At 40.8% G+C, this 288,358-nt stretch overlaps 2 protein-coding genes across 4 annotated transcripts; both read left to right on the top strand.

Annotated features, from left to right (window-relative positions):
• The first annotated feature begins 6,919 nt into the window (after positions 1-6,919).
• Positions 6,920-73,375, top strand: ACYP2 (acylphosphatase 2). Its single transcript, XM_062571687.1, has 4 exons — positions 6,920-7,168; positions 7,680-7,696; positions 10,089-10,198; positions 71,164-73,375. Exons 1-4 carry the CDS (start codon positions 7,099-7,101, stop codon positions 71,276-71,278), a joined length of 312 nt encoding a protein of 103 aa, XP_062427671.1. The 5' UTR covers positions 6,920-7,098; the 3' UTR covers positions 71,279-73,375.
• Positions 73,376-145,721: 72,346 nt separating this feature from the next.
• Positions 145,722-286,678, top strand: SPTBN1 (spectrin beta, non-erythrocytic 1). 3 transcript variants are annotated; one of them, XM_062571685.1, is made up of 36 exons: positions 145,722-145,793; positions 187,032-187,228; positions 228,533-228,684; positions 234,219-234,392; positions 236,120-236,211; positions 238,229-238,309; positions 239,081-239,196; positions 240,228-240,340; positions 240,959-241,146; positions 242,170-242,287; positions 243,512-243,670; positions 244,261-244,563; positions 245,158-245,311; positions 245,996-246,866; positions 246,990-247,127; positions 247,771-248,527; positions 248,779-248,981; positions 255,651-255,741; positions 259,836-259,982; positions 261,714-261,977; positions 262,675-262,899; positions 263,135-263,224; positions 263,556-263,834; positions 265,079-265,209; positions 266,591-266,795; positions 266,945-267,319; positions 269,548-269,792; positions 270,169-270,307; positions 271,436-271,520; positions 273,770-273,966; positions 275,114-275,226; positions 275,954-276,017; positions 281,229-281,467; positions 282,722-282,895; positions 284,838-284,880; positions 285,252-286,678. In XM_062571685.1, exons 2-36 carry the CDS (start codon positions 187,081-187,083, stop codon positions 285,465-285,467), a joined length of 7,089 nt encoding a protein of 2,362 aa, XP_062427669.1. In that variant the 5' UTR covers positions 145,722-145,793; positions 187,032-187,080; the 3' UTR covers positions 285,468-286,678. The 3 variants fall into 3 exon arrangements, with proteins under 3 accessions (XP_062427669.1, XP_062427668.1, XP_062427670.1); XM_062571684.1 differs by lacking the exon at positions 145,722-145,793 and adding an exon at positions 146,107-146,193; XM_062571686.1 differs by lacking the exons at positions 145,722-145,793; positions 187,032-187,228 and adding an exon at positions 204,967-205,472.
• Positions 286,679-288,358: the final 1,680 nt, after the last annotated feature.

Below are 288,358 nucleotides of genomic sequence, written 5' to 3'. Positions count from 1 at the left end.
TCCTAGCCCCATAATCCTTTCCTACCTTCTCTCTGAAACCCATAGATATCTCCACTAAAACCTGAGGAAATGTGACTTTTCAATTAGTTTTTTATTAATCAATAAAATAAGTAAAATATAGAGATCATGAAGACAATGCCAAAAAGAATAGCTTGCTATGTTGGGGAGTTTTAACCTTCTGTGTGTATGCAGAATAGACTGTTTCCTGAATAATGTTCCTTTGACATGTTTGTTAGTTTAGGATCTAATCTAATTTGTAAATAAAGATCCTAGGCCTTAGGTTCACAAAATTAAATGATAATTAATGTTAAATTGTTCTTTTGTTCACAAACTGCTTATAAAGTTAAGTTTTACTTACTTTCTGTGATGAGATTATACTTGGTGAATTTAAATCCTTGCAGGCATTATAGCAGGTGAGCTTGTGTTTAGATTTAATCATGCTGAGACTTCTTTGCATTACTCCAGCACAGGATTCACAGACTTGACCCCTTCTAATTCTTATGTCATAGAGCTCAATTCAATAGTCACATTTTTGTTTGAGATGGATCTTTTGCTGACGGATTTGTTCACATTCTCATGTTTTATGTAATGACTTTATGAAATAAGAGAACTTTTGAGTGAGAATGTGGGTCTTCGGGGCTGTTTTCTTCATATTAGGCATTCATTACTATCTAGGGTTTTAGTTCCCTATTATATTTTCAGACTAAGACTTTTCACTATTAAAAAACAGAACTGATTTACCTGTAGGTTCTTTCTTTTCATATAGCAGTGCAAATACTTTCTAAACTTAATTTAGACTGAAAAATCTGAACTCAATTTTGATGTGGTTTTCTTGGTGGAGGTTTAGTGATTTATTGCCTTTGATCTTTATATGAAGTAGTGTTAAGCAAACTAAGGGTTATAATCCCAACTAGTGACATAGCAATGATTAAAAAAAAAAAAAAGGATTCAAACTGAGCTGAACTTTATTTTCGTTTAATATTCGTATCTATATATGAGGTCAAATAAAATTATCAAGCTGTGAGTGAGATTACAGGAAAAAAATGGGAATTACTACTTTAACTTACAAAAGAAAAGCTAGTTTCAGAGAAAATTATAGTTTATAGATCTTCATGCCTTCTACAGAATCAGGACATATGGAATGAGGGACTTAATAAAACTCTTTAATGAAATTTGCTGCATGAAAACATACCTGTTGTATTTCTAAACTCTCAGAATAACAGTCTGAAAAAACACAAACAAGATCTAAAAAATATATTCTAACCATAGTAAAATAACTTGTTCTCAAATTTCTATCTGTCACCATATAACTTCTGTGTTACTTTCTGTGAGCAGTCCATGATTTTAGACCGTGAGAGGGACAAATTTAGGTCCCATCCACACAAAGTTTGGCTGCAGTCATGTAATCTGATCTGTGTACACATGACCCTTCATATGCGCCCTGCTCCACTTGGTTAAGCGGGCCTCTGCATAGGTGAATGGGTCCTCCCACACAGATCAGATTGCTGGATTTGGGCCTTTGCATTATAAATGGATCAGGAGACAACTGTTGTAATCAGGTCATCTGACTGTGTTATGGGTATATTGTAGATTCATCTATAATGTATTTAATCAATCAGCAACCAAGCAATTATTTCAGCAATCATTATTTTCATCCTTGCCTTCAACAATCATTTTCATTTTTATTTTTCCAGAGGGCTGGCCAAATCCTCTTCAACATTCCTCCTTCTTTCAACCATTTTGAGGATGATCTGTGAGGATGATCTACCTACATAGTTATTTTGCAATTATGACTGTGTTACCTAGAGAAGATTCTACGATTCTATGATTTTATTAGAAATTTTCTCTAGGTAACACAGTCATAATTGCAAAATAACTATGTAGGTAGATCATCCTCAAAGATTTTATAAAATACATTGCTTGTATTTCAAGTTTTGCAGTTTTACAGTACAAAGAAATTTTTTGTTTATAGCAGTTAAAAAACACACAGAAAGTTTCCTCCTATTCTTGTTGTATTTCAGTGTGAGATTTTATTTTTGCCTAGCATGACTTTGTTTTCTGGCTTGTTACTTTTACATTCAGATGCTCTTCCTTGATGGAAGATCCTTTTTACAGGGTGCTTAGGCTCTACATGCCTGGAGGAAAACAGTAAAGGGCTGCAGTCAAGTGCCTTTCTTTTTCCTAGTGCAGTAAATTTCAGCAAATTGCGTTAAGTCAGTATCAGGCCTTAAGCTTTTGCTCAAGTGTGATTTTCCTTTCAGATAACAGCACTACTATCCCGGGAACTGTATTACTGAAGATTAAAATAGACTGGGATATATGAAACTTTAATCTTTACTTCAATTTACACTTCTACATAAATTCAACTTGATTTTTACTTTCCTCTGAACAAGCTTACTCATGACTGCTGGGAATGGTATTCCTGAAATCCTTATGTGCTAGGAACACTTCATTGTCTTGTACTAAAGCTTAAGGATTAAAAATTACTTTGTGTTTATTTTGCATACTTTCAAAATTTTGCTTCAGTAAATCCTGCTACAAGCCATTGTTTTACATATTATAAAAAATAAGGTAGAATAAGGCTCTTTGAGAAGCTGAGCTGCTTGAGAACAGATCCACTGTTAGTCTGCCTTGTTCTTCAGCCTTCTATATGTAGTCTTCAGTATTTTTAGATCTGTTCCACCAGAAGACCACTGCTGATAGACAGCAAGCCAATTAGCTGGTGATCTGCAGAAAGAGGAAAAATGGGAGGAAGTTAAGCCATCTCTTATTTCATAACTGTACAGAGAAGCCTCAGAAATTTTTTAATATATGTAGATAAGATGCAAATAGTGAATGCAAAACAAAGACCCGAAGAATCTTGCACAATTTTGAAGGAAAATCTGCAAAGCTGAAAGCACCATTGATTTTATTCAGAAATGAAATCACAAGAGTGATTGCCGTAATTTGCAATTAATAAAAGGGCAGTAATTTGGGAGAAAATGTGATAATGGAATAAGGGAGACTGACAGAAAGAGGAAGTTTATTATTTTGCTTGAAGAAGTAAATACATAAGAAGGGCAGGCTGTCCTTTTTAAAAAAGGAAAACAGGTAGGCTGGAAGCATTAGATTTGACAGAAGAAAAATAAACAAAATCAGAAGCTTGAAAGAACACAGTGAAGTAACATAGTTTCTAGTCTTCCACCTAGATAATCAGTGTTCCCTTGGAGAACAGCACTGAATAGGGAACAGGAACAGCAGCTTCTTTTAACCAGAGCCTTTTTGATAACCTTTGGGAAAACATCCATCAAAATCAATACAGTTGGGGACAGTTTGTAAGCGAGTCCAGTTTAGACTTAGGTTCAGAAAACAGAGTGATGAAATAGCTGCATAGGTATTAAGAATTTTAGGGAAAAAAAAAAGAAAAAAAAAAACCCATAAAGCTAAAGACATCAGCCACAAAGCCAACAGCTGAAAGAGGGGAGAATGCCAAAGAACAGTCAGGAATAATAGCTTGCAGATCACATAAGAAACTCTTCAAAAGATACCAAGACAGCAGTAATTCAATCGTGAGCAGACATGAGAAGGAACCATATTAAATAGAAGTGGTTTGCAAAATAGTGAATAGGAACCTTAACTGAAGAACAGAGGTTGAAGGATGAATTATGGCAGCAAGGTGGGAGGTCGTATGGCTGATGGGACATTAGAATGAAAGCCAAAAACAATATTTTTTGGAGTGGAAGATGTTACGCAGGTTTGGTAGTGTGACATCACAGCTATATAGAAAGTAAAAAGTCAGACAGAGTGAACTGAGAGAAAGAGAGGTACAGCAAAGAAGGGAAGGTTAGGAGTCGCTGCCCTTTGCGTGCCAAGAATGGGAAAGTCGTTTGAGAACCATCATCCTGCTGAGATCTCCCAAAGACATAAAACTAATGCAATATAAACTATTCTTTCAAAGTGAACTATTTCTCTCATTTCTTCAAGTGCTCTAAAATATACTGAAAATCTTTCTTACTCGAGATCAAGCCTGTAGAGGATATTTTGCCACTCCCCTCCTCCAAATTTATTTGTAAGCACCACACTATCAAGACAACCACATCCCTCACGTTATTATTATTCCTGACATGTACGACTGCTGGTTTTGTATTCCTTTTCCTTCCTTTCTTCCCACTTTTAGCCTTATATTCCCCCTATTAACTATTTTGAGGAAGAATACTCATCTGCTTACGTAAAATGAGAATACATTTTCCACAGAGTTTAAAATTTAAAATTTTTACATTTTAAAGTTTCAAGCAGCTAACTGGATCAGCTTGTCAAGTAAAGCAGCTCCCAGAACAAAGGAGCCCCTCTGTACAAACTTATGTTGCAAAGTACAGTTCTGACAGCATGCTCGGAATTAAAGTCAAATGTCAGAAGGGAGAGTACAAATAAACACAAAATAGTGTTTTCTGGAAAAAAAAACATACAGGAATGGAAGCTGGCTAACATGGATTTGAATTAACAAGGATATGTAGTGATCAGAAAGGAAAATTTGCAATAAAGTTAAAATTCCTATGTAGAAATAGGGGATAAATCTTAAAAGTACCTGCTCTACGCAGAGTAAAGGCCTGGGAAAATCTGCAATATAATGCTCATCACTTGGATTCACTGCAGCCTGGAATTTTTCATAGCTGGCATTAATTGTGATTCTTGCTTTGTCTTAGTAATAAAATGGTCACCCTTATTTACTGAGTAGCATACTGAATTCAGTGTGCTAAACTCAGTAGCAGCAGTATGAAAGTCACTCTACTTCATCTCCAGACAGGTCTAGAGAAGTTATGGAAGAACACTTTCTGTTCATCTTAATGTTAATTAGAGGAAGTTTTGATAATCATTGACATTCCCCTGCAGTAGGATCAAGGATTATATCTTATGCCTTAACAGATGTAGGTGTTTGGCTTTTTTTAGAACTGGCTACAGCTTTAGGAAATGCAACCAGGTGGTTCTTTTTAGGCCAATATAGGGTTCTTTTAGGCCCTAGAGAAAACAGCTGAAAGAGGGGAAATAAAATTCAGAACTTCATTGGTTTCAAACAGAGTGCCTACATTTCTAGATAATATATGCTAAAGTTCTCTTGCCATTTAGAGTGTATTTGAATACAGTGTGCTCACTCACACAGACTACTTGGACTCATGGTAACCTTTTGCAGTGTTCTTCGATCTCTGCAAGATATCTCTAATATTCTTTGTTGTGAAGTAATGAGGAATTCAGGCTCTTCTAGGGAAAGAGAAGATGTGCAAATCCAAAAAACTTAAAAATGATCAAAAAAATAGTAGTGGGAAGACAGCAGATCAGAATACCTCTGTGGACAAAAGGTTCTCAAGGACAATGACTGACAGGAATGGATTCTCATCCAGAGAATGAACCAGTAGAAATAAGAGGACACCTGAATCATATCAAGAAAACTCACTGAAACTCAAAGTTTCTCTCAACATACGGAATGTTGCTATCAGTAGTACTGGAATCTGCAGATATTGGGATATAATCTGTGCCAGAACAAACTCTGTTTTCAAGGCTTGAGTTGCAATGCTTTATAATGTAAGCAGGCTGTTACTGTGAATTTTTGTGACCCGTCTTGCTCTTCACTGCTGATAGATGGCAGCAAATGACAAAGGATTTTCAGGCTATACTACTTTCTGCTCCTCTTTGCTGCAGAATCTTCCTATTTTAAAACAAAATAGTGCTACACTAGCAAAATGTATGACCCTTCTAAAAGATGAGGATGCACTTTAACGTGTCATATAGTTTAAGCTAATGATATAACTTTGTTCATTATGTTCCTATTCTCCAAAATACTGAAAAATTTCTGGTTCTATCTGAATATTTATTTGTTCTATACTGAATCTAGTTGTAGCTTCTCTAGTTACTTGTGTCTCAGAACACTCTCCTTTCTACATTTTGACATTTTTAAAAAAACTTCCCTCTAGTGCTGAGATTCAAACTTCTAAACAACTCCTTTGGGCTATGCTGCTAGGACAAGAACAAAATTATGTTAATGGCTCTTTATTAGGCAAATAACTATTGCTTTGATACTTTCTGTGAAGACAATAAAGTCAGCCTGCCACTCTATAGCTTGGTAAGAGATGGCTGTGTTAATCTTCTAAAGAAGGTTAACTGAACTTTTTAAATATAGAATTTAGCCTAAAGAGATGGGATTTTTTAAAGAAAAATAAAACTTAGGGAAAAAAAATTGTTCCATATCTGCATACAATTCATCATTGAAGAGAAAAATCTTTGATGGGGTATCATGCTGGAGACTGCCTACTGAACAACAAACTCCAGGCTTGTATTTTTGCATATATAATCTCTAGGTAAAGAAATAACATGCAACTATTTCTGGAAAGGCTTGTTAATGAAAACATGAACACTAGGGTGTTTCACTGTGACGGTCTGGTGACTGGTTTGTGAGAGCTAGGACTCTTCCTCCCCTCCGAGCCTAGCTGCTCCAGCCGAGCAGCCTGCGTGGCCCTTGTTGGCTTTGCAGCACGCTCCGGTGCAGGAAGGGGCCACAGAAATGAGCTTTTAAAGCTTGGGGTGAAAGCTGAAGCAATGGTCTCAAAGGTGGGAAGGTGGCAAGTCAGTCACACAGGCCTTTCTCCTTGACGAAGCCAAGATAAATTTTGTATTCCAGTGGTATGTTTAGCTCTTGAATACTCGACTCCCCATCTTATCAGCCAAAATTGTCTCAGCTCAGGCACTTTTATTGCAAATACTTTTCTTTTTTTTCAGCAACTCTTCGAAACAAAACAAGCTGGCGCCCATCAGCAGCGTGAGCCGCCGCGCTCGGGTAACTCATTGCGGGTATCATGCGCCTTCTGCACGGGGCCTGAACCAGCGCGCTCAGCACAACGGGGACAGCAGCGCCGCTGCCCCGGGCCAGGCCGGGTGAGCGGCCGGGCCCGGCCGCAGCCTCCCCGTCAGCCCTGCGCCTTCCGCGGAGGGGGCGGCAGCGCGCCTTGGCCGCGGGGTGGGCGAGCGGCCGCCTTCAAGGAAAGCTTGAGCCTCGCGCGCTGCCGTCCGCGGCCCGGAGAGCAGCGCTGCCGCAGCACCCCCCGCCGCCATCCCGCCGGCGCCGCCGCCATGTCCGGCCTGGCGAGGACCCCCGGCGCGCTCAAGTCGGTGGACTACGAGGTGTTTGGCCGCGTGCAAGGTGAGGGCGGGCGCGCGCGCGCCGGGCAACACCCGCGGGCAGTTGCAACGCCGCTGGGGCGCGCATGCGCGGGGCGGGGGCGGCCGTTGGGGGCCGTTGGCGGGGGGAGGGGGGAAGGGGGAAGGGGGAAGGGGGAGGGGGGAAGGGGGGACGGCCCGGGGCGGCCGCCTGGTGCATGAGGGGGACGTGAGCGCGGCCAGGCCGGAAGGTTGTTGCTGCCCGGCGCTCCCCTAGCGCAGCCTCCTCGGCGGCAGTGGCGGGCGGGCGGGCGGCGCAGGTGGTCGGAGGAGAGGCTTGCTGTCGGAGGGTGCCCAGGCTCTGCGGGCTCCTGCAGGGGTTGGCACTGAGCTGCCTTTTAGGTTTCCGTGGGGAAAGACCATGGTAGTTGCCCTGTCTGCAGTTTGCTGTATGTTTGCATTAAGTGAAAAATTTCCAAGGTGGTTTTTGTTCTTTCACGTCATTTTAACGTGTCTTTCTTTTTTTTTTTTTTTTTTTTTCTTTTTTTCCCCAGGTGTTTGTTTCAGAATGGTAAGGCAATGTGCAATTCAGTGCCTCTGCTTTACAGTATAGTGTTTCCAGTGCTAAAAATATGGCAGCTGGTCTTTGGAATACAAACCTGTGTAGTTGACATTTTCAGTTCTATGCTACTTCAGTATTGCATGTGGATTTAAAATAGAATTAATGGTTCTCTTATATTGCCATTACATTAAAATATATTTTAAAAAGCTTATTCCTATAAATGTTTGTTTATACTTTTGTAGAATCTAAAGAGTGCATTTGGCTTACTGTTAATACCGTAGTCACAAGAGCATTATAATGTTGGTCTTTAGAAAATTAATTCTAAAGGTCATGATACAGCTTCTGAAGCCAAATATTTCCATTTTATTTTTTTTAATGGCAATTAAAATGCAGTACTAGTTTTTAAAGAAGCTTGTAATGTTTCACTGTAACCACATGATGAAAAAATTTAGTCTTTGGAGCTCATACCCTTTACCAGTTCCGAACACCCAGCAGAGAGCTTTGCAATGTATAGAAATCCCAGAAACAAGAGGCTTAGTTCCAAAAACAATAAAAACTAATTCTTTCTGAAAATAGTGGCCCATGCTTAGTATTAGATCTAAAAGTTGTTATGTACAGTTTAAATATATTGTGAAATAGCTCAAAATGGAAATGGATAAAGGATGAGAGTATAATGTGTCTTGAATTAATTATCCTCTACCAAGAAAAAAAGTATACATTACACGTTATTTGGTTGGCAGATATGAGCTTGCTTGGCCTGTGTTCTGAGCTGTCCTGAAGCCATGAGAACACAAATCATAGTGCCAGCTCTAACCTGTTTCCCAGTAGGGCTTATTAATTTATCTGCTGTGTTCCTGTACTTTTTTGGTCAGCTTAGGAGAGAATTGCTTGCAATCGACTTGAAAAATACTCTTATTTGGTAGTGGCACCTTTTTATATGCTAGATTATAAAATTTGGATTTTATGTGGAATTTCTTTTGAACTGTAGTCATGTTGGCCTCAGATTGACTGCTGGCTTTTTAAAAAAGTAAAGAGGCTGATATGCTGATATGACAGTGTACACATTTAGTATCTGTATAGAATATTACTGCACACACGGTAAAACATTTGATGGCTATTTCTTACACAGTTATACTAAAAGCTCTATAAAAGGCTATTGTTACAGCCATCAGTTTGATTACACTCTGTAATTCAGTGTAAGAATGTGGACAGTATAGTCTTATACCTCATTACTAAACATACAAGAAGAAGCAAAATGTAGGAAATACCTTTAATATGTATAAATAATATGTAAATGCATATGAAAAGGCAGAGTGCTACGTATTGTTGAATAGTGATAACATTTTTTTTGTCCTATATGGAACAAAACTTCAATGGGTTTCTGGAAAATAGGCTTTGTGTTCCTTACTGTTTGAGTTTTGAGGCACATACTGTTAACAATAACTATGCTTATATTTCATGTGTGCACGAATGACAGAAAATGAGAACAATTTTAAAAGATCAGTGTACTTGGCAGTTTCTGACTTGACTACAAGAAGTGAATAATTGAGAAAGTCACCGTAACATACTGTTAAATTGCAAAACACATATTAGAAAAGCAGAATAATTAGATTATGACCTTTGCTGCTATTTATTTGTAGTAATGTAGCAGGTGGAAGGGTGGAATGTAAGGGGTAAAAACCAGGTGGAAAGGATTTAGAATGGAATGAGAGAAGAAGAACTTGGTTAAGTTTTATGTAAGTGGCAAATTTAATGAGCTTAGACACTATGATGAAGAGGCAAATGACTAGGAGAGAGAAGCTGTTCATAATAATGATAGCTTGAGAAAGGAATAGAATAGATACAAGGGAGTTTGGGATGATATGGGATTATTAGAGGTTCCTTGTGATAGCAATTATATTAAAAAAAAAAAAATCCTAAAATTGAGAGAGCAAGTCTTTTGCCTCTTCCCTCTGGAGGAAAAAAAAAAAAAAAAAAAAAAAAAAAAAAAAAAAAACTCACAGATGACTCTTTTATACATAGAAAAATGATCAGAAAGAATTTATCCTGCTGCTTGCATGTAAGGGCTGGATAGGACAATTGCATTTTTTTATTATTTTTCTAAGTTTTTTTGGAAGAATATTTAGTAACTAAAGCAATGACCATAAAAATGGGATTTTAAATGAGTCATGTATGTATTACATATATGTATAATCTCATTCCTGTTCTAAAATTGGCTACGCCTGCTGCAAGTTCAGAATTGGAACATCTTAATGTCTGGGTATGAGCATCATCTATAGATCTGTTTCTTCCAAGTGTAGGTCTTAAAACTATGAAAGTAAAAGTGAGGTTTTATGTGATTGGCATGTGGTCTATGTGCTGGCACTGATTATCATTTTTCATTATTATTTTTTCAAATCAGTACACAGAAGAGGAAGCTAGGAAATTAGGAGTGGTCGGCTGGGTTAAAAATACCAGCAAAGGGACTGTAACGGGCCAGGTTCAGGGCCCAGAAGAGAAAGTAAATGCAATGTAAGTATTTTTGTCTTAACCTTACTAATATGTCATTTACAAAAGCATTTTATATCTAAACTTAAAAGAAGTTCAGATGTCAATAATCAAACAACGCTTTCCAGAATCAATTTTGGTTTTATTTGAGAAGTTGAGGAGATGCGCCCCTTTTTTAACCTCTGAAAATCTTCAAGCTTTAAAAACAACCTGAAGTCAGACAGTATCAATTTTTGGTCTAATGGAATTTGTTGGTGTATTTCCCTAAAAACCTGTTCCTCTGAAATGGAGAAGAAAAAGCCTTTATTTATATGCACAAGAGTATACTTGTTTTTTTTTAATTTTTTTAATACCTCTGCAAAGAAACAGGCCAAAGAACTCTTGAAATACATGCTCAACTTCTACTTAAGTCATTTAAAGAAAACTTTAAGTATGATTTTTTTCTTTCTCCCAATAATAAAAATTAATAAATATAGATTTTAAAGTAAAAGCCTGTAGTCTTGGCCATCTGGAAATAAATTTTGAAACTTTTTGATGGCTTTAAAAGAAAGGGTATGTTTTTCTTTAAGCTCTTGGAAATCTGTAATATAATAAAGCTGTCACTCCGAGGAAGTACTTGCCTGCAGAAGCACAAATCCCAAATCACTTGCTTCCAACCTTTGTTTTTGCAGTTGTGATAGGGAGAGTGTTTGGGTTTTTTTTTTTAAATCTCTTAGTGGTTTGTTCTCTCAGACTTCCCTTTGGAAGTTGTATTATGGGTAGGCATTATTAATGTAAACTGTCAGCATTTGCCCATACAGGAATCGCTGCAAAACTGTAATTTAGATAAAGTGAAGTTCTCTCTCTCCTTTTTTTTTTTTTTTTTTTTTTTTTTTTTTTTTTAACAAATAAGGGTTACACTTTGTGCTAAAGAGATTTATATGTGACTTACCTAATGTGACAGAATTTGTAGTAATTATTTTCTTTGGTATTGAGCTTCACGTTAGGTTGCTTATTTTGGGCTGCAAAGCATTTACCAAGCCAGAGAAACATCAGTTGTTTGTTTCCTAGGTCAAGTGTGTACTTATTTTCTGGAAGAGTTTTGTTAGTGTCTTGGTTTAAATATTTTGTAAAATAAGTATCTCAATGCCATTTATTTAGTTAATTTAGAATACTAAGGAAGAACATGTGAGGAATCGTGATTTGGTTCCTGTTCCTGCAGCAGTTATTTTTTCATCTGAATTTTTCTAAAGTTGGTTGACTTACTCTAATTTAAACAGATTGAAGTGAGATTATCAGTTTGGCTCCTGATACTTTCTGCATTTGCAGGAGCTAGGATTGCTGTGGAATGTGATGTTTCCTGAAATCCTTTTCCCTTCCCTGTTACCTGAATTGATAAGATTTAAAGGAAACCTTACTTACCCCCTAGGCCAGAGAGTTTCTGTATATAGTATGGGATCTCACAGTAGAGCTGTAAAATTAGACTTGACAGGACTAGGCTTGTTGTCAACAATGTGATGGCATACAGACAATTCCAAGAGAAGAGAAAACTCTTATTTTTCAGTATTATACAATTTTGAATAGTTATGGCAAACAGGACTGTGACAATTTAAAAAAAAAAAAGCATTGAAAGTTTTTGATGTACATAGTGTGTAATATTCAGAGCAAATAAAAAATTGTTTTGAGTTATTGTTTCTTCATTTCAAGCAGGAAATTAAGGTTTTCTTCTGAAGCAGGAATAAATGCTGCATTGCTGAAGTTAAATTATAATTTTGAGATATACTTTGAGATAAGGAGCATTTAATTAGAGGTCCTAGAGTTAATGCTGAGGCAGAAAACAGCTCACTTCATGCTCCATGTGTGTGCTGTGCTATATGAAAAGGTAGTAAGTTTATTTTTAGTATTAAATTGGTAAACTTTCACATGAAGGAAGATTATAATGTATCATATTATAGATGAACAGCCATTTTGAAAGCTTGTATTTCTCCTGTCAAACATGCTAATAGAAATTCAAAACCAGTTTGGATTACAGTTTTTGAACAGCTTTTTTTCCAGAGCTTGTGGCATTTTTTGTAATGCTCAAAGTCATGCTTTCCAGGAATTTATAATATTGTGTTCTAGTTACCAAGGTTATTTTAAATAGTACATTAAATAAAAACAGCATGGAACTTGCTACTTCAATGGCTAATTAATATATATACCATTAAACTTAAGCATGCATTCCTATTGGCATTGTGATTAAAAAAAAAAAGGAAGAAATTCTGACAGCCACTTCTTGTACAGGAATTCCTAATCTCATTTTGTATGATTTTTCTAGGTGTTAAGAACTTACAAGGGACTGTGAGTGATACAGCACTTTTTAGAAACTTGGAGATTTCCATGTTCAAGATTTTTTTTTTCAAAAAAATACAATATATGAGTCACTTTTTGTAAGACATTTCAAGACAAGTTCCTAGTGAGTGCTATTTCAGATATTGGAACAATGTGTTATCTCTTGAAAGGAAAGAAAAAGAAAAAAACTTTCTAGAATAGTTTGTTCTATGTTCTTGGACAGCTGTTTTCGAACAGAATTTCCCAGAAGTTCCATAATTAAGCGTGACCTACAAAATGGCCTTATTTTCAGAGATACAGTACCTGAAGTTTTTTCAGTCGCATATTAATGCTAGTAAAATGATTTGTCAGTTGTTCTGCTGCTGCTGACTTATTAGTGTAATTTGGGGGTGAGGGGGAAGGGTTTATCCTCTCCTATTTGGATTTCCACACCTCTTACTCAACTCAGTGTTGAGTGCTTTCTGGGAAGATGAATTTTGTGAAAGAAGCCTCATGAGTCACAGGAGGATACTGGCCATGATGCTTTATTAAAACTTAGTGTGTGAGATTAGCGAATGGAATTGAGCCTTGCAGACTTGAAAGTTTTAGAGTTTTTCTTTTGGTTCTGAGTAGCTAATGAAAGAAAATGTTGAACAGTGTGAGCTGGCTTTCGTGCTTTATGCTACCTCGTATATACATCTTTGAATAGCTACTAGAAATCTCTAAAAATAAAAGTATTTATTTTCTTGAAACGAGAATGAACAGACCGAGGTACCTGTGTGGGCCCAAGGTGCTTAAGAGACTTGGAGAAGCTTTGCCTGCAGTTTATCACCGTGGATTGTCAGTGAATGCCTCTACAAACACTTTTAGGATTTTCAGTTTCTTGAATTTGGAGAGAGGCTCCACAAATAAACATTTAATTTTGGAAGGATAAGGTAGGTGTTCCTAAATCATGGGTTCTAATGGTTTAAAGCAAAACTTTACTTATATCTGAGCTAATGACATTTAGTCGGCTTTGTGCTGAGCCTTTAAAGGAGATAAAGCCTCTTGTTTTGTTCTGTAGCTTTTTCTGGATCCATTCAGATTCATCACTGAGAATCCCATTCAGCCTTCTAACCTGGAAAAAATGTGTATTATTAACTTTTGGAAACTTTAGAAGCCACGAAAGACAGTTTGAAAAAATCCTAGTCAGCTTTCGTAGATGCTCATTCTCTCAATAAAATTTGATAGTAGTTAATTGATAAGGGTAAGAAAGATCAAGATCTTAAGTACAGATGTTCTGAATAGGAAAATACAATGGATGAAGCAGAAGCAATTTTGGGCTAAAGTTTTCCTGTTGCAACTCTTTGTTGCTTAGAAAAGAATAACTTTTCTTTAGGAGCGGGATATAATAAATCAAAACATGTAACTTCTCTTGTGCAAGACTAGTTAGGAACATATTTTTAGTTTTAAAAAATAACTGATTTTGTTGCTGTCCATTTTACATTGCTATGTATAATTTGTGATCAAATCCTTAAAAATAATTTTAATTTTGTCCTAATTTGTGAATCTGGTTTTGATCGTACTTGTGACGTCCCTTTTCATGTACTTTCTCTCCTGCTTGAAGCTAATAAGCTGAATGACTAAAAGGCTGATTAAGCAGTGGGTGTAGTGGTGTGAGAGCAGACTGAGCAGTCCTTCTGGCCCATACTGAAGATACAGAAATTAGAAAAGCTGAGAAAAATGAGAACAAAGGGGAGACATCTGGGAAGAATATACTTGTATGAATGAAGACTGAGGAAAAAGAAAGAAACAATACAAATTTGTTCCTTTTTCATGATATTGAAAATAAACAAGGACATAAACTGAAAAGAGAGCAAGGAAGCCAGAAAAAAACGCTGTTCTAGAACAGGTAGATAGAAGTGAGATACGGGGAGGAGAGAAGGTAAGTGCTGATGAGAAGAGGATAAAGGGAAAGCGAAAATGTGGGAAAAACACCATGAAGCAGTTCCACCTTGCAGGAACCCATTGCTCCTGATTTTCTGACCCTTTCCTCTTCTACTTCGTCTTGTTTCCTGTATTGCAAGGCAAAGCTAGGAAGGGTCCAGCAGAGATCAAGAAAAATGCCTGTAATATTTTTTTATGTAGGCTGCAGGGTAATATGTAGGTAACAGGTGACGTAGAGAAGGAATAGTGAGGATAATTCTGGTGGTCTATTTTAAGCATTAGTGCGATGCAGTCTTAGAATTTGGGTGGGGAGTGACCTGAACCAGTATCAAATGAATAAAATAAGCTTTAAAGCAGGTGAGTTGGAGATACCACTGTTCCTCTGTACTTAGAGCTCTTGGGTGAAGTAAGAGCATGTCAGAGATCTGTGAAAGTCCGTTGGCTGGGTGACTAATGGCAAGTGCACATGACACCTGCAAATGCTGGGAAACTGGTGTTGAATATTTGAAGTTCAGTTTAACTGCTTTGGTGTTGGTTTGTGTGGTCTCCGTTCCTTCCCTGTAAACAGAAATATAGACTATTTTATGAAGTATGTTCATTAAAAGAGAGGCTATATAGGTAGTTATTTGGACGAAATTAGTTTTGTTCTAAGGAACAAAAGATTCTATGATTTTTCTTGCCAAAAGCAGTGGTACTGATGTTGTTCTTACGCTGTGAAAACATACCAAAATAACTTTAAACAGGTAAATTGACCACTAAATGCAAGGGTTATCTTTGTCCTACAGTTAGGAAGGAAAGACAGCATTTTCAGTTTATTGTTAGTTGAATAGAAATATCATAGTTGTGGAATGTTTCCCATAGGATTTTTTTTTTTAATTAAACAAAAAGGAAGAAACAAATCCTGCCTTCCACATACCTTTGGAGAGCCCTGGCTAATCAAGCACAACTTTATTGCTTTAGCAGTGAGGGACTGCCGTTCAGGAAGGCAGCCGGAGGTAAAATATGCTGCTGCAGATGCACTGAGGAGTGAATGTTCCTTTTGCACATAGAAAAGCATTTACGAATATGGGCAGTGGGCTGAGGGTATAGCTTTTTTCCATCCCAGCAGGTGAAAGAGCTGACCTCTTTTGCCAGAGCCTGGTGTTGTTTCTTTGGTGGTACACTGAAGTCTGTGTGGTATCCTGAACCATGGAAGCAATTGTTTACCTGCAAACACGGAGTACGATTATGATGAATTACTTCTAAAAAAGAACATGGAGAACGGACGTTGCTCTGGACTGTGTAATAGCTTAGCAAGACATTCTGTTTTTTACAGAAGAAAGTGAAAAATGGTAAGTATAAAGAGTCAGGGCCTGAAAAGTATTACATGTGTAAGAAGTTTCATTCCTTATTGGACTGCTCTAGCAGTGTTGAATGTGGGTATAAATCTTTGCTGAATTGCAGTAAGGTTGACTTATTTTATCTTTATCCTGGTGAAGTCTTGATTGCACTGAAAACTAGCAAAATTTATGCTCAGCACCTTGAGGCTAGGATTTTACAGTGTGAATTTCACAGAAATTCAAGAAGCTTATCAGGTATGAATGAGCAGTTTTTGCTTTTAGGAATCACTGTCGTTTAAGAATTTATCTTCAGTTTGTTTTTGATGAAAATTATCTTTTTGAATTTTAAAGAGATCAAGTGATTTCTGCATAAAAATTATATTGAAGCCAAATTTCTCTTTTAATTGGGACATCTTGCAGGTCATTTTAGAGATATTTAAAAAAAATTTGCAGGCTTTTGCCTGTAAACTTTCTTTAATATAACTTGCTTTTAAAACTGTAGATGGAGCTGTTTGTTCTGCAGACATGTCCAGCTGTACATGCTTCATTTGAAAGGAATCTCTTTTTAGGCTGTTACGGTAGAATCCATCTTTTTCTTCATGGTGACCTTTTTCCTTACTGCATTTTTATAGTCCCTTTGCTTTTACAACTCTACGTAGATAATAGCCAATTATTGTTAAATTCTAAAAGCTCTATTTTGGTTTTACCTGTTTGCAAGCCAGAAGAACAAGAATATTGAAATATAGTGAAGACTAAACCGATGCATGTCTAAAACAGTGACAAGAGGATGTAAGGTAAACTAGGATTTTCTGCCAGTCTAAATATTACCATTAAATGGGAGAGAAGCAGAAATCCCTGTTGCTTTTTCAGAAAGATTTACAACAGAAGGATTTTTGTTACGTTTTGTTAGATTTCTTTTCCTCCCCATTTTATTCAGCAAGTAAGGCAAGAACATTGGTAGTCATTGTAGTTGTTGCTGTAGCAACCTTCCCTCATAGATGAGAAATCATTTCCCATGAGTTTTTTTTTTTTTTTTTTAAACTTTGAATGATAACATCCTAGGTTATTCATTTAAAGAAAAAAGGTAAGAATCTGGTATGTAGATGTTCAAAATTTATTCCAAGAATATCAAAGAGTTCAGATCAGGCTGACATAATTAAAAATGTAAAATCTAGGAAATTTTTTTTAGTCATCAGTAACATATAGCAGCATAGTAAGTGTTTTTGCTGTCTTTGTAAAAATGCATGATACTAAGTATAGACTACTTGTCTGGAAAATTACTTTTAATTAGTAACTTAATACTAATTGAATTGGAGTGATTTCATTTTAAATATCAATGTCAATTGAGAGAAATTAGTATTAATATACAAACAACACTGGATGATGTAAGAATGATTTTAGTGTGTATCTGCATAGAAAAATCTAGATTTTTACCCTTTACAGAATTTAAAGGGCAAGAGGGGCTCTGAATTAGTGAATATTGCAACTTCCATTCTGTCTTCATTTGATTACTAGCAGTTGCATCCAAAATTCCTCTGTCTGTACTAACTAGCATTGAATTCTTAAGTATTCACTATAGGTAGGTGGTAATGGTTAACAAAGCTGTACTGCATTTTTGTCCTTCTGAATAAATCTTTTACGTACCTTATATGAAAGAGATGGTTATGATCAGGCTAAAAATAATACCTTTTTTCCAAATATGAATTTTTGAACTGTATTTGTGGAGAATAGCTCTGATGGCGTGAAATAGAGGTAAATGCTAGTTAAAAGCATTCCATGTATTTATTTTAATCTTCTTGATCTTAATATTCAACTTATATTGAGGTATAAAATTTCTATTAATTTTATTCCATATCTTGAGGTTTTCCTCTGTTTAAAAAAGATCTATTTTAGAGTTTTCAGCTCAATCTGAATAAACATTGTTTAGGAGATGAATACAGTAACGTTTTTCACACGTAAACATAGGCATAATGATAGAAATGGAACTGCGGTCACTGCAGACATTGATACAGACAAGCTTTGGATTTTTAGGGAAGTTTGAAATATCTGTAATATACCCAGAAATATGCTTTTGAAAAAGAGACCTAATTGGGTAAAAATTTAAGTGAGGGTGGAAGTGATGATGGATTAGGGAGAGAATATGGAAGCCGGTTTGAACTTGGACACAGTGTATCCATAAGATAATGTGATTGCAGATTGGGAATCAGGAGGTTCAGGAAACAGAGCGAGTAACGTAATTGGACCAGCAGAAAAAGTAGAGAACTTCCAGACTTATATTTGTATATTTAAGAGGTGAAGAAAGGGGGTAATACAGAAACCAATGGTGGGTTGTAATAGGAAAAATCATTATGCGAGATTGTTGCTAGAGGTAAAGGAAAAATGCCAAAATGTGTTAGTATGGTGGCAGAGAATATAAGAGGAATGAACAAATTGCAGGACTGAATGAGGAAAAGAACAAAAAGTGACATCAACATTATAGAGAAAAAACATTGGTGGAGATTAACAGAAAAGAAAAATTTGTGGGGGGACATGTTGAAAGAGGAGAACCAGGCAAGGTCAACAGTTCTTGGGCTTAGTGAAAATGAAATTCCGAGAGGGGAGAGATGAGTAGCAGAGGGGATTTAGCAAGGAAGAGATTATTAGACCATCTTAACATAAGTACTTGTAAAGCGAGTTTTCAAGAAGGTTGTGAGAAAATCACAATTCTCAAAAAGCAAATGCAACTGCTTTTAAAATAGGTTTTTTGACTGGTATAATAGTGAATATTACTGCCCATCTTTCTACTAAATGTTTACGGTATTAATCTGTTAACTGTGATCACTTGGTGCTACTTCAGATTGAAAGGCAAAAATTTTGCAGAGTGAACAAATTGCATGCTGAAATTTGGTGAGTGTTAGTGATGATGACACGGAAGAGAAGGCAAATGAAACCTTGCTATTTGGAATTTTAGCAGTTCAAAGCTAAATAAACAACTAATTACCATTTATTGTAGCAACTGTACTTGGCTTAAAAGGTAAGGAATAAATCAGGTAAGTCAGATGTATTTTGTTGTTTTGGCCACTGAGAATAAAAACAAAAAGGTAGCAATGATCGAAGAGGGCTGCACAGCCCAACAGCACAGCTGGAGCATGTTCAGTGGCTTACCTCTGTTCTGCCCTTACCATTTAATACTTAGGGCAAGGCGCAGAGCCCTCTAGTGAATTCCCCTTTTGTTAGTCACCTGCTGATACGGCAAAAGGCAGCTCCTTCCCCATGGACAAAGAAAGAGTGGTTGGGGGAAGAGAAGCGTAGCTCTCCACTGAAGGTCACGCAGCACACCAGCAACAGAGCCAGAAATAGAACTGGACTCCTGGCACAAGCCCTGTCCTTTGGACTGGACTTTGTCACTGTTGCTATTTAATTTGAAATGCTGCAAACCCACTAAAGCTTTTAAAGCATGGTTATGTCTTTCTGGATATGGACTTGTTCCTATATTTAGTGCAAAAGTAATGTTCTCCTCTCTTCCTGTTCCTTGTGTTGGGATGTGAAGGTGCCTGTATTGTTTGACCTTGTTGAACTGCAGTCTGTGAATTTGCTGTAGCTCAGTGGAACTGGAATTTTGCGTTTTATGAAGTGTCTACTTTTGCTTCTGATCCTGGAAGTGTTCCTATTAATAATGTAATGTAATTAAAAATAAATTCGTACTAATTCAACAAATTACTAAATGTAAGTTTACTGTATCAATAGGATTCACTGAACACTATCTTAGAGCTTAACCCTCGTGTTTCCTTCACCCTTTGACTATCAGTTTTCTAAAAGAACGTAAACTAAGCAATTGACTTTGAGAAATGAAACAAAAGGCCATGTTTTTCACTGACATTTAAAGTTACTAGAGTGGGGCACTGTTTACTTCTCACAGTTACTCTAGCTTTTTTATAAACTCTATTTTAAAAAAGATCTGTTTAATCCTAGCAGATTTATAATCTTATTTCCATCTTCATTTTTAGGGATAATTGTTTTTTCACTTCAACAAGAATCAGACCCTTAGCATGAATGAAGATATTAGTTATGTCTGAATAAAATTGTTGAAAGTCATTAAAAAATTACAGAAGTCTTTAAGCTGTTAAGTACAATTTGGCATAGAGCATTTAGAGTAGGAGGGCTATACCACTGGACATTTAAAGCTATAGTGCAAACATACATGATTTAGTTTAGTCTCACACTATAAACACCAGTCTGTTAAGGTATTTTCATTTACTGGGATGTGTAGAGGGACATCTTTCAGCCGCTTACGATATTTGATGCCTAAATTGATTCAGTGAGGAATGTTTCTTTCTTCCTGTGTGCTCTGAAGCTGCAGGAAATGCCTGGTTGCTTTACTGGGACCGGTATGACTTTAGTTCATTAAAGATTTAAGACATTCCACGCTTTACATGTTTGTAGGTCTCTGTGAAGTGGGGAAAGAAAAGAACATACACGCTTATTACACATACCTGGTCTTCTCTTATTATCAGTGAACATATGAATGTCTGTTTAAATTTTAGACACAGAGAAAATGCAGTGAGAAAAGACACAATGCTACTTTTGTGTGTGTGTGTGTTCAGAGCATCTATCAACTCTTATAGCTCCATGTAGAAAGGGCTAGATTTCAAGAGTGTGCCTCATAAGCTGCTTTTCGGTTCCTAGAATGTACAGTAGTAGTAGTAGTAGTCTATACTGCATCTTGGAAAACTCATGTGATCTTTCATGATGATGGTTCTGTAGAGATGTTGCATTAGTGCTTCAGAGTCCTTTGGTAGTGATAATGCTTGAAGTCATCAGTTCCTCGAGTCTTCCATCGTTTGCTTAGCTGATGATTGTCCATGATAACTAATGTTCAACTCTCACATCTCCACAGTTCCACAGTTGAAAGCAAGGGGAACCGCAAGGTTGTACTGGATTGTGCTATAAACATAGGCTATGGAAATTGTTGCATCTTTAGAGTAAATATATTATTGGCAGCCAGTGTAATGGGTTGTCTGATACTTCCAAATTGAAGATGTTCCGTTAGTAGGATGTAGAACAGCTCAGGGCCCATCTGGCTCTTTATGCAGAAAAAAAATTATTCCAGAGACTCTTAGTGCACCAACCCAATGTTTTACAGAAATACTAATGAATAAAAGTTTAGCTGTCCTCAAAACAAGTACTAGTAACTAGGCAGATTCGAGATTAAGCTGGTAATAGTTCTTACTTCAAGTGAGAGATCAGGAGGTATTTTTTTTTTCAGATGCTTTACACTATGTGTATAGGACCTGGTACAGGTAAAGGAGATTTTGTACTCCAGTTTGGCAAGTGAAGTAGTTACGTTCACAGTTAAAAATAAGTTTTTGGCACAGATTGGTAATTATCAGTAAAAGCATACACTGGAAAAGTATAGATTTCCTTGAAATGTAATATAGATCCTGCCTGAGTTTTTGCAGTACAAAATAAAACTAGTACTTTTCTAGCAATGTAAAGTTCTAAAAGCTTGTCTTCCTTTTCTCATATTGAAACAGCAAAAAGCTGTGGGACTGTGCTCACACATCAGTGGAGCAGTGAGCCTAACCTAATACGTTCTGCCTGTCAGTAGGATTTGCTGGCCTGAGCTTGGTGCTTCACCAGTGATGCTGTGCAGCTTCGAGTCACTGCAGCACATGGCAGAACTTGCTGATGTTTGCCTGCAGAGATTCCCGTAAACATAATGGGAGAGAATTTGAGAAACTTGTTGTAGCTGCCTGGGTAGAAACGACTTGGGTGTTTGTGAGACAAATCTCTATATATACACGCACACAATTTTACATAACTAGTGATTAAAGGCATCTTGGTCACAGCTTGTGTGTGATATTTCAAACAAGTTCAGAAAGTAAAAAAGCAACTAACTTGGTCTCTATGGTACTTGAAGCATTTCTGAAATGTACCTATCTTCCGTTCTGCGTGATCTATTTATTTATTTTGTTATGAGCATGTTTTCTTTGGTCTCAAAATTCTGAAATGTTTTTGGTTTCTACCAAAATAAATTGGGAGGGATTTTTAATATATTTTAAGCTGTATTATTTGTGGTTAATGTGTCATGGCAGATGAGATAGGTTGTGTAGGATGGTTTTGACTCATTTTTTCAAAGTTGACTGGGAAGCAGTGCCAAAAGTGTTATACAAATTGTAGTACAAAACGATTTCATTTGGTTTTATCTGAATTTTGAAGTTTCTGCCCAGGTAAGTGCTAATCAACATTAACATGAACCAAAAAATAGATAGGATACCTACACTGAAACTGGACATCAATAGTCGATCTTTGTGTTTTGAAAAGTATGAGGGGTAAGAATGAGCAAATCTTCCATATGGCAAAAGGATAACTATTGCTTTTATAGGAACTTAAAATTTGATAAGGGTGTCATCTTGATATTGTAGCATACAAAAACTACTAAGGGGAAGGAGTTCAGCTTACTGGTCTAAAAATTGAGGTTAAATGTGGAAAGCAATGTTAAAAGACCATTTCTGAATTTGTAAAGCCAAGTACTGAAAAGTTAGGATAGACCAGAACTGCAGTGTGCTATAATGCACTGTGCTTCAATTTTGTTCTTTGATCTTCCTACTTGGTGACTCCTTTCTTCTAGTGTTTGCTGCTTTATATTTATGAGGATTAATAATCCAGTAAGTAAGGAACAAGCCTGTTAAGACTGTTTTTCTGTCCTAAGAGGAATAAAGGGTATTATTCTTGGACTAGAATTTTTTTTATAATTCTCAAAGAGAAAACTATGTGAAACTAATATTAAAGTTGTATAGTATAAGGATTAAGACATTTACAAGAATGATGCAGCTGTCCCCAAACAAATGCTAGTAACTAGGCAAAGAGATTCAAGATTAACTTGATAGTAGTCCTTGCTTCGAGTGAGAGATCAGGAGGGAATTTACACTGTGTATAGTACCAGACACAAGTACTCTTCCATAAGATTGTAAAGATTTAGTAATCCAAACGGACAACATACAGATAAAGGAGGGGAGCAGATGGTTAACCATGAATTACATGTTGAGTGAGTTTGTTTAGTCAAAATTCACTGTTACAGTTAGATGCTGTGAATCTTAACTATTACTGAGCTTGTTATTAAGATTCTGGTGGTAAAGATGCTGACTTGGAAAAGCATCAGCTCTGTAGTTGTATTTAAACACTTGATTACATTTGTGAGTCTGGGATCTAGTATGGCCCAGAGGTGGAGATACCTGTGCTTTTGTATCCATAGTGTGTTCTTTAAAGCTTTCCCTACAATTCAGATAAGACTATGAAGCTATCTATCTATACGAATATATAATTTGGATTTTTTGTTTTAAGACACGTTGGCAGGTTCAAAAACTAAAAATGTAAATATGAATAAATAAGCACCCCGGTTTTGCTACCTATACTAAAATACAAGTTACTCAATGTTCATAAGTTTCCTCATTTGTTTTATATTGAGGATTTGGAATCTGTTAAGACTGGAGGTCTTTTATAGAATTGGAAAGAGGAGGAAAAAATGTTCTAAAAACATTATCCTATATTGATCTTGGCTGCAGAGAACAAACTGGAACCTGTAGTAGCTTAGTTGATTTTTCTGTTTGTTAAAAATAATTGCATAAAAGTTCTTGTTCAAAAAAACTAATGTAAAGTTGCATCTTTTAGCCTTGTGATTTCAAGGAGATTCAAAGTCATGAACCACTAAAGAATGAACTATTTTCCAGTGATTTTATATAGTATTCCTTAACTTTGATATTCATAACTTCTCAGCAGCTTTATTGTGAGGAAATTATTTTTCCTCTAATTCTTTCCACAGAAATGTCTTACTTCTAAACAACTGTCAGTTATCTTTGGCAGGTATTGCTCATGTTCTGTCTCCTGTCAAGTGAAGTAACATATATACTCATCCTTTTTATTGAAAAAAATCCTTGAGAGATTTTTCTCTGAAAAACACTGTTTTTTGTGTTTGAATTTACTGTTGGTGCCTCTTCCCAGTTACACTGCCACTTCGGTAGAAAATTTTCTTTCTTTTTTTTTTTTTTTTTTTTTTTTGCATGCAATGTATTGTATATCTTCAAGTCATATTGTGCTTTTCATGCAAAATGAATATGAAGTTTGATAACTCATGAAGTATGATTTTTTTTTAATTATAGTGTTAACTATAATACAGCAAATAAATCTGTATTTTAAATTTACCTTTAAAAGCCAAAAGAGCAACAAGATCATATGGACCTGCTGTTCAGAAAGAAACACGGGAATGATATTCCCATCAGTTGTTTAAAGCTTTACCTTCTGTGTTCCCTTCTGTAAATGTATTCCTTAAGAATATATGGAACCATGGATCTATCAAAATATTTTAAACAAGAAAGAGTATCATAATTTCTTCAGAAATATTTCTGGCCTATCTCTCAAATCTTCCTAACAAGCTAACCTTGGTTAAAAATACCTTAGGGGGGCATTCAAAGTTAATGAAAAGATACTTATTAACCCTGCAAGATCTAGTTCTCTGGGTTAAATCATCACAGAAATGGAAATGCTTTTGGAGGGTTTGAATTATACTTCCTAGTTTGAACATAGGTAGGTATTTTAGATGTGCTTTCTGTATGGCCAGCGTTTTGAACAAAGTTTTTGTGCAACAGATCTAGAAGTTGTATGTAGTACAGAAAGGTGACTGGAAGTGATCAGCTTGCTATGATGGAAAAGTTTTCATGAGCCATAGTGAAAAACCTCAACTGCAAATAAAATGTTAAACATGCAGGGCCAAGAGCATGCAGGTAGTTATATATCAGAGCTACTCTAACTTATCTGACTAGAAATAGCAACTTGCTAAACCACAATAACTTGATTGTCGCAGTTATCTCTCTGTACTCTTGGTCTTTAATGGAGATAACTAAGGCTTGTGGAAAGATAAGGAACTGGATTGTGTTTTTCATTATAAGATCCATTGCAACACATCAGAGGAATAATTACCTGAGCAAATTGTCGTCACAGAACTTTCTTCAGAATTTGTTATCTCACCACTTGTATACACATAAACACAGGAAATGGGGATTCAGACTTAAAATGTAATACATACTTATTTCCTCAAGAAATTGCTGGAAGCTGAACGTAATTACGCTATCGTATCTCCTGTAAATCATGAGTTGATCTTTCTTCTTTCCCAGTCGTTGGTCCTTTCCTGACAGAATTCCAGTGCCTTTGGATGCCTGTGGTGTCCAAGGGCTGCTGAGCTTTCTTGGCAGAGCTGCAGCAAAGCTCTGCAGTTGCGCTACTCTCATCCTTTTCAGCTGGGTTCCTCCTTACAGAGTCCCAGGGAAGCAGCTTTTACATCTCTGTGCTATGCCATTAGGCTGACCCAGCTTTCCCTTCTCTCCACAAGGAAGAGGTTAAATCTGTGCTTGGATTTTAGAGAAAAGTTAAATTGTGAAATATCTTACGATTTGTCTCCAAGAAACAGCTCTTAAAAAGTATTAGAAATATTCCATTAGTTTACTTACGCATCTTTTTCTTTTTTTTCTTTTTTTCTTTTTTTTAATCATTTTATGTATCCTTAAGCCGGTGTTGGATACACTGCAAAGCTAGTGTGGGACAGTGGATGTTTGTGTGCAGCCTCATGCATCAGGAAGCTCAGGGTGATCTTGGGGCTCTAGAAGAAGCTCTCCCGACATCCTTGAGAAAGCATCGCTGTAACCTCAGCAGTGTATGCTAGCCAGGAGTGGGAGGCTGTAGTGATATGTTGTGGGGGCAAAATGTTGAGGGAGGGTGGAAAGGCCCTGTAATAGTTGTAGATTGCTTTTTAAGACTTTGGAAAATAAGTTAATTTAGGTCTCTAAAGTTTTAGGAGCTAAGTTATAGCATACACCCTTCTGGAAATCTTGACTGGAATGAATGTTACAGACCTGTTAACATATCATAGGAAGAATAAAAATAGCCCTTTGAAGAGAGCAGAACCCTATGAGCAAGGCATACTGGAAGAATGGGGATGTTACTTAATTTATATGTTAATAAAATTAACTGATTTGATTTATTCCATTCTTAGTGAGTTAAGTGTAGTTCAAAACAAAGCCCTTGTGCTTCAGTGTTTGCTGATCATGGTTCTTTGTTAAGATGGATTTAATCCATGGAATTAGTAGAGGTTATCCTATTAAGTTTTAGGAGTTTGGAATGAATTGAAAATATGAACAGTTTATCAGAGTCATTCTGAATATTACAACAAAGCAGGAACAGTTAGAATGGTTTGTGAGAACAACTCAGTGAAAGGGCATGGCATGCACATACTAATCATATGTGTACTAGTGAACCCTGAACAGGATGGATTTATTGGTTAGATGTATAACTGCTGTGTTTCTTGGATGTTTCTGTATGTCATTCATTGAGATGAAGCATAACTTCACTCTGGTAGTAAATGTAATGCACAATGTTGCTGCAGATTTTAATCCTGGTAATTTTTTAAGCTTCAGGAAGCTCATCCAGTCAGTCTGTTTTCATTTAAGGGAAACATTTATGCATTTTGTAGTCTTTGCTATACAAAAAATTCAAAGTTGCAGTCCATGGTGGTAACAACAGCAGTATATTTCCAATTGAAAGCAATAAAAAGGCTAGTATACCTTCTGATTTTTTTAGGCACTATGACTGATTAGAGAGCCTTGGTTTGTTAAGTGAGATTTTTATCACCTGTGTGGCTATGCACAGATGACCAGAAAGGAATAGGAATGTAGGTAGACCTTATTTTATGGGGGAGAATCCTGAAGCCTTTTTTTGATCCTGGGAGATATATTACTTTTATTCCACAAGGTATTTTACTATTGAGTTAATTCATTGGCAAGCTATGTTTAGTTTATTTACAGTATTTTTATATAAGATGAGTATGCGGTTAAGATATACGTATTTAAGATAAGTCCTTTGCCAGTAGGAGGAAAAAAAGTAAAATTGTGTCTTACGCTGCTGTTCTTTCTGTCATTATTAGTGCATTACAACACTAGAAAAGGAAACGGGTATCTCCTAACTTTCTAGTACCCAGTTTTCAGTTTTATCTTGCTGGGTAATTTCATTACATGACTCAATTTTACCTTTTTCTGTTTTCCATCTCATTTTCCCACTCCCTTGTCTTGTACTCCAGGGAGTTGCTTAACATAGTGCTCTGAAGACTCTTTTCCTTCTTTTCCTTCTTTTCCTTCTTTTCCTTCTTTTCCTTCTTTTCCTTCTTTTCCTTCTTTTCCTTCTTTTCCTTCTTTTCCTTCTTTTCCTTCTTTTCCTTCTTTTCCTTCTTTTCCTTCTTTTCCTTCTTTTCCTTCTTTTCCTTCTTTTCCTTCTTTTCCTTCTTTTCCTTCTTTTCCTTCTTTTCCTTCTTTTCCTTCTTTTCCTTCTTTTCCTTCTTTTCCTTCTTTTCCTTCTTTTCCTTCTTTTCCTTCTTTTCCTTCTTTTCCTTCTTTTCCTTCTTTTCCTTCTTTTCCTTCTTTTCCTTCTTTTCCTTCTTTTCCTTCTTTTCCTTCTTTTCCTTCTTTTCCTTCTTTTCCTTCTTTTCCTTCTTTTCCTTCTTTTCCTTCTTTTCCTTCTTTTCCTTCTTTTCCTTCTTTTCCTTCTTTTCCTTCTTTTCCTTCTTTTCCTTCTTTTCCTTCTTTTCCTTCTTTTCCTTCGCATGTTACAAAGTGTCCTGCAGAGCTGATGTTACTTTCTATGGGTGTATGTGGATTTTTTGTTTTGTTTTTTGGGGGGGGGGTTGTTGCTCTTTTTTCTTTCTGTCTTATGCAGCCCTTCTGTGAAGGGGGTACTGCAATCAGGCTATAGAGGGAATCATTTAGACAAACTCTGAGACACTGGATTTGGTCCATCCTTTTGCTCTAGATAATTTACTGTGATCACTGGATGTTACTGGCTTAGAAGCTTTCCTTTCAAAGATAGTGTTCTGTGAGGTTTTCCCGTGGTTCAGGTGGAACAGTTGGCTGTTTTAATCTGTAATGAGTGCTCTGCTCTTGTACGTTAGTAAGAACTTTTTGTGGGTGTTCAGGCTTATACTCTGATACTGTGATGTGAGCTCTTCCTGTTAGCTGCCTGCTGCTAAAGGAACAGAGAAAATGAGTCTGAAAAAAGTCTGGAAAGTATTCAGAACTTTATGAAAGAAAAGCAGGGTATAAAATGGCAAGTCGATACTACATGTTTGCAAATGATTCCTTGAAGTTGCAATGATCATTCTGATGGGATGGGGTCCTAGATGAATAGCCTTCCTGTTTTGTCACTAAAAGCCTTGTAATTTTAGTGTTAACTAAAAACCAAACCACCTGGGGCACCAAAACCAATCTGTTGCAGCTCACAGTTGTCCCAGCAATTGTTTAATGAGATTTCAGTCATCATATTTTTGGATCTGAGCAGGTTTGGTTTGCCATATAGGGAGTCACCTGAAATCCTGTTATGCTGTATAAATACTAATCCTGAGCCTTTGGTACTGCCCCATTATATAATACATGGCATTCCTTGAAATTAGTTTTCAAGATCAGTACTTGGAAATTTTGTGAGGCAGCACAGTTTTACAGCCTTCAGTCTGTGTAGGTGAAAGTCATCTTTAAAATTAGATGGCTCAGTGTCTTACAGAGGAAGGAGATTGTTTTAAAGAATTTGTGAAAGTGAGATGGTTTGGCCCTGTAATCTAGAGAAGATGGAGAAGAGCAGCTGGCTGCTACCATGCTGAGCTCCTCCTTGCCTTGCCTGCTTCTGCAGACAGGGTTCAGGAGCCTGGAAACCGAGATGTGCAGTTGAGGGGCATGGGACGTGTGCCCAAGGAGAGCTCTGCGGAGGCTGTTCCGGAGCCAGGAGTGTTGGAAGCACTGGTCTTCAGCAAGTCTGCGTAACACGACTGTCCTGAGGCTGTGAACTCTGAAAGCTCGGCCCCGCCGGCGGCCTGGGAGGCAGTGTGACACAGGCTGTGTGCTTGGACGAGAACTGCTTTGTTGGAAGAAGTCCAACCAGCTCTGGTTGGCTGGCAAATTCAGTTCCTGTGGAGAAGAAACTGTTCAAACTTTAAGCTACCTGTTTTCCAAGCGGTGGATTACACCTGTATCCTTCCTGGGAATATGTACACAGAATTTGTGTTTGTGCTGTTGCAGCTGACAGTTGCCTGTGGTGCTCCTTACTTGGCCACAGGAACTGTGCTTGGGCGATATTGTTTAGCTCCAGAGATAGCAAAACACATTTGCTGTTCCCTGGTGTTCGTCTCCAACATCACTCATGTGATGTCTAGTTATGTTTAAAAAGGAAAAAAAAAAAAAAAAAAAAATTGCTAGGATGTGGTCAGACAAACAGAGCTCCCATGAAGCCTTGCAAAATGACTGCAGTCCATTTGGCTGTTTTTCCAGATCTTTTTGTTAGAGCATGAATTGCCATATTATATTATCCTGCTGCCCTCACAAACGCTCAGCAGTAATCCCCACAGTGTGTTGTGGGAGACCTGCTAGGGAAAGCAGAGCTGATTGAATGCTGGCTGTCCTAGGGATGAACCCTGCTAACACAGTGGTAATTATTTGTGTTTTCAGCTTTCAGGAACTGGTGCCCTCGCAATTTAGGGGAAGAAAGTACTGAATATCAGCATGAGTGAAAAGAGAAATGTCTCTGCTTGGTCTAAAGACTGAAGATGTGGATCAGGACTCCCTAAAGCTCAAGATCAAATTATGAAGTTTACTCACTGGGTTTTGTTGACAGGAAGTGTTTTTGTGAGCTCTAACGTAGTCAAAATGTGGATCTTGGTTAAGAAAATGGATTTTTGATTGTGTTCTCCTGCTAACCAATAAGCGTGCATCTGAATAGTGAGTTATAGAGCCGGAGGCTTGAGTGGTTTCAGGAATATAAAAACGGTTGGGGAAAAAAACCAAAACATTAATTTTATCTTACTGGTAGCTTTCTGAATTTTATTTTTTGGTTAAAATCCAAAATATTTCAATGGATGGGATAATATTCCCCAACCTTCCTTTAAGTTTACCTTCCTTTTAGTTTTTTTGAGGTGTGATCTGATTATTTTATGAAGCAGAAATCTGACATCCAGTCCTAGCATTATCTGATGGTCTGTTAGCAGATCACTAGCTGAATTCATAGCTTGTGGCCCTGCCTTTTGATCAGATAGTAAATCATTATAAATTCTTTGGTTTTTTTCTACTGAATGGTAAAGGGGGAAATGGCAACACTGTATGTTCTTTAAAAAACCTCAGGAGTTAAACCTCTAAAGAAAAAAGTTTAGGTCTTCAGTATCTATAGCAGTTGGAGTGACAGAATAACTTAACAGCTCCTTTAAAGAAAACTTACTACAAGCAGGTATGGTTGCTGCATCATATCAGGTGGTTGACAGTGTAAAGTTAAATCCATCCATTTTAAGGTGATTGATTTGTATAAACTGCTGCTAACTCAGTCTGATCCTGCAAATAGTCCTGCAAACAAGTTTGCAAGTTTTAGACTTCCCTATTGCTGTATATCTATTTCAGAATTCAGTCTCTGTCCATAAATAAACCATTAGTGTAATAGAAAGTAGTTCATAAGAAAAATGATCTTTACACTTCATTATTCTGAAGAGATGAGCAGCTGCTCGGTGCTCAGGTCAGAAATTGCTTGAATGGATTTTCTTTAAGGATCTCTAAAGCCATCCTCTAAAGATCAGGTATCAGAGCCTGCTGTTGCCCAGCCTGGGTGCTGGGTTGTTGTTTGTTGTGATGAATGACCTTATAAGCGCATAGTGGCAATAAAATACCATTTCAGAAACCAAACAGAATCCATATTAGTTTTTTACCATTGTACCGGTGCTAAAATTCTGATACTCATGAAAGTCCTATGAATGTTTGGAAATGAGTGCTGAGGCAAATCTTGGTAAACATTTGTCTCAGATTCCTAGTACGAATACAGGTTGAAGTTGAAAACTGTTGCGTTGAGGAGCTACATGTGCATCTTTCCTATGCTGTACACAGAGAAACTGAGGCACAGAGCAGCATCAGTACAGTATATCTGGCGGGGATGGCAGGGGGGAGAGAAAAGCGTAGGACTGCTAATACCTGTGCTCTAATCATTAGAACAACGTTTCTCCTTTTAAGTTCTTGCTCTATGCAATAGAGCCAATATCAGTAAAGCATGGAGAAGTGTGATACTTTTCCAAACTTCAGCATATAATATGTTTTTATCTGAAAATTTCAGTAATATATGTGCATTTGGACCATTTTAAGTTATGTCATTGCATTAATATCTCAGTTTATTTTTCTAAGCCACCTGGATTGGTCAATTTGACATTTTAGCATGTTTGTTATCCCCTCAGTGAAATACTGCTTTCTCAAAAGAAAATGGAGGAAAATTGAACAATTAGCTTACCAAAACCCTGAGATCAGTTTTGGATTTAGCTGCAATTGTTCAAGATGTTAAAGCTTTCTTCTAGCTTCTTGTTTCTAGCTTCTTCTAGCTCCTTTGGTGATTACTGTGGCAAATCTAGGAACATGCTGGATGTTTGTTAGCTACATTGCAAGATTGTTTTAGATTAAAATCACTAATCAAAGTGATTTGATTTCATCTGTTGAAATAAATAAAGTATACACAGAGTTCCTTTCACCAGTTTTGCTATGAGTAACTTCGAGGGGGAGAGCAGGAGGGAGCAGTTGGTGGTCATGACAACTTTAATTTTCTGGAGTAGATTCAAAAGAGATGGTGTCTTTCTATCTTTAAAGTTCTACTGATGACAATACAAAGAGAAAATGTTTATAGGCTATAGTCAGTCAGGATCCCATTCTGCTTGGCTTGTTTATTAACTGGTTACAAGAGTTGGTCCTCCTACCAAAGAACAAACAATAAAAATAAGAAATAAAGCCAAAGATTAGGGGAAAGCAGTAATTTACAAATGAAGGAACATAGCACAGTGATGAAGTGATTTGCTGAAAATCATACAGGAGATCTGTTGCAGACTATGAATTCAGCTTGTTTCCTGACTCCTACTCCAGTCCTTTGCCCCTCTGGTTCTCTGTAGTTTAAAACAAAACTATTTGACTCTATCTTTGTATTTTTTAGCTATTAATAAGAAAGCAAAATGCCCTTTGTAGTTCTTGCACAATGGATGCAAAGCAATTATTACATATACCAGCTGGCAGTTTTTTCTTTGTTAAATGCTAACGTTAATAATAATCAATTGAATAATTGCATAGAAATTTTCTTTTTGGCTAGTGTTCATGTGGATAGTATAGGCAGAAAATTCTGAAACATAGTGATTTGGAGTAGAAAGTACGAGCAATTAATCGTTCCAGTGAGTACTTGTAAACAAGGTCAGCGCAGCAGGCGTTCAGGAAATCTCTTATGAAATGTGATGCTGTCTTCATTATCCTTTTAAAGGGCTTTGGTGTAGGACCAAAACAGCAGGCAGGATTTCTCTGCCATGCTGTTTTATATGTACAGCAGACTTCTCCATGTTTGGAAACTCACAGGTAGACAACTAGTGTTTAAAAAACAGAAAAACAGACCTATAGTCTTTTTTTTTCCCTGAAACTGTATCTTATTTTTCATCTTGTGTCAGCTGTTCCTTTGTCTGAATTTAATCAGTTATTTAATGAGTTTAGGGTAGCAAAAACGCTATTTAACTTAGTGCCCGGTTTATTATTTTTAGATAGCGTTAAAGGAAATTTTTATTGTTTTTCCTAGTCTAGGGTATGTACAATGCTAGCAACATAAATATTAAGCCACATACATCCTGAAAAATGCTACGTATTTTGCTTGTTCGTGTTGAGAGCAAGCAAATGTATTTATAAATCGTTAGTTTTTCTGGTCGTCAGGCATGTGAGATATGCCCACTGGTGTCAAATGGAAATCGCCGAGTATGAGGTGCCCATGGGATGCGAGCATGAAGCAGCATGTTGCTGGGCTGGGTGCCAGCGTTAGCCATGCCTGGCGCGCTCCTGGCCGGGCGCCGCTGCCACCTCCGCGAGTGTCCTGCCTGCCCGACACCTGCCCCCTGCCTTCACCCCAGCCGCAGCCCCCCAAGGAAGTCGCGCTGTGCTATCGGCTCTCCCCTTCCTGACGGTGCTGCAGCTTCTCGCTCCCCACGGGCTAAAAGAGAAAGCTAATGGCTTTAGCTGGAGTCCTGCGTGGAAATCTGTCTGGTTCAAGGGGGATCACGTCACCGAGAATGTGACTCCCTGTGCAAAGGCGTGGAAGAAGTCCATGTCGTGATGCGGTTTGAAAATAGAACTTACTAAAATGCTCCAAATCTCTTTTCAGCTAACGTGGCTATCAAAAGCTATGACTTAAACCCTGAACTGGATCGCCGCTGTACATATGCGGAGCCCAGGTGTCTAGTGGGAGTCTTTATTCGTGCGAGGACCTGTCTGTGCTTATCTGTGCTTCATCATGGCGCTTGTTGTGGGAAACTCATTTGCCTTGCTGTGCTTCGTTACCTGTCCAGAATCCCAGCATGCACTGTTGAGATACGGGGCACTTGACAGAAATAGCGTATTTTCCTCATTCTTTGCCAGGTGATGTGTGGCGCCTAACTCAATATTTCTTTTAGTAAGGAAAAGAGAAGTGGCAGAGTGCAGAAAGCAATAAATATGTTCTCCCTGTGATTAACGTGAGCCTGTGTCCCGGGTAGCAAAGTGTTTGTTTGCAGCAGTGGTTTCCCCTGGTAGGCAGTTAGCTGTTGCTGGCCTTAGAAAAAGCCTTAAAGGACAAAGTGGGAAAGGACAGAGAATTTATAGTAGTTCAAATAAAGCGTTGATGTCAATAAAGTGTATCTGATACATAGCAAGTGTTAACTTTAAACAGCTGTGCTTAGGTAGAAATAAGTTCTCTGATCCACACCTCCTAAAATACAATCCAGACTTGTCATGTTCAGCTGGTCACAAGCTTAGGCAAATCCTCAAGCGAAGGTTAGCAGCAGCGAAGGGGGCGTGAGCAGAGGTGACGCGGGCTTGGCCCGGGGTGGAACGCAGAGTCTGTTTCAAGTTCGCGCCGATGCCCCTTGCTTAGCGCGTGGTGGTTGGTCACTTCGCCCTTCGCCTCTCAAAGCCGAGCGACGGTGTAACGTGCCAGCGGCTTTTGGAACTGTGCTCAAGGTCATCTCTAAACACAGGGGTCCAAAGTGGAACTGGTCCAGTGTGGGCTAGCAGAACATGTGCTCGATACTGTTGTTATACCATCGGTCCAGTCTGTGCGGTGAACCAAGGATTTGAAAAAGTTCCTACCTGTTTAACAGAACAGAATTTACTGTGCTTGTCAGTGTAACATAAGCCTCCTACTTTTAAAACAAGCGTTTGTGTTTGACTAATATTTAAGAAATATATACCACATTTACGTTAATTTGTGCATACTACCATTGTAAACAGTATTAAAATGGGATATTGTGAGCATGTGCCCCGGAGGGGTACAGGGTGATTGATAAAGTAAGCAAAAAACCTGAGCCTTTTGGCATTGGGTCGTGAGTGATGGAATCAAGGAGATGATGGAGTTCACTAGGGGAGGAAGGCATAAGATGAAGTACTCTAATATATGCTGACACAAAACAAAGTATTAGTCCTGATTCTCAAGATAGGCCAAAATGTTTGAGAAGAGTAAAATAGGAGAAACAGGTATTTCTAAATGATCCCTCCCCCTCCCTCCCATTCTTGCTTCTCCAATACAAAGCAGAACAGTTGTCGAGAGGCGTATTTGTGTTTCCAGTTACTCTGGCTCCGCTGCAGCTTGACAGCAAACAGGATCCTCTTCTTGTGGTAACTGAAGTTAAAATTTTTACTATTTTTGCACTGCTGTGATGAGACCAAGTGACTAGAAGACAGAAATTCATCCCTGTGGATTTTAAACAGCTTAAGGATGCATTCTAAAGAAATAAAACCATCTTGATAAATTAAGATTTTCTTCAAAACATATGGATCTTGACAAAAAGATTTGTTTAAAGAAAGATTAAAAAAATTAAATTTATTTGGGAGAAAAGTGCTAGAATTTAAGAAAATCTGAAAAAAAGGGCACTGCTATAACAACTTCAGCTGTGTTTATAGTTTTGAAGCTAGCTGGTGAATAACATAAAAAGGAACCAGAAAGGGAATTTAGTTTTACTTAACTAATCTTATGGGGAATAATAACAGCAATTTGTTTTGTGAAGCCTGTCTCCAAGCATATTTATACCATTTAATTTGATAATAACTCAATGATTGTATCTTGCTTGACTGTATTGCTAACTAAAGATTCTTGTGAAAATACTTGACATTTTTTCTTTAACCCATAGCTCTTAATACAAGCCTATTATGTATGAATCGAACTTCTATTTCAAAAGAGGTTTCTAACCCTGCATATTGCAGAGAAAAATTTGGCATTGTAAAGGTAATGCCAAAATCCAAAGGCAAACAAAACCTCTGAATTTTGTGTTTTTAAGATCTCATAGAATTTTAGCTGGTCTCATGATTTTCTGGCACTTTATTAATAAAGCCTGAACTTGTGGGATAAGTATTAATGTTTAGTGAAAAGAGGATAGTCAGAATTATGAATAGGTTCCAGGTATTTCTTGTTCTGTGCTGCATCTGTTCAGGGTCATTGCACATTCTGTTGCTCCAAACATCTTGTGATGGCTTTTTCTGCTAGTGAAAAGGAGGCGGCAGGGAAGGTGGTGAAAATAAAGTACTTTATTATGTGTAGGTAATACCAATATGTCTCAGCCTTTTTATTTATTTATTTATTAATCAGAACCAGTGTACTTAAAAAGCAGATCTGGAGTCCATGCTAATGATAACTGGTTCAACTGAATTACGAATGGTTTTCTGAGATGAAACTAGAGCTTTGCCTGAATCTGGATGGAGGGCCCTAAGTTTCTGGGACAACCTCACTTAATAATAATAATAATAATAATAATAATAATAATAATAATAATAAAGTATTTTGTGTAACTCTCAAACCACTGAAGTAAGGTGTTGAAGTATTAACTGCTTCATGATTTATGCCTTCCCAGGCGGCAGTTCTGGATGTGTTCATTTCTGTCTCATCCAGTCTGTGCTCCTCTTCCTTTATCTTCTCCAATCTTTCTTAAAACTGTGGAGTTTTTGTATCTGAGGATATAGAGAAATATATTGTAGCTTGTGTAGTGTTTTTCTTCTTGTAGTTGTATAGAAAAATCTCTCTTTTTATGATCATGGTCTAAATTACGGTAGTCTTTCTTCAATCCTCAGTGAGAAAACACCTATGTACAGAATAGGAATGCTAGAGAAGAAATTTGTGTTAGTGTGTGAAGAGAAAGTGAGAGACTAACTGCTTTGGCTAGAAAAAAGTTTTAAAAGTAACATGATGAACTATGAATTACATGTCTAATGTGTGAGACTTAGTAAATGGCATCAAGTAAATCTAAAGAGACTTACTCCCTAGATCTGTCAGATACTCAAGGAAAACAAAACCTAAGCTTTGTGTTCCCAAAATACGTAATTTTATCTGTATTTTCAGCATGTGTTTTCAGAGTAGTTACCTTGGGTGCAGTTACGGATTTTTATCAGGGATTTTTCTATTTAGTTTCTTACTGTTGGGTTGCTAGAACAAAACAAAAAAATTGCCAAAGTGTGTTTTTTTTTTCCCTCAGGGTCTGCTTGTTTGTGCATATCTAGTTTCCAAAAATCATTAGCTTGGGGAGCAAAACTGGATGGATCTGAGGTTGGCAAGGTCTTTAGTATTGAGCAAATTCTTTTTAGCTTTCTTTTTAGAACTCTGTAGGATTTAAATAGTGCCAAGAAACTGTTTTCCAGTTGACCTGACATGTACAATATAGTTACTGTCAGGAAAGTTTTACTTCAATGTGTAAACTTACAGTTTTCTACTCTTACAGCCTTGCAAAAATGGCGCTTGGAGTAGTTTTGTTTCATTTTTTCAAATGCACTTAAAATTTCCAGAGCTAATCCTGACGTTATCACTCACTGCTGACTCAACAGGCAGAGCTTCCCTAGAGCCTCAGTTTTCTTGATTAAAACCAAGCTTTTGGTCATGTATACATTAGAAAATGTCAGTTGTTTGACATTGGCTCAATATGTTAATCACTAATCTAAGGAATTGGATTTACTCATTAAAAAACGCATTCTGGCAGTTAAATATCATTCAGGGCAGTAGGCTATAGGAGCACAGTAGGAACACTGGTGCTTTTGGATCTGAGACAACAAGCAAGAGAAAGTTTCATATTTTGGGGGTAATAGTAGAAAATGTTGAAACAAATGGGAGACAATTTTGCTTCTAGAAAAGTGTATATATCACATATATCTGTGCTGCTGACTGCTTCTGAATATTAGTCTGGTGGTAATGCACTTTAGCTGGTGTTTAAAGCAAAATTATAGAAGATAGTTAAAACATCTCATTTTTTATCGATGCATAATTATTATTAATGAGGGTTTTTTTATTTGTATTTATGAAACCAATTCTTTTACTTCAAATATGCAAATTCTATAAAGATGTAATTTGTGTGCAAAAAACCTAACACAATTTCATTTTTTTATGTGTTCTTTTTCAAAATAACATTTTTGTCTTTATATAATTTATTTTTGCAAAAATATTATTTACTTGAAGCTTAGGAAAAGGATTTGTGCTCAGAATGCATAGTCAGTCCTAAGCATTTATTTGTGTTGATTGTACTTTATTCTAGAGAATCCCCTTAAGCTTAATGAATGGACTAGGATGCTACTTAGCATAACTAAATATATAGCAGTTGGCCCATAATGATTTTTTGCAGTATATGTGTCTTGAAATGACTGACTATACTGTAATACCTAAGTGTAAGTTGATTTGCAGTCAAGTGTATATTCTTGTGAAGTATATCATAGTTCATGAAAATAGTAAGTCAAAGAATAAAATCAAGTTTCCTTTTTAGAAATTAACTAATATTTACAATGAAAGCATGTTGAATATAAAACAAATGTTACGGTAAAAATAGTGCAGTCTTTCCTTTACCCTAAAATATTTCTTAGCTGGATTCTGCTTTCCAGTTCAGCCTGCCTACTCACCTTTTTTTTCACATCACAGCTACTCTAGCTGATTGCTTCACTGTGTTGTAAATCAAATAGCATCAAAAAATCCTCTTAAGTCTCAAATTGCTACCATATTCTGTAGTGAGGCACAGCTAACAAAAAACAAAACACACAGATGCCTTGAAGTTAATTTTACATGCATTTACCAGCCATTATTGAAAAACAAAACAATACTGTAATCTAGATTGTTAGTTTATAACTTCCTAACACGTTTATTCAGCTTTTCGTAGAATCTTAGATTTTAGTTTACTTTAGACTTGGGAAATCTGTCTTAATGAGTGTTTTTTTTTTTCTTTCAGTTTATTTCTATTCATGGTATCTCAGTGTTTTGTCCTAGATTGTTGAGAAGCATACTTAATCTTCAGGCACTTGTGTGTCCAGTCACGGGAGACCTGTGCAATATGAATAGTGGTGTTTTCCAGTCCTGTTTCTTTACTTGCTCAGCACATGTTATGTAGGGAAAAGTATGTCTGAGACATCTGCTTCTTCCAAATGCCCTTGGGGACAAGGAGTCTTTAATCAGCACAGTTTCTCTTCCCATTGCCTTTTTAATCTAAGGGAGAAAGAAATTCTCTTCAACTCCAATTCCACTGTCACATAATCTGTGTATGAATTTCTCCCTGCCTGATTATTCCTTATTGACCGAATTCTTTATCAGTCTATTCAAATATTTCTGTCTGCTCTGGTACGATATGGGATGGTCAGATCTATCCATTGGTCCTCACAGTAGGTTTTCTCTTTATGGAGGAGAGGTGCATCTCGAATAGCATTTTAGACTATTAGTCCTAATGCCCGACCCAAAACAGAGACTAAGGTCCAGAAATATTCCCAAATGGATTGTTGGGATTGCCTGGTAACCTTGCAGCCACATGGACTTTAAATCACTTTGCCTTATCCAGAGTAAGCGAGTGTATCATTGACATTGAAAGGCTGCTGCATTGAATGCCAAAATCATAATCAGTCAAAATCTCTTTTATTTTTGTTTGTTCTGATTCCAGTGGTCCTTTATCTCTACCACAAAGACTTAAAAAGCATTCAGCTTAATTTCTTGGTACAAAAAACAGTAGTCATGCTTCTGATGCATTTTTAGGAAGTCCATATGCAGTTCTGCGCACTACTTTCCTTCCCAGTGTGTTTGTCTTGCCTGAAGCCAAGAGATATTTATATATCAGAAGAACCTCCTCCTTTTCAATAGCTTCGCATCCTTCCATTGCCACCTCTCAGGGTATGGTTAAGAGTTCGTTGCCTCTTCCTATTCAGCCAGACACACACATGCTGGAGACAAGCTGTCTGAGCTCTGTCAGTCCTGGCTGTCAGGACCTGCTGCACTCTATCTGATTTCCCTCATTTCTGTGCTCCAAACCTTCTTTTGTTATCCTAATAAGGAATCTATTTATGAATTTTTTCTGGGGATTTTATTATATGCTGATATCAGGAGCTATAAAACTGACTGACCTGTGGCAGAGCGCAAGTGGTTTTGTAGTGTATGTTTTCTAGTACTAAACAGGGTGGATAATTTGTTCTGGTTTTAATAGTGAAATATATTCATTCATACATTCAGAGTAATCTTTGACTTTAAAGGTGTTGACTTGAACCATAATTATTCTAACTAATGTATAGTGGGATTAATTCATGTTTTCATTATTTCAGGAAAACCACTTCAAAAATCCATCATCAGTACCTGCTGTCACAGCCAGGGCCTTCAAGATCCTTCCCTTTGGACTCCTGATTTTTACTGAAGTGCCAGTAGTAACATGTCAACAGTGGAGTGGGATATCTGTATCTCTATATAGATGAGTTACTGAGGAAAAGAATCCAAGGATAAGGTGTCTGTCTTGCATGCTACTGCTTCATTCAGCAGCTCTTAGGGTAGACAAGTCACACACAATCTTTTGCTGGACTTTCTGACTGCTAAGGCTTTTCTCCGTTAGAATTTGTCAGATTAATACCTCTTCATGATTATTAATTTTTCTCCTGTCGTAGAGAGGTCCTGTTGGACCCATTCTAGATTATATGACAGCATTCACCTATATTGACTTTGTGTCAGATTGTGCTTGTTTTTACAAATCTGACTAGGCACTATCTGTTCCCAAGCTCATGCTCTCCATGAATTGTCTCACCTTGGTAGTTGTGCAGTCTGAAGTGACCAGTACATGCAAGATGCAAGTGAATATCCTTTCATCTTTCTTTTCCATCCAGATTAATTAGAATGGATGCATCATGTCAGATGCAGAGCATATTCCAGCAACTTGATAACTTGGATATTTTTGTTTGAAGAAGTATCAAGGCTTCATGGCAGTGCCCTTGAATAGGAACCACGTTATATACAGGACATAGGGTGCACTTACAGCGATGATCTACCCAGGTGATGAGGGAAGATGCTGCTAAGCAGCAAATTGATGCAGGAGCTTATCTACTCTTCATAGGAAACACCTGAACTGTATTCATACTAGATTCACCACCTATGAATTCTCTTTCTGGCACTCTGAATTTACTGCTGGATTATTTGCAATAGCTACTTCATTACGTAAGACCTGAAGTAGGTGGTCTGGTCAAACACTTCGAAGGCATCCTCCAGGATTTGAAAGTAGGGATAAAAATCTCTCAACCTCGGATACCAACAGAAAATGTCAAGCTTCTTGCTCCTACAGTATATAGCTTCTCATGTTCCTGATGGATGTATTTGTGGTTCTTTGATCAGAAGGCTGCTATACCCCTAACCTTCTGAATCTGAGGGTCCTAGGCTTGAAGTAAAATAGGAAGACGCATTGACAGTTCTTTCCATAGCTGCATGGTCCATATAATTTATTGAAAAACAAGGGAATTTATCTGGTTTTGTCTGTTTGTTTTGTAAGTTTTAACAGCTTCTATATTTGTACGTTGTGAAGGCAAAAAGATTCTTGTCCTTGCTGCTTTATGTATCCGATTTTTGGGGGGTAATTCCTGAAGCTCTTTGTTTGTATTGATAGCCGAGAGATCTCCACCCAGAGACTGTTCAATTTGGGTAACAGACTGTGATAAGCTTTGTGACAAAGCTTATCAGACTTTGTTATCCCAGCATATCCCGCAGAGCTCAAGTTGTATGAGTAGGCTCAGACAAATATCTTTTCCTCTAGCATCCATAGAGGAAAGAGGAGACCATTCACATCTTCACTGTGCCTCCTGCTTTTCTGAGTCACCCCAAGAAAATGCTGTGGTTAGTAGACCTAGCCTCAAATAGTTGTTTGAATGAAAGAGGCATACTCTTCCTGTCATCATGTGTGTTGCCTGAAGGCATCCCTGTGTGTATGTGGACAGTTAGCCTAATACTGAAAACAAAATTATTTACCTATATCTTTAGGTTGTGTTTTCCCTGTGCATAGTCACTTCCATGCTCTGCCTCTCTCCTTTAAAGTCTTTTCAAAGGTTTTTTTAATTCCAGGCTTCTGTGATTGAGAGGGAAATGAGATGTCAACATTTGTGATCCATTTAGTGTGTTCATACATTGAGCATAAGGAAGGGGGTGGACAGGCTGTGAGTGTGTCGCTAAGAATACCTGGAGTGTGAATGTACACGTGGACGACATCTAAACTCCAATTGCCGATAAGTAACTCCATTCTTATTAAGTGGAAGGGGGGTAAACTGGTTTTGGCTGAAAGTATGTTTTCTGTTAGGAACCTTTTACAACTCTGGTACAAAAGAGGGGCTGCAGAGACAAAGGCCATCACACAAATACCATGTTTGTTGAAAGCATCTAATATCTAAACCTATGGGTTAGTGTCCACTTTTTGAAGATTTCATGAAACTGAGAGTATTACGAAAACTCCTCCTAGGCAATTGAATCCTATCTTAGCTTTCTGGAGAAAAAACTTACGTGAAGTGGCATTCTTTATTTTGGTTCTCTATATAGGGTTTAAAAAAACCCAGGTGATTTTTAAAGTGTTACAGATGAGTCCTTTCTCATGTTAAACAAATTCTTTGCAAATTCAGAGACATATGAATATAATGGATCATAGTTTTGGATGTGGATTAAGTATTGAAGACAGTGAAATCTAGAAAAAATAACAAGTATTTTAAAATTGAAATTATACATGACCAATTTGAATACTACCATATTTTACTAATAATATTTGCAGTGCTGTTCTGGCTGTTTGCTTTTGGTTTTTACTGTTCTAATACATTGCTACCAAATTGTTGCTTTTCTTAATTGTATGCATGTTAGATGCGTACCAAAGTGCAAAAGACTTTATTTTTAATCTTTCATTTAAAAAATTAAAGAAAACGGCCCTGAAGTCATCATTGGGCTTTAAAAAATATTAATATTTTTTTCAATTTAGTCAATACTCACAGCAGACAAGGTAAGGGTGTTTGATTTGATGGCTTAGGTCAAAACATTTTCAACTTTCACCCTTTCTTCCAAAAAACCTTCCACTCTTACAAACATGTCTTCTATGAACTCTAAGTGGTTATTGAGAACATACGCAGGCCTTCAGGTCTAGTCTTTGTGAAACTGGTAGTGAGAGGTTGACGTGCCCATGAATGAGACCATTAACCAGTTGGGCACCAGGACTATGTCAGAAAAGCTCTAGAATGGCTGCGTAAGTAATGGCTTGAGGGCAGTATAACTTCCAGCTCAAAAGCATGTGGGTATCTCCTCTTGGCCAGAAACCTTTCTCCAAGATAGCCAGGTATTTTTTCAAGCACCAGTGTGCAATTTCTGATTTAGAGGAAAAAATGAGGAAGTGGATATGTGTATTTCTTGCAATCTAATCTGGAAACATGCTGCTATATGTCTTTCCTGGTTGGTATTAAGAGCGCATCTTTAAATGCGACAGCACTGGGGAAAGGAAGGTTGAGAAAAGAGCAACAGAAGCATGAACTGCTTTAAGAAGTAGTAACTGAAATCGGCTTTTAAAAAAAGAATATCTTCAAGTCGAATGTGATTTCCAGACACTGTGTTTACAGAAACTACTACAGATGGAAGAGGGTCAATAGGCTGCCAGAGGATTGCGTGAAGTCCAAAATCTCTGCCAAAGTTGCAATGGACTTGGACATGGTACTGAAAAAAAAAATATTTCCCAAATCTCTCATTTGCTTTTAAGATTCACTGCTAAAATGTCATTTCTTTTTTTCCTCTTTAGTAGTTACACTTCCTCACTTACAAATACTGAAAAAATTGGAGAAAACAAGCTTTATACAGAATACAGTACTCTCTTGCCATTCTGGTTAAGATCGATGCAGAAAGTAATAGTCTTTGAAAACCAGTCTGTTTATGAACAGGTATATTGTTATCCAGTGTCGCTCCTAAGCCCTCAAAGTGCTAGGCAAAATCAGTAGAAGATAATAGGAATATAGGTGATTGGCAAAACTGCATATCAAAGTAGAAGATAAATTCTTTAAATGTCCCCACTGGAATCTTTTTGCTCTAAGTAGATTACAGTTAGAACTATAATACAGAAAATTTGTAAACAGTATTAAAATTCATAAATATTTTAAAGAAATGGAGTAGTACTGGGAGTATGCGTAAAGTTCAAGCTCTTTAAAGATAAACATACTGCAGTGTAAGCAAGTGTAAAGAAATCCACAAAATGAAATTCTGCAAATAAAATAACAAGCCAGTTCAGCTAGAGGATGTAAAGTGTTCAAGATCTAACAAAATGGGTTTTCTCTGGGAAGTATCAATTAAAAAATAGCTGCTACACTTCTTCGTGTTACTGTACTTAAGCCATTACTAAACCTTTACTAGACAGAATTCTTGACACAATAAAAAGAGGATGGCAAAGTGGGGAATTACCTTTGTATGTGAATAAGTCCACATATGAATGAGTGGATCAGTCTGGACAATCTGAGATTTTTTTCAGTGTAATTTGCTAGAAGTGACAGATTTCTGCTTGATCATTTTCAAAGTGGAGATGCATTGTTTTCAAAAGTAATGTAGTAAATGTTTTGGGTTCATATGTTAGCATGTTTTAGGGGCTGTCATTGTATGTCACATTCAGGTTTAATATGGAAGAAAATGACTGGAAATTCTGCGAAGATTTCTAGAGGGTCATATTAAGATAGCTGTACGAATAATTGTGAATTTTGTGAACTACAGGACATGTACAATGCATAGTTAAAAATACTGCTCCTACACTCATTACAGACATGTGGCTCCCTGGAGATTCCTTGATTAGGTCTTCTGTACCATACAGATCATCTGAACTAATATTCTGTGTTTGAGAGAGAAGCCATCTCTAAAGCTGATTTAATGCAGTAGGATGTATAAGGCTCTGTATTAGTATATAATGAGACTTGTGTATCAGTCATCTTGGCCACAATATTTTTGGCTTTGTGTAACTATCTAAAAACAGATTTAAATGTGTTTGTATCTGGAGGATTTGCTTCTCTCATACTTAAGCAAATAACATCTTTTCAGTTACCTTTAATTCAGCCTAGATTATATGCAATATGGGCTTTGTAGTACAATGTTTTCACACTAGATGTCAATCTACTTGCATATGTAGAGGTTGCTGTATATTTTTTTGCATTCTGGATACTTTCACCAAGTGAACCAGCAACCTCCTGCTTTCCGCCTACCTTGCAAGGGAATGAATGTCACTGAGAAAAAGAATGAATTGAAATTTCAAATTTATTTTGTTGGCTAATATTAAATAACATCTTTTGAACATGACACAACAGATTTGGAATTGCCAACTGTAATTAAAATTTAAAAAAGTTATTTAAATTGTTTTATAAGATCCATTCTGAACATGCAGAATCACCGAGTTCCTCTGCCTCAATTTTTTGTAAGAAAATCTATGTTCTTGGAGGCACATTTTCTCAAAATGCTCAGCTTTGAATACAACTTCAATATTCGACTTGAGAGCATGATTCTTATTTGCTGTCTGATGTTACAAGTTGCCATTAGTGTGATTTACTACTAGTTGATACTCCGTTCCTTAAACTCTCCATGAATAGTATAAAGGGAAATCTAACTCTCTGTATTTAAAATAGATTGATCAATAAAGATCTAACCTCCTGATACAGCATTGCATAGCATAGTGTTCTGTGCAAAACTTTTATTGCCAGTATTACAACCAGTAAGCCTGGATTTTCAAAGCAACTGAACAGAATCCTGAAAAACTAAAAGGGATGTTGATGGTCGAAGATAATAATTACGACAGTTACACTTGCAGTAACTACAAGGAGTACCAAAAGGAGAGAAAGAGCCCCTTGTGCTAGGTTCTGTGCTGTGCTAGGTACTATGCTGTGCTTGCAAGGAGTCATCCTTGAGCAGAGTCATCAGAACATGCTCACAGCATATATGTATCTGCATACAAAGATGATCAGAGGGCTGGAGCACCTGCCCTATGAGGAACGGCTGCGAGAGCTGGGCCTCTTCAGCCTGGGGAAGAGAAGACTGAGGGGGGATCTTATCGATGCGTATAAGCACCTGAAGGGAGGGTGTCAAGGAGACGGGGACAAACTCTTTTCAGTTGTCCCGTGTGACAGGACAAGAGGCAATGGGCAGAAATTGAAGCACAGGAAGTTCCGCCTGAACGTGAGGAAGAACTTGTTTCCTGTGAGAGTGACAGAGCACTGGAACAGGTTGCGCAGAGAGGTTGTGGAGTCTCCTTCTCTGGAGATCTTCAAGGCCTGCCTGGATGCAACCCTGTCTAACATGCTGTAGGTGACCCTGTTTGAGCAGGAGGGTTGGACTAGATGATCTCCAGAGGTCCCTTCCAACCATACTGATTCTATGATTAATGTTCTAGTTTGGATCAGAAGTTCATATTGAAATCTCCAGATTGTCTCCTCTCATAGTGTTTTCATTCACACTGTGGCGCAGTCTCCTGGCACTTGAAGCAAATTCTTTTCAGATGAAGCTGAACTGGGAGATGTACTCCAAGAGTGCTCCCACGGCACGCCAGCTGCTCGTAGGCGTTTGGTCCGCAGAAGCAGACCAGAGCAAGTCTGAGGTAAAACAAACAAAAAACCTAAGATGGGTAGTGTGGGAGTCAGCACCAACCATTGCATTCTACAAATCTATTGTTACTGGTCTGGGAGCCTTGTGAACATATATGTAGCCGCGCTGTCTCTTAATCATTTTAAAAACTTAAGTGCCACTTACAAAAACACTCCTTACCTTGGCATTGCAGAGACCTCAAGGAACTGGAAAACTTGTGAGACCGGTTTCAGTATAAATGGAAACCTATGCCTTTTGTTTATTGCTATTTTTTAACCTGTCTTAAGTAGTGTCTCAATGAGTAACTGTTTAGCAATAAATGGAACTACTCAACAATTATTACTGTGAATGCTGCTAACAGTATTCAGCATGAGTTACTGTCAAAGTTTCTGGTGTAGAACAAGTAGTACTGGTTGTAATAATATGACTCTTCCTAATTATATATTAAACTCCTCTGTTGTTTTATATCTCTGGTTTTGTGACGGAGCTTCTCTGCTTGTTCTGGAAAAAAGCTTGGTACGCTTTTAGATACTGTTGAAATAGTTAATTGGGTTAACAGCTAACACAAATCTTGACAAAGGTAAATGTAGTTCAGTATGAAACTGTTGCTAATATGCTTTACCGTCTCTGTTGTCCTGACCCTGAATGGCTTTAGAAACTAGAGCGTTACCTCTTGCAACTAGCTGCGGAGGTTTTCCATGGAGAGGAAAGCCTGTGCAGTGGGCTGGAGCACTGGTGCTTTGGATGCCTCTAAGCTACTGCATACTGTGGCCATACACTAGCCTGCCTGTACTGACTGCAGCATGTCCCAGCCTAACCTCCAGCATGTGAAAGGTTTTCTGTAGAAGACAACACTTTAATGATGTTCTGAACATTGCCCATGTCAGATGGAATTCACCCTAGCTATAAATATTCAAACTAATTATTTCCACTATGAAAATGCCATGCCTTATACTCTAATTCTGTCAGACTAAACCATTCAAACAACAGTAACTCTGCCCTTAATCACTGTCATACAGTAGTCCTATGATTCATGCATATTAGTGGTAATATCCCAATATATGTTCTAAAGAAACATACATTTTTCTACATGTCCCTATCTGTTTAGATCAGAGGTAGTATTTTCCATATGTCTGAGTAAATCACTGAAAGTAATTCACTCATGTATTTAATGTTTAATATGCTTTCTAATTGTATATTAAGCAATTACATTAATTGCTGAATTCTTCTAGGCTTTAAGTGCTTTGGGGAAAAATAAAAATATGATCCCTTTTATTCTTAAGGTACTAGTATTTAATCTAGAAATTATTAATTAATTATTTTCTGAGTTTTTCCTAGATTAAAAAAAAATAGATTAAAAATCTCAGACATGATTATCGAAGAATCAAAGCTGACCAGTGTTTTACTCTAGAAATTACTAATTATTTCCTGAGTTTTTCCTAGATTTTAAAAAAAATATATTAGAGTAAAAATCTCAGACATGATTATCAAAGACTCAAAGCTGACCAGTATTTCTAATGCTTTGGAGATCTACTGTATTGCCATTTAGAATTATTTACAAAAATGAAAGAATACATTCAGCATGATACCAAAACTGAAAAAAATAGGCAGAGCATAATGGCTAGGTAAACTGGATTTTTATTTACTTTGCAGATCTCTGGTGTGGGCAGCCCAAATGTGTGGTTGCATCTGGCTTTGTGTGTTTGCAATTGGTTTATCGTTTTAGTGAGCTGTGCACTAGTGATTACTGCTGTCTGAGTAGACACATGTAGCAATACACTTGGGGCTTCCCCTTGTCTCCTCTTCTGTCTCAGCTCTTTGGCAAAATCACCCCAAGGCAAAGCGCCTTTCATGCACCGCTGCTCAAAGTACTGTAGAGCTAGAGGATTCTTGGAAGTGCAGCAGTGCATAAGCCAAATAAACCTCCAGTGAAAGGTCTTGACCGACATGCCCAGTCCCTCTATCAGTTTCTAGTCATATTGTTGTTCTTTGCAAAAAAAAAGGGGGGGGGGGGAGTTTTAGATACAGCAGTGGGTTCTGATGTCTGAAAACACCACTGCTTCCTTCAGCTGTAGCCTTGACTTGGTGGACAGCATTTAATTAGTGATCCTGTACTCTGAGCATAGAAAGCAGATACCTGCTTTCCCCAGAGACAGTGAAGTTGGCACCTGGCTGAGCGCAGGCACAGAGAAGCCAGCCCTATCCTTCCTGTGACAGTAGCTCCAAAGAGGCAGCACTGGAAAAGAATGAGAGTAAAGAGCAAGATTTGGACCATGCTGCATAACATACTGGTGTAATAAACCTTAATAGCTGTTTATAATGCAATTTCTTTGCACATATGTAGCCTATTCATAAATTACTAAAGAATTTTAAATATATGGAGACTTCAAGAAGGTGTACTTCATACTGAAGTTAGTTGTAGATGAAGAGTGACATAATTGTAGATTGCAGATGAATAGTGAATTGCTTAAAGAATTTGCTTAATTTAACTCATCAGTTTTCTTACTACTGTTAGAAAATCTGCTTGGCTCACAGAAAATGCTCTAAGGTTAATGGGGGACACAACTTCTTTGCAAATAAAAAGTTGCAATGATTTTTAAGTTCAAAGTGGAATTTAGTCTCAACTGAGTGGCAACAGCTACTTTTATTACTATTTTTCATTATAATGAAGAGCAATCAGAATTTTACTATGTATGTCATTAACCAGAAAGTCAGATTGGATCCTTGGATCCATGTTCCAAAGAACAAATTGCATACACATACACTTTTCTGACCTATGGGGTGAATATAAAGTCACTTGGGCTGTGTTCCTTGGATACTGCCCATAAAAACAGCCTTTGAACATATACTCTTTTAATACAAATTTGTCTCAAATACCTATTGAGGGGAAGAAAAAGAAAACAAGGGTACAATGTACATAAAGAAATCCATTAAAAATAACAAAAACAATCCCTTTAATCAACTGGAATTATTTGAATCCTCTACTCAGCATATGTCATGCAACAGTTTCATTATTATCAGAAAGAATTGTGCCAGAAGGGAAGTGTTTTGCATTCCTTAGTGAGCATGGTCTCATCTAGAAGCCACTGAGGTTCCCCAAAGTACTGTGAATATATGTAATTTTGGGGGACTTAGAGTTCTCTTTTAAAGTAGAGGTACTTAAAAATGTATCAAGAAAGAATGCTTTTTCAATGTTACATAGTAACATAGATTTAGATATTCTTTATCACATTTTGCACATAAGGATCCCTAGTTTTAGTAGCATGTTACTTTGGAACAATCTAGAAATTGATGACTCTAGAAGCACGTGAATGTGGTGGCCTGTTTGCTTATGTGCTGTAGAAGCATATGAACATGGGCATATTTGAGATAGTCTCCATAGTTTTTTGTTTCTCTCACTTCTCATTGTTAGTCTTTGTGTTAAGTCTCTTTGTCTTTGAGTTTAGAGAAGTGGCAGCTCATGCTTTGTTCCTGCAGGGAAGTTGCAGGTGTAACTGAAGTTAAATCTCCAAAGGTGGCCTCAGTTCTAGTTAACACCCAGCCTAGGAGCTCGCAGACTTCTGAGTCCACGTTTGCGCATATGGATGTCTCTGAGTGAGTCTTGTCTCCAAGTCTCTAACATCCTCACCTGTCTCTTGCTCTTTCATCACACACTGGAGATGTTCTGTCTAGGGTTTATCTTTGGTAGGAGATTTCACTGTGCACCCTTTATTCCTGCCACCTGCAAACTACTCAGCAATGAGGCAATCTCACTCTTAAAAAGTCATACACTTTGTCACACAGGTTGTGGTCGTTTTGAGCATAATGGTGAAAAACAAAATTTGACTGTTGTGTGTTGCAGAGTGCTCATATAGTATGTTCTTCGGTGTTTTAATGGGTACCTAATTCTTCAGGTATGTGATTAGTGCTTGTATTTCCAGCTCTTAGCCTATCTTTGTCATGTTTAACTGTGCTTATATAACAACTTCTCATTTTCCTCTCTCCTTTTCACCAATGACCGATTCTCTGTTCTGTCCTCCAGCAGCACCTAAGGATCTTAAGAAGTCATTGCGCTAGCTGCATCTTTGCGATGCATTAGTGAGAACCAATGATTTTTGACTGTCAGAATTTACTCATGGTGCTGCTGGCAAGCAGTGTTACTTAGAGCAGTGGTCACAGTGCTCAGGTTGTGTTACAGAGCATATGAGGGCCACGATAGCCTTGAGATTTGTGAGAGTGGCAATAATAAAGACAAAAAGAATTGATAAGAGGCATTAAGATTTTTCTACATCAACACAAATTGGAAATTTGAGGACCACTTGAAATTATCCATTATTCAGAACTAAGTAAATGCTCTTAGCTTACCCTTTAGCATTTTAGTTTATGTTTGGATCTTGTGTCCAGCCAGTTTCTGTTAGAATTTTGTTGCTGTTCTTTTATTTAAACATAGCAACTTTGTGGACTGCTTACATTTTGTTCTGAGGCAGCAGCTACTTACCATTTTTTCCCCCACACGCTCACAGTAGATAAAATTGTATTGAAACTATGTTTATACATAGGTTTATACATATTTTTATATTCTGGTAGTCTGTGATACAACCCCTAAGCCCTGTTGTATTTTTCCGTTGTGTATTTTATTCTTGTAAGTAAAGGTTCTGCGCATCTTTTTTAAATAGGTATTTCCATTGTCTTCCAAGTGCCCTATTGCTGCAGGGTTTTCTCCAAATTGCTATTTTACTTATAAACATTGGAAAGCAAGAGTTTATAATGCAAGTACTGACAGATCTCTTTTTTTATAAATATTATTTATATTCATCTTCTGTTTTGAGAAAGAGAAGAAACTATCATTCGTTTACTTAGTTTTTAGGTGTCATCTAACCTTTTTGATACATCAGTGCAGGGAACTAACTATGACAATTTGAAGTGGTCTTTCTCTATCCTTAGACATAGTGAAAGAGCAGTAGGTACGCCCAAGACTGTAATTCAACTTTCAAGGATTCCTAGAGTTTTCTTCTTTTTGGTTTGATTAGTTGGGCAGGGCTTTTTTTGATTTTGTTTTTATTGTTTCATAGCTACTGTACAAGGATGACAAAGTATTAGATATTAATACTGAATTAAATCAAGCCCTTTGGACTGTCAGCTGCGATCACATTGTTTTTGTCTGTATTAAAAAGGGTGTTTCCTCTTCAAGTTCCTGTTTGATTTCCTCATCTAAGAAGCTAAATCTAGATTTCATAAACTAATGCACTTAATACTTGAATCAGCTGTACAGAAATAGGCTTAGTAGTTGTTTGTGTGTATATCCTGAACAGGAAATAATACGTAGTTTATCTTTCATAGACCTTCAATTTTTCTGAGACCTTCACTGAACTGATTGTTAACATACCCTGTAGATGAAGCACTGTTAAAAGCTGGAAAAAATGGAATCTTGACTATTTATGATTTTTTTGGCTTTTTTCCCTCAAATTTGGAGAGTTTAGTCATGAATAAAAGTCCAACAATTATAACAAAAACAGGGATGGAAATAATTATCTTCAAGCTGCAATGAAGAATGTTCTTACCTATTTTGGAAAAAAAAAGAAAAAAATAAGAAAATAGTGTTTTTCAATTTATTGTGTCATAATATATGAATGAAAAAGCAACTTTACATAAAGGATTAAGGGATTGTTTCTCTTGTCATTAAACAAAGGAGAATGAAAGCATACAGAACCATTTGTACTATAGTAGTAAGGGATCTGTCAGTACTTGCATTATAAACTCTTGCTTTCCAATGTTTATAAGTAAGCCAGAAAATATGTAGAAGAGATTGTAACTTCCTGTACTAACTTTTAATCCAAAATGGATATACTTTTAAAATTAAATAAAAATCCATTTTGATGTATCGTATTATAAAATAAAAAGTTGTTCTCCAGTAAAAGAAAGAATGGAGACAGGTTTTATTTGCAAGCACCTTGTTTGTAATAACTCTAATAACTTGTATACTTAAGATGCTCTATTTGTGTTAAATAGCAAAAGGACAGTAGAGCCAAGTTAAAAATGTGGACACTTGTACTAACTTAGAATACAATGTTGTTATTTTATTGTTGCTACACAGTATACATAGTTGACAATTTCATAGAAGGGAAAGAAAGTTAGACATATGTTTTACTTTAATTTAAATGAAAGTTCTGTGGTTAAATTCCATGCATTGCAATGAAAACCCTGTCGAGTCCACAACTGTGTGCTGAAATTGTTTATAGCATTTTATATATGAAGTTTAATTCTTGGAATCAGCATCAGCATTTTAAGTATTCACTGTCTAATGAACTGTTAGCAGAGGTCCTTGGTGATTGGATTCTCAGATCTGTTGACCTTTGAGTACCAGGATTTCCAGTGTCTTGGATTTGCTTGGGTTTCCCACATAGTTTAGCCTGTGGTTTGGTAAGCATGTCCAAAAGGAAGCATGATCCAGTGACTGAGATAGTATTCACATTAGAGTTTGGAGTTTCTTCTGCAGTTCTGACTGAGATGTTCAGAAATGATGATCTTCTTTTGAACTGGAAATCTAAATATATTTGAGAATATGTGTTTTCTTTGATCTGGAAGTGAGCAATGAGGCTCTTACTCCTTATATATTCTTTTTACAGTATGTATAACCCAGTTTTTACCCCATGTAGGATCTATCCCTCTATTTATACAGTTCTTGCAGTTGTGTTACTTTAGCCATCTTTGTGTACCATATATGTTTTCTAATGAAAATTTTGTTTTATAATATTAAGCTACTAATTTAACCAAATATAGGAAAACAATTAAATGTGATGTCAAATTCAGTTGTTACTTTTGCATTTCCTCTATTTCTGTACTTTTATTATTTATTGAATAAAATGTTTATCAATCCTACTTGTTTGGGGTATAAAGAATGAAATTATGATTCTATTCATGTTATTGAGAAAACTTCCACGGATTTCTGTAAGATGGGAATTTCGTGATAGGGCTGCACTCCTGCAGAGAGTGCTTTGGCATAGCTGGCTCCCTCCACTGAAAAGTGTGACTCACAGGAGCAGCAAGAAAAAAAAGACACAAATAGGAGCACACTATTCAGCAGAGATGCAGCAGCAGAGGACTTTTACACAGAGATGAAGTTATTCCTAAATTATGTGTATTGATGGTGACGGGGATGCAGCTGGTAGGGTCAGGAGGAACTGTGAAATAAGAGTATATTTGTCTAAGAGACTTGCTTATTCAACTGTAATTCATTCTGCTTATATGTGTCTGTTCAGCCAGGGTTCAGTTATATCATAACAAACCACATTTTTCCTAGCACCACTGCATTATTCAGTGTCCAGGGCAAGTTTGTTCTGAGGAGGTAGTGGGATTTGTATGGTAAAAGGGGTTGCAGTTTCTGTTCATGCCTTTGTTTTACCAGTCTTACCAGTCAATAAGAGAGGAAGAAAAGTGGCCACAATGAAAAAAAAAGGTCATTAAATACTGCAGGTTATGTGCCACTTGTGCCACAAATTTTCACTATGGTGCTGATCAAGTCATTAGACCGGACTTTTCATAGGTGATATCTGCATTTTTCTCATTTTCCCGGTGCTCAGTTTGAGGCCTTGGAATGTGACTAGCAGAAGGGATGTGCACTCAGAGATGTAACTGAGATCAGGAAGGAGATACGTTTGGCTATGAAATTTACTGCATTATGACGAATACTAAAAGTATGCCCTGTCTTCTGTCAGAATGAACAATCAATTTATGAAGAATTTTTAGCTTCATCTCATCTTTTAGGGTAGCACTGTTTCTTCAAGTCACAGGATTGCTATTAGGATCAAATTATGTTTCTAAATAACTCAGATACTGTGTTGAAGAATTACATCAAAAACCCTATTAGGAGTTAATAATTATGGCTTCACAGATGAGTTTAATTTGGTGGTGTGCACTAAAGAATGCTAAACAGTGAATAGGAAGGAAGATGAAATGGATGTTAGGGCAGAGATTCTGATGGGAAAAAAACAGTAAATGGCAAGGTAATTAAGTGTGTCATTATAGTGTATATGGATAATGGGGGTGAATTAAGTTGCACAGACAGTCCTAATTTGTCACTTCCTAACTTTTCAGTACCTGGCATTCTGATCTTGGTGTTCTTTAATACAGTTATTTGTATATGATATGAATAAATGAATATAAACTTTGTCTTAAACTAATGCTCAGTAAGCAAAGAGGATTGGGAGCAATTTGGTAAGCAGCAGAACAGTATTTTGATCTTGGCCTGCTTTAATCCAAGAGTTGCATTTAGCATTATGGAACATCCCTGTTAGTGTTGTCTTTTCATGATGATTTTAATATTCTTACGTTGCCACTTGAAAGTCAGATTTGTGTTACAGAAATTAGTAAACATTCAATATACCTATCACTTGAATTTCCTCCTATAACTGCACTTCTTTCAAACAGTAGGATTGGAGTTAGCTTGTTTAAGAATCCTAAATGCAGTTAATCTCCATACAGAATCATAGAATCAGTAAGGTTGGAAGGGACCTCTGGAGATCATCTAGTCTCTGCTCAGCAGGGTCACCTAGAGCATGTTAGACGGGGTTGCATCCAGGCAGGCCTTGAAGATCTCCAGAGAAGGAGACTCCACAACCTCTCTGCGCAACCTGTTCCAGTGCTCTGTCACTCTCACAGTGAAGAAATTCCCCCTCATGGTCAGGTGGAACTGCCTGTGGTTCAGTTTCTGCCCATTGCCTCTTGTCCTGTCACATGGGACAACTGACAAGAGTTTGTCCCCATCCCCTTGACACCCTCCCTTCAGGTACTTGTACACATTGATCAGATCCCCCCTCAGTCTTCTCTAGGCTGAAGAGGCCCAGCTCTCGCAACCGTTCCTCATAGGGCAGGTGCTCCAGCCCTCTGATCATCTTCGTAGCCCTCTGCTGGACTCCCTCCAGTAGCTCCCTGTCCTTCTTGTACTGGGGAGCCCAGAACTGGACACAGTACTCAAGATGAGGCGTCCCCAGGGCTGAGTCGAGGGGCAGGATCACCTCCCTCAACCTGCTGGCAACAGTCTTCCCAATGCAGCCCAGGATACCATTGGCCTTCTTGGCCACAAGGGCACATTGCTGGCTCATGGTCAACTTGTCATCCACCAGCACTCCCAGGTCCTTCTCTGCAGAGCTGCTTTCCAGAAGGTCAGACCCCAGCTTGTACTGGTGCCTAGGGTTATTTCTCCCTAGGTGCAGGACTCTGCTTTTGCCCTTGCTGAACTTCATGAGGTTCCTCTCTGCCCAACTTTCCAGCCTGTCCTGGTCTCTCTGAATGGCAGCACAGCCCTCAGGTGTATCAGCCACTCCTCCCAGCTTGGTATCATCAGCACCCTTGCTGAGGAGGCACTCTGTCCCTTCGTCCAGGTCATTGATGAAAACGTTGAACAGGATGGGACCCAGTCCTGACCCCTGGGGGACGCCACTAGCTACAGGCCTCCAACTGGACTCCACACCACTGATGACGACCCTCTGAGCTCTGCCTTTCAGCCAGTTCCCAATCCAGCTCACAGTCCACTCATCTAACCCACACTTCCAGAGCGTCTCTAGGAGGATGTTATGGGAGACAGTGTCAAAAGTCTTGCTGAAGTCAAGGTACACAACACCCACTGCTCTCCCCTCATCTACCCATCCAGTCATTCCATCAGAGAAGGCTATCAGATTGGTTAAGCAGGATTTCCCCTTGGTGAATCCATGGTGACTACTCCTGATCACCTTCTTTTCCTCCACATGCTTGGAGATGACATCCAGAATGAGCTGTTCCATCACCTTCCCAGGGATGGAGGTGAGGCTGACTGGCCTACAGTTGCCTGGGTCCTCCTTCCTGCCCCTTTCTGAAGACTAGAGTGACATTGGCTTTCTTCCAGTCCTCACACACCTCTCCTGTTCTCCATGACTTTTCAAAGATGATGGAGAGTGGCCTGGCAATAACATCTGCCAGCTCTCTCAGTGCCCGTGGGTGCATCCCATCCAGGCCCATGGATTTGTGGATGTCTAGCTTGCCCAGAAGGTCTCCAATCCTTTCCTCCTCAACCAAAGGAAAGTCTTCCCTTCTCCAGACTTTCTCCCTTGTCTCCAGGCTCTGGGATTCTTGAGGGCTGCCTTTAGCAGTGAAGGCTGAAGCAAAGAAGGCATTCAGTAATTCTGCCTTTTCTGTATCCCTTGTCACCAGGGTCCCCACCCCATTCAGGAGCTGGCCCACATTTTCCCCAGTCCTCCTCTTGCTGCTAATGTATTTGAAGATGCCCTTCTTGTTGTCCTTAATGTCCCTTGGAAGACTCAATTCCAGCTGGGCCTTAGCCTTCCTTACTAAGCATCTTACATACTCTGACTGCATTCCTATAATTCTCCCAAGGTTTCCATGTACCTAAGCTCCTATTACATTCATTGATGGTCTGGTCAAGCTAGTGGAGCCTTAAGAGCATGAAATGCAGGTGGCTGTTTTAAGGTGAGATAAATAGGCTCCATTGACTGTATCGACCAAGGGATCAGTTCATTTACCTGAACAGAGGTATTCAGAATGGCGTAGGCTTCCAAAAGTGCCGTTTCACATCTGCCAGCTCCATGCAGGTATCTCTAGGGTATCATGCAGAACTTTTTGTGACACAAATGCTAGATGCCAATAGTCAGGCAGTTGAATCAAGATGTAGATCTCTGCTGATTATAATGAGACCTTGGAAATTGGGATTACACTTAAAGACCTACATGTAGACACTTATATCCAAGTGTCTTCTTCTGGAGCTGAATCTGTGGTCTAGGCACGAATTTCATTTGATGTATGTTATATCCTGAATTTCATTGCAGATGCTGTAATTTAGACGTTTATATTTAACTGACGTGATTGATATAAAATGTTTAGACTACTTCTGGACAAGTAAGCTTGAGAATACTCTTGATATGAACTGTTTTGGCATTAACGTTACAAAGTGATTATTACAGAAGAGCTCTCCCAAAATCATACTCTGCTAATGTTTGTAAGGTTGCATAACACTTCCTCCCAAACTACTAGTTTTATTTTGCTTGTATGATGCTTCCATTGCCAAAAAAATGATAATTCTCTGTGCATGTGTAAGTAGCCAAACAGTTTTTTATGAGTACATCTTTAATTTAAAGTATATCAGAGTGCATCTTTTGAGAGATTTTATTCTAGGAAAACTGACAGTCTTCAATGCCAGCATTTCAGATATCGACCTTTGGAAATCTTTGTCAGTGGAAGCACTGAGTAACTTGAAGCTTTGTTCTGAAATGAGTTCTTTGAACTATTTTAAATAATTTTGTTATTTCTTCACTTCATTAAGAAACTAGTAACTTTGGACTTAAGTCTCAGATCCCTTCTTAACATAGATGTAGCACAGCTGAATGTCAGGAATGTTACAATTAACAAAGAAAGAGCCAAACCTTGTACACAGATAGTCACTGTGACCATCAAAAAAACCCTACTGTAACTCAGGAAAGACAGTGTAGCTAAGTGGCTTTAATTATATCACTGAGGAAATGTGTCCACAATTCTGACATGTTCTCCATATCAGCTTAGAAGTTGAGGGCAGGAGAGGAGAGGTATAACAGCATCCATTGTGTGGCTAAAAAAAAAAATGGCGTGGATTCGGTCTTTGGCAGCAGAGTGATCACTAATACTATTTACTAGGGAAAATACAGATACATGGAAGATAATCTCAGTTCCATGAAGTCTGTTGGAAGGTCCCTTCTGTAGGGTAAACAAAATCTTCGTAATGAGAAACAAGATTTGTTTCCAAATTATGAGCCAACCAAGAGCACTATACCTTGTAATCCTTCACAACTCCTGAACCGCTCACTGTAGTACTCATTCTTTCTGGCATTAATGAGGCACTGGCAATCATCAGTTACAAAATATAGGTTTTGTAAAGCATAATATAAGGAAATATTTGTGCATAACAAAAGCATTCCAGTAAAATCAGCTTGTAATGAAAATACTGGTTTTCCAGGATTCTTTGTAACATTTATCATGTTTAATTCAAGTTACAAGGACTACATTTTCCCTGCAGCAGTCCACAGTGTTCAGAAAGTGATCAGAACAGATCTGTCTGCTTTAACTGTCCAGGCAGAATAAAAAGAGGGAAGGGAAAGAAAGAAGTGGCATAAATTACAGAAAACAAATGAGATCTTTGGTATTTTTTGACAGCTCCTGAAGCTTGAGGGAAAAAAACTGAAGTGTTGGCAAGATGCTCAGTAATAGCAGCTACCTATTTAGAAAGAATACTTAAGAGTAGTACTGGCCAGTCTGCTTCAAAAGATGGGCTTTTTCATTTTCAGGTTTTTGGGGTTTTTGTTCATTTTGTGTTTATTTCTCATAAGTAATTATGTATCTTTCTTTAAATTAGCAAAGAGATTTGATACTACCTAGCTGTCCGCGTTAAAAGTGTTGCTATTGACTTTAGTAGAAACAAAATCATATCTCCAGTAAAACTCGTTTTTCTTTTAGTTTTTCAAATTTGAACCTTTCAATACCAAAAAAATTGTACTGACAAAGGGCAGATTCTAATGAGACTTCTAGGCATCTACGCAGATGCCTAAAAGCAGCAATAAGTTTAGGAGGAAAGAAGTTTATTTCCTCATAATGAAAAAAACAGTAAATCTGTTGGTTTTCTTTCTGAAAATACTAACTTTAGGTAACATATACCATAGTTGCTTTGAGCAGATGACAGTTCATGATTTTTCAGTATGGGTTTATTTCTGTTGTAGAAAAAATGATTTTTTTTCCTAGAGAAAGAGATTTGTGTCTTAATTTTATGCACATTGCAAATAAAGAAAAAAAAAATCATGTTCCTCAGAAAAATAGTCTAAGTAACAGATTAATTTAAAAAGCTACAATGCAGTGCAGCACCCTGAAAGCTGCCAATGCTCTTGCCATTTCATTTGTCAGTTTGAAGAGAACTGAACAACAAAGAGTATGTATCAGATTCTATTTCAGTAAGTATTAAAAGCTTTGTTCAAAATAAACAACAGATTTTTTTACACAGAGAAAGATTGAACCAAAATACATGTTCATGCTCTGATAGCCTCTTTAAATAGCTTGAAGCTCAGATGTTAAATGTGTGTTTATTTCTACTAAGTGAATATATTCATAATGACAGTTTATAGACCACAGGAATGGACTTTGCCATAAGCATGCTTGCAGCACTGTTGCATCTCACATGAATGGATCTATTTTTTTCTATGCAGCTTTTCATAATATTAATAGGAGATAAAAAGCCTAACAATTAGAGATATTACAAAGCTGACTTGAATAATACACATTTAGGAAACTGAATAACCTGAGGTTGAGAGTTAAACTTTGTAACTTTGTATTCAAAATCTCAGGTGAAACATTCTAGATGCCTTCTACCAGAATAGCTTGGGATCATGACTTGAAAGGCTTCTTCAGATGATACATTTAATACCTTTGAAGGTAGCATGTTATATTATAGACTTTAAAACTGAAGTGCCCTGATAAACTGAACCTGATAAGTGAAATGATAAATTCAATAGAGAAACAATCTTTATATTATTTTCAAGAGTGGTAATCTTTATATATAAAGTCATAAGAAAAAGCTATGAAAAAGCAGCAGTGTTTTAAGGAATGATTTTTTTGTTTGTTTTATTAAAATGAAATATACGTCTTTGGGATATGACAATGTGGAAACATGTCATCACTTCCATAAGGTACCTCTGTCGTTCCATGAGGGACAGCATGTCAGTGGCTTTACACTTGTTATTTTTGTCTTCTCCATTATCTAGGCTGTTTGCTGTTTTCAGACATTCACCTCAAGGCAGAGGAGGGGACAAGCTTAGGAATTATATGACTGCTTTTAAACACAAGTTCTGTTATTTATAAAAATAAATAATACATATTTGCAAATCCTAATTCCTGACATCAAATCTAATCCATTTCAAAGGCAATCTTTGACATGTCTTGTACACCGTGGGCATCAACTTTACCTTCTTCATAAACATACGTAATTGAGTTCACTTTAAGAGTATGCTCCTGTGTGCTGGTGACCACAATTAGGTCTTGTGGGATAATGAATAAAATAGTTGTAATATATCGTTATATTCATTCTTATTTCAAGGAAATATTACAGCATTCTGAAACTTAGTCTTGACAAAGCTCAAACTTTCCCACCGTGCAAACTTTATCAAGGAGACTGTTAGTAATGTAATCTACTTGGCATTTTTTGAACAGCTACGTTCTTTAATGGACCAATGATTATTAAAAATTTTCCTCTCATTCGTATATTAAAACATCTACTATTTTATATTACTGTTGCTTTAAAAAAGCTCCTTGAGATTGCAGGTTGAAAGACTGGTGTAACTACTTCCCTTGAAGAAGTACAAATTAAATTATCAAATCATGTAATGTGAAGTTAGTGAAAAAAAAAACAAACCACACTAAATGGATGCTTAATAAGTAAGAATGTTTTAAAGCATTTTACAAACTAGGGAAAGATAAAATTCTCCATTGTTACTATTTTTTTTTCAGTCTATCACAGGTATCCACTCTTACAGGAGATGGGCACCATATATTTTGTAGTTACCTTTTATTTAAAGATAATTTGTAAGTCCCAATCCAAATTTGGCCTAAGAGCAAGAAGAAAATGTATGTGAAATGTCAAAATACCCAAAATAAACATTTCAGCTTAAAATTGTTTTGTCTGAGATTTTTGTAACAATCCATGGTTTTTATCTTTTTTTTTTTTTTTTTTTTTAAACTGTAAAAATGAGCAGGTCTGTTTTGTCCATATGAAAGCAATTGTACATGCACTTCAGCATGAGGAACAGCTGCACTATCACCCATCTAATCTGTGCTCACATACATAGATGCATAAATATGTACTTTCATAGAAATAGTCACTTCTGAATGTTTTGAAGTCAGCTGACCTTTTATCTCTGAAAGTATTTAAACAACGGTATCCTAGGAAAAGTAAACTTGTACACAATAATTGCAACACTGGGAACATTAAATAATCTCTCTCAGACTTGCTGAGTGCTCTAACATAATACTCTAAAAATTGTGTTGCTTTCCTTTTACAATTTCCATTTTTGTCTTTGTTTTGCCCTATCAGCTGAAAATGACCAGCTTGTACCTTATCCATGAATCTCCATTTCTCTTCTTCTATCTTAGCTACCCAAAGTATTTGTACAGTAAGAGAGACTTTTGAAGGAAAATAGCAAGAATTTCAGAGCTGCTTGAAGGAGTTCACTGATATTTTTCATTCCTAGGTAATAAACGAACCTATTCTCTTCTATATAAATCAGTCTTTTGAGAGTCTTTTGAGATACACTAAGCATGATAATGTGGGCTTGGTCCTCTGATTTACTTGGAAGTTTTGTGTGGCCTACAGAGTCTGTGTCCCTGGATGGAAAAGTTTAGTCTTTAAACCTGCAGCATTCCTGACAGAATGATCTTCAGGAAAGACTGTTTCCTGCTGTCCTGAGAAGTTTTTCCTTACTATTGTCATTGTGTCATACTTATATCACTATCAGGCATATGAGTGTCTGTACCTGGTGTTTGCCATTTAAAGCTACAACTTTGTTTAAAGAGGAATTAAAATATGAAAAGCTACCTGGACTAGGGATGGATATGACCACAATCCCTTCACAGTTTTATGCCATTTACAAGATTTTATTTACCCTTTAGGTCACAGAAAAACAGTAGCTTTATGAAAGAACCAGGAGGATAGACAGAGACTGCTCATTTCCTGTGATGGACCTCCTTAAGCATCTGCTGTTAAGATTTTTAGCTCATATGTTTATTCTTGTATAGGAGAAAATAATCTTGCAAACCATTTCCAAACATTTAAAAGTCAATAAGCTGACTGGGAGTAGTCAGCATGGATGACAGGGTAATCATGCGTAACCAACCCGATAATACCTCCTGTGATGAGATGACTTGGCAGATGAGGGGCTAGTGGTAGATGATATCTCAACTTCAGCAAGGCTTAAAAAAGCTGGCTGAACTGTTGAGCTCAAAGGGTTATGATCAGTGGCATGAAGTCCACCTGGAGGCCAGTCAGTAGTGATGTACCTCAGGGACAAAGTGCATCCTCAGCAAGTTTGCAGACGGTACAAAACCGAGAGAAGTGATAGCGACACTGGATGGTTGTGCTGCTATTTAGAGGGACCTTGACAAACTGGAGAGATGGGCAGAGAGGAACCTCATGAAGTTCAACAAAGGGAACTGCAAAGTGCTGCACCTGGTAAGGAATAACCCCTTGCACTAGCACATGCTGAGGGCCACTGGGGTGGAGAGCTGCTTGAAAGAGAAGGACCTGGGAGTCCACCATGTTAGTGGACAACAAGTTGACCATGAGCCAGTAATGCATCCTTGTGGCAAAGAAAGCCAGCAGCATCCTGGGCTGCCTGAGGAAGAGCATTGCCAGCACGTCAAGCGAGGTGATTCTTCTGTTCTGCTCAACACTGGTGAGGCCACATCTGGAGTGCTGTGTCCAGGTCTAGGCTCCCCTGTACAGGACAGGCATGGGCATAGTGGAGCAAGTCCCTCCAAGACCACAAAGATGCTTAAGGGATTGGAGCACCTGATATACAAGGAGAGGCTGAGAGAGCTGAGACTGTTTAGCTTGGAGAAGACTTGGGGGATCTTATCAATGTTTATGGGATGCAGGGGAGTAAAGCAGATAGAGCCAGACTCTTCTCAAAAGTATCCTGTGACAGGACGAGAGGCAATGGGCACAAACTGAAATATGGGAAATTCCTTTTAAACATTCAAAAAAATGTTATTACTGTGAGCGTTGCCAGACACTGGAGGAGGTTGTCCAGAGAGGTTGTGGAGTCTCCATTCACTGACATAATCAAAACTCAACTGGACAAGGTCCTGAGCAACGTGCTCCCTTTCTTCCTGCTCAAAGCAGGGGGTTGAGCTAGATGATCTCTGAGGGTCCCTTTCAACCTGAAATATTCTGTGATTCTGTAACTCAGCTATTACTTTAAATAGTTTTATTTACATCAAGCCACCACAATCAAGATAAACCCTTCCCTAAAGGAGAAATACTGCTGTGCTTCTAAGTTTCAAATGCAGTTTACATTTTCTACTTTCTGCTATAGGACAAGAGGAAATCAGACAGTGTAACAGATTTGCACTTCCACTAGATAATAGAGCAAGAGTAGCATCAAGAGTTCCTTAATTCTAACCAGAGAGTACAAAGAAGATGTAAACTCCCCGTAGCTCTCAGCCCATCTTCCTTCTTGTAAATTCTGTATTGCATTTCTGACATGAAGAGGTTTGTATCATCTGCACAGTTTCTCATCATTATTTGTATGCTTTTCTGGACTATGGTTGCATGATGGTATGGTATAAGCTCTTAGATCATATGCCTGTAACTGTTGGGCCCTCCTTACTGTAGTAGCTGTTTTATTTCTACTGGGTCATCTAGTGTGATGGATTTTGTGTAGAACTCACACTGAGTCAGTCAAATTGTGATGGTTCAATACTGTCCTCCAATAGGGTGACTTTGAAATGCCTAGGGTGAGGTTTTAATCAAGATATTTTTAGGTGTAAGATTGCTGGCCAGAGGCAATAATGCTTTACTACTTTCTCAGCTCTACGATACATGTGCCATTTGATTTAAGTACAGTTTATGTGGTTGACAGATGCTAATCAATTTCCAAGTATTAGAGAATTATCTTTTCTTCTCCAGATGCTTGAACTGGCACACTAACTAATGGCATCAATTCCTCCTCATTTCAGTTTCTTGTGATCGTGGAGATTTAACAGACATGGTGCGAGAATTCATTTTCAATCACATTCCATGCAATGGAGTGGGAGTAGCCAAAATTCTTATTCAGTCTGCCCTGTGAACCAAATCCCACCCTGTGGGAGGCGGACATATTACAAGGAAAAAATACAATAGGCCTTGCTGCTTCTAGCTCTCTGGTACATTTATTGCTCTAGGAAGATACGGTAGAAACTTAACAGGAAATTCTCTTGTACCTTCTGTAGGTCAAAGGAGGTATAAAAGATACTTCCAGTTACTGAAATGGCTGAATTTCTCTGTGTATTCTCATTTACTTCACTGCTTCTCTTGGAACAGATTTCTGCAATATTGCTTTATTTTTTTCCGGTGAGATTTATGAAGGAAGCCAAATTCAAGTTGTGTAACTCGTATTTAAACAAAGATATTCTGATGTGGAAACACATTTTTATAAAAATGCACTTTTTGTGATAGCCTATTTGTAAGTAAATCATTCAATTCCACTTCAAGTTTACAAAAACAATTTATAGGAAAATCCACAACAGATCTCTGCATTGCAGATCAAAAAAATTATCTTCAGACTTAAAATCATTCATCTTGGGATCATTCCTTCTCTTTAAATTAACACATGAAGACTTTTAGCATAGATTAGATATGAATAGCAAAGTAAATTTAAAAGGAAGAAATATGTAATGAGTCAAATTGTGCTAACATGAACTAATAGCAATCCTTTTTACATAAGCAGAAAATCTTGCCTGGTAACGTACACAGTATGCAATGAACAAGTCATTTTTCTCAGAAATTTTATAAATAGAAATGTGAAACCAAAATATATATTTTTGAAGTTTCTTGACTATTCTCAGAGTATCACATCTAATTCATATCTTTAGTATATCAGATCTGATTTGCCCATAGTGTTGATATTACTTTCAAACAGTACCTCAAAGAAATTCTCATTGTGTATTCTCTAGAAAAATGCTAACCTTGAATGCTAGCTAGAGTTTGACAGAAAAGGAAGAAATATAAACAAATTAATAACATTCATCTGACAGCTGTGTTTAAAAAACAAAGTCAAACACTAGTTGTGATTAAATATCTTTTTCTCCCCTTTCTAAAACAGTTACAGACCTTCTGCTAAATATCCTGTGGGTCAAGAAATTCTTGCTTGCTTGCTGCCCAGAGCAGTTAGCGAATAGGCAGTAGTAGTGCAGGCTTCCCCACACCAAAAGGCATCAGTTCTATTCTGGAGTACCCCACCTACGCTGTTGCTTGGTTCCTAGCCCACCCACTCCTTGAGCTCTATCCTTAGAGTACTGGTGGTTTTCTCTTATTTTTTGCTTTAATTCTCTGAAGCTGAACCTGCTACTTGGCTTTTGTTTGCTGGCAGACTCTGGTGGGGTCATCCTAAAAAATGCATTAAAATTCGTCTCCCTTGCACTTTGCTATATTCTCCTTCTACCACTTTCCCCCTTCCTCTCGAAGGTATGCGTATAAAAGGCACTGACATGCAACTAAATGCAGACCTCTGATCCTGATCCACTGTGTGGCCGGCTGCCAGCATAATTTTTAGTGTTTTATCAAGCAGTAGGCACAATTGTTTAAAAATCACCTGACACGCGTTCCCTGAGGGGTGCAGCAGTTTCCATGGCAGCTCAGAGGCCCTGTTTAGGAAAGCTCCAGACGAAGCTGCATTTCACGTCAGGAGGCTTCAGGTTTTACCCCAGGCTAGAGCGTAGTTTTGAAAATTGCAAAAATACTAGGGCCAGAGGATGATGGTCAGTGGGAGGTTTTTGACTTCGCCTTTTTGAGTTGCTTGAATCCTTTTCCTTATCCTGCACCAAGGAGTAATTCTCTCCAGCTTTCTCTCCATAATCCCTCATGGATATTTTTGGGGGGTTTTGTTTTATTTCAGAACTTGTTTTCTCCACTTGCTTTGATTGTTTTTGGTGAAGTTAGAATGCTAAATGCATTTTTTCAGGTCACACTATTATTCAAGTCATGTTAAATAAAACAATATTTTCAAATACACTTCTGTTACCAAGGCTTCTGTTATCCTTCCTGCTATTTATTTCACATCAGCATTGGTCCCTGCATATTCTGTTTCCACATTCCTCTTTTACTGTTAGGTTCCTGTGCAGGAGCACAGGCAGGGGTGATGGGAAGGCCCCATGCTAACTCTTGGGACACACCACCTATGGGCTGAGAGAGGTTTTCCGTACTATAAGAAACATTTTGTGCAGAGATGCTCCAAGTGAGTCAGCAATAATACCGACGCCAAATAGCCTAGTGCTGTAGCTCTGCTAATGCTATGCACTGGGCTGATGGTCTGTGCTGTTCTGGAGCCAGCCAGGCTGTGAAGACATACTGGCTAAGGGATCTTTAAGATGCTGCACTGCAGTCTATGGGCAGGTCTTGAGTGATTTCCCCCTCTGACTAAGATGCTGTGTCTGTTTTGTGATGCACCTGGCTCCTCTGCTTTTCTTCATGCAAAATATGGAGGAGTAAGGGGCAAGCAAAATGATGCGTGTCAGCTGGTTTCACAGCATCTGTATGTAATGACCTAACGTAGAAATAGGATAAACTCTAATTATCCTTCAGTGAAATAACTTAGATTCAGAGGTGTTTCAGCTGATGACAAGCTGTGGCCTTCTGGCCAGGAAATCCAGTATTTGCCCTGTTAACAGAAGTAGTTTTGAAAACATTATTTTGATTTGATATGAATGTGGTGTGATCTGAAAAAATACCCGCAGTATTTTAAATTTACCAAAAACTTGTAACTAAACTTATCTTTGTGTTAAATCTATGTGAGACATTTATGAAAATTTCTGAAATAATTTATGCATTCATTATTTGCATATGTGTATGTGCATTCATCTGCACACAAAGGATTTATATTGACAACAAAGGGAGGTGTTCAGCAGTGTATACTCCCTGTTTTATTAAAGTTCTCATGATATTTGGACTTCAAAAAACGCAAGTTGCTAGAGGCATTATTTACATGTGAATTTTAGGTTTATAAAGCAAAAACACTTTAAATAAAATGTTCCTACCTCTTATGACTGTAGAGGAAAGCTTGAAAACAGTGGCTAAAGTTCTTAAAAGCTCAGAAGCCAGACAGGAATGAAAAAGAATTCCATGTTTTTTTCCTGCAAACATTTAAGTATCGGGATTTATGAAAGCTTGACAGTACTATTTCAGAATACAACAACATTTTGGAGGTATTTTATAAATATTTACAGTTCTAGTTTATACACTGTCATGCATGTAAATACAATCTTCAAAAAGCAATATTCTCTCAAATATTTTATCCCAAACAAATAGAAATAAAGTGTAAGCAATTCAGTATCCTTCCTTCCTTCCTTCCAGATTTTCTCTCTCACTGTAAATAAAGCACACTTTTATCTCTTGTTCCACTGTAAGTGATGCTGTAATTAAGGTGAAAGGAAACAATCATATATTCCTAAATCATGCTTAGCTCACCCATGTATTAATGCTGTAGATCCTTTTCCAGGTCCATTTCTAGCTCTGTAGACTGCAGAACTGGTGCAATCTGAGGATAAATGGAGCCTGGCTTTTTGCATACAATAAGTAATGAACTGCCGTAGAAGCATCTTACGTTTAGAGATGGTTCTACGTGCACTCTGTTAAAGAACAATACACTATTTATTTATGTATTTGTTTATTGTTTGCCCTGCTCACAACCCAAAAGTCAAATAAAAAGATTAATTCTCTTTTTCATTGTAAATGACACAGGATTCATGAAAGATGCTGTAGTGTTAGCTCTGGGGAAGTTAGGATTTTTTGAGGCAAATACAGCACATGCATTTGAAACAGAAATCCTCTTCAAAATTCATTTTTAGCAAAAGCTTCTTGACCTGTATACGCCTAAGCCTCAGATCTGGCTCACAGAACTGTCATTAATACAAGTTGTTATGATGGTCTTCTCAGGTGTGGAGGCTGGGAGCTCATATAATGGTATTCTTCTTCTCCTGTGAACCGTGGACAACTGTTACTCCCTAAATGATCAGACTTGGACTTGAACTAGAAGCTGGGAAGGAGAAAGCCACATACCTAGTGCCAACCCCTTAAACTACCTCATTTTGTATCAGAACTCTACTGAAAGATGAGTTTATATGGTGCCACTAACAGCGTTGATCAGTCCTATTATTGCATATTTCTGATTTTCCTTCCCACTCACATGCCAGGGAGTGATGGCTAGGGCTTCTTACCAGTGCTGCATCAGATCTTACAGCAAATGATAGCAATACTTATCTTTCCTGCCACTTTTCCCACCTGCACCTAGTGATATCACAAGAAGCCCAAGCTCTTCCTTGATTGGAGTAGATTTTTCCTTATCAAAGTATGCAAAGATTTCATTCAGAGAATAGTGACAGCCAAGCCACTTATTTTGGAAAATCTGTTATAGCACAGATCTCAGTTAAAAAGCTGTTATTGGGAGAACATAAAGTAGCTCTACTAGCTGTAGTATTCACAGCCCAGTGGTTTTTATGGCAGTGCTACTATCACGTTGGATTAGAGCGGTAAGGCTCTGTTTCTGGGGAACCCTCCTCATTTGATCTGGCCAGACCAGACGGATGAAAATGCTCCACATAGCTCAGCAGAAATTCCTTGGAAAGCCTGTGGAGGCCCAGAGTTGTTTCAGACAGAAAATTCCTTGGAAAGATCATTCAACTCTGGAAATACTGCTCAAGGATTTGCATGGTGACACGCTTGCGAGGAGGCCTAATTATGCATATACACATAAGGTTGCAAGAAAAGACACACATGCGCTAAATACCATATACAAGCAGGTTGTTTATACTAGAATCCAAATTGGCACAATGCAAAACCAACTCTTTAGACTTCATTTTCCAATAATGTGTTAAATGGAAAACTCTCAGTTGCCTAGGTAACAAGCAAGGTTCACTTAGTAAAAGTAATTTTATTTAATGAAGTGATAAGGGAAAAGAACGACAGATCCAATTGTTCCTAAAACTCCTAGGAATAAAGCACCATGAGCATATGATCAGAGAGAAAGTCTGCTTTAAAGTTCAGATAGGAAGCTATTTCAAATCCATTTATAAATGCACACAGACACTACAAAATCTGCTTAGCCAAGAAAGTAAAACCCAAAACACTAAAAAATTAATATGCTCTGAGCGGCTGCTGCACAGTAACAGCTACTTGGAGAGGTGGATGTGCTTGTAAACACCACCCTGGGACTGGTTTTGGGGGTGGTGGTGTCCATGCCCAGCTGCTGCAGCCAGCAGAGATGGTGGCAGCGCGTGTGACAAGGGAGGCTGGCGGGGGAGAGACGCCTCGTCCCTGCCCGGCTGCAGGAAGCTTCTGGAAGGGCAGGGTGGGGCGGGCACACTGGCAACAGCCAATCGGCAGGCACTGCCAGGAGATGAGGGAGCCAATCAGAATTGGGTGTTTGTGCCTTCCCCCCCCTCGCCCCGGCCCCCCCCCCCCCCCCACGCCATCTCAGTTGGTCACCCTGAAATGGCGGGCCAGCCTGGGGAGCTGCTGCTGCTGCTGCGACCAGAGGGGCCCTATGCGCAGCCTGAGCACTGCCAACCATTGTCTGGCCCACGCAGCCTTTTGTTCTGGATGGCGCTGTCTGCCCTTCAGGACGGGAAGTTGTGTAATTCATAAATCAGCCAGTAAAGTGTATCCGAGTCCCTGCATGGTCAATATTGTCTTAAATGCAAAATCAGAGCATGACCAAGAATCATCACACGGGCATGCAATACTCACGAAATAAAATGCAGTAGGAAACAGTTAAAAATTTTGAGATTAGCTCATGTTCCAGCTTTGCTGCAATTATTTTTGCAGTGTCTTTCTCAAGGTTTGGATCAGTTTGAAGCACTGCTGCTTTAGAAATACATCCATTGAAATATTTACCGAAGAGCGAGCAGTGTATTGCCCAGTTACAGACTTGTGGAGACTAGTTCACAAGATCAACTCATCTGAATGGACAGTGGTTAGAGTTTGAAACTCTGTGTGGAGTTTGCAGAGTTTCCTTCTTTATGCGGTGTAACTCGGGAACTGGAAGCCACCAAGGATGAATTTTGGGGGCAGGGCATACAGTTGTGAAGGTTGGGCAAGGAAGATAACATTTCCATTGGTTTAGTCTTGGACAAGCTTGCCTACAAGTAAAGGTAAAAGGTGTTTGTTCACTTCTGGATATCACAGTAGTCTTCTAAAAACAGTACAGATAGATCTTGATTCTGAGTGATACAATATTCCATGTATCTTTTGATTTTCTTTTCTAACTTGAGTTCATTCAGATATATTAGAGACTGTTTTGCAAAATAAAGAGCTTTTCAAATCTTTAATAATACGGAGCAAAATGGACCAGTCTTTTACCAGTCTGCTGTTATTTGACTTTTCTATTTCTGTTAAGTATGTGATCACAATAACAGATTTACTGCTGTTACGAGTCCAGTGCATAGTAGAAAGCTGTATTCTTGTTTCATTCATGTACTTCTATCCTGTTTTATACTCGTTACTAGAGTAACGTTCTTCATATTCTGCAATAGAGAAGAAGGGAGATGGTTTTTACAACATGAAGTGAGGAACAAGGGTCAGGTGTGAGCATGTATGAACATCTGATGGAAATAGCTATTTATTAATATGAATAGCTGGTATCGATTGTAGACTAAATTTGCTCCTACAGCTGAATTGTTTCAAACATGGAATTTCCATATCTGGTTAGCATTTTCTAGATGATCTTTCCACACACAGTCTCGTTTATAGTGGTCAAATAGAAAGAGCTTCTTGAGCTCCTTGACTGTGCAAGTCCGTAATCAACCAAGCATACTCCTAAGGTTATACTTAACATACTACAGTAGTGGGACATAGCTGCTTTCTGAATAAAGTATTATGAATGTATATTTGTAATCAGAAGGCTGTGCGCATAGTTTCAAGAATGAGATTAGTTTTGCAGGTCCTAAAGTCCACGTTGGTGATGAGAATTATACTGTGCAGCAGTAGAACAATTTGGAGAAAATGGTTTTTCTCTTGCAGCCAGCAAGCATATTTGAGACATTTTAATGTCACAGTGATTTGTAAGAAATTATCTAAAAAATGTTATCTCATAGAAATGTATGTTGTTAGATGAAGTTTGTTAGAGATCCTATGTCTTAGGTATGTTTTATGTAGTGCCTCAAGATCAGCAGCGTTTATGCACAATACTGATTGTGAAGGCATCAAAACTAAGTCTCGGTGCAACACTGCATTTTTATAATACTCAGTGTGATTTTCAATAAATGAATTAGTAAAACTCTTAATAAAACATAATTACATTTGTGCCCTTTAAATTAGAATTGAAACAAATCTATCTTTTAATACTAATTGCAGCTAAGTACTGATTTCAGTTTATGCAGCAGTTTGTATATACAGTTTATACAAAAGTTATAAAAATGTTGTGTGGAAATACAGATCTCTTTTAATATATTACACTGAAATACCTTCTCCATTCTATTGCTGAGATTCAGTACAATAGAAAGAGATGAGAAATTACTTTTTTCATACTTAAATGTCTTCATAAACAATGTCATCTGCCGCACTTCAACTGCTTGTGTACCTCCTTTTATCACACAATAGTTTCTCTTTCACTGATGGGTAAAATACTGTGAATTGTTTCAAATTATTTTTTGCTTTTAAAGCAGAAAGAGAGGGAAAACAGAGAAACAGCCTGACACATTTGAGGTGGTTTCCTCAGTAAACAAGACTGTGCTTCACATGGCTCTTGAATAGAGGAAGCGTGATAGGACAGCAAACGCCACATGTACAATTCATTACATGCTAACGCTCTCTTATGATTTTTCTTGCAGGAAATCCTGGCTAGCTAAAGTTGGAAGCCCAAGCTCTCGCATAGACCGAACAAATTTTTCTAACGAAAAGGAGATTTCCAAGCTTGATTTCTCAGGATTTAGCACTAGATACTAATGGAGGAAAACGTAGCTACAAACAAAACTGTGATATTTCTGCTGCATGATGTTTCTGTGCCTCCATAAAATTGCACAAGACCATTTTGATGCTTTCTATACTACAGCTAAGTAAAAATGGTCTCTGTTTACATAATGTAAGAATTCTTAATTGCTGTGTAAGACATTATGTCACATGAATGCCAATATCTAATACCTAAAATGCCAGTATCTAATTTATTGTATCTTTAAAGCTAGACAAAGGTGCACTGTGCATTTGTGCACAGTGAGATTTGTTATACATAAACACATGGAACTCAATCTTTACATCGTAACGGATTCATATTTCAGATGCAAAACAGTGATTATTTATATTCTGCTATTTGTAATTTCACCAATCATATTTAAATACACCCACTTTAAACAGAACTGGAACACTGAATAATATATTCTAACAGCTCTATATTGTAAATCATACTATTTGTAATAATTAGTTAAGATGTAGCAATAATTAAAATAAATGTACATTGCTTCAGAAACTAAGATTAATCAGATCTGGTTTAAAACTTTCGACAGTGAAGTAGATAATTTTTAGAAGGAGATAATGAAGTACATCACTCTCACTTCTTTTTTTCTTGTTTACCTGCAGCTTACATCAATATGGACTATAAATGTTATTTCCATCTTTTGCTTTTTTGATGTTCATGTTGAAATTAACTGAAGGGTTCATTTTTTTCCTTACCGATGAGTATTTGTTTCTCAGTTAGGAATATACATCAGAAACTGATTCAACAAGGTGCACCCGTGTACGTCATGTCAATGGTCCTGTGAAACCTGACAGTCACATGCTTTAAGTATTGGCTAAGTCTTAACAGTATTGAGTCTAACTCTCATATGTACTGCTCTTTCACAGGTACCAAGGACTCTGTCAGTGCTGGAACTGAACTATATCCTCAGTTCTAAAGTAGTTCCCCTGTATCAGGATTAGCATGTGTTGGAAGGCTTTGGTTATATCTGTGTGGTATATCCAAGCAGGCACCAGTGGGATCTGGCAACACTCTGTGTTGGTGTGATCATGCAAGTCCAAGCTGTAAACCCTTATGAGAAGTGTATACTGGATAAAGCTCGATAATGCTGCAGTCATGTGGTCACATGGCCTTGGTTGGGCTCTAAACATGGGCTGTCTGCCTGGGCTATATCCTCTAAAATGCCCATTTAGTGGATACTTACACTAGTATTTCCACTGGCAGTTTTCTACCTCTTCTGAGGGTGAACAGTTGACTTAGGCAACATCCTCAAATACAGTTCTTTTTTTTTTATTTCAAAAAAAGACATTTCATAATTCAAACATGTATTTTCGTATGTTCAGAGCAAGATATTCACAGAGAGGTGTACTGGCTACTGGATTAGTTTTCACTGGGACTTTGTGCATAAGGCACTAAAGACTCCTTTCTAGAATTTGCAGGAGTTATTTATTAATTGTTATAGTTCAAAACACAGATGACCTCTGTGATTATATACAAGCATCCTTTGTTGAAGTCGTCATGAATAATCTTTGTTCAACTCAAATGGTAAATGGCAAAGTTCAAGTATAGCAGTAACTCAAAAGCTGTTACATCCTTCTCTGAAAACGGTATCCTGCCCAGCCTAAGTGGTTTACAATTTGCTTGAAGTTACCTGGCAGAAGACATACACTCAGTAAAAGCCATTTCCGGCCAAGATTTTTTGTTCCTGTCTTGAGCGAGAATGACAGAGAAAAGCAGAAAGCGGATGGGACATTAGATACATTAGAAAAGGAGACAAAGGTGAAATTATTGTTTTGATATGCTTGCATGAGTGGGGCTGGATGCTCACAAGAGCTCACTGACTTTACCCTGGCTCCGTTGGAAATGCAAGGCTTGGGCAGGGGAAAACAGCCATTTAAAAACTGCTATTTTTTCTGAGAAAATTCCCTTCTAGAGAAATTTTAGAAAGTTGAAGGAATCTGTATGCAAAGTGTTTCTTGCACATTGAAAAGCCAAAAATAATATTTTAAGTGATATTGTGAGCGCTACACTGAAGGTTTTCACAAAACTTTTTTGAACTAAGGTATTTCAGAAAGAGATATTTATTTTATTATTTCTAGTAATTTCTAATAATATTTTATTATTTCTAATATTAAGGATTAGAATTAGTATTAAGCAAATTTAATTTCTGTAATCTGGCCTGTATACTGTAGGCCAGATTTTTTCTTCAGTCCTAGTGTTGTGTTCTGCTACAGACATTACAATTGTTTTCTTCTGTATCTGTGTGATAATATTCTCTGTTTGGTAATTCATGCTAGTTCTGATCAGATGAAAAGAAGGTCCTAATTCTGGAATACACCTATAAATCATCCTCTTTGTTGTCAGCAACACTGATGTTTTCTATTTTCAACATCCACTTCCATCACCCACTTGAGTGATATGACAAGAGGTAAATACATGGAAGATCTTTAGTGAGAAGCTCAACCCATCCCTTCTACTAAGTGTTTTTTTCATTATTTAAAACTAAAATAAATATACTTTATGTATTGTGCCATAACGTATCTTAACAATGCTAAATATATTGCATATAATCTGATTTTCATTCTTAAAGCAGGTAAGATATTGCTGTCGAAGTAAACAGTGCAGATATGTAATGTTTCTGAGGAAACAAAGGGGGAAAAATCACATTTGTGCCTTCAAAAATTTTGGAAGTCTTTTACCAGTCTTATACCTCTGGAATCCATCCATGTAGAGTTTCCTGAAGTGAGTGGAATTCCAATGGGCAAAACGATCTCTTGTCTTACCCTGCCTCTTTCCAGCTGAAGGTAGAGACCCAAGATGGTGATACTAGTAATCATAATAAATAATGTAAAAATTTATGTACATCCCCTGAATTTGGGGGTTAGTGAGGTCAAACACCCAGTGTTATCAAGATGAAGAACTAATACTTACCATACAAAAAAACAGTGCTGGCATCCTGATGGATAGCCACAGCAAAATGCATTTATCCGAGTGATCCATCACATTTAGGCCCTTTAAATTGCATTTAAATCATACTTTAATACATCATCTCTGTTCTTACTGTCATTACATATGCATGTTTTATTCATGTAGATGTGTGCAGTAGAACTGGGATCTTGTATTTGTCCAGCCTGTACCCAGCTTGAGAAATAACTTGTTTTATGCACAGAGAACTGTTTGATTTGCACATAATGGCACGTGCCTTACTTGTGGGTAAATACGAACATGTAGGTCTTTTGCCTAGGTGGACAACAGCAGCAAGCAAATAATCCCCCATTTCTTTAGGGATATGCTGCACACAAAATGGAGGCTCATACTGACTGCAAGAAAGACAGTAGTTGGAAGTTTTTAAGTAGCTAGCTAGAGATGGCATTGCCAAAGGCTTGTTAAAAAAAAAGAAAAAAGAGTATAGAAGACAGAGTGTGTTATTGTTGCTATCCTGAAAAGGCTATTATAAGAGAACAGATACTAATTATTTTTTATAACTTGGATGACTTTTTCCAAGATAGATATTCCAAGACTGTTCAAAGTAACTACTGTTCCCTGCCTGAAAGATCCTTCAGATCTAGCCAGGATGCAGTCCCACTGTCAGAGCAGGTCAAGGCTTACTGGTGAGCCTGTGGCATAGCAGGCGACAGTGGCAACTTTGCCTGTCAGCTTCCTCTGGAGGCTAGTGAGGCTGATGCTGCTATTCCAACGTTGGAGGAAGAGCTTGTCTGAGGAATTGGAAGAGTCTGGGTAAGACACCTTCGCATTTGAGAAGATTCATGCCGTCTGTAGAATTTAGTTGCTTGGATATATTTTTCCATGCTGTAAATCACATGTTTCTGTGTTGCCTTCTGCAACATTAAATGTTATGAAGTTGATCAGAAAACCTTGTTACGTTAATTAATCAACACTTCCAAATAATGAAATGTTGTCATGTATTACATGTACAGCGTTAATCTTCTCATTTATTTAATCCTCAGATTGTGGTATCATGTATCCAAAATCATGCAATTTGTGGAAATATAGTATGTGCAGAACATCAGAGCAGTATCTCTAAACTTAAAGAATACAGCACAGATCTTGAGGAGCCAAAGAATTCCAATGGTAAGATAGAAAAAAGCAAGAACAGTTGACTAATTTGGCATCAAAACTAAAAAACTTATCTACTACATACTAGTATCCCTCAGTTGTAACTGTAAATGCCATTTTTCTTTTATTTTTTAAAAATAAGATTCAACATGAACAAGTTTTGAAAGCATTCTTTGACTTTGCTTTCCGTGTCTGAGTTCATTCTCAGTGGGAGCAGAAAAGCCAATATGCAGTACTTCTGAGAATTGCATCTGTTGAAAACTTCACTTGTTATAAGTGTTAGAAACGGAATTTTAAGGATTTTAAAGTTGCCAGACAGTTTAAAATGGATGTCAGTTCCATCCTATCCTTGTAGACTGCTGTGGGAAGTTCTGCCTAGAGCAGATTAGAGAGCAAAGAGGCATATTAATTTACCTTGTATTAATTCTTATTGAAGCAAGGTCTGAAGCTTCCAAAGTATGAACAACTAAAAGTCCAATCACTGTCCTTGTGATCAAGGGATTCTCAGCACCTTCAGAAATCAGGTAAAACTCTATCATTTTCTGAGTATGCAGAACCATCTAGCTTAAAAGGATTGAGACTCCTTGAAGGGACTCTTTGTCCCTTCTATTTTCAACCTATTTATGAATTCTGGACAATGTTTACTTTCTGGAAAAAAAATATTGTGCCTAGTATTATTTGTATTCCTCAATAATTTAAGAATGTTCATGTCATTAGACCCCAAGACCTGACATGTTAATTGAAACCGGAGCTTAACTTCTAAATGGCCAGAAAATTTCAAAAATTTACAGTTTTGAGGTGTGAAAGGATATGTAAAAGAACTGCATATGTTATCTCAGGTAAGATAAAGAAAGTAATCAGTAAAAATACTAACCAGTAATGTTAATTATACTTGAACAGTGGCAGCAGTAGTATTTATATATAAAGGTAATGTTTATATTTGATTAAAAAATAAAAATTTAAATCTCTACGAAACAACATAAAATGAGAGAATCAGCAATCGTATAATCTTCTGTTATGCTGTTTACATCAATACTTACAATGTCCTAATGAAGAATGATATGAATGTTATACTATACCTACTCGTTCTTGAGCCTTTTCCATGGAAAGAACTACACTGGTATTTACTGCTGTACTTTCTCTTACGTGACACCAATCCGTCACTTTTTATTTTCCTGATATCCTTTTGAGCTGCCTTACTCTGCATTCTTTATTCTTAGAAAACTGTATGCATGTTTGCTGGCAAAATCCTCTTACTAGACAGAATGAAGTGGATTAGTAAAGAGAGCTTACTGATTAATGCATAGCTACCTACTACTACCAGCTGATAAGTACTCTAATTTGAAGGGAACATTGACTTGTAATGAAGGAAGATGGGGGGAAAATTGGTGTGTACTAGAAAAAAAAGTCTGTTCTGTACAATAGCAATACCATAAACTGGAATTTCTATAGCATTGTTTGTTCTTCAAAGCTTTGGCTAAACATTATTTATCTAATCCTCAGGATCAGAAGGTACTATTTCTACATCAAAACCAGAATACATTGTACAGACTTAAAATAACTACTCTTCTCCCAGTTCATTCAATATTAATACTGACATTAACATAACTGAATAAGAAACCCTGAAACAGAAGATCAAAGGAGGAGCATGCTCATTTTTGGCTAAAACATCCTATCACAAGGCCTATAGAAATGAATTTAAAGGTTTTAGCAGTCAAAATTCTACTCACACTTAAATCTTAACAGCAATGGTCTAAGTAACTTTGAGCATTTTAGTTGGCTTCCACAAATAGGAAATCTTACTATTGAAGTTTATATACGTAAATACATATATAATCATACATAAAAATCTTCTTTTACAATTCATTTCATAAGTGTGATGTGAAATGCAACCACTTTTGGATCAAAAGACAGCAGCACTAAGAACTATGGACAACATTAATGGAGAAATATAAGAAGCTTGGCCAATACCATCAAAGAAGACATCTACTCTTTGAAAAAGTACAATGGGCTTTTCTGGCTGTGCAGAGCAAATAGCTTTTTGTTTTTAACTAAAGCTCGTAATTTCTCTATTTTAGGAATAGAGATGTCTTGTAGCATTTTGTCCTTCATTTGCTGAGATGACTTGTTCTTGAATGTGGACCATACTCAGTGTGGGAGTATGGTGGACCCAGTTTCTGAATATCTTTCTCACACTAAGAACCTACTTAAATGCACAACCAGCTAGAGAGTGACAAATTCATTTTGAAACTTCAAAGGCTTTAAGCCATATTTTTGATCCATACACATCTAATTAGTGTCAAGAAGCAAATTTGGTATATCTTAACCATGCACTGGTGTCTAGGCTGATATTCTGGAAAGTAAGAGGTAGATGCCCTTTAGGCCTATATAGGACCTATTATTTTCCAGATCTGATGTACACAGTACACTAAAACTAAGTTGAATTAGATGTACCCAGAATGCCCAAGTTTCTCCTTTAGCTGCAAGCTAGCTTGGCATTCACTTGTATTTGTCAGGGAGATAGCAAAATAAACAAAGGAGAGAGACAAGTCTGTTCCTAGAAGGCACTAGCTTATGTTCCACTGAAATTCTGCCATCTGAGAACAGGAATTGGTCATGCGACTAGAGGAACACTACTAAGCAAGGAAAATGTATTATTAATGGGACAGAGTAAGAGGAGCTGTAGATAAGATAAAGACACTTCTTTCTTGGTGATTGGCCTTGTTTTTTTCTAGTAAAAGAAGTATCATTATGGCTTCAGAAATATTATAAAAGCCTGATCTTTCTTCTGTGAAGTTCATCACTTAAAAATATGCCAGCTACTGTGCTGTCCCAAGCAAACAAGCAGTTACTAATCTGTAGCAATGAAGTTGTTCTGCGAAGAGTGGGAGCAGAGGTAAGTGAATACATTCTATCCTGAGAAGCACTAATAGAAAAAAAGAAATACAAATTCCGGCTGAAACACAGGGATAGTAAATAGAGCAAGAATTGGATTTGTTTTTTTAAAAAAATTGAACTTTACCTGAAGTTGTTTGGAGCTTCAGGCAATGGCATCACTGGAAAATAGTTCTTAGTGAGCAGCATAACAGAAAAGAGCTAGCTGGTGAAGAGGATCTCAGCTGAAGAGGTCCTATCTTGAAGGACTGCTTTAGCTTGAAAAGGTGTTCAGGAGATAAAGCTCAGAAATGTTTGGGGCATGAAAGGAGAGGTCAACATGGCATTTCGGCTGTTACAGAGTCATCTATATGGATGGCAGCCCCTTGGTGCTCTAGCAGATCACATATGGGGACATTTGAGACTTCCTGCGAATTTCATTGTGGACGGTATCCATTGCTGATGTTTTGCTGTGCTTTTTCCCCCTCTGAGACACACAACTAGCTTCATAAATTTCTCATGGCATACACTACTGAACTATACAACTCATGTACTGCTGAGCAGCTTAGTTCAGTTGGCAGGGGAAATCTTAGTACTAGATAGGAAAATATGCATGGATAGTGTTGTGTATATCTAGGTAAGGGAAGGTCTGCAACAGTAACGTCACAAATATCTGTGTTGGCAGTCAGGAAATATGCAGACAAAAAATTTTGCAGACCAACTATACCCCACTATATAACAAACCGAGAGAAAACCTGTGCAGTTTTCTAAGTTTGCTGACACTTTCAAAACAAAATGATGACTAAATAGTAATGTGTACTCAAAAGAATGAGTGATATACCAAGATGAATAGGATTTAGGCACTGTGTATCACAGTTAAGCCATAGCCTGAATACTATAATGCTGATTATTTGAATTCATTATGCAGGCAGTATAATCTAGCAGTCAGTAATGTGCCTGTGAGAAGGAAGAAACTATTTCTATCATTTTAAACTAAATTGTAGACATAGAGAGATCTGCAAGATTATGTTTTCTCTTATTTCCCAGATACTCACTTTTGTAACAACACTTTTGTCTGAAGCAAAGTCCATTAAACCCACTGAGTTCTTATATTCCATTGTTTCAAGTATTTGGAAGAACTATGAAATTCATTATTGCTGATGAAGGTTGCATTTTCTACATTCATCCTTTTGCTGACATCATGACATTAACCTGGTGTGGAATTAATATATTTCAAACTGAAAATACATTTATGGATAACTCTAGACTCTTAACTTTTCAAGTTTGCTGGGCCGTAATGAGCCTGCACTGCTTTCAGTGGTAAATGCTCTCCCAAAGCTTTCTTGCCTAGTAGCATCAGATCAATAAGAATACTTAATGCCTTTCCACTTCCAGTCACAAACTACTTAATATCAAAACTGGAAGTATGATTTGACTGACATATGTGGAAACTAAGGCACAAATAAGCTAAATGATTTGCTCCTAGTCGTTGCATCTGTAAAAGGGACCTTTACACATTTGCAACTGTTGGACTTCAGGACTGTGACTCCTAAAGAATGTTATCTGTACAAGAAAGTGAAGGAATAGTCACTGTCAACGGAGATTTTTGGCTTAGACAAAATGTCTTTAAAACACACAGATTTTCTGAATGAACTAACTAAATTGTTCTGAAAATATTGAGACTGCAGGTAGACCTAAGAGAAATGCTTGCAGGTTTTCAGCCAGGAAAGCAGAGCAGATAATGATGAGTAAGGCCTGCAGTGCTCATTTTGCATCTTACACTATCTTATACTGAAGTAAATCAGCGAAGTACTCTATATGCACATGCACGGAGGGTGACAGTGACTGCTTTTAACCTCTCAGTCTGTGATGTAAGTAGTCACTGGGAACTACTTTAGTGTCTGATGCAAAGGCTAATTAATCACTTCAGTATTACAACTTTTAAAATAGTGTTGAGTTAAAGAGAAGGGGAAGAATTTTGCTGTCACAGACCTATAAAACCCCTTTCATATCCTTCAGCAGAGCAAGATTTTACCTTCCATTTCTAGATGATACACTTTTCCTCTCAACCCCAACCAATTCTTTCTAATGCGTCATGCACATGTCATTCCCTTCGTCCTGATAGCAACGGATTAATGAGAACAGGCAAACACAAAACCCTGTAGCAAATCAGCTGCCTATCTGGCACCTCTGCTTAATTACAGTTGCTTACCTCCCAGTAGCACTTTTCACTCACTAGTTGCTTTTATGTTTTTTTAGTGTTCATGAAGTGTAAACAATGTATATAAGGAATGGAACCACACAGGAAAGCAAGGAATATTTATGTACTTTCTTTTTTTCTAAAAGCTATGGCTACTGCTTATTTATATTTATTTTAAAGCTTTCAGTGGGAAAATGGAAATACTAAAAGCTGTATGACATGACTGTGATAATGAAAATGATTTAATATGCTCAAGACAGACTTGCCTTGAAGCAAATCACAGTAGAAATCCAACTCCTCTTCAGTCCTAAGGGAGAGTCCTGGATATATTGCTTTGCTTTGTAGCAAGTCCCTAATATAACATATTCAAGTAGTCTAAGGAAGACAAAGAATCGAGAACTAGGGCCATTCTGCTGAAAATGTTACGGAAATGTCAGTTCTAAAGAACCTTAATAATAATGTACTATTTGTCTTTGCTGCCATCACTGCAAAGTGGAAGCAAAAAAAAAAAAAAAAAGGAATTCAGTTCCTTGTTGCTACTGCAATATGGGAAGCATTAACTTCTGCAAAGTAGGAGGCAGACTTAAACTTAAAAGCTCCTATTACTGAAATTTAAAAACATTTAAGATGTCAGCTGTACATTATTTAGCATCTGAAAACCTTGATGTATCTAGTGAGAAATGAGGGCAAATACCCTCAGAATTTTAAAAATATGCTTTATTTTAGACAGTAAACAAAATAACCACAGATCCAAGAGACAAAGCTGTAAGAAAAAACTCTTGAGAAAAAGACCTATTAATAAATAACCTGAAGCAACCAGTAAAATAATGTGATTGAAACAAGTACTTAAGACAGAAAAAGAACTTCCTTTGCTATTTGAAAAAATAGGTAAACTGATCTTCTGAAGCATAATTTCCTTATGCTGCCACCCGTAGTATCAATCTATATTTTACCTTGATTAGTACAACTGTACATGTAATGCTTGCTGCTTAATAATCATGGACTATCTAGTTATGTTTCTGTATATTACAATTCTTTTATAAGTAATGTTGGTTTCAGTGAGAAAGATCCTACTGACTAACTGCTTCATTTTCACTTTCCCATTAATTTGTTTTTCCTCAAACATCTTTTTTTCATATTTTGAACATCTGAGCTGTATTCCATCTGTCTCCAGAGAAATGTTTATTTTTAGTCCAAAATGGAATTTCAGACTTCTGTTTCTTAGTTACGATTTCCTTCACCCAAGACCTACATATTTGGACATATGATGCTATGACAACCTGAAATTTCAAGAGGAGCAACTTAAAAAATTGAAACATCTTAAACAGTTCTAGAAGTCCTTTAAAATATGGTGCTGAAACAAGACTTGGGACAGTATATTCATTTCAGTACATCTGTTCCTGCAATAGGGCATCTTTAATACAACATCTGTACATTCCGTACACCAAATATACTTTATTCACCGTTACTGCATGAAATACGAGAAAATGATTCTCTCTCACCTGCTCTGTGAAAGTGGATTCTGAAGGTTATCTAACTCAATGCTAAAACTAGATACAGAAGTAGGGCTTTTCTCTCCCAATTTTCTCGTTTCTTTTGTGTCCCTTACAGTCACTTAATCATATGAATAAATGCAGTTGGTCGTGACCTTCTCCTTTAACCATCTCACTGCTGTGAACTGGAAAGAGCTTGTTGATGAGATGCAGTGCCCTCTGAGCCTTACATATCCCTTTCTGATCTTCATCCTCCTCTAGGGAAATTCAACAGCCAAAGCTTCTTTTTCTCTCCTTTACCTTTTGTCATTCATAACTGAACTGTAATTCATGCATTTACAAGGTACTTTGTTTCCTTTAAGCATTTCTTCTAAGTGTGCACAGTCTTGCCTCCTGGGTACAGCCCGCTCCCTTCTGATTCCTACTTCTGCCCTTTACAAGGCAGCCAGACCATTCCTATTCTACAGTGTACCTCTCGTCTCGATCTAGAAAATGCCTTACGAAAAAAGGAAGTGTGCATATGCCTCCATGTTTTCTGCAGCAAGAAGCTCCAGGATATCATAACCCACACCTTGAGTTTGTCTGACAAACATAGGAAATTTTCCTCTCTACCTGCAAAAATCATGCAGTTGAAACATTGAAGTGGGGCCCAAATCTAGCAACCTGTGAGTCTAACACAAAGATACGTGAATAACTTAACAATTTAGAAACATTTGTGTACACAGGCACAGCCTATATACAATGAGACAGGTTGTGCAGTTACAAGATACACTCTTCCTTAGGGAGAAGAGGATATATATAATGTATAGTGCATCTGTATATATAAAAATTTCCCTCCAGATCACACCAGTAACACTGATTTAGGAGGATAGAGAGACCTAGATACCAGACTAAGTAGCTGATTACATCTCCTAAAAAATGGAGATAACTGCAGCATGTATTATAAGGAAATAACTGAAATACAGACTATTCTACACTGATCTCCTTTCAGTTCTTTTCAGTCCTTTGTTGCTTCAGGTTTGAATTTTCATATCCTAATGGCCAATTCTAGGATACTCCCTTCTCACTGATCTTTTTTTAGTTCCCTTGAGTCTGAGGTCAGCTAGAGTTTTATAGTCTACAGTAAACTCCCAGAAACCTTTGCAGCTCTCCTCTGTCTCTCTGGGATTTGTCTTTGCGTTTTATTTCAGGCTTCCACCGCTGATACAGCTTCCTGCGTAATGCTAATGCAGTGACTGCCGTATAGTTTTCCCTCTCCTTCATCTCCTCTAGCTATTTCTACTTTAGCTGATAGTGATCACTAATGACTTAGGCTTCTCCCTGTGCTGTAGTTACAGTCTCTATCAGAAGTCCTGCCTCAACAGCTACACTCCGGTGGATACTTGGGGGTGATATTCCCTGACAGCATAACACCACTGGGAATTGCATTACTCAGGCACGCAGAAAAGAGAAAGTGCCTGTCTAGCCTAATAAAAGAAACATGAGTTGAAAAATAGAAGCCAGAGTTGGAGATAGGGTTGAGCTCATCAATCCCAACATACCTTTCCACTCTAAAATCCTTTCTTGCATAGGAATATTTAATATGGTCTTTATTTTCTCATTAGTCTTCCTGAAGTAAGGAAATGCTAGGACAAAGCAGCTTTGCTTGGGTCATTACATCTGATCGTCTCCATTCAGGGCAGGGTGTGCATTGCTTTTCTTGCAGACTGAGGCTTGGGAGAACACTCCAAAGAGGGGCAAACTGTAAAGGCCAAATTACCAATGTTTAAAATAACCAGCTCAAAGGAAAATGTTGACATAGGTGTCACCATGGCAGAGCATATGCTACAATTATAATTTGGGAAAGACAAAAGGTAGTCCTGGACTGGTCTATTCTGCAAGAGGTGACTCAAGCAAGAAAATTTTGCAATGGTGCAAATGAAAGAGGTTGGCTTTATAGCCAATTGAGAGTAGTAAAGCTGTCACTTATTGATTAGAGCTAGTTTCCTTCTGCCTGAAAGCTTTTCCATAAAGCTTATGACTTTCTATAGGCATTTAGTGAGTTTGCATCTGCTCAAATTGTTCTTTTCTCTCATTACAAAGAAAATTTTAACATTAATATTAAAAAAGTCAGGAGTGCACAATATTAGGGAAACTGAATCTGAGAACTGATCAGCCAATTTAAATTAGTTTAAGGCCAGAATCAAGTGAGTTTAACTCAACAAGAAAATACAATTATAGTTTAACAAGAAAATAAAATTATAGGAACCAATCTTATTTCTTCTTCAACCCACTTTACAGTAAATAGACACAGAATCATTAGGTTCCAAAACTTAATTATCCTTCCCTAATGAGCCCCCTCTCCTTCTTCCCCAGAGTTCCCACTAAATCTTTCTCTGAACACATCCTGCAATCCTTTCAGAGACAATTGGCTTACCAACAAACAGTTGGAAATCCAGTGTCCCACCTCATTACCTTTCTGCCTTCTCATCAGGAAACCAGAATGATTAAATCCTTCCAGGAGATACCAAGCTTAGAAAGTAATTATTTTTTTAATTCCTGGCATAGATACACTGCACAATTTTACTCCATGGCTTTATTATTTGAATATATTGCTGATTTACGCAGTGCGTATTTACACAGATGCTGCAATTCTAATTCTGCAAGGAACCAAACCCCTCTGCCTTTGAGAGAAACTGTAATCAGGTGGCACCAGTGACATGTTTCTTCAGATTCAGATGCTGGCAATAAATTTAAAATCCACACTCTCTTAGTGTAGACAAGGTATGCACATTTCTCTTCAGGATGTCTTTGTGGGAAGAAGTGGACATGAAAATTTGAACTTGTAGCCTTGTCTGTGCTGAGAAAATCTAGCAATAAATTCATTTTTTCTGCAGGTGAGCCGTCAGTGAAATTGATCTGTTCCCTTTTTCTCATGGACTTAACCTTATTGTTGCTTCCTTTTCAGATAAACTTATTTCTCAGGACTAAATAAGGATTCTGAAGGATCCTGCCTGCAGCTGTCTAGTAACAAAATGAGTAGCCTCCAGAAGAATAATGCAAACATGGGGAAAATCATGTTTCATGCCACAGTTAATCTGTCTGTGATAATGATTTGGAAATTGGGCCTGAGTATAGAAATTTGTACTGGAGGTAGGATTCTTCCTTTCTAAATAATTTCAGCTTGGAGCTAAAACAGTAGCCAGATGTCTCTTGTACTCTGATCTTGATGTGAACTAGAATTATAAAAGGAATAGTCTGTAGAGGCTGTTTTTCTCAGGCTGCAAGCACCTGTATGCCACTTGACAAGTACCAAAGAAACTAGATGGTGATAGTTTCTGACCTGAGTGCAGGAAAGTGACATCACTGATTTCTTTACAAGTAGTAGTGCAACTAATCAGAATTAAGAATGGAAAACAGTGAGGTCAAACAACTCAGCATAGGTAAGATCAAGGAATGTGTATTATCCTAGATTCCATCCCTGACTGCTGAAGGGGGAGAAATATAATACATCAAGGCCATTTATCTCTATCAATAGATATTTCTTCGCTCTCTACAGTACCAGTGTTCTGCATGAACAGTCTCTATTCAGCAAATGCTTCCTCATAGCCAAGTAGGCACAATATTGAGCTGATCTCAAATTCTGTCCTATTTGCCCATGTGTTTCAGGCTAATGTAAGAAGTGGGGATATGAACCCACAGCTTATGTGAGGGAGAGGAGAAGGAGAAGGAGGAGAAGGAGAAGGCATCCTTGGAAGCAGGCTGGGCCAAAGCCTTTGTTGGTAGAGCCAGGGGAGGCACTGCCATGCTGTCTCCATGTCTCCCTGTAGCTCAGTCGCAGTTGTGCCATGGTGCCTCCTGGGTCTCCTAGCGACTCTAACAGCCACATTGGAAGAAGCATAGGCAGAGCCCAAAGCTGTCTTTGGAGCACTCATCTACCCTCTCCTTGCCCTCACAAACTCTGTCTGGATCGTTCCAAGCACCATTTACCAGACCCCGGAAATCTGCATGCTGCACAGGAGTAGGGCACTCCCCACCTGCTGTAAGTGCTATTGCCAGTGCAGGGGTCCATCTTTAAGCTCTCAGGACCAAAGTGGACTGATAGGACTCATCAAAGGGGATGATCCTGGTGAGACTTCCCACGAACTAGTCTTGGGTCCCAGGTGAGGCAGTATAGTGCCAGTATGGGGTGGAGTTCTGCTGGAGCCTGAGCACCTGCTGGTTCAGTGCTCCTTGTCATTACCTGAGGGGTCCTTAATTTTCCAAGGGTGACATGCAATGCAGAGAGCAATTCAAGCAGCTTAATGAGGGCTGGCAAAATCAGGAGATTGGAATGAAAGATACATAAGGATGTGCAGGATTAGGTTTGGGTCTTCAGAGTAAGTGGTATGTGTGTGCAGTGATATTTCACCTGATTATTTAGCTCTCTTGAGGAACAGGGAAAGTTGTCCAGGCTGTTAGGACTTCCTTGCCTCTGGAACTTGAGCTTGGCTATCTGTGAGTGGACATACCTTGATTTCACCTTCTTGCTCTACTCCTCTTGGACTGTGTGGGTATTATGACAAGTCTCTGAAAGGCTATAACCATTTTGGTCATTTTGGTTGAGGTCAGCTTATGGGAAAGTATCTGTCTCTTACAATAGCTTTTCTTGTATGAACTGTGGTAAGATTTATAGGTGCCAGGCATTGATGTGGGTTGCACTACATTAGGCAGTTTGTAAACATAGAACAAAAAAAAGGGGGTTTATCCCATAGGCCTTATAATTTAAGTAGGAGCTAAAGTCCAAATTAAAGAGCATCATTTTGGGGCTGTCACTGGGATGTCTTTCCATCAAACCAACTATTTAACCAACTATTTTCCTATTTTCTACCTTTTTTATTTTTTTCTCTTCTTTTTCTTTTTGATTGTTTAGCTACTCACAGAGTGAATAAACACAGTTTAAAAGAGCTTTCAAAATCTAAAGGATGCAGACATTATATAAAATTATTCTTGTGAAGTGAGATATTTCCTGGGAAAGTCTTCTAAAGGATTTTTTTTTTTTTTGAATTAGTGAGTCTCTCATTACACGATTAAAAGCTGAGCTCCTGCCTCCCTCATTGATTCCCCAAATTAGGTTTTCATGAGACCTTTTATATGTTTTTCTAAATGCCACAGACCTTACCTCTTCTGGCATTACTGAGAAATATAAATAATAACACTAACCATTTCATGCTATTTAGCTACATTTGGGAACTTTGGCTAGGCAAGTCTTTCCTAGGGAAGTGTAGGAATGTATATTTTATTTCTCCTCTTTCAGTTTTTTACTACAATGATATCATTAACTGTAGTTGAATATATTTAAGGCCTTATAGTAGAGGAATTCAAGTCTAAGTCACATTAAATCTTGCAGAATAATCCTCCTTAGGTCCCCTGAGATTTTGCCTACATGTCTAATACTGATATTCTGAGAGAGGAGTTAGCTTTGTAATGGAAACTTGGGCTTGTTAAATTGCCAGTTCTGGCATGTAGTGGCCACAAATGAACCACAGATCCTTTGGAGACACTCTTATTATTCAGGCCTCTCCTATGTGAGACCATTGGAAGAACTTGAAGAGAAAGGATGCAAGAGATATTGCCACTGAATCTGAAGGCTCAAAGCTAGCATAAAAGCATTCATCCCTTTTGCATGCTTTTGTGTTCACGTACAACCGTAGATGTAAGATTACTTCATAATTAGCACAAAGACAGAAAGATGTATATCACACAGAAAAGCAAAAGCATCTGCTGGAGGATCAGTGAGCAGATTATTGACCAGGGTTCTTGCACCTCATTATCTCTACCTTCCACAGAAGTCATCACTGCATTCCCAGTGATATACTATGGAGCAGGAGGTAGCCAACAGTGTAGGGCAGAACAATCCAGTCTCTGAGCCAGACATCAGGGTCCAGTCATGTATGTAGACACAGCATGCAGGTAAGGGCTTCTGTCCAGAGATCCCTGCAAGGTCACAGTTACAGTACCATTTTCTCTACCTGCTGAGCTCTGTGGAGATTTCTATGCGCATTCATAATTGGTGGGGGTAAGGGATAGCCAATGGACAACAACTGATGGACTGTCAACTCCGAGAATGGTCAGCCTGTTCTAGCTCTTTTCCTTCCCTATAAATATAATACAGGTAACATCTGTGTTATATCCAGGTTATTATGCAATAAAAATGAGCATAATACAGTTCCAAACTTCCTGCTTTGCCTTTTCCAGTCTGAAGTTAAGCTACAAATGAACGGAAAAATGGAAAAGCTAAAAATACCCCCAGGAATAAGGTCACAGGAATGTGAAGGCTCATTTTGAGCAAGGTCAGGTAGATACATGTAAGTTGTATGGAAGCAGGAGTGTGCAAGGTATAGCAGCAGGAGAAATACAGATGATATAGAAATTATTGATGAATTCTGAGATTTTAGGATCCAAGGGATTATCTTCAGTGACAGAATATGCAGAAGAAAAAAAGATTCATTCCTGAAATGTGAACATAGAATTCTTGGTATGAAAATGTTTGAATTCTAGTAAAAAGATCATTTGTGTTGTAACCTGTGGCAGAAAAAATGCCTGTCAGTTTAATGTTTTTAGAAGTTTTGCATTTACTGGACTAAGTTCAGCCATTGATAAAACTTTGTTATTATTTTATTTAAGACCTCAGAACAAATGGAAAATAGAATAACAATTAACTTGGACTTACTCAAACAGGCAATATCAGTGCAACTTACAGTTTTATTCATGTATCTGATTTTCTCTGATGGTGCTAATCAACCTCAATTTGCAAGCAATTCCTTGGTAACCTGAGAACATAGAAGTAAAACTAAAGAAGATGGGTTCTAGTTCAAGAATTGGAAAATGGGCAAAGAGCTGATGAGCAGTCAGAGACAATGAATTGTACTGGAAAGTGACCTCCCGGGAGTTCATCAAGCTCAGTATTACTGGGGTCATGCAAACACCTACACACACACATTTTTATGCATGTGCATGCACATATGCATGTATGTGTATGTTCAATATTAATAACCTTGAGAAAAGAGGAAACGTGCTTATTTAGGAGATATCCTGTGGAGACATATCAGTGATGAAGAGGTCAGTGAATGACCTGAAACACTATAGCAATAGAAGTACCCAGTCCTGTGGAGCACTGTGTGAAGTATTCCCAGAAGAGGTAGAGAAATGTTAATGTCATTTCAATGTGTACAGTTCTGACAGTCAGGAATGTACAAGATGTTCGAGAAATTGAACTGAAGAAGGTTCAGATGGGGTAAGTACAATAATCATGGGATTGGATAGCCTAATTTGTGAGAGGATCTGAGAGAATCTGGCCTTTTTAAACCTATAAAAAATAGAATTTCATTGCTATTTCTGTTTATGTTTTGGGGTAAGCACTCAGGCTCTTAGCAGAAGGAAGAATCAGTTTTAGCTTAAGGACCATACTTGGATAATATTGACTGGAGCTTTGTTGGCCCAAGAGATCAAATAGTGAAAATGAGAAGGCTTCTGACTCTCTAAGCAGAGAGCCTCCGGTAGAATTAGAATAGAAGTAATGGGCAAAACCTTAACTGGTATTAAGATAGGGTTGATGAATACATCAACTAAAATGGGATCATATGGCAGAGTTGCCTGTAATATAGCAGGTTTGTTTGAATGACCAGGAAATCCTATCCAACAGTCTGTTCCTGAGGTCCTAAAAAAAGGATTTGTGTATAGTGCATATAACGTAGATTTACTAAATATAAATAGGCACAAGCATGGCTTACTTATGAACAGAGGTGCCTAATAAGCAATCTTGAATTGATATGCACTGCTATAGCTTCTGTGTCAGAAAGTTACTAATGGCAAAGCTATGATCTTTATTAAGTTCAATAAAATCTGTTAAATAAAGACATTTGTTCGTAAGTAAAATTGGTATGTAGCATACAACCATTCTGGAAACTTTCAGAAAGCTGATCCTGCCCTTCCATCAAAGGAATGCATTACTTCGGTGAGAACTGGATGAGATTTTAGGTGAAAGACTGTCTTTCCACTGTGTATTTTGTCTGCTGGGTAGCGCTGGGGCCAACTTATATGACAGTCCGCCAGGCACAGTGATAAGACTAACAGTAACTTTGATGTTTCAGTACAGAAGTATACTGTCAGAAACTTAACAACATGACTTTTTGTTGGCTCTTTATCAGTATACAATCTGAGACAAGTAACTGATATGTTGGTATGTGAAGTTTATTTGTTGTCCATGACTTCAAGATACAGTGTACTTAAAGCTTTTCCCTTCTTATCGGAAATAAGTGTGTTTGGCCTTGATGGAGAGCATTACTTTTTTTAAACATTAACTATATAGTTAAGTATCAGTTGTATTTACTGTTTATCACTGTAATAAAAATACAGTTCACTACCTCCTTGAAATGATTGAATTAGCTGGGTGAGTATTTTGTAATAGGGAGCTATTTCATTTTATAACTTGCATATTTAAATGCTGTTAAAAAGGAGACAAAGATGTTAGCCACAAAAGCATAGATTCCAGAGAAAAAGGATGGAAAAGAAGATGGTAACTGCATAGTACTGGTGTGTAAATAATATGATTAGAGCTGTCACTATAGGAACGATAGGAAGAAAAAGAAATAGGAGACTAAGAAGAGTATTTGGGAAGAGTCACAGAGAGGTGATGGAGGGATGCTGGGAAATATGACTTAGATAACTTGAAAGAAACCAACTGGCAAGCAGAATCAGAAAAAAAAAGTGTGTTTAAGGCAATAAAGACCTGAGCTAATCAGTGTCCAAAGCAGCTGATGAAGTAAGAACGGTTGAAACCTTTGAAATTAACTATTAGCAAGTCGTTGTAACTTGAGAAAGATCTGTGGTGGCACAATGGCCAGATCAAAAAAGCATTTTTTTTAAAGAGGAATAAAATACTGTACATTGCTTGAAAATCTTGAAAATAGGCAACCCATCCCAAGAATTTGGATCAATTTTGTATACTCGGGATCAATAGACATGGATGAGTCCTAATCTTAATTTAAAAGTTATAAAACCAAGATATTAACTCTTTCACTGTACCATTTTGACCTTGATTTCTCTGGTATGACTTAGGAGTAACTATAACAGAATTAGTGTGAATGAGAACTGGATCTAATATTTGGAGTTTACTGAGACTTGCACCAGATCATACCAGAATAACTGCACTAAAACCATATTCTGGATTTAGAGCAGTAAATAATATATTTCTTTTCTGTTGCTTGATGTAAATATACTTAACTTTTAACAAACAGTAGAGTACATGTATGGATGTGATAATTCCTTCATTGTCTTCTTATGTCTTTCAGCCCAAATACTTTTAGGATATTTAATATTGACATGCCAGAACTATGCACAAGTGCTGTCAACAGAGACTCTATATCTTTCCCAGATAAACACTACTCATATTCACCAAAGCGGTGCAATAATCCCCAACCACCTTATGCAACATCAATCATTACCAACACAAGGTTCCTAAACGAGCCAATATACTATATGGAAACAAAAGACACCAAGACAAAACAGGTATGAATCTCTTCAATTAATGTAATAGATATATATATGGCATGAAATAACAAAAGTAAAACATGCCAAATGTCTGAATGAGTCCATTAGAATTAGAGCAATTCAGAATTAATTAAAATGATCTGTATAAGCCAGTCTGCTAGGTCTAGATACCACAGTGTCTGCACCTTCTATTTGATCTTCACCATTGAATAGTCAATAGCCAGTCATGAAGAGGTATGTTAGGAAAAGTATTAATAAAATTGACCTGTGCAGGTTAAATCAGTCTTAATTTGCTATAGGTCACATTTTCTTGAAGTTTGTTTTGTTTTATGTATTAGTATTAAAAAAGAAAAATGATTCTTAGATGGGCATCTAGGTAGATTTTACTTTCAAGAAAAATGCCTTTATGCAAAAGACCAACATGAGGATTTCTGTCTCTTTAAAACATGGCTTCAGTGGAACTGAATTCTGTCTTTATTCTCAGAAGTTATTTTTCCATCAGTCTAACCAAAGAATTTTGAGTTTTACATGGCAAATTCTGGTTCCTCAAGTCATACTACCACTATCTCACTCTATGAAAGACCTCAGTGAAACAAGATGCTCATAGGATCAGTAGACATACAAGAATATGGCATGTTCTGAGGAAGGGGTAAATAATACAGAAGCTTAAGTTGAACAGAGGCAGGATGAAGCTCTCTGATCCTCGGTGAATCAGACTATAGTGAACAAACATTAGGAAAGAGAGAACAAGTAAGCTGCAGTTACTGGTTTCTAATGAGACAATTTAATTATGTCACCTCTATTCTAACATGCCTGTTTTGTACTTACAGATCTTGATATAGCTGAACTGTTCTTTTCTTACTTGTGATTTCACTATAAATAGTTTTGATTAGATACAGAAAATGTGTCTGAGAGAGAACCACCACTTTATAAGGAACATTCTTTTTAGAGACTGTTTTCCAGATACACATCTTGATAAAATATTTTGGAACTCTATGGAATACAAAAATAATATAGACCTCTTTATCAGATATTTCTGGACAGGTTTAGCTGAAATATTGACACTTTGAGTTAATTTTGATCTGCGTAGATTCTCTGAAATAATGACATGACTCCTAGGTCTGAATATGAGCTTTAATTGTGACATGTTGTATAGTGTTTCCCTGTGCCCTAAAAGAAATGATTTTAATTTTTGCTACTGTGTGAATACTATTCTAGATACTTGTTTAGTTCTTAAGTGCTGTGGCTGGAAAAAGGTGTAGGAAAGAGTTTGAAACAATTTAAATATACACGAATGCTGTTTGTGTGGAAGATCCAGGAAAATTTGTGGCTCATTTACATGAAATGCATGAAGAGATAGCTTTGCAGTACAGAGGAGAAGAAGGGAAAATGAAAGAATTTTGGGTCCTCATGTAGCCACATAATTTATTTCCATAAAAGCTAGTATTAGGAATCAGAAAGAGCTTAGCAGTAGTGGCAAGGGCCTGACAGAGCTCTGAGGGAACACTTTAGAAACATTAGAGTAGTGACTGTTTTGTGTTTAACTGTGTATGTGGAATTTTATCTTCTTCCTTCTGATTTTGAAGCATCATTGGTGGCCAGCTCAGGAATCCCATGCATATCATTGTACTCTACCCAAACAGAGCACCCAAAGAACTGATTTTCAGAAACCAGCCTGTATGTTGTCTTTACCAATTATATTCAGCAGTCAGCAATGGCCTTCATGTGGGATAGGTGAAAGCCCACAGAAAGCTTTTTGTCTCACATTAGATAATGCTATCTGATGCATTCTATACCGCACTCTATACACCAACAAATAGTTCCTATCTGTCAACACATATATTTTTAGTTTTTGTCTATACTGAGAAATAGCAAATAACATACATGTTTAAAACACCACTTTATGGGGAGTGCCTGTCTGCAGATCTGATTGTTGTCTCCTTTATAACAGCATATATTAAGAATAACCCTACTGAAATCACTGGAAATGTTTCCTTCTGACTGTCCATCATATCCTATAAAATCTGAATTCCTTTGTTAGCAGAGTTTAGTCATTAAATAACTCTGTAGTAGTAACCACTCCTTCTCTGGCATGTAAAACGAACTTTTTCAACTAACTGCAGTGGGGAAATACTTCTGTTTGAAAAATGTAAGTATGGAGGCTGTAAGATTGTAAGAACCATCCTTCACATATTCTTAATGTATAAATACCTGAAACTAGTTTTGAGAGAGCTTAACTAATTCTGCTGTCAGAGAGCAACTGTTTACAGTGTCCCACTAGCTGACTGAACATCCTAGTTTCTTGTGCTTACTTCTCCTAGCTGCCACACTGCACTTCCTACAGCATGAGACTTGCACAGTGTTAGTGAAGGTCTGTCTCACATGGGCTTAGGTGGGCAGAACAAATTCTCTTGTCTTTTTCTCCAGCCATATCTAAAATGAATTAATGCAAGCAAGTCTGGACCATTTTATTTAAACTGCCCAGATGGGTTCTGTGTCTTGCTGATGTTTTGTCAGCACAATGGCTCGAGTTTTACTGTCTGCAAGTAGGACATTTGGGAATCTAAGTCCTGCATAAAATCAATCTTACATGAGGGAGAAAAGAGGCATCCAGCAGCATATCTATAATAGCTATATGAAGTGAACTGACTGACTGGAAGAGCAGCACTGGTAAATATGTCCTTTTGTGCACCTAATAGCACTGAATTAACTGCAAGCCAACTTAGACTGCTGCTACTGTAATTTTTGTTATTTATTTTTACATGAAGAATTTGCTGGAGAGCAGCTGCAATCCTACATTTCCTGACTCCATGCATATTTATTCTGAGGAGGCAAATGGTTGATGAGCCAACACCCTCACTGAATATGCTAAGATCAAAAGAGACTGCTGCTGTCATTGAATGGTATTCCGAGATAGCAGCGTGGCAAGCAGCACTCTAGAAGTACGGTGATGTCTGTTGTGGCTAAACTAGGTTGTCTTCAACTAAAAAATTGTTAGTCACATGAATAAGCATTTTAATGTCAGCAAACACTGTGAAACACAACAGAGCATGTTCTGTTTAACAGACCAATGTATTTTTTCAAAGAGCATAGCCTAATACACTTGAAATACGAATAATACCAGTCTAATGCTCTGAGGGATTCAACAGGAAGCTATGACTTCAATAGATTTTGAATTCTAGAGAAGGGGACGCCCTAGTCAACAATCTTAGAGCAATCTGATGGGAACAGACCAGAGATTATATAGTGCTAAAAGCCTTCAAGAAACTTGCCAATTATAGGCATTAGGAAAGAAAGGAAGGAGACAATTCTTTGAGCAGAGGGACAATTTTCTGCCTGCCCAGGAAGTGCTGCTTGTCAGTTCAGGGCTCTTTCTCCCAGTAACTGATGAAATGGATTCATTCTGCAGGAGATCACAAGGGCAGAAGCAAGAGCAGTGCTGGCTGGGCAGATTCTAGAGCTCCCAACATCTCCGGCAGCAAAGGAAGCACAATAGCTTCTGAAGAAAGCGTTTTTCTAAAGCAGCAAGAACTAGCCACCAGTAGGCTTTCTTTCCTCCAAGACTCATCAGGGAAGAGAATGGCACTTGCTGGCTCCTTTTCTCTTGTCGAGGTAAAGAGAAGTGTAAAAAAATAATGGCATCACAAAGATAAGCAAAAATTTTTCAGCAAATCAATACTCTTGACTCTTCAGAGTGAGCTCTATTGAAGTGTTAGCATGTAAGTGTGAAGAAAACAGCCAGAGATAGTACAATTAGTTAACTCATAGGTAGATAGTTTTGATACTGAAATGCTGTATGGTGTTGAGATCAAATGCCTATTATTATAACCTAACAGCTTTGTTTTTTAAAATTATGTAGACCACCTTGTAGTGAATCTATAGCCAAATATAAGTTAGTCATTTATGAAACAGTATTTTAAGGCTTAGCCATGTATATCTAAACTTGAGTGGCAGAAAATAAAAGGCCAGATCTAGAACCATGACAGTTTTTACTAAGAACTGAGGAGAAAGGAGAAAGGGAAAAATAGGGAGTTGGTTTCAGTTTTGAAGTTCTTTCCGCAGCACAAATTAGAGCTGTTGCAGAAGTGACTGGTGAAATTCAGAATGATTTCTGGATACTATTGTTATGTCTGTCTTTACCTGAATGATCCTGAAGCCTGGGATACTCTTCCACGTGCCATATTGCCTTACTTGGTGTGCTGCTCAAAAATAATATGTGTCCTTGTGACAGAAATCCTTCAGGCTCTTCTAGGAAGGCTCTTGGCACGCTTGTCCGTGCAATGTTGGCTATGTGTCCAGGCAGATGGAGGTGGCCCTCCACAGAATGCTGGGATCATCCAAATCCAAGGAAGAGCAATTTGATATGCAAGCCATTTTCCCTGGCAACATTAGTTCACTAATACAACCCCAGCTTTTGCCCTGTGGCTTTGATCAGTGATTTTGGCCTTGTGGCAGTACTCAAATAGACTTTGTTTGTATCCCTGGAGACTGCAGCCTGTACGAACCTGGTAGTGCTGGAGCCCAAATTAGGAGACTTGTGGAAAGCTTCCACAGAAGTACAAATGGGGAGTACCAGGGGAAAACGGCCTACTTTATCATGTCAGCCAAGCTCTGAAGCAAATATCATTCTATCACTTCCAAGTGCCTTATACAAGCACTGTTTCCCATTGAGCAAATGAAGACCCTCAACTTTATTATTGAGATATCAAAACAATCAGCTAAAAGCAATAGCATTTACACAGTTAATGGTGTGATTCTGATCTAGGCTCCACCTGTCAGTTGGAAGCAGCTTGAACAGTCCAGCCCTCCACAGCATGGTCTCTGGGCAGCGCAGATTTGCTGCAGTGGCTCCTGTGTAACAGCAGTCAGTTCGGCTAGGGCAAGAACTTAACCCTGAATCTGGTGATTTTCAGTTACTGTAACAGCAGACTGGGGCCACACCAGGTTGGTGCAATCTACTTTAAATTGCACCCTCAGCCCCGACTGCTGAGCAGTCTCAGGACTAAGAACAAGTAAAGGGCATCCTTATGCCCTTTTACCCCTTCAGCTACCGTTGAGCAATGCTTAATGCAGCTGAACGTCTGGCTCTCCCAGTCAGATACAATAACTAGTCTAAGAGACTATTCATACCAATTAAATCTTATCATCAAATCATTCTGTTCCATCACTCCACTTAATTAGCCATGGTCTTTGGTATTTCAGCAATGCTATGCCATGCCAGAAAATGAAAGTATTCTTTGTGTGCTACGTACCCCAAAACTGCCTGTCTGCCAACTAGAGTCATATCAACAAGTATTTCTCCTGTGCCAGAACAGTATCTGCTGGAAAACATAATCACCCACTTCTGACTTTTCAAACCAAAATGAGTTAGAGGCTAAGGTCTCTCAGTCTTGAGCAGTCAGCTGTTGTTGTATGAAAGGGAAGCTGATTTCTCCTCAACTATCTTGTGATTTTTGTGTGACTCATGACAGCTTGTATTTACAAATAAAAAACAGTTCCTTGAGTATTATTTGATAATGTGTCCTTTCTGTAAAAAAAAAAAAAAAAAAAAAAAAAAAAAAAAAAAAAAGATGTGTGAACTGTAAAGGGGCATAATACCTACTGCAAAGGAACACAAATTAACTACTGCAGTTAACAGGCAGCAGCAATGAATCAGAGCTACTGCCTAGGCCTTGTCTGCTGCAGGGGTCATTGACTTTATGAATTTGCATTCGTTGAGGGTCTGACCTTGTTTTATTTTATGTAAGTGAAAACATCCAAAACCAGGCCAATCATCCCACCCTGATTTTAGTAAGAAGGGGCCTGATTTGGCAACCTGTGCTCTAAGTAAGTGAAAATTTATTTCTTTTTTCAGTTGAGCAGCTCTTGTGAGGAAGCGCATATGAGGGGAACTCTGCCTTGCAGAGCTCAGCCTGGAAGAGTTCATCGACAAATGGGTATGAAGAGATGCATTAAGAATTAGTTCTCAAAACTGTACAAGAGTTAGTTCCCTGATACCCACTCATGCTGAGACCTATTTTCACTGCCAGTGAGAAAGCGACTACCTACCTACCTGTGACAAGGAACCAGTTTATTCAGTGGAAATATAATCTATTTTAATAGCACCACCACAAATCTCTGCTATGCCATCTGAGGCATTTGTCAGATGTGACAAGGCACTCAGCCTATTTTTATCATGCAGCAAATCCTTTTTCCTATTCTACTTGGGACTAAGTACTGTCCTTAGATATGAGCTCACTCCTCTCATTCACTTACATGGAAGTGTTGGGTATATGGCTGAAGGTAGAATTTGGCTGCGATCTGAAGAGATGACATCTGTAATCTTCTTGCAGATAGAGAACACAAAGGACACAGACAGGTGCTGGTAAACAGCTAGCCTGCATAAATATATTTGTAAATTGTACATGGCCCTTCTCTGCATCTTAAAGTGCCTAAATACATTTGAAAATCTGGCCTTGAGAGGTTTGTGTTTGGTCTTGCGGAAAGTTTGTATACAGATAGGAATTTAATCTCTAACTCTTGAGTGCTCATGAAGAACTTTAATCGTAGTAATGAGCCTTCCTCTTGCCAAAAAACACCATGAATGTTTTCTGTCCTTGTTTTGGTCGAATTCAAGATCTATTTCCTGCCTTGAATTCGACTCTTTGAAGTTTCAAAAAGAGCCAGAAGTAGGGCTGTATGCGATTAACAGCAGCTAGCATGCACTCTCATGGTACCAGGCCTCAACTTTTTTTTCAAGAACTCTTTAGTGATACTGAAGCTCCAGAACCATTTTAAAAAGAGACTTATCTCTGAGGACTACACTCCTGATTTTATTTCAGCGAAACTTGGACTCCAGAGTCCAGCACACCAAAGACAGTGAAACCTGGGGTCCACAGTCACTTAAGACCAGATTGTAAAGTATTTGAATACTTTGCTCCCACTGTGTTTTCTCTGAGAATAGGGTGCCTATATTAGTTTAAAACATCCCTCTTAGAGCTTTCAAAAATTTTTGCTGTGTTTTTATGCAATTGCATTGCTCTGTCTGTTACATATTACAGCTGGAATGTGCTTCTGCCTACTTGTCTGTCATGTGAAAGCCTCTTACTTTCTATAATCCATAGAAGAACTCATTTCAAAGTTTACATTAACATGAAATAGTCAGTCCCATTACCAGTAGGCTTCCAACGTTCAAATGAACCCCTAACTTTATTGAAGAAAATGGACAAATATTCATTCACCTCCACTGAACTACAATTTCATTTTCAGTTTGAGATCCTGACCCTTGGATGCCTAAGGCCTCTGTTCAGAGTGACTCTAATAAATACAACAACATTAATATTTACTGAGTTCAAAACTAGATCTCTTCTGTCTTCTCATTATGTTGGCAGCTCTTAGAAAAGTTTTTGGCTTTTGTTTTCTTTTACCATTCTTTGATGTATATAAGCCCAGCATACTTCCAAAATAGACTTTCTTTGCCTTCTCAGTTGGAATCTGCCTTCCTGGTCTATCTTCTGATTAAGCACTGGACATCACCAGTTTAGCCACATGAACTCAACAAAAATCTTCTTAATCTTTTCCAGGTGACGCAGGCCTTCTACTATTACAAATTTTTTGAGACAGATGGGTCATTGCTGATGTCAAACCATGTCATTTGAGGTCAAATATGGACAATTAAAACTTCCCCTTCACTTTTTTGCTGAGTTTGTCAATATGTGGAGATTTCTGGAATCCCCATGGTGAATAGCAGCTGGCACAGCTTCACTGTGCAAGTGCAGTTCCAAGATCTAGCTGATCTTGCATTAAGCTGAGCAATAATACCAGTTTTGGTGCCTGAAACACAGCCTTGTACAGAGAAGGAAACAGGCTAGGTCAGGATATGCTGTGGCTCAGACATACTATTACCATGCAGAGGCTCTTTTGCTTGCTCGGGAGTGTAAATACCTTTGCTACCTTTCACGCAAGGCTCCAGAGATCTTCTCTTTGAGACTAAGTTTAAGCTCAAAAAATGAACTACTTTGGATGATTGATGGGGGATGTAGTGCACACACCCAGAGTATGTCATTCCCAATCAAAAGGAAAGAATTGTTTCCATATGTTGGCACATTTGTGATCTTGGTGTTGAGCCAGTTGTCTGGCTGGGATCAGGCTGCAGCATCTAACAGTAATGGAAGATTATACCTTGGAAGTGGGGTGCTAACTGGCTGTATTCCTTAAAAGGATATAAGCACTGAACACTTATCCAGGATGTAATTTATGGTTCCAGTATGTTTTGACTTTACATAGATAAAAAAAATAGTCCTTTTGGGTATGCATATATGCATAAAAATTCTTTCGTGCTCACCCTCCCCTTAAAAGGAATCCAGTAAAACAATAGCTGGTGCTGTTCTGTGTAATAACTTAACTGCATAGGCTATTGCCTACTGAGATTTGTAAGGGTTCTCCTTTTTCTAACCCAACCCTGCAGAGGTATTGTAACATCTAAGATAGGTGACAGTTGACTGTCTGGCAGTAATTTATATCTTTGGATATAATTTGATTTTTCCTATTTTTGAGATCTAGTTTTATTAAGTTTTTCAACTGGGACGCAGGCTCTTTGAACAGACAGGTTTTTGAAGATGTCCAGCACTTACCAAACCCATCTGTTTTTTGTGAAGTGTCAAGCTAGTTGCACATTGCTGCACAAATGAATTAATGTAATTTTAAAACTCTGGAGACCAGACTCCCCCATGCTAAGACATGACTAGCTCTGCTGCATCAAGCACAAGGTAATGTATCCCAGGGAGGTATAAGTAAAGATGACTTGAGAGAGCTTTTTTAACAAGTAAAGAAGCCACCAATTTAATGTATTCTCCAAGTTCTCCAACTATCTACAGCAAAGCTGCCAGTCAAGCCAGTGAGGCAGCCAGGGAAGCAAAGGTTGTGACTAATTTAGGCTGCATCCTTCCTGAAGTGTCCACAACAGCAATACAAAGCCTACAGAGAATGTTGTGTGATCCCATTTATAAAACATGCAGGTTGTTAGACACAGACTTCTTTCTGTGTCACAGCCAGGCCAGTCTTTTAGAATGATCTCACTGTGGGGTTCTACAAAATGCATTCTTTCACTCCCTAAATTGTGAGCAATCATCAAGCATTTAGTTCTGTAGCCAAAGAAACTTTGCAACTGTGAGACACAGTGGGCAGAATCATTCAAATCACTGCAGCAATGCAAATTTCTCCAGCTGAGGATAATGAACATATCAAATCACTCTCCAGTACACACATTAAACTTAGGGAAAGAAATAGGTTAGCATTTTAACTAACTCTAGAAATGTTTGTCAGTTTTACTGCTGGAGTGCCTTGGAGGCATATGCTGACCACCCTTCTGATCCTCATCATGCAAGACTCTTGCATACAGAGTGAAATGACAAGATGCTGAAAGACAAGCATGCATGCATCTTCCTAAGATGACTTACACTGTTGTGAAAGAACAGCAGGCAGCCAAATTTGGTTTTGTCCTTTTCAGTCATTTGTAGAGAGCTTTTTTAGTTGTTTATAGGAAATAATAACTTGTTAAAGTTCTCTACTGGAATATTTATATAATAAATTATAAACAGATTTATGGTGACTAAAACTCCACTTCCACTGAGAGAGAAATTAACTGGTATCTTTTTATAGATGATTAATTTGCAAAACTAATGTACTGAAACATATTAGTTAGATAATGTATTCAACAGATAACAAACCTGTGTTGTGAGTAATTTATTTTAAAAATATTTTTTGTCCTTCGTGCAGATGTTCAGATACTGAGGAAAAAATCCTCACTACTTTTATGTGAACCACAGACACACATACACACAAAATTTAATCAATGACATTATTCACACGTGTTTTAGAGCAATTCAGATTCTACCTTACCTCTAGAGAATGGCATCTTCCAAGACTACAGATAAATGAGTCTATCTACATTTTGTTGGCCAGAAATTTAACATTAATACAGATCATTCTAACTTTCAAAAATTCTATAGGAATGTTTTCTTAGATGCAGCAAAAGCACAATCTGTGGAACTGATAGCGTTATTGTATTCCCTGCTACTAGCATGTTTGATATGAATGTACTTCTTACCTCTACATTCTAGTATGAAAGCTGAGAATTAAAATTTCCATATTATTTTGTTTTTCAGACTTATGAAATCTTCCTCAGTTGCATTTCCAGTTTCAATTATCAAACATTGCCATCAGGAATCAGATATTTATAGTTCTGCTGTAATGCTCACTTCTTTCTCTGTTCAAAAGAAGGAGTGTTCTGAATGCATATCGCACCTTCACAACAGGTCATAGCTAACTCTAGATCTGTTAAAAGTTTTTAGGGGTCCATGAATAGCTAAAGATCTGTATGTGGGCATGCTGACCAGCACACATTGTTTTTTGCACTTCTAAATTGTATTTTTTTTCTGGACTTCTGTGGTGTACTTCCTTTCCTCTACTACTACTCTTACAAATGACTTCAGATTATCAGCTTGCAGACTTACTTAGGTATCTGATCTAGTCTATGCTGCTATATGGGGCCCGTGAACCACTGTTTCTGTATGATGGTGTATGTTACCACAACAAATGTCCTCAAACTAACTGGTTCAATTACGAGAAGCAGTCCAGCTGTAGTAGCAGAGAGCTTGATAAAGGCCAGCTATGGTTCCTGTATGTGTTTTGAGAAAACATGTGCTCTAAAAGCTTTAAAGCTTTTTGTAATTTCTTAATAGATACCTGTCAATGTATTTGTGGGATATCATCATTTTAATATATATTTTTCAGCAAGAATGGAATCTTTCAGCAGACAAAATCTTGGTCCAACAACAGAATAGCAACAAGTCAGGGTCTATTCATATGCTGCTAGTTGTATGATAGGGATATCAACAGTAAACTTACAGTCTTCTAGCTCTTCTCCATTATTCAGGGTTTATTTGGGTCATGTGTCCTAATGACTGTAACAAGTTAGCTGTTACCAGTGTGCAACTGGAAGTGCAGTGGCCTACATTTCAACAGTGACTAGTGAGGCAGCCTGACCCACTTGAAACACTTTAAACAGTCTTGCTTTTCAGAAAACTTTGAGCACTTGTCCCCAAGAGGATCTGGCCTTATGCCATACCTCAAACTGAAAATTTAAATCACTGGTCATTTTGGATAATGTGGTTTAAGTATTTAAATTTTGCTATACATTTATTTTTTCTTTCCTCTTCTGCCTGTGCAGGTCATGGTTTTATGTGATGGGTCAGTGTCTGTTTCATTAAAAATTAATAGTGAAATCTATTCTTGTTCATTTATAGGGTAATATTGTTGTGTTGATGGAAAATTGCCTAAAAGATTGTAGAAAAAGGTGGGGTGGTAACATGAAGAGGTAAAATGGCCATGGGAAAGCAATAAGAAACATGCTGTGAGAAGAAGTCTTGCACCTGCCAAGGGATCTAACAGGCCTTTTCTGTCTTGCACTTTAAGTTCTTGTACTGAAATGCTCTTCCAAAATCTGCCTGTGTGGCCTTCATCCTCACCCCAGCAAACCTACTGCTCTAAAGCCACTTCTGCAATGCTTCCCCTCAGGAAAACCTTGAATTACCATGATGTATGTGGTAATTCACATTACCACACACAGGCACAGGCACAGCTGACTATCCAACTCATATGGCCCTCTTCCCCTTGTGATAAACATCATGGTTTCACTTGCCTCTCAAGTTAGCTTCAGCAGTTCAAGAAAAGCAGCTATCGCTTGTATTTTGTGCAGCATGTAACATGTTTGCCCAGACTACCGTGGATCACATAGTACAAGTGCTCCCTAATAATATTATATTTCATAGCTTCACTGGCAGCTCCTAGAACATCCAAAGGTCTTCCGAAGATTTTACAGGAACAGACCTCCTTTGGCCATCAGTGCAATGCCAGAGAATCTCCTAATGAAGCCATCTGAGGAAAGGTAAGACAATGTGCATCCTGTATGATTAATAGCATCCAGGAAGCTGGAGGAGTAAGTTTATCCCAGAACTTCCGATTGTCTGTTAAATACTGAGATCTGTTGTCACATACTTTAGAACTGCCAGCAGTTAATATTAATGACATACTCTTTTGTATTATTTATATATGCTCCCTTTCGTTTTCGTGTATATTGTAGCACCCAGGCTTCCTGCAGTTTTGATAAACAATAACCTAATGATAAATCACACAGTTTGGATTTCTAAGGAGTCTGCTTTTGCTCTGACTTCACTGAACCCAACTGTCTTGGCATGCAAAAAAGCCAGAATCAGAAAGAGCAGAATAAGGGCTAATGCATACTTTGATGTCAGTCTTGTAGGTACAGATCCTTAACTTTTTCCAGGCCCTGGTTCTTAGGTGTTTTTGTGTACAGTTAGGCATTTCTTATAAGTCAACAATTCACCTTAAATAGGGAACTGAGCAGTAGACTCTGCTAGACTTCAGGCAGATCACCCAAAATGCAAAATTCAGTTGTCAGCAATATTTTGAAATAAACAGGTCTTGTTTTTTTTCACTTCTGCTTCTTTGAAAAAAGTCTTGTGTAACACTGATGAGCAAAATCATTTGCGATGCAGTCATAAATCTCCTGGCCTACAAAAGCAGCAGTTCAGAATTGTATCCATAGCAACCCGTGTAGCGAGAAATGAAATCTGATATGAATAGACTCGCGCAGAAAAGCTGTATGCAAGTCACACACACTTTCTGAGGCAGAATGGTTGTGAACCAGAGAAAATAAGATGCATTTTCTTTTACTGGTTGCTTCTTTCCAAGTATTCCTACCATGCCCCATTTCATGAATAAAATGGGCTGACAAACCTGCTATTATTCCATTGCTTTCAGCTATTTGGACCTACGCTAATGGCCAGTAGAGAGGCCGAGAAACAAGTGTTAGCTTTGCCAGCACTTGAGCTAATAAATGAACTCAGCTCACAGCTGCATCTACGAGCTGCTTATGTTCCCCTGGTTAATGTCAACCTTGTTTCCCCTTCCAGCGACATGGAGCTTTTGTGTGCAGAGATAAAACCAGCGAGTGGTCGATAGTTCCTAAGGGAACAGAAATATTCCTGAGTGCTAGAGGGTCATGTTCACTAGAACAGCCAAAAACAGAGAAAGGAAACTCAGTGAAAAGCCGAATGACCTCACCCAGTCTCTTCCTGCAGAATTCCTCAGAGACACTGAGCTCTGAAAATCACTCATCAAAACCAGACGTCAGAGAAATAGCCAAGGCATACTCCAGAACTGCTGTGAGAAGACATGAAAGTTTGGTCATTTCTTAGACAACTGAAGTGGATATTATCTGTCCTGCTGAGGAAGAGCCCTTTATATCCTACAATGAAACATCCGTCAATAGATGAGTGGGTGGGTTACCTACTGTACATAAAAACAGACGGACGCTGATACCACCACCAGCTACTGAAACAAAAAGAGCCTAGAGTCACTGTGCAAGCCCATGTGTTTGCTTATTCTAATATCAATAATGCCAAACACAAGCTGACACCAGTGAATTGTTAGAGGGAACACAATACTTCTTTGACATACCAACAGCTGCACTGTACTTTGATGTTTCTAAAAAACTCTATGATCATCAAAACTTTTTTTTAATGGCAGAATTTCAATGCTCTCTCTGGAGTATTTTGTTCTCGGTTGTTTATATGCGGTCTGTGAGTTGGATTTTAAATTACTTAATACTTTCAGAGCTGCTTGTCAGAAGTCACTATGATTCCTGAAGAGGTACTTTGTTTTTCAAATCTGTTATACTTCTTCTTTTTTTTTTTTTTTTTTTTTTTTTACTCATTGCTAGGTATTTTGTATAAATGTTTTTGATGTGCACCATCTCTTTGGATGCTGCAATGTGGAGCGTGATTTCACATGCCATATGGTGTCAGCTTGTGACAAATGGAAGCCATCGTTGCTTCCGTAGGAAACAATGAGAGCCAAAAGGGACAATTTGCTGCAGTCCACAGGAATGCGAAAATAATGTCACTGCTCTCTACTGCTGATGAAGACAAACCCTTGTAGTAAGCCCTTCCAAGGGAGAAAAGAATGCTTTCGCATAAGATTCAGCCTTCAAATGTTTTAAAAAATTTTATTAGACCCCAGGAAACCAGAAAGCAACTGATTTACTCTAGATCTTCTCTTCATGCTAAAGGAAACGAATTGTTCAAGAGAATGAAGGACAAGTTTTACCAATGTTAAGAATATTTTTATTTTTCTCTGCACTTTTCACTGGTATTCCCAAAAGTTTTCCCCTGTATATTTGTGTCAGGAAGACTTAAAATTGTAACTCAAAAATTTAACTTGCAGCATTTCATAAAACATACAGAGCAACTTACTACCTACAGTACTCACACTGGCTCTTCTTGTGTGCTGGAGGAGTTCATGTATACTTTTGCTGCATTGAGAATAATGAAAATTCAACTATCAGCATTCTACTTTAAGAAAAACATAATAATTGTCTTAACTACAATAGTCCTACTAAACTTACGTATTTTATAAGTTTTCCTTTCAAAGACTGATAGAAAGCTGGGAAGATAATCTTTTGTCATTTTGATGAAATTTGTTTAAGATAGTGTTTGCTTAGCATTAATAGATGCCCTGTGTTATGACCCAAATGAACCCATACCCAAAATGGAGGAGAGGTACCCAAATGAAAACATACAGCTACAGAGTATGCTGTGATGATTCCTCATTTTCCTTTAGCTGACAGCAATGAAAACTGCACAAGTTTATGAGTTGCTTGCTGTTTAGTTTCTACCATCATTGCCATATTAATAACAGATTATAGTTGTAGCTACAGACCTTGCCAAAATGATCAGATCTGTATCTATTGTAATGTGATGGGGGTTCTCCTGATCCTGTTCACTACAACTTGTATTTTGTTAGGATGAGTTATCCATTCATAGCAACCTCATCAAATGTGTGTGTGCGGATAAAAGGGGGAGTGAAATCAGTTTAGAACTGAAATACTCTGCACAAACACCAACACAAAAATTAGACATAAGGAGCCAATTCTGAAATGAATTACAGCCTTTTGGGACCTGGCATATTGTAAATCAAGTTATGATGTTGAACCTCAGAGGTCAGCACGGTAGAATGTGCACAGAAATACCTCAGTAAAGCTAGCAGAAAAACTTTGAAAGTTCACTCTTCCTGCAGTCACAGGGGATGCAGTTAGGATATCCCATACACTTAGTTAAACAACTTAAAAGCAACAGAAGGAGAAAACAGTTCTGCATCCCTGGCAGTCTTGCATACTTTCTCTGGAAGGAATTTTTCACATTAAGTAGCAGAAACTCATCATTATGTTTAACTGGATGTTTACATAATGCACGCAGAGATCCAAAACTGTGTTAATTTGCTCTTAAGTTTTGCAAAGAATAATTTAAGACAACATGTCTTAAAAGAATGAATCACTGTAACATTATCAAAGGAAGCACAAGTTAATATGATGAAGAAAATGTTGCCATTGCAACTCTGAAGTGTCTTCAGTCTCATGAATGCCCAGAGCATCTTCACTAACCAATTTTAATTTTGTTACTTCAAAAAAGCCTGAACCTGGACTATTATATTTGTAGTCCTGAACAACTTGTATATAGTACAAAAGATCAACTACATTTTTCAAAATAAAACTATAAGAAATTTTTTTCCTTCTCTTTTCAAATGTCTCGGGGCTTCTGTCAATGCCATCTTATCTTCCTGAATAAATTAATTTTGTGTTCTCTACATAGAGCAAATATGATTGAAAGCATTTGCACTATTATTTTAAATCAGGAAGCAATGTCTATTACCAGAAAGGAGAACATGTTCAAAACAAATCAAAACAGAAAAATTTATTGCCACAGAACAGCCATTTTGCATGTATATTATCCAGTTGTATAAAACAGTTTAATAGCAGTCATTAAAGTCAAAGGAAAGTCAGTATCACTTTAAAAAGAAGTTGGACTAGTGTCATCAAAGGAGGAGTCTGAAGGAACCTGCAATCTTAAACTTAGAGGTGAGAGAAAATCAGCAGATGTCATGGACAAGTTCATATTTCTTTCGTTATGGTGAGTATAATTTTTAAATGGCGAACAATTCTTATTACTGCCCATATTCCAATACAAGGGCCCAGATTGCCTAAATCCTCCCTCATGTAAGTTATTTCTACTCATGAGTAACATTGCTACTCATAGCGTACATGAATAAGTGTTTCTAGACTCTGATTAACATTTCCTAAAAGTACTATGTTTCCCATCCTATCTCATTTACTTAATCACTGGTTCTTGCTTTTGTGCATTTTAGAAGATAGCTTTCTATATCCTAAAAAAACTTTTCTCTGAACATACTTCTTGTAAATTATTGTCCGATAACATCTGTCTCTAAGCTTCTACAGTATCTGCCTGGGGCTCTCTCTACCCCTACTTTTACTTTTTTCTTATGATGCTTTCAGTTTGTAACAAACTATGTCCACAAGATGAGCCTGTTTTGCAAATTGAAGGTCCAGTGCTTCATATCATCCTTCTTGACCCATCTGATCTGAAACTCTCAGATCACCTGCTTTACTGTCGTTCTTTAACCTCTGTCCACAACAGTCTGCATGAAAGCTAGAGGCAGGAGCTCAAAGGGCACCAGGAAGGTAGGCTGTGACTATGCCAGGACACCCTCCAGAATTCCCTCCAAAGAGTCTAGGCAACCATGTTTTTTCCCAGGATGAGGTGCATGAGACACTTCCTGCCATGAGTTTATTACCTTCAGTGTTATCGCTGCTGGATTTTCTTTGCCTTACTTCTTTTCCTCCTTTACTCTCCTCTGAAATTGAATCCACCTGGAAGGCGGGCATAGAGTAAGAATAGAACAAGTGGGCCGTACTCTCTAGGTGACCTGCACTTCCTAAAAGAGAGAAAAGTAACCCTGTTGTGACATGTCCTTGGTATAATCTCCATTGTCAGGACAGCAACAGGTGCCAAGCAGTGAAGTGGGCTACATACTGTTTAACTGGTTCCCTGTTTTGAACTTGACTGCCTGCCTCCCCCATTCCCCAACTCATGGGTCTCTTTCCAGTGAAAATGGACCTGACTCTAGACCTCTAGGGGTAACTGTAGCCTGGATGATAACAGGATGCCTCCCTCTGTTAGAGACATCCCAGTATAATTCCTGTCATTTCAAAAAGTGTTTGCTCCTTGTGCATCACCAGTGAACTATGCTGTTTCTTGAACCTTGGATGTGTTCTTTCCAAGGAGGGAAATTTCAGTCCAGAAGGAAGCTGCAAAGGACGAATTCTGTAAGAGAACCCTAGCAGAAGGCTTCTGAACCTTTAGCATGATCGAAGGCTGTTATTTGCAAATAAATGGATATAAATGCTTGTGAAAAGCATGGACAAAATCTTTTAAAGGTACTGACATTTTTGGACAGTTTATAGTAGACACTGAGAAGCAGAAAATCCCAGTATTGCTGTCCAGAATCTGCATTTGTCGTCAATGTGTTTAGTGACTTTTTGTGACATTTGAATGTATTGTTAGGAGCCCAATCATGAGGAATTCCTTTAGAAGCTATGTTACCCAGTGTGTCTGGGTCATTAATTTGCAAACTGAAAATTCTTCAAGGCAACAGTGAAAAGATAAAAGCTGATATTATTTTCTCACAGATCAGAAGCCTAGCCTACAATCACCCATGCTGTCAGGTAAGGAGATGAAAATCATCTAAAAAAGAAAGCTTCTACCATGGATTGGATTGATAAAATTCATTCAAGGGAGAAGTCAGTCAGAGTGTCCCCATTGCTGTTCTCCCTGGGGTGTGAGTGGACCATAGGCTTGTCCTTTGCTACTTTCATGACACAAAATGAGGGAAGCAATGAGAAAGTCCAGGCTGGCATTCAGGTTTGGCTCTACTGTGCTGTCTAGTTTTTCATTTCACAGAATCAGAGAATCAGTGAAGTTGGAAGGGACCTCTGGAGATCATTTAGTCCAACCCCTCTGCTCAAGCAGGGTCACCTAGAGCATGTTAGACAGGGCTGCATCCAGGCGGGCCTTGAAGATCTGCAGAGAAGGAGACTCCACAACCTCTCTGGGCAACCTGGTCCAGTGCTCCATCACTCTCACAGTGAAGAAATTCCCCCTCACGGTCAGGTGGAACTGCCTGTGCTTCAATTTCTGCCCATTGCCTCTTGTCCTGCCACATGGGACAATGGAAAAGAGTTTGTCCCTGTCCCCTTGACACCCTCCCTTCAGGTGCTTGTACACATTGATCAGATCCCCCCTCAGTCTTCTCTTCCCCAGGCTAAACAGGCCCAGCTCTCGCAGCCATTCCTCATAGGTCAGATGCTCCAGCCCTCTGATCATCTTCGTAGCCCTCCGCTGGACTCTCTACAGTAGCTCCATGTCTCTCTTGTACTGGGGAGCCCAGAACTGGACACAGTACTTGAGATGAGGCCTCCCCAGGGCTGAGTAGAGGGGCAGGATCACCTCCCTCAACCTGCTGGCAACAGTCTTCCCAATGCAGCCCAGGATACCATTGGCCTTCTTGGCCACAAGGACACATTGCTGGCTAATGGTCAACTTGTCATCCACCAGCACTCCCAGGTCCTTCTCTGCAGAGCTGCTTTCCAGAAGGTCAGACCCCAGCTTGTACTGGTGCCTAGGGTTATTTCTCCCTAGGTGCAGGACTCTGCACTTGCCCTTGTTGAATCTCATGACGTTCCTCTCCCCCAAACTCTCCAGCCTCTCCAGGTCTATCTGAATGGCAGCACAGCCCTCAGGTGTATCAGCCGCTCCTCCCAGCTTGGTATCATCAGCAAACTTGCAGAGGAGGCACTCTGTCCCTTCATCCAGGTCATTGATGAAAACGTTGAACAGGATGGGACCCAGTCCTGACCCCTGGGGGACGCCACTAGCCACAGGCCTCCAACTGGACTCCACACCACTGATGACGACCCTCTGAGCTCTGCCTTTCAGCCAGTTCCCAATCCAGCTCACAGTCCACTCATCTAACCCACACTTCCAGAGCGTCTCTAGGAGGATGTTATGGGAGACAGTGTCAAAAGTCTTGCTGAAGTCAAGGTACACAACGTCCACTGCTCTGCCCTCAACTACCCCGACAGTCTTTCCATCAGAGAAGGCTATCATCAGATTGGTTAAACAGGATTTCCCCTTGGTGAATCCATGGTGACTACTCCTGATCACCTTCTTTTCCTCTGTATGTCTGGAGATGACATCCAGAATGAGCTGTTCCATCACCTTTCCAGGGATGGAGGTGAGGCTGACCGACCTATAGTTGCCTAGGTCCTCCTTCTTGAAGACTGGAGTGACATTGGCTTTCTTCCAGTCCTCAGGCACCTCTCCTGTTCTCCATGACTTTTCAAAGATGATGGAGAGTGGCCTGACAATAACATCTGCCAGCTCTCTCAGTGCCCGTGGGTGCATCCCATCCAGGCCCATGGATTTGTGGATGTCAAGCTTGCCCAGAAGATCTCTAATCCTTTCCTCCTCAACCAGAGGAAAGTCTTCCCTTCTCCAGACTTTCTCCCTTGTCTCCAGGCTCTGGGATTCTTGAGGGCTGCCTTTAGCAGTGAAGACTGAAGCAAAGAAGGCATTCAGTAATTCTGTCACCAGTGCCGCTGCCCCATTCAGTAGCGGGACCACATTTTCCCTAGACCTTCTTGCTGCTGATGTATTTGAAGAAGCCCTTCCTGTTGTCCTTAACGTCCCTTGCCAGACTCAATTCCAGCTGGGCCTTAGCCTTCCTCGCTGCATCTCTACATACTCTGACTGCATTCCTGTAATTCTCCCGAGTAGTCTGTCCCCTCTTCCACATTCTCTGTACTTTCTTCTTCTGAATTTGGCAAGGAGCTCCTTGCTCACCCATACAGCTCTCCTGCCCCCTTTGCTGGACTTCTTACTCATAGAGATGCACTGCTCTTGAGCCTGGAGGAAGTGATATTTGAATACTTGCCAGAACCATGTCTTTAAACCATTTAAGACATTTACCATGTCTTTAATGTTACTTCTGTGTCTAGATATTTGTACAGTTAAATGGGTCTACTTATGTTTGGGGAAGTGTAACTACTCAAATCTGGCAGTGTGAACCAGTGTGCGTTCACTGGGAAAGATTAAAAAAGTGATAGAGTAAAGGAGAATTGGCGACTGTACTACAGATCCAACCATTGCTTCCACCCTTCTTTCTTCCTGGCCATCCTCTGCTGTGAAAATCAGCAGGTGCATGTGGAGCCATTCTTCCTGGTGGAGAGAAGTGTAAAAGCCAGTTGATCCAGCTATGATCTGGATCACTTAGCCTTTAGGAACTGGGCAGGCTGTGCTGTCTTCTGCCAGTGACTCTACGTGGATCTGGTTAGCAGAGTAACTGTACAGAGTGTGTAGTGCAAAGCTGTAACTCAGCTACTGTCATCTTTCCATCCCTAAGAGTTTTTTTCACTGCTAAGGATACACTAGCAGTCTTTTGGACCCTACTAGAGGCATCTATGCACTAATACAGACTTCTGGCACTAGGAAGGCCTCTGCTCTGGTTTAGGTGATAGAAAGCAGCATAATCACGCAATGATCACACACTGTCTTCTATTCAAATGGCATGTTCATTGATTCTCTCCTACTATAAAATGAATGCCAAAACATCTGCAATCCATAACCTCGTGGCTTATTACCAGATTCTGTGGCCAGTTATAGGTTTGGAATAGCATCCTGTCTAAGCCAGATTTACGAAGAGAGCTAGCTGCTGCTCATATCTACTGGTAGAACTTCACCTTTCTTCTATGCAAGGTTATTTGTGAAGACCTGTGAAGCAGCCTGAGATGTGAGTATTCAAGCATTACATCATGTAGTCATTTTACACGCTAGCTTAAGCAGTAATATCCTTGTATTTCTGTGACATGTGGCATTATCTGTGTGCATTGGGGTAGTGGATGGTCAGCATATTTAATAGAACAGCAGCTGCCAGTAGGAACAGACAGTTCCTACGGACAGCTTAGAATCAGAGTCACTTGTTATGTACCGTGTTAGGCCTTTTCCAGTCAATCTTTAGTTATAGGCTGGGTTTGAAGTCAATGGAAGTGCTGCCACAGATTTTAATAGGAGTTAGATCAGGCCCTATAATGGCACTTTATGTTCTTAGTATCTCTGAGGATACTAAGATGATACTTGCATGTTAATGAGATTGCAAAGTCAGTGGTTCCAGCCTAATAGAAAGAACGTAGCCTTAGTTTAATACACATCTCCCATTTGCAGTAAGAAATGAGAGCAGGGCAGAACTACAATCTTTGACAAAGTACACAGCCTTGTCATTACATTTCTCTGGTGTGGTTAATGGAGGTTAAGCTGTGACCCATGGCAGTTCCCACCAGAACTCTTCTATGAATGCAATTGCTATCACTGCACATGGGAGAGGAAGCTGTTTGTGCAACCACAGAATGTCTGGGAAACACTGTGGCTTTAACTATGGGCAAAAAATGGGGACTATCTGACATGGAATGAGTAAGTACTAAATGTAATGCTTAATGAACATATTTTTAATGATCAAATGTCAAACAGTCAAGGACTGTTTGACTGTCCTTGAAAGACGATACAAAAGCAATCTCATCATCAATCTTTATTTGTGTAATTTGTAACAACTCGGAAGAACACGCAGTTTACAGAAACCAAGAAGTAGTCAAGAAGCTACCTGGGGCTCAGGAAAGGTGAATATTGCACACAGGTTTGGCATTGGACAGATTTGGCATGTTCTCTTTAATCTTTCCCTGCTTCTCCTTCCTTGAGTAGGGTGCTTGTTACAGCTCTGGACAGTGGAATGTCTCTTCAGATAGTATGTGCAACATCTAATACAGGAAACACTGGTCTCAGCTGCTCTGTGCTATTGTACAGATAGTAATACAGAGAAAACAGTAAAATGTTTATTCACTGGAAAAATCAATAAAAACATTAGCAAAATGACAAGGTAGAACATGGACAATGCACAGAACATGTGTTCCACTGCTGATTGAGCATCTGAATAGCTGCTGGGTAAGAAAAATGTTTTATTACCTTCCTTTCATTTCTTAATTTACCAGAGCTCCTCAGGGCTGCCTTCATCCTCTGATAAAGTGCTCATAATGCACACTAACACCCAGAAAATATCTCTGAGAATCAAAGCTCCTATCTATGATAAACAATGTATATTGATTTGAATCAAAGACATTTGGCTTGAGAAGTATGGTTTAGCCCTGCGTAAGCATTTGGCTGATTTAACAGGACTGCTGGTAGTGGAGTGGCTTTGCCTGACATTGTTTTGTATCATCTTCAGGAGTCTTATCACACAGACAACTAAATTACCTTCAAAATTTCACTTGTTCTGGGTTTCTTACATTATAGAAATGAATTCTACCACATGAAATGAAATCTAATCAAGAAAAATTAAGGCCCCCTTTCTGTGACATTGCTACATGTTGGTAGACTGTGTGCTGGCAAGAGCAGTTTGTGGTAAGGTAGTGGGCAGTATAAGCTTTGTTCAGTAAAACATCCATTCTGTACTGCTTTTATTGCAACCTTGTAGACTTCTTTATTTTTCAGCCTCAGCATCAAAATAGTTCAGGCCAAGAAAGAGAAATTTTGACTAAATAATTAATAGTGAATGATTTTATAATGCTTTTTGCATACCTGAATGCTTTACAGAGCTATAAACCATTTCATCCTGCAATTGCTGTGCCTGTCACTGAACTGGGTCAATACACTACATCTTTACATGATTTATAATAATATTTCATATTAACATTGCAAAAGCCAGATACTCTGACAATATCACCATGACCTGTAGATATAGACTGAGTGATTTCTCAGACCATTGGAAAGGAATGGTTTCAGAAGCTTTGGTTCTCCATAGCACAAATAGAAGGAATTTGCTAGAACAGAATGATGGTTGTCTGTCTTTAGACACTCAGCTAGGACTCAGAAAATCTGGGTTTGATTCCTAGCTCTGACCTCCTCACCTGCTGAGTGACTTAATTTTTATGAGCAGCAAGTTACTTAATTTTTATGAGCAACAGTGCCTCCTATATATGGACAATGTTTTCCTACTTTGCAAGAATCTTGAAAGCTTACCATGAATTTGAGGTACCAAGGTACCATGATAACTGTGGTTATAGACTCTAGATAGACAGGGCCAGCCCAGCCTAGCTTTAATTAGTCATATTGTGTATCTGCTGATATGGTAAAATGTTAAATAGAACCAAAAAACAAATCTCGGAAAATGTCCCTGAATATTCTAACACCCATCTAAAAGGCTGCCTCCAGATCTCCTAGGTTACCGGAGGAGCTTACGTCACTAATTGATCAAATAGTCTGCAGCACCAAGGACGATGTGGATGAGTCTAGAGCATAGTAATTACAGATTTTGCAAAGAATTCAGTGAGGATGGATATTTGGGTGTGTAAACAGAGGATTTAATAAAGGTCTGATAAAGGTTCCTATATTTTTGTGCACACGTTGCTATTGCCTAGCAAGTGGCTCTAAGAGGAAACTCAGGCAGTGTGAAGATTTTTAGAGGAACTGTATTTGGTAAATTATATCTTTTGTGTGACAGAATCATTGGTACCAAACAAAAATCCTTTGGAGAAGCCAATTTTGCATGTTTTGTGCACACCCTCACATGCTCACCATGCACCCTCGCTTGCTGCAGAATTCATGTTTGGAGCAGTGTAGATGCTTGCCCTATATCCCATAGAGCACTATGATACTTTCTTGGTAGTAAGCTGAAATAGTGAGTCAGCTAACTGAGCTTGAATAACAATGTAAATCCTGTTAGAGCACATAAGGCATCTTTTTTGTTTTTCTTTCAATAACACTGGTTCATGCATGAATCACAGATGTTAAGAAACACATTTGTAAGCAGTCTGTCTAAAACAACCATGGATTCACAACAGATAAATGAGCACTATGTTTTTGCAGCATCTATCACTGTGATTTCAAATTTACTTTATCTGTGCATTTTTATACTACCATTTTTACAAACCTTCACACAGACAGGGATAGAGTTTGCTGAAATGTTTGCATATGATTTTTCCTCATACATTTAACTTGTTGCAAGGTCTTCTAGAAGAAGTGCATACCAACAAAACAGCACGTAATTTTCTCTCTGTGCCACAATACATTCAAAAAGAAAAGAGCAGCCCACTTGCTTCGTCTGAAAAGGATAAGTGTCAGATTTAGATAGTGAGGCTTCATTAAGAAAGCTGATCTTGTAAAAAAAACGTTCAGGTATGGGGAGAGTGCTTGCTGTGAGAGGCCGTTTGCCTTCAGGGCTGTGGCACTGGGCTCTGCGGTGACCTTGTGGGACTGCTTGTTGCAAAGGCTGTGCAGAAACGAGCAAGTCTGTGAGTTCATTTTTCCTGGGAGTCCACAGTACAGCTCCCTTCAGTACCTATGACTGTTTCATGTCTGCTGTGCGAATGCTGGAGTTGGCTGCTTTCCAGTGCTCCTACACTCCTCTTTGGTATGACCTTGGAAGGGAAATGGTCAAGCTAGATTGCTGCCTTGTACAAAGCCCCGTTCCTGTGGCATGAGACTTGTTGTATGCCACAGGATGGCCAGCCACCTCACTGACCTCTCTTCCATCACCTCTGCTATAGCTTTATAAGCAAAAGCCAACAACAGGGATAGTCTGTGGCAGGCCAACAAAACCTTGCTGTTTTAATCACCACCACATTCCAGAATACTCTACTGGAACAGTGACATGTAGATAATAGATATTTTATTTCAGTACTTTGTGCATATTGAGCAATATATTTTCCTACTTATGTGTCAGAGCTTAAAATTACTATCCATTTTTAATGAGCTATAGCATGCATAGCTAATGCCCAAACCCTAAATTTAGATACAGATTTTGGTTCTGTGCATTAGAGAACTATGTTAATTGCTACTGTGAGTTAGGATGACACAAGAAGTCTGTTGTTCAGTGGTGGCTCAAAGACACTGGTGCAGGTAAAGGTGGTCCTCCTGGTGTCTGAATCCCAGTATGAGCTGCTGCATATATCATGAAATAGTCTTGCAGCTGGCCGACTGCAGAGCCTTGTAAAGGCTCAGCTCCCCTCAGACTGGTATTAAAAATAAATAATCTGAAAATGGGACTATCTTAGCTAATAAGCAAAGGAGCAGAGTATTTAAATCCAACTGGCAGGCCATAATATTGCATATATACAATACCTAATAGGTAGATTGTTCTAGCTCAACTGTGGGTGCCTGGCACTACCTATTAGGGATCTGGGAGCAGTAATTCTGTTGCTAAAGGATGGCTGCTGTGCCCCTGGACCACCTTTGAAGATCCTACTCAGAGATGAACTCAGGAGTACAGTTGTCATATTGAAATATGCTGCTTCTGTAACTCAGAGTCCAACCTATTAGGCCAAATTCTCAAGGCTGGTCTTTCTAATGTTTTGGTGGTATGAAGCAGGCATAAAACTGACCCAAGGTCTCAAGGGCTATTTCTATCTCACTGGAATCCAAAAGATCTGAGTTTTCACCTGCCTGTATGATAATATAACTTCACCACAATCATATTACTGTCAGAGTATCCCAGAATGTGTGAGGTAGAAGAAGTCAAACTCATGGTCTAGCCAGACAGCAACAAGCCAGAGAAAGACGGAGAGATGCAACAAGAGGAACATTTTCCAGCTCCACTTTCTACTACATCACACTTCTTCACCTGTTTGGCTCACTGCAACAATAGTTCTTCTTTTCTCCCTCCATGTTCTGGACTGCTTGTTGGAGTGGAGTGTAGGCTTTTCTTTGTGTCTCTTAGTTCTTTTTGTCTTGTTGGTTTAAGACATTTTTTTCCATTATTTTCAGCAGCCAAGGGGAAGTGTAAAGTACTACATTTATGTGCTGACTGCAAGTGGCAGAGCAATACTGCCAAGGCCTATGTGCCTCAGATAATCACAAGGGCCTTTTCAGGTTGGTGAATCTATTCATCTAGAAGCATCTTTTCATACTGTTCTCCTTCCCCTGCCAGTTGTTTACTCACGTATCAAAGATGAGGAACAACTGAAGGTGAGCTTACCATTGTACTAGCTGCATATGAAAATTGAAGAGCTGTGCTTCCAAGCATTGCCCTCTCTTTCCTTAGTCCAAAAAGAAAAAAAAAAAAAAAAAAGAGAGAGAGAGAGAGAAAAGTGCAGCAGGAGATATGATAGCTCATTCAACTCATATAATTAAATACAGAGACTCACAAGATCAAAGGGGACCTGGGCAAATTAAAAGAAAAGCCCACATGGAATGGATCCATCTCTCAAGCAGCTTCATATGGATTAGAAGGATGTGAAGCCTTATCAGTCAAAGCAAAGACGAATGTGGCTTGAGATGAAGGGTCAGTGAGAATGCACTTCTGCTTTGAATTCAACAAAGTTGAAAGTCTGTAGAAACTATATGAATACAGAGTTAACTAGCATCAGTGAAATGGGGTGGCAGCTCCCTTTTAGCTTGTCAAAGTCATTGGGAGTCTTTCCACTAGCATTAGGTGATGCTAGATTGGGGTAGGTTGTGTCCACAAGATATATATTGGCATCTTAGCTGGACAGGAAGAGCAGAAAGCACATGAGATGCATGAGATTCTGATTCCCATATGTCTCACCCCCAGGAGTAAAGTGCATCAGGGAGGCAGGACAAGGAAATCAGCATTGCGGATACATATGCAGCTCCGGGCAGTGATGAATCAGAAACTTTCCGCAACATTAAAAATAATCAAAATAAGCACAGAGAGTGAAGTGTGGAAAAAGACAGCATGTTCCTGGGAGTGTAGCAAAGATACAAACTCAAACCTGAGTAAGTGGGAGTGACTGGACTTTAGTGGGAGCTAAAGGTGTTTAGATTTGTGCAGAGGTTGGTCCAGTTTAGCATGACTTATTTTGCAGGGCATGGTTGAGAGCCTCTACTTTGTCATGGAGTGTTTTTCATTGCAGGAAGCCTCTTGTTCCAGTTCTTGGGATTTCTCATAAAGCAAGCCCAGCTCAAGGCACTTCAGCAGCTATAAGGCACCACTCTTGAGTGTCAAGGAGATAAGGATCTGAAGCCAATAAAGCAGAGTTTAGAGGAACAACACACACTTGACTTTGTTATGGTAAATTATCTCGCATCATTCCTAAAACACAAGTTGCCAGGCCATCCAGATACATCTGGAGGGTAAACACATGTCTATAATAATTGAGTGCTTATGCCCTGCTTTTTGTTAGGCCTTCTGCTAGTTCAAAAGTCAGTGCAGGTAGGTAATGGATCCTGGAGCCAAGTGAGATGATTGTATACGTATTTACATTTCAATGTCTGCATTGCTCTTCCAGTTCACAGCTCTTTTATAGTAGTGCTGATGATATCTGGGCACTGGAAACAAAGTGACAGGTCTAAATGCCTATGTCTGTGCACCAAACTCTTTCTGTGTCAATTGAAAATCCCAGCACTTTGAATTACACAGGAGCCTTGGAAACCTTACCTTCCTATCTGTGGAGCTTCAGAGACAGAGTGTTGTCAGCCTTGCTGCCTCACTATTCTCTCCAGTCTTTAGTTTTTCTGCCTTTTGCCTTCTTAGAGTGAATACAGTAAAATGTGGTGTGTAGCATGGTCTCAGGGGTACAGCTTCTGACACCACACAAAAGGAGCCTCTGTCTTGATCATAGTGTATAAATTACAGGAGTGAGCTGAATATTAGTCTTTATTAGTTAGGAGCAGAGATTCCCATGCAAGGAGTGGGAGTGTTAAGAATGGCAAAACTTTATGAAACTGAAATGATAAGCAAATTGCTAGGCTGTGTGCTAATCTTAGGGAAATTAATTTTCAAACACATTTGGCTTGCCCTTTACCAGTCAAAGGAGCTCCTATATATTCATACAAGCACACACAACCTTCAAAGCCTATAGATCAATGTTACTAGTTCTGATGAATAGAGGGTCACTTCATCACTGAAAAAATGCTGCAGTCAACTGTGCACTGCTGTGGTACTCCCTTTGGAAGTCGGTGCAAAGCGCTACAGGAGCACAGTGTGCAAATGTAGTATTCCTACGTAATGATGGGACATCTTGCTGCAATTACTTTGGAGGGACAGAGAGAGATTTGAGGGGCTCCAAGCAGTCAGGAAAAGGATGGAAAGGGTAGGGTGTGGAGATCTGTAAACCATTTCCTCAGTGTTTGCTGTGTGACCGTGACTGCATGATTTAATGTGCCTGAACTTAAGTGGAAGGTATAGGGTCTCAGCCAGAGCTTTGGTGCCAGGACAGCAACATGTGGGGCCAGAAAAAGTCATAGATAGATCCAGATCCACAGAGGGTGTTCACACAAATCATTGGGCCTACAAATTATTGCACCTCTAAATTACAAACAAAAGACCTACTCTGCATTGCGAGGCCATTTCTCCAGTAGCTTTGCTGTTTCTTTGAGTGGCCATATTCTCTCAGCTGGCTGCTCACAGGTTAAGTATTATTTACACTCCTTTCTTTCTCTTATGACTGTAAGAATAACTCAGCCTTCTCCATTAAACAATTCTTGGATGTTAATTGCAGGTTTATTAGATTGCTCAGAAGTACTCATTGTTTGCACAGCTGAGCTGTATATCTCAGGAGAAGATAAATAAATGTTCCTGTCCTAGGAAAAGTCAGTGGCAGCCTTGCAAGCTTAACGATCAGTTTACATCGGTTCCTTTCAGAAAAGAGTTTCTAGCATCACTGGAGGTGGGCAAAAAAGCAACTCAGTGCAAAGGCTGCTGGGCCTGACTTTGGGCAATGGAAAGATACCCAAAAGAGCTTGACTTTGCAAAGCATTTCCTAAACAGAACTGCAAGGCAGGAAAGCAGCTGGCAGAATTAATTGCCTGTAATTTTTCTGAGGTCATTGCTGAATGTGAATGGCTGCAGCAGAACGGAGAACAGAAGACTCAGAACAAGTTTTATTTTTTTCATCAAAATGTGTAACTTATAAAATAAAGCGTTTTAAAAAGAAACAAAAGAAAACAAAAGAAAAACAAGAAAAATCCACATGGAGAGGCTAGCTTAAGATATGAATGTCCTCAAAAATATTCAGTTGCTAAGAAAATATCTTACAGAAAGTTCATGTGGCTATCAAGAAATAACACAGATTTAATGGCTGATACTTCCATTTTCCTTTTTTCAAAAGTTTATAAGTCTTATATTTGAACTCTTGATACTGAAGTATATCAACCTATATGTGTGTCTCAGATGGAACTTTTTTTTTGCAGGTTTTTTAACATTTCCACTAAAGCACTTGAGCTGTTTGATTCGTCATGACAATTTGTCCCATGGTATGTGATTTTTTAATAAACTTTGTTAGATTGTTTCATTGACTTGCTGTTCAGGAAGGCAACTTGCACAGATGTACACTTTGCCACTTATGTGAAAACAGCCCAGATTTGATCATCAGAAAACCTCCAGTAGCTACCAAGGAAAGACTTGTTACTGTTTGTCAGCTAAACTCAGGGAACAGGCTGTTTGCATCGAGCATGTTCCAGCACAGGCCCACGCTCTGAGCGGACCTTTATGGCAATTCCTCCTCCTCCTCCTGCTTGTGAGCAAAAGCTGTGAGTTACAAAATGCAAGAAAACATTATTTCTCTTCTGCCACCAATTCCCCAGCTGCTACACAGGCTGCAGGAAGTAAAAAGGGAAAGCAGTCTGATCTGAGGTGAGAAATGGAAATGAGGAAGAAAGGGGAACTAACTAGGGAAATGGGTAAGGAACCAAGATGTGGCACTGATGTGTGAGGAGATGGGATGTAGGAACAGCACTGGATTTCTGGGAAGGGTAAAATCTGGAGACAAAGGTGAGCAAAGAAAAGAACCTGGACTGGGAAAGAGGAATTAAGCTGAGGAGAACAAGGGGAAGCAGCATCGACACCCACTAAAACACATTTCCCTCAGGACCATGTTCTGCTGAGTCTTGACCTTGCAGTGCCTTTAGCAAGTACTTACCATGGTGAGTGACCACATACCCTACTCTGGATGCAGCCAAGGGACATGCTGCCTTTGGTTACTGGAAACTGGAAACTCCTGGGATACCACTGAGGGTGGTGTACTGTGAGTACTCACCACTGCTGTAGATTCAATGACATTGGGGAGGCACTTGTGTATCTGCTGCCCTGTACTTGGTTCAAGGTTTGGATGGTGTGTGATAAACAGGCCCGGGGCAACTCACTGAGCAAGAAATGAAAGACTTCTTGCATTCTGAGTGAGGAAGGGCAGGGTCTGATGATGATAAGCCACTTGGGAGCCAAACTGAAGCTGCAGCTTTTTAACTAGGCTGGACAATTTCTCACTAAGTTGCTGCTGCCATCAAGTATCTCTGGGGTTTATGATGGGCAGCAGGTAGCCAGGCAAGGCAACCAGAAAGGCAAGGCAGCCTCATTCAAATAGAGACGAGAGGAGACAGACCTTGAAGTATAAGACTGATAGGCAATAGCTCAGGACAAGAAGTTGGTAGGTGAGAGCTGACAAGGTGCAATTTAGGTCACCATGAATGAAACTGAGAGAGGTTGCACAGTGCCTGAGTCTGACTAGGTAAACAGATAGAGACCAGAAGCTGAAAACTGGGACTTGACTGTGATGGCTAGGCAGCAATGACTGTGACAGCTAGGAAGCAACTGGGTACCTTAATTCTGAGCACCAGAGAAAGAATAGCAAGGAAATGAAAAATTCTGTGTTTCTCTGCAGAAAAAGAAGATCCAAAGTAACATGTAGAACAGTGATGAGAAAACAAAGTGTCTACTAGCTGCTAATGGAGCCTGAATGAAGGCTGGGGCCCTATGGAGGAAGTAGTAAGTTATGAAAATGCTATGTGTTCATAATACAAAGAAGGTTGAATTGCACAGGCAGGTTGTTGGCTGTGGAGTTGGAGGATGCAGTAAAGTGAAAGTTGCAAACAAAGTCAGAGTAGGAATGAGTTTGGTTTTTGTTTTTGTTTTTGTTTTTTTTTTTTTGGACCTTCTTTTCAACAAGGGGGTAAATAATCACTGTAACACTATGACAATGGACATACTGAATGACCTAGTGAATTCTCTTCCCCTTGGAAGCTCTGAGCCCTAGGAAGAGAAAAACCCAACCAAGATGAAGTCCAGCTTACCCAGAACTGACAAGTGGGAAAAGAAATGATGATGGGGGACATTCCTAATTGTAAACTCTCTGAACCCTTAATTCTGGCATTCCTGAATGAGGAATGTTTGACCACAGTTTCAGGGTTGTTTCTTTAAAGACAGTCTTGTGTATGCTTGTGGAGCTGCAGAAAGGGGTAGAAAAAGTTCTACTGAATCAGTAGCAGTTGGATCACTTGAATTGGCTCCTGTGTGCTGCACAGGCACAGACTGTCAGTGTGAGCATCATAGGAAAAGCCAGAGAAGGGGTCATTCGAGTAGAGCCCAAATCTCTGCTAGAGTTTGGGGGTCAACAGGGACCAGATTACTCTAGAGAATGCTCTTGTGTCGGTGCCTTGATGGTCCCATTTCCAGCCTTGCTTGCACAGATTGGTCACTAAGAGGATGCTGTTCATGACCTTCAGGCATGCACTTATCCTTCATGACAAGAAAGTTCTCCTGCAGCCCAGATATATGCAGGAGTGAAGAGACAAAAGCATTGGGAGTAGAGTGGGAAAACCTGATGGAAGAGAAGGACAACTTGTTTTTCTTCTGAGCATTATGTTGGAGCCTTGAAATACACCTGAATCAATGAAACCATTTTAAATTCTTTTAGGAAACAACTGGAAAATGTTCCTCAGAGAGTTCTGGCCTATGGGCCCTGAGTGGCTACACCATAGCAGGCACCTGCAAGTGTTGCACCACACAGTGCAGTACTTCCATGTGGATCTTCTTGTGTAGGCAAATGCTGGGCTCATGTGCACAGGTTGGGGGACAGCTGCAGGGATTGCAGGCAGACTCTGCAATTGCCAGCTGAGCCTTTACTATTTCCAGAGTTCACTCCTGAGAGATCAGCATCTCTTCAGGTAACTGCCAAGGTTTTCTATGTCTGGGTAGCAAAGGTCTGCTGTTGGATGTCGTGGTGTAGTAGAAACCATGGAAAGTAAGAGCAGAATGTGGCCTATAATGTCCTGTTAATGCTAAACTATTTCATGGATTGAGCCCCTTATTGCTAGGAGTACCACAGTATATCTGATACCACGTGGGTTACCCTGCCCTGCTGCAAGTCTCTAACCCGTCCTGCCTGATTCAATGTCTCCATTGTTTATATAAACTGCAAAAGTGTCTGGCAGGAGGAGTTCCTACCTCCTCCCTTTTCTTTTCTCCTCTCATCTCTCCCATCCGTACTCCATCCAGTCCAAGATCCATGGCCTCCGCTACCTTCTGGCATGGAGGGGCCTCTCCTCCTGGCCCCCACAACCCCCACGTGCTGCTCCCTCCCTGCACCTACAGGGACCTGCCCTTGCCTAGTTTGAAAGTAGAGCTTTCCAGACCTATCATAAAAAAATCCTTATAAAAAACAGGATCTCTCTTTATGCCGTTTCTAACATAAACTGTAGTATCTGTCTGAACCCCAAAGCAAAATTTGCAACGAGGTTCTTCTCCTAAAGACATATTGACTAGAGCAGAGGCTATGTGGCAGCCCATTAGGTTCAGAGAGGGGTGAGCAGCACTAAAACAAAATTGATTTATTAACTGCCTTTGAGGGATTTTCTTCCTGAACAGGTACTTTGATGCTGAAAAATGGATTTTAATTTGCCTGCATTAAAAATCCAGTAAAATCTAGTTTGTTTTTTAAGATATCTCTACAAACTCTTTTGTAAACATGCCCTGATTTCTGCAAAAGCTGGGTGAATATTCTGCACAGGCCTGCTTGTCCACTGATGCCATCAGGTATCAGCGAGAGTCATAGCTGGTACCAAACTGCCCAGGTCCATTGCTGGTAATGAAGTCATGGCAATATAAATCTGAGCAATATAGCTATATGGCATGAGAATTCACCATCTGCTTTAGTGTCCAGCTACCATTTAGGCTGGAGGATAAACTTTTAGAATTAGAACAGCTGAGGAGGCGCAGAGAGAAAGAAGGGAATATTATGAAGTCTGTCACTGAAGGCTTGTCAAAAGAGGAGCATAAAGCATACGTTAGTAATGACACGAGCCTGGGTGCTGCTGTAGGGTGGGAGATGGGCCCAGCAGTCCTCTGAGATCTCTTTCACTTCTGTTTTCCTCTGAGCTTAAGCCACTGAAGAATTGGGCTCTATCTCTTGTTTTTCATTAATGGGAGTTTTCAGAAGAGATTTGCAGCGGGAAACAGCTGAGAAATGAAAGGATCTCACCTGAGAGAGTTTCTCCCCCATTTCAGCTCTTTTGGACTCCAGATAATTCCATCTATGTGCACACATGAAAAATATTCTGTCCTAAAAATCTAAATGAGGTAACGTAATCCAGCCAGCACAGCCAGCACTCTGAATTCACATTTGCAGATCTTGGAGTGTTCTTCTCATGGCACACGCATTCAAAGCCAACCAAGCACATAAACGTTTTGCAGAATGAGTAAAAACTGTTTTAATCATCTCTTCATGCACTGTCTCCAGTGCCACAGAAAGTCTCATTCCTTTTAAGTATGGGCAAGGTGTTAATATTCTTGGCTGACTAGAAAACCAACAAATACCTTTGACATCTAGCTTGGCTGTATTTCTTGTTGGATCTGCCAGGCATTCTTCAGATGTCAAGGTCTGGGATTTATATGCTGGGAAGTGCATGATATTTTGAGGGCGTAGAATTAACCAGTTTTGCACAAAACATACTTGTTACATATAAGTCATATTTTAAAATGAAATCGTTGCCTTATGGAAAATCCAAAATACAGAACCAGAAACTGAAGCTCTCTGTTTATGCACATTGCAAATGTAGCCCTAGTACTATCTGTGCAGACTTCACCACCCGATACATTACTGTGCTTCAACCATGACCTAAAAGGCTCATCTGGGAGGTAAAGAGCTAATTGGATTTCCATGTCCACTCTGCTAACAAGAGGCTCAGCTGTGACAGATTCTGTTTTGTTTTCCACTTTGGATATCTGCTGGGAAAGCTCATTTTCAAAAGCCTAAGTAACCAAATAAGACCAGGCATTTTGCAACTTAGACTAATAAATTAGTTCGTAGACTCCCTGAAGTTCCATTGATTTGTGTTAGCAACCAGAGGAAAAGAGAACACTATTTGCAGTGGGCATCCTCCACTTAGAAATTACACTGGGCCATCTAGTCATTTCACTGCCACTGTTGCTAGCCCTGAACTTCCAAACCCCCAGTGCTAGGCCTTTCAGAAAGGGAGGTAGTCTTGAATCCCATGAGATTAAAATTAAAAAAAAAAACAGCTGATATACAATCGCTTGACTGCAGTAGCTGGGACTTCAAAAAAAAAAAAAAAAGCCAAATATTTTAAGACTCATAATAAAAATGTAAGTGCTGGCAATACAGCCTCCGTATCAGCTCTGAAAGGAAAAAATGGCTGCATGATATCATGCCTATAATTTTCAGTAGCTGGAGCATGAGCCAGAGTTCACTGTGCATGCTGCAGTCTATTCCTAGGTTGAAGTCAGCACCAGAGGCGAGACGCTGTTGCTCTTCTTTTCAATTAATGTAACTTCTTCCCTCAGTCCCTCAGCCCTTGTCTAACTCTTTAAAATGAGATGACTGGAAACCTGAGTTATGACAATATGTTCAAGAAATGGTGTTTTGTTGGAAAGCATAACTATGAGGCCTTGCAAAGATTGGCTGTGTCCTGTGCAGCTAGCATAAATACCTGGTGGCCTCTCTCGAGAACAGGCTGCCCGTGGGTGAGCTATGCACGTGCAGCTGCAGCTGCTGCGTCTCCAGGCTGGGGATGGCATGAGCAAGTCTTTTTCAGAAATGCTGTTATTTCCAAAACATTTTATTTGGGGCAATGCTGGCTTTCAGAGCCATCGCAGCCTCATTCATCGCAAGGAAGACAAAAATCATGCCTGATGCGGCCATGTTTTCATGTGTTTGCTGGGTGGATTGCAAGGTGTAGGAAAGTGTGTGTTTAGACAGCAGTAGATTGCCTCAGCCCCCAAATCAGTTTCTGGTTTGTTAGAAGAGGAGCTGTTAAAGTCTACTGTGCAAATGAGTTGCTGAATATTGTTTTGAACTCTCTACTCCAGCTAGTCTGTCCCTGCTCCCTGTCAGGATGGACTAGCAGGCTGCTGCAGTGAGATTTCCTGCAGGTTGGGCACGTGCCAGAACTTCCTTTCACACGAGGGTGGTTTTCCACAAGTGTGACGGCAGCGAGTACTTGACAGGCAAATACTGGGGCGTGGGGCTGGGTGCACCAGCAGCACAGGCGTCATTGCCTGGGGTGAGGCAGCTCTGGTCACCAGCTGGAGGGGAAGGACCAGGGGGAGCAGGATGACAACCCACCTTGTGTGTTACAAATGTTCCTCCCACAGGGCTACTGTCCTAACGTGGATAGGGAGGACTAGGGGACGACCCGTAGTTCAGCTGCTGCTCGGGGCTGGAGAGCATCTCAGGGTGCACAAGTGTGGTCTGCCCTACATTTCTGGGTGCTCCGGAGTCACTGGGCTTCAAACAGCTCCCTCAAATCCTGCTGGCTCCCAGCTCTGCTGGGGGTGCCCACATGTCAGAAGCAAATCAAACCCACTCAGCAATCAAACCCACTCAGCAACTGGTCTCTCCCAGGAACTTCCAGTGATGCCAGCAGGAACCTGACCTGCTGTGAGTACTTATGGTATGGAATATTTATTAGAAACATATATTTTCGAGCAATTGCTATTTATCTGCCTTTTAAAGCAAACTGTCTACGTTCCTTCCAGTCCTGCCAGCTAGGCGAAGGTGCTACAAAGAGGGAAGAAATTGAGTTTTTTTATATTTTTTAATTCCTAAGTAAAAAATAACTAAACCTGGGGTCTGATATGGCAAGTAGCAGACCAACAGCCTTCTTGCAATTGTTACAGACATTGAAGAAATGTAGATACCTTAAAGAAGGATGTGCATGGTGGGCCAGAGAGGTTCTTAAGTATAGACTATTTATCCCTGTCATTACGTGCCCAACTAAATGATATATTTTTTGTATCTTTATTATACTTTATTTTATTGTAATTAACAGAGAATAGATCATTTCCAAACAGCCAGAGGAACTGAAACTAAGGTTATCATTTTTGCCACTGGCTTTTCTGAAATGTGGTAAAGGTCTGATTGGAGACTTCGTTGAGTTTTAGCATGGTGTAAAAATGCTAAAATGAATGAATGTACCTTTACCCTGAAAAACAGATATGGATTATTACTAGGCACTTTCCATAATGGAAAGTCCATAATGGAAAGCCATTTTTAGCTGGATGTGAATCCACCCTGAACCTGTCTTTGTTTATTTGTAAGATTGTTTCCTGTTTTTCTTATCAAGAACTTTCAGCTGTAAATTAAAATAAAGAGGCAGGCTATGACGTTACAGTCTCTAGACTAAGGGATGTGAGGTGGTCTTTTCACAATGCTTTGAAGGAGATTTAATTAGATTAATAGTTTGACTTCGATCCAGGGGTGTATAGAGTGGCAGAATACTTCTACAGCTTCCTGTCATAACTCAGTTGTGAGTATAACTCCATCAAAATGGAGGGAACTGCAGCAGCGATGAACCTGGAACATTTAACAGTAATTTTTAGCCTGGTTTCACATAGAATTACATGTCTACATCCTCTTCTTCCCCAATATCTTTTGAAGTTGCTGGCCAAAGTCAACAGAATATGACAGAAAGGGAGAATTTCAAAGATAATTAAGTTCTTAACCAGTTTCCTGAAAATGGGAGGTCAGGGAGGGAGTTAGAGATCTGAATATTTGCACTTTTGCTCCACATAAAACTTTTGATCATAAAATCGGTAAGGTTAGAAGGGACCTCTGGAGATCATCTGCTCAGCAGGGTCACCTAGAGCATGTTAGACAGGGCTGCATCCAGGCGGGCCTTGAAGATCTGCAGAGAAGGAGACTCCACAACCTCTCTGGGCAACCTGGTCCAGTGCTCCATCACTCTCACAGTGAAGAAATTCCCCCTCACGGTCAGGCGGAACTGCCTGTGCTTCAGTTTTTGCCCATTGCCTCTTGTCCTGTCACACGAGACAACTGAAAAGAGTTTGTCCCTGTCCCCCTTGACACCCTCCCTTCAGGTGCTTATACACATTGATCAGATCCCCCCTCAGTCTTCTCTTCCCCAGGCTGAAGAGGCCCAGCTCTCGCAGCTGTTCTTCACAGGTCAGATGCTCTAGCCCTCTGATCATCTTTGTAGCCCTCTACTGGTCTCTCTGCAGTAGCTCCATGTCTCGTACTGGGGAGCCAAGAACTGGACACATTACTCAAGATGAGACCTCGCCAGGGCTGAGTAGAGGGGCAGGATCACCTCCCTCAACCTGCTGGCAACACCCTTCCCAATGCACCCCAGGATACCATTGGTCTTCTTGGCCACAAGGACACATTGCTGGCTAACGGTCAACTTGTCATCCACCAGCACTCCCAGGTCCTTCTCTGCAGAGCTGCTCTCCAGAAGACAGCAGAAGATCCTTTCACCCATTTCTTCTGCTGAATGTGGCTATCAAAATCCTGTCTGGGAAGAGAGTCCGAAGGTGAAAAAGAGGGAAATTAAAAATATATGCAGTGAGGATGAAGTCAAACAAGAGATCAAAATGAGTGGGAAAAACTTTTTTTATTCCAGTGTTCAGAGAACAACTTGCTGTCTTCTCTTTGGCTAGGTCCTCTTTCATGCTACTGGAGTCTTCCTTCCTCTGCGCCAAATGCCTTCCTTGAAAGGGGCAAAAGTTTAGACAAATAGGGTCTTCCCTGACCCCTCTACCAACCACGTTATCACTCCAGGGGATACAATAAGTGCTAGTTTGCAGGTGGAAGGATCAGGAGAACCAGGGAGCAGGACAGGGCTTGCTCTTAGCTCTGTCCAGACTCTGATAGGGCTGAAGACACAGCCCAAACCTGGGTTAGCTACTGCTGCTGGAGTCATTAGGTGTTGCTTTGCTCTCTGTATCTTGTCACTCCTTAACATTTCACCACATTAATAAGGGCTTTAAAAGGGACCCTGGGGGAAAGAGGGACAGCTACCAGTCCAGCTCATGCAATAACTGTCTACTGAGGATGGCAATATAATCTCCACAGTCCCCCAGTGCTGGCTAATCTCTTGAGACTCCATCTTCTGATGTACTGTGGTGGACTGAAGGAGAAGGACAAATCCTCAATGTCTTCCACAAAGAAGATGGATCAGGCAGCATTCCCAAGAAACCCTTCTTCTTTGATGACACTTGAATCTCATTCCCACAGCAGTGCTACTGAAAGGTGAGGCAAAACACATTCCTTTTCAGGGAACAGCCCGCAGCCTCTGCATCAGATGTTGCCTGAGGGTAGCAGGAAAAGTGTTACCAGCTGAGAAAGGGCAAGTGGCGTTTGCTGACTCACAGAGGCAGCTCCTTGCTTCCTGCTGTAAGAAAGCTGGCAGCAACTTGTGGAAATCAAAGGTACAGAAACAGTGACCTGAACAGCGTACTTACAGAGCAGCTAGCCTCAAGGGAGAAAATTTAAATGAAATTATTATTCCCACTGTTGACTCTTGGTCAGTAAGGACTAGCCCCAGCAAAGAGTGGGTCTGATTTCACCTACTTTATACAGATAGTATTTTTAACTATGAAAGATTCCTAATTTCAGCACAGCAGCACAGAAAACATTGTCCCCATTGGCAGTTGCCCCATGCAAACCTCTGGAGAGAGTGGAAGTTTTTCCTGGAAACACGGGGGAGAGAGAAAAGATTTACCAGCTATACTGCAGGGGCTTCTCAAAGTCTTAATAGCTGAATTAGGCCAGTGGGATCTTCTTTTTACATCCCCCTCTTCTAGGGGATGAAACACTCTTCTGTGCAGTGGACTGTGATATCTTATTTCACCCTACAGCACTGCAAAGAAAGTGGAGAGGTTCACCTGGAAAACCAGTAAAGAGAGTGTTGAGCCCTATGACTTTAACTGGCTTCTTATTGCTCCTTCCTCTCACCAGCTAATCCTAAAGAAATTATTTTACAAGAGAGCATTACTAGCCACTGATCTCATATTACTCCTTGATATGAGCATATTTAACAGGGACAGTCAAAGAGTACCATCCAGAACGATACCACACCTGCAAAGCTAACACGGGCAGCGGCTCTGTGCTTAAGTGTCCCATTCAAATGATACATCAGCAGATAACAACCACTACAAAAAGAAAGGCAGACATCCGTTTTGGAGGTTTTTGCCAAGGATTTATGAAGAGCAGAATAAAGGAGAGTAGGTGAGGACCCAGATCCTTTGGTGCCACAATGTCAAAGTCAGCTACATAGGTTCTGAATACATGAAATTAAATCTCTTATTCCTTCTATCTAAAGCTGTAAAGAAACCATTGATGAAATAGAGCAGCACATAAGTAACATAGAATTCAACTAATCTACTTGGAGATGAAAGTAAGTCTTTATTTGTATTGATCTATCAACGGGTGAATCTTTGTTTTCTAGGTATCTAGCGTGAATGACTGTGAAGGATATATAGATTTTTTTAAGGTGAGGAGGAAACATTATGGTCATCTGGTATAATTTCTACAGCATATGTTATAGCTCAAGCAGTCATTTCTTCATCTAGCCTGAAATTCCTGTTGAAGCTACAGGATCACTTTCAGAAATGTATTTTATGCTGGTATTTGCAAAAGAGTTCGTTATGTCTCATTAGATCCCAAAGTGACTGACTCTGATATCTAACTACTCACATGGGTGAAATTGTGCACTTTATTTGTAGTGAATTTATTTACTATCAGCTTCAGCTAATGGGTCTCATACTTTCCTGACATATTCAAGTCACAAGTTGATTCTTTATTCAGTACTTATAAGATTGATCTTAGCCTCTGTTTGATAAATTAGAATGAATATCGTTATTTGATAAATGTCATTCTTTTTATATCTAAATAATTTTATAGTTCTTTCTGATCCTTTCCCAATATTCACCATTTTTTCTTAAGGGCCAGCTCCAAAAGCAGAGTTAGCACTCCAGCAATAATCACAGTAATGTCACAAGTGATGCCATTCCCTCTCTGCTGCAAAACAAGGGAGAGTAGGTGAGGGAAGTGACCCAAATTCCTCCCTTGTCGTAGTGTCAAAGCCAGCTATGAACACTTCTGAACATGTGAAACTGAATCTCTTATTCCTTCTTCCTAAAGCTATAAGGAATACGCTGATGGAATAGATCAGCACATATCTATTGATTTCAGTGACCCTTATGTTAGTAGTGAATTGGGCTCCCTGTGATAAAATATTTAGGTCAGAAATAGGTCACCATAGAAAACAGCATGAATGTAATTTCTGGAAAAGCATTCTGAATAAAAAAAGGCTGAGCAAATGCCACACTTTTCAGTGTGCAGCCTCCTGGAATATGAAAAGCTCAGGCATCCTGCTCTGCTCTTTTGACCCCAGATCAATCAATCAAAAACAAAAATAAAATGTTGTGAAATAAAAAATGAGGCATTTATGCCAACCAAATTCTTCAAGGAAATGAAGACCAAAGGAAAAGTGACTTTTCAGGTGGGATACTTGTAGTAGATGAGATGCATAAGCCGGGAAAGGAGCAGAGAAATATGCACAAAGAAACAGATTCTGTTTTCTCAACAATGCTATAGAAGAATTCAAACCTTTTGTCAGAATCAGCACTTCATTACAAGCCACTGAAGCCAGTTTAAAGCCTCCATTGAGACCTATTCACCAAGAGCTTGATTCATTGTCTGCATACAGAGTCATGCAGTGATTTATACAGCCAGGGAGGAGGATGCCTTTGGAGACCCTTGAACAAGGTGGAAGTGGAATTTAGAGATGGGTACAATTAATTAATTGCAAATATAATCGCAGCTGAAATCTTTTACTAGACCTGAGTTGGTGGCAAATACACTGGTCCTAGTTACGCTGCTGTGATATGTCTTCTCTTCGCAGCCATTGCAGTCAAATGGTGGCATTTTAAGAATGACAAATGCAATTGCTTAAACTAACGTGGCCCCAGGTGTTCATCTTGTTCCAGGCAGTATGTGATGTCTTCAGCATGTTTCATTTGCATGCCAGTTTATCATCAGCCAGCACAGAAAGCCAGCTCATCCCATTTTCAAGTTAGTCTCTTCAGAGCACATTGAGAAGTTCCCCATGAAGACCTTAGAGCACGTGCAGCTGCTGCTGCTGCTGCTGGATGGGGCCAGCAGTGCCTTGTGGTGACCCGTGGCACCATTGGGGCGTCTGCAGCTTTGTGAGCCTCCTGCTCTTGCTGCTGGCTGATGAAATGACTCTTCCCTTGCACAGCTGCCAAACTGTCCTTGGTGCACTCAGAGCCGCAGTGCCCAGCTGCTGGCAGCTCACGGCGGGGTTAGGCAGAGCGCAGTGATGCTTCACCACATTCATCATCCACCATGCCCTGCACTTCCTTCAGCTGCCCAGCTTACGCACATGGATGCACGCTGATATTTTACCCATGGGGACACATCTGGACTGAGAACATTTAGAAAAAAAATGTTATCTTTTTCAGAGTATCTCTGAATCTGGAACTTCCCATCCTAGGCTCTTAGGGGACAACTGTTACAAGTAGGGAACTAGCTCACTCCCTATGTTAAGTAGTCCAAGGTTGTAAATTAATAAACAAATATCAGCTACTGTAGAAGCAGGAAAGCATGTGAGAAAAATAGGTGAGATGAGAGCAGAACTCCAAGAACAAATAAACTAGGATTGTCTGTAGTGCTAAATGAGGAAAAAATGAATTATTGCCGTCACTACCATTGTTGTCAAACCCAGCTGACTGCTTGGCCTTGAATTGATGAGAGCTGCAGGCCACAGAAAATGGCAAAAGATAGTGTTATTTAAATTACAAATCTGTATTATATCAGACTGAGCTGTCTGGGACTGGGACTGCTGAGTTCCTTACTGCAGGACATTTTTGAGAAAAATGCTTTTATTTTCATTTGAGAGCTGAGGGGTGGATTATAAAATGAACATTTGCTTATTTGCATTGCATTTCTGGTTTGCATGGAGCATGTCATGGATCAAGAAGCTTGGTCATTCAGTGGCCTCCCTGGTGGAACCACTTATATGGGTATTAGTTATTGTCAGCAACCGCAGTGTATTACAAGCATCTGGCTACTAGAACATTGTCTGTGGCCATAAAAAGCATCAGCTAGAGCCAATACCTCCAGCCTTCGACCTGCCCAGATTAGACTCTGAAAGGTGAAAGGCTGCAAAGCCTATTCTCCATCTCAAACCTATTAGTTATTCAGACTAAGCTGGGATTTCAGTGAAAGAACTTCACAAACAGAATGCAAATGCAAAATAGTTCAGTGATATATATTTTTACTGTTGATTTACACTGTATCCGTGACAGTAAAAAATACATGTGTATGTATATAGAAACAGAATATGCAAGTGTGCATGAAGTTACCACCACTATTGTCAATTTTTTTACTAATTTTTCTTTTTAGATTCCTATGAATCTCTCATTCTAAAATGAAACAATAAAAATAGCTAAAGATATATATGTTCAGATTCCACAAACAACAGCATTTTCATTTTCTCCTTTGTCATTACATTTAACCCTTATTTTCCCTTTAATATTGCACATTATAAAAACATAATGGCTATGTGTATAGATTTGTATTCCAAGAGAAAAGTGCACACTGCATTCGTTCACCTTAGCTGGAAAAATATAGATCACTTTCTCTGTTTTCACCATGGGCCTGATTCAAAGCTCAAGGAAGGAAATTTGCAGCAGGCGTTAGCTCAGGCCTGTGTGTCACAGACATTAGAATGACTTTTTGTACATGGTGAGAACATAGAATTTTCCATTCTGTTATTTTCCTTTTTCAAAGGACATGCAGTATGTACTAGATTATTTTTTAAATTATTTATACAACCGTATCCTGACAAACTACAACTTCCTCCAGTGTAAACATAGCTACTGTTTGTTTCTATAGTGTTTAGCAGTGTTTATAAGGTTGAGGAAGAACTACAGTATAGTGCAGTGTATGCTTTTTTAAAAAAACTCCCAATTTATTTTGTCTGAGTATTTCTGGTCAGATTCTGATCTCAGCTTCCCCACTAACTCAGTTGAGCTGTCCCACTTCCACATATGGGACTGAGTTTGAAACTAGCCCTCCCTATGCTGGGAGCAAGGTTGGGTGAGGAGCAGTTTTATACAGGCTTGAACAGGACCCTGCTAAGAGGACTGTATGTTTGTGTGTCTAAGTCTGCTTAAAACCACTTCTATATTCAGCAGAATATCTTTTTTGGACATTATTTTTATTTCAGTCATAAGTCACTGTTCCTTTCACCAGGAAACATATTTTAGGTAGCCCAGGGCTTTGGTTTTATTTAGCATCATACTTAATCCCTAGATCTAACCATTTTTGTAAGCTTGGAATCTCCTGGGTTGGATCCAAACACTGTGAATTTAAGCTATTGTCATAGAAATATATATTTTCAATAATAATATATATTTTCCAGTGAGTTCCAGGCAGTTGAGAAGAAAGGTGCAGTCACTAATCTTCTTTATCACCTGCTCAGTCTATACGTTCCATCTCGAAACTCTGGCACCAGATTCTTTCGTCATACACAAACACCATTTTTCTATTCCAAGCTTCCATTTGCTAGAGATAATTGAACCACAGCAACGCATTGATCTGTAAAGTGCTTTGTGATATCTTGAGTGTGAAAGCAAGCAAAATCAAATTCTGATATATAAGCCACTAAAAAAAAAAATCATCTGTTTGCTGAGAAAATCATTATACTGCTTTCCTGCTGACAACTTCTGCTGGTAGCACAAAGGCTCTAAAAGAGCTTGGGAGATTGGGAAAAATAGTATAGCCAATCTCTGACTAGTAGGTCTTCTCCTTCCTATCAACTATCCCACTTTTCAGACCTTCCTAAGAGTCATTTTGGTTCCCTCCTCGTGATCAAATGCCTTTTTATAAGACCCTGGATTGCCTGCAGATTCAGGAAACCACTCGATTTTATGAAACCCAAACCTCTGCACTTCAGTTTTACTGCAAAGGCTCCCATTGGGCTTGGAGCTGATGCCTCCCCAGTACTAGAGTACAACATGTTATTTCCTGATAAGTAAGAATATATGTGCCAAGAGCGTACTTACTGGAGCTGCTGCTCATAGGAACTGTGGAAAGTGGATATAACTTTTGACATGCAGATGATCTGATCTGTCTTGATAGACTAGCGAGGAATTTTCCATTAGTCAGTGATATTACAGCCTGTCACAAACTGCTCAGTTATGTAAATTTTAATCAATGTTTTCCCACTAATATCAACAGCTAGAACAATAACCAGCATAAAAAGTCATAACCTTTGGAGATTAGGTGAATCCTCGGTTAACTGGAAATAAAGCTGCCTTCTGAGAGACAGGATTCCTGGAGAGGAAGTATGCAAGAAGTATCATCGACTATGTAAGTTTTGCTTTGTTTTTTTCTGGTTTTGTTTTTGTTTCTAGAGGATACGTGTAATAAACAATAGCATTCTGACCTGTTCTAGGCTTTGGCAGTTTCGGTAGCATTGTAAGTCCTGAAGGACAGGAATTAAACATTGTGACCCCTGGCTAACTGTACTAAAGGTAAGAGTTGAGAGTAAGAACTGTGGAAACAAGCCCACAATTAAGATTTAATTCTGTGGTTCACCATCCCACACAGCCATCCACTAATTCTACTTTGTGATGAAATTTCTAACAGATGGCACGGATCTTTCAAGCACCGATGAACTGCTAATATCAGAATGTTAGCAGACTTTCAAAACTTTCTCCTACCTTGGCTAATGTGTTAATGAGGCTGCAATCTCCCCTCACACTACAGGCAGAGGTGGTTTGATGTGTACGGTCTCCCACAGATGGGACTGCTCAGGGAAGTAGTGAGACTGGTTCCAAGTAAATGCTGCCAGATACAGCCTTGGAGGAAGAAGACTTTTCTTCATATCTCTTCTGCAAAGGACTAAACAGTACTTTTAATTTTCTTCTCAGGTGAAAGATGTTTGGACATTGGATTCAAGTACACAGAAGTAAGTTCAAAAAACCTTTACAAAGTTACCAAAATAATAGGAGAAGCAGAAAAACACTGATGTAGAATAAGGAAGAGCATTTGAAATATCAGGTTCATTGCTCTAGATTTCATGCAAGTAACTATTTATAGGATGATCAGTGAAGCTAGCTCAGACTTCATTTATAAATAGACAAGCATACAATTTTCCTTCCATGCCAGAATTTTCCAAACCGCAGTTTCACACTCCTGTTGTTCTGATGAACATTGCTGGTGGTTCAATAGGAAGGGTGGCTGGCTATCAATATCGGGGTCGATAAACTGCGTTGAGCAACGCATTCACCTTCCTCGTTAGCACATGCTGCGTGTACAATACCTCCAATCCCACTTCAAAAGCAAGACAGGAAGGTGGATTCCCTTTGCTTGCACACAGACCAAATGCTGAAGACACTTATGATGATCAGGCTTCTAGGACACTTAAGCACTTTTGACTGCAGTAGGAAAGTCGGATTTTAGGAAAGGATGGCTTGTTGTGGAAAAGTCTGAAGAAATCCTGCAGCCCATAGCACAAGCTCTTAAACCCGCCGTGCTCGTCTGCCTTTGGCTTTTCTGCCAGATCTCTTCCCAGACAGAATCGCAGCATTAGAAATTCTTTGCGGCTGGAGCAGCCCCCTCCTGCCAGGCAGAGCCTGATTGAGTTACATTTAAACTCATCATTCTTAGTCTTCGTTGCTGAGAGTTCGTATTTAAGAAGGCAGATGACATAGTCCAGGAAATTTTTAGAATAATCAGTTTTTCATGGAAGCGAGTGAGAGATCTCTGCTAGCTGAGGAAAGAGGAATCTTCTTAAAGCTTCCCACAAAATTAAATGCTAGCAACTGGGGCTTGCAAAACTGTGCCTGTGAGACAGCCGTGGTGTGGTGTGTGCGCAGGAGCAGACACAGCAGTACAGGACTCAGGAGCCTGCGAGGAAGGCTCTGAGCATTGGAGCAGCCCGCTTCTTTTTGTAAATAATTCTCATTAATGTGCTTGTAGAGGAATCGCTCAATGCATATTTTTGCTACCAACAAATTGCACTAAAGCACCAGGAATAGACAACTACACCTGCGTGAGGTTTCTCTGAAGTCAGACCCATCCCTGCACAGGCAAACAGGGCCTGTGCTCTCAGCCTCAGCAATTAAAACTGAGCATTATCAAAGCCAAAATGATTGCTGTTGTATTAAAAACTTCTGATTTACCATTTCTAAAATGGTTTTGTTCTTTATGGTGTGTGCTGACATCCTCACCTGATCTTTACCCAGCTACAGTTTCCACAGAACAAGTAAGCATTTTGTCAGGAAAGGGGAATAAAATCTGACAGTGGAGCTCAGAATTTCACTTTTTTTTTTCTTTTCCTTTCTGCAGTTCACTTGACAAAATTGACCAGCCAAGCTTGCTGAGTTTTGGTTTTTGGCAGATCTGTATTTTCTGCCACATTAATAAAGGAGGCTACTTTGTTGTTGTGTCCTGAAACCATTCTTGCATTTTCATGTGTGTGTTTTATCTTGTTCCTGTCTTTGTTAATAGTAAAATCTAAATTTGGGGGTTGACAATAGAGATGTTGTTGTAACACCAGGTAGTTAATAGCCTAGCTGATCCAGTATATCCTATCAAAATAGACATTAAAAATTTCTTTCTCTTTCTTCAGATTACATGGAAGGGGCAATGTTTATTTCTCTAATGCATCTAGAAAATATAGAGGAGTAAAATTTTGATTAAATACAAGAAAATAGGAAAGAAAATAGAGAATAGAATCTGGCAATAAAGAAGACAGCTTTGTAAAGAGAATTATGCGGATTTCCTTTGGACAGATCAATGCTTTTGGTCAGTTTACCTCACCATCTTTAATTTGACATGAGAGGAAACCTTGCTGCTTTACCTCCTTTAACGCATGGAACTAATCCTACCACTGCTGCGCCACCAACGATGTCTTGAAGTGGCAGAAACTTATAGCTACCCAGAAGTATTTCATGTTAGATGTTCCTTAGTAAATGTCAGGCTTTTTCAGGGAACATCTCTGCAGCCAAATGTGTGTGTCCAAGTTGTACATGCAACCCTGCAACAAGGTGTAAATTTGCTAGCTGGGTACCTACAGCTGAGCACTCCTGGCAGTGCCCAGCTCAGTGTGGACCAGTGACATGCATGTTTTCTTCAGCTGCTCTTGGGTCCCTGCTGCTGCAGATGAGCTATTATTGGTATATGAACTAGCCAGGGTAAACCTGGTTTGTGTCTTTCTGCACAGCTCCAGCCACAACTTTGCCTGCAGCTGTAATCTCAGGACTTAGGTTTGAGCATTGGTCCAAGACCATCCATACTTTCAACAGCTAGCACATTTCCCAGCACAGTTCTGGCTCATATCAGCCAGTCCAAGTATAGTTTTGTGCAGCATGGCCCAACAAATGTTCTCAGAAAGTAATATAAAAGCAACTACCCTGTTTTGAATGGAAGAAGAGGGAATTTATTTGAATTTAACTGTATGAAAACGAGCTGTGCAATGACACTTGCCTTCTGGGTGATATCTGCGTCATATTCACTTTTATTTGCTAGGTAATGTAGCTTGTGTGATCAGCCTTTGTAAGATAGCAAAGCTAGGGGCATAGTCCTGGGTAAGTCAAATTCCTCCTGAAGAAAGGACCACGTATTAGCTTTTATTAAGAAAAAATATAACCAGACTGATTTTCTAAAACTTATCTGCAGACATTGGTTATCACGTTGCTTCTAATTCATCCACTTTGGGTTGAAAGAAGAGAAACTGATAGCAAGACCAAGCTGATGTTATGTTTTGTGGACTTCTGCACTCCTACAAAATTGTTTCTGTCCTGGATATGATACAGATATTAGACAGGTCTAATTCTAGAGATGAGCAAAAATCAGGTGTGTGAGCTGATTTCACATTCACCTTTCATTAAGGCTTTAACACAAAGCTTTAATGGCTAGATCCCCAAAGGTGCTGGCAGGACGGCAGGACGGCATGTGTGCTGTTTGCCACAAAAGATGGCTTTGAAGCTGAAGTGCTGGAGGGTGATTCAGCAGCCTGGGCTTGTCTTATACTTTGCCACAAAGTACCTGGTACCCATTCCAACCTGGTCTGGGGTATCTTTACTGTGGGTATGGAAATGTGGGGAAGGCTTGCATGTCCCACAGACTGTGGCCTCGAGGGACTTACCTAACCACCCACGTGGTGTCACCTCTTCCTTAGCACCAGCTGTAACACTTCACTGATACATTTCAGCTTGCTAGACTAAGAGATCCTGTTCCTTAGGTTTGGCTGTGTTTCTCTTCTGCCCTTGGAGGGCTAGGCTGGCTCTCAGGTCCCCTGGCAGAAGGGGGCAACGGGCACATCAAACCAGGGAGTGAAGGGAAGGGTGGGCACCTGTTTCGGCAGCACCTTGCTGATAGATCTTGGAGGCTCTCTTGGAAAACTCACCTGTTCACTCTTCCCCAAGTGAGCACCTGCCCTACCTTGGCCCACTTTGCCCACATTGTGGGGCCAAACTTGATAAAAGGGCCCAATTGCCCTGTACCCCAGTGATGGAGTGGAATTTGAAGTGTTGAGTGCTCCAAAAGGCAGTCATGGCCAGGAGGATCCTTTTGTAATCTCTAATGAAGGAGCTGGGTTGTACAACAAAACCTCTTGCTGCAACAACTGTTCTTCCCTGTTGTCGGAAGGCTTGTTGGTAGTTTGAGGTTGAACAAACCCATAATTCTGGGTTAAACCAAGCAAAAACTATGGGGATGGGGTGGGCAGGAAGTAGCGAGGTGGCTGTGTAGCATTTAGGTTTATAGAGAGATAAGAGTTTCTCAGTGAGACTGTATTCCCAGACCTCTGATATTCCGCCTGAAAGAAGATGTAGTACAAGTGTCCACCTTCCTACTTTTTCTTAGCACAGAAATCTTGCCCTGTCATGGCACATCTTCCTTACCCTTTGATTAGGTTATTGCACAGTGCTGTGCATGGAGATACTGAGGAATAACATTTATTTCCTAATGCAGGATTCAGAGGCTTGTTAGCTTCATGGGCTGCTTGAAGAGAGAAGGTTAAAGCAAGGAGTGAGGATCTAACTCATTTGGCTCCAATGGTAAGTGAGAAAAAGGAATATAGTTATAAAAAGAGCACAGGGAATGCACTGCTACAAAGTATTATTAAAGATAAGTGTGTAGCACATTTCAAAAAAACAGTTGAATATTGCTAAATGGGAATAAATTGTTATGTGAAGACATGTTTGTGATAGAGAAGCCTTTGTGCTTTAGAACAAAAAGCTGTGAATGTAGTGAAGATGACTAAGAAATTTTACTTTAGGCAGATTGTTGCCCATCACCAATATTTCTCAGGCAGAGCAATAGTCTGACTCTGTTCCTTAGAGCCTCGGTGTGTTTAAAACCAGGTGTTATGGATGGAGAAATGGAGTATCTGTGGGAGGAACCTGTCTCCGATCTCAGTCATACTGAACCTGTGTAACTGGAACCCAGCCAGCACTTTTCTAATAACATAATGCTTTTTCAGATTAATGTCACAGCTAGTAACATTTTACTGCAGTATTTTATTTTATTTTATCTTTTTTTGGGGTGTGTGCATTTCTTCTCTCTTTCTGGAAATTGCCACCATTCTAAAGCAGGGTTCTTCAAGTTTTAGTATTGCCTTAACACTTCTGACCTCTTTAACGTCTAATCTAGATACGCTGCTTTTGTTTCTGTTTGGAAATACCTTTTCGTTATCAGTTCGCACAAAGATAAAGCTGAAATGCCTTAGACCCTGAAAAGACTAAAAGTATGACCTAAACTTTTTCCTCTTGTTCTGAACAATGCATTAGGTTATTTAAACTATAATTTATTTTAAAATGATCCTTCAGAGATTTTGGAATGTGTTTATCTTTACACACTCATGTAGTGTTTTCCTCTCAGCTGTGGTATTAATATACACATGTATATATTTTTGTGGGATTGGGATCAGACAAAATTACTGAGAGCAAAAACTTAGCAGATTTGCAAAAAAAGTGACTAAAGCTTAGTAGATTTGCAAAAAAAAAATTGATTAAATATTTCTTCACTTTTAAGAAATCGATGGCTGCATGGACAAAATGCACAAGAGAGAAACCCTCAAGCTTCCAAGCCAAAACTAACCACAAAGTGTTGGGCAGAAAGGGGTGACTTAGCCTAACGTTGTTTGCTGACCCTTTCCACTTTGTTTAACAACGGTTTCTAATACGGCCATTCATCCCACTCCTGCCAGTCTGATTAAAGGAATGGGAATGTGGCCATCAGTGTGAACAACCTGTTTGTCTGACCGGGTTTACTGGTTGGTGTTATGAAGTGCTGGTGTTTCGCTTGTAAGCATTCCCACATTAGTTGTCACAAAGTTGCAGGTTTTGGCTTTCGAACCCTGCAAGGGAAAGGTTCACGCTGAAAACATTAACAAATATTTGTGGTCATTTTTTTAATGACAGTAATGGCCGTTCTACCAAACTGGAAGATGCTAATTTTAAAAATCGGTGCCACATTCTTTAAAAAATATGGGCTTTTAAAAAGAAGAAAATGACTGTCAGTAACTGGGATAACAGGTCACAGCCCACAGTACCCCTGTTCTTCTGGTTCCTGCCTCTCTCAGGCATTCATTCCTGCCCAATTATTTCCATGGCAATCCATGGCCCACCCCTCTTCGAGCAATGTGGGTTGGAAAGCCAGAATCCTGAAATACGCTGGATGCGCTTGCCCACTCTCTCCCATATATTACAATCTTTTTTCCTGCTTGCTTACTCGAGAGATACCAATATTTGAGTGAAGGATGCTTTTTTTTTCCCCCAATGTTTCGTAAAATCCTAGCACTCAAATGTGTGTGTGTGTGTGTCTGGAATGTAACATTAATTAGTTACTAAAACTCTACTAAAACTTAAGCAGCTTGTTAGTAGAGTAACAAAGCTTTGTCATACATGCTTAGTAAGCTTGAGCTGTTTTATATCACAAGTCATATTAAAGACTTACTGGCTAAGACCTTTGCTTTCTAAATTACTGAACAAAATCCAAAAAATGAGGTTCACACAAAAAAAGCCTGGTTAAGCTATACGACCAACCCAGATAAAACGTACAACTCTGTTCTCATTTTATTAATCTTATCCCATCTAATCTTATAAAAATTAGCCATAAATAGAGAACTGGTGCCCTAACTGAACTATGGTCAGCTTGATTATATGACATCCATGTGCTAAAAATGCCCTGTGGCTTAAAGACACTGCCTTGATTTGCTGCAATGCAAGGCAATGGGGTTACAAGCTTGTCTTGAATGAACTCCTGCTCTAATATTGCTAGTGGACAAGATACACCATAAATTCTCTGAGTTCCTGCTATTGATGGCTGAGGTAAAAGTAATATTCATGCTGGATGAAAAATCTACAGAGATTTAGCCTTCAGAGCTTGAAATCTGATAGACAACGTGTACTTGGGCACTTCAGTTTTCATTGTTCACGGCCAAATTGTTTAGCTTTTTCCAAGATCAAAATTCTAGTTGGACTAATGGAAATTCTGGTTGGTAAAATATTTTGACACGTATTCCACACAATTCAGAAACTCTATAGAACTTTCCATGTTATTTGGGCCAGATTTAGCAAACCTAGTCATCTGGAGCAGTCTCCTAACCCCACAGATATGCCAGCTAATTTCAGTACCACTATCTTGGTAAGGTCATGAAGGGTGAAGAACTGTTTTCATTTACTCTTCTTTCTTTTCTCTGTGGATATGAGTTTTTAAAGTGATTGACTTGTCCTTAGTTACCGTAATGTTTATGAAGGTCTTGGATTATTAGTTGTTAGTGAAAACAAGCTTGTTCTACCACCATTTGCATTACACAGAAGCAGGTATCTTCTAATATCCCCTTAGAAGTCCCAGTCATGGACTCTCACTGTGGGAGATGCTTTACAAAATAAATGTTCACTGTAGTACAGTTTATAATCTAAGGATGCCGCTAGACAAGATAAGTAAACTGATCTTTTTGCAGCCACCAAAGGGGGAGGTCCTGCTCCCAGAGCAGAGATGGGCTTTTTTCTGGTCCCCTCATAAGGCAGCCCAGCTCACTAAGCCAGAACTTAGTTTGTTGCTGTTGAATTAGGTTTTACCACCAGAACCAGTACAAAGGAGGAACAAAATAAAGGGGAGTGGAGGGGGGCTGCCCTGTAGCTGCTTTATTTTTACTGTGCCCCAAGAACTGGGTATGAACCAATGCAGACAACAGACAGGGAAGTACAAGCGCAACTCTTGTTAAGGCTCTTGTAGGTTTTATGGTTAAAAAAGTATTTAAAAGAGGATTTTTGATTTCAACTTTTCCTAAGTTTGAGGGATGGAAGAACGGGAGAAGCCATGAGGTTTGTTGTCTGATAGTGCTTGATACTCTGGACAAAGGCAGGAGCTGGTGTTGAACAGAGGCACAGGTACAGGGGGAGATGAAAGTGTAGATTGGCAGTTTATGCCTGATCTAATGGAGAAGCGAGACCACCGGATGGACTCAGACAAACAACAGTTTGCTCCAAACAGTGGATGAGGAACGTGAACGTGAGGCAGCACTAGGAGGGAGTTTAGGGAGGCAAGGCTTCAGAAAAGGCTGTGGCAGCAACTGAAAAGTGAGATGATGACAGTCTGGAGGAGAGCATAGGCTGTCTGGATAGCAGAAGGTAATACTCCTGGCCTAGCCTGGAGGAAAGGGAAGCAGGGGGATGCTCGTGTCCAGACCAGTGACTTGAGTGAGTGATGTGATGCTGCTGTCTGCTCTGGTCAAGAGCGGAGGTAGCAGATAACTCAGAGGCCTGCATGGAGACAGGAACTCTCTTGAGGAGCTCTCCTTTCTACATGGTGAATTAAAGATGTGCCATCCACAAGGTGTCAGAAGGACAGAATCAGATTTTAATTTGGGCAGAAGGTAACAAGCCTGGAAAGGCAGATCCACGTGTTGTCCACACAGAGACTGTTACTGAGTGTATGCATCCAGGTGAGTCCACTCAGCAGTTAGATGCAGAGGGAAGCACTAACTAAGCTTCCCTTTAAGACTGCTGCTGGAAATTGGGAGTAGGAGAGGATGTACTGAAGGAAGGGTAAGGCAGAGACTCGGGGCTTGGAAGCCAAAGGAGAACAAAATATCCAAAGGAGCCAGGCTGATAATTTTGACAGGATGGAAATGAAGCAATGTTCCAGAGATTAGGCCAGGAAGTGGATATTAGAAACTTTGGCAGAGCAGTTGAGTGTGAAGGGCAGGAGCCAGATAAGAGAAAGCTGAAGAAGAACTCCAGACTGCAACTAAAGAGTGGCTTCAGGAGTGGACGTGGAGCTGAAAAGCAGGAGAGGAGAGAATGATGGTTGGGGAGGCAGATGAAACCACGAGTGGTGTTTTAAGGTGGAAAACTTTAGGCCATAGCGTTGCATTGCAAGCGCGAGGGAACGAGGATGGGCACAGAGAGGCTGAGGAAACCCGATCAAACGGGGGGAGGGGGGAAAACAAGGTGAGGGTTAGCAAAGGCAACGTGGAGCAGAGACGTGCACCTCTGGCTGTGCAGGGGGAGAGCGGCATGGGGTGGGGAGGGAGGCCGAGCCGGGGAAGGGGAGAAGGCACCTTATGTAGGAGCCATTTTCTCTAGGAAGATGTTGGCAAAATGCTGCCCAGAGAGGGAGGAAGAGGGGACGCGTGGCAGAAGGGCAGCGGGGATGGAGTTTCAGGGCGTTTGGTTACGCGGGTGAGGGCGAGCTGCATCCATGGGAAGGTGGCAGAACCAAAGCGGGAGAGGATGACGCTGCAGGGGAGGAAGTCAGGCCAGGGACGGGATTTCCACTGGGAATGACAGAGCAGCAGGAGAGCAGCTCTAGCGGAAATGGAGGCTGGGGGAGAGCCAACATTGTCCTTGCGATAGGAGAGGGTGTCCGAGGAGGAGGAGCGTGGAGCCCGGGGAGACCTCACAAGGCAGCCCGCGCCGGGGAAGGAGCGGGGAGCAGCGGGCAGCACGGGGGTAAAATTCAAGGGGAATTTTGCGCGGGGGGCGGGCAGGGGCCCCGCAGCAGCGCCAGGGCCGGGGGCGCCGCCGGTGGCACCTGCCGCTCCCGGCGCGGCCCCGCTGCCGCTCGCTGCTTGCGCAGGGCCGAGCCGGGCCGGGCGGGGCCGGGCCGGGCCGGGCGGGGCGGGGCGGTCCCGCCGCGCCCCCTCCGCCGCCGCCGCCGCCGTCCCCGCCCGCCGTCCCGCCCCTCGCAGCCGCCGCGGCCGGGCGCAGCGCGGCGCAGCGCAGCGCAGCGCGGGGAGCGCGGGTGCCGCCGCCGCCCGGGGAGAGCAGCCGCCGCCGCCGCCGCCGCCCGGCCGCGGAGAGGTAGGGAGGGCGCCGAGTGCGGGTGCGAGACGCGGGGTGAGGCCTCGTCCCCGCCGCCCCTCGGCCGCGGCGCCCCCGCCGCGGCCTTCCTCCCCCCACACACCCCCTCCTCCTCCTCGCAGCCGGCGCCGCCCCGCCCTGCGGCGGTCCCGGCTCGGCCCGGCCCGGCTCGGCCTCCCCCGGGCTGCCGCCCCTGCCCCCTCCCTCCGCGGTGCCGCCGCGCAGCCGGACGCCCCGCCGCGGTGCGGTGCGGAGAGCCGTGGGACCGCCAGGATCTCCTGTTTCTTATTCTATTTTTATTTATTTTTTATTTTTTTTAAAGAAAAAATCTTTTGTTTGTTTGTTTCCCGGCGGAGCGGAGCGGCGGCGGGGGCCGCCGCGGAGCGGGCGGCGCGGCACGGTGCGGCGCGGCGCGGCGCGGGGTTTCGCTGGCCGCCGGTGCGGGGGTTTTGCGGGGAGGGCGGTTGCGCTTGGCGGCGCGCTGCGGGCCGCTGCCCACTGCGGCGCCTGCAGCGGGGCAGCGCGGGGCTCGCCCGCCTCCGGCCGTGCGCGGTGCGCGGCTCCCGCCGCCGGCGTGGCGGAGCGGGGCTGGCGCTGGGGTGCGCGAGGTGAACGCGGAAAGCGGGGGCTCGATTTCATTATCTCTTTCATTTAGCTCTTGCTGATGGATATAGGCCTGGCTTAAAAAAAATGGCAGACTTCTGCTAGAGACTGTGAGACTGCAGTAGCTCCGAGAAATCCCTTGCTCATGGCACTGGGTCTGGCCGTTTATTTAGATAGCTCTCCTTTAAGGCTAGCTCTTTGAATCTGGACGTGCCCGAGGGAAAAAGAGAGTGGAAAAAAGAAAAAAAAATGTTTTATGTCTTTAATTGTGAGCAAAATTGCTTTTTTATTTACAGAGGGTGAGTAGAGGAGAGATCTGTGTTTCGAGATTGTACTCAGGGTTGTCCACCGGTATAAATGCTAAGTACTCGGTATCAAAAGTAAGGTTATCGTAGGTGGGAATAAATGTGACTGTGAGGATCTGGAGCATTCGGTACAGCCTTCATCCTTTATTGACAGGGCAGAAAGACTGTGAAACCTGCCTATTGAACTAGGTAGCTAGCTCAGAAAAAACACCGTTATGCTGTCCGACCTTTGAATGTATTGTCCTGAAATACCTCTTGGGGAACAGGGCTCCCAGGTCCTAGGGATTATAGAGGAAGATCATGTTGAGTAATTTATTCAAAGAAATATCCGCCATGTGAAAATGCCATGGCAGACTGTAACAGCTCAGGCCATTGCAGAAAATCCCAGCTGGAAGAAGGACAGACTTGCGTATGCTAGGAAGCCTCTGGAGGCAGAGCTAGGGGATGATGATGATATGGGGATAAAGAGTTGGGATTGATGGGTGGTGGCAACTAGCTGATCTCTCTGAGTATATTGTTTTATCCATCGTCGTTTGCTTTTTTTTTCTCGCTAAAGCTGTTTTGCAGTAGAACAGAAATGGCTGTTGCGATGCCTACATGACTTAGCAGTGGCTATGGGAGTGTGCAGGCGAGCTGGCTCGCTAACGTGTTACCACCAGTGACGCTAGACTGGCGAGAAGTAAAATGAATAGGAAATAGAATTTTTATAACGTACATGTTTTGCTACTTCACGCTGTAGCATGAACTTGGTACTAAAAAAGCAGTCAGGCTATAGACTAGTGGTCCTTTTTGTGTTTTTCTGTAGTGCAGGTTAAGTGCAGTAAATGGTATGCAGTAAGGCAAGATGCAGCACTTTTTGGATGAAATAGGAGCTTGCAGCAGTTACATGGCAAAAAGCATTACAGATACTGCTTCATCTCTATCGTGGCAGGAATCCTGCAGCTTTTGGAATTACTGTGTGTTACGGAACTCTGCCTGCACACAGAAGGGGGACAGAGAGATGGCGAGGTGCTCATGCTACGCCTATGGAGACCAGGACACGGCTGCAGGTCTTTCAGGCAGCCCCTTTTAAGTAGGCAACCAAACCATTTTACAAAACAAATTTTGTGTTGTTTTTCCTTCATCCATTAAGCACCATTTATTGTATGACCTTGTAATGCTCATTTATATTACATCACCTGATGAAGGTTTTATTCTTAATATGGGTCAGTTACAGGATTTAATATTTGTGGTTGGATTACTTGCATAATAAGTGTTGTATTTCATTTACAAGGAATACGTGGGTATATTTTATGGAACATGAATGAAATGGTCTATTTATTCAGGTTTTTAAGGGTCAGACTGTGAAAGCTATTTAGACAGTTAATCTCTATAGGCACCTAAGTTGCTTAGTCATCTGATCCGGGCACCAGTTAAAAACCTGTATGACAATTTATCATTGCCTATTACCTGTGAGTCAGCTCCTAAATCCAGACCAGGCTGGCATCTCTGACCACAGGCCTCCTGCTCACCGTTCCGCGATTCTGGGAAGACCTTTGCAAACTGCGGTGTTTGGGCCGTAAGAACTGGACGGCCCTACGTTGAAGGGAGGAGCCACTGGCCGCATCGCAGAGCGTTTCTGACTCTCAGTTACGTGAGAGGGTTGTGAAGTCGAGCAGTGCCAGTATTTTCCTGTGGTGTGATATGCATGCCATGTGGCGAAACTTTTGAGGAGAGCAGGCTAGTGCTCCGCGATGTGAACGGTCTAGAACCATATAGGGCTTTTTTGAAATACAGACTAGCGCTGTGGGCATGCCCCTGTTCCCAGCTGATGCAGCTGAGGGGTTTACCAATACCTCGGACTGGCATCTGCCTAAGCTTGTGCCAACTTTCCAAATGTGAGCCCGAGGGAAACTAGCTGAAAGATATTAAATGTGAAAATCTAGTTGTCTCCTCTTGCTTTTCTAGTGTATTTACACCTTAGGAATCACCTAATGCTTGATTTTTATCATAAAAAAACACTTGTCTGGGGAAGCAAGCATTGGAGTTGAAATGTGTGTATTGCCAAATGGCACCAAGGAATAGCCAATGTTCTGCAAAGGGACTGAACCGAAGACTGCTTCCCTGGTGTTGCTTTCTTTCCACATATGGTATTAATTTGTCAGATTTTTATTATTACTCTTAAAATGATCTGTTGTGAATTTGTTTTTCTAATGAACATGAGTACAGTGTAGCAGCAGTTACAGCTGGACCTTTCCAGGTTTTACTTTCCTCTAATGAAAAGAGGTTACAAAGATTGCACGTAAGGAATTTTTGTTTTACTTAGTAGAACCCATCTTATCTATATCACTCCATGAAGGCTGTTAAATCAATTCTATATATTTAAGCAGTCAGGTGGTCTTCTAATTTGTTGAGCTTTTTAATGTATTGCTAATTCCAGACCCAATTAGTACTGTCCATTCTCTATTAAAAAAAACAGCTTTGCATGGAAAGAACTTCTATATTTATTGTTAGCTGATGGCTGAGTTCATAACATATTTTCTAGTTGTTTGGGAAAGTTGGCTAGGGAGGGTGGATTTACATCTGAAAATGTTATTTCTACTTGCAGTAAAACGTATGTGATTAGAAAAAGATATACACCCATCTATAATCTTTGTGCTCAGGGGCTGTATACGTTGCTCTGTGGCAAAGGGCAGATTAAGGTTGAGAAATATCTTGAGTTATTTCCTTTCAGCACCATTAACATTTTTCTCTGCCTCTTTTCTTTTCTAAGGACTTTTTTGCTGTTGAGCTAAGAAAGTTTCAGAATACTTTTATGTTTTTTGTACCCTTTTACTTATCCCCTAATATATATATTTTTTCAGGCTGCATATTTTTTAGCACACCAAGAATCCCTTTGGCTTGTCATCAGCAGTACCAGAGAAATATATGATGCTGTTGTGCAGTCATTTTTTATTTCACGATCCTCTGAATGTGCTAAGCATTAGAACTTTAAAAAGAAACAACATGTTGGTTTGACTTATTTAGCAGCCTTACCACATCAAGAGGGCAGCAAGAACTGAACAAAAGAGTGACATGCCATGAAAATCTTCTGCCAACGGATGCTAACGCACACCTGTTAGATACTACGAATAGACTAGCTGACCATGCCAGTCATGCCGTTGGAACGGGAGAGGTGTGGTGTTACTGCTCTGCTCAGAGAGCTAAAAATATGCCGCTGTGAATCTGTTCACAGGTAGATGATCCCAATTAGGTAGACTTTCTGTTTACGAGGATTCAGAACATATGCTGCTCTTCTCTTCGGAAGAAACGGCCAAATCCTGAAGTTACACCTGTGGAGCTATTGGCCCATCATGCATGAAATACATTCAGGAATGGTTTTCTTAGATATAATGTCCCGCTCTTGTTAGTGTACCCACAGCTGCACGCAAAAGGGAAACCATTTCTCTTTCGCTCTTGAAAAATACAGTGCTTGGTGTTAGCATACTTGTAAGGATGTGAAACAAGATGTGCTTCTCCAAGCAGTTGGAGAAACTGTCTCTACTTGCTGTTGGAGAAGACTTGCAAAGAAGAGCTAGCCAAGTAAAAAAGGAATAGGACTTGACCGAGGTATCAGATAACTCATTTTTATTTTGGAATAACCACTGGCTCCAGTTTTGTTAGTCATGACATGAAGCTGCTCTGAGAGAGTAGTATAATCCCTGAAATGGTCTTTACTCAGGGAGGGTCACTTGCCAGTCCTCAGTAGAAATGGATTTATAGGGGGGTTTATGCATTAAATTCACTCTTTGAAGATATGTACTTGTATATAAAGATCCAGTTTGGCTGCCGAAAGCTGTTGGAAGATGTAACCAGAGATGAGGATACATAGACTGAGAGTGAAAAGACACAAGTTTTTATGTACTGCTTCATTGCCTGCGTGATTGAAGGACACACAGGGTTATGTATTTGAAGCGGTCAGCGTAATGAATCAAGTATTTCTGCTTCATATGTTTAATGCAGCTATAGAAAGTGGTTGAATGGTTTCTGTGTACCTTTCTGGCCTTAGTTCCTATGGACTGCTAGTTCCCAAGTCCGTCCATCCACACCCCCCCCCCCAAACCCCGAACTTTTTAAAACACTTGCAGCTTCCCATTAAAATAATGATTTCAATAAAATCTTATGATTCAGATCTTCATTTGAATGCCTATAATGGTCAGGAAGGACTTCCCCCCCCCCCCCCCACTTGGATTTTGTGAAGTTTTATTTTCTGGTCTTGCTTGTCCTTTGAGCTTGTAGTGGCCGGGGTGAGGCAGGGAGCCAGGCGGGAGGTGCTCTGGTGTGACGTGAAGGCTCTTCTCAGGCGCCTGGCGCCGGTGTTGTAAGGCTATGCCGACTGCTGGATTTGGGATCGGGCAGGAGTTTCTCCCGATCCAGACCAATAGGCATCTCTGGGAGGTGAGACTATGATTCAACCCCCGGAAGTGCTGCTGTCCCAAGCGCTTGGTCAAGATCTCCTGCAAGGCCCTGTAGAGACTTCACAGGTCCTTCAGAGGAAAAGCAACTAGTATCAAGCAGTAATTCAGATCTGCTCGTATTTTTTTTTTATTAGAGTAAGTTACTGCCATTTGATCTTGCATTAATGCTATAGTTTTACTGTTTGTTTTATCCTAGAATTTTATGCAATATATGCTTTTTAATACTTATCACTGCCTGATAAAAGAGAGTCTTGGTGTTTGTAAGAGCAAGAATGCTGTCAATATACAGTGTTTCCTGTGGCAAAGAGCGCTGTCTGACGGGGCAGGTCTACAGCCTTATTTACGGTGGAGTTGACTGCGGTCAGAGTAGAAAATACATCTTTGTGGAATATGACTGAATGCTTATTTTTTCCACTTGCAAAATGAATTTTGTTTAGTGCCTAGACGCTACAAATAGTCTAATTATAATGGGTAGTTCCTTTGTTTTTTTTTTTAGCTTAGAGGGGAAAGGGTGCTGCCTACAGTAGCTCAATTAACTTAACGTAGATACGTAGATAAGTTTATTTTAACACCTACAGGTTTCAATTTGGGCATCTGAGTTTGAAAGTATTGCCTTTTGTCTGTAGCTAAACTAATTATGAGATTTTTCTCCCCACGGGCTTTTGCTGGCTTTTCTCTCAGTAAACAAATATTTAATTAAAAGTGTTTAAGAGTGATCTATAGCCAGACCCTGCAGCTGGAGAGCTCTGCACTGGTGGGTAGCTCCTGGCTCCAGTACGCTAATAGCGTGTATGTGTATAACTATAGTGGAATACAGCATGAAGCTAATCAGTCTAGTCTGTGCTTGGAGAAAGCAGGTTTTGCCTCTCACTAGCAAATTACTGATTTCTGTGCTTTGGGAAGGTACTTTAGGGCTAAACCTGACTTATGGAAGTTGGCAGGTGTTTTGATATTGGAGAATCAGCCAGTACAGCACCCCTGATTAAATAAACCCCTTGCTAGTGCCCTGCAGGGCACTAGTGAAGAAGTCAGGAAATCTAGTGATTTTTATTTCCCACTCCATTGCTTAAGTTATCCAAGGTATGTAAGCAAGGCTGTTGACCAGCATACACTGATTTTGAATGCCTATTGCTCAGCAGCTTAAGGAAACTTGAACTCTGGAAAAATATGGGATACTCATCTCTTGAGATTTGAATCATCCTTTGGGCAGCCTGACCTAGAGATGCTTAGCTGAAAAATCTGGGCTTTAAACAATCAAACTTCAGTTCACTTTAAGATGACAGTACTCTTTATTCAAAAGTTACATAGAGCACTTACAAGATAAAAGATAATTTTAATTATTTCTTATGCTGGTTTGTGTTTGCCTCTTTTCCCTATCCTAGTTAATTTAGTATTTGATTTATTTTTGTAACTTAGAATAGTGTGATTTTTTTTCTGTACACAGTGCTGTGAATAATTCTTTACTGTTTCACGGTAGTCAAAGGTGAATGAATTCTAATGTGATTAATAGCTAACTTTGTATTTTTAACCTTTCTTAGAAGATCGTATTCTTACTGCAATTTTAAATAATGAAGCCAAATGTTCATCCTGGAAAAAAATCGTGTTGACTTGAGTGACACTGCGCTGGTTTGCACCAGTTCAAAATCTGTCTCTCAGTCTTTAAGTTTCGGTAAAACAAACAACTGGAGCCTGTTGCATTTCACTCTCTTCATGGTTTTTTGGCACCAGAGAAGCTTTTCCTGATTGTTTTTCTCATTTGAAGGCTGATTGTGCTAGTAAAGGGTGGGTCAGTTCATGTGGGAAAGTCGTAGTCAATGTGTCTGAGAGATAAGTGGGACTGCATCCCAACGGGTGTTGTGCATTAAATGCTGGAATGTGCTGGGGGTCTGCCAGGAGATTGGAAGCAGGGCTATGCGACAAGCGCAAATGCAGTCACACTCTCCCTAAAATAGTACTCTGGATAACAGGAGAGCTGGAAAGTTATCACTTACCTCATTTTAGCACAAATTCTTTCCTAAAAATGGATTACAGACTGAGGGTTCGGGTTTGGGTAGGGTTTTTTTTATTGTTGTTTTTTTGGTAATATATTCTATTTGCATCTTAAGAACTTTTTGGTACCCTCTAAATCTTCAACCTGAGGGAGCACAGGAATGCAGGTAAGAAGGAAAATAACTGCATTGAAATTGTAAAAGTGAAACTGAAACGCCACAGTCCAGACTTAGGGAAAGATGTTTATATAATCTTCATTATTACTTGCATAAGATGGGTTTGCACCTTAGCGTAGGTTAGTAGTAGTGTCTTCAAATTGATCTTGAACTGTCTGGAGGGATCAAGACAGAGAGGAAATCAGGTCAGTAGGCTCCGACATTGCTGCACTGGTTGTTGGTGGCAGGATTTTGGTCCAAGACACTGGATGCAAGCAATTGGTATTTGAATATTAAAAAAAACCTGTGGTTCACCACCAAAGATGGTATATGGTTTTGTTTAAGGGTAAAAGTAAGAATGTTTGATTTCCAGCCCTCTGTCAAATTTATCTACAGGAGATTCTGATTGTGCAGCTTTAGCCCTTGGCATAAGCCATTTAAACTTAAAACCTGTGATGCCTAAATTAGTTTCTTACAGCAAGAGGATGAGTTAGCTTCTAAATGGGACAGCGTGAGGAAAGTGCGGGGGCTGGGGTGGGTCTTTTGGAGCAAGGTTGTAATTTACAGAGTCAGCAGGTGGTTCTGTTCAGCCCTCGCGCGCGTCTGCGGTGGGAAAGTACGGGGTGAAATGACAGTTCTCTGGATCCGCGTTAGCGCTGCTGCAGGGACCCGAGCGTGGGTGGCTGGCGGGAGGAATACGAGTGGAAATGATAAGGAATGACGAGATTCAGAGCAAAATGTCTGGACTGCTCTACACCATCGCCTTCCCGTGTGTTTAGATTTCAGAACTAGTGAGGCAAGTTGCCCTTTTAATAAGGAAAATGTTTCCTTTCGTTTCTGGGACAGAGCACATCAGCTCCGGATTGGCACCGGAAATCTGGGGTCACTTTGGGCCTCTGAGGCATAACTCTCCCGTCGTGCCTGTACCAGTCCTCGCTGGTAGGTCCACGTGGCCTGAGCTCGGAGAAGAGCAGTTTTGTGTCCTCCTGCAGCAGTCACCGAGCTTCCCTGCGGGCAGGGGGCTCTTCGTGTGGCGTGCAGCAGCTGGAAGGCTGCTTTGCGTTGCGCTGGTTTACAGCGCGTCTGGGAAGGAGAAGGGTGTTACTCCAGCTGAGGATGCGGTGGGGCCCAGTGGTCACGCTCTAAGGCTTGTTTTAGGAGAGGACCTGGCATATCAGATACACCAGTGCGGCACCACTGGGGGATTCCCTGACCCCAGCTGGCCCATTAAGCCAGCTTTATGGCTTTGCATCACTGGAGTGTGTAAAGCAGTTTTATTGCTGGTCAGGATCTGGCTCCAAGGGTGCTTTCATAAAACTCTGGTGAAAAAGGTAAAGAGAGAAATATAGTTTAAAAAAAATCAATCTGTGCTTCATGAACTTTGTCTTTTTTCAGTCTTGCACACCTTCACCTTCAGATTCTCTCTCTGTATAAGGAGATATTACCATTTCCAGAGTTGTGTGATTTAAATAAGATGTATGAATAATGACTAATAAAACATTACACTGCCCGAGGACAACAATGATGATGGATGTAGGTTATTTTTAGAGATCTATTCCCTTATATGCTAGACAAATAAGACTAAGATGGCTTCTAGGTGACTGAAACTTACACTAAAATGTTATATGTATTTTAAGTAACTGTAGCGAAGCAGTGACTATCTGCCAGACTAGTAATGTAACTCTTAACTATGTTCTTCGATTTATATAGTCACAAAAGAAGGACCTGCTGTACTTAGTCTTATTGCAATATTGTGATTTTTCTTTTCTGCAGTGCTTAAAAACAAAGGATTTGAATGCTTCTGAGCTCTGCCAAGTTACATAGCTACATCCCAACATGTGATGCTGTGCTGATTTACAGCATCACCGGCTGTGGCTCAAAGTTTCAAATCATTGTCATACAAAAGTTTGCAGAAGAGCATATCCGAGATCAATGTATATTGTTGAGTTACATTTCTAAGCCACATCAGAAAAGGAAGAATTATCAAAAGATACCAAAATGTTAGTAGCTAACTCTAGGAGTCTAGAATGATGATACCCTCTTTATGGAGAGGTGTGAGTGATAGCACATAGCTCTTATCTTATCTGTGTTTTTAGTCCAGGCAAATCCTGATAAAGTAGTAAATCCTGCGTGAGATTATGCTGCTGGAGCGCATGTAACAAAGATCAGCATTTAGGTACGGTGTAGGGATATAACAGGTTTTGGAGATGCTAGTTCCAGTATTTATTGGTGACGGTAATTGGTGGAGATAAACCAGAAATCTAATTACTTTGACTGGGATCTTCTTTTAAACAAGCGGAAAAGAAGCCCCTTGGAGACCTAAAGATCCATTTGCCGAAATGGAGCTGACAGGTGAGGACCACATGGACATACCAGTGATGGGTGGAGCGCTGGGTTGGTGGCGGATATGCCAGCCATGTTAGAGATGTTTCTACAGCTGTTATTGACTAGCTGAAAATAATGTGAATTGCTGGGGATTGCAATGGCTCTGCTTGCCGCAAGAGTTCAGAGTCACGAAGTTCCTCGGATTCCCGGGATGGCACCGACAACCTACGCGTCACCTTAGGGGCGGTTCGCGGAGCGGCCCCTCCGCTTTGCTGCAGGGTGCCCTCAGCGGTAGTACGGCTGTCTGCATCTTTAGCTTCTGGTTGTCACAGCCAGTGGGGGTGTGTGTGTGTGCCAGGGATCCACGGAAGAGCTTTGGGCCTGAAATTGTTTTTTGACAAACTCATACTGGCACCTTTCGAAGTTGTACCTTTAGGAGTTTTGGGCATATCCTGATATATTTATATCTCCTTTCTGATATTTAGTAGCTTGGCTATAATATTACTTTTTGCTCTAAGGAGAGATATGAGGGCATACAGATACATAAAGATGAAAATATCTTTTTTATGTAGCTTTGCTGTCTGTTTTGTAGTTTGATCAAAATGTCACAGTTCTTATAAGAATAAAGTGCTTGATGGTAACAAATGTTTTAAAATGGTAGCTATGTGGGCAGCACGACTACACTATCAGAGGGGGGATTTCCAAATTGCATTCCAAGCATGTTGTTGAAGAACTAGAGATGGGCAACTCACTTTGGACTAGTTGTCCTGAAACTATGCATAAGCATATGTTTCTAACGCGTATAAATAACTATTATGTAACTATTACTGTAATAGCAAACCATATTTTGAATTTGCTTTGTGCCTCACAATAGGTCACACATTGGTCAGAAGTGTTACAGTATAAACTTAATGGATCTCGAGGCAATGTATGCACTGGTGTGAGATTTCTTAGTAGTTCTTTCCTGTAATGTTTCTGTCTGAAGCTTATGTCCAGGGGTCTGGTTTGGCAGAGGAGCTCAGGACCGTGCCGGTGGGGTGGGAAACCACGGTAATGAACGTACTCTCTGTTGTATCAGATTAAGGTTTCAGGCCTCTTGACCATGCAGAGGGTAAGCCTGCATGTGTAACTTCCCAGAGCACTTTGTGCTCCGTGCTGTAATAGCCAGGTCCCAGCCTTTCTAATTCTTGGTGAGGCATTTCTCAAGCGATGAGGAGTTCATGACAAAGTGCTAATAGTGGCATAACTGTAGTGGGCTGAGGATGGGCTATTTTCAGGTATCTAGTCACCACTGATGCAAAAGCTCTCTGTTTTTCTTGATGTTTTGACTATGAAGCTTGGTCCTAGAGAGCATATCTAGAGATTTTTGATTGAATTCTTTATGCAAATGAAACTCTTCTCTTTTAATCCAGCATGGTATGTTATAATCTCATTTTTCAAAGTGTGAAGTACTTAAGTCATAACTTATCAGACCACTTATAATGGAACTTGCATGCATGTAATGTAACTACATGTATATGTGCAATGCATACGTGCAAGTAAGCCTTCACAGGAGAGACATGTTGTCTTTTGCAAGTGGTTTTTACTGCTTTGCACTACCACAAACCTCCAGTGAGATCCAGTGCTCATCTGCAGAGCTGTGGAGTTATTTTAATTTTGACGACTTATGTCATCTTACTTGCACATGTTTAATTTCTCAAGGCTTCTTCCAGTATACCTATTCAGTGAAAAACTTAGGAAATTTGTAATAAAATATCAGCTTGCTTAAAAAAAAAAAAAAAAAAAAAGTGTCTAAAAAAGAATCTAAACAAATTTATCCTAACTTTTTGTTTGTCTGTGAATTATCCCTATATGCAGTTTATGGCGGTAGAAAATGTTTTCTGAGCTCGTAACAGGATTACTCTGTGCATAGCATGGTGAACACACAAAATCTTCCATTGTGACCCAGCAAACACTGATGCTCCTGGAGAGAATGGTACCAATTCCATCTTTTCAGGGAGTTCAAAAATACTGTACTTTGAAGTTGTAACATCTTTATACATAAAAATGCAATATTGGGCTATTTCTGCAGTTGTCTCAAAGCCCTGTGTGGTTGGGCTTGCTGTGGCATTACTGAAGTCAGTGGGGTTTGGTTTGATTTCAATTCCACTAGCAGTAAGTTTTGAAGAATCCAGAGCATTTGGCTTTAAAGACAATGGAAAGGGAAGAAAAATAATCCTAGGATAAAAAATTAAACCCATTTGAACAAAATTCTGAAATAAATTTTCAGTAGCATGTGTTAAGTATAAAGGTAGAGAGGAGATACAGAGTTTGTGTTGGAATGCATTGGGGCCAGCATGCTAGCCATATCTTTGTTTAACATCACACCCTCTTGCTATTTCTGTAAATAAAGAAAGTAGACGATGTTAGATCTGTGCTTGTTCTTAAAGGTGCTTCTAGACATTTAGTGTAACTCAAATTTTCACTGTTCTATTCAAAATAAATGTTGGTAGAAAACCCATTATCCTGGTTAGTGGCATTAAATATGCAGTTTATTTCAGTGCATGTTGCTAGTTTCTTTTTTTTGCCTTGTTCAGGGAAAATGTTGCTGTTACAAGGTAAAGCCATAGGCAGAGCAGTGGCAGCAGCTTGCTTGATGGGCAGCAGACAGTGGCACTTGGGTAACTCTGACCGTCTCACCTGAGGGTCAATTCACCCAGGAAATTACAGCAGTAGCTTTCAAAAATGCAAAAGCTCCCACTTAGATGATTGTATATCTTGTTTATTCCTGTAAAACCTTTGAATAATTTTTTTCTTGTTTAATAACTAAAATAGACTATAGGTGTTGGTGAGAACTTGAAAAATATGTTTAAAAACACGACCTTTTCAAGTTATTTTTCATTCCTTTTTTAATAAAAGACTTTCATTTGTATAGTTAAAAAACCCAAACCAAAACAAAAAATTTTGAAATATACTTCTTAGTTTTCTTTTCCCTCTGAACTGGCTCACCGTGTGGTAGGAGACTGGAATATTTTGTACGTTGTTTCCCGATTATGTTGTTAAAATAATAAAAAGAATTTCCATTTTTGTTGTGATCAGGAGCAATGAATTCTTTTTTGCTTTTAGAAGTCTGTCTGTCCTGTTTTTGACTTTCATTACGGCTGCCTGGAAAAGGCAGGTATTTCTTCGCTGTAACCCTTCTCTGCATTCGCCCTGAAGGGCACAGCAAGCTTGGGGAAGTGCCCAGTGGAGGATTAGTGCATGGTGAAACTGGAATGACTGTGGTTTTAGCACTTTCAAATGCAAGTGCTGGGAAGAAATTGCACCATCACAGTAATTCTCTAGGCAGAATGTAATTTTTAGAGTAAGACCTTTGTGTGTATCTAAAATCAGAGGCTAAGTTGCTGCTGATTGCTCTTCTAAATGCTAATTTTGATTCATATTGATACCTGGTCCTAGAATATTGCACTTTAGGGATTTGTCCCCAGAAATGCCTTTACCCTTCCTGGGCAAGGGGAGAGAGCAGAATCGTCCCCTGTAGAAACTCTGGGCTCCTCTGAGCTGCTGCTTGCCAGGATGCTCTGCTAAAGATAACTGCTGTTAATTTTCATGCCTGAAAAAATGCTCTACTTTTAGTGCTGCTTTTAAAAATTATGATCTCAGGGGTTAAAACTTAGTATCCAAACTTGTTGCAGCCTGTTATTTTCTTCTTAATAGGAATACTATGTAATAATTGTGTTAACAGCCTGTTGCTGCTCCTTCCGTGCAGATACTGTATCACTAGACTGACCAAGAAAATCTCAACTGAAGTTTGGGTTCCTCACATAAGGACCGATGAGCTGATTTCCAGGAAAAGTGACGTGTTTGGGGAACAGCGTAGTCCTCATATTTGGACAGTTAGCACTTGGCGCTTTGATGCTGACTGTTCGTGGTGGAGCCAGGCCCCTTGGAGGAGGAGGAGGAGTTGTTCTTGGTCAGTAGGCTTGGTGGTGAGGGGGCTCTGGCAGGCCTGCAAACTGGCCTTGCGAGGAGCTCCGGGAAGCGCAGTGGGGCTGAGCTGAGTGGTTGGAGTGCAACCGTCTTGATCTGTGTCGGCTTTGTGCTTCACGGCCTGTTGCTTGAAGTTGCGTCTTCCCACGGAGGCCTGCGTTTCGGGATGGGGGCTGCAGGCCGCCTGTAAAATGTCAGCAGAAAGGGGGAGAAGGCGTCGTGATTTGAGTGCGGTAGCAAAAAGGAACCAAACAATAACAAAAGCGGAAGAAATGTACGTGAAGGGATTTTTATATGAACCTCTGGTTAATTTTAGCTGTGGCTTTCTGTTCTTTAGCATCTTTCAAATACATTTTTTCTTTTTAAGGAGCATTCAGGAGTGAGGAAGAAAGGTGCTGCCATCCCTGCGAGAGGCGCACGGCCACGTGGCTGCCTGCCGCTGGCCCCACTTGCCACCTTAGCTGTGGCCTGAGGTGGCTCCTGGGCGGTCGCAGGAGCCGGATCTGCTGAGAAGCTGTCAGAGCTGCTAACTGCACACACTGGCTGCACGGTGGCTTCTCTGGGAGGCTGCAGGAGATCTCCCAAGCTTTGCTTTCCCTGCAGAATCAAAATGGCACCAGCTGAGGAGAGTCGCCTGGCCACGGTCTCCTGTGGTTGACGCTCTCTGTACGACAGTGCCGTGATGGCAATTTGTAAATTCAGTGCCTTGCTAGGATAGGCAGCTCCTGTTTCCATTCCTATATTTAGTTATTAGCCCTTCTCTGCCACACTGGAAGTAGCTGTGTAAAGAGAAATTCGTTTGTTAGTCTTACTGAGGGGCTAAGTATTTGGCGCGTTAGAATTTCACCGCCAAGGCTGAAGCACTGTAGGAGGCGGACTCGGGCTTCTTGACCCCCATTTCTTCAGCTTCAGTTGCTACCACTGAGCGAAGAGTACAAGTGGGTGGGAGAAGGAAAACAGCAGGAAATGCATCAAAGGAAAGTGAAGAGTGTTGTAGATCGAATGGGGGAAATCACACACCAGAAAGGACATGGAAGGGAAAGATAAGTTTGAAATGGAAAATTCTGCTCACAGGGTTTCATAAAGAGAAGAATCTGATCTTGATTTTGGTACAAATGGGTGCAAACCACTGACTCGAGGTAGCAGGCAGTATAGTGCGCTATTCAGCTGGCGGAGAGGATAAGACCTGCCTCTCCCTGCTGGAGACTGTGGGTTCAACCCTGTATGGTTATGGCAGGAGGACTGAAAATTAGCAAACCACTAACTGCTTTTTGGGAGGCCACTTACAAGGCTGTGTGCAATCTGAATGACTGTACTTGGTAGGAACATCAAGGGCTTGGCAAGTCCAAACGTGCACACTGAGCGCTTATATCCTCAGCCTGTACACTGTAAGAGTGCACAAGTGAAAGGTGAATGTATATTTTTTTTCCCCCAAAGTTGTTGTACATTAAATAATGTAAAATTTAGTAATGAAGATACCATTTAAGCAAAATGGTTTCCTTAAGCTTGCCACCAACAAAACAAATTTTGGAAATGAGTTTTCTCTAGGGTAAAATAAAGGGCAAAAACAGAAATGACCATTGTGTACTTAATGAAAAAAAAATGCACTTGTTATGTGGCTTGACCCTCATCTTAATGATATTATGAGGCAAGGAAGGAAACCAAACAATGCACACCTTTTATCATGGAAATGGTGTCTGGAAGGGCTTTCAACAAATGCTGTTCAGCCAAAATGAGTCACTGAATTGTCATCTGCTGTAAAAGAAAATCTAATTTGTCCATATAATCCTGTTGGGCCAGGTGAGTGATAGGACTAATGTTCTTCTAATAGCCTTTGAACTTCAAAGTGAAAAAGATTCTTCTGTTCTGTTTTCTAGCTTGACTTGTGGGTAAGGAGGATACCAGCAGTAATGCTTCATTTAGCAACTTAACTTCAGAATAAAACAGTTGGAAACCAGTCTGACGGTCAGGCTGGTTTGTTTGCATCGTTAACTGCAGTCCTTCTAGAAAAGAGAACAGGAGGAGGATATCTCCCAGCAGTCCCAAGCTGAGCAATGACTTGCTGGGCCACTTGCTCTGCATTTCCCTGCCATGTGCCGACAGGCTGTGCCAGCATGCTGGGCCTTCCTGCACCTTTCTGGAGCAGAGGAACTAAGGTAGAGAGACTGATGGGTGGCAGCATGGTTGGGAATCTGGACCTTGTGTGTCAAGGTGGTAGTAGCAGTGCTGGGGTGTCCCATTACCATCACAGGAGCTTAAGCAGCTCTGGTGTTAGCGCTGCCTCCTGGAGGTGACCCCAGAAAGGGAAGATCCCTCTGTGTGGTGCCATCCTGGCACCAGCCCACCCTGCTCTGGCCACAACTTTGAGGTCACAAAACTCGCTCTCCAACCAAAATAAAAACTCAAAGCATGTAGAGTTGGTGGGGCCTGATCACACTGAATTCCAGTCACAGATGAAATGCCAGGGAAAAAACCCAAGCTATTCTGAGCAGAGGAGTTGTCATGGCAGGTTGTGCACCCAGATCAGGGTAATCCTGATCTACAGCAACTCTGGTTGTTATCATGACATACTATGACTTCTCACTCTAATTCAGCCTCTCTAAATTAGCCAGTGATCAGTCTCTTGACCAGATCACCTGCTGATCAGTGGAACCAGTGTTACCTAAGCATGTCCGTGTTAGCTGAGGTCTCTCAGGTCCAATGCTTTTGCCTATGGTCATGCTGAAGGTAGTTTTCTTGGCTTGAATATATATAGAAGTGAATTGTCATTAGTTGTCCTGCCTTTATTAGTCAAAGCAGAATTTAGTAGCTTGTCCATGGAAGCTAGTGCTAATGCCTGTGGAGTATACGTCTGTAGTTTGTATCCAGTACGTTGTACAAAACGAAGAACCAGCCTGCAGATCATTGGTATCATAATCTCACAGTATCTTTACCTGAGTCCTAATAACTGTTTTAAATCCTATGTCATTAATGTATCTTTAATGGTAATGTAGTGCTTGCTTGGGTAAGCAGTTTTTAGTATATAAAAGTAAAAATTTCTGAAATAGCTTGAAGGACCTGGTCTTAAATGTTTATTTTTCATTGACTAATTGTTTAGAAACATAAATCAGATCTTGGGAGGCCTCTTTTAGAATCAGCTCCCATTTCTCCTTTCCTGAGCAATAATTCAATTACAGTGAGAAAATCAGTCTAAGTGAACGATTGGGCAAGGGTACGTGCTGTGTAACCAAAGGGCTCCCCATAAATATTAGAGCTGCTCGGCAAAGCCTTGGGGACAGGTCTGTTGTGCTCCTTAGAAGTACTGCTGCGTTCAAACCAAGGCCTCTGCCCGGGCTTGTGTACGGCGTGCGCTCCAGCTGTGTTTGACTGTGTCCTGGCTTCTAACCTATTTTTCTGGCTTGCCGTTTTTTTCTTATTGCAGTTGACATCATTACTTTGAAATGTCCTTGTTAAGGGCATTTTTCTAGGGCACGCGGTCACTCGGAATTGGCTGATTTGTTGTCCGAAAGTACACGTACTGGTAAAATACCAGTTTACTCAGCGTAGCCTAAACACTAAAGTGGGCTGATTCTTGGCGGGCTAACTGAAAGATATATTTCAAAAGTGCAGAGTCTCCTTTACACCAAATAACATAGTTCTGGTGACTGCGACAGATTTGACATTTTAAAACAGCTTAAAATCAAGACCGGCTTTGTAAAGATGAGCAAAAACTGAGAAGTATGTAAATAAGAATGCCAATATTTTTTCTGGAAAAAATAATGCAGATGCTAGGCATGTGGCTGGCTGTGGGCAGTAGGGGTAGTCTGGATCCCTTGTCCTCAACTTGCTCATGAACCACTTTTGAAGGAATTAATAGCAGGTTGAGGTGGGAGGAAGGACGGGGAGCGATGCTGCGCAAAAGAAAAACTGCGCAAGCATCAGGCAGTCCCAAACTGTAACTACTCAAGTGTCACTAGACTTTGCTGCTTCAAAACCTAGGTCAAAAAGAAAAACCCCAGCACTATTTGTGGGGTCAGATGCTTCCCACATAGCCTCATGACCACCCCTCCTGGGCTGCTCCGTCCTGGGGGACGTTTTTGTGGCTGAGCTGCAACCACGTTTGCTTCCGCGTCCCCCCTGAAGTATGACACGGGGGGAGCAACGGCAGATATTGATGGGAGGGATTTTTTTCTTGGTTGAAGCCTTTGCGAGCCCCTGTCGCCTGTGCAGGCAGAGAAGATAGCAGCCGCCTTCTGCCCGCCGTGTCCGCGGCAGAGATGCGGCTGCTCGGGACCATGCCACCGAGGCTAGCGAAAGGCAAGGTCTGTCCTATTTGCCTTGGCCTTGCAGCGTCAGGGACCTGCTTCGTTTGGACGGGGGTTCTTGGTGTCTGATGATGTAAAAATTAGGCTTCTAGTATCGTGCTGCAGGTAGGAGAGTTACTCCTGGTACTGTTTGTTTCCTCTTTAATGAGGCCCACAAAGAGTTATAAAAATATTAGCTTTTGGGGATAAAAACGGTGCTTGGTTTGATATTTGCTACTGCTTCTGTTAACCAAAGTGATGCTGATGGGGCTAATCTTTAACTCCTCGGAAGGAGCATTTAATTAATTTACTGTTTCTGCCCTCGTACTCTCTGCACAGTAGCTGTCTGGCCCAGGTGCTGCTCTGAGTACTCCTGACAGTCCCGATGGTGTGCGTGTGTCGAAGCAGGGACTCAGTATCCAGCCAGTGTCAGCAAGAGCAAACCAGAGACAGAGCTTTTCCAGTGCTTAAAATGGCAAAGATCAATAGAGAAAAGTTTTACGCTGGCAGAACTGGAATGCCGCTTTACCCAGATGCGCTGCCCACTGCCCAGTTTGTTTGGTAACTCAAGCAGTTGACTCTCGGTTTAGAGGATTAAGGGTGGCTGGCTTGTCTTCTGTTTTAACCATCAACTCGGCTGCAGCTGGGTCGCTCCTGGCTGGCACCTGTAAGAGCTCAGACCCTCCTGTCTGCCCCTTGGACGGGGAGCTGATATCGCTGCCCGCTTTTTTGGAGGCGGGAGGAGATTGCGACCAAAGGCTCCTTTTCACCCTGTGAAATGACAGCACTGCTATCGAGCCGGGTAGCCAGCAGCTGCCGGGGCCTCGAAGACCGAACATCTGAGGCACTCGGTAGTCTCGTCCTGTCCCCAGGCTGCGCTGGTGCCGTGCAGCCCGCGCCCCGGCACCTGCCTGCGCTGCTGGAGAAGCACCGTGCTCTGCTGTGCCTGGTGCTGTCCTAGATGCTACTGCTCTCCTAACGCAACAGATCCATCCAGGGATGAGTGTGCACATAGCTGCAGCAGTGTACAGCGCGACCGAGGTATTTACCGTAGGGGCCAGAAATGTTTATTCTAAGGTATTCGGGGGGAAATGGGCTGTTTTAAATCAGTGTCCATGTTCGGTTTTTCTCTTTCTGCCGTATGTATCAGCTCCCGGTGCTAACTCAGGGCTGGGCAGTCCCCAGAAATGCAAGAGTGATTCTGAGTTTCACCCCCTCCTGCATTTCCTGCAATAACATCTTTTAATCTTGTGCTTCACCAGGGTCCTGGGAGAATCTGATAGCAGCTGCTGGTGCAGTGAGAAAGCGCAGCATGGAGGGCGGTTCTGCCGAGTGCCTTCTGCCTGGAAGCTGCTTTCAGCGACTTTCATGAATGCAGAGTTTTTATTTTAAGTCAGGATTACTGTTCACCTTTCTGTTCATTTCCGTTCTTTACTGCATAAATTCACAGGCTGCAAATAGATTCTGGGACAGCATAGCACCAGTACTTATGCTTTTTCATATCCATTTTGTATTGAGATACATTGTGACAGTCCAACAGAATTAAGTTTTCAAAATAGTCCCTATTTCATTGCACAGAACATATGATTATTTTGAATGGTATGAAGTTTTAATAAGCATTAAATCTTTAGAGAATACCTAGCATAATTCTTCTGTGCCTGTGCAGTTCATAAGTAATTCAGTCATGTCAAAGTCCAGCAAACACAAATCCCCTTTATACCATACTGCACCATCTGTCTAATCTATGTGTGTCAAATATGGCTTGTTTGGGTCTGTCCTTCTGCAGTCTGTTCTGGACGGATTAAATTAAAATTTCTGATCACTGAATATTTTTCTTTTGATGCTTGTATCTTACATAAGAGACACGTTTTTGTTACCAGTTTTATAATGTGTATTTGGTAAACAAGAATGTGGTAGTCAGCACAAATGTCTTTTTATCGTGGTTGGCCAGAATGTTTTTACAGTCACAGCGCCTTTTCAGCAGTAACTAAGTGTAGCGTTCATGTGAAACATCTCAATGAAGGGACTGTACTTCAGGCAGTTGCAGAATAACAAGCACGAAAATGGATAGCGTAGATTCATCTATTGCCTAGAGCTTGTTTCTGTTGATTCACTGCTAACCTGGGAAGGCTCCACTCTGTTTGCCTGCAACTTGCATAAGTTCTGTGGAATGTCAAAAATGAATATTTGAAAGAATTTACTGTTTCATTCCTATTTCATCTTTGCCAGTCTCTGTAAGCTGTAAGCAGTCCCTTCTGAATGCTAGAAGAGTGCAAGTAATAGCACTGCAGTACAACAAAAAAAACCCTCTGAATTTTGCAGGTAACCTTTTCTTTTGATGTCCTTCCAAAAACAAAATGATGCAGTGAAATACATCCTTGCAGATTACGAAGGGACGCTAATGTGGCTGTTGCTCTACTGGCAGCTCTTGTTTGAGTGCAGTTTGAGGCCCCAGATCATGCAGCTCTGTGTGCTCGGAGCATAAACGTCCGCTTGCATAAATAGAGTGCTGTAGCAGGGTGTTGCGGTTTGCACCTACCTCCATCTTATGCACGTAGATTTGTGTGGCTAAGAGGCAGAGAACAGTGAAATTTTCAGGATTTGGGGGTGCTGTGGCTGCTGAGGGCTCTCCAGGGGAGAAGGGGCAGCCCCTGCCCACCGCGAGGCTGCAGCCGCTGGAGGGTGCTGGGGAGCTGGTGCGGGAGAGTGCCCCCTGCTCCTGCCTGGCTCCCTGGTGGTGTTGGCAAACCGTCAGCTTTGCACCCCAGCTCTGCCCCTCCTGCCCCACGTCTGCGGCGCCTACAAGAGTCTGTGCACCCAGCCTTCGTCTCGGCGCGTGCCAGCTCCCTCCTACGGCTTGGGAGCTTGAGTCTTCTCTCCGGGGCTGCTATTAAAGGCAGTGCAGATACAGCCTGTCTGTGTTCATCATTACCCTCTCCACAGAGAACCAGACTGCAGAGTTTTTCCTGAGATACCTGTTTGGAAAAAAAAAAAACAGGGACAATCTAAAAATTCTGCATTTTTAAGTACTCGGTCGCAGTAGCACCCCACCCCTCACCACCTTCTTCCTAGCCTCAGTTTATTAAAAAAAAAAAAAAAAAATCACTTGCATGTGCTTCATGCAGGGAGATTCCTGTCCCTAAAGCAGAGAGCGATTGCTGATGTGCAATGCCATGTTCAAGAGAAAGCAAACTCTAGCCATTTAGGAATTAAAATGGCTGAATCACTGCATGGTGAGGCACTGTGTTAAGATGGAGTCAACCAAACAGATCTTTCCAGAAATAAGTGGGGGCAATTTTGCTGTCACTGTTGAAATTGTGAAGCCCTTTTCTATACATTCATTGCCATGAGGCCATCACCAATAAAAAGCTTTTATATAAAATTCCACCTTCGGTGCATCTCTCTGTCCTGCCACAATACCAGGTATTGCACAAACAGAAACTAACAGCAGCATCCTTAGGAAAAGGAAGGGCTAAGCCATGATCAGTTGATCAGATCATGATGACGACGATGATGTCTATTTTAACCCCTTGGTATCTTCAGAACACGTGGTCTGTAATGGAGAGCATAATAATCAAAAAAGCTAGCACAGTGTAATCCTGAGGTTTATATTAAAGCTTCTTACTAGTGGATCACGCATTTCAAAACAATCTATTAATATTAACTGTGGAAGATGAATTGAGCCAGACATTTTCTAGTTTTGCTATCCCAGATAAGGTTGCTTTGATTACTGCTGACCTGATTTAAATATGGGCTTCACTGATTTCATTTAAAATATTGATTGCAGTGATCATTGGTGATGTTTCTGTTTTATTCCCATAACAGCTGCTCTCTTCACTCTGTTTAAATCTCACTTTTTCCATGATGCCTAGAGATGCTCTCGGTTTTATCCGGGGTTGCAGCAGGCTGAGCATGCTTTCTGCCTCACCTGGGTACCAGGTGGCACCGCTGCTGCGTCACTGTGTATTTGCTGCCTGCAGCCCACAAGGAGCTGTGCCAACAACAGATAAATTGTGTTACTCCCTAAAATGATCTAAAACTCAATCTCTTAAAAAAAAAAAAAAAAAAAAAAAAAAAGGAAAAAGAAAGAAAGAAAAGAAAAAAGAAAAAGAAAAAAAAAGTATAGGTTGCCTGGAAACTTTGCGCAGGCTGCATCTGCAGACCAGCCATGTGGAAGCCGCCCTGTGCTTGAGGCTGTTGCTTTAGAGCTGCAGGTGCCACTGAGTGAGGGTCGCTGTGTCCACCTGTCTGTCTCTCTGTCTGTCCCAGGCCTCCCCATCGTGCGTGACGGCAGCAGGGGGGTCTCGCTGTTGCGGTTGGCAGTGCGCTCAGCTGGCTGCCTGGCTTCCCCTCCGCCACGCGCTGCCCCTAACGGCTGGATGGCCGTGGAGAAAATGGGATTTGGGGCTCTCGGAGACGCCCGCTAAGGCTGCGAGCAGCACTGCCAGGGGCACAGGAAGCCCGGAGGAGTGCTGCCCATTTGCTGATGGGCTGTTAGGCTGCGCTTTCTGTAACGAGGAAAGCTGGGGTTTTTTATTATTATTATTTTATTTTTTCCAAATGCATGCAAGCTCCAAGTTTAACATGAAAACACAGCTGGTTGGGCAACAGGAAGAGTTGGAACATTTGATCACAAATCATTGATGCGTTTTAAAGATGTCAAATGCCAACGATCGCTGTTTGAAATAAGCACCAGGGCAGTACTTTAAGATTTATTTCTAGTAGGAGTAAAAGAGCTAGTTCCACTGCTTTTCAAGCTGTAAACCCAGTGGCTATTTTGAAGTTCCTCAAAAAGGAAGACACTTCTGTATGTTTTTTCTTCTCAGCACTCTTTTTTGCAGTGTTTGCGCAAAGATGTTTCGCAAAGTTGTTGTTTACTTTTTCCTTGAAAAGTGAAACAATGCTTAGGATTTCCCTATGGCAAGAAAGCTTTTAGAACCTGAAAAGACTGCAGAGAGAGCATCCTCCTCTCGAGGTTTTCCTTCACCCAAGATGGCTGTCTGGAGTGATGTGTAGGAGGAAGAAAAAGCAAGAAGATCTGGAGAGCTGCCAGGCGGTTAAAAGGGACTGTGGAGTAAAGAGTCATTAGGTAGAAAATGATCAGGCTTAGCCCTCTTTGAATTACTAGTGGGCTTGTTTCTGCCTTGTGACTAGCCAGGTTCCGCTGATATCTCTAGGATCTTTGTCAGGGCTGAAATTTAGTACATGTTCTATTTTCCTTTTTTTCTTTCTCTTCCTCCCCCCGTTATCATTAAATCAAGCAAAGCACATCCTGGATGCCATCGTCTTTTCCTGGAGAGGTCCTAACCTAGTCAACAAGAAATACGTTGGAATTGGTTCTTTGTTTTTTGGTCGATCCCCTCCATCTCAAGGCGGCCAAGGAATGAAATTTGGTTTATCTTGGCTGAGTATGCTGTAAACTCCACGAGCTGGCTGTAGCTTGTTCTTTTTAAAACAGTTTTTATTCTTCTTGTGGATATGGTAAATACGATGTTTTTGCTATAAGGACTAATCTGTTTAATATCAAAGATGAGTGGTCAGTGGCAGCGCGATGAGTGATGGATGGAGTTACTTTCCACCTAGGAATCACTTCATGTATTTCCACAGCATGAGACAACCAGGAGCCCTTCTGTTTTTCCAAGATTCAGGAAGCGGTGAAGGCTGTCTGTAGCGAGCTCTGAATGCAGGGAGAGCGGATCAAGAAACCAGAGCTATAGTGGAAGTTGGATACTGCTAGCCATAAAGGCAATGCTACAGCATTTTTGTCCTTGTAAGAGGCAGTTGTTGGGATTCAGATCTGATAAATTCAGGGGAATTCTACTTTCACACTTAAGGTTGGAATTTAGTACAGACTTGAGGGTCTGTGCAGAGCTGGAGGGAAAATGGCACCTTGTCACCATAGTCCCTGAGCCATGTAGCAAAACAGCAAAACATTAAACTGCTTATACTCTGGAAAGGAACAACAAATCAGATTGAACTGGCTGATGATTTCAGGTCACTGGTCCATCTGTTGGAAAGAGAAGAAGACAGCTTGTCAGAAACTATCCAAGGAATGGAGTCAATACGTAGTAGATGTGTTTCCTCACTTCATTTATTTACAACAAACAGGTGGTTGTTTTTTGAAGCAACAAGTACTGGCTTTTCATTCGTGGCAAAATTTTTCATGATGTAAAATAGAACTTTTCTCTACTTCTTGTCATTTTTTAATCTTCCTTTTGGACATCTGAATTCCCTGGGGTTGAAAAGAAAATTGGGCAGGAGCCCCCAGCATCCTCTGTCTCTTTCTAAATGTTTGGTTTAGAGATGGTAGGTGTATGTGACATGGGGACATCTATCACAGCCAGCTGGAGAAAGTAGGAGTGTAAATAGAGAAAATCTTACTTTTTTTGAACCAAAAGGACAACTGTGAGTGATGAAGTCTCTTTCAGAGTTGTAGGAGATGTAGGAAGAAGACTCTGGAGACCTTTTTCTGGCCCTCCAAAATTTACCAGATCTGTTTTTTTTCAGATGGAAACTAGATGTCTAAATCTATAATGAGGCCACAGGCTTCATGCAATCTGGGTTGTGTAAGCCACATCATTGGAAAGGATGAAATCACTTCTCAGGAAGAATTTATCAGCAGCTCTGGACTGTGGGAAAGGTGAAAGGAAATGTCAGGTTATCCTGCAAAGTCACTCTGTGCTTAGGGCAAGGAAGAGGAGGGGAGGGAGCTGCTTGCTTCTTGGCTGACAGTGCTGGAGCAGAAATGTCAGCGCTCACATGCACTAGTTTGCAGAGATTACCGTCATCTTTCTTGTGCTTTATCTTCTTCCATGAATTCTTGCAGAGTATCCATGTGAACTTACCGTGTTATACTACTTTATACTGCATGGAAAGAGAAGCTCTCGTGATATAATTTGAAATGGCAAAACCATTACACATTGCTTATGAAAAATGCCAGTGATTTTCTTGTATTTCTGTTTTCATATTAATTTTCAATTTTCAAATATTTTGTAGAAAAAATTTAAAAAGATTTAGTGGGCCAAGGTTTAGAAATTTGGCTAGGACTGGGTTACTTTTGTAGGCAGCTTAACCTGAATGTTATTGGTCTCACTGAAGTTTGGACATCTGCACGAAGACTGGAAAAGTAATAGTCCTGGAAGACACTGAGAAAACATTGTCTGTGCATAAATAGGAAAGGGTGGTGAAAATGCAGAGGTATTTAACTGACACAGTGTCTTTAGGATGCTAAGATATTTCACGCCAAGTTTCTGAACGCAAGGGTTTTTTGGGATGTGTCGGTCTTAGCGTTTAGGGAAAGGGGAATCGAGTGGGGAGGAGACAGTACGACTCTTGACTGCTTTCCAAGGTTGCCAGATAGGGAAAACAATAGCGAAGATCTTATTTAAATGTGAAACGAGTATGAAGTGGCATAGACTGAACCATGAAGAGATTGTTACCGAGAGGAAGCAAGTGGAGTTCAAACACTGTTTGTTTTTGGAAGAGAAATTCTAGAATATTCTTCAAGGATAGCATGCATAGTTATCTTATTAAAACCTCAGAAAGCAAACAGGTGATAGAAACAATATGCAAGATACTGTCCAGCGGACAGAGCTTCATAAATCTTTAACATCTGTACCCAATTATGTGGCCTCTATGGATGGGGTTTTTTCTTTTCCCCCGTAGTGCACATTTCTCACTATGAACTAATACTACATAATAATAAAATCTTGGGTGTTTGCCAGCACAAACAGGGTTTTGGCTAACTTTTAGAGTGTTTGTGGAAGTAGAAAAGCAATGCAGCTGTTGGCCTGGGTACTTGCCAGCTACGGATCTGTTTCTCAGACAAAAGACTGAAATCAGGATGAAGTAATAATCAGTTATTTTGCATATTGTTGCTTTATGCTGTTTTCTTTCCTGTTGGTTTCTAATGCTGAATGTCGTGAGGCCGCGGGATTTGTAGGCAGGTACTGTGCTTTGAGCCGGGTGAGCCCACGGGAACTGCCCGAGTGCTTCGCAAGATCTGTTTTGAGATCTGTGAAAATACTTTGTCAAACAGTGTTGTTTTCCCTGCGAATTCAATGCGGAGAACCGTAAAGCTCTTGGAGCAAAATATTATGTTATTTTTTTGTGCGGCTTCAGCTCGATTTCCGTTTCATCTGTGCACAAGGCTAGGCAAACCTCTGTACCTAAATGAATTTAGATGTTGCCAGAAACAAAGCGCCAGTGGCAAGAGTTGGATATTTTAAAAGATTCAAGTGTCCGTGTTTGGTTCATTTCCCTGCTTTACTGAGTGGATTAAAAAATGTGGGTGACACAGGTGGAGATAGTATCAGAGTGGCAGCTTTAGACCCAGGGGCTGATGATGGATGGGGGTGGCTGAACCTTCTTGTGACTCAAAATTGGTGATGGTGTTAGAGGTTCCCAAGATGTTTCGAATCAAACTTTGTTGTTTCAATTTGTGGCTCTGTTGCTTATTGCTTTTCTTTTTTTCTTGAAGTTATTTATTAGACTTTCCTCATGCTACTCACAAGTACAAGTAGCACCTTGAGGTTTTGGGAAAGCTCACTGAGGTCTTTTAAAGCCTGCTGGGACGACTTAGATAACTATAAAAGTTTTAGCTCTTTTCACAGAAAGTGCAGAGGAGTGCAAGATGATGATGTAAATATTAGGCCTACCACACTAGAAAGAGTCACCACTATATATCTCATGTAAAATGATAAATACCTCTATCTTGAACAAAGCAGCAAGTAAGGATGAATACTAAAACATCTACAAAAAGAAGACTTAACCATAGCTGAAACATCAAAGAACCAAAATAATGACCTGGGTTACTTGAGATGTCCCTTTTCTGGACTGTTACTCCACATCCATCATCTTGTTTCCCAGGGTTTTAAATTCTGGCCTGTGTGCATTTTCCTCCCAGGATGCATCTCAAATTGTTTGGTCATAAATGCTCTGAATAACAAATTGACTTAATTTAGATGACATTAAGGCTCCTTAACCCATTTCAAAGGACAGAGATGCACTGGAGACCTACAGGCATGCATTTAAATTAAGGGAATAATGATATATATTTCTTCTCCTTGTCTGAAAACTCCTGACTATTTTATCTATGCATCAGATGAAAGTTTAAGGGGAAAGGTTTCTGTTAGTCTTTTCGGGAGTTGGCCAAAAACATGCAAGGAATGTGGAAAGGAATTAACAGCTGGTGTCCATTTAAAGCTTCAGTGTGGGCTAACGCAGGCAGTATGCTTAGCGCTACCTGTCATCTTCCTCTAGTTAGTACCCACTAAGCCATTAAAGGTTAGTTTAGAAGCGAGGAGACCAGTTCGGATATGGTGCTCTTAATTCTTCCGTCAAGAGGATAGCAAGTGGATGATGAGTGTCTCGTTTCCCCTGCAGAGGATAAAACAGATTTCTTCCTCATTTTGAACCAGTCGCTCATGCTCTGTTTGGTTTGTCACATTAGAAGTCTTGTTGGCCTGGTAGGGTTATGCCATGCATGGTTATCTTGGTGCTTTACTTGTATGACTCCTGATCTTTTCCTCTTTAACTGGCGAAGGATCACTTTTCAAATAGCTTTCAGCCGTGTTTCTGCTTTTGCATGATCAAAAATGCATGTGTGCACAAGGAGGACCTCATCTTCTGGAGGGGAGACTGCAGAGTTTTGAAATGGAGTCCTGTGCTCAGTGCTGCAACTGCTGCAAGCGTCAGGTTTGTGTCTGCTGGGGCTTCGTGTGCACAGATCAGCGCTTGCACCTGCAAGATGTACGCCGGTGAAAACATGAGACCTCTGAAGCAGAGGTGTCCGTATTGTCTGGACGTTTCCTCCTTGTCTAAGGCTGTGCTGGGACATCTGCTGTCCCAGTCTAGTGCTGAAAACTGTAGACTCTTTGTAGAGAGAGAAAGAAAAATCAGGAACTTGTGGAGAAATGCATTAAAGGTTATACAGTACTCTGGTTATTTCCTACCTAAGAGAGGCAGAGGAGGAAGGCACTTTATTGGCTTCATGTGTAAATCTGCTGAGAACATGCCATTCCTTCTCAGCCCTTCTGGGGTGGGTGCACTGACCACATCATGTTGAAAATTTGACAGTTTATGGTAATTTGTAGAATTTTTTTAAAAAGTAGATGTTTTCAAGTTCTCAGTTCACTTATCAACCAGTTTTGAATTAAAAGAAACCCAGTTTTGTTCTGGTATTCTCTAAACAACAACTGACTCCTGCCTCGACGTAATCTCACCAAGGCAAAAGTTGCCCTGTCCTGCTAGTGACTCCATTTTTGTTTTCATTAAAGAATTAGCAGCTAGAAACCATGTGGTCCCTGTAACATACTTCAGTGCTGAACTAAGTTTGGCCAAAGAGAAGCAAAGCTTTGTGTGATCTTGGCTGTGACTTGGGCTTCAACATCTGAAAGAAATACTTGCTCTGGAGCTGTCTTTGATGAGGCTTGTCCTGGACCCCTGCACCGTCCAAATCTGAATTCTTCATTAGGCTTTTCTCATCCCGATCTCCTTGTGCTGATTAAGTATCTCAGGTTAAAGCGGAGCTAGCACAGCTGGAGGTCTCGGGGGTCTCTGGGCCAGGTGTGGCATGAGCCTGAGCGGCTTGAGGTTGCTGTCTGAAGTGGCTGCTTAAGGAGAGCCGGGGGGGGGGGTGCTTGGGGCTGCCCCCACGGTGGGATCGCCGCCCGCCCGCCCGCCCTCAGTGTGCCGCTGCGACCGGTGATTGCAGAGCCCGTGCAGCTCCTCCCCCAGCCCCGAAATCTGGGCTTTTGGCTCGTTGGAAACCTGCTCCACAGCTGGCAGGTTATTTCTTCCAGGCGCCCTTTAGACCGCTTCCATCCCCTGCCCGCCTGGCTGCGGAGCGTCTCGGATAAACAAAGCGCGAACCAAGAGCCTGCGCAGCGCAACAGCCCCCGCTCCCGGGGCGGCTCCCGGGCGCGGTTTCCCCTGCCGCTCCGCAGTGCGGAGGCAGAGCTGGAGCCGCTCTGTCTCCTCCTTCGCGTCCTGGAAGATGTCACGGAGCAATAGCAGCCTCTCCCAGGAAGGAGGGGGCAGCTGGACGCAGCCTTTCCTTCCTGAATTGCTCCTCTGTGCCTGATGGAGTCTTTCCCTGCCCTAAAATAAGCACCTTCAATTGCTCGGCCGACGAGGACGCAAGTAAGGCTTTTCTAGGTATTAAGCAGTATATCCGTAGATTGCTTCCCCTTCCTGTGTCCTCTCCCTCCTCGACGCATCTGGATTGCCAGAGCCGAGAGCCCCACAGCTGTGTCCTGCCCTGCCTCAGCCCGGAGGTGAGGGCATGGTGTCCTCCTCCCTGCGCACATTCACTCCTGCATGTCTGCGCGGTGGACATGTATTGGGCTGGGATTCTACGGTGTGCCCTGGTGCTCCCCGGCAAGCCTGAAGTGCTGAAAATCTGTTGCACTGCAGTAGCCTGGTCCCCCTCACCAACTTCACTTTCCTCTGGCTGCAAGGAACCAGTATACTTTGTTATAGCCTCATTTTCCATGCCCATAATGGAATACCATTAACCAAGAAGATATAGGCAATAAATAAATTACTATCTGATTCCACATATTTACTGCTTTGGTCCTATCTCCTGGAATGCTGTTTTGGGATTAGCAGAAATTCATTTATGACAGACAAACATCTGGAGTTTGCACTTGCTGGGTAGTGCAGGGAGAAAGTAATTTGTTGAAGAGCCTCATGGTTGAGGAGACTGGATGTTTTTCAATTTACTCCAGCTGAAATTGCCTTTGGTTTTATTTTTCAATGTAAGAGCAGTCTGTAAAGCTAAAATCTCCTTTTGAGTATGAGACTTGGGCAAACCCAGTTAAAGAAGCAAGCTAGCAAATTCTGCATTTTGTGGCGCATGCACTGGGCTTTTCCTTTTTCTACTACAAAATAATTATTGCAGTTTATCAAACATGTTGCAGTGTTTAAAATGTGATTTTGGTCAAAAAATAATTCTCCACTGTACCCCCTTTTTGTTCTGTGTGTTAGCTACATAATGATCCAGTAGCTGGGCAATAACACTGGGAAGAAAAAGGTTTCATATTCTTTGTACAGACTGTATCCTTTGTGCTCTGACCTACAGTGGTTCCAGTCACAAAGTTTGACTATGCACATTTATTAACTGCCAAAGAAGTTGGAAGATATATTAAAAACAAGATTGAGAAGGGTGGGGTGGAGAATTGGAGAGGGGAAAATACCAGTGCAAAAACGACATCAGTTCCTGAGCTGGCTGAATCCTGAGGCCTGTTTACTTGGCAGCCCTCCTCCTCTAAGGAGGTCAGAGCTATCGGATCTCGGCTTCCAGGGAGAGAGACCCCGGGAGTTCAGATATAATTGTGTTGATCCACTGTAGCCAGCATTTAGTTGGCTTTCGCCTTCACTCACTGCAGAGGGGGGTGGTTATTCTGTCATAGCAAGTGTGATCATGGCTATTGCTTCTATTAAGACCCTCTTGGTAGGAGCAAGAAGTGAGGCAGAAACCTCTGATTGCAGTTTTATGGGTGTTTATGGGTGTTAAAGGCACTTTGCACAGTGTCTCCAGTCCCTCTCCCCATCCCGGGTATTTGACTATAACTCTCTTCATTTGAATGAATATAACACAGGTGTAAACTTATGTCGATTAATTGCATGGGTACACTTATGTGATTGCAGTATTTATTATTATTTATTAAATACTTACTGAGCAGTTCTGAGTTGCTTCAGAATTTTACATTTTTCCTAAGGAATATTTCTTTCTGGATCTTAGGCTAGACACTTCAGCCTGTGCTGTTGGCCGTTACGCCTCTCAGCAGGCTGCGACAGGCTAGATACCACCTGACACTGCCAGCAATGCTAGATTTGGAGCAGTACCAAAATAATGATGTCGCTGAGGTCATTCAGGTTGTTTAGGACTTCTTGCCAAGTCAGGGTCATGACTGAGGTCAAGATGTTAAGGTTTTTCTACTGTTCTCCATGCGTAGACAGTGATGCCCTCATCCAAAGAGCCAAATGTCCAACAGTTAGACTTCAGGCAGTTGTAATGTCTCAGTTTTCAGTCCTTTACTGGCACATAGCTGTTTTCCAAGGTTCAATAACCTGTTTCTCGTAAGATCATAAGAGAGCAGAGACCAGAAAATGGAAAACCCCTTTCCAAGGGTAACTGTAGTTCAGTGGAGCTCTACTTTGCATGAATGCTTGAAAACATTAAAAAAGACTTTGTTTTCTTCCAGTAAAGAGAAAGGTAAATACCACTGTAGGCGATTGCCCTATATTTTCACATTCTTCTTGTGAAGGTCAATCCATAGATAGCTTCTAGAACATGAAAATACTAAATATTATCCTTTAAAGTCCCAGTGACTGTGTAGGCTTACTGGGTGGAAGGAATTCACTTGATAGTTTCTTTGGAAGTCTGCTGATACGGCTGAAGCATGTCAATGTCCCTTTCTGTCTGACTGTAAGGCAAGATGGGTTAGCCAGTGTCCTCAGACTGCTTAAATACCCATTATATTCCCCCACTAGAATCCCCTCCTGTGGGATTCTTCAGAGGTGTTTGGAAATTGCACCTTTACCTGCTGCCTGCAATCAAGATGGAGAAGGGCCAAATGCGAAGGCTGAGGTTGTCTTACGGGAGTCTGGACTGCCCACAGAGAGCTGCGAGCCTGTCTGCTGGGACTCCACGCATCTGAGATCTGCTGTTCTGCTGTCAGTGCGTTTGCGCAGGAAATCAGCCCTTTGGGATGGTTGAGTAGGGAAGAGATTAGCCTGTTTCACTGAACTTTTTATAAGGTTTCACACCTACTACTTAAGCACAGTAAGTGTGGTGTTTTACAAGGCTATTCAAAATCTGAATCCCCTTTTGAAAGAAGGTTCAATCTGCATGGTGCGTCCCAGCTCTCCTGGTGCATTCCCCCTGAACTACACACCAAAATCCTGCCTAGGCAGGTGCCTGTCCACGAGGTGGAGACGGTCAATTTTGAGGACATTTTCAGCTCCTGCCCTCTTCCATTGTCACCATGAAACATTTGAATTGTACTAAAGCTAAAGTGTATATCAGAATAAATGTTATTTTAACAGTGAAAGCCTACATAATAAAGGTCTTTCCTGTAATTACAAAGGGAACTGAGATGATCATTTTGATTTTAACTGCAGCTGATTTCATGTTGTTGATTTCATTCTGCCTACAACTACAAACGCTGTTTGTGATATATATGGTGAAGGTATTAAGTCAGCCTATTTTTAATTACTTAATTATCTCCCTTGGAAGGTTTGTGCTGTTACGGTACTTTATTTGTCAGAATGTTTAGGCCAGAATTGTCTCTGTTTGTGTTTTATAGGAAGATAAGTATGTGAGTTATAAAAGCGAAGGGCTATTGGCCCTCAGAAAACATATTGGCATGTCAACGGTTCCTTACAAATGAACACATAGATCAGTGTGCAGAGTTACAGAAATTCATCTTAGTTGTCTTTTAAAGCTCTGACAGAACTCGGGACACTATTCCAATTACTGTCCAGAATATAGTTCCAGATTTTACTGTTCACTGTTTACTTTTCAGTTTCAGAGGGGACGAGCCACATTTGCTTTTGGACTCTCAAACACCAGAACAAGTCTGCAGAGTTTGAATAACAGATTTGACAGATTTATTTAAAAAGTGTGGATTGGAATTTAGATTTTAATTTGCAGGAACTTCTTTATTGGGTTTAGGTTCTGTAAAAGCCTGTGCTTTCTGAGTTTGGTTCATCTGACCAACTAACCCTACCTGGAAATGTAGCTTTTTCTGAAAACAGCTGGAGAAAATAGTAATTGTGAGATAGGAATTGACAAAAGATGGGTAGGGGAGAAGCCTTAGAGTAGAGATGATGAGCAGGTCCCCCAGGTTTTTCTCCAGCTAAGACATTTGCATAACAGAAGGAAACTCCCAGATACACTAATAATTCAGCAGGTTGCCTTTACCTGATTTAGGAAAGACCCTTGTGAAGGTAATCAGGGTGATTTTTAAAAGCAATTGATGTTGGACTAGAGCTGCTCAGATTGAAATCTGTGGGAGTTTCTTTATTGACTTAAGCAGGAGCAGAATATAGGTGAAAGTATTTTAGAAAATGCGCTGTTGATGTTTCATAAATTGGAGTTTTGGATGCTGAGCTACCTTGTGCTCTCCGTTGGCTGCGTTAGATATAAGGGTGGCTTGTCAGACTGGCAGAAGCTCTTTTTAACCCATGGACCTCACCTGAGCAGCCATGTACTAGCTTGTGATGCACTTTTTGGAACTGAACCTTACTCTTACAAAACTACTAAATTGGATATAGCCCTGACTGAGCTTGTGTAAATCTTGCCCAGCAGTAGTTATTAAAGGAAAACCATAAGAGGAAAGAGGTTGAGTACTCTGTTATGTTTAAAAACTGAATAAAGATGTTATATTCTTTAAGACCTGGACCAGCTCTTGCATTACATGAAGTCTTATTAACACAGCCCTTGTATTTGTCACGTGCCTCTGTGTGTAGCTCCCTCGACTTAATGCAAACTGTCCGAATCCCTGCAAATTGTCCCATTTGGTAGAAACTGAAAGAGTATTGCTCACTGGAAATGTGCTAAATGGCTGCAGCTTTCTCCGCCTCCCTGCCTTTAACAGCTCCACCGAAAGAGTTTTACTTTCAAATTCTTCAAGAGGAGAGGGGAAGGGAAGGGCAGTCCCAAGAGGGATTTGGTAGTTACTCCACCCTGAAGTTGTATGTGTAGTAATGCTTCAGTCTGCTTGATTTTGCACTTTATTAACTTTTTTCAAAAAACTCTCATGCTCTAACTGAAGTATCTTAATTCTGTTTCAGACAGTGTCTTTGTGCTTCATATATAGTCAGTAGAGGGACACGGGCTCCTCTAGAGGACTGTTCAGAGGCTAAGGCTAATCTGAGATCTCCGAGTTGCTCCTTAGGGAAATGAAGGAACCTGGAGAGTCTCATTCCCTAGTTTAACCCCTGTTATGTATCTGATGCTAGAAGATACCAATATTGCCCAAAGAAACTTGTTTCTAGGAAGCCCTTCAAACAATTACAGCACATTTTGGGCTCCAACCCCAGGTGAGTGGACCGACCTCAGTTTCCAGGAGACAAAAATTGGACTTCATATATCAAACAATTTGTTTCAGAGTCTTCAGGACAAAATTTTGAAATCCACAGTTGCAGAAGGGTAAAAATAACCTTGGGCAATGGAGGAGAAACTGGGTGAAATTTGGAGAGAACTGAAATGTGGAGAGAGTCAGACTAGAAGATATTAGGGTCCTTGCAGGACTTTAAAGTTTTGAAAAACTGAATATGGTCATAGAGATTTGGTTCTCATTTCTTCAATAACTTTTTTCAATCATTATTAGTTCCTCTGTGCTCTTGGCTAGGAGGTAAGTGCTCGGTTTTAAGCTCTGTGGTTGCTGAACCGGTCTGAGGCCTTGTGCCATGCGTTACGCATGCTGCTCGCAGGTGCTGAGTTGTTTACCCCTGCTGAAAATGCTTGGCTTTCTAGTAGACTGTATTTTTGTTTACAGCAAACAGTGTGAACACTTTCTGAAGTTGTTTCAAGGCTTATGTAATATGTACCAGTCTCTCAGCTAGAGTGTTACATCCTGGGGACTTTAGAAGAAAAAACAGAGCCTCTAAACCACTCTTAACTCCATGTTTCCTGGTTTTCAAATGATGGGTTTCTGAGATGTGGTAGACCTCACTCATCTGAAGGGCAGGCTGCTTGATTTTAATGACCTTCACACACTTTTTCAGCCTGGGTGTGAAATAAAGAGCCTCCGGTCTTGCTTCGAAATGGCATTTCTGTAGTGTCTGCGCCCTGTGCGCTGGCTGTGGCATCGGGTGCCCACGGCATGCTCCTCCCCCACCCCATCTCATGACCTTTCTGGGTGCTTTCTGCCTCCGCTTCCCAGAGTGGGGCAGCCTGGAGGGGTTGGCACCAGGGAGGGAGGTTGACTGCGGGAATGAATGGGAAAGCGGAGACAAAATTCATGGAGTTTTTCTGGGTTAGAAACAGCAGAAACACCGTGCTTCTGTTTACCCACGGTGGGATTGGGAGCCAGACCCTGCAGGCAGGGGAGAGGAGGAGAGGCAGAGGATATTGTAGGTCAGGGGGGTCAAAGCCTTGCTGTATTAGTGCCATTATTATTTTATAATTTGATTAGCAGGTGAAACAACAAGCCAAAACGTAAGCTGTGGTGTTGCCCCCCGTGCACTGTGAGGCCGGGGGGCTTCTGTCTCTGGAGAGCGTGTTGCAGCTGACGAGATGCTGTGCTGGTGTCCGGGTGTGAGGACAGGCTGGGAACTGGCTCCTTGGGAACTCGGGGGTTGGGCTGGCCTAAGAAGGGGTTGGAACTGAAGCATAACTGAATGTTTTCCAGTCTATCTAAGCTTTATGCTGAGCTCTTCTCTCTTTCAGTTCATATATTCCGTAGAATTACGACAATTTCTAGATTTTTTTTGAAGTACTTGCAGCATTTGAATTGTGCTGCTTGAATACATGTCATTTTATGTGGCGCCTTGGCCTTCTGCTGAGGTGCACCTGTTGCCCTGTAATCAGGCCACTTGCCTACAACTTACAGAAGCAGAGAGAGAAATGAATCCCTGAGACTGCTTCTCAACTGAGCTGAAGGTGCACGTTAGGATGTGCCTTGCGTCTTGCCCCCATCGCTGTTCAGCCCAGGGGCTCAGTCAGCAAACACCCCAGCAAATGTCCTGCCTGGCCTGGGAAGTTCTCCTCTTTGCGGGGGTAAGGTGGGAGTCTCACCTTGAAGTGGAGACAGGATGCGGCAGGATCCTGGGAGCCTGGAAGAAATCCCAGATCCTCCAGCTTAAATGTCGTCTTAAAATGTTGAGTTTTAAACATTCAGTATTAGTTGTGCTGCTGTTAGAAGGTAGATGAATATTACTCAGAATAAATACAAAGTCTAATTACATCTTAACTAAATTTCCCTCCATTTAGAAACAATAAATATTCTAAAGAGAATTTGTTATTAAAGAGCTGGACTAATTATCCTGGTTGAAGTCATCAATAGGAGAGAAGTACTATAAATAATGGGAGTGAAAGCATCTGAAGGTGAAAGTCTTGCAAAAGCCATGGTAATTTGTTTTCTTTACTCATCCAGGCTTAATTTCTGAGAGAGCCACTGGAAAGGAAGGATCTGTGAAGCTGGTTTCTCTGATGCACATATCTGGTGTGCAGGAAATGGAGAGACACCAATGTCTTCATTATTCAAGGAGCTGTGGTCATGCTTGACTTGGGACCCTTTGGTCTAGCAACTTAGAGGTTGAAGTTTCTGTGTCTCATTTTCAGCCCTCTCAACCACTGAGTTGTACACATTTTATCTTCAGTGTTAGGAAACTGCAATAGGTTGAACAATGCCTTTGCTGGGGAATAGACCTTTTACATAAGTAATGAGACCATTTGGGATTGCTGTTCAAAATACGTTTTGTTCAATTATAACACCATAAAACCTCTTGATAATCCTCAAGCTGTAAGAGTAACTTGAAACTAACTGCAGCTTAGGACGTTTAACAGAAGAATAGTAACTTGAAAAAATAATGTTTACTTTAAAGATAAATGTGATTATTAGGAAGTAATTCCAGATGTGTGGTTATGGCAGAATTTTAGTGAATATAGTCTTAGCTTGTTTAGTGAATTATATTATTGCATTTAAAGTTGCCAATGAATTTTCGTTAAATGAATTCATTCTTCAGATGGTCTGAATAAAACTGTTTGTTTTCTGTTATCTGAGAAACAAATAGAGCAGAATCTAGTTTATTTATGAAAGTAAATACAAAGGGTCTGACCCCTGGATGTTGCCTTTGAAAATTGTCTGAGAAAACGCTTTTCCTGGTAGCTGATTCTTTCTTCCAAGCCATTTATTCTTTTTGAAGATAATGCCAACCCTCCTTCCCCCAGAATTATGCAATATATTTTAAAGACCGCTTTGAAACAAAGTGGTTTGATCTCTTTGTTCTCATGCAGTCTTTTGCTGTATTAACAGGAGGCAATTGTGTGTTACATTTTGTCAGTGCAGACATACAAAACCTTTCTCTGCTGGTCCTGAGAGGTCTAGGCTGAGTATTTTGGGTGCAGGAGTGCTTGGATGCTCTTTGTTAGTTGTGCTTGCCTGGAATTGCCTTCTTGTGTCTCTTGAGTCCCTAGTGCCTATAGCTCTGTTTAGGAGGACATGGACTAGCTGAGAAATGCCCATTTACTGTTTCCAAGCCCCATATAAAGGCCACTTACAGTTCATATCTGAATTGCTAATGGTAATGAAGCAGAGATCTGTCGTTTCTAAAATGTCTTGTTATCAGTATGCTTGTATTTATCATATCCTGAGAGGGGGTTGCCTTGGAGTTCTCTGTGTTAAGACTGCTCAGGATGTTGACAGCTGAAATTCATGTTTCATTTGGCTCTCTGCAGAAAACATTGTTCCTTTATTAGATTGGTATTCCAGCTTAACGCCAGGCCAGGATGTTTAAATTACAAAGGTTGTTCCTCCTGGAGCACAGCCTTTCTTCTCTCAGTGTGCTCTCTGCCTGTGCTATACGCATCTGACAACAATTTCTTGCAAGGCTTTTTGTGGGCGCTTTGCGCGTGAATGGAGAGCGCTGCAGCAAGCCCGTGTAAACAATACAGCTGTCTCCTGCTATCTGCTGACTGCACAGTCACCAGAACAAATCTGTACTCACAAAGTACATGTTGAAGTCGGCAAGCTGTGGAGGCCAGAGCAATTAAAATTACAGTACTGAGCAGCAATTCAGTGTAACTAAATGATGGCTGTAAAATAAATATTTAGTATGTTCATATATGTGTATATGTGTGCACATAGGTGTTTTTTCAGCATATATCTGTCAAGTGCATGGCTAATTTTATGGAAGACATATCCCACTCAAGGTCATTAGTAGTGAGCTTGGCTGCATTAAGGGTTCCAGAAGAATTTGCCATTGTTTTTCTCCCTCATTATATGGACAAAGGCTGCAACCAGCGCTTGTGCTTCCACAGTGAATAGGGACACCCATAACGTGCATTGGCTATTTTAGCTTGTTCCCTCTGCAGGGCTTCTGCAGTAAGAAGGCTTGGAAGTTTCTGCTAGTGCTCATATCTCTGTACCCTCACTTCTCCCTGAGGCTCCAGGGGTTTGTGTGGGGCCAGAACTGCGACAAGAGTCTTGAGAAAAATTGTACAACTCGGTGAGGAAGACCAGGAGAGTTTCCTGGGTTGCTCTTTGAATATTGTTGGTGGTGATTTTTTTTTTTTTTTGGGGGGGGGGATCCTCTCTTTTCTTTCCTGTAATCTTTCTTTGCTTGTATTTGTTTAATGTGATAGTGAGATATCTGAAACACATGTGGGAAAAGCTGTGGAAGTCTGGCTTTGAACCCTTCTCTGCTTTCTGTAAGCTCTTTGGGTACATGTGTTATGCCTTCTTCATGTCTGCATCTTCTGTGTTACTTTTTCAATTTTTCAGCACCAGTTTAAGGAACTAATTGCACATTATATTGTGCACAATATATTTTACTTTGGAAAAAGGCATGATAAATTATTTCACTTAGGATTGAGTTGTGTTATTGTCAAGTGACAATATAAAGTCATTATAAAGTGCTTTGCTGCAAGGTACTTACTTTTTCACTGCAGTGTCTGCCTTCTACCCGCCTTTGCTGTCCCTGTGCTGTTGAGTCAGCATCCCAGAAAAGAAAGCTGATGTTGGCCACTGAAACAGGCACTTGATTTCAACAACTTTATAGAACCAGAGCAAAGATGATGGTTTTCTAGCCATACAGGTATGGGTTAATGGGTCCATCCCATGCTCAATATAGCTTTATCTGGGATAGATTTTGCTTGTGTAAAGATTAAGAAGAGTAAAGAGAAGTGGTAAGGCATGTGTTATAGTTGAATTTATTCTGGATTGGATTATGCATACATCCAGTCTCATGGCTTGTAGCACCTATTCTAAATTGGCATGTAGCTACCTCTAGTCTTTAGATCTCTGCTTTTATTTTTGTTGTTTGAGCTTCTTTTCCATTATCACATTTCCTCCTTTTCATCAGGAAATTATGAATGTAAAAAGTAAAAAGATTTGAACTGATGCTGTATAGAGGTCTGATTCTACACATTGTTTATAGCACAGTTATTCCATGGGTTTAATTGGAATGAGCCCTGATTTTTGCCTGTGTACAGGGATCAGTGGCAGGCTTTGGTCCAGGCCTGCTGCTGGACTAGGATCAGTCTGTGGCTGCTGTGCAGATATGCACATGCTATGTGCTGGTGGGACTTAATCTGTCCTCCCCACCCTTGCTTCATCCTTTGCTTTTTAGTAGTGGCAGAATCAGTTTTAAGTTGTTCCGCCTAAAAGGGGTCCGTCTTTAGGGTTTCCTACTGGCAAACATCAGTACTGGACATGTGAAATGAAAGAGTAATATTTTAAGGACCTTTCCCAGAGCAAGTTGTTTCATATTCTTTCATTCTGCTGGCAGCTTACCATAACTAAAGCGATTTCTTCCCACCTTTTGTAAAGGTTGAATAGCTCACCAACAGGCTTCAGTCACAGCTTCTTATATAAGGGACTCAAATGTGGTTCATTTGCCATTTATGTGCAAAATGAAGGGATTATTTTGCAAGTAAACATAGGAGGAAACCTCTCATGTGGTAGGGAATAGGAGAAAATGAACCAGGTCTTTTATCCTAGGACTAGCTGGAAAATTAATGCCTCTCAGTGCAAGAGCAGTAATAGGAAGTATTATTGTTGTTGTTGTTGTTGTTGTTTTTTCTGAGGTGGAGTTACGTCGGCTGCAGGATGGCAACAGCTGGTGGGACATCTCCGGGCCTGTTAAAGCCGTGAGTTTGTCCCCGCCTGCGTACCGCAGGAGCTCGCCGTGCCGGGCGAGGGTAACGGCGGGGCGCTGCCGCCCGCGCCCGCGCGTCGGTAGGTGGCACCAGATCGCTAGGTGGAGGCTGGAGGTTGGCTGGCCTCGCTTGGAGGTTCCTCTGCGGGTGCCCGGAGGCTGCTGGCCAGGGTGGCCGGGAGCCCCCCGCGGTGCCGGCCGCGGGGAAGGGGAGCGCCCGCCTCCCCCGGGGGCGGCTGTCGGCCGTGCGCTGGTTATGTGGCTTTCTACGCGCGAGCAGGTCGCACGGAGATGAGGGGGCTGCAGGCTGCGAGCGGTCATCAGCCTGCCTGTGCTAAACGTCCAGGAGCGATTACAGGAGGGAGAGAGGAAGGAGAGAAGCTGGTGGACCCGTGAAATGGGACATTTTTCTCAGAAACTCTTCTCCTAAGTCTTTCTGCAATACAACTGTTCCAACAGAAACCCCGGCCTCTCCTTCAGCAGCCGCTCGGGACCTTCCTCCTGCCCTCGAGGAGGATGCCGCGCTCCCTTAGCGCTCGTAAACACGTGCAGATTTGGGGCTGGGAAGCAGTGTGCCTATGCTAAGGGTACGCGACTGCCTGAAAGAGGAGGCCCCCGTGTACTGGGGTCAGTAACTAGGAGCAGAACCTCGTGCAAACCCCGTGTTTTCTGGTGAGGTCTACTGCCTCGCTGCTCGGGAGAGTTCAAAGCGGTGGATCCGCCAGAGCTGTGTCTGGGTGAGTTCGTAGATACGTTCCCAGCACCAGTCGCACAGCCAGCATTTGCGTCTGAGGAAAGAAAGGTTTCTTCGGATCTATGTTAACGGGCTTCTGCTGGCCAAAGGCTTGTGTTACTTTAACCATTCACATTTTTTTTTTTATCAGAATTAGCACCCTTTTATAAAGGCATCAAGATCTTCCTCACACTTTGGGTTTTTCTTAGCTGAGTTATCCCTAGGTCAGCGTGCTTTAGTCAATGTTCACAGACTTACAAAGCAAGCAGCTTTCGAAAATAAAACCTGTGAAAGTATCTTAGTGCGCCATTTTGTAGGTGCGCCATGTTCTTTGTGTGCAGTCAAACATGGAAGCGCTGCATATGTGTATGCAGCTAGCTGCTGTCTTAAAATCTTGCTTTTGCCAAGTACTTCATTTCTTAGAGGCCTCAAAGAGCATTCAGTTTCCTTCTGAAGAAGAACTTGGTGGTATTGAATCTGTCCTTGGGCTGGGGTCGGGAGGAAAAGCCACGGATTTTTTGAAACCAGAAGTCTTGAATTTTACTACTTTACTCCAATGTATGTGCGTTGTCTAAACCCACCTCATTATTATGCATTTTCCTTTTACAGAGCTTTTTGAGAAGAATCTGATGCTGAGGGAAGTTTAAGAAGACTCAGGATGACGACCACAGTAGCGACAGACTATGACAATATTGAAATCCAACAGCAGTACAGCGATGTCAACAACCGCTGGGATGTCGACGACTGGGACAACGAAAATAGCTCCGCTCGACTGTTCGAGCGATCCCGCATCAAGGCCCTCGCTGGTAAGCGCTCGCCTCGTGGGCGGTACTCGGAAGCTGTACGCGTGCGGTAGTTCGGTAGAGCATACGTCCTCAGCGCCTGTGCCTTGGCAGGCAACTGGAGCGGAAATTTTCCTGAAGTCAAGTGCAGCTTGACTGAATACTTTTTTTTTTACTGAGATTATTCCATCCATCATCATGGTGGGGATATGAAGGGCACGCCTTGCTGTGCAGGATGTGCTCGTATATGACATTTTCCAAAGACTTGGCTCTTCAGGTTTGCTATAAAGACTGGCGTGTGTGTGTGTAAACATGAGAAGCCAAAGATTTTGTTCATGTATTCTTGTTATTTATTTATTTTTTTTTTTATTAGAAGGCTATACCAGCGTTGTGTTCCTTACCTTTTTTCTGTATGTGAGGGAGAGCATTGTGTTTTACTCTTTCCCTGTGAAGATATTTTTAGGTAAAAATGACAAAAACAGGTGTCCTTAAGCTGTATTCTTATTTGCTTATGTTAAAATCCTAGACCAAATGGTTAACAAGACAGTGGTATTGAGTAGCTACAGAGTTTAACATTCTGAATGAAACACGCGGAACTTGTGTGTGGTTGAAGAGTTATTTCAGATGGAGATTTATGGAAGAGAGTCGGCCTAGGGAGAACTTTCTGGTGACTGGACCACAGCAAAGGGATTTCTCTTGAAATTATCACACTTCTTTGGGGAGTATAAGCAAACCTGTTTCAAACTAGTTTTCCTTTTAAATAAGTAAAAAGCTACCAACTTCCTAAGCACTTACAGTGTAAGTAATTAATGGAATAATTGATTCACTGAGGCCAAATACAAAATTCTAGTCTTAAACCATTGGAATCCGCTAATTTCAGTGATGTTGCAAGGAAGTAGCTGCAGATATATTCTAGATTTGCTAGACCTTCCAGAGCTGGTAAGTCTTAAAATTACTGTATAGTATATACATTAGTCACCGAAGATGCAAGAAAAAAATCTTTAGGCTGATTTTTTTTTCTTTTTTTTTCTTTGTGCATTTTTCCATGCAAGTCTTTTTTCCTTGTGAGAGTGGGGAGTGGGAAGTGTTTCAGTATACTCGTTAAATTGCCCACTGACTCACCTGAAGGAGACTTGCTGCAGTAAAAAGGGTTTTTAAAGAAACTGAAAGTTCTCAAGCAAACATACCCTAACTTATTTGAATTCCTGGAAAAGGAGGAGCTGAAAAGCTAGTTTAATCACTAGCACCTGAAATTGTTTTGCTAGATTATGCTGTCTGGTAAATGCAATGTGTGTAGCTGAAAGTGTAAGATTTCCAGTATTCTCTTGAAGATGCAAATAAATAACCAGTAGTTCTTTTTTTTTTTTTCCTGACTCAGTCCTTCACAGAAGGAACTGGTGAAACTCAAGGATTATGCATGTAATTCAACATGTGGATCTGTAAATCAGGTAGTTTAAAGTGGTCTCTTTCTTCACTGCAAAGAAGACATTCCTACTGTATTTTACAGAAATGTGAATTTGTTGCTTAGCCTCCTTTCAGTCTCACCTGCATGGTTGTAGTGATATCAGGGAGTAGCAATGACTTTCTGTGGCTGTAAGTGATGGCAGTGTTCCAGTTGTACACCTGAATACACAATTCCAGGTGTGGAAATTCCTGATGGAGAAGATACCAGTAAATATCCCATCTTGCTGCTAACTTTCTAAATAAATTGTTTTAAATGTCACCTCTAGCCAATGATACTTAAATTTGCAGAAGATTCATGCTTTTTGTTGTACAATATATGTTATATAAATATGCTCTTCAAAAATAAGGTAAACTTTTATTTATCTAAATATTCCAAATTCTAAATTACTTGAGCCACACACATCATTTATTAGTCTTGTCAGATATTAACATTTTGACGGTTTTCACATTGTTTTGATTAGGTTTCTGTGGTTGACAATGACATTAATTTCCAGATTCAGAAGAAATCAGAAGCATAACAAAATTCTGCTTCAAAGAGTGTCACTTAGAAGTTAATACAACTTGCCAGTCCTGAAATAGAGGAATGTAGTAGATGGAGGTAGTTGGCATTTAATAAATAATGCTGAAATTACAGTTTTCTGAAGTAGCATAGCTTTTGAAATACATGCCGTCTTCTGTTGAGTTCTATCTGATCAGCATAGAAATTAAATTTGATTTTTTTTTTGCTTAAAACCTTTGATTATTGTGTATTAAAGGCTGTACGTTAACCAAATGTGTTTATGCAGCAAGGAGATTATGTCATGTCCTCTCTGCTCTGAGGCATTGCCCTGCAAAGCAATTTTTATGCATTCTGTAAATGATTTCCTGACTCTCATGGTAGCATGCCCACATTCCTGACCTCTGAACAAAATGCCTCAATAGCGTGGGACATAATGTCAGTACGGAAAACAGGTCAAAATATGCTGATCTTTCTGGTAGTAAAAGTTTGATTACAAGGACAGTTTTAAAAGCAACACTTCAACGTGTTGAAGCATGCTTATTAAATTTTCCCTCCTGAGACAAAGGTATCGTTGCTTCATTTGTGATTCCGATGAGACCCGACCGTGAAGCACCTTTCTCTGCTTAATGCAGGCCGTGGGGATGCATTAGAGGCAGCACACCTTTAAATTCCAGGTGCTGGGCAGGATCAGGTTTGGAGTGGAGCAGCAGGGAAATAAAATAGTTCACCCAGGTGGGCAGAGAGCAGATCGTATTGCCCTTACCCAGGGCCATAATGGTACCGACTAATGGAAATTCTCACAGAAAGGGTGTGCGATAAGTCTTTGGAAGACCTGTTAACTGCAGGAGCTCTCATCACAGTATACATCTGAAATTACAGGTTAAATGCCTGATCTAAAATGGAGCTGTGCTAACTGGGGCCAGGAGGAGCTTGGCTGATACCCATGGTGGTAGACTGGTATGAAGCTGCTGTAAGAAAAGAAGAATCTTGACTTGGTTCTTTTAAAATTTGATCTTTGAGGAAAAAAGGTGTATTTCACTCCTGCTACGTTTGCTGTAATAGGTTATATTTTATTTCTTAGGTGTGGAAGTGCTCTTGTTGCAATCTCATTAGCAAGATTTGGGTCCCAGATCCAGCCTTTTGTTGCAGTGTTTGTTCCACTTTTGTGGGAAGCAGAGCTCCCCACCTGAGTAATGAATAATAAACATGAAACTCTTACTTCAAGGAGAAGTAATGCAAGGAAAGTACTTAAATTATTTAGATAGCCTAAAACAAACACCAATTTCAAAGCAAATAATTTTGCTGAAGATTTGATTCAAAGCCATATTTAAACACTTTTCCAGAGTATGTTGTATTTGTTTTTTATAAGTACTACTCATAATTATTTTAATTTGTTATGTTTCATACCTGCAATGCTTTAGTGTTACTATTGAGAATTTTGTGTGCTACTGAAACGTGGCATAGCACACTGCACTGCTGCAGCATTGCTTGAAATCATCATCATGATGTAGGGAGAGAGGAATGGGAAGAGGTTTATATTGCAAATCAAAAGTTCTCGTTAAAGACTGAGGCATGATACTGCTGATAGCATTCAATGCATATTTTCTGATATGCTTCCTGGTAGGTAATATTTCCTTGCATCTCCCCCAGAAAGACAGGCACTTCCAGGCTTTTAACTGCTGGGGAAACTGACCCTCAGCCTAGAATACTGAGCCAGGATAGGAATAATCTCTGTCACGGTAGTCTTTAAATCAAGACAAGCTCCTTTTCAATCAGTATGTTTTAATTTGGCCACTCTTTGCAGGATCAGACAGCAGGATCACGGAGTAAAAGGACAGGGCAATCACGGGAGTCTGCTCTGGGCTCTGAAATCCATCAATTTGACCACCTGCACCATTGTTTTCTTCTGGGAACTTACTGTGCTCTCTTTCTGAGGTAGAAGTAGTTATGCACCACCTGCATGGCCTGAGTTTACTGGATAATAGTCCTGCCTGGGTGGACCAGGTCCCCCACGGCTGGAAGATCTGCAAGAGGGGGAAATCACTGCAGTTCTCGCCCTACCTCAGGCCCTTCTGAGGCCTGGCCTGAGTAGCAGCTGCTCTTGCTGCCGTGAACGCTCTTTGCTTAAAAGAAAATGATTTTGTTAAATGTGGTTTTGTTTCCTCTGAATCTTCTCAATTTTACTATCAGCAAACAGCATTTTTGTCAAAAATTTTTCATCATTCCAAGCCTCTGTATCTGGACAGCTTTGTTGGTAAGCTGAGATGATGAGAGATGTGTTTTTTGTTTTGTTTTGTTTTTTTTCTTGGAGTGGTACTTCTTCTGTAACTTATCACATACACGTTAAACTGGCAGTTATATAGTAATCCTGGCCTGGCACTAATGATGGACATGTAGAGATGAGTGAAGAAATCCAGCTCTCTAGAACAGCTGCAACTGGAGGGGAGCCAAAAGCTGTCAGGTAGTTATGTCCCTCTCCCAGCAATTCTGTATTTCTGCACAATACTTAATCATCGTCCATACAAAATGAGACCAAAGGGGTCAGATTCAGTACCTGCTGAATCAGTGATAATTGCCCAGAGGAGCCATTATGTTGCTTTCTGACATGAGTTCATTCAATTAACATTTTGCTTTCTTGCTTACTTCCTATGCTCTAATTCTCCAAAGTTTGACTTAGATGGACACTAGCTCTTTCCAGATACCAGCATCTTCTCAGCCCTTCAACTCTCAGGCCAGTCTTCTCAGATTGGCCATTTTATGACAACTGCACTTTTTTTTCCCTGAAATCCTAGATTAATCATACCTAAAGACTGCCCAGTGATGTCCGGCTTTTTCACTATGTCTTCATAGAATCATGGAATCAGTAAGGTTGGAAGGGACCTCTGGAGATCATCTAGTCCAACCTCCCTGCTCTGCAGGGTCACCTAGAGCATGTTAGGCAGGGCTGCATCCAGGCGGGCTTTGAAGATCTCCAGAGAAGGAGACTCCACAACCTCTTGGGGCAACCTGGTCCAGTGCTCCGTCACTCTCACAGTGAAGAAATTCCCCCTCACGGTCAGGCGGAACTGCCTGTGGTTCAGTTTCTGCCCATTGCTTCTTGTCCTGTCACATGGGACAACTGAAAAGAGTTTGTCCCTGTCCCCTTGACACCCTCCCTTCAGGTGCTTATACACATTGATCAGATTCCCCCCTCAGGCTTTTCTTCCCCAGGCTCAACAGGCCCAGCTCTCGCAGCCGTTCCTCACAGGGCAGGTGCTCCAGCCCTCTGATCATCTTCGTAGCCCTCCGCTGGACTCTCTCCAGTAGCTCCATGTCTCTCTCGTACTGGGGAGCCCAGACCTGGACACAGGACTCAAGATGAGGCCTCCCCAGGGCTGAGTAGAGGGGCAGGATCACCTCTCTCAACCTGCTGACAAATTCCTTTCATGGGAATGACAAGGTAAATCAAAAAACTATCAATATCTTGCCAGGATCTCAAAATGTGCAGACCAGACCAGACTGATTCTTTATTCATATCTATAAGTTACTGCATTCAAAAGTAGAACTGCCATAGGCATTTTGCACAGTCTGACTAATAGTTATAGCTTCATTGTGAATCTTTCTGTAGGTGTCTTCAGTCCACATTGTTCCACAAGCTGTGAAGTGCCTCCTGTGAAAAGCTTCCATCTTATATGGGTTCTAATTTATCGTAATTCAAAGGAAATTTATTTAATTCACTATTAAAAAATGAAAATAAGAGAAAAAAAAGGAAAGGTAGAGAGCAGTAGGCAAGAAATGAGTTCTGTAGTCACAGTTTGATACTCTCTTCTTGAAAGACTCTGTATGGCGCCATAGTCCAGCAGGATATTGAAATATTTAAACAGTAATGCAGGGAATGATGGTCAGAGTAATCTGTGTTCAGAATAGACAGTATAATGGAGAAGAGTTCAGTTAAAGGAGGTACTGTACAATAATACCAGAGAAGCACTCGTGTCAGCATGGCTATTGAGAACTGTGTATTATTGAAGTGATCTGTACACAGTGAAAGCAAGAAAGAAAACGATGGTTTCAGCTTAAAACAAACAAACAAACAAACAAACCAATCACCTGGGAATTCACCTCAATCAGAATCCAGATTTGAAGGGATATACAACCAGATTGGTTATCATTCGTGTTGGACTAACTCACTCTGCAACTCGTATGGGAAGAGAGTAACTGATCCCTACTGTGTAAAGTAAGATACCGCACTACAGGAAATCGTCTTTCACCTGTCCTTGTTCTCAGTGGCTCTTTGGAAGGTCTATTTAGGAGGCCAGGTAATTCTACCTGCTTTGCAGAAGTCGAGAGGGTATCATGTTTGTGCAAAATTCTTCATTCACAAATCTTCAGGTATCCATTGTCTTCCATCAAGGACCATTAGCTAACAAGATTTGCTGTGCGGTGCCTTTATGAATACAGGTCTTACGAAAGCCTTAAGAAGCCGTTGAGCTGATCAGCAGAAGGCTTCACACTCTGCTCCATGCGCTGTGACATTCAGATGTACCATGCTTGCAGCCTCAGATGCTGTTTTTAGGCAGTGTGAGAACTGTTACCTCCAAAACTTTCAATTTTTTTCAATTAGCTAATTCAGTATTAAAAAAAAAAAAGGAGGGGGGAAAGGAAAGGAAAAAAGCTTGGCTAAAGTTACTCATTTTTCTGATTATCTGTGTTTTGTCCTTTTGTCCTCTGTTTACCTGGGTGACTCGATGGTCTGTGACTCAGCTGTCTGGCATATGAAGAAAAAATACTTATGAAATAACAGAGACTTATCTTCCTAGCACCGGTCACATGAAGCTCCCAGCTCCGCCTATGTGCATAGGTTAGGACACTTGCTCATGTTGCACAGTGTTTATGAATCTCATAGAGGTAGATTTAGCAGCATGGGTAGGGAGACTGTGTTTATAGTGCTGCTTTCTGTGGTTGTCCATATTGCACAAAGGAAAGTGAGACTTGTGATTCATTTTACTAACTTAATTCTTCCGGGAACAAAAGGGGCAAAACACTGAAATTGTCACTGAGGTTATATTATTGAAGAATTTTTCTTTTTAATATAGGGGAATGTCTGTCTCTTGAAGATTGGAGGAAAAAAAAACAGAAAATTTGCACCAAGAAAGTGATGGATACCACGTTGGGGGCTAGTTAGCCCTTTTGGCCCCAATACTTGAGCCATTCCTCCTACAACTCCAGGACAGAAAGTCAGCAGGACAAAAATAGGACCAGAAAAACAAAACAAAACAAAAAAAAAGATAGGTCCTACTTGTATCCCGCTTCAGGTGTTGTGCACCTGTTTGTCCCTGCTGTCTGGCATCTCTCTTGTAGCAAAGTTCCTACTGTTTTAATCTGATAGATGTTGGAAAAAGAAGTAAAATCTGCACAGTCAAAATGAAAGTGCAGGTCTCAATTTAATAAAAAAAGAGAGGAGAAAAAAAACAATGGTTTAGAGTTTAGCCTCTCTATCAGAACCAAGGGGTTTATTCTTGCCTGTAAAAGACCACACTGGGAATAATCTCTTGTGGTACGTTTCATGAATCTACAGAATTGAAGATATCGTGGACTTTAAAATCAGTTCACTAATTTTAATAACAAGAAGTGTTAAGGAAATGGAATTTTGCAGTATAGTGATGCTTGTAAATCACATGGAGGCTTTGGAGGCTTTGGAGGCAAGTGGGAGTGAGGTTTGAAGGAGGTGTGAGGGATTCACTTGACCCTAAACAGAAACCTTTTGGCAGTGAGGCTGCAGATGCTCAGTGCTGGTATGGCAGTGCTGGTTACAAGTCCGTGTTTTTGTTTAGCCGCCAAAGGCCTAATGCAGACCTACAGAGATGAATGTGAAAATGCTTATGTTGAAAAAGCTTGTTTTGCTGAGAGAACTGCTAAAAGCTATTTCAGCAAAAGCTTTTCAGAGTGTGGACCTGCCGCAATGCTTTCCTTCTGGGTTTTACTTCTGGAACAATTTTTTTCACCATAGTTTCTAAGCTGCAGTACTTTCCCAGAATCTGTGGGAGGCTGAAGTTAAAAACCGGAGTGTCATTTTATGTGTAGTGTCATGTAGGCATCAAGGGAGAAAGTGTGGCTGCAGAGACACTGCTGTACATCTGCATGTCACCTGCAGTGCTGCCTCTGACTACTGATGAACACTGTGCACCAAACAAGAAAAGCTTAGCCCATAAGACACTAATTTTTTTGATTTTAAATTGCTGGCAGAGAACTGTTTCTAAAGCAAACAGCAAAATATAGGCATTAAAAATATTTTGTTTGCAACATGATTATTTTAAACATCATTAGTGAAGTGATCCAGGAAAAAAAACAAGTGTCGCTGCATGCCTGTGCTACATAAAATGATTTTCAAGGAAACATGAATGATTCACATTTTTGATGGGGCATCATTGAATATAATTTGGTACAGGTCATTTTTACCTTATTGCACTATGATTTTAATGCTAATAATGCACAGTTGTTTCTGAGGTTTTGTTCCCTTTCTTTAGGATCAAGTAAGTAGTATGCAAACAACATGGAGATACAAGTTGGATTCCTTATAATCTAATCTGATATCTGAGCTGTGTAGCTTCCTGAATATCAAGCCAAGTTTCTGAAAGCAGTTGGGCAAATATAATTTGTCTGGTTTTTGGACTCATACATGCTTGACTGTTGAAGAGCAGTGTTTATGATACGTAGTAACTGAGTCATGCATGAAAGAGACTGCGTCCTGGTGAGAGCACACATTGTTCAGGAAGGACAGGTGGAGCTGGAAGAACAGACTTCGGGCTGCCTTGTCCTCGGAGAGGAGCAGGAAGGGAGCAGTTGCTGGCAGCCGCACTCTGGAAAGTCTGACAACTGCAGTCTTTTTATGTCTCCGATCAAGTTCTTTCAAGACTAAGCAATGTCTAGTTAGAGGAGTCCACAGGAGAACCTAGCACCTTGCCAGGGAATGAGGCTGCAGTGATTGATTTTTTTGGGGATCTTCAAATTCCTGTGCATTAAGCTCTTGGGCTGGAATAGAGGCACCGCGTTTGTTTCTGGCGGTTTCTCATAGCATACTCCAGATGTCCACCAGCCCTTATTTGCCGGGGGCAAACTCGATGCTAGTGCAGAGATTCAGTAGTTTAGTGAAAGAAGGTACAAGGCAGTTTTTGTAGCCAAAGTAGGACATCTGAAAAAGTACAGAAGTTGAGAAGTGATTATGTAATAAAAAGCCTCCTACACATAGAGGAAGAAGACTGAAAATTAATATATATATATGCTGACTGTGTCTGTGTATACATACGTATCTGCTTGTAGGATATTACCAGTGAAATTCCTGTGAGGGTAATCCTGGAGGCAAGTAGATGTGCTCTATCATACCTGGGCCTTAGTGCACTGCCACTGCACTGCCTTTAATGGTGTACTTCCTTACCTGCACTGATTTTAGGTGAGTGGGGAACGATGCTTTAACTCCCGGGTTGGCACAGCACAGCGCTGTCCTGTCTATTTTAGTTTTCATCATCCATTCATCCCCACGGCATCAGTGCAGCGGAAAGCGCTGGGGATGTGCTTTGGGCTGCCTGCAGCGCTGGGGTGAGCGAGCTGCTGTGCTGTGCTGTGCTGTGCGCCAGCTGCAGCGGCGACCGGCGAGCCCAGCAAGGAGAGGGAGGAGAGCGAGGGTTTGTGAAAGGGAGTAAAACACTCCTGCTCTACCAGCTGCTCAAAGAAAGGAAAAACGCTTGCAGTGAGGTGTATCCTCCATGTAGCGTAACACCCTGATGTTAGTGAGAGCTAAGCCAGATACAATTCTCAGCTGGGATGAAATGGTGCAGAAGTCGATGGTTTGGGAGGAGAGCTGCGGGCAGGTTGTCAGCTGGTGTAGCTTGGCGTTCTTCCACTGCTTTCAGTGAGACCACGCTGGCTTCCACCGGCTGGGAGTCTGACCTGTAATGGCCCATCATAGGAAACCTGAAGCCTGGAAAGACTACAATATTTTTCCTTGCTGTTGGAATCAGTGTTTTGGGGGATACTTAACACAAAAAAAACCATGGGATAACTGTTAATGACCCTTCGTTGAAATAATGAGTTTTTTAGATATTTTGCTGGGTCATGTCTTAATGGAAAAGATTTCTTGTTTATAGAGACTATGTGCCAATAATAGCAATTATGCTTTTTTTTTTTTTTTTTTTTTAATGACTTTCATTAGAGATAAGTTTGGCTGTGGATACCTCTCAAAATCTAGTCATGAGCCTGCAATTTAAAAGAAGCCTGCAAAATGCATATTCAGAAGAGAATGTTCTCATCTCCTGTCTTTAGCTTCTAACTAGCAATGTTTCTGTATTTATTTTATTTATGCAGCCAAATCTGCAATGTGCCTTGCATTTCTACTTCTGTTTGTTGCTTGGATACTGCATGAAAGCACTCCCTGAAGTATAAATAATGTCTAGCAGCGCATACTGCAAGGCAGAATTCAATACAGGATTAAAAATGTTTACTAATTTCTGTTAACTTTGGAGCTCTTCTAATGGGAAAGGTTTAGTGATGAAATCATCTTCTCAGATCAGAGCTTTGATTCTCATCTTACCGTAATATCCTGGGGAGATATAGGGGAAAATAATAGGAGCAGGAATGAGGATGAGGCAAGTACAGAAGACAATGTAAATCTACTTCCAAGAGCCACTTTTTTGGTTTCTAGTATTCTTCCTTACAATGCTGGGCACTTTTAGTGAGCAAGCCAAACTTTTTCCTTTTTCCTCCCAATCGCTACTGCTACATATAGGGAGGTGAATGTCTTTCAGCTGAAACAAAGATTGAAGGAAGGTCAGAGAGTTCATGAGGAACCACGAGATGGAAAAGTATTGTAAAAATCTTGGTGGGTGTATCTTGGGGTAAAAAATCTTGAGAGTGGAAGTTTCCAGTGACTTTCTGGTGGTGTTTTTGTTTTGCCTCTTTAAATGTTGTTAAGCCTTGAATATGGATGTGTGTCAGACATGGACATGTACTTGTGTGTGTGTGTGTGTGTGTGTATACATACAGATCTAAATGAACAGTGTGGTTTGCCCTGGAATAATAACTACAGGAGTTTACTGAAAATTAGCACTTGTCAATCAATCATTAAGCTTTTTTGCAGAGATGGGCAATTCCCAAATAACAGATGGGGAAATTTGTGGGTAAGATTGGAGGGAAGAAGATTTTAGAAAATAAGGAGATGTTTCTTTTCTGTCAGCTTTAAAAATGAGATTTTCAGCTCATGATTATGCATGTAGGATTTTTTTTTAAAAAAATCTTACAATAAAATTTTCTCCGATGTTTTTCTTTTCCTTCCTCTCCAGTTCATTTTGAATGAAAGACAGGATCAGCACAAGCCTGTACCTACGTTTTTCTGGTACTTAGTTGCTTAGATATAAGAGGGCCTAAAATTCTTAAGGGAACCCAATTAATTTCTGAGGTTTCTGTTTATAGGGTCAAACTCTGACAGTTAGAGAAATGTCAGAATGGGAAATTACCTTTTTATTCCTTTTCCCTGAACTGATCACGTGTGAACATGGAATTATGATATAGAATGCAAACAATTTCATATACTTCATATGCTTTCTTTTCTACATATGGGAAAATGGTAGAAATAAATACTCTGGCTTATGTAGTTTTATAAAGATCAGTATGTTCTGCTTACTGTTTTCACCCAATTTCCATTTTCTTCAGGAGTATTAAGAAATTGAATTTTCAGGCCTGAGGTCGTCATTATGATGTAGCAATGGTGCATCTTTTCCTGTTTTCAAAGTCAAATTCTAGAAAAAAGAAAACAGTGGAAAAGGAAGGAAATGGAAAAATGGGAGGAAATCTCTCTTTCTTCCACTCTCTTCTCCCACTCTCTCTCCCCCCCACCCCCCGATATAGAAACATAGATGCAATGCAGATAAGAGGGAAGGGAGAGGCAATAAAAAGAATTCCAGCTTTTAAAAAAGCAGATTCAAACTCGTAAAACAAAATTTCTAGGGGAAAATCAGGAAGTGTTTTCATGCCAAATTTTTACAGAAAGGGAGTATGTTAGGTGCATACCTGTATAACGAACTTGATTTTAATAGAACTTCTTAAGGGTTGTTCATCTAAGTTAGCAAACCAGCGCTGCTGATCTCCTGGGCCACAAACTAAGCCTCTGTGAACGTAGTTGGTACAGTTTTTCGGGGATGGCCTTCCTGCTTTTATGCGTTAACAGGGTATGGAAAGCAATACAATTCAGAAGAACCCAGTTGGACTGGAATACAAACCAATGTAAACCATGAGGTTGTTTCCAAACACAAGTGGTTCATGCAGCTTTTCTGGCGAGCACTCCACTCTTGCAGTTAGCAAGGACATGCAGTTACAAAAGTAATGTCAACTTTCCTGCTTCTCTGGGAGTTGTGTAAACTGTGCACATTGAAACCTGAAGCCAGGTGGAACTGACCCAGTTTCAGTAGCGAGGTGATATTCTGGCCAGATTTGTCAGAAGTTCCCTAATGGTTTAGTGCTGGTCAGACACTAGACTTCATAACCTAGAGGTTGGTTTTAAGCCCAGAAGGTGGTTTGTGTCTCAGGCTCATCATGGAGCTGTTGAGATGCCAGCCTGGACACAGCAGAAGAAAAACACATTTTCAGGCCCTTCTGTAATGAAAAAAATGAAAATTCTATAATGAAAGTCCTTCTGTAATGAAAATCCATTTTGTAAAGAAAATCCATTCTATTTCAGTCTGCCCCTTTCCCTGAGTTTTGACTCTGTGGGATCTCGCAAGCCCAGAATATGCCTGCGAGAGACCTGGAGGACTCTGTCACCCATCGTCCCAAAAGACGGGCGGGTGTCTGTTTTCAGAGTATGAGGCACTCCATCCCATGAAGATGCATGTGTACCTCAAAATGAGATTAATGACCAGCCATTATATTTTACATTTATTGTTTTTTTTTTCTTTTTCTTTTTTTTTAAACCTACGATTGTTTCTTGAAAATTATCTATGGACCATTTTCGTTCCAGCTCTACAGTATTGTTTGCTGGAATTATCTAAAAATGACACTGGCAAATAATGAGGAAATTGTAAAGGAAGCTGCTTGGTTGAAGTGGACACAGCTGCTCTTTTAGTCTTTTTGTATGGGGCTCTTGGGGACTGTAAGAGTATAGCAGTAATCTGGCTCCAAGAACTGTCACCTTGAAAGTAAGACGCCTTGATATTTATCACTGATCTGAAATCCCGTTTAAATTAAAAAAAAAACAAAATACCTTCCTGAAATTGAAATGTTACTTCTGAGCAAAGTTCTCTTGTATATTGGTATTTATTTCGGCTTCTTCTGAGACAGTTGCTAAGTATTTTAAGAAACGGTGAGCTCATAAAAAGAGTGGTTCCATTCCCACTAATATCTTCAGAAGAAAAGACGTAATTAAGTTGGCACACTGATTTCTGCTTAGTGTGTGGGCTGCTGCTTTCTGTGTTCCAACACCTTGCGTATAAACTGGAGCGAAAACAGCTGCTTACTCTGCAGGATTAACGTTAGGCAAATTGTTAAGCATGAAATACAGTTAATTTTAACGTATGTTCCAGAACAGTCCACAGCGAAGTATCTTTGCTTACTGTAAATACTGTGTACGGAGGGGTAGATCCCGTGCTTATTGCGTAGACTGGAGTATTTCCCAAAGTCGATGAAGACAAACATGACTGAGCTTTCAGTTCTTACTGTTGCACTGAGGGGGACGTGCAAGTACTTTATCCTCTTTCAGGAGATGGGCAAATATTGTGTGATTTGTGTGGCATCTTAGATTAATAAATCATCCTTTTTATCTTGTAATATTTTTTCTAGTTGGTCACCAATGAGGGAATTTACAAGAGCAAATAGGAGTGAAAAGGAAAGACAGGGGTGATGATTAACCAGATCTGTAACTATTGTAAGCTCTGGCATGTATTCCGCTCCCATTAGGATGATAATTGTCTTTCATGGAGTTGTAAGTTACATCTTTCTTTCGGAACACAACAATACAATGTATGCATTTATTTTATGGTACCCAGGAAATATTTTGTGTTATTGTCTTCTTGGCTTTTAATGTATGTGTTAAATGAAGGCATTTTAAGGATGGGCCTGGTTTGGACATTGTGTCCATCACAGAAATTATCTTTGTTGTTTACCCACTAAAGCCAACCAATATTGGTCAACTTTATTAGTGAAAGATGGTGTAGTGTCATGGATGGATGAGGTTGCCAGGGAATTTTTAGCTATTTCGAAATCAAAAAGGTTGTGTAAGTAATACTAATCCTGCATACTTACTGGCTATTTTGTGCAAATGAGGTAGGAATTGGACCCTTGGCTTTGAAATTTCTTAGGATTTTTTTTTTATGTCCATATTTATTGTGAGAAAATGTGAAGATTTTCTTAACTGGTTTCTTGTAGCTGAGAAAAGTGATAGTTCAAACTCTGAAACATTGATAATCAGAGATGTGGATAGCAATTTTGTTAGATGTAATATTATTCTTTTTTTCTGTAGAACTGTTGTGGTAGGAGCCTATTCACTTCAGTAGCAATTTTTTAAAACCACATAAGGACAGATCCTGGGACAGATCCTGTTCTGTTCTGGGTAAGCACCTGCCTCTAGATGTTACTTCTACATTCATATTATTACTGTAATCAACCTCTTGTTCTCCTTCAGGCTTTGCAAAGCTCTAATCATGTCAACTAAATCACACTTTGCATTACTGCATGTATTTATGGTTAAGTGGATAATCATTTGCATTTTTATTTAATAACTCTTAGTGAGTACGCAAATAATGCAAGCCTTCATTACCAATAAAGTACTATGAGGAGGTACAATTCAAGGCATACAAGCAAAACTTATTTCAGAGCTATGGGAGAAAAGCAGGAACATAAAATTGAAAAAAAAAACACCCATTCCCTGATATACTAAAACTTACAATGTGATTTGTCCCTTCTTTTTTTCCAACTTGTAATCAATGACAAATTCCAGCATGGCCCATTTCAAGCTGAATCATTTTGGTTAGTTAACTTTTGAGCACAGATACAAATTTAATGACAGCCATTAAAGCATTTATTCTCCTTCATAACGTATAATCTAATTAGTCTTGTTGAAGGCTTACCCAGTGAAAGAGAAGCAGAGAAAATGAGTGAAAATCAGATATTACAAAAAAGGCTTTGCGTATGTGAGAACCTTTACGATCAGTTTGATGCATTGCTACCTGACTGCAATAAGCTGGCACCAGGCTGAGTAATTTTGGAGTCAATAGCAAAGGCATATATTAGGATTGACATTACTCAGGTAAAAATGGGAATTTTTTTCCATGTGTATTTTTAAGAAGTCTTGCTGCATATGATGTAGAGCTTTGGAAATACAGACAGATTCTGCTTTGCTTTGCTCTTGTGACTGAATTACCAGCAACCTGTTAAGCAGAGCCTTCAAAGTGCACACAGGAGGTCTAGCAAAGCGTACATAACGCTCTGGCAGATGAGCCAGCAGCACCGGGTGATCAGTGCTGTCCCAAGGAGCTGATGTGATCATTACGGAAATCTTGCTTGGGAAGCTGTTGTTCAGCCGAAATGCCAACCTGGGTGGCAGCTAAGACGAGGGCAGGATTTCACAGTGAATGCTGCTGAGTTCTCCGTAAAGTTTTAGTGCCTTTGTGTCCCTGTGTTTCAAAACTTAACAAGATTAAAAACTCAGTTCAAGCACAGATTCTTCCTCTTTCTTTTAGCAGTCCCCTGATTTGCTGTAGAGCCTGCACTGCTCCATAGCTGCTGCAATCTGGTCGTCTTTCAGGGCCGTGATCAGTGCTACTGGACAGGCCAGAATGGGGCCCCACCTTCATAACTGGAAGCCAGTTGGCGCCAGAGTAGGGATCCCTGTCTCCGATCCCACGTGCCCGAAGTTTATAATCGAGTGCCTGAGGCAGGAAGAGCTTTGTGATCGCGAGGTACCACGGAACACAGTGCTTTGGAGGGTGTCCTGCAGGCCAAAAGAAATCAGGATTCCCCTTGATACTTTTTCTCCTCACAGTTACTGTGAGGGACTTCTAGCTTATCTTTTTGTTTTATTTTTTTTTCTTTAGAAAAAAGCCTTTTGCTCCGTGTTTCTTGGGAGTCGGTTGTCCCACAGGGGCCAACCTGAAGCATAAATTCACATGTCTTGTTAATGTTTTAGGACAGGGTGGAGAACCTGCAGTGTGTGGCTTTGCTTTCTATACGCCAAGTGATTCTTTTCACTGTTTTACTTTTGTGGTATTTTACTTCATAATATTTTTAAGAACGGGCACGAACATTAACGAGTCACCTGCCAAGCGCCCTGGGAAAGCTCTCAGCTGGAGAAGAGTTTCCACCTCCTGATTCATGGCCTTAGTGATGTTAAAAATACGCCAGGTCTCCCGTGAGTCGCCTGGACTTCAGCGTCGCCTTCTGAACGCACGCAGCACGTAGCACCGCCTGTTTGCTCAAGGCGGGACGGTAACCGCGGGCTGAGCTGCTCTGCCCGCAGGTAGGGCCTGGCCGCCTGCCCGCTGGCGGCAGGGAGCGAAGGAAGTGTGTGTGGGGGGGTCTCCCTTTAGCTATAATGTAGGTCAGGCGTCGCGGGCAACAGCTACCGTCGGTGGAAAGCTACAGGAAAAATTGTGTGGCAGCAATCGGCCAGCACCCGGGTGCTGGGTAAAAGGCGCGTCTTGAACTCCAAGGGGAAGGCTGCATCTGTCTGTACCTTCGCTGGCTGAGCACCGCCCGGGTTAATTTTGGAGCCTTTTGTGCTTTTGTCTCCGTCCCTCTTCCTGGCTGGCCGGGAAGTCGGCCGGGATGACCAGGGCAGAGGGGAGCAGGAGCAAGGCGGGGCGCCCGCCGGCACCGCCGCCTTGTTGTGCCGAGAACTGCATCCTGCCTCCCGCAGCCCTGGTGCAGGTGCTTCCTCCGGGCCCTCTGCTCCTTCCCAGCGCGGCTTTAGGCCAGGGCTCAGACAGGCTCCTTGGCTGCCTCCTGCACGCAAGCACTTTCTTCCCTGATGCATGTTGAGAACATGAATTTAAAATTGATGTTTTAATTTTGCCTATTAAATTCACTTAATCAGTGAGGGCTAGGTGCTTATGCCCTTGAGGGAAAGTTGACACCCTCTGCCTGATGCCATCTTCAGGAACTGAGTTGTAGCACATATCCATGCTACCTCTGCTATTATATACGTTTGTATTGCAGGAGGGCAGTATGTGCTACCTCTGCTATTATATACGTTTGTATTGCAGGAGGGCACTAAGGTGCAGCTTTATTTGCACTGTGGCCTTCCCCCTCCAGGGCACAGTACAGACCTCTATTAATCTTGCGATGATGCCCAGCACACTGATAAAGAAGCAAGCAGGCACACGCATAAGAGCTGTCCAATTCCCCGACACTGTGTAAAACTGAAGCGGAAGGAGCGGGCTGCCTGCGGAAGCTTTTCGCGCGGGTTTTGTTTGTCGGCAGCGTGCTGCAGAGCAGCTTCTCCTGCGGTCCTCTCCCTGCCTGCCGCTGGCTGCTGCGGGGGCGCTTCCGCGGGGCGCCGGCGGCCCTCCCGGCAGCGAGCCGCCCCGCGGAGAGCTGCGGCGAGCGCGCTCCTCTTCCGCGCGATAGTAACCTGAGACTTTTCCGTTACACGAGGCTCCTCACAAAAGGTTGTAATTCCAGCAGCTTCGCGCAGGGAGCGGCGGCGGCGGGCGGGCGGGCTCCGGGCGCGCCGCCGCCGGGCTCCGGGCGCGCCGCCGCCGCCGCCTCGCCCCCGGCGCTGCCTCCCTTCCCCCGCGGAGCCGCTGGCGACCGAGTGACATCAGCGCGCGCCCGGCTGCATCGCGGACGGGCCGAGGGGTCCGAGGTGCGCGGCGCTGCGGGCCGGCAGGGCAGCGCCTGGCTCCACGCTGCTGCTGCTGCTCCTCCTCCTGCTGCTGTTGCGGGCCGGCTGGTTTCGCTGGGGGCAAGCGTGAGAAACTTGTGGGTTGCTTGCAGTGGAGCTTAAAAGAAAAAGAAAACAACCCCTGGTGCAAGTTTGAATCCGTTGCAGCTTTGCCACCAACCCACGTTGCTGGATTTTTGAACCGAAGCTGTTATTTGCTTAGGGCTCAGCGAGAGCGTTTTCTCTAGGGACTGGAGCCAAACTTCTGAGGAAGCTGGGATCTACCTGGATGTATGGTGGAAAAAACTGTGGTTTCTTTATGCTGCAATTCATCGTATCCCTGTGTTACCTGTAAATGGAATTACAAAAATCAACCAGTATGCCTGGGCCGCTGTCCCCGGGCTATGCGGCTCAGGTGCCGTATAACTATAACCAGTTAGAAGGAAGATTCAAGCAGCTACAAGGTAAGCCCGTGCTGGTTTTTTAAGTGTTGCTACGACATGATCCTCGTAAACGTGTTATCCTCGGCTGCTTCTCGTTATCAAGGCGTTAATGGTACAGGGCCCAAAAGTAGTTCTGTAGCAAAAAGTTTTTTTTTTTTTTCCTTCCTTTTTTAAGGGACACTGTTTGACTTCAGCCCCTCGGACAGTGTCTTCAGTGCTAGGCGGTGTTAAAATACGTCTGCAGCCTCTGAGCCGTGCAGCATTACCGACGAGCCCTAACCTGAACTCAGTGAATTACAACGGGGAAAAAAAGAGGGGGGTAAGGGAGGGGTTTTTTTATTCATTGTATGCTTTAATAAAACACAGCTGTAACACTGGGAATTAACCGGGAAGCCCTAGCTTGCTTTGGGTGCGGTTTGCGGTACGAGGGCTCTGTCCTTCCAGCCCCCTGCGTGCCTCCTGTGAAGACTGGCGGTAGCTCGGCCTCTCCCAACCCCGAGCAGCCGCATCGCCGCCCAGCACCTTCGTCCGCCCCTGGTGACAGCCGGCCTGCGAGGAAGCACCCGTGCGGGGTGACCTTCCCTGTTCTCACCCTTCTGGCCTGCTCTGCTTGTAGGCAGCGAGAATGGTGCCCTTTATTTTCATTTCATTTTCTTTTCCATTTAGTTCTCTGTGAGAGGCGGGAGCAGCGGTGTCACCCGCACTGCCCACGGCGCGTGGCGCAGGCTCGTGCCCGTCCCCGCGCGTGTCTCCCAGCGCCGGGCGCGTCCCGGGCGTGAAAGAGCTCTGGCAGCACCGTTGCGACCGTCAAAAAAGAGCGCTTAACCCAACCCAAACCTCTTCGCCTTGCGCATCCCTGCGGCTCGGGAAATCATCCCCGGGCGGGCGGAGTGCGGTGACCTGCAGCTCTTCTGTGCGTGTTTCTCATTTCAGTCTGCCCGCGCCACAAGCGTGGTCCTGTGGTTCCCCTCAGCGCCGGAGGAAGAGCCTCGGTTAGCGCGAAGAGTTTCGATTTGTTGGCTTAAGGAGGGAGGGAAGGGAAAAAAAATACACCACAAACAAAAAAAACTACTCTTTCATTCAGAGCCCTTTGCTTATCTCGTACAGTGGCTCCCAGCCACGGCTGCTCGCGGGGTACGCAGGGGTAAAATGACAGCGTCTTGTCCGGGAGGGGCTCCCGGACGAGGCCGGAGGATGCGGCCCCGGGAGCACGGCCGAACCGTCAGCCGGACAGCCGGGGTGCAAGGCTTTGAAAGGGCGGCGGGGGGGGGGGGGGGGGGATACTGGCTCGTGCCTTTTCCTGGTTAAGTTAGCTGGCTTCAGAAGGCAGATTTTATCGTTTTCAGGGTCACTGTTTCAGGAGTCTGTTATCTGTGTGTTTACATCAGGGTGAAAGAGGAAAGCAGACCGCAGTGTTGAAAGCACTGAAAGTGAGTTTTTCCTGCAACGGAATGCACTGTGTTAGCTTAAAATAGGGGAGGAAAAAAAAAAAAAAGAAAAAAAGAAAAGCACGCAGCAGTCTCCTCAAATTTGCTGCAATTTCCTCTGAAGAAAGAGATAAATAGCGACTTCTTCTGAACGTGTCGGCGGGAGGGACTTTGCAGTAGATTGTCCATGGCAAAAGGCAGTTTATTCTCATTGCAGGGTGCTGGGTAGGCAGGCTTGAAAAGTAGTGCTGACAATGATCTTGTTTAGGGTGGAGCTAAAGTACAGGAAATATTTAAATTATGCATTAGATACTCCATGAAGTGCTAAATAACCATACAAAATACTGTGTGCTGCCTGGGGAGTGGCTTAACCCTGCTGACACAAAAGGTGTCTTTCCTTGGATTAATGGTTCTTTGTTTCAAGAATACCTAAAAGCTATTATTCTGTAGTTCTGAGATTTTTAAAGTGAATTTTGTCCTGCTGTTAGAACCGTCTCTTTTTTTTTTCTTTTTTTCCTTAAAAAACTCCAAACTTTGGGTGTTTGTGGCACTGCACGGTGTGCAGTGCAGCCCAGCAGACTCAGACCCAGCAAGGATGAGCTGTACATATGTAATTTTTTTAAATTACAGTTTTGTCACCATTTTTTCACTTTAGAAGGTGATTTAACTCCATAATGGCCTTATTGTACTCCTTAATGGCCTTAATGTACTCCACAGTACAAGCAGATAAAAGCGCATACGTTCTTCGTGTTTTTCCATCTCTGGTAAAAAGTACCTTTGAAGCTTTGCTGCCTTTTTGAGTTTTCCTCCTTTATAACTGATTTACCCTCCTTGCCTCTGGTAGGACGGCTCTCCTTTAGAATAGCAGTATTACGTATGCCATACAGAGTAATTTAGCCTCCAGGCACATTCTTCCCACACTGCATTTGCCCCTTATTTTTCAGAGCTCCTAAAGCTTTCGTGTGAATCCACACCTCCGCACTAGGCTGTAGCAAGATACTGTTTAGATCTAGTGAAGACTGGGACGTCCTTTCAAAAGAGCACTTAGGAGTGCATTAACTGAATTACACAGAGCAAGTGCTCAGGCCCTTTACCAAGCAGAGGCGTGAACTGGAAACGAGCTGAAGATAACTCTGATCTTGCCTTTCCTAAGGTAGAGAAAACGATGGGTTTGGCACTGGCAGTTTCACATGAGAAGAGAAGCCAGGAGACAACCTAATTCTGCCCCAAAGCACTAGGGACAAAGCAAATTCGGATCATGACAGCTAGGCACTCGTACGCTGCAGGGAGGTTTACCTTAAAGCAATCGCGGGCTGAAAGGAGAGGACTGGATCATCCCCCATACATTTTGGCATACATGATCCTCCAGTTCCCAGGGCTGTCTGTGCAGGTGTGCCCAGGATGCTTTAGCAAGTTCTCTTTGCTTTAGTAAACTTTGTAGTTCTCACCATGGTTAGTTCGCCTAGTCCTGGAATGATAAGCAAGAGGTTGGTATCGGTGGTTGCTATCATACCTAAATCTAGGTGTGGAGTTTTGGTTCCCATGGCCAGCAGTTCAGTAAATAAGGCTCTTGTAGGACAAAAGCAGCTTGCTGCAAGTGAAGACAGGACCCCAAAACTTGTTTGTGGAAAACATGCTGCCGTGTAACTTATGCAGGGCACATCAGTGGAGAAACTTCATCATATGCAGCTGAGGAATTAAATGCAAAGCAAAATAGAGTTCAGTTTTAATGGTGAACCAAGGCTGTCACCTTTGCTGCATTAACATTGCAGGTCCTGTGGCTTGGCTTGGTGGGGCGGTTGGAGCTGGCGGGAAGAGGTTAATGCAAGTCAGAGAGGAATCTGGAAGCAGATGCCTGCAGCTGTATCACCTTCCCCAGCAAAGGCAGGCACAAAGTGTCAGTGCTGGGGGGGAAGGCAGCTATCAGCACAGATCTCCCGCCCGGTTAACAGGGCAGCGTGGTACTTATTAACATTTCTGACATTTAGTAGCTCGGTGGCTTTATCAGTTCCCGCAGGGTAATTGGGAAGTTTGGTCTGAACTATGCCACAGGTGTGAAATGTGCCGTGGCCATTATGGAGTTAAAATCCCGGGGGAGGGGAAAGGCTAGATCTGTGCTCCTGGTAAATCCCCAGAGGAGAGCCAGCTTGAAGGGGAGCTGTGTGAGGTACCTTATTGGGTGGTACATTTAGGGGTTTTTTGTTGTTGTTATTTTTAAGTTTTTGGTGCTGTATTTCAGATTGGAAATTTCTAATGGGAACCCAAAATGTTTTGGTAACCACGCTGCCTGAATGGAAGTTCTTTTATTTTATCGTTTATTTTATTATTTACCTTTGAGCACTTTTAAAAACAGTGTGGTTTGAAAAACTGGAGGCCTAATGTAGTGAGCACTGAAAAAAGGTTGTAGAAAAGGTGGTCTGTCTCTCCCAGTGCGGGTGTTGAAGCAGGCTTTAAATCCATTCTAAACTCAGTTTCATGGGTAGATTCAGAAACTGTTGGCAGGCAAATTTCGCACACGGGGGCAGAGCCCAGTGGGGAGACGCACGCATCCTTCTTTGGGGGGGTTCAGAGAGGAACTGCCAAAGTCACGGCCTGGAGTTAGGTGCCCTCCCTTTTGGGGTCAGACTTTCTGTAGTTTCCTTTTTAATATGCAGAGACATCTTGTTTCAGGATAAGTTTAGGGTGCTTTAAAAAGAGTTGGGCTTTTTTTTTTTATTGTTGTTTTTTTTCCCACTCCAACTGAGGAAGAAACAAGAGCATGCATTATGTAGACAGAGGTACAAACAAAATGTGGTAGGGTCTGTTTAATCCTCTTGAAATAAATATTTCACTGGAAGTTGGAATTTGGCTACATAGTATTAACTGCAGGAGAAAACAAAATGCAGTCACATGCATAGCTTAGGTGTTTGGGGCAGCAAACTGCCCTGTGATAGCCGGGCCCTTCCGCAGAGGAGCCCTGGGGATGTGTGATCCTTTGATCTGCGCTGACCCCGAGGAGGTTGGTGGGGGGTTCTAGTTTGGCAGAAAATCAGACCTGCTGTTTCTGTTTTTAAGCGGGCAGTGATAATCGGCTTCGATAACACAGTGATCCGTATGCCTAGATTTGTTCCCATCCAGGCTGCAGGACAGCAGGGAAATTTCCCTGTCATTTTTCTTTTTCTATTGTGAAATAAGGCTTCCCTATAGCTCTTTCTGCAAGAGCGTGCTGTCTGATACTCAACAGAAGTATTAATCCACAATCTTATTCCCAAATTCCTATCTATGCCCAGGGATACAAGGAGCACCCACTGACCACCGACAAAAAGTTTGCAAGAGTTGCTAAAGTCTGGGCCTGTGTTAGGGCAGTGAGACCTTCCACTGCGCCCCGGATCCTCTGAAGTTACGTAGGTGCCCCTTGGAAAGACGTAATCTCAACAGTTGTCTTCCATGTCACAAGATTCACCTTCTAAAGGGTTTCACAGCTGCTCGCCAGCAATGACCTGCATAGAGGCAGGCTGCGATTACTGAAGGACATCCTACTTTGTCTGCCAAATTGGGCACTGGCATTTCTTGTCATGGCAATTTCTGCTGGAGATGAAATGGGGGAAGGTTGCGGTTCATTCTGAGTAAAACATGTGGGTTTTACTTCTCTCCCTTCTTCATGGCAATTTAAATTGCAAATAGATTTGTATTCCTGTAGCAAATTTTGTTTAGTTTTATGCCCTCCAGACTCTGCATGTGACAAGCATAGTTCAACCTTTTGCTTTCAGTGGACATATGAACGCAGGTTGTACAGCTAGATCATTGGAAACCTTCTCAGGTTTATAAAGAGGTGTTAAGTGATCTCCAATGCAGTGCTTTGAACATGCACTTCTGTGCATTATAGTTGGGCCCTTATTCTCTCTAATGTGAAGCATTTCTGCAAACATATCTGAGCACTAGACTCAATTTTATAACATTTTAGCCTTTTGAAACAACAAAGGTAGTTAACTTTGGTGAAAATCTTCTGTGTCTCAAAATATTTAGAGATGATGTAGTAACTGGGAAAAGGTTATAAAAAGCAAACCTGCCAACTAATTGAGTTTGTAATTTAGAGATTTAATTCAGAGGAAATGACTGGTTAGATGTAGTAATAGCATATCCAAACTCTCCATTAAAAATGGACACTTGTAGCAAATCACTTGCTCGGACTTGTATTTGATTCTTGTCTATCCATGGAATCAACTGGCCAAATTTAAACTCTTTCCACAACCTCATTCTTTCCTTTTGTGATGTATGGGAAGCCATGGCACAGAACGGGTGCAGAGAATCTCAAAATGAGACAAAGCTACTTAAAGCCGCCTTATAATTTTTGCCCTTTCGGGAAGAAAAAGCCTATAGTTGCCCCGTAGAGACTGTGGAATGAGACAGACTCCACTGATTAGTCCTAAATATCACAGCAAGGGACAGAGATGCTTTGTGTTTCATGCCAGTCCTTCAGAGAGGGACTGATGAAGCCACTGCAGCCTTGCTTTGGTGGCCATACATGTTGCCTATTAATTGTATTTCATATAAACTAGCTAACTCCGTATTTTTAAATTTTTGTCTAGGAGATATATAACGTACCCATGGAGGAAAGCTTAGCTTTATTTACAAAGGCTAAAATTCAGGAATTTCAAGAAAACACTCAACCCCTTCACTGTCATTCTCTCCCAAGCCTGATACTGAAAATGAAGTAAATGAGAAATTTGGGGGAAAACTTTAAAGAGAGTTCACACGAAAATTTTTCTTTCAGAATTAACAGTGAGAAATGAAGTCTAACATGTTATTACTTCATATTTTACCTGTTTAAAAGGTCTCTTCAGGCAGTTCCATCTTTACTGCTAGATAAATTGTTATCATGAAGTTAGTAATTTCTGTTTATTTCACATGTATCTATGTCATGGTTCTTTCTGTGTATTAACAAAATGAAGATTAAGAAATGTCTTGTTCTTAGAGAAATAAAATAGATTTTGATAACCCTGTGGTCCCTGAAGATGTTAGATTTAGCCATGCTTTCTCACCCAGATTTTCCAGAAATTTGCCTTTCCAGTTGTGGGTTTTTGTGCTTGTGAAGATATAGAAGGCAATTTAAAATGACACTGAAGTAGGGTGTAATAGAAGTAGGCTAAAATGGTCAATGTTGATATAGCTGAAAAAATAAACATTTAAATTGAATTTGGCTCCTCACTGAAATAACTGCAAAAATTCAAAATTTTCTGAGCTATTGCCTCAGATCTTTTGTAGCCTGTTCTTCTTGGTGTTTTGTTTAGGTTCTCTTTGTAATATTTGTTTTTAGCCATGTGGATAGGAAACTTAATTTTAAAGCAAACAAAAAACACACAATTTTGTTAAAAAGGCAATTCCAGCGCGCTTTTTGTGGCTCTGAAATTGTGCAGTAAACAAAGTCTCGTAAGCAAATATTTTCACATGTGATGGTGAGATGATCTTTGAATACCCTGGGGGGTGATTTGCTGCTGGGGTTAGGACAGCAAAATAATTTGTGTTGTGTTCTTTACTGGTGTAAATCCACATAGCTGTGTGGATCTAGAAACGTGCTGGTTTGTGCTGGCACAGGGACTGACCCTTTGTGTGTCTGGATGCCTTAAATAAGCTGAATTCCAGCGAGCCCCAGCGTTTTGTAGGCACGTTATAACCACGTAGGGATACAGAGCCCAGTTCTAAATAGTTTTTCTACCCCCGAACCCTATTCAAACTGTGGTTTTTGCCAATAACGTCTGTGGAAAGTGGAGCAATATAAAAAGACTGCAGCCAGATGAGAGTGGTGATAGAAAAAGCTGAAATGACAATGTGCTTTCCTTCGTGAATTCTTTCTCAAATCTATTTTGTGATTTCCTTCTTTTTCTTCTGTTCTTTTCATCTTTCTCTTTTCCCTTGGATGCATGCTTTGCCTGGTAAACTGGAAGAAATGCTACCGATGCTACGGAGAAATGTTGAAGAAAAAGAAGCTACAGATTTGCAGCATTTTGCACGAAACCCCCCTTTTCTGATTTCTTGTGCCAAACGACTCCTCTGCCGTCGCCGTGCGGGGCGCAGGGGTGCAGTGGCACTGCGGTGCAGCAGGAGGGTGCACCCCGTGCACCCAGAGTCCGAGTTTTGCACAAGAAGATGCAAACCTTTTCTGGATGCTGATCTGAGCCAACTCGCCAAAAGAGTATTTAATTACAGACAGCTCTGAAGATCTTTTTGCTCCTGTTGAAGCTGAATTGAGAAATATTAAATATCAGTTATTTAGTATCAGGATATGTTGTATTTTCCTCCCCCCCATGTGAAAATGCATGATCTCCGTATATTGGATAATCAGGCTTGGGAAAATTGTTAAGCAAAATATCAAGCGTTGGCTTCTGCCAGCTTAAAAAGCTGCAGTGAGGGAGGTGGAACGAAATCGTTGAACGAGAAGGTGTTTCAGAGCTTCCCTTGTGCTTCCCGCAAGAAGCCACCTCCGGGGGTTGGTTTGGAAACGAGCGCTCGGGGCTGGCGGGAGAGGGCCCCTTCCCCGGCTCAGCGGCGCAGCGCCTCCGGAGACGCTGAGAGCGGCCTTCGTCGGGGGACAGCTATCGCGGCCAAGCTAATGCTGCCCTGAACGCCCCCCCAGAGAAAAAAGCTTAAAGAAAGAAAGCCCTCTGGTCAAACAGACGTACGCAGAGTGGTTTCAGCAGAGCCGAGAGGCCGCGCTCGCGGCTTGTGAAAGGTCTTGTGAAAGACCTGGCGTTGCTGAGCGGCATTTTAATTCTGAAATGGGATTGCTGGAAATCTGGATAGTTTCGTGTTCAATCAAGTTTGGCTTGCTCATTAAAAAAAAAAAAAAAAAAAAAAAAAAAAAGAGCAGGAACTCTTGAGAGCACGGGCCCAGTTACTAATACGCGATAAACTTGCACCTGACAGACCTAATTCTCTATTTGATGTCCAAAGCAGCAGTACACTTTATTAAAAGCAGCACCAGATTGCATATTAAGATCTAATTTGGAGAGGTGGAGGGAATAAATCATGATTATAAATTCTTAATTGCAAGCTTTGAGGATGTCCTACGTTAGCAAACAGAAGAGACGTCGTTCCGGATGGTGTTGAACCACATTCGTTTGTCCCTGAAGCTAGAAAGACTGCGAGAACCTCGGCTTTGGAAATTGTAAAAATGTCAGGGCAAATTTTCTGAGTTTTTTTTTGTTTGTTTGTTATTTTTGTTGTGTGGGGGTTTTTCCATTTTGTTTTAGAGAGTCTTCAGGTAGAATTGCTGGAGAATTGCACATCAAAGGGACAGTGTAGAAAGTGTGATGACAAATTACAAAAGTTATCTGTATTACTGCAGCACTCTAATCATGAGCAAGACCTACTCTACTGTCTGTGATGATTTAAAAAAATGCAAAATTTAGCTTTGTAGCAAAGAGATTAGGAGTTATCAAACAAAATAAATACTTGCTGCACGGATTTTTCTCAGGAAAAAAAAATAAGAAAGATGTTTAAATTTAACTTTATGGCTTGGCAACTCTTCAGAAAGTCAGTTAATATACAGAGTCCACTTCTCAGATAATTTAGACCAAGATAGCCCCATTAAAGGCAGTGAATTTCCACAACTGTACCATGCTTAGGGCTTTGCTCGTAGCATTTTATCTCCAGCATTCAGGCCTGCTCGTTTGTTCTTCTCAAATGACTACTACTCTTTGGTTTCAGCTTCTCTGCATTGATATATCATATGTTGGGCTCAGTCTTTCCCTTTCCTTTATCAAAAAATAAAAGTCCAGTTCTTTTTGCCCATTTTGTCCAGGGAATATTTCCAATTCCTGAGAACAATTTGAAAATAACCTGTTTCCAGGAAAAAAGGGAAAGTGAAAATTTGCCCATCTCATCTGTAGTCAACTAACCACGGCTTTGCTGCAGATAATTATTCTGCATCTAGATAAGTATCTTTCCAACCGTTAGTGTGACAGCCCTTATTTTCCTGGGTGTGTTCTTCTTTGAGTCTTTCGAGATTGTCTGGCAATATAATGAAGGAGACTGCACTGAAATTGCGGATGTGACTGTACTTTGATTGCAGTTTAGCATGAGTAATAGCCGTCACGAAATGGCAATGAACTAAGGCCCTGACTAAATAGGGGAGGTGTCTAGAAACGTCAGATATCGGTTTCATGCTGAACTTCCGACCTTTGCGCTATTCCTATTCACCGGGGAGATAAATAATTTGGGTTAACCCTACCTTTAAATGTTAACTGTCTCAAGTTCTTTAAATAAAAGCAATTCCTTGGGGCGGCGCCGCCGGGGCACTCGCGGCGGGGACGGGCTTGCTCCTCTTGCAAGCCGTGCCGTGCCATGCCACGCCGTGCCTGCGCGCTGACCAAGGAGAGCGCGTCTGCAGTCTCAGGTCCGGAGGGCTAAGGGGCCCCTGCTTTTAGTTAGCACAAGGCAGCAATTATAAAACAACTCCTACACGGCTGCGGCAAGGTGTCGAGACCGGTCCGTACCCGACCTCTCGGCTACTGTCGCTCCTAGAGGTGGAGCGACGACCCGGCGGTCTCTAGCACCAGATTACGCCCTGGCTGCATCCGGCACGAGTGCTCGCGGCGGTCACCCGAGCGCTTACGGCGGCGCTTCCCGGAGGGTGACGTGGAAGGGGACGTGGAAATGGTGGCACGTTTCTTCCTCAAATCCGTTGCTACTCCCGTAGTATTAAGCCTCCTCTCTCTTCCTGTTCCTCCTGCTGCCCAATAAATAAATACTGATGTCTGATAGGGTGCTTATCAAATCTCCAGAATATATGTCTTTATTTACAGGAGTTTGTCTCTAGGATTTAAAAAGGTGTACCAAGCAGAAACATGGCGTGCATATCTACTTTGATTGAAAGCATTTTGAAATTATTCTCAAAAGGGGCTTGGTAGCAGTGTAATTTAAAATAACGCAGTCTACTTGACTAACTCTCACTGGGAAGTTGGCCTTCTTTTGGTTACACCCTCTTTTATTGATGGGAGTCTCATCGGACTCATCGGCATAATGCGATGGCAATTCTGAATGTTGCAAAGGAGTCGATCCCTGAGGGCACGGTTGTTGCATTGGGTGTTGTTACATACAACTCTACAGCTGTTGTTATATTGGTAGATGGCAAGTTCTTTGGAAATGGAGGATGGCTCAAGCAAAGGCAAAAAGAGAACAGGGGAATGTGAAAGAGAGATGAAAAGAAAATCATAAGAAAGGATTTTTTCCCACATTATGGAAATAAATGCTCTGCAAAATTTGGTTTGTAGACAATTTCTTGTATAAGAAGTCATGCTTTTTTCAATATGTCATGACAAGCACTAGGACCTCGCTGCAGGCACTATTTTTCTAAATAATAGCAGCCAGGAGAGCTCTTCTCGCTGGGCTGCATATGGCCGGGCAAGGACCATGGCCTGACGGTCCTAGCAACGCAAAACAGCAGGCGAGAAAGCACGTTTTCCCTCGGGGTTTTACCTGAATGAGTAATTCGACCAGACACAGCTTTTGCAGGGGCCATTTCTGTGGGCTGGGTGTGGGCTGTCCTTTGCCTCTTCTCCAGGCTCCACAGCCATGGTTGCCTTCAACCCTGTGTTAGCACTGTTTTCAGGTGTACACTTACGAATTAACTAATGCCAGAATACCTTTTGTTCTATGTGCTGCATAGGTAAACTTTACCTTCTGGTTTAGCTACTGTTGCCAAGTTTAAATACGTTTCCCTGGCAGCAGTCGCAGGTCACTGTGGACCTCATGTTCAGAAGCACATTCGTGGAGCGTTTTTTGTAGGCGTAAACTGCTGGAGTTTTTTGCGTCAGGCTTATGTGAGCTTGTAAGCTTGGAGACCTGAAAATCACTCAGTTGTCTCTGGCTTTATGAACACAGGATAAGGCACACAGAGAGGAGACTGCATAAAAACCACCATTCCAAAAATGTGTCTTAAGTGCAGCTTCAGGTTTTGGAGCTTTTGCATCCTGTTGGATTTCAGCAAGTTTCCGGCCGCTGTATTTGTTCTGTTATTTCACGAGTGTCCGCGTCCACATACGTTTCAGGTATTTCGACTATGAAGATTATTTTGGGTACAAGCACACAAATAGTATCAGTGAATTCAAAGAGCCTATTTGCATACTTAAAGCAAATGTGCCGTAGTTCTGTGCTGAACCAATACCTCAATTATTTTTTTAATGACATTAAAATCACATTAACACACACTTGGGAGCATTATTCAGACACTCAGCTTTCAGAAGTTTTTAGGCTCTGTCTTGCCTTTATTAATCTCCATATTTTGTAGTACATAAAATAAAAACATAGCCAGATTTACATTTGGGGAGAAAAAGCCTGGAATATGCAGTCTGCATGCAATATGATTAAGGTGGCATCAATGAAATGGTTTTGATTGGGGATGTTTGAGTGCTGCTTGTGTCGATCATGCTGAACTCGTGTTAAACTATGCACTTACTTTTCTCATTGTGTTGAAGAAAAATTTAAAAAGGGGAACGTGAAGTTAAATTATTGGGAGTTCTCATAAATGACTTTACCTGAAGCCACACCTTTGTACCCAGGCAGAGCTTTTCAGTTTGTGTAGTGAATGCATTGCATAATCCAGTATGCTTCACAAATCCACTTTTAAGACTAGAAAAACAAGTGATGTTTCTGGATGAAGATCGACATTTAAGTTGTGCAAAATGTAATTTTACTGAACTAGTTCCTTCCAATTTGCCTGTCTTTTAAATATCAGAGAGATCTGCTGGAGTTTTAAACAGAGCAGTTCTTTTGCATCAGTTTGCTACTGCTTTGAAAGTTATTACGTGGGTAAGAAATACCTCACTGGAAAAAGTATCTTCTTTTCCCATTGTTGCATAACTTCTAAGGCTAAAATGAATTTGCCTAATCTTGCCCCATTGTCCCTCAAGAGCAATTAAGTTAACTGACAGTATGTTGGAATCAAACACATCAACAGGAAAATCTTGAGGTGCAGAATTAGAATATATTTGCAACTCATTTGTACCTCAGAAGTCACAGGAAAGCACGCATGACGTGGAAAGACTTGAAGAAAAACTATAATATATGGAGTGACTGATCAGAATGTGTTTGTTAAAGTTTGCATTGTAGCTTGATTTTTCTGGAGCTCTTTTCATGGAAGCTAGCTGGTGAAGATGTCAGTTTTACCAGTCCCCAAAGACAGGACCTCCAGGACTTCAGCTGGAGCTCCTGGAGCTCTGCATGATGGGTTTGCAGATTAGAGCCAGAGCAGATTAACGATTTTTCCTCTAATGCTTCTTATTAGCAGTTTGTTTCAAATCTCATTAAATTTCATTAATTTTAAAAACTCTACTCTCAGAAATCCAATAGCGTGTTGTAAATATCATAGGTTCCTACAATTATATAAGTAATTTTTGTTGTAATCTGCTGTGTTTTTATTGCTACTACTCGCTGTGCTTTGATTGTGGGGGGCACCTTCGGGATTTTAGCTTAGACCTCAGGCACACTGAGCCACTGCCTGGCTTATCTCTGGTGCTACTGCTTTTATTCAGTAACCTGTCAGTACAGCATAGTGTGTCTGACTCTACAGTATAGTGTGCAGTTGACGTTGCTAAATTATTCTGTGACCATAGAAACTGGATGAACCAAACGCATTGTGCAGCAAGGCTATGAAATCAGCCTGTTAAACTGGAACTATTATTAATCCCTGATCAACACAGTGGTAGTTTAAATACATGTTCTTCCATTTGAAATATTTCTGTGATAATGAAAATTATAATTTAACAGCATCTAATTATAATGATAACATCTCTTAGCACACAGATTTAATATTTTGAAAGGATTAAGTTTTATTTATTTATATATTTATATTTTATATAATTTATATATTTATATCATAGATTTATTTATTTTCTATTCATGCTTTTCTTTCATTAAAGTGAAATTAGATTTAAACATGAAACCAGCAAAGGTTTGGAGTATCTTTCATCTATTTTTCTTTCTGATTGCAATGAGTTTTAAAGAAGCACAGTCAAGACATACCACCAGTTGGACTTTTCACTCTATGTAATGTCTCTACTTGTACCTCAGACGAAGGAAAAGACTTTACAGCTCTCTGAAATCCCTCGGTGGCTTTCCATGGGAATATTAGCGGTTCAGTTTTCTGGTCTGTTTTTAAGTTTGCTGAAATTCATAGAATCATAGAATAATTTAGCTTAGAAGGAACATCGATAGTTTATTTGGTCTAACACCTCTACTCAGAGCAGGGTCAATTTCAACATTAGAGCATGTTGCATAGGCCTTGTTCTGTCAAGTTTTGTATATTCCCAAAGAGAGATCCCACAGCCTCTCTGGGCCTGATTCCAGTGTCTGAAACCCCCATGTGATTAGAACATTTCTCCTGATACTGCATCAGAATTTCCCTTGCTGCGACTTGGGTGCATTACCCCATCTCCTTTTGCTCCGAGAAGAGCCTGACTCCATCCATTAGGTGGTTGCGGACAGCAGTAAAATCCCTGCTTCACCACCTTTTTTCCAGGCTGAGCAAACCCTTTCGCCCCTTGCACACCTTGTGCTCCAGCCTCCAACCATCCTGGTGGCCTGCACTGAACTTGCTCCAGTATGTCCATCTCTCTTGTACTGAGGAGCCTGGCCCTGGACCCAGCACTCCAGATGTCTCACTAGTGCTGAGGGAGAGGAAGGGCTCACCTGCCTCCACCTACTGCTGCCCTCTTGCTCATACAGCCAAGTATGAGGTTTAATGCCCTTGCCATGATGGCATATTGCTCGTGGTCAGCTTGGTGCCCTCCAGGACCCCCAGGTCCTTCTCTGCAGAGCTTCTTCCCAGCCAGTTGGCCCAAGCCAGTGCTGGTGCATGGATTAGTCAGGCTTTGAAGTAGGACTTGTGTTTGCCTTTGCTGAACGAACTTCCTGAGGTTTCCATCAGTGCATCTCTCCAGCCTGTCAAGGTCCCTCTGATCAGCAGTCCTGCCCACCAGGGCCATCAGCCACTCTCCCAGATTTGATGTTATCTGCAAGCTTTCTGTGTGTGTGTGTGTGCGTGCGCACGCGCGTGCCACTGTGTTGTCCAGGTCATTAATAAAGATGTTAAGCAGTATTAGCCCCATAATCAATCCCTGGGATACTCCACTAGAAACGAGCCATCAGTTGGACTTTGAACCACTGACCACAAACCTTCCAGCCTGACTGTCCAACTGTTTTTGCCCCTACCTTGTAGTCTACCCATTTAGTTCATATCTCATCAATGGAAAATGTCAGGAAACTATGGGTGAAAGTATCAAAAGCCTTACTAAAGTCATGCTAATGCTTACAAATGATGAGCTTCAGTATCCATTTCCCTGTCTTTATGGTGAATATTGAGTCCTGATGCCCATCCCTTACTGACTCATCTCTGTTTAACAGTTATAATTTCATGTTTCAAAACAGCTAGATAAGGAGGATCCTGGTTTGGTCACATAGTTGAATTGTAGAAATAGCAGATTGCTTGTAGTCATGGGTGTGAATGCTGAGCTCATGATCAGAACAGGCATTATCTGCAACTAAGGAGAAGAGGAGGACTGAAAGAAAAAGAGAACAGAAATGAAATAATTAAAAAGAGAAATCTCTACCCTTGTTTTTCCTCTTCTAAAAAATCAGGAATCCACTATAAAAACTCTTTCATTCTGCTGGTTTTGCTGAACACAGGAAGAAATAAGATGAACTTTACTACTGTGAAGTACCTGGCATGTTCTCTGCGTAAGTGCTAAACCTTGCCCTCAGCCTTGGTAATATTGCTGATCAGATAGTGGGTTTGGCAAATGTGAAAAATAATGTCACCCTGTTACCCCATACCTCCAAAACAAACAAACAAAAAAACTTGGCACTTTCCTGCATTATGTTGATAATGTGTTTTAAACAAAAGAGCAAAGACCCCCAAGACTGCGCATACTTCAGATACTGCTGTGACCGCAGTCTTTGCCGTGCTCTTTCCCGGGAATTTCACAGTCAGTGTCTTGGGACAGGCTGATGCTTTTTCCGTGCTCCTTTTTCATGAAGTCCTTTCTGTTACCTCAGGAAAGAATGGCAACCAGTATTGTAAAACACTAGGGATCAAATCCGCCATAAGGATTTTTTGTCATTTTACTTTAAATATGAACACTAAGGTATTTTTCATGCTGTTTTTAAAAGGATGTCTGTTTGAACTGTATGTTGGACACTCATTAGACTAAAGTTATTTCTTTATTCAACTGTGTCCTGACTATTTTTCTGTAAAAGCATTTTTGTAATGTCTTTCTCCAAATACAATAGCTCAGGTAGCGGTCCTCTTGAGCTTTTATTCTCGTAGTGGACTTTAAGTAAGTGGGCAGTTAGTTATATTTAAATCAGGGCAGCTAGTGGTGTATAAAGCTGAAGTGGATCTAAGGATCTAAGTGTTTCTAAGAGCAGCACCTAGAATGCTAAATCGTCTTAACTATCTATTAGAAAAGCTGCTTTTTTTGTAGCTACCTTGCAGCTTATTCCAGAAAACAAGAAGTCAGCTGGGATACTACATTACAGTGAAAAAAGATAAATGGTTAATGTTTATGAAAGGGGCTATATGACTTGGTCTTTTCAATAGCCAGGAGTTGGTCACGACACAGGAGATATTTACCCAATTTTATCTTCCAGTATTCCTGAAGTTAAACCTGCAGTTCACATAGTTTACATCAACATGGGGAAAGCTGAGCATATATTATTCCTTCTAAATCTGCTTACATATGTCATTCTCATCTTCTGAATTAAAAAAAGAAATAGGCTCTGTCTAATCTGCTAACCCCAGGCGACTTTTACGTTACACCTATTGCCGTGGGAGACTGCACAGCAGCCTTTTGCAGATGGACATAATCATTCTTCTACGTGAATCTGAGGCTGCCTTTCGGAAGGTTTATTTTTATACTGCTGACACCGGAATGCCATAAACTCTGTGTAAAAATAAAGACAATGAGAGGACCTGCCCTTCGCCGGGCTGTGACGCTCGGCCGGCGACCGGACGTTGTGCTGCGCATCGCTTCGTTGTTTGAGCGAGGTTCGGCGACACCAAAGAGAACGCAGCAGAATTAGTTTTTTCCACACGCTGCATTATTTAGCTTTCCCTCTTTTCAGCTCATTTTCAGCAGTGAAAGTAGTCACATGATGTAACATTGAGTAGAGATGGGTAGATACTTAATAGGATTTAAAAGCTGGCCGGCGCAGCCTAGTAAATGGGAACGGAGTGCCGAACGCGCAGCCTGGCTGACGAGCAGGGTAGCACAGTCAGGAAAGCAGCTAGGATTTTGCTCCTAGTGAAAATCACCAGCTAAGCGGAGCACAAACAAAATCACCTCCTTGCTTTGTCATCTCTCATGCCCGTGTTCGCAGCTAAGCTCTTGTCAAATTCGTGTTCAAGCATGTAAAACCCCCAGCAGAATCTCACTCTTTTTGGTGGGGAAGTTGCACCAAAAATTACTTTGTACCGTAAGACATCCATAACAAACACGTGATGCCGGCATCAAAAACATCAACTTGAGCCATTTCTTCATCCTTAGCTGAGGTCCAAGTATGTTTCCCCCTGTTTGGGCAGGGAGCAACCCCCAACCAGTGCTGCTCTTTCCCATAACCCTGCTAAAAGGGCGGCAAATGAATGAGCTACCGCTGGGTCCTGTCTGCTACCAGCGATGAGGTCAGGTACGTGGAGGGGACTACACACCAGCCTGTGCACTGTGTACGGGTGCGATTTGTGGCTCTCTCTCCAGGGATGTATTTTGTAGAAGCCTGTACTTGAGGCTGCCTAGATAGCAGAGGTTAGTCCCATATTAGCATTATTTGTGGTGCAGTTAAGTGCCCCCAGGAAAGGGTGGCATGGCCAGTCTAGCCTTCACGCTGCCTTAAGGGAGGCTGCAGAGGAGCTGCTGACCGCTTTTGGCTGCGGGACGGCCGGGTGGCCGCTGCAGAAACGTGCCGTTTGGCTGGGGACTTGTTTGCCTGGTGGGGACGGCAGAGACGGGGCTGAGGGCTGGGGAGCGGAGCTGCAGGCCTGCCCTGCGCCGGGCTGTGCTGGGCTCCTGCAGGGGCCCCGCGGGCTCCCACGCCTTCTGCTGGCCGGCAGCCCCCCGTGAACACCGCCAGTGCACGGCGAGGGCTGTCACGGTAAGTGCCTTCCTGTTCCTTCCAGGTAGAGATTGATCCAAATGGCTCAGCTGGCCGATTTACCATTTTCACAGGCATCTTTCTCAATAGAAAAGTCTCCAAGCCTTGCTGGAATTTGTCAAGTTGTGAATACTAGTTGCTGCTTAGCTCCATTTCCTCCTGAAATCCAGCAGCAACATGAGCATTGTCCTGTGAAAGAAAGCTCTGCTTCGCTCTTTGCACTGCTAACTGAGCTCATCTCGAGCCTCATCTGCTCTCTGAGTCAGGGTATAGCAAGGTTTCACGTAGGATGTGCACCGTCTGCATGTGTTGCTACAGTAAAAAAGCAATAATTTTAACCCAGAGAAATTACTTCCAGCTTGGAGAGTCAAAAAGACTTAAACCTACAGGAGACACAGCTTTTGGAGTTAGATGTGAAAATTCAGCATTAATTTACCTTGCTTGATGTGTTAGTTGGATGCACCAGCGTTGATAAGCTGCAGAGCAAGCTAAGCTGCTGGTGGCCTGGGCTGGCCGAGCGTGCGGTGCCGCCGGCCACCTCCAAACGCGGGCGCTCGCCCAGCAGCTGCGCGCCCAGCGCAGCGGGAGCGCTCGGCACCCTGCTGTTGGTCCTAGGTGCTCGGTGTTTATGTCAGATTTCCTTTAACGCTCCTCATTTCCACATGTTCCTCTGGAGCGTTTCAGCTCCCTTCAAGGCGCTCCCTTCGCAGTTTATCCGACGGGATGCAGAGGGCTTTTCGATCAGAGGTCGTATTACCTGTGCTGGGCTGGCAGCAGCGTGCGCCAAACGTATTTACAATTCAGTTTTAAATGGTCAGTTTGTTGGAAATGTGACTTGGCTGGTGTGGAAGGGAGCAGAGAGAGCTGATTTAAGAAAAACGAGGCCTTGGCCACAACAGCAGTGCGAAGGGATGGAGGCTGATAGCTCTTTCTGGTACGTGGGAGCTGCGGAGGGGCCACGGGGGCTGGATTTTGGAGCCATGCATGGTCCAGGGCGTTCACTAAGGCACTAATTCTCCGTTGCTGTGGCCCAGCTGGCAGAGCTGCCCACGGGTAACAGAGGAGAAGATGGCATGTGCGACCTCTTCCTGCAATCCTGCACGGGACATTCAGCCACTGGCAGCTCTGGCTTCCGTCTTCCAAAAAGTTGCCTATATTTTGTCTGGATTTTTTTGCTCGTCAGATTGGTAGAGGGGAAAAATGTCTCCCTTCAGCTGGTGACAGGGCTAGACGACTGCTTGCGAGCTCTTCCAGCCCTGTTCTATGTGAGTTTCAGTGAACAAACTCTTGCTTATTTACTAAACGCCTAAACAAAGTCAGTCCTTGATTTATCATGATCCCAGAGCGGGAGTTTGCAAGCACCATGTGCTGGTAGTATTGTCATGGGGGTTTCCGCATAAAGGAAATTTCCTTCCTAGTGTTGCTTCGAGATAAGTTGGATTCTCTGTTATCAATACGGCTGTGAGAGCTGCTTCCGTTTCCCTGCCGCGCATGTTTTGCATGTTGTGTGTTTCTCTTTACCCTTGGGAAACGAGTGTTTTCACAAGCTGCAGGACACTCAGAGCTCCACCCGTATCCTCTAGTTGTAATTAATCTTCAAAATCTCAAAGTGCGATTGTGAAGCTCTGAAGGACATTTGTCAAAATGATCATGAGATTCATAAGTAGCGCTTCAGGGCCCATCACTGGTGCTAAGTCGGCGATATCGTCCTTATGCACGTGCTCGGCCCTTAGCATACGGCTTTTTGGATAGCTGTACCTGTGAAAAGTGTAGCAGTTAGGCTCTGTGCATAGCTGTATTTTCTGAGCTGTAGGTACCGGTTTTCCGTATGTCTGTTTCCTTCTCTCTCTCCAGCCCCAAACTAAAATTCATTGCTTTTAATTCTGTGCGTGTTTTAACGTGAAACACCAGAGCAGAACAGTGCAGCTTATCAGTTTGAAGGGGTTGGTAGAAGGGTTGCAAAAACCTGCAGCCGTTGCGAAATGCCGTGCAGAAATAATCGGGAGAGGCTTTAGCGTGACCAGCTCCAGCCACGCAGCTTGCAAAACGCGCTTGGGCCTTGTTTCTCCTTGCGGTATCCTGCAAGGAGAGTTAAATGACAGCGGCGGTAAAAACGGCTCTGCCTGCCCCGCTCCGGGGTTTCCGCCGCAGGGGACCGGAGGGGCGAGCTCGTCCTCCCGCGGCGGCCGAGGGGCGGGAGGGGGACGGAGGGCGGCGGAGGGCTGCCCGGACGCCCGTGCAGGCCGGGCACCGGCGGAGAGGCGGCGCTGAGCCCACGGCGCCGGGACGAGGGGAAGCAGGAGGATGGGTGGGGGCCGGGTGAGGAGGCGGTGGGGCGGCGAGGAGCCGGCCGAGCCCCCGAACCGCGCTCCGTAAACAGGAAATGAGAGGACCGCAGGGCGCGACGCAGCAGAGCAAACGGGAGGGTAAAAAGGGGAGAGGCAGCAACTGTGTTTGAACTGGGCTGAAAAAAAAAGCCCAACCACATGCGTAGTGGGACAGCTGCCGAAGCGTCGCGGGCCCCCGGGGCGACGGAGAGCCTGGGGGCAGCACCCCTGTCCCGTCCCTCACCCGTCCTTTCGGGAGGTTAAGGATGCTCAGGCGGCAGGGAAGGTGCCGCTTCGCTGAGAGCCTCTCCCCCGCGTCCCCGCTGCCTGGGAAACGCTCTTCTGGCGTCCGCTCTCAGCCCCGCTGGGGAGCCGGTTTGGGGCTGGGGAGCCTTTTTGGGGAGAGCTGTGTCCGCCTCTCGCTGGGGCCCGTCCCCAGCTGCCGTCCCTTCCCGCAGCGGCCCCGCGTGTCGCAGCCTGGCTTGGCCGCACCGCCGGGTTTCCCGTGTCTTGTCCATGACCTGTGCGAAACGGGGCTCTGACCCTGCACCTCGTCTCGCGGAGAGCACGCGCTGCCCAGCGCTGCCCTCCTCCCCGCCGGCACCTCCCAGCATCGTCCCAAACTCAGCCGGAGGCTTGTTGATAACCTGGCTTTCGACCAAAGCTTTTGGGCATCTTCCCAATGATGTTCCACAGCTTGCTGGTGCGTACGATGTTTTGAGTGTCCGACCTTATTTTCGGCGTCCTGTCCATCCTTGTGTCCCTTCGAGATGAGTGTAGCCGCGGGGGGTCTCAATGCCGCGCGCTGTGCAGGGGCGGCAGAGAAACAAGCTCGCCACGCTGGTCTGGGGCCTGCTGCAGCTGCGAATCTGGCCGAGGGAAGCGTGGTAACTTCTGCTGGAGTTTTTGCAAGGCTTTTATTCTGTGACTCATTCATTTAAAAAAATACTGCTCCTAAAAGGATGGATTAGTAGACAAGCAGTTATGCAGATACAGCATTCCCAGGAACTTGCTATAAGTAGTTCTTTAAAATATATTTAAGGTTAGCAGAGACTATGTTTAAATCATAAGTTGCTCTTTCCTCTAGTCAGATGTATTGGTTTTTCCCCGCTTTGACCCGGGATTGAACAAACTATGCCGGCACACCGCCGGCGTGAATTGCAGCGCGGTTGGGAGACGCTGCAGGTTTTGCCCGCAGAGGCAGTAGTTATCTTCACGGCAGGTGGGACGAGGCTCGGGCTCTCCGCTGGGCGGGCCCGTTCTCCTCTTCGCGCGCCGTTATTGGCACCACGGCCACGAGGACGCTGCGGCGGCGCGAGGAGCGTGGCGGCGGGTCGCCCCGAGCGCTGCGGAGCAGCCACGGCTCTTGCTGGCTTCCTGTTTTCACCCTGCCTGGCAGCAGGGCTCTCCTTCGTAGAAAGCAAAGACAAACAAGCGTAACACAGGGTGTCAGTTTGTTGAAAGCGTCTTGGTGCATTTCCACAAAAATCACCTTTTAAGTTTTTCCAAGCCACCTCCCCCCCCTTCTATTTTTGTTGTTTAATTTCTCACCCTTACACGTGTAACAGCTTTGACCCACCTATGGGACAGTTTCAGTGCATTAACTTCGGGTCGCTTCTTACCGCGCAGCAGGGTGGCAAGAGTAAATTCAGAAATACATGGGAGGAACTGAAATCTTGGGGTGCGGTTTGGGCAATTAGGCAAACCGTCACCGCAGCGCTGATGTGCCCTCCTGCTCCCTTTCAAATTCTCCCTCTTTAATCACCATCCTGTTGTCTTTGTTATTTATTTTCTTATTGTCTTTTCATATAAATAATAACTTATTTCCCAACTTTGTATCCTCTCCAGCTGCAGCTTCTTTTTTGTTGTTCTGTGTCACTAAGGGTCTGGAGGAGAAAACTAGATAAGACTGTGCTGGGATCATGCCCCGGCCACGCTGCAGAAGCACTCGCTGCGGGGAAGTGGACATGTAGCTCCTCTTGAAGGAAGGCATCCTCCAAAAGCTGGGCTAGTCAGATACGAAATTTCAGTTCCTCTGCACCATCATTAACATTTTCTGTGTTTAAAACAACATGCTCAGAGTTTTAAGAAATGGGTGTGTTATGTTTTAGTTTAGGATTTACAAATCTTCATGTCCTGTTTCTCAAAGTGGCTTCAAACTTGCAAAGCCTCCAATGGGCAGTTTGGGTGTTCAGCAGCTTTGAAAAGCAGACCCCTCTGATTTGTATGTCTAATTATGGATTTTAGAGTCCAAGTTTGTCACCTGTGTTTTGACAAAGTCAACCCATAGTACTTCCCAACTCAGTGAAATGACTTTTTTCTAACAAGTAAGGGGTTGATCCAAAGCCCCTCATAAAAGACTTTGATTACTAAGTTATATGATATTTTCTGTCTGAGAGTCATTCTCTACTTGGTAGATAACTATTTAAGAGTTTATGAATTTATGTGGGCTATAATGAGCATGTGCATTAAGAGAATTCTCTTGGCCAATATTTTCCTGTATAAGCAGTTGTGAAAGAGTCTGGGAAGGGAAGGTGGGAAGAGCCTATTTTTCTATGGCTTAAATGCAAGCCTGTTTCAAACATGCAGTTGTGGAAAAATTCATCTTGACATTGCATAAGTATAGTTATAAATGTTGAATCTGCAAATAAATATTATAAGGAGAGGAGAAAAAGTAAATGAGAAGCTTTGGTTTCTGCTCGCTTTTATACCTATGCGAATCCTATGCTAGTGACTCTTGATATTTCAGAGGATCTACTCTGGATTTAATGTGTGTATTCAAGAGAAGTTGGCCTGTTCTTCCAAAGGTGGAAGATAACTCCTGAGCAAATTACTGATCAGTTTGATCAGTCCAAAATGGCTTTTACGTTGCAGCTGTACAACAGACCTCTTCATACCTTAAGAAAGGTGCTTATATAATAAGCCGTGTGCAAGTCTGAAATCTATACTCCAGAGATACACCACAGATAGTAACTCAGTAAAATTCCCAGTGACACTAGAAAATGTCATAAAATAGGAAGAAAGATGCATTTTTCCAGCTTTTCATGAAGTCTCAATTTCTGCAATGATTCTGCTTAAAAAAAAGGAAGAAAAACAAAAAGCAGGGTTCTTTCATTTAATGTTTTAGACATGTTTGAGCATCACATTTTCATGTAGGTACGTAAACTGATTTATTTTGAGTAACATCATGTTGTTTTCCCAACAGATGAACGTGAGGCAGTTCAGAAGAAGACTTTCACAAAGTGGGTTAATTCACACTTGGCACGTGTATCATGCAGAATTACAGATCTATACACTGACCTTCGTGATGGAAGAATGCTTATCAAGCTTCTGGAAGTTCTTTCAGGAGAGAGACTTGTGAGTGCCTATTTGTTTATATTCACTGGGTTGCATTTTGTACTTTTTTGTCGTAAAAACTGTGAGTGAACTCTTGGCTCAACTGAAGTCCGGCAAAACTACCAGTGATTTTAGATGGTTCAGTGTTAAATGTGCTCTTTTTAAGAAATGTCTTCCTACGTATTTAAAAGAAACAAAAGTTTGTTGCTTCAAGAAGAGCTGGATCCAAACTCCGTTAACATACCTTCCTACTGGTTTCGGTAGGAATCAGAGGAAGTTGTCTTTTAAGGATTTTTACCAGTGAGATACTAAGTGTTTCCAGCAGCATACTGATTACCACTAAGTCTGCCAGAGGCAGAGCACTCGGGGTTTGCTGGCCCCATAGACCATCTCTGTAATGCTAAATTGCATATGCTGGGGAATGTCCCAGGACACCGTGGCCAGCTGGCCCCTGTCTGCACTAGTAAACACGGCCGCCAGACCTAGGTGGCTGCGTGCCGGCTGTGTGCATGCCCGCCTGCCCCGAGACATCCCATCCCCTGGAGCGTGCCTGGGGGTTTCTGAGGACAGCTAGCTGGCGAGGGCCAGATCCATGCTGGGGAGCGCTGACAGTTTTAACCATGTTGTTAGTCATATCCCAGTGCTCAGGAATGCTCCTGCATGTACCTGAGTTTACTAGGATAGATATGGCCTGGATTTTCCTTGGTTAGAGGTACATCTAAAATAAATAAATAATGGGTCAAATTCTTTCTTTTGATATGTTGAAAGAATCCCCTTGATACTAGTACAAGGGGCTGGTAAGTAAGAAAATCCATATAGTGAAAAATTCTGCTGCATCACAGGAAAACTAGACTTCAGGCGATGTCTGGGTATCAGCTTTTCACTCAGTTCCTTAAATGATGGCCATGTTCTTAACAACCTAATTTAAAGCAATCTTTTCAAAGAAATACGTGTCTTTAGCTAAGTCCTAAGGCTACATGAGGTTGCGACTGTGTAATCACTTGTCATCAAGCGCTCCTATTAATGGAAGCTCCATAGCTTAATACCCTGAGTAATGAATTGAACAGATGGCCCATAGTGTAGTATCTGTACAGTAAGGCAAAAGGGAGAGATTTCCAAATACATCTGTGATGGTAAGGAGACTCTGACATGCATAGAAGTACTCTGCCCTGGCACTCTGGAGGTGGAGATAAATACATTTCATGTTTGCCAACTATATGTTGCTCAAAATATGTTTCTCTCTTTGCCAAAAGACTTACTTCAGTGAGGTTTTGGTGCTGGACATGCTCATGACTGGTAGCACTGAAGTCAGATTCTATTTGCAGTCATACAGGAATAACTGAGATGTACCATTATTTAACAATTCAGGCTACACCTCTGCCACCTCAGTTTAAACCTTCCTATCTGCCTGCCACGATTGGACTTTCAGTATCAAATAGCAGTGGTGGAGCTCAGACCAGTTTTGTAACTTCCACTGTGTGATTCATTTACATTTTTCACTCTGAGTTTTGAAAAATGCAAACAACGCTTACGCAGCTGTTCTGGTGGGAGAGAGCAGGAGTCACCCGGTGAGACTGCTAGATCTGCACTTGCATCATCGTTCACGTATCGCATTGACAGCTGCCAGCACTACCACAAATTCTTATTCTGGCTTCGTTATCTCGGCCTCAGGATGGAGGACATCAGTCTCTGTTTGAACAGCACATTCCACCACACCTTCCTCCGCAAACAAGAATCCAGATAATGCAATTAACTAAACCTTGAGAGAATTACACACGCTAAAAATATGTTAGTAGGATCAGCATGTAGTATTTGCTTGTTGACATTCTCTGTTTTTTTGGAATTTATTTTAGTTGCTATTGATTAGGTTCTGACATCTCCTTGCCACCACAGCAGAAATGTAAAGTCATTATCTTACCTGGAATGCTTAAAATCAAGGTGAGAAACCTCAAATGGCAACAATGGAATAAAGAGACACAGAAACTAACCTAGATCATTATTTTAATGCAGTGTACTTATTGATGCAGTAGAACAAGCAGAATTTTGTTCTCGTGTTCGAGACCATGACTTGGATTTCAGAACTGGAATCATATACCTGTGAGGAGATTCCTGGATTTAGGATACTGATCTGGGAAACAGAACCACTCTTTGCCCTTCCTAAGACTTCCAGGCACATCTGACCAAGACCTGCATTTTTCAAGAGGTCTTGTGGCTTCTGACTCTGAAAATCCAGGGTCCTTGAAAGCATATTGGGGAACCTCCAAATGAGAGTGAACAAAATAGCTTCAATTCTCAAACTCTCTTAGGCCTCTTCCCAGGCTGTGACTCCTGTTTGATAGGAGCTGCCTAAAAACATTTATCCTCCTCAGAACTCATTATGTCAGTCACCAAAAATGGGGCAGTATTTGGGCTGCCGTAAGTGTCAAACCACTGTCTATCATGCTGCTTAACATTGCTTTTCTGTTTCTGTATATGTCCTCACTGGTCTCTATGCATTTGTTGTCTCTGGACTGTAAGTTCTCTAGACATAGACCTTTACAGCTACCTCCATCATGACAGGGACATCTGGGTATTGTGGGTAGTAATGACACCAATAAATAAGAATGACTATGTATTTATCACAGAGTTGTTTGGACCTGAAGGCACGAGCTGCTGGTCTGCGGCTTTCTTCAGTCTCTTGGTGCCTTATAAATAGAAGGGCAACATTTGCATCTTCTCGTTTTCACTCAGTTGATTTCCAGTCCTAGATTTTAGTCCAGATCCTAGCTATTTAAGGTCCTCAGAATGGCACAGAATTCAAAAACAACATGATAGCATGCCATAGCCTCACAGAGCAAATATGGAAAGAATCCAATCAGTATGAAAAGACAGTTGTAATTTTGTTTGCGCACACTGTTAACCAGCTTCTCCCAAACAGAAAAATAAAGCCGAGAATTGTTTTCTGCATAAAACTGAGCATTTAGCTCAGTTTCTTCCAGAACAAGATAAAGGCTCGATAATTTCCTTAAAATTCCTGAATGCTCAAAGGTCAACTTGTTTAAGCAGATTCTCTATAGCAAATTCTGTCACGTTTTCTGTTGGAGAAGGGAAGGTTTTTGAAGTAATGTGGATCTTCCTGATAACATGCATGTGAAGATTTTGAGGTCATGTAAATGCAATAAGCAATGCTTTCAGTGCGCTTTCTTTTCCTTTGGTTAATTTTCTGGACCTGTTAGCCTGATAGAGGTGAAGCACCTGCCAGATGGGAGCTGGTACGTTGTTCTCCCGGCCATTTCTGTCTCACGATGAGGCTGTGCAGGAGAGTGTGGCAAGGGCAGTCTCGCCTTGTACAAACAGGTCTCAGGCTTCTCCTCCCCTTCTTCTCAAAGAGCAGTAGGTTAAAGCCTATATGACCTGCCCATGCAGATGTTCAGTAAAATTTAACATTCTGTCCTTTTTGGCCAGGTTAGCACCATTTTCTGGTTCTGTGCAGGGGTTTGAAGTGGCTTTGCAGACTGTTAATAAATCATAGTTTGAATGGCCCTACTCTACACTAATAACAAGTTGTGGTAGTCCCAGCAGGGAGTTTCTGAGCCAGAAAATCTGCCTAGAAGTCACTGTAGCACTAGAAAAGTCAAGTCTTTCCTGCTCTACAGGGAGCTGAACGTCCACTCTGGATCAAGGGTGAGGTTGGTGTTTTGCTTCTTAGAAACATCCATGGTAGCAGCCCTTCCCATGTTTGAGGCACACCATCGTAAAAGCGGCATACCTGGTCTGAACTGTAAACACAGAGCCAGGGCCCCCGGGTGTGCCCTGGATGTGCCCTGGAGACCGGCGGGAGCGAGCGCAGCCCTGAGCCTCGCCGCCACGGGCTCCTCTCCCTCCCTGGGAGTCCGCTTGTCCTTCGGAGTTTGCAACATTGACTTAAATCTCTGGTCCAGTTTAACCACGTGCTTGGGTAGTAGGCAGCACCAGCGGCAAGGTGGCTCCGGGATCGTCCCTGTTGACAGCAGTGGGTCTGTGGCTGGATTAAGCTAATAATCACGTAAACTCGCTCCCACCGTCATTTACACGAGGGGCAGTTCACCCTATACCAGCAGTGTTTGGGCATGTGTAAGTGTATGCATAGGGCGCACGCGCAGTTTGTGCCTCCTCTGGGGTCTTCTCACACCTGAAAGCAGTGCCGGCTTCCTGGGAATTTACCCCCTCGACGGGGACGGCTGCTGGCGCGCTCTGCCGTGGTGCCCTGCCTCTGAAGGAGACCTGGCGGCAACCGAAAACTGAAGTGAAACTGATGGCCTCTCCAGCGAGAGTGTCCTGAAGGACATCTCTCCAGCAAGCATTTCATCTTCATGACACATTGCTGCTCAGGCTACTGCTTCGGGAGAACAGAATGTGACTCTGGCTGAAACTCTTTGCCTTGAGTGCAGTCTGAGGGAGGATTTTGTCTCCACTGTTTCCATGGCTGGTTAATTATGTTCACTCCAGACAACAAAGAAGTGATGTCAATTAGTAGTTTGGCCGAGTACTTTTGGTGACATCTCAGTGAGCACTGAACAAGTTATTCAGCTGCAACTCTTATCTGCAGAACAAAGTTCCTTTAATTTTATTCAATTTTACAACTGACTTTTACATGCTGTTAATATAGGCATGGCTATCTTCATTTACACTGAGTCTTCATAAAAAAGCATTACTTTTGTGTGACTGCTTTCTTTTTTCCTTTTTTTCCCCTCCTGTGGAGAAATGGTTTGAAATAGATCTAGTCTTCTACTCTAATAACATCTGTCTTTCTTTAACTGCTCAAAAAGGCAATGAAATTTGCTTCTCAAGGTGTTTCATTACTAGCTTAGGGTCCAAATCTGAACCACCTTTTAGAGAGTGTGTATCTCTATTGGCAGACGTTCTCTGGACCATTACCAATTCCTTTTACTATGTGCATAGGCCAGTTATGGGTTCATTTCATATCTTTATCTTTGCAGAATCTTTTTTTCTTTTTAAATGTGGAAGAGCTTGTGCTGGTGAAAAGAAAAAAGCATTTTAGGGAAATGTAATAGGTATGGCATAAACTTAACAAAATCAAACATCTTGAGAGAGTGAATGAATCTGCTAGACTGAAAAACTGAAGGAAACAGAATATTTTGAAAAGCAAATGAAATTGGTTTCAACTCCTGTTTGGAAACTTGCTCCTGCTCTTGGTGAGGGCCATGGTTAATCTCATGGTTAGCCCTTCTGGGAGGAGCAGCTGGTGCAGCCGTGGTGGTCCCTGGTTGCCAGGGCTGGAGCCAGGAGCGTGGGGCAGCTCAGCCCCAGGTGCTTGCAGGCTGGGACACGGGCACTCGGTGCTCTGGCTGCAGATTTGATGCCCGCTACTATTATCTTTGCGTAAATGCATGGTGAGAGTTAAGGAGCAGTTGCGCCCCTCAAATGTGAAAAGCAAATATTTGTTCTGCAAAACTTGAAAAACAACATTTCTGGCTGGTAGCGAGCAGCCCGCCTGCCTGGACTGAACAGTTAACAAGAAACCTTTTCTTCTTTCTATAGCAATGCATGTTTTTCTTCTCCCTTTTGCCTTCTAGCCCAAACCAACTAAAGGAAGGATGCGCATCCATTGCTTGGAGAATGTTGATAAAGCCCTTCAGTTCCTGAAAGAACAAAGAGTGCACCTGGAAAACATGGGCTCTCATGATATTGTGGATGGGAATCACAGGCTGACACTTGGCCTTATTTGGACTATTATCCTGAGATTCCAGGTAAAGATGTATACATACATACATACATAAACACACATACACGTTTGAGTTTTCCATGCTTGTTTGTAATATGTTTTATTATGCTTATTAAGCGTGGAGCACTCCCAAGCCCTCTGGTATGATGGGAGTGAAAGATGCTTAGCATCTGGCAGAACATGCTTCAGAACTTAGAGGACAGAGTATAAATTAATCTTAATTGTACTGCTGATCTGTCATGGCAGCCGACGGGAGTTAGAGGCTTAGGTTTCCTGTGTCATATGCTTTTATTTTTAAAGTACTAATAATTATGAAGCCCCAGAACCCAAATAAACTCTTTTATTTTTATTTCCAGCAAGTTCAATCTTTTAAACACTTAAAGTAACAGCAAGTTGTTTGTAAAGCTATTATCTTTCAGTTTTAACTGGTACTGTTAATGTGCTTTTAACTTGCTTCTCTTGTTACTGTTGAGAGCCAGAACATCTTTCCAAAACCTTTGATGTTTTAGCTTTCTTTAAGTTTCACTTAAAGCTGTTTGCAGAATTAGTAGGGGTATTTCAAGTTCTTCAGATAGATAATAAATGATGGGGAAGGGAGTACTTGTCTGAATGGAAGGGTACCTCTAGCTGTTCATGGAGGTCCTGCACTGAGGCTCTGCGTGCAGATCCAGGGAACGCTTTCTAGGGAGAATTAAAAAGAAAGATCCCTCTGACAGACTGGTTAATGATTCGCCTCACTGATAGCACCTAAGCATCTTGCACATAGCATCTTGCACACATTCCTGCGGAGCAAGGGGGGACTGCTACCCTCAGCTGTTCCTACTTCAGCAGTGATTGTCCTTAACCCACTGACTTTGTGCTGAAGCAGAGTTGGGGCACTCACAGCAGGTGCTTTTGTGTCTCAGCTGGAGGCAGTGATTTCTCATTTTCCAGCAAGATGCATGTTGATTTTTGCCCTCAGTTAACAAAGGCTAGAGAGTTCTTTTTCAGAAACCTGCAATAACAATAACATTCTCTTAACTTCCATATGGCTCAGTGTTTTTCCTAATATGAAAGTATTTTGCCTAATTTTCAGTGATGGCTGCGGAATTTCACCAAAGACTTTACATTAACTGAGCAGTAGTTATGTGGTACAGTACTTTTAAAAAAAGTATTGAGGCATATCCATAAGATAAGATATATTTGTTTATCCTTATGGAATATCAAGTTTTTCTTTTTATGTCTGAGAATCTAAAATATATCTTTGTGATGCTACTAAAGGCAGATTTTTGCCTCCAAGCTTGATGTCAGAAAATGTGTTTACTCCTGTGAAACCCCTGGTTAGGTTTTGCCTGTAGGTTTCCTAGCAAGGACCTTACCTACCACAGATCCTCGACTCCACAAAGATAGTGTGCTCAGCATGCTGCAGGATGCATGCAGCACCTTGCAGGATGAGACTATACTGCTGTATAAAACAGATTTTGCCTTGATAGTTGGAAATAAATATTCTGGTGAAGTTTAAACCTTTTTCTCTATGGACTAAACAAGTAATAATCCTCTGGTATAATAAAGGCAGATGAAGATTTCTTTTGACGTGAAGGCACTTAAATGAAGAAGAGCCTTATGTACTCCTTCCTTGCCACTTGTGTCATCTAAGATTTCCTTGGTTACTCATGTTCTGATATAAATTTATTTCATTTTTTCAAAAAAGGCAAAAAAAAAAAAAAAGGTTTCTCAGCAGTGAACTAATTAGAACTGCTTTGTTACTTTTAGATCCAAGATATCAGTGTTGAAACAGAAGACAACAAGGAGAAGAAATCTGCTAAAGATGCTTTGCTTTTATGGTGCCAGATGAAGACAGCTGGGTGAGTATAGATTAAGTGATTATCTCTAAAGCTCTTCTTATAGCATTTTAGGTTTTCACTAAAATCACTTTAAATGGACAAACACATATCTCTCCTTAAATGGATTGAACCAAAAGGAGTGAATTGATGTTTTTAAGTCAGAAAATTCTGAATTGATTATATTGTTATAAGTTCTGTATGATAAACATCTGAATCTGATAATCTGTGAATATGGAGTAATATGCCAACTCTTTTTTATTCTTATTCTGGAGAAATAATGATGCATTGGATGCTTCCTACCAACTTTTCCCTCTTTCCCTATATAATGACATACAGATATGCAGAAAATAGCTTTTTAAAAAACAATTTCAGAAGCTTTGTCCAAGTCTACTGTTCCTTTGGAAGTTGTGATAGTTGAGTCCATTCTTGTAAAGAATGATATACCATTTGTAATATGTTGTTATTGTCAGAGTGAAAGTGAATTTAATCTGATTCCTGAGTTTCAATTTTTTATCATGTAATCTGGGAAAGATATATAGGGACCAGTCCTGTGCCATCTAAGTTACCATTAAACTCTCCCTTTTCAGTACAGTGTGAGCAGGCCAAGTTTGAGCTGGTGATTGGTATGTTCTGTCTGCACTTGTGTGTATTGATTGACTAGGATTTTCTGAGCATTAAAAACTATTCTTAACTATGGTCTCTTAAGGCAGACTACCATCCAAAGCCTAAAGTCCAAATGATACTATTTAGTAGATTGTATTTTTTACTTATTTTCAAAGATCATACATAAAATTGCTTCTTTTCCAATGGCATAAGATGCAGAAGTGTATTTTGTGTCAAAAGTGCTGAAATGTGTGTTCTGGCATTCATAAAGTATCCCTGTCCTGCAGACATAATGTCTTTCTATATCTATTCAGTGTAATGTAGTAGGAGCCACCCAGCAGGTGGATAAAATATCAGCAAAGGTGAAGGTTAGTCTCCTGTCTTGGGTGAATCGTCTACTGTAAAGTAGAAGCTTGTGGAAGCAGAATTTGTTGCACAGAATATATCTTGAGCGCTACAAGGAAAATAAAACCAACTGGCTACTGTTTCTTGCTGCCTGGTTATATAGTTTAGCCACATGCGTGTCTAGCGTGAGTTTGAATATCTGTGATTATCATTTTGTTTTTTCTACTATGAAGAGGTTTTTTCATAAATGGAAATACTTCCAAAATGTCTTTCTCTAACAACTACCTTCTTGCATAACTAATATCCATTATTTATAGGAATTCAATATGTTTCCACCATGAAACATGGATGACCATGTAATTAATGAAATGGTCACTTTTGCATTATTCTAGTGATACTTTGTCTTCTCAAGAACTTCATTAAAAGTGGGTTTGTGAGCAGCATGAACTTTTCTGAGTTCTTAAAATACCTGAATCACCAAGTAGATTAATTTTGCGTCAGTTTTTCCATGGGACATGAAGATGGCCATCACATACATCTTGTTTTAAAGTCAGAAAGTCAGATGGTGGATAGGGTCAGTTCTTGAAGCTGCTCATGGCAGCAGACCATTTCAAGGAAAACTTAATGTATCACTGCTCCTGTGGCACCTGCAGCCATCCGAAAAGGTTTAACTCATCTCTTTTCATCCAGCTGTTCCTGCTCCTCTTGACATTTTGAATACCTCTTCAGTACTTTGCCAGCAGCTGAGTCAGGAGTGGGCTTTAGACTTGTAGGGATTTGGAATTTCATAGACTGCAGATTGGGCAGCAAGTTATAAAATAGTAGCCTGAAGTGATTTCTTTGAAGGACATTTAGAGCCTTTCTTGTTGAATGCATATCAATTCAGCTGGGTTGACAAGAATAAATGAGAAGCGCTCACCTCTACTGTCAGTCTGATTAGAAAACAGTCATGTTGATGGATAGTCCACCGTGGGATGGCACTGTCCCACCCTTATTTTACAATAAATTTGGCGCTCCTTTTAGTGACATAGTTGCAGAGCTGCAACTGTTGACATATTGATTGTGCTGTTTTTGTTTTTTGTTGCATCAGTTATCCCAATGTCAACATTCACAACTTTACGACAAGCTGGAGGGACGGGATGGCTTTCAACGCACTAATACATAAGCACAGGTATGTGTGAGTAAATGTCTTTAGGGATTATGAAAGCTTAAACTGTTGCACTGCACACTGTGTTTTGCAGTTACTTTGCAGCTTGATTGTAAAATCTGTGGGGAGAAGAAGCTGAAGAATTGCAGAGAGTTTTACAGCATCTTGCCTTTTACTCTTGTGGTCACTGAGCTCATCTGGGCAACAGCTTCTCACATTGCAAGTCCAAACAGGTTTTGCATTTAGCTTCAAGAGAATGAATTATACATGCGAGATTGTCTTTCTTTGTGACTGACCAAGTTGGAAAAAGGTTTTTGTACCTTACTGAGTAACCTGTGATCCAGCCGAGCAGCCTGGAGTACGGGGAGCTGGAGGGAAAGAAATCACTGAGAGGGATGGCAGGATCCAGTGCAAGGCCTCCGTGTGGCTGGGGATGCCACTCATTGGCAAGGTCTTTTGGTGAAGTTAGTGGGACGGCTTGCATGCATACACCAGCATGAAGAGAGACTACCTGACCCTAGCTGTGACTGTTAATCTCTTTCCCAGATCACCTTTATCCCTAGTAAACTATCCTCATTTTTTGTCACAGGCTCAGTTCTGCTGTGCTGGCATATGCTAGGCATTACTTCACTCCTTTGATACTCCTGTTCAAATGGAGAGGGCTACTGGGGAAGTGAAACCTCAGCAGTGCAAGGGGCCAGCTTTTCTGAGGACTGCAGATTTTATTTCATTTGTTCACTTGAGGGTGGCTGCTTTGTACTTTGGGAAATCTAAAGAATTTTCCGTCCTGTTTAGGCCTGATCTGATTGATTTTGACAAGCTGAAGAAATCAAATGCACACTACAATCTGCAGAATGCTTTTAACCTTGCAGAGCAACACCTTGGTCTTACTAAGCTCCTGGACCCTGAGGGTAAGATTTCCTGCCATTTCAGCACTTCACAGCTCTTTGTGGGTTCTTTTCTCCTACCCCTCCTTATCCCAGGGTGCTGTCTGGTGACAGCTTTTTGTGCAGGAAGAAGGAGCAGCTGGATGTTGCTGACTCACCAAGTGGCACAGCCAGAGCAGCAGGAGGAAAGGCAAGAGGACTCCTGCAGAGGGCTGAGCAGTGGGAGCACAGAAGCTCTTAATCCTGAATTTATATTCCCCCACCTGACAAGATCACTGGCCTGGCCATATATACAGAAAATTGTTCCAGTTACAGGCATCCTTCTGGCCTGCACTGAGAAACCATGTCTGTAAGCCAAAAGATGAATAATGTGGATTTGACCAAACTGTCACAGGCTGTCAGTAAGATGCAGGCTGTGCTCTGTGCTGGGTGTGCGTGCTTGTGCGCCTTGGTAGGAGGACTCACAGCACCAGGACAAGAGCTTCCTTGTCGCGGGGCCCGTGAAGGTCATGTGTTCAGGCATGTTTCTTCTTGCCGATTTTCCAGTGCCTGAGAATTGCTGCAGGAAAGGAAAGAATTTATTTTCCATCTGTACCTCTCAAAAGATTTGCCTGGACAGACATACAATTAGTTTTGAATTCCTGTCTCCGAATGCTGATACAGCGTCAGCGTTCCTAATTAACGTTGTCTGTCAGCTCACGAGGCACGCAGGCACCAAGCAAGTTTTTCAGCAGGCCGTGGCGAAGTCTGGCACTGACTCGGGGGCCCCCCATGCCTGCAGCCCCCCGGTGCGGGCCTTAGCCGCAGTCCTCACCAAGGCAAGCAGGCGAAGGAGCACTTCTCGGTCACGGAGGTCAGTGCCGTACAATGCCACGTAATCCAGAACTAGTCCGAAGCTGCTGGTCTCACTTCTGATTAGGACCTAAATCTTAGGAGCTGAACTGCCACTGAACCCATCTCTCTGCCTCTTGAACCCATTTTTATTGGATTATTAGCTCTGTTGTTTTAACCCTCACACCCGCAGTGCGCTAAGACTACTCTTGTTTGGTTTTCAGATATCAGTGTTGATCATCCTGATGAAAAGTCAATCATCACCTACGTGGTGACATATTACCACTACTTTTCTAAGATGAAAGCTTTAGCTGTCGAAGGAAAACGTATCGGAAAGGTTTGCAAGTTCATATTATATATTGTTACAAAGCAGTTTAAATCTTTCTTTTATTTCTTTTTATTGTTGAGTGTTGGTCTTCTCAGTCCATTGTATAGTAGTTTTTAGTTTTGCTTTGGAACTTGTTTTGAACGTTAAATATTCCCATATGACTATTAGGAGTATTTAATTTCCAGCTGCCTCTTACTAGAATACATTTGGCCAGCCTTTAACTTCTGCTTGTTAGTTTTGTATCACTGCTGATTTTCCTTTCCCATGAATTGCTCCTCACCCTCTGGGTCCTCCCTCTGTCTTCTGGAGCCCGGAGGAGTCTCTCATTTAGAAATGTGCAGTCATTCACTGCCTTTTGGCAAGGCTGCCACTGTCCTTACAGCTGGCAGACTGAACGCAAATTCCTTTTTAAGCCTCAACTCTGCCCCTCCGTTGCCTTGGGATCAAGGGAATTCACTGCTGAAAAACGCAAGGTCCTCAAAGCTGAGGGACCCCAGCCCGGGAGTGAGTGGTCTGGTTCATAAGCCAGGTCTCCCAGTACAGTTTCTTTTGCTTAGCTTGTTGGATGTAATGACTCTCTAGAGCACTGCCCTTGTAATTCAGGTTGTTTTGTGCTGCTTGTTGCAGGTGCTCGACAATGCCATTGAAACAGAGAAAATGATTGAAAAATACGAGTCGCTGGCTTCCGACCTTCTTGAGTGGATTGAGCAAACCATTATTATCCTCAACAATCGCAAATTTGCCAACTCGCTAGTTGGTGTGCAACAGCAGCTACAAGCATTCAACACTTACCGCACAGTGGAGAAACCACCCAAGTAATTTTAATCTTAGCTTAAAAAAACAGTGGTCTTGTTTTGTTTAGTCGATCATTGATATTTTTTTAAACAAACACATCTAAATAGTTTTAATCTTGGCTTAAGAATTTATTTTTCTAAACAAACCCAGATATCATATTTCTAATTGGCACTGATTGTTATTTCTCAAAAACTATTTGCTTTATGCTGTGCGCACAATGCACATAATAATAGTAATAACTGTGTTGCTTGCAGGATCTCAGAGTCCTGGAAGCTGTCACTTCACTGAGATGCCTGCCACGTAATATGAGTGGTAATAGCATACCATCTTAGTATAGTAATATCACCAGTCATGCTTGCTAGCAGCATATAATACCAATAATAATGGTAAAAGAATTTACTGTTTATTCAAAATCAAGAGGAAGTTTGTTTGGCTTGGTAAAAAAGAACTATGCTTGCTAAAAGTGATATATCCAAAGCCATTCAACTTATTTCTGGAAAGTTTTTTTTAGCATTATGATTTCAGCTCTGTTTTATTTTTGTCTAATGTAAGTTTTAATGAATAATCACAATCCAAAATATTACAGACTACTCAGACATCTCTTTAAATTGCAGTCTATTCCCTAGTGCCTATGAAGTTTGTGTGTTTCCCAGGCATACAACTCAGGGAAAACAGTGGGAAGAATTTATTGACTGCAGTAGACTTTAAATAAAACTTCCATTTCTTGAAATGATAGAGTAAACTAGGACAATGCACACAGAGTAAATCAAGTAAAGAAAAAATGCTGTCTTCTGTCCCCTAAAGGGATTTAAATCTAAACACACAGATAACTTGACTTCTGTGCAGGTTTTTTTGCTGTTTGACCCAACTGGTTCCAGGAAATGTGTGGGCTCTTTTCATTGCTTCCAGCTTTCACACAAGCTCTTCCTCTCTTATCTGAATGCTCCATTCATAACATCAGTATTTTTAGGAAGTACTTTATAACACCTTAGGAGCAGTGAAGGCTTTATTGTAACCTTGTTCTTTTTGGAAATTTTGTTTAGGTTTACAGAAAAAGGAAACCTGGAGGTGCTGCTTTTTACCATCCAAAGTAAAATGAGAGCCAACAATCAGAAAGTGTACATGCCAAGGGAGGGCAAACTCATCTCGGACATTAACAAGGTAACGGCGCGAGCTCATCCTGTGGGACTCAGAATTTTCTTTTTTTTTCAGTTTCAGCATCCTGGGAAGAAATGCATCTGGCTGCTCCAGCCTTTGGGGCTATAAGGGACTGGGGCAGGAGCGAATGATCTTTTGCCCTTGCTCAGAGTCACTAATCTGAACGGTCGTCCCCGGGTGGCTTCAGCACCTGTATCCTCTGGCGCACCTCCTGCCGCAGCGCAGGACACTGGAGGAAGCGCCGTGGCTGATCTTACGGGTTCCTGCCCAGGCTGGTACTGTTTTTATGCTGGTGCAGCTGGCAGAACAGCGGCAGGTCTGACAAGCTCTCTCAGAAATGACAAACAGCTTGAAACTGTGAGCTTTCCCCGTTTGTGTTTGATCGTGCTCGGCATTCCCGGAGCAGCTGCCATGGGTGTCCGCGGCCTCGGTCTGCGTCCTACAGAGCAGTGAACTGTACAACTCTCCTGTTTGCATTAAGCCCCTGTGCATGCCAAAAGTACTTGCTTTTCAGGCAATTTCACCTCTGTTAGGGTTTAGAAGGATCTAGGTAGTTTGTGGTTTAATTGTGGCTATTTTTGTTGTTTGTAAGAAGACTTGAAAGGTGATTAGCTTGCTTTCAACATGCTTCTAAGACTTGTTATTTTTACAGTATTAATGACATGCATGTGACTGACTTTTTTCTTGGAAAAAAGGTCCTTGCATGCAGCAAAATTAACAGAGCTCTTTACTTGTTTTTCCTTCTGAAGTGGATGTAATAAAGAACAGCAATCATAAGTTGATTTCAGAGGTGAAAGGGCATGAATCTATTTCTCATTATCTAAAAGAAAAAGGTACAATCCCTTATTTGGAAACAGCACTTACAATATTTTGAAACACATGCTCTCCTACACATTCAAGCCACATAGTTTGCTCAAGCTTGTTGAGACGAACAACAAATGTTCTCAGGAAAATGCATCTGAGACACACAAGTTTTATACCCTTTACTCTGAAAACAAATGAATGAACTGAGAATAAATTTTAAATCATAACAGTATATTAGCAGACAAGGTGTAAGGTCAAATAATACAAACCAGATTTTTTTTGTCTTATAATTAAATAAACCAGTTCTGTGAAGTTTGGTTGTAGTGGATTCAGTACTGATATCATGCTAAGTAGATGTGTCATTTATCATTATCTTGTAAGAATATGTATTTAGAGGATGCATTTTTTTTTCCTCATCTTCAGGCCTGGGAAAGACTGGAAAAAGCTGAACATGAACGAGAACTGGCACTGCGAAATGAGCTCATCAGACAAGAGAAACTGGAACAACTTGCACGCAGATTTGATCGCAAGGCAGCTATGAGAGAAACTTGGCTGAGTGAAAATCAGCGTCTAGTTTCTCAGGTGCTGCTTTCAGAATTGTCTGTGTGACTAAAACGATTCTCATGAGTAATTATAGGTTACAGTAAAGAGAACATTTCCTCCGTTATGCCAAGTATTTTACTGAATATATTTATTATATGTGTGTGTAATTTTGTGTGTGGATATTTTAGCTTATATATGTATATCTTATATGTCCTATCTTTAACGCATTTAGGATACTCATTCTTTGAATTAACCAGTCGATACTCGGGAGAGATTGATGAAGAAATAGCTACCCACAGTCAGGGTTTTCTTGACCTGAACAGCCCAGTTCAGTGGAACAGCCCAGAAGTGAATTTTATTTTCTAATATTAGAGATGATTTAAGATAACTTTAAAAAGACACCAAACCCAAACCTCGTCCGGATGGCCACCACAATTCTTTCCGCAAAGCCAGTAGTTATTTCTGAAACACGTCTGCCAGTTTTATTAGAGGAAGAGTTTTCAAAGCAATAGGGGATCTTGGATTTGTTAACAAATGTATTTTGCACAGTCAGAAATCACGTTAGAGTTTGAGCAGTAAGGCTTTTCAGTTGAGCAGCTGTTATTGAAGAGGTGCCTCTGTCTTTACAGGATAACTTTGGCTTTGACCTTCCAGCGGTAGAGGCTGCAACAAAGAAGCATGAGGCCATTGAAACAGACATTGCAGCATATGAAGAACGAGTCCAAGCTGTAGTTGCAGTTGCAAAGGAGCTTGAGACTGAAAATTATCATGATATCAAACGCATCACTGCAAGAAAGGACAATGTTATACGCCTGTGGGAGTACCTCCTGGAGCTGCTCAGGGCACGGAGACAACGACTGGAGATGAATCTTGGTCTGCAAAAGATTTTCCAGGAAATGCTGTACATTATGGACTGGATGGATGAGATGAAGGTTAGTGTTACCTATTCAAGTAGATCAAATGTTTTGGAGAGGTTTAGAAGTCCTATCTTATAAAATTTTATTTGATCTTTATTATAAAATTCCTCTTCATCATTGATGCAACTTACATGGAGGTCAAGTCCCTTCTTTGCTTTAAAAAGCACAGAATTTCTTCCTATGTCTTCTCCTGGGATTTGGAAAGGGGAAGGACTGTGGCTTTGTTCTTATCTATCAGCCAGCAGAATTTGGGAGCTGTCTGAGGAAAGTAAGGTATGTGTAGCTCCACAGAAGCCCACAGTACCTGACGTGAGTGCTTGTCTTTTCTCTTGCTGAGCTAATGTAGCTTTTCATCATCTGAGACTTTGAGCTGCATTGAACAGCATGGTCAAGTTCTTCATGGTGATGGCCAGTGATTTGAAGAATATTGGCCAAATTCACGTTAGCCATGTCTATATACATTTGAAATAGTTCTACTTGCACAGTTGGTGTTTCTCCAGACTCAAATCAGTGGAACCAAAGAGGACAGAGTAATGCATGAAGGAGTCATTAAAAACCAAACAGCTGATGTCTTCAGCCCACTTCCCTTGCCTTTGTCATTTTGATTAGGTGCTTCTGCTGTCTCAAGACTATGGCAAACATTTGTTAGGAGTTGAAGACCTGTTGCAGAAACATGCTCTTGTGGAAGCTGACATTGCTATTCAGGCTGAGAGAGTGAGAGGGGTCAATGCATCTGCTCAGAAGTTTGCCACAGATGGAGAAGGTAACTAGTAACCAGCAAGCCCTTCTTAGTCTTAATTTTGTACGAGATTATAAGTGTTAAGAGTTCTGCAAGGCAGATCAGGTTAAATTCAGCACCACAGTAAGAGAATTGAGCTTGATTTGTTCCTTCTTGACTCATTATGTCAATGATTAATTTGTCCAGGTACCTGCTCAAAGAGTTCATGATGGCACTGTGTTCTGCATGGGATGTCACGCTCATAACCAGCGGCAACTGTAGCCATCACTGTTAATTTCCCCTTCTGTGTTTCTAATACAAACAGTTCAAATTATTGGACCCAGTCTGATATTGTTCCCATTTATACAAATCAAAAGCAATTCCACTAAATCAGTGACATTAACTAGAGTAAATAGTGTTCATTTTGTGCTATTGTGCATTAAGGCTGATATAACTCTGCAGCAGTGAATTTTGTTTCACTGAAAACAGTCATGAGTGTCTTACAGAAGTTTTTTGGTTTTGCCTTCATTTAAAATCCAGCATTTTCTAAACTGTGTTACTGTATGGTGGAGCTTGAATAGTTTGCACAGTGTTTCAGAAGACTATGAATTCTCCTATATAAACTTTACAGATGGAAGAAACAAGAATTAAGAACTCTATGTATGCCTCAGCTGTAGAGAATGAAAATAAACCGGTCCAAGTTGTAATGTACATTGTCTATCTGAACAGGTTACAAACCCTGCGACCCACAAGTTATCAGGGACCGTGTCGCTCACATGGAGTTCTGTTACCAAGAGCTGTGCCAGCTCGCAGCCGAACGCCGGGCCCGCTTGGAGGAGTCTCGGCGCCTCTGGAAGTTCTTCTGGGAAATGGCTGAAGAGGAGGGTTGGATCAGGGAGAAGGAACAGATCCTATCATCCGATGACTATGGGAAGGACCTAACCAGTGTCGTCCGTCTCTTGAGTAAACATAAGGCATTTGAAGATGAAATGAGTGGTCGCAGTGGCCACTTTCAGCAGGCAATAAAAGAAGGTGAAGACATGATTGCGGAAGAGCATTTTGGGTCAGAGAAAATCAGAGAGAGAATTAAAGATATCCGGGAGCAGTGGGCTAACTTGGAACAGTTATCTGCCATTAGGAAGAAGCGTCTGGAGGAAGCCTCTCTCCTTCACCAGTTTCAAGCTGATGCTGATGACATTGACGCATGGATGTTGGACATCCTCAAAATTGTCTCCAGCAATGATGTTGGCCACGATGAATATTCTACTCAGTCTCTGGTCAAGAAACACAAGGATGTGGCTGAAGAGATTGCAAGTTACAGGCCGACCATTGACTCACTTCATGAACAAGCAAAGGCTCTACCGCAGGAACATGCTGGATCTCCCGAAGTGCAAGGAAGATTATCTGGAATAGAGGAAAGATACAAAGAAGTTGCTGAACTGACTCGGCTGCGTAAGCAGGCCTTACAGGATACCCTTGCTCTTTATAAGATGTTCAGTGAGGCAGATGCTTGTGAGCTTTGGATTGATGAAAAGGAGAAGTGGCTGAACAATATGCAGATTCCAGAGAAGCTGGAGGATCTGGAGGTGATCCAGCACAGGTGAGAATGGCTTTATCAGGAAGTTTGGGGAATACTTGGGTTTTTTTTTAATATAAGCTACTTTTTTCAACTTTTGTATGACTTAGATTCTTCAATGCCTTTGTGATCTTTTATTTTCTCCAGATTTGAAAGCCTAGAACCAGAAATGAACAATCAGGCATCACGTGTTGCAGTGGTGAACCAAATTGCTAGACAGCTAATGCACAGTGGCCATCCAAGTGAGAAGGAGATCAAAGCACAGCAAGATAAACTCAACACAAGGTAAGTGAGTGCCTCATGCTCATGAAAAAGTGACATTGAATGAAATAGGTAGAGCAGGGCCATTTTTGTTTCTTGTATGTATCTTTTTAGATATTCTGATGTTGTTATCTGAAATACCTTCAAGATAAGCCTTTAACTGTAAGCATTTCCCTAACTGTAGGGAAAAATGTTGTGTTTCTCAAATGTTTGATTAAAAGCCAGAATTTTGCCCTTGACTTCAATCAGGTCCTCAGTGTATCAATTTCATTTTTTTGAGAGCTGGAAATTTACTATATTGATTATTGTGATAAAAAGAAAACTCATACAACATTTCAAGTGAACTCATTTTTTGGCTTCAAAATGAACTCAAATGCATTTAGATGTGACTCGCAATTTTTTATTTGGGGAAAATTTGTATTTGCAAGGATCTTGTCTTGCTGGTAATTGCATATTCTAATAATACATGCCATAGCTTGGGTAATAGTTGTTTTGCTAAAACTATTGATGATGTGGAAAGGATTGAAAAAAATCCAGAATAGCTGGGTTATTTCATCCCTTTAGCAAGCTAATGTGAGCAACAGCCTACTCAGAACTGTTGTCATACCCTCTGCCCTTATTGCATACAAGTGGTAATTTCTCTGCTTTCTCTCTTCACAAATTGCAGATGGAGCCAGTTCAGAGAGCTTGTTGACAGGAAGAAGGATGCTCTGATCTCTGCCCTGAGTATCCAGAATTACCATCTTGAATGCAATGAAACTAAATCTTGGATCAGGGAAAAAACCAAAGTGATTGAATCCACACAAGATCTGGGTAACGATCTAGCTGGAGTGATGGCTCTGCAGAGGAAGTTGACAGGCATGGAACGTGACCTGGTAGCCATTGAGGCTAAGCTAAGTGACCTGCAAAAAGAGGCGGAAAAGTTGGAATCAGAGCATCCTGACCAGGCTCAGGCTATCCTTTCACGACTTGCAGAAATCAACGATGTTTGGGAAGAAATGAAGACCACCCTGAAGAACCGGGAAGAGTCTCTCGGAGAGGCAAGCAAACTGCAGCAGTTCTTGAGAGATCTGGATGACTTCCAGTCTTGGTTATCCAGAACGCAGACTGCAATTGCCTCCGAAGATATGCCAAACACATTGACAGAGGCTGAGAAGCTGCTCACTCAGCATGAGAATATTAAGAATGAAATCAACAATTACGAGGAAGATTATCAGAAAATGAGGGACATGGGCGAGATGGTGACACAAGGGCAAACCGATGCTCAGTACATGTTCTTACGCCAGCGCCTGCAAGCTTTGGACACTGGATGGAATGAGCTTCACAAAATGTGGGAGAACAGGCAAAATCTCCTCTCCCAGTCTCATGCATACCAGCTATTTCTCAGAGACACCAAGCAAGCAGAAGCATTTCTTAATAATCAGGTAAGTGGTCTAAGTATACTTTAGTTCCACAGGTTTATATCATATACTGCAAGCAACGAACAAACAAGATTGTTTTGCAAGACAGCTGAAAACAGATAATTTTTTTTTCAAACTGTGATTTGCTTTTTGTATTGCGCTGTTATCTGTTTTTAGGAGACACTTCATTTTATATGTGGTAAATCTCTTGTTAGAGCGGACAACATTGCCTGAGTGTAATACTTTTTTCTCTCTGATTTATATTTTTACCACAGGAATATGTTTTGGCACACACGGAAATGCCCACTACCTTGGAAGGAGCAGAAGCTGCTATTAAAAAACAGGAAGATTTCATGACCACAATGGACGCCAATGAGGAAAAGATCAATGCAGTTGTAGAGACTGGCAGGAGGCTAGTTAGTGATGGGAATATTAACTCTGATAAAATCCAAGAGAAAGTGGACTCTATTGATGACAGGTAAGGTCAGACTGATAGTAGAATCTGACTGTTCATGTTTTACTTCTGTTCTCTGTGGGATGAGCTTTTACCAGAATCCCAGGGGAAGGTAACATGTTAGAAAATGCCTGTTTTCCTTGTCCTGTGAAAAAGTTAGGAACTGTAATGTTTGAAAAATGTACTAGACCAATTTTAATTAAATATTACCGCTCCCATTTACTAGAGAGTAAGTAATGAGCTCACCACTCAGAATTTGGCTGCATGACTCTTGCTAATAATTAATTAATTTAATAATTAATTTAATTCTTGGAATATTAGTAGCCTTTTATTATTAATGGTGGGAGTGTAGCAATAGCTGTGCCTGGTTTCACAAGTCTTAAAATTTCTTCTGCTATCATCTAGCTGATTTAATCATAGTAATGCATTCCTGTCCTTCCTCTGAGGAAGGAATGTGGCTCTTCAAGAGTCTAATAAGCATTATATCTATGCCGCCCTCTTGGCTTTGATCAGGTTTTCCAAGTTGTCTGGCCCTTCTTCTGAAATCAGATTAGAAAACATTGGTACAAATGTGTCTTTCATCCTAGAACAAGGCTTTCCCTTTGTCTCTGTAGCTGTGGCATGGCTGCTATAGACTTTTTGGAGTTTCTGTTTCTTTGAAAATCAAATGTTCAGTTTTGATGGCTATGAGGCATAGCTTTTTCTTGTCTGGGTTTGAATAATAATGGAGTCTTTCAAGGCGCTTCCCAATCATGAATATCAGAACACAGTAGTAAGCTCATACACAACATTTAGGTCAGATGTTACTTAAGACCTTTCTATTAGATTTGCAGCCTGTGTGGGTATCATCTCAGAGCAGGTGGTAAGCTCAGAGTTAGCCAGATGCCTTTATCTCCAAGGAGAAACTGAATGGAAGTAGTGCAGGGAATTTTGTGCTTTTCTTGTTTTGGCAAATACTGCATACTGTGCATTCACTTGCTTTAGCTGTGGCTTGTGGCTTAAAGAAAGGAGGATATTCCTAAAGCGTACTGAGGACCTCTTAGCCCTTTGACAGCCTGAACCCAAGGATACCTCACATTTGTTATCTGTTTGACCAGCTTGACTCTCTTTAGATCCTAAAGAACCTACAAGTGCCAGGAATAATGAAAATAATACGAAAACAGTCTAGGATCTGAGTGTGTTGACTTCATTGGGATCCCTGCCACAATAACCTAGAACCTGAGGTCCCTTGAATGAAGGTCACTATTTCCTTTCCTGGAAGACTTTATCCATAATAAAAAGAAGCACTGACATTTGCCTTTTGAACAACACCAGAACATGGTCAGTGCATCCAGTGAGCACATTCATTCTCAGCTTCCCTTGGCTTAAAGCAACAAATATATTGGGGGAGATACAGAGGGTGAACTAGTGGTGTAGCACATTCGTGTGCATTGCAGACTTTTCAGTTGCCCAAATGTTAATACCCTTCAGCTGTGGACTACCTGTCATGAAAAGGTATCTCTCAGTCAAAGAGCTTCCAGTGAGAGGATGGAAGAACTAGTGTTTGGAGGTGCTGCCTCCTCTACTGCAACAAGTTCTGCCTTCATATGACCTGCCCATGGGAGCATTTTCTGACATGAAGGATGTCAGATTTATTTGAAGGTCAGAAATTTGGCATGGTTTCTTTATGACGCTGCGGACAGGGCCAGCTCTAAATGCAAAGAACCATTTAGCTCTTCCTCTACTCACCCAAGGTGAAAGTAAGAGAATTTCCTTCTTTACTCTCTCTGGCTTTCAACGTCCTCTGCTTAAGTTCTCCCATTTGATCCTGGCCTTCTGGTCAGTTATCTTCTTTCTGTATCCTGTAGAATATTAAAAGATAGGATCCAAGGCCATAGGAACAAATGTCCAGCTTGTTCTTGCAGCCTCTTTTTGTCACAGTGGGCAGTTGGAGTGAGAGATAGCTTAGGCCTTCTATTTTGCATGCTCTGCAGAGGGGCTCCTGCTGCCCACAGTTGTGGAGCTCAGATGATTGTTTCCCCTGGTGCAGCTCCTCCTGCCCCATGGCACCCGAGCCAGCCGCCTGGGCTGTCCTGGGTGCAGGACATGTGCTGGAGTCCCTGCTCTTAATGCCAGGCCAGTCCGAGAGGCTTTATTTTTTAATCCCATGTTTTTCAGTGCATTTCCTTGATTCCAAAGCTATTTATGTGGAGCACTGCAAAAATCATCCGGTATGCTGCTATTCAGGAAATCTGTGTGATTGCTTTCTGAGTCTGCAAGTCTGATAAAATGCAGGAACAAAGCCATAGGGCTGGGAGTAGTGGGAGTAGCTGCAAAGGGAGCCTCTTTCATGTTACAAAAAGTTGTTCCACCAACCAAGGGCTCCACCTGATGTATAACAAAGGACCTAAACAAACAAGTTCAGATGTGCTCCATACTTCCCATATGCAGCTCTTTGTACTTTTTAGTTTTGTTAATGGTGTTTTTTCACAGTAGAGCTTACAGGCTAAGGGAGAGGAGGATCCGTTGTACATTGGTACTCAACAGAGCAGCATGCAGCCCCTACCCTGAAGTGGTTACTAGATAGGCAAGGCAGGCCTCAGGCTAAGGAAGGAGAGAGGAGCACAGAAGCAGAGGGGAACTGTCTAATAGGAGAGACCACTTTAGCACAACCTTTTAGTGCAGCTCTCGGGGAAGTCTAAATAGGAGTATGAGTTAAGGACATGGGCAAAGGATTCAAATAAAGCTATCATGAGGAAAGAAGGAGTATTGGAGCAAGCCATCAGCACCCCCATGGCAGTTAAGTTGTGGTGGGATCTCTGAGACCCTATGGACCCTTGCTTTGTCTACAGCAGCTGCTGCTCCTAGAGGTTTCCCAGGAGATTTACTATAGATGATCCCACCTGTGGTTTGCCCAATGGCCAAGGGGTCCTACTGGGGTCTCAGAGAGCGAGTCCCTAAGTCCAGGGAGATAGTGAGAGCAAGGGACCTGGCTGGTGTCCACAGTGCAGCTGTCCCTGCCTTGGTGACTTGTTCCGCTAATTCTGCTGGCTGCAGCGGTATCATTTTCCCCTCCATTTTCTTTTGGAAGGGCACAAGGGGATCCCTTGAGTCTGAGTGCCCAGATCACGGCCTCTCAGCTTCTGAAAATGACTTCTAGTTTTAAAACAGTGGTGGAGATGACTCGGATTATGATCTGGGTCTGTTTTTCATCAACTTTAGTATTTGTACAACTTTCTACTCAACAAAGAACAGAGGTAATTTTTGTTCTTGCCAAGTCAGAAAGGAGAATGCCTGTTGTTTGCCCTGACAGCTAAGGTGGTTAAAACTGCATTGCACATATCTCAGTATTCTTAGCAGGCAGTTGCATGCATGCTATGTTGAAGATTTATTATTCCTGCAGATGCTTTGAAACCCACAGTTTTACAGTTAAACCACAAGTAATTTTGTCAGTTTGCAGCATTGTTAGCATTCTCAGGGGCCTCCGGAGAGACAGCCTGGGAACATTGTGGCAAACCCTGGTGCTCTGCTCTTGGTTTAGTCTGAGTAAGACACATGCTAGTGCTGAGCAGATCCCATCTGCCTATTTTAGATTCTTACAAAGTCGCCACGGAAGGAAGATGCCCCCACTTGTAAGTGATTAGGGCATCCTCCCAATCCCTGGTTTACCACATAGTCTGGCTTACCCTGGGCACTTGAGTCAGAGGTTGACTCTTCAGTATGTGCACAGGGAAGCCCCTTTTTAATGCGACCCTAGGCGCTGCTACACTCCTTTAGTCTTCTCCTGTCTGGGACTGGCGGAGGCTACCCCCAGGTGTCAAGCTTTGTGCTGTTCTGCACCTTCTCGTGACTCCTCAGAGTTCACAGTGTACCTGGCCTGTCTGTCACCCATCGTGCCGACCTGCCTCAGCTGGGCTGCCTGTACACCCAGCTGGTGGAGCAGGGTGGCCAAACAACCTCTTCTAGCATCTGAACAAAAATGTATATTATGAAGGGTTCTGTTCTTCAGTTTGTCTACCTGTTTATCTTATCTAAAGCCCTTATGACATACTGGTAGTACAGGGTATGGAAAACTTTGTAATAGTAACGATAGTTATACACTGGAATAATAAAAATCTAAAATCTTTATCGCTGGGGCTTTTAAAGAATAGGTTAGGGAAACATTAACAAGGAATTAAAAATGTCTAGGTATAGCCAGTCCTGGACAGGAATCCCCTTCTTGAAGTCCCTTTGTTGCAGTCAAAAATAATGTCAATTCTGTGATGAAAGTACAAGAATTCCTGCCTGTTGCAGCTGTGTCTGTCCTCAGATTGCAGCTACCATATTTTTCAAGACAAGTTCGCAGTTTAAACCCTGTTACAGTTTGTCATTGTTCTTTGCCTCTCTGGCCTTTGAGCCCTCTGATCAAAAATAACATAGACCATGGTGCAGAAGGCAGCCAGCATGCTCAGCCTGCTCTTGGAGACACGCTCAACAGAAGAGATGTTCCTGTGCAATGACAGTCTCCATTGGAGGCTTTTTTAACCAACCATCCTTTATGTCCTGTCCCTGGCACAGTCACTGTTCGTAGAATTTTTTTTTTCTCTGAGGTAGACTCTTATGGTTTCTCCTGTGAGCAGAGATGGGTCTTTCTGGTCTGATTTTCTCTCCAGAAGAAAATTCAGAGTACCTGTCTTTCAATCTCACTCCAGCTCATCAGGGATACCAAAGGACCATTTAGGGTTAAATAACTCTGAGCAGCAAAGATCGTGTTTGTTATGCTGTCATATACATACATACACACACACACACACACACACACATATATACATGCACAATTATATATATATATATGTATGTATGTATATGTTTGTATATCATCTGTTTGATATTCCCACACTTTTTCCCTTCAAAATTCTTAAAGTCAATTATTTCCAACACTCTTTGGGAGATATTTTTGCTGTGTCATTTTTTTTTAACGCTGTATTTCTCAACATAAGAACTGCTCTGCTCAAGAACGCTGTTTGATTCAGTGCCATGAAAATTTTCCTTTTGATTTCACAACTTACTTATGTCCTCTCCAAAACACCTAAGAATTTAAAACGTAATCTAGCCTCAAATCTGTTAAATCACCATGATAAAATCATCCAAAGAATCCGTGCTTCATTTTAGCAACCTGAGTAATGCACTGTATGTGCCCAAACATACAAAGACTAGCCAGGAAAGAGTGGTATCAAAGCCAGTGATGTGAGCAACATTACAGAGATTTTTTTTTCCTAAGGCACAATTTATGTGTGTCCTTTCTTTTTCATTCTCTCAGATAAAAGCTATCAAAACTTTAAGATTACCTGGGCTTGTATTCCAAACTCCTGCTCGATGGTTACATATGTCTTCCTAACCGTCTGTTCTGTAACTCAGTTTTCTTGACCTACAGCTATATATATAGATGTCACTTACCTGGTTATTCAGAGGAAGCTGCTGAGACAAAGGGAAGCAGTTTGTGGTCCTGTAAAGGGTTTTCTTCCTATTTCTCTGCCTACAGTACTTTTACTTTTATGTAAAACTTGCCCCTCCATATTATTTATATTTCTGAACTCAGTAATTTCATCCCAGAGAGCTTGCTGTTGACTTCTTTTAGACCAAGAAAAATGTATATCTTAATCCAGGTCTTGTCAACATGTAAATTATGAGCATCTGGAGGTTTCTGCTAGCATGGATTTATTTAGTTATTACTAGTATATGCTGAGATCATCTTATAAATTACCACCCTATAAAATAATTTCCAACCCTTTATCCATATTTATCTTAGTTTATTACTAAGTACAGCAATATTTTACCTTAAGATCGTGTGCTATGAAATATGAACAAATCGTACACAACGAGCAATAAATAAAAATGATCTTAATTCTATCTCCTCCACTTAAATTGCCTCATAAATAATGAAAGTACCAAGGGAGTGGGTAACTATTCCAGATGAAGCATCAGTCAAAAGCTTTTTCAGAAATGCATTGGGAATCAGCCTTTAGGGTATTGTGTCCATTTGAAGAACCCACAATAACGTATGGGGTTGCCAGCACAACTCATCTTTCAAGAGACAAACAATTACGCATTTAGAGTTTCTTGATTAACTCTTTCTTCCTCTGTAATGAGCCTACTCTTAAACTGTCCCAAGAAATACATTCCAAGGTGTAGAAAGCTTCTATTTGAAAAATTATGCATGTGTTTCCTGTGAGTTGTTTGTTAAATACAGCATTTGGAAGGCTGCATAAACCACTGCAGGTTAGTTCACTTGAAAGAGGTGTGGAGTCGTAGTTAAAGCATATTAAAGAGTATTACAACAATTACACGCTTTTTAAGGGCTATGTAACATGTGATCTAATTGTTGCAAATTTGGAGATGATTTTCTTTCTGGCAAAACAGTATGAACCACCCTGTGGCCTTGAATGAAGTGGGCCAAGTTCTGTTCATCATTCCCGTGAAACCCCACTGACTTCAAAATTTGTGCTGTGTATTTAACTAGTCACAAAAACAAATGCATGCTGAACTTAAATAAGCACATCAAATAACACAGGCAATCTGAGCTTCAAAAATGTCCTTCATTTGAAAGGCAGCAAAATATGTGCCACTTACTTGTTCATTCTGTGTATTCCAGAGAGGCTACAGAAATGATCAAATCATGGTTTCTCATGAAATGCGTATTTCAAGGATTTTTTGTGTTTGTTATTTTTTGGATAGACATAGGAAGAACCGAGAAGCTGCCAGTGAACTTCTGATGAGACTGAAGGATAACAGAGATCTTCAAAAGTTTCTTCAGGATTGTCAAGAGGTAAATTATGTCCTTTCACTTTTATCTTTAAAAACTCCATCCTGCGGAAGAGCACCTTCCCCCGTACATGATGAGGACTACAACGCCCAGTATTCTTTGGTCAAGTCATCCAGTAATACCTACTGTGAAGTAAACAATTAAAAAAAAAACTTACAAAAGTTGATCTTTTCTGTTATTTTCTACCATGATCTTAATTTTTTTCTTTTCATCATGTAAGCTAAAGACGGAGAAAATTGCCATAAGCAGCAAAGATTTTCAGCTGTGGTATAAATTAATCATGTAGAATCTGATGGGATTAGCACCGAACTCCTACATTAAGAATTTTATCTGAGGCTCTGTATGTGTATGTGGTTGGGGACAGGAGATTTTTTCAAGTGATTTCTGAAAACCACCGGTTAGAAGAACAGAAGGCTAGGAATATGAGAGAAGCAGGATTAATGTGTTGTTTATCTGATAGTTTGCATATGTTTAAAACTGTTAAGTATTATGGCATTTAATAAAGAGCCTTGTCTGTGATGTGTATTAAAAACTAGCTGTCCATATTTGAAACCTTCAGAAAGATGACTATGTGAAAGCTATATTTTTAATTTCAAGAGCCAATGCATAAACTGAACATCTCAGCCAGCTACAGGAAACTGGACGTTGTTGTAGTGTGTTGAAATGGAGTTGTCCCACAGCTGAGAGTTCATACAAAGAAAAAACAAAGTGACACTCATAAACTGGGCAAATGATGTTTACTGCTTGGTTGCCTAGAAGCAGTCTAACTTCCTGCAGAGGAATTGCATTGCATAAGCTAACTTGGCTCAAATATTACTACCCCAATAGTAAAAACATGACAGATTAGCAAAAATTCTGCTGTTACTAGCAGCAGCTTCTTCCTTCCTCTCTACCATTTCTAGCACAAATATCCCTCTGGCTTATGGACTTCTAGCTTCTGCATGAATGAGGTTTGTTTTTGTTAGAATCTGTTTTTTCCTCTGTATTTTTGATTGAGAAAGGAAAATGTAGAAGATCTAGTGTCTAGCCTTCCTGAATGCATTTTCTGTTGTTTTTCTCCGTTCACTAAAGCACGGGGGCTTCGACTATACAGCCTCGAAGACAGAAATTAAGATACCAGAATGTTATGAGTTCCCCTCGTTTGTTTAGAGAGGACGTTAGTCTTGATGTTGACTGGACGACATCGCTTTCCTAGCAGATGGACGTAATGAAACGTAGAATCGGGCATTGGTGCAACGCGCGGTGCCTGGTGATACCCCGGCTGGGCGAGGGGCCGTGTCCCCTCCAGCGCAGGCACGAGCTCTCGGCTCCTCAGGCTCTCGGCTCTTCGGAGCTCAGTGTTGCCTCCTCCCAGCGCTTCACGGACTGCCCTGTCCTGGGAAGATGGAAGGAGCTGAGGTCCTGCCCGTGTCCCCTTCCTCTCTCTGGCTTCTGAGTCGGGTAGCGAGCAGGGTCAGCGGCACTCGAGGAGGCAATAGGACCGTGCTCGCAGCAACAGTGCAGCAAGAAGGGCTGCGGGCGGCGGAAAACGCAGCAGATTTTCTTGCTGTTCATAGTATGGTCTGCTGTCACGTGTGAGCACTGGAGTGTTGCTCTGTGTTTGACTCTCACATTCATAAATATGAATGTATTAGATAAACTGGCTGAGAGAGTGAAATAAAGTGGAACAGCAACAAAATCCTGCAAAGAAGAGATGTGATAAATGTTGCCCTTTCGTTTTCTTTGGCCGCCTGCTCTTCCATGATGGGCCTTAGAAAAGATTAAAGCTGATGTTCCCTGCAAGCGCTTAGAGGTCTCAGTGCTGTCTGGGCTAATTTCTCTAGGGACGCCAGACTGGAGGAGTTTGGCTAGACTCCACATGTCAGAAATTTTCTGCCTGTTCGGTGAGTGTGGCGGCAGGTTTGGTCATGCACCGTAGCCGTCTATGAACCTTTCGCAGCGAGATAGACCGTGTCAGTTTGGGTGTTTACAGTGTCGGTGAAGAGCAACAGTGGTACTTTTTCACCTTTCCTTATTGCTCTGCCACATTTACAAGGGTTTCTTCATTTTTACTTTTTTCCTTTGGTTTGTGACTGAATTTTTCTTTGCAGAGTGTTGTAGTCTCCTGGGAGTTGATGGTAGAAAGAAAATTATTTAGTATAGGTGCAGAAGATGGGAAGGAACTTAATGTCTAGTTGTACAGGCATTAACAACTGACTTGTGGTTTTCTAGAGAAATAAATATCCCAAGTGTCATTCTGAGGCACTGTTTTTTTTTTTTTTTGTGAATTATTGTTTTTTGTTATTGCTGTTTTTTAAATCTACTCCTTCACTGAATTACTCTTTTGCTGGTTTCCAGTGATTCTATTCATTTCTATTCTATTCACTTCAAAATCCTGATTTTAATAGTTGCCCTGAAAATGCTCCATTTGCACTTCTGTAATATCAGAAGGAGCATAACAAGATTCTGAAAGTCAGAAATGTGGGTTTTATCCTGGCTACCACTGTATATTGCTTATCACATATATCTCACTTCACCCCATCTGTTAATAGAGCTGATGCTACCTTTGTGAAGCACTTTTAAATCCTCAGAAGGATTAATGCTGTGGCTGAGTAAAAGCAAACAGTGCAAGACAAGCACTGCAATTTATAGAGAAGAGCATCTGTCTTCTGTGCAGCAAGGCAGGAGCACAACCACTAATTTAGGGTTATGCAGTAATCCTTAATGTAACCTTTGAATATTAAGGAACACCGTAGCCTGCTGCAGCTGTAAACTTTGATGCCTATAGAGGTCTTCATTAAGATGATCATTTTTCTATTTAGATGATAGAAAGATAGGCAAGGAGTTTTTTGATCGGTCTGATAACTTTTCCCTTTTTTGTGGAGCTTAACAGTGCCTTTAAGGGACATTTTTAAAAACATTCATGCATGTAGAATGAATTTGTTGTTCAAGTATTCAGAGTAAACAGTGGTGAATGGGTGAGTCTTGCTTATGTTCTGATTCCCTTTTTTATTGTGGTGCTTGCTAAGTAGGATGGCATGTATTGCAAAAGTGGCATTCTAGAAACAAAGCTTAAATCTGTTTTGACATTTCCCTCTTGGGTAAGTGACTCTAAATATGCAGAAAACAAAACTTTTTGCAAGGTCTGTAAATGTTTTTGTGAATGTATTTTTCATCCTAAGAGGAAATTTGATGTTTGCTGCTATGATCACTTTCACATTCCATTTCCCTTGGTAGACAAGCTGTTTCTTAAAGTATTGATTTTCTCCAGTGTTGATTTGGAAATCATTCTTAGCATCTGTATATTTTACAGAAGATCAGAACAAAATCAGATTTGGATTTTACATAATGGGAAAAGGAATGTCTTGAGTAACAAAAATCTCATTGGAGATTTGATGAATAAATAGATAAATTTTTTATTTATGAAACCTATACAGAGAAAAGATTATGGGGGAAAGATACAACTATAATGTAAATAAATAGTACAGAACCACCTTTATTTTTAAAATGTTCAATATAAGTAGAAATACAGAATTTCTCATGCAGTGTTTCCCTGAAAATGGGGGCTTTATTTGGTAATTCTGGAGACTGATTTTTGCATTCCATCTCATTAGCATGTACTTCTGCAGTGTCCCTGGGAAGTTAGCAAGACTCCACAGGGGGGTGGGGATGACATTTAAGTCACAGTCCTAAGTAGCACATTGAATAAAGTTGCAGAAAGGAAAAGCCATATAAAAATAGAGTGTGAGCAATAAACACATCCCCAATTCTCTTCTGGTTGAACTGAGTGAGACCTGCATATTTGATTTTGCTTATGATGGTGTTAGTTCCTTTCTCCTTAGGTTATTTATATATTGCAGATGGCTGCTGTTTAACTGCCTAAGAGATGAATCCTTGAATGAACCCTGAATCTTGATCAATTGAATGTTAATCAATTGATAATCTCTGAATCTCATGCAGCTTTCCTGTTTCGGTCACTTTCTTGTAGCAGGCCTCTCTGAATCTTTACTCCTGAGCCATTTTGATACTTTGCATTGGGCCCCTACTACAGGTGTTTGAGAAGTTGCAAACACTTGTGTATTGAGAAGTTGCAAACACTTGTGTATTTTCCTTTTCAGCTCTCACTCTGGATCAATGAAAAGATGCTCACAGCCCAGGATATGTCCTATGATGAGGCAAGGAACCTGCACAGCAAATGGCTCAAGCATCAGGCGTTTATGGCAGAACTTGCATCCAACAAAGAATGGCTGGAGAAGATTGAAAAGGTAATTCAAGAATATCTGAAAAATGCCCTCTCCTCTACTGAAGATGATTATGAGCAGACAGGAGATATTCCTCTCCAGAACTGGACCTTGAATCATCTGTTCAGCTAAGGCAAAAAGAGTTGTCATTCCTGTAGAATAAGTATCTGTTTCATTTCATCTCCTTCTAACCCATTTTTATTTCTCATTCATGTTAAATATTTTTTACAAGATATTCTCACAGAACTCTTACTGGCTATTTTGCCACCGTAGTTTTGTTTGTCTAGTCTTTCTTATCTGTTAGGAGGGTATAACTTCTTTTTCATATGCAAAAGGTAAAAGTAGCAAATGTTGTAACTTGAGCTAACAAAGTGCTAACAAAGTAAAAGTACTTGCTGAGCAAATCACTGAAAGTGAGTGAATTTAGACACCAATGCTGTCATGTTGGTTTTCATTCTTTAAGGACTAGAATCCTTAGTTCCTTAGAATCCTTAGAATTATTAGAAGTTTCCACATGCAAACTTAATGTGTGAAGGTAAAGTACAGCCAGTTTTGTGATCAATTAATGGATTCACAGCCCTGTATGGAGTTCCTTTGAAGGCTTTAATATGCTGTGATGCGCTGTACATTTTTTCGCCCCCATTTCTTGTTTGGAACTCTGGGACACAAAGAAGGTCTCATCTTTAGCTCTGACAATGGGTTTCTGTTCAGTGTAAGTTAACTTAATTGCTCATTTCCTTTCCCACTTTGGCACTCAGTATCCCATTAGAGGCTTTTCTGTGATCTGCAAAAAGTAATACCTCTTAATAGTATAATTAGAAGGCTGTTCTTAGTACTTGAAGTACTTTCTTGGTGATGCTAATACATCCGCATCCTTTACTTCTGAAAAAACAGATTGCAGCAAAGAAGTACCAAAGGTGTGTATTAAGGCCCAGCTGAAGAACACTGTATTAATGTTATCAGGGGTCACTCCAATTAAATATGCTGGGCTGTGGGTAGCATTAACATCTGAAAAGGCTTTTCCATTATCAGAGTGCCTATTAGATGCAGCAATAGAAGCATGATTAGAAATAACAAACATATTTCCAGATCTTTCTAAAAACAAAATGAGATCTTAGGTCAGAGTGCTCTGCTAGTGTTTTTCTAGTTGCGGGGTTCCTGCTCGCCAGCAAAGATTGTTTCTCTCTGGGAATGGCATTAAGCTAAATGATCTAGTGAGCTTTAAGGGGCTGAGGAGGGCAAGATGTATTTCCAGAAGGCCCACAGTAAGTGATATAGCACACTGATACAACCCTCTTCCGTCCCACAGTTCAGTTTTGGTGCCGTAAGCTTCCTCTCCCACCATTACCCTGGGTGTCTATCATTCCCCCTCAGCAAGGGGCGCTAAGCCTAAGTGCTCCACCGTAAGTGCACTAAGTGGGGCAGCTGTAGTTCCCTCTCCTCTGGCACACAGGCATGGGGCAGCCTGCTCCCTCCTGGCCTTCCCAGGGCTTTGCACAAAGGGACGCGTGTGGTGCCTGAGCGAAAAGAGGCGTTGCTTGACCTTCCAGTGCCAAGAAACCCTCTTCCTGGCAACTGAGGGACCTGGGAGCCGTTGTTCTGGAAAAACTCATTGGATAATTGATGATAGAAAATGAGTGGTTGATGCTGCCAGCAGATGAGGAATACTGAGTGCTTCCTAATCAGAATAATTTAACTAACAGGCTGTGAGTGCTGCTGAGGAGGTACCAGTGTGCTTTGCTCTTTGCTTTGCAGGAAGGAATGCAGCTCATTGCAGAGAAACCAGAGACTGAAGCCGTAGTGAAGGAAAAGCTGACAGGGCTTCATCAAATGTGGGAAGAGCTTGAATCTACTACCCAGACCAAGGCACAGCGCCTCTTTGATGCAAACAAGGCTGAGCTTTTTACACAGAGCTGTGCTGATTTGGATAAATGGTTGAATGGTTTGGAGAGTCAAATTCAGTCGGACGACTACGGGAAAGATCTCACCAGTGTCAACATCCTGTTGAAGAAGCAGCAGGTAAACAGAGCACAGGCTGCAGTGTGGGTAAATTGGCAGATCTCTGCACTTAAATGGACAGAGAGGGAATCCTTTCAGTTTAGAATAAGACTTTATTTGCATTTCTTTCTTCCTGTTGTCCATTTTTCTTCATGAAAAAGCAGCACCATTGTCAGAAACAAACCAACCATAAACTTGTGAATGCGGACTCTCCTCTGCACTGCCATTCTTCCCCATATTTTTATCTTTATTGTGTCTTCCGCTGTAGTCCTGCAGTTACTAGTCAGTCCCTCTCTGTCTATGGCTTCCTACCTGTGATTCAAACTTGTCCAATGCTGGTTGGTCCCTGGTTCCCTACTATAAAGACAGCAGGGAGCAAAGAAACTGTAGTCATGCAATTGGCTGTGCTCCAGAGTTGTTCAAGGTAACTTGTGAATGACTGATAGAAGAGATTCAACTGTGCCCTGTTGGCCAAATTCACCGTTTGCACAAGCAGGCATAACTCTGAGGGATATCAGTAGGTGGCCCTAGCTGTGAAGCAGTGAATCTGTGTTTAAGTCTTGTTCCTTGCAATATGAATGTTACAGTAATTATTAATGTGGTAAATCCTTATTGACCAGCATCTGTTCTTTCTTATGAAGTTATTGTCATTTCTTAGTCATATATACTGGTTTTACTCTGTTTTTCAAGTCCTTCTGGTATGTTTCTTCCTGTTTAGATGCTAGAGAATCAAATGGATGTTCGTAAGAAGGAGATAGAAGAGCTGCAAAGCCAGGCACAGGCTTTAAGTCAAGAGGGGAAGAGTACAGATGAAGTAGATGGCAAACGCCTTATTGTAGAAAAGAAATTTTTGGAATTACTGGAACCTTTGAATGAAAGAAAGGCAAACCTGCTGGCCTCCAAAGAGATCCACCAGTTCAACCGGGATGTAGAAGATGAGATTGTGAGTATAGAAGAAATCCTGTTCCCCAGACACTAGGAAAATGTCCCAGCTATCAAAGAAGTTGGAATAAACCTGTTCCACCATTTGGATAAATGTTGGATAAATGTTCCGTCATGTCTCTTAATAGCGTGTTAGACTAATGCTGCTTTTCTCGTGAATCTTAGCCTCTGTTTGCTGTCCTAGCTCTATCTGGTGTTGCTTGAGGTCTGATGTGCTCCTTTTCTCTTGCTTTCAGTTGTGGGTTGGAGAGAGGATGCCTATAGCAACTTCTACTGATCATGGACACAACCTCCAGACTGTGCAGCTACTAATAAAGAAAAATCAAGTAAGTAGGTGCTGTTAGAGCTCCTTATCTGCTATTTCTCCTTAGTGCTAACTAATTCAGGAAGGATGTTTGATGAGACTCTGTTTGGAAAGAGTCTATGTGCTGTAAAGGCTAGAGGTGAAATTATGCTTTGGTTGAGAAGTGCCGGGGGAGATGGTGTGGTCTCAGAGGGCTGGTGTGTTACAGGACACTCGTGAAGGAGGCAACCCTGCTTTGTCCGCGTGAACTGATGGCATGGATTTTGCTGCCCCACTGGAAGTGAGACCTCTGGCTCGCACTGCTTTTTTTTGTTTGGCGCAGTGCCTCATCAGTCTGCTTTTCTCCCATTTAGACCCTTCAGAAGGAAATCCAGGGACATCAGCCTCGTATTGATGATATTTTTGAGAGGAGTCAAAACATTATCACAGACAGTAGCCCTAATGCTGAAGCAATTCAGCAGAGACTTGCAGACTTGAAGCAACTGTGGAACCTCCTAATTGAGGAGACAGAGAAACGCCACAAGCGCCTGGAGGAGTCTCACAGAGCACAACAGTATTATTTTGATGCTGCAGAGGCTGAGGCCTGGATGAGTGAGCAGGAGCTCTACATGATGTCAGAAGAGAAAGCCAAGGTGAGCAGCTCCATAGTGACACCAGTTCACCAGTTCGGTTTTAATTGCTTAGCTAGAGGGGGAAAGGTGACATAATTTATTGTATTCACTAACGTAATAATAGCGTAAACAAATTTAATTCCCCTCTGAAATCTCAAGTGATCATCTCTTGTATCTGTTACGACATCTCTAACAGTGTGGAGAATAGGCCTTGCCGTACTGAGCCAGCGAAGCAGCCTCAGACAGGGAATAGCATCTCTGTGCCTTTCTTTTTCGTAAGGACAGATTTACCAGTACAATCCAGTTAGGTCAAAATTTCTAGCAGTTTTAAATCGCTGAGAACAGTACGATGCACCTGTCTGTGTCTCAGGCTTGATATTTCAGTCAGTTGAGGCCACTAGTCACCAGCTACAGGCTGGCCTTTACTCCTAGTGAAGTGAAATCTGAACAAACCATACCAAAGACTAGTTTAACTCCTGTTTTTCCAATATGATATTGCAAGGAGGTGTTAGTGTGCTGTATCTTATTTGCTATTTAAATAAATGCAGTACCTGATGAAATAAAACTCAGCTTTGTACCAATATAACACATTCCACAGGTGTTCAGTCTTCAGTTAACAGGGATTTGTGTTTTCTTTTTTTACATCAAAGAGATGCAAATGTAAAGGAGTATTCAACTTTTGAATAGTTCATCCTGAAGAATGTTTGAATGAGAAGGCTTATTGGCAATTTTAAGTAACATTGAGAATTAGGAGTTATTTTTATCTATCATAACAATACATTGAAGGTTCAGATCAGGATTTCTCAAGGCACTTTTGTGGAGAATCCTTTGGTATGGACTCCTTAGGATTTCTCTTCTTTGGTCCAGGCTGTAGTTGAAAAGCCTGACAAGCGACGTGGCTAAAACTGTTCTGTTTTTCTGAGCCCTGGACAGTCACCAGTGTTGTGTACACACACAAAATGCTTCATAGAAGAGGAAATCCAATGTGCTTACTGCACGCTAATGTCATTTTGTTCTGAATCCCAGAGGGGTTTTTGCATTCACCCTTTCACTTATCATTTTCCTTTCTGTGGATACCATTTACCATAAACTCAACTATTTATTTACCATTGTCATAACAACTTGTCTTCAAGTTGTGCTAGAGAACCCTTCTTTATAAATCCTTGTAGCTACTGATCTTTCTTCACACACTAAGATGAACTTGCTGTGATTAGTTTTTCCTTGGACTGGGGGAACTGGGCTGTCATTTGCTGTCACTGTTACAGGATGAACAGAGTGCAGTATCCATGTTGAAGAAACACCAGATTTTGGAACAGGCTGTGGAAGACTATGCTGAGACTGTGCACCAGCTTTCAAAGACCAGCAGAACTTTGGTGGCAGATAATCACCCAGAAAGGTATTAACTCTTGTTTTTAGTGGTATCATGAATTCTTTCAGTTGTTCAGTCTCCTCACTGGCTTGTTCTGACACACAGACTGCAGCAACCAGTAAGAAGCTCAGAAGAGTGTACAGGGAAAGCTGAGTTCAGCTTCATTCAGTTTCACATGCACATTGATCATCCTGCTTAGGCCAGGGACAGGAACTTAGGAAACTAGGATGCAGAGTGCAGTTTTCTGTCCTGAATAAGGTCAGTGCATGCAGCTGCTGCATTCTGGATACTGCTGGGTACCTTCATTAACTGTCTAGTGTACACTTTATATAGGCTAGCATTATCAGGTCTGTCAGCTCCCTTGAACCTTACAGGGGTAAAGCAGTCCTGAGAGACAGGAATCTATATGCAGTTAACTTTATATCAGCCAACTTCATATTCAGACCATAGATTTAGTCATTTACTCTTCTGTCTTAAAGCAGTGGTCCCCAAGATCTGGCCCTTTTCTTTGAAGTTCCAGGAGAATCAGAGCCTTTAATCTGAAATTTTAAACATAGACACAATAACATCTCATTATTGGTTGATTTATCTGAACTTTCATAAGTGGCTTTCCTAGTGAAAGTACTTAAGAAGCTTAAGAGCTATTTTGCTGTGAGAGTTGCAGCTAAGCAAACTGAATTCTCTGATGACTTTGACTACAAGGGTGATTAGCCTATGAGGCTGATTTATTTAACTGTTGTGCCTTGGTTGAAGATAGGAATATCTTCGGAAAGTCTTTTTTTCTTCCTCTGTTAGAAGCTTGAGTGTTACTTAACTCAAAAGCACTCTCTTGTGGTCACTGCAATTTCTAGTGAGAATGGTTTTCCTGGCTGAGCTGGCTGAGTACTAGAATAACATAATCTTTACATGGCAAAGGGAAGGCAATGGGACAGGGCTATATGGCTCAGAAGAAAAATAAGCAAAAGATATAGCAAGTAGAAACATTAATCACTTTTGGAAATGCTGAGATTTAGAGTGTAAGCAACCCATCAGTGCTTCTGAATTTTGAAGCAGAATTTAAATGAAAATGAACACTACTTGCCTCAGCAGCTTGGAGAGCTGCCTCTTTTCAAAGGAAGGACTCTGGTGTGATCTGTAGTCAAACAAATGGAGAGCTTGGCTCTGAGCTTCACTTTCTCAAGCCATGAGCTATTATGTGTACATGGCAGAAGAGATTTCCAGCTAGTGCAGTCAGCTGTGCCAGCAAAGGATGGGTCCAGGGTGTTTCAGCCAGATTCCTGTATACGGCAGACACGCATTCTATAGATTAAATATCCTAAGAGTGATTTTTGTTCCTTTTATTTTTTTTCCTTTTTATTTTTATTACTTGTAAAAGATAGTGAGGGCTCAAAGCTCTTTGTTTTTCCAGCGAGCGTATCAGCATGCGCCAGTCCAAGGTCGATAAGCTGTATGCAGGCCTGAAGGATCTAGCTGAAGAGAGAAGGGGCAAGCTGGATGAGAGACACAGGCTGTTCCAGCTTAACCGTGAGGTGGATGACCTGGAGCAGTGGATTGCTGAAAGAGAGGTAGTTGCAGGATCTCATGAGCTGGGACAGGATTATGAACATGTAACGGTAAGTTCCTTGGACATAATGCATGTTGACATACCTTTTCTAGGTGCTGCGCACAGCAGATGGTTAAAACAAATGCATAGATGGTTTGTGTAGCTTGCTCAGATCACTTTCTAATATATCATTGCATGAGTCTGTTCTTTGTGTTTCAGATGCTACAGGAGCGATTCAGAGAATTTGCCCGAGACACTGGAAACATTGGGCAGGAGCGTGTTGATACCGTTAACCACATGGCAGACGAACTCATCAATTCTGGACATTCTGATGCTGCAACGATTGCAGAGTGGAAGGACGGTCTCAACGAGGCCTGGGCTGATCTTCTGGAGCTCATTGACACAAGAACACAGATTCTAGCAGCCTCGTATGAACTGCACAAATTTTACCATGATGCCAAGGAAATATTAGGACGTATTCAAGACAAGCATAAGAAACTGCCTGAGGAGCTTGGTAGAGACCAAAACACAGTGGAAACACTACAGAGAATGCACACAACATTTGAGCATGATATCCAGGCCCTTGGCACCCAGGTGTGTAGCAAACCAGCAAGCAGTGCTTGCGAATGTAGGGATCCTGTTGCAGAGTGCTTCTGCTTCTCTTGGCTCCCCTGTGGCTGGGAGGCAGGGTGCTGCCAGTGGCTTTTGCAAGTTTATTTCTGCAAGAATAACTTCACATGGACCATTTTCTTACCAGTTTTTCTGCCTCTCTGTCATTGCACAGGTCCATTAGTTTCCCTAATTTAGATTTCTAGAAGGACACAGCCTTCTGAATGCATAGATAATGATCTGTTGAACATTATTCCATCTACTGCCCTTCACTGGAGAAGAAATTATAAAGGCAGAGAACTTCAGTATTGATTTGTGGTAAAGCAGAAAGCTGTGATGTCTCCAACAGTCTTAGCCTGTGCCCCCACCATGTTCCTGCTGTGTGGACAGGAATAGAGAATGGATGGAGAGGCATGAGGGTAATGCAGTTTGGTCCTCAGAGGACCTTTTTCTAGCTGCCTCAAGCAGTAGTACCAGCAATACACTGTGTGGCTAAGATGGTTGGAAAACGACTTGCATGCAAAGAAGAAGGTTAATTTGACCTAATATAGTGTCTCTTTAGGCTGCATCTGAAACACATTGAACAGATATTAAATCTGTCAAGAATTTTTAAAATAAAACAGAGGTAGCAGAGAATATGGTTTTCAGGTTTTTCTGTTCTTAACATCATTCTTGGGCAATGTTCATACTAAGTGTGCTGGAAATCACCTTAGATTTGGCTGCTCTCTATGCCATGTGTTCACCTCTGTGAACATGAGACACAGCTAATCTGTCCCATTGAAGAACAGCTTGTGGGGCAGGTGCAAAAATTCAGAGATTGGTAGACTTGTAAAAAAGTTCTCCTGCTAGGCATTTTTATTTTCTACTGTCTGAGAGGCAAAAGAAGTCTGTGGACCCTCATGAAGTTCCTCTGACTTTGTTATGAATTTGGGTTTTCCAGCTTAACTCTCACTTTTTATGATGCTGCCTAGCAGCAGACTGAAGAGATTTAAAGTGCATAGTCCAGACTAAGATTTTTTTTGAAGCAGCCAAATTAGATCTAATTCTGATTCTTCAGAAGCCAAGGTATGTTAAATAGAAGATAGAGAAGAGAGTTGTCAGTGCACAGGGGCTTCTAAACCAAGAGACAATATTCAGCTGCAGAACGAGAATTTCAGAAAGGAACAAGTTGCTCAGGGAATGTGGGTGTTATGACTGCTCATACTTATCCCAGTAGACCAGAAAAGATAGCCTTTATGGCTGAGTTGTGTGCCAAGTCTTGATTTTGTTGCAATTTAAATAGTTGTTTACACTAGAGTAAAGATAGTTGTAATAACCATTTGATGTAGACGTGTTTTATTTCCAGAAGCTGTAGATTATATGCATAAAATGAGAGATGTTCCCAAAACACCAATCCTGATCTCTCAAAAAGATTTAGTAATTATAATCAAGACCTAAATGAAAGAATATATAATTATAGCATAGAATCGTGGCCAAAGCAGCTAGGATAGGTTTGGGGTGAAACAGAGAAGTACCAGGGTGGAGTATCATGGGAGTGGCGTGATTTCTGTACTTGCAGCTTGAATATTATGTTTAATTTGTTATTCAAGCTTTTTCTTATTTGTTTGTTTTTAAAAATGAGATAGTGCCAATAGAATGTGATAGACCCAATAGAATGATTTCTGGCTTGAAAAGTATGTGAAATGCTCAAGAAAATGCATTTGATATTTTCAAGAGAGCGTTTAAAATGAGAAGAGGTTTATAATAGTAGAATAATCTTGAATTTCCAAATTCTTTACCATTTGAAATCATTATCTATATTTTTGAAAAATCATCTCTATATAAGCCAGAGGAGTGGCTTCGATTCAGAAGCTCCCTTGGTAACATCCCAATACTCATGTGAGAGGAAGTAAATTTGGTGATCAAAATGGTCCCCTTTTGCCCTGAAACTTAACAGTCACTTTGTATTGGTACCAAGTTCTACACAAGGTTTAGGCAAATCTGAGTGTTTGTTTCGAGGCCTGCTGACCCAACAGCCTTCTCCAAGAAACGTTCTTGCGGAGATCTACTGACTTATTGGCAGAACAAACTTTTTCTTTATCCACAGACCAAATATATTTGCAATTACTTTAGAAAACCATTCAGATGATGAATTATCTGCTAAAATCTCCTCATACTTGTGGCTTGAAAGTACCCAAATGCTAATGCAACTCTCTCTTATAAAAACACACCAGGTGAGACAACTGCAAGAAGATGCTGCACGCCTTCAGGCAGCTTATGCTGGAGATAAAGCTGATGACATCCAGAAGAGGGAAAATGAGGTCCTAGAAGCGTGGAAAGCACTATTGGATGCCTGTGAGGACCGCAGGGTTAGACTGGTGGATACGGGAGACAAATTCCGTTTCTTCAGCATGGTTCGTGATCTCATGCTTTGGATGGAAGATGTTATCCGACAGATAGAAGCCCAAGAGAAGCCAAGGTAATGTGAAGTCTCTCTTTTAAATCAGAAGATAGGCTGCAGGCCAGTTGAGGGATATCTGGAAAATTTGGTATTACTGAGCCACAAATTCCAAGAGAGGCTGACAAAACACAATGATGCTGTAGCAGCTTGCTTGTGTGTAATATTGTGTAGCAGAGACTGGGTTCTACTGAATAACTGCATTGTAAAATTTCCGTCAAAGAGATTAAATCCCATGCATTTGCTTATTTGACCTCTGCTTTGGACCACGATGGTGCCGTTCTTAAAGAAAGGCTTGCTTCCTGGCCTACAGAGACAGTCTAGGCATTAATTTCTGTATCATAACAGCTATTACGTTTGGAATACATTTTTCTGAGCCTTGGCTCTACCATTTTAGGGATGTTTCATCTGTTGAACTACTAATGAACAATCACCAGGGTATCAAAGCAGAAATTGATGCCAGAAACGACAGCTTTACTACCTGCATTGAGCTCGGCAAATCTCTTCTGGCAAGGAAACACTATGCATCAGAGGAGGTACTATGCTTACTGACTGTATAACCACTGCAGTGCAGCTGGACTATAGATTTTCTTTTCAGTGACGGAAGGCTTGCATTGAGTAATCTATGGACTAATTAGCTGCTCATTTAGAATGACATGCGTTACTTTAGAGACTGCTGCACTTAGTTGCTGTTGTGAAATTGGTGTATAATTTAATTATGTGAATTCATATTGGGGGGAGTTGAGCTTGGCACTGAAATTTAAAGTATCTTTTTCAGTGCATGAAATGTGAAAGAAGCAGTTGTTCTGCTTCTACAGAGAGAAAGCTCTGACGTGTTGGAAACAACTTTGAGCAAAGGGGGAGACAGTCATGAGGCAGCTTGAATTTTGTGGAGGGCAGCTGGAGTGATACACAGAGGCCTGCCTAGGGCAGGAGCAGCAGTTTTGTGTCTCAGGAAGTAAATGCAGAGCATATGAAGAGAAAATATATCCTGCTACTTAAGGCCTTCATTTATTTTCTGATCTGTTTAGGCCAAAGGATAGAGGCTCAGCCTTTCTTCCTTCCTGCCTTCCTTTGGTGGAGGGAGACTAGGCAAATGCCTTTAAGATACTGCCCACTCAGGAAGATGACGTTTTCTGCATCTGCATTACATATGAGTACTGCAGAGCATCCTCAGAGAAGCATTTGCTTGGAAACTGGAGAGGCTGTTCATCCGTAGAATAAATTGAGACTTCTGCTGGCCTATCAGTGTTATTAGCACAGCTAGCTGCCAGCTTTTAGTAACAATCATGGGCAGAGAGTTGTGAATTACCTGCTAGAAAAAGAGTAGAAGTTATAATACATAGCTGCACCATTTAGATTTGTTTGGCAAAAGTAAATCCTGTCCAGTATCTTGTTTTTATCAAATAATTTTGGTGTTGTAGTTCTCAACAAATACTTTATACTTATGCAAATATGATATTTTAAAGAAAATGTCGTTTATTTGTACTTTGCAGAGAAGGCAGCTGTATTCATATTTAAGTTACTTCCTGACAATTTTGCACAATGTGTCCTGTCAGTAAATGGCAATGTCTTTTGCTCATGCTAACAGCTTATATGGTGTGGTGGGGTGATGTACTGCCGGATGCTTATCTAACAGTCCTGTGTTCTCCTCTTAAATCCAGATCAAGGAAAAGCTACTGCAGTTGACAGAGAAAAGAAAAGAAATGATTGACAAATGGGAAGACAGATGGGAATGGCTGAGACTGAGTAAGGATGTCTTTGGGTTTCTCTGGGCAGGGGCACATCTGTCTACCTCTTCACTGTACCTTCATGACCATTGAAAAAGCCCCACAGCTATTTACTTTTTTATTAACATTGCTTGAAAATGTATTCGTACTGTAGTGACTGTAAAATTCATATCTACTAATTTCAAATAATGGACTAGTAATGTAAAAAAACTGCACCAAAGGTCTTATTCTGTATGATAAAAACGCAAATGAGTTTCTGCTGATTTCATTGAGGCTAGAATTGGGGCTGGAAGAAATAGATTTGCAGTATTTTGCAGTTGTCACATTCTAGCTGTGTTCCTACAGAGAATGTAGTAACAAAAAATACAGAGAAGTTCAGCCCAGTTATCTGTTCGCATGTGACATTACTGTGCCATCTGAGAGGCTAAAAGGCTGATAGTGCAGTTAACTGACAAAAAATGTACTTTTAAGCACTTCTGCTTTTGAGCCTTACACCAGAAGGGAAAACCCAATCCTAATATTTTAACAAGGTATTAGATGTGGCCAGGGTCATGTTCAACAGATCTTGTGTAACTCTAGTTATGGTCTGAAGCTTTTGCAGTAGTCAGCTGTGGGTATTTAATTGGATTCTTGAACTTAAAACAGCTTTTGACACTGCAGTGGTAGAGAATGACACATTATTTCTACTGAACTCCGTAGTTTCACTTCTTGAAATTGCTAGCATTTCAGCTGTCAGTTTGTGCACTTCTTGGGTCTCAAAATGTCCATAGACCTGACAGCCCTAGAGCAGGTGACATCCCTTTTAATGTTTTCATAGCATTAATGAATTATGCGTGTGCAAGAGCAGAGCAGCAATCAGATCGGTTGTATGAGCTTGCCACTGTGGACAGTGTCTTTGCTTTGAAGCTTTGTTGCACCTCTCAAAACTTTCACTTTACACGGGTGTTGTGTGCTATGCTTCTCATCTAATAACATCCAGATTTGTCTGTGGGAGAAAGGGGCAACATCCATATCACATGGGAGCTTGATCACTCAACCTACAGCCACTGCCTTGATCCAAGAGATTTCTTCTGCATACTTCTGGTGATTGATGTAGTGGTGATATTTCCTGAAAGATACTGGAACATAAGGGAGGATTTTCTTTTTCTCCCTGAGATATCCAGGATACAGGAAGATAGGAGTAGCCATTCAGAGTGCTCTGGTGCTCCTTTCACTGCCTTCCAAACCTCATTTCAGCAAAGGTCTTGAAGCTATGAAAGACCTTGTTACCAGGCAGACCCAATCAAGGAGAAATTCCCCCAGACCTGGGCAATTTGGGAATAACCCTTTCCAGTCCAAACCATGATCACTCTTAGCATTTCTCTGTAGCCAGGAGAAAGTCTGCAACATGTCTGATCCCACTCTTAAGGACATGAAACTCCTCAGCAACAGAGAAGAAAAGGCAATGTATACTGCAGTGTAATTATTTTATGAGGTCTAGGCTGCTGTGTGTACTTTCTTTCTGAGCCTTAGCAGGCTTTAACAACAGCAGCATAGGAGACTTCCTAAGTTTGGGTGTTTGAAAGACATTCTTCATCAAAATTGCCTGATTCCATTCACAAAAGCTGTGGGAACATTTTTCAACTGTGAAGATTTCTCCCCTGTGAGAGTGACAGAGCACTGGAACAGGTTGCCCAGAGAGGTTGTGGAGTCTCCTTCTCTGGAGATCTTCAAGGCCCGCCTGGATGCAACCCTGTCTACCGTGCTCTAAGTGACCCTGCTGAGCAGGGGGGGTGGACTAGATGATCTCCAGAGGTCCCTTCCAACCCTACTGATTCTATGGTTCTATGAAAACCTAGGATTGTAGCACTGTGTACACGTGTAAAATACAAAAATGTTATGTGCTTAGAGAATTGCAACCCAAAATCTAGCTGTTCCACAGACAAGGCTAATCTGAGAAAGAAAAACAAGAAATAACAGACGTTTACTCTGAAATTACTAAGGTACAGCAAATTAGAGCAAAAAGGATGCATTTAAGTTAGAAAATTAACTAGTCTGTGAAATGAAATGTGAATAAAAGTGGTCCTTAACTATTATTATTGCTCAAGGCAAAGCTAAACAGGACAAATTTTTGTCCTTTAAATCATTAATTTCAGTGAGTGCAGTTTATGCCAAATAAATTTACATTTTTTCCTCAGCTGTTTTTAAGCAAATTCAGAAGATGCCCGATGACTTCATGGTGCCCTCTTTGGTATTAATGACACTGATATCTGTACATTCTTTGCTCAGTTTTGGAGGTACATCAGTTTTCAAGAGATGCTAGTGTGGCTGAGGCCTGGCTGCTGGGACAGGAACCCTACCTATCCAGTCGTGAGATAGGTCAAAGTGTTGATGAAGTGGAAAAGTTAATTAAGCGACATGAAGCATTTGAAAAATCTGCAGCTACTTGGGATGAGAGATTTGCAGCACTGGAAAGACTGACCACGGTGAGTGCTATGGGCAAAAAAACCTTTTCTGGCCATTCACCTTGATTTTGTTGCCAACTGGCCATTAATAATAACTGCCAGCACCACCAGCCTACTCTCCATTTGTTGATCCTGCAGAGGGTCAATCTGGGCCTAACCCAAGGCCTGAAGTTTCACATTCTCAACAATATTGAAATCTTCTCAAGCTCATTTGAGCTCATGAACCAGCAGGCAGAGCTCAAGTAATAAATAACCTTAGTTACAGCTCAACAAGAGCTGTCTTAGGTCAAGAAGGGATGACCAAGAAGCAAATTGAAGAACTGAAGTAGGCCTCTCTCCTCCAGCCCTCTGACAGACATACAAGTTGTACTGCAAAGAGGGAAGGGGAATTCTGCATAAAGAAGACCTTGGATCCAAACACTTGGAAAGATTTTCAGTTAAAGATGGACAGTATAAAGAGAAGCTGGCAGGAAGGGGAGCTTAACAAATATGTCTCATGTTTTAACTGCTCCATTTCAAGGCAACAATTTGAATTGTCCCCTAGAAATACACGATGAGCCAAAAACCCCATTTTGAGCACAGCTGCAATGTCAGTAATTAATGCTTTAGAGAGACTATTACCATCTTTGGAGAATAATTTGATTTTAGACTCTTAGATTGAAATGGCTTGCTTTTTCACACATACTGACTGTCACAGCTGCAGATGAAGTCAATTGGAGTTTCTCTGCGTCTTTGAAAATCCGGCTGGTTTTATTTAGATAGTAAATTTTAGCTGTTCAGATGTGAAACGTTTTATTCCTATGTATGTTAAGCAAGCAGAGAAGAAGATGTCACTTTTCAATATTTTAGTAGCTTGGGATGCTTTTGTTTTGTTTTGTTTTAATTGAATAAATTAGAATAGAAATGTGGTCAATGAACTGCTATCCAGAACACTTCATTAGATGTTACGGGATCTGATACTGTATACCTTTACTGACAAATTCCATGTAACACTTTGCATCATTAATACTTTTAAAGGCTCATGCCTTCAAATTTTATTGTGATAAATTTAATTTCAGTAGTGTCTCAGAAAAACGTAGTAAATTATTTTCAGTTTCTAGAAAAATCACTCTGAAAAAAACAATGAGTTGCAGTTCTTTAATATGCACAAAAATCTTTCATTTCCCAGTTGGAACTACTGGAAGTACGTCGACAACAAGAGGAGGAGGAGCGGAAGAGACAGCCACCTACTCCAGAGCCAAGCCCCAAAGTTGCCGAGGATGCAGACTCCCAGCAGCAATGGTAAGCCCAGCATACAGGAAGCTGAAGTGCAATACTATGCACTCTATGCAGTGTGGGTCTTCAGAAGGGAGTCATCAGGATGGAGATGTATTTTAAAGGGAGAGTCTCAAGACTGCATCTTTCTGTGATGTGAGTCTTTTTTTGAAGGCTCTGTGGATGTCGTGTTCCAACTGTAGTTGATGGGACAGGACCTTTCACAGATACCTGAATTCACTGCTAAGTTTGATGCTTCAATTTTTCATTATGGTGCAGTGTTACTACTGCTGAGACATGACTGACTCTAAAGTAAGAATGCTCTGTATACACCCAGTTGTGTTATGAATTAAAATTTCTGAAAAATCCTGGATTCTCCTTTAACGAGCATCTGTTACAGATGTATTTTAAGCCACATCCATAGAACGGTAACATTTATAAAATTACTTACGTGATAGGAATAGAATTGTTTGTGAGGTAACTGTTGTAAAAGGCCTATCTTGCTCTCACTTAACATTTATTCAATTGGACTTTTCTTCATTGCAGTAGGCTTCCATCATTGCAAATGGAAATCTGGTAAAGACAACACTTTTACAGTGCTGTTAACAGAATATGACTCATGGTCTTTTAAGAGCTTGAATTTCTGAAGAGTGCAAAATTCAGTAGGAAAATCTCATTTTGAGGTGAGGTGAAAGAGACGGGTACCTTTCAAAAATTTAATATAATTTCTTTACTTTTTCATCTCTCCCAACAGGGATGGAACAAAAGGAGAACAGGTTTCCCAGAATGGTTTGCCATCAGACCAGGAATCTCCACGGGTTAGTTACCGCTCCCAAACCTACCAAAACTACAAAAACTTTATTAGCAGACGGACAGCCAATGACCGATCATGGTCTGGACTGTGACATACAGAATCATTTGCAGCAAAAGACATCTTTGTTCAGTATGGTTTACTGGTACTGGTTTAATCTTTTGCTTTCAGATTTCCCTGCTGCTTTTCTCTTCCTTCCCATCAATTGACTTTTATTTAATTAGTAGCCCCTTGGAGATATATTTGCTTCACTTTAATCTTTGTTTATTTGAATCTCCCCACTGACACCTAGTTGCTTTAAGGTGACACATTTATTTCATGTTATTTACTGTGAGTTTTTCATGTTGCTAATAGTATTAAGATTTTCCAGCTAAATCGTCCTTTTTATGAGTAATTGAGATTTAATGAGATTACATCATAATGAAGAAGAGAACTAGAATCTGACAGGTATGACGCATCGAGTTATACTAACAGGTTTCAGCACGGCAACATTATTAAATCAGCTGCTTTAGCAAGCGAGTTATTTACAAGGCCAAAGATAATACACGCGAGCGAGCTCGGCGGTAAAGGCTGTGGGGGAGGGGAGAGATAATAACTACGGAGAAATTAAAGCCTTAAGGTTAGTTGTATAACATTCCACGCAGAATGGACTCATTGACTGTGGATAAAAATAAACATGAAATAAAATATTCAAAATTGGCAACTAGATTTATCTTGATATTTGGGCATTACAAAAAGCTGTGGTCTTGCTTCATAGCAATTTTTGGGGCCCCATTTTCCCTTGGTCCTATCCATTTACACTACAGTAATTCCATTAACTGACTTTGGAGATACAGTGGGATAAATGAGAGTAGGGTGTGGACCCTTACAGAGAAGTTGTGATGCTTTTCTTTAAAATCAAAATAAAACACATTGATCTAAAATCCAAGCTCTTTATTTAAATAGGCTGAATCATCTGTGTTTTATTCATTCCTTCTTTATAGGAGGTGTCCCAGTGGAGTCTCTGTGCATGCCAATAATCTTAAATGTGCAGCCATAAAAATACCAGTAAATATGTACATATATATTTAAAACAACACAGGGGTTGAAAACTGGTTTCTCTCTCCATTACCTTCCTGAAAAGCTTAATTGTTTCAGTTAATACTTAGAGTGATGAGAAAAACAGCCCTCTTCTTCCTTATGTTTCTAGACCTCACTCTCCGAGATCATATAAAACTGCAGGAAAGGCTTCGGACAGGCTCAGATCAGTGCATATTAAGAGCTCTTACCATTATTGTGCAGGAAGAGCAGATCCCAGTCTAAGATTTTGGGGAAAATGCCTTTCAGTAGAAGTTTACCTCTCAAATACGCCATCCCAGTTATGCTTGGGTCTGCACATGGACTCTGTCAATATTCTAGGATATTGAACAGTTCTGTGTTTTACTTTCTTTAAATAAAGCATTTCAGTTCAGCTTAAATGATTAAATGAGCTGACTGTTTTACCTTCTAATGTTTAGGAAATTATGTGTAGTGATGGCAAGGAATATGAGGTGAGCTGCAAGGGCATCCCAGATCATCATCATCTTATTGGTTACCACAGCCTTATTCATCATTTGTTTGCTTCATTTTTTTTATTCTGTTACCATGTTCAGAACATGGTTCTGCATTTTCATGTTAATCTTCACCATCTGTACTTCAGTCTTTTCATAAAAGCTTTTCAGCCCACAATTTATTGAATCTCATGTTGCATTGCATCAGATGTGCACAGCTATATTATTTCTGAGCTGAGGAGTGAAATATGCCACTGTTGATTAGAATTTAGATTTCTGACATCTAGCTAAGCAGCGCAACTAAATTGGTCTGTATTGGCTATGTATGTAAAGTGAGAAAGATGATTGAAAAGATGTGCTTCAGTTGTTGTACTTTTACTATAACTTGTCTTTCCACTTCATGATGCATGTTTTTTTTTTCTTTTATCAGGATAACAACATATAGCTTCTTAATGCCTTTAAAATTCTATATAGAATTATGCAAATGATCTGGTGACTATGTACACCAGTGTTGGGTCTCGGTGCCTTTAAGAATGTGACAGTTGTCAAAGCAATATAGCTGTAGCTTCAGACTTCACAATCTGGGAAGCCTTCAGAGGTATTCTGGCTAAAAAATAATATGTAAAAATAATTTATATATACTTTTTAACTTTTATTAATAGACATATATAAAAATTATATTTTTACAATTAAGAAAAATAAATACAGTCATCTCTTCAGCTCATCATTTCAGGCATTAGAATTATAAATACAGAGTGTGGTTTTGGCTATAGCCTATTAAAATGGTACTTATGCCAGAAGAATATGTAGTCATTTATTTGCATTTGAAAAAGGCACATCTGTCTCTATTATTTAAGCTGTGGTACAGAGACTTAACTTGATGAACTGAATATAACGTTGCTTCAAGCACTACGAAAATCAAAGGGATGTTTCCAGTCGTTGTCACCAGCTGTCTTGTTGCATGTAATAGCTATGATTTAAATACCTCAACGGTATCTCTAGCCACTAAAGCACTTGCAACTAACCTCTCAGTCGCAATAAAGAAAACTGTATTCATGTACGTGATAACTGTTTTGTTGTAACAGTACAGTTTGCTATTACTGTTTGTCTTCTGTTGTGTTGTCTCTGCATGCCCAACGCATGTTTCCATTAAAGTTTATTTAGCTCCTGTTTTTCTCTATTTTCATGACACATTCTTTGCATACCTGTTTACAATTCAGATTTATTTTGCTTATTTTATGTTAACTGCAGATAGTACATGAAAAGGAAATAAAACATTAAAGAGCTTCAAAAAAGTTTTTCATAGCTCTTCTGCAATCAGTAGGATTTTAAGTACAAGTTATGGGTCTGATTGTGTAATTAAAATTGGCAGTTATCATGTAAAACCACAGGGTTGCAGATTGCAGTGCTGGCTTACATTTTTATTTCTCGTAAAATGATTTTAACTAGCTGTGCAGTGGCTGTTTTGAAACTTGCCTGTTTTACTTCAGATTAATGGTTATGGGTATCGCAAAATCTATAATATTTTAACATCTTCTCTGTGTTAGTACAGAAAACATGCTACTTTCAGCATCTGGTAGCTAAAAAAGTAGTTCTGGGCAGTTTATATGTAAAGTGGTTGATGTAAGTTACTGTGGTCTGTGTAACATGCAGGCTCTGTGCATCTCCAGTAATTCATTATTACTGTTGACAGAGGTGTCATAGACCTCAGGCAGGGATTCTGTCACTTTGAAAGAAGAATGTGTTTGAAGTTCAGCAGTTAGTCACTGGACAAAAAGACTCTTGCAAAGGGCTCTCCTCTTCCCTGAACGTGAAATGTTGGCTGTGGGTGATCAGCACTGGTGACAATCAACTAATTGAGCATTAATTGGTGAATCACTGTTTATTTCCTTAGCTACCTGTGTTGCAGTAGCTGTGCTGGCAGTGTATGGATAATCTCAGCCTCATCTATTTATTCCTCCTGCCCCCCCCCCCCTTTTTGCTTTATTTTGACGTTTAGATAGAAATAGTGGCTTAGATTTACCCTAATTTTGAAGAAGCTGTGCCATTGAGTTTTACTATACGTGGATAACACTAGACCGATCTAGAGTGCAGGGTAGCTGTTTTCAGTTTTTTCTGATGAACTAGGCTGCAAGGCTACGTGTCTTTAGGGACAGAGTATAATAGATATAATATGACTGAAGTGGAATGTGAGCTCTGATTCTCTCCCTGTTTTAGTGGTGTAGTGTCTGTACTCTGGAGATTTAGGTTGCTTAAAGGCAGTTAACCAATCCTTCCCATGTTCATAGCAAGTTGATATTTAGATCTTTATATGTCAATATATGAGGTACAAAGGTGTGAGGTACAATAATGTATACTTGGCAGGTATAAGAAGTTCTAGCAAATGGTGGCAAAATTTAGTTTGTTGCATAATAATTTGGCTGCTTCTGAACTGTCTGGGCCATGTGCAGAAGTGGGAATGTCTAATTATTGTGCCATTTACAAATACCTGCTTGTCTGCGTAAGAATAGTCCAGAATGTTTGTAATCTACTAGAGCATTAGCAGCACTAAGCTTTAGTAACTTGCTAATAATAATAATAATACACACTGGTTGTGTAATTTCTGAGCTGCTATCAATGGCTCTACGTGTCAAAGTAATGGTACAGGAAAAAAACAAACAAACAAACAAACAAAAAAAAACCCAAAAAACTGGGACCAAGCTGCATTTCAAAAGTTTATAGCCATTAGGATTCCAATTTAAATGATTTTTGGATGAATGGCTCCTGAAGACGACGACAGCTTGACCAGTCAGAGCTGCTGGAAACACGGCTGCTCTCTAGGCTATCTCGATCACAGTGCGACAGGCAACGCGATCAACAAAGCAAGTGATGGGCAAGGCCTTGGTTCTGTCTTTGTTTGGGGGTAAATAGCTGTGTGATGTTGTGTGACTGTGGTGGTTTTCAGTTCCTTTAACAAAATTCCAATCCACCTAATAATGCAAGCCTGAAAAAGACCTTGATAAATTGACACATGACCTCATTCCCCTGTCTTTAAGATCCAATATCCTAACTGGGATGGTGGAGATGAAATGCATGGTGTAATCTTTCTAATTTCTGCATGTTTTGATTTTGTTGTGTCACTAGGGGAATGGGGAAAGCGGGAAAGGAGCTTTTACAGAAACAAACTGTGCAAATTTCTGTAAATGTTCCTGGGCAATTTTGACATATTTTTCTGCTGACTGGTAGCTAATACTTTTTAATAGACATTTTGTACAACAGTAATGTCATAAATATATTTAAGGTGGCTGATGTGTATAACTTCTACTGTTCCTCTTAGGTTTGCAGAAAGTGTGATTGTTACTGTTCAAAACATTTGAGTACTTTAGCAACAGAATTGAACACTCTCATTTTAGGATTAACAATATATAAAAATAAGAATTGACTAGCAGAGCAAAGCACAGTAAAATTCACACTGATGTTTAGTTGTTCTTATTTTCCTGACTCTCCACCTATAAAATGAGTACTAATCCATTCATACCTTCTAATTTCCTTGGTCCTCTGTCTCCATGGAGTGTGAGAAAGATCTTACTGGCCTGTGTGATTCTACAGGCAAAGTTTATACACAGCCACGTTGTGCAGGGGAACAGATTAATTGCAAGATATCTCAGTGTTGCAAGGCTTCTAGCTTAACATTTTCCCACTGTTCCTAGATGGCAGAAACTGTGGAAACAAACGAAATGGTCAATGGAGCTGCAGAACAGAGGACAAGCTCAAAAGAGTCCAGTCCTGTTCCTTCTCCAACGGCAGACCGCAAAGCCAAGACTGCCATTCAGGCCCAGACTGCTGCCACGCTACCAGCCAAAACACAGGAGATTCCTTCAGCTCAGATGGAGGGCTTCTTACATCGTAAACATGAATGGGAGACGCACAGCAAGAAAGCCTCAAGCAGGTGAACACCTGATGGTTAATGCAGATCATTGCATCAGAAGCAATTGTTACTATTGTTTCCTCACAGCTTCTAAAGACCTGTCAAGTTTGTGATCCTGTTGTTCTATGAAGTGTGTAAACATGGTTGAGCAAAGCTGTTTGATGGAGTTGCAATCTAAATATATATAGCAGAAAAGGCAGTATAAAAAAGTATAAAAAGCCATATTTGCAAGGTGGAAAACTGAGGCACAAAGATAACATGACTTTCCCAATTCACATGATCAGTTTGTGGCAGTAATAAGATTTGATGCCGGATTTCTCAAGTTTTATGTTACCACAAGAAAAGAAAAGTGCGTAGGTGTGAGAATAGAAATGTCCATATTCTTCTGACATCCTCTGCTTGCACATTAGCACTTTCCACCTACACTGTAATCTGTTCAGAATAGAAAAACGAGTAAGATGATTTTGTGTGCCGTAGTTGATTTCACTCCTCAGGACCCAGTCCTGCAGGAAAAACTTCTGCTGAAAGTTCTACCTGCACTGAAAAAGCAGACTGTGGTCCTTCATGACCAGAGAGAGCTCATGAAGCCAGGTATCTAACTTGACTGAAAAGGAAAGTGTCGACTAGGCAAGCATCTAAGATCTGAGGTATTTGGTAGCAGCTGAGGTACTTGCTATAGCTGAATGCAGATCACATGTGAGTGATCTACATTATAATACAATCATGATTTTTGTTCAGCTAGAGTTGGAGAACTACTTTGGGGCAATGACCCAGCAATATCCAGCAATACTAATATCTAGGGCATTATTTCTAGCAAGTGTTGATTTTCACAGCTCTAATAGAGAATAGGTTAGAAGGTGTCACTAGGAGCCTTTATAACAATCAAGTGTTTCATATGCAATCCATTTCTAATCTTGCAACGCAATGATAAATTCTTCTACAATCAAGTGTAGTTATTAAAAGGTCAAGCAGCCTCTCTCTCAAGTATTGTAAACTGCCTAGTCTGCTAAACAATACTCCCACTCTTAGGCTACGCTAATGCGGTATCACAGAGAGCTCTGGAAATCTTGATTCCATTTGGCTCCAAGTCAGTACTTTTGTCTTGAAACAGTGCTTTTATGTGTGTAGTTTACAGGAGAGTGCATGCCATATTCACATCCTCAGATTGAACTGGTCTCCATGATTTTTGCATAAATTATTGTGTTTAATTTATGCAATTCTGCAAGTATGAACATTAGACTTACACATACTTTTCTTCTTTTCCATGTCTTGAAGATCATGGCATAATGTCTACTGTGTCATAAACAACCAAGAGATGGGCTTCTACAAGGATTCAAAAGCTGCTGCCTCTGGCATTCCCTACCACAATGAGATTCCTGTCAGTTTGAAAGAAGCAGTCTGTGAAATAGCAGTTGATTATAAAAAGAAAAAGCATGTGTTCAAGCTGAGGTAAGCCTGCTGAAACATCTTTCCATTAGTAAAAGTTTGTGGTGGGTATGTTCATTCCCTCGTGGACTGTGCAAATTCATGGGCAGGATCCAGCCCAACAGCTAATGATACATATTTACTGCAGTATCTGCTTTTCTAAACAGGGTCTTCTCAGCAGTGAAACATGGTACATTTATTAAAGACAGCAACCACAAAACAGAATTAAAATAATCAGTGTACTGGGACAAGACTAGAAATGTATGCCTAAAGTTAGAAGCCTGCATCTAAAAATTCTGAGCTTACCATCAGCTGCCACAAGAATTAATTGAAAGGAGCTGAATGCTTATGGTTCTGCTCCTCTAAAAATCAAGCCTCGTGTTTAATTATTTCAGTATGGACTTAGGAGACTACTAAGAGTGTCTATCACATGCTCAGGTCTAGAACATGTAGTTACAGAGTATTTCATTGTGAAGTATATGAAATACTTGTTGTTCAAAGGTTTTAAAAAAGGCTTTTCCTTCCAGAATTGTATGTTTTACTGGTCAATCTTTTAGTGCCAGCAGTTACAAAATATTCCATTATTACATAGCTTCTAGGTGCTTCTGTCAAAGGTGATTCTCTAATCTGATTAACAGATGTATTTCAGGATAGATTCTTTGCTCTTTTTAAGTAGATTTTGATATAAGAACCTTCTAAAAATGATAGATTTAGGGAAATTTGGCATTTACTTTATTTGAAGACAGGTCTGTGATTTATCCCTTTTACTATTTTGAACATTTCTGAATTGGTAATGCAGGGACAAGCTCTTCTAAATATGAAGTTATGCAGAAAAATTGATTACCCTTCCTTTCACAGTACCCTGTCACCTGTATCAAGCTTCTGAGTAGTTGCATGTAGTGTATTTTCTTCACTCATTCTTATTAGGAGGGTCCCCCAGATAGACCACTATTTGCTATCACAGCAAATCTATCTCTTCAAGGTGAGAAAGGGTATGCTGTTGAGAGGGTCACTTCTGCAAAGGCTGAGGTCTCTACAGATCCCATATGCAGGCAAATCTCCCACAAAGAAGATCTTGTGATCTCTCGATAGTACACTGGAAGTATTTTCTTTAGTTTTGTTAAAGAAGAAAGCAAGGCATAATTATGTTCTTGCAAGTGTCTATCTTACTTCACCTTTTACATTATGATACTGTTGAATACTTCATTTCATCTCATAAATAGATGTCAAAATGCTTTCTTTTGGAGGGGAAAGATAGGAAAGCCATCCCTGCAACGCAGCTTCTTCTGCTGACAGTTCTTCTGCCTTGTTCAGATGACTATTCTGATGTTATTTAGTCTTTCCTTACTAATATCCATCTCCATATAAATTGCTAAATGTGTCCCAGGTAAACCTCTCTGAGTAAAATCACAGAAATAAAACAGAGGGGAGACTCTGGCCTTCGGTGTTTGAAGAGGCACCTACTCAGGAATAATATACCACATAGTATCTTGAGTCATCATCACTGTAGTTACCACGACATGTCAGCTGCAGAATTTTTGCAGGTTTCTTCAAAAGTTGTGAAAACTCTGGGTGTTGACTGTGATCATTTTTAAGTATTGAGTAAATTTTCCTACTGTCTTGCAAAAAAAAAGAAAAAATCTGCCTGAAGTAGCAGTCATTAGCTGCTTAAGTTCTCTGCCTCTGCAATGTGTGCTGACCTACTGGAAGACATTCACTATCATAAGCATGTATATATCATAAGCAAAACTAGGATATATACTATGTGTGTATGCATGGCTATGTCCGAATGAAAATATGAGATACCAAAACGTTAGCTGCTGATGCGATACATTTGTGTACATATAGATATTATGACTTTCTCATGCAGTCCCGTGTGTCTGATTACATACGTAGTTAAGCAAGCAGCAGTTTAACCAGTGTGATTATAACTACGCTAAATTTATGATGGTTGTTTTCATTGCAGACTGACTGATGGCAACGAGTACCTCTTCCAAGCCAAAGATGACGTAAGTTTGTTTTTCCCGTTATCTATTGCCTTTGTGGTAGTTATGCTACTATATAATAGGAGAAAGAAAATTGCCTAGATCTTAGGGGTGCATTTTAATTTGCTTGTCTTCAGTCATGTCTGTATGTGTGCATAATGTGTAGATTCAGAAACTCCTAGTGGCACCACCAGGAGAGCAGGGCTTTTGACGTACAGCCTGTAGTATGCATGTCCTGCAGGTGCCTAACAGGAGGAGTGCCAGATGATGAATTTGTACAGCATTCCCATTAATTTCCTACTTCTATCCGTTCCCCTTCCATAATATTGAAAGAATGAGAGAGGTCGTGTGATATATGGATTGTAACATCTATTTACCTTTGGTGCTTGTTGAAGGAGGAGATGAACACATGGATTCAGGCCATCACATCAGCTATCTCTTCCGATAAAATTGAAGTGTCCCCAACCACCCAGAGCACTCCAGCTTCCAGCCGTGCCCAGACCCTGCCAGCCAGTGTCACAATAACCAGCGAGTCCAGTCCTGGCAAGCGAGAGAAAGACAAAGAGAAAGACAAGGAAAAAAGATTCAGCCTTTTTGGTAAAAAGAAGTGAACTCCATCTCCACACACTGCACTTCTCTGGCCGTTCCAGTGGAAATCCAGCATGCAAGCTCAGAACCAATACGTTACTCTCTGTGCCTCATGTTCCTCAATGTGATTGACATTTTTTTATTTATAGAGCATTTTAAAATAAAAAGCCAACAACAACAAAAAAAAAGAATCTAAAGTTACAAATGTATGAGGTGCATTGAGCAGCTTCTGTAGGAGAGGAAGGACCAGGTTTTGGGGTTTTGTTTTTGTTTTTTTAAATGAAGTTAATGTAGATTAGATCTTAATATTTAAACTGTTCCTCAATTTTGTGAGGCTGTCTTGGAAAATAACCCACACCTAGTGCTATTGGTATGCAAGGCAGCGGTGCTTTCGAATCTACTGTGCACATCAAAAACCAATGTACAAATTTTCAAAAATGTTCACTTCCATTTAAGGTTGTTATGCTGAGTCTTGACTAGTAGAGCCTCCCATTATGATTCTAACATTTATGAAAACGATAGTGTATTATCTTTGCTGTAACAGAGTGCAGGTATGCATTAACTTACAGACAAACCATTTATATCCTGGCATTGGTTATTAACACAACCTGAAGCTTTTCTGCATCAAGTGCGACAGATAAGAATGTTGGTGTACAAGATGGATTAGCAGGCTGATACAGTTTTAAATAATCTGTAATTTCAAAAAAAATTTTTTTTGCTGAAATACATTATATTGTATGTTTCAGATAATTCTAGTACAAAGTATAATAAGACTAGATGTATAATAAACCCTTTAAAATCATCAATAAGTGTAAAAGTGGAACTGAAGCATTTACTGGAAAAAAGTAATGTTACTCAAATGGTTACTTGCTTGTCAGCTACAGCACTGTGTGTTATAATTTTGCTACATTACCTTGCTATTTGATACATAGTGTGCATTTCTCTGTCACTGTAACTATTGTAATGAAAAATTTTCATCTTACTGCACAATCAAAAAATACATTTAATAGGAATGAACTCTCAATGACTGGGCCTGTAGTCAAGAGTAGTACTGGAACTGGCTTTCAGTTGTATCGAACTGTACCTCTAGACTTTTACCCTATCTGTTAAATATATGCTATGTCATTAAATGCTTTTAAAACTACATATGCTGGTAAGTTTCTTATTCCGTTTCTGACCATGTCAAATCATAATTTTGAAACACAATCAAAAATAAAGTTATTTTAAAATGTCATCTCTCCTGTGCACTGGAACTGATGTATTTTAAAATGTAATTTCATTTTTTTGTGTGAAACTTCATATTGAAATAGTTCTCTCTTCTCTCTTCCATCTTTTCTCTGCCTTCCCTTTCCCTTCAAGTTCAGCCTGCTCTCCTCATCTCTGCCCACCTCCCACCCCAATTAAATGCCAAAGAAAAATACAGTAAGGATGAGAGGAAAGGAAGGAATCAACCTTTTTTAAAATATTTTGACATAACTATATTTTGTTGAAGTAAATCCAGCAGAATCAGTAGAGATAAGCCTAGGTCTCAAGCAATTGAACCAGTTGCCCAAATATCTTATATGACTGAGGTAACCATCCACATATGAATTAGTAGCAAATGAGCATTACTTTGAGTAAGCTTAGTTCTCCAACTTGCTACCTACCCTGTAGTAATTTACTCAGTTGCTTAAGCCCTTAGTAAATCAGATATTAACTGAAGTTTATTAATTACTGTTGTCCTGCCCAATTTAATGTCATGGGTTTTTTTATGTCAAATCTTTAAAAAAACAGCTCTCTTGAGATACAGCCATCACTATACTTCATCAATGGCACACATTTAATGCAGTTAAAGTGTTCAGTTAATGCAGTGGTTTCAAAGCTCAATACAGCTCAAAGCTAACGTCTTCACAGTATCCTTAGAAGTTGGATGCCATCTAGGGAACCATCTAAAAGGAATAGCTCCAGGAAGCCCTAGCAGGAACTAGAGGAGAAGCTCTCAAATCAGTGAAATATAAGGTACCTATTTTAAAAATTGCTATGATTATTAAAATACATTCAAACGTAATTATAGATGGAAAGCAGATGCTGTGTAATCTAAAGTGTTTCCAAACCACAGTTTCCTGAATGTGTGACCAATACAGTGTCTTTATTCCTTTCATAGAGTGTATTGTGTTTTCTGTATTTTGTTGTTCTCTGAAGTTTTGGGTTATTAAAAAATTGAAGATTTATGCTCATGAGTTTTTACTCCTGTAGTATTATATTGTTTAGTATTATATTGTTCTAGTCTAATTATTAGTAAAACATAGGTAGGAGGTGACACCGCTAGTCTTGTAAATTTTTATACAATATAAAAAGCCAAAGTTTCATGTTGGAAGAGAATATGAAGCGTTCTGCTTAGGTGATTAAAATATACCAGAATGTCAACGGCTTACTACATTTATCACTTCATTGAAGCTATTGCTTTCACACAGATGTCTTGACTACACATTTCATGTAAGATGGCACAGTGGCTTGAATCTTGCCTTCAGAATTGTTTTTCTCGTTTGTCTTGCCTCTTATTGCAAGTTGTTCCTGAAAACTACTTGAACAAAAGTCCTTTCTGCTTAGGAACTGCTTTGAAGTTGCTGAGGAACAAAAGTGAATTTTAATAAGCCATGCCTGATTTCCCTTTTGGACTGTACAGAGGCATCCCTGCACAGTCCAGTTTCCAAGCAGCAAATCGGTGGGCCAGGGAGTGAGATGGCTGGGCTACAAAGAAAGAGCCTCCCCAGCCAGGGCTCATTAGTCGTAAAAGGCAAGTTTTCATCTTTCAAAGCCAGCCAAGCTGTGTTTTCAGGAAGGTCATGGGGCCCCCAGCAGGTGCTGTGGCCATTGCAGAAGCCCGGGACGGCCCTCTCGTGTCAGTTATGCTTTCAGAAAGGGGCGCTGTTCT

This window comes from Rhea pennata, chromosome 3, assembly GCF_028389875.1.
Source record: "Rhea pennata isolate bPtePen1 chromosome 3, bPtePen1.pri, whole genome shotgun sequence".
Lineage (NCBI taxonomy): Eukaryota > Metazoa > Chordata > Aves > Rheiformes > Rheidae > Rhea > Rhea pennata.
The sequence above is the reverse complement of the archived record's forward strand: the minus strand, read 5'-3'. Positions and strand labels throughout refer to the sequence as shown.

What these genes read in the sequence shown, in the direction of transcription:
- ACYP2 (XM_062571687.1), top strand. Translation starts at nt 7,099, where the DNA reads ATGTCCGGCCTGGCGAGGACCCCCGGCGCGCTCAAGTCGGTGGACTAC. An exon ending in GAAGAGAAAGTAAATGCAAT is followed by an intron (nt 10,199 to 71,163) that starts GTAAGTATTTTT and finishes TTTTTCTTGCAG; the next exon opens with GAAATCCTGGCTAGCTAAAG.
- SPTBN1 (XM_062571685.1), top strand. Translation starts at nt 187,081, where the DNA reads ATGACGACCACAGTAGCGACAGACTATGACAATATTGAAATCCAACAG. An exon ending in ACAGTGGAGAAACCACCCAA is followed by an intron (nt 241,147 to 242,169) that starts GTAATTTTAATC and finishes AATTTTGTTTAG; the next exon opens with GTTTACAGAAAAAGGAAACC. An exon ending in TCTTCCAAGCCAAAGATGAC is followed by an intron (nt 284,881 to 285,251) that starts GTAAGTTTGTTT and finishes TGCTTGTTGAAG; the next exon opens with GAGGAGATGAACACATGGAT.